The following is a 288,358-nucleotide window of genomic DNA, read 5'->3' on the forward strand; positions in this document are numbered from 1 at the left end:
ATCTTCAGAAAGTCTGTTCTGCTGACATTTCAAGCTCCTGCAGAAATGCTGTGAATCTTCTGAGAAGGCCTTATTTGCAAGATTTGTTCAACAAAGAGGTTGGATAAGCATCTTGGATTAAACCTTCAAAGCAGCAGGCTTTTGGTTACTTTTTCCCGATTAACCTGAGAACACTTTGAAACTCTCTTCTTTACCATAATAGGTTTTTTGAAACCATTGGTTGTCATAATGAGAAACACTTTTGTAAACACAATTCTTTATACATTTCCTTCTAATTAGCAAAACTTCTATTTCGCACAAAAATTTCCATATTTAAACTTTATCTGCAAAGGATATTTAGTGTGAAGTATTAAAGAATTAGACAGCTAATGGAAAATATATTTTTCCTACTGATAACATATCAAAATCTGTTAGTCTACCCATTAATTTCTAGCTGCTTAGCCTCCAGGAAGCTCGGAGCCAAATTTGCAACTTGACTTAATAACTCAGTAGGACCTACCTGTCTGTATTCTACGTTTCTCCAGTCTTGACTTTGGATCCTAAGTTCTATTTTACCTGTTCCTGATTTTACTTTTTAAGTTTATTTTTTTCTATTTCATTTTTTGCATTTTATAAGCCATCTCTACTTCTTTAGGAAATAGGTCAGATATAAAGAAATAAATTTATACAGGTAGATTATATATGCCTCTGTATTTAATCTTATATGAGAAATTCCTGTGGAAATCACAATTTCTCTTGTGATCATTCTTTCTTGGTATATTTCATTCAGATGCAATGAAGAACCTGCACTTAGGTATCTTATTTAGCTTGTTCATGTGCTATGCAATTATTGAATACACTTTAGGAATGATAAACAAAGTCACAGTAAATTCATTTGGTGAGCCTCAGTTCCTACATTTAAATGATATTGTATTTTCAGTTTATTTAAATGTTTCTCAGCCATATCATCATTTATTAGACAAGTACTCTCTGATCACCAGAATCCCATCAGTCTTTCTATAGACTGCTCACAGGCTAAAAAAAGGCCCTGCCATTATGCTTCCAGATTAAGAATGCAACTGAACAGGCCTACACCTCAGGGATCTGAGTTATGTCTAAGTCACACTGAGAGCCCAATGCTCTCCAGATCCTTTCAGAGAGGAGAAATCCCCATAATAGGAACTTAAAGTATTGCCTTAAGAGGAAAAGAAAATGGATTGGTTTATTGCCTTCCTGCTATAGTGGGGAAGACTCACTTGATGGTATGGTATTAAAAGCCCACTGAACTTGAAGCCCTATATCTGGGTTCAAGTTTTAGTTTTGTATCTCACTAAAGTACAATTTTCAACACTTAGAAAACATGAGTAATGATTCACATAACCTCTAGAATGGTTATGAGGATTCATGTGAACATGTTTGGCATGGAGCTGGGTTCCCTCATTAACCACTCCCTCCCTGCTTTGTAGTAAGAATACTACTACTATAAATTGATTTGCCCATTTGTGGCAAACTGTATTTTCCAAAGATGGCTACATCGACTCTTTCCATTCCTATAAGCTCTTCTGCAATGTGAAAGTAAAGAATAGGAAATTTGGTGCAAGGAAAGAATAGGAAATCTGGTTTGTGAAAGGATTTGATATCCAGTCTTAAAGTCATTCACTTTCTCAACATAGACAAATGTTTCAAATTTTCCTTTTGATTGTCATCCACAGATTTATTGGGCATGGATGTGAGGGATGCCTTTCTTTTGTAAAGGAGCAATGGAAAACAATCATGAAGACTCTTCCCCAGAAGTATTCTCTGGGAAGTCAGTTTGGAAAAGAGAATACAAAAAAGTTGAAAATCTTGAAATTGATTCCATCAAGACTCCCACGAGCAAGTACCTGTTGTGCAGGTCTTAGTGTATCCCTGGGGATGGGACGGGGAATGTGTTCTCCAGCTTGAAGGATATTGCTCTTTGTAACCACCACTTTGTTGTGTGATCATTTTAAAACTTGTTTTATGGGATATTAATAGAAGTTTAAAAATCAAAATAGGACTGGACTCCATAATGGAAAAAAAATTGGAGCAACTCTGATTTAACAAAGTTTCTTCCTTGCATTTCTCTGAATACACCATGGCTCTCTAAGGAGGTGGAACATATAGACTGCAACATTTCCCAAATGAATTTGGATATGAAAACTTTTTTTTTCTCATGGAGCATGATATAGGAATAGTGGTCAACTGAACATGCTTTTGGAAACACCAACTGTTTTAGCTCTGGATCAGTATAGAACCAATTGTCACAAACTTAGCTAAAATAACACATATTTGTTATGTCACAGTTTCTGTGGGTCAGGAGTCTGGACACAGCTTAGCTTGTTAATCTGCAAAACTGCAATCAAGGCGTTGTCCAGTGCTGCATCTCATCTTAATGTTTGACCGGGAAAGGATTCATTTCAAGTTTACTCAGGTTGTTGGCAGAATTTATTCCCTTGTAGTTGTAGGACTGAGAGTCTCATTTTCTTGCTGGGTGTTGGCTGGAGGCTATCCTCAGCTCCTACAAGCCCCCATTCAGTTCCTTGCCACTTGGACGTCCTTTCATCAAAGCCAGCAAATGAGCAGAGAGCCTTGTCCTAGTCTGTTATAGTGGTTATAACAAAATACCGAATACTGGGTGGCTTGTAAACAACAGAAATTTATTTCTCACAGTTTTGGAGGCTGGGAAGTTGAAGATCAAGGCACCAGCAGACTCAATGTCTGTTCAGGGCCTGCTTTCTGGATCACAGAAATAGCACCTTCTTCTCTCTGTGTCCTCACATGGTGGATGGGCAATGCAGTTTTCTTGGCCTATTTTGGGAGGGCACTAATACCATTCATGATGGCTCCATTCTCATGACCTAATCACCGCCCAAAGGCCCCACCTCCTAATACCATCACCTTGGGGGTTAAGATTTTAACCTATGAATTTTAAGAGGACACAAACATTCAGACCATAACAAGTCTCTTCACAAGATGGATGTTACCATCTTATGTAAGATAATCACATACATGTAATCATGTTTATCCTGTCATCTTTTCATATTCAGTTGGTTAGAAGCAAATCATAAGTCTTGCTGACATTCAAAAGGGGATTAAACAAAAGCATAAATACCAGGAGGTAGGTAACATGGGGGTGAGAACTGTAAAACTCTTGGCACACATAACTTTGCCACCACCCAGACTAAGAGACTTGAACAAATTCTCATGTGGCTTCTAATTGCTCAAGGCTGTGTCCTAGGATGATAACCTCAGATCCTCTAAAATGGCTGCCTAGGGAAGCTCAATGCTGCCAAAAGAATTTACTGTTTCTTCCAGCCAAAATCTGGCCCCTGGCCTCCCTTCTCTTAGAGTGTTTACTTTAGAAAATTTGCAGTTGTAAATCCTTTCTCTTTCCCTTGGAGATGCAAATCTTCTTCAACCCAAAAAGTTCTTTCTCAAGGACCTGGGAGCCATCCCTTTGAAATGTAACCACCAAAAAGACAGGGTCCCTGTCTCCCAGTCTCTGCAGGCCGGCAGGAGCCTGACTTTGAAAAGTAGCAAATACAGAAGGCCTCATCACATTGGCCAACCTCCCCATCCCTGACTTTCCTTTAGCACACTGCAGAGTTGAAAAAGGCCTCCTGCTTTTTGTTTCAGCGGAGTTAAACTTAGTTTCTATGAAAATCTCTCTCTCCTACTGCACTAGCCTGAATAAAATCTCTCTTGCCACCTTTAATAAATGCCTGGCTCTGTTTCTCTCTGACAGGAGCAACCTTAAGAGTTTGTCTGACGGACTCACCTAGAGGTTTGGATATCATTTTGCTCTCCACTCGGACACAGATAGTTGAGCAAAACTAAGCTTCAATGAGCATTTTGCGGATTATGTGTTTGTAAAGTGGCTTGAGTACTTTTCCTTGCTTGTAATAGAAGTTTTTCTGAAGAGTGGTAGATGTTTTAAATTAAATTAATACAAATTAAAGCACTAGGGAATTTTGCTATTGAAAAGGAGAACAGGTGGAGAACTATAGGCAAAGAAATACACCCTGGGCTGTACTTCTGGCCCTGTCCCATAGACTAGCCTGAGTGGTTAGTAGGCAAATATAAACACTCTTGGTGGTGAGATGTGATTACCTTCAGGCACTCTGGGAGAAAAAGATAGAGCTATTCTTGTTGGAAGAGAGAAGCAGCTGGAGTTGAGTAACACACCATTACTCCCTGCTATAGCCCCTCCACGAGAGTTCGCTCTTTTCCCCTGAGGAGTCAGGACAATCCTGGGCAGAGAAATGCTCCACTCATCCAATTGAAGATTAAAGTAGAAGAATTGATAGACTATAGGAAGGTTTGGAATTGGGTTCTCTAGGAAGTATGCTTGCCAAGCCAAGCCACACACGGCTTTGGGATATTTCAGTCTTTCCATTAAAGAACCTCCCTGCGGCAGTGCTGCATCCATAAGTGATTACAACACACACGTCCCCTCTGCCCCTCCCCACACAGACCCGCAGTCCACCAAAGAGCAGGGACCTGCTTCTGGGGGTTTCCTGCCAGGAGGGACACCGAGCTATAGACAGCTCTCCTCTAACTGCACAGGGCCAGGCCCTCTGCCTCCCTCCCAAGCCAGCACCTCCAGCCCAGCTCTCTCGAGGGTAATGCGATGGGTGGATCACCGTGCGCTAAAGCAGGTAGAAAAATACACAGGACAGGTATTGAATAAACACAGAGCAAAAGGGTTTTGTTGGAGGAACTGTTTTGTTTTACTTCTTAAGGGAAGCTCACAGCTAATATTATGTTTTATAATATAAACTGCAGCCAACATGAGCTGAGATTTCCCTCTGACATTTTGTCTATTCAGTGAACTGCGGAAAAAGGCAAACTTTTACAAAGCAGAGAGCTGTATCTTCCCTGGTTGTGCTTAGAATATTTAAAAACTAATCTGCATCTAACATTTCTGTCCTCAAAATTTTGGAAATAGCATGATTCTTGATTTCATCCACTTTAAAAATTAGTTGGTTGCAGATTCTGCGAGGGTGTTTAAAATCAGCAGTTATGTCTCTAGCTTTGAATTATCTTTCGTATTCCATGCTACATCACTTATGTCATTGTAATACCATTATATAGTATCTTTGAAAATACGATTCTTGGCCTAAGTAATGTTATTTCAAAGCCACAAAACCTCTAAAGTAAAATTAAATTCTATATGGATTTTTTGCCTCTTCTTTTATATTTAATTTCTCTCTCTCCTGATATTTGGGCCTATTTTTCAATAAAACCTTTTCTTCTCATATGGACAGCTTCATTTATATTTTTAACCCATTAGTGGTTTGGTTTCTCGTTTCTTCCCCTTCACATTGCTCTGGCTGCATTAAGAAGTTTTAGGTCTTGCTCTGTGTTAGTCATGGAGTTGTGGGTTCTCCATAAATTTAGAATTATTTGAGAAAAAGAAGTTATTTAATATTTATCATGTACCAGACATTGTCATGTCCACTATTTATTTAATCTTTAAGTAGAAGCTAAGGTGATCCTGGTCTGGGAGAAGTGGCTCCTTCCCATGGGCCACTGTCACTGTGTCTGCAGCCTCCCACTCTCTGCCCTCAGCTCACTGGATATGGGGAACATGTGACTGAAGAAGGGGTTCTACCTCATCTGAGAACTTAGAATTAATTAGTGGCAGTTTCTGGATTTAGAAGATCAGGGGCCTGCCATGGTTCATGTAGAATGTACATGCTGATGAGTAATCAGAAAAGGAGGGTTTACAAAGAGGGAGAGAAGGGAATGGATTTTAGGAATGAAAAATAACTGAAAGATCACACAGGGGAATGCTTGGTTTCTGTAAGGTATCCCTGCATTCACACATAAAATCTGTCTTTATGACTTAAAGCGGGTTGACTGGATTTTTATTCCTTATGAACAAGCTTTATCTGATTGAGAAAGTTCATAATACTCTGAAAATTATTTAAAAACTAGGAGTGATTTTTGCTTTAAAAATAATAGACTGAACCGATGTTTCTGCTCCTTCTCCAAGACCCAGTATAATTGCATAACATGAAACAAGGATTTGAAGTCACAGGGGCAAAGAGAAAAATAGAGTCAAATTTTGGAATGATAGGGACAGAAGATGAGCGGTAACAGACTTCACCAAGCAGAGGAAGCTGAGGCCCAGGCACGGCGTGCAGAAGGAGGTGAGAAGCAGACCAGTGTGCATCTCAAACCCAGTGAAAAGTCAAGAAACAGAGCCACCAGTCACGGTGGGACGCTAGGGTGATGAGTGAAGCTGAAAAATAACATGAACAAGGAATATATCCAGGTGTTCTTCCCTAACCTACACAGTCAGGTGAGTGTCCCAACAGCCGAAGAAAGGAAGTTCCCTGAGGGGTACATGTCCCTCCCCCACCCATACCCACACTTGTTCTAGCTCTTTGAAATAGTATGTGTGAAGGTGAAAGTGAAGTTAAGTAATAAACTGTGTTGACTCAGTGAAAAAAAAAAAAAGAAAGAAAAGAAAGGAAGTTCATTATCTACTGAAAGTAAACCAGAGAATCTCTAGACCAGGGGTCCTCAAACTTTTTAAACAGGGAGGCAGTTCACTGTCCCTCAGACAGATGGAGAGTGCGCACTGTGGGCCCGGGCCCAGTCGGCTGTTAAGCAGGACAAACAGCGGTGGCAAAAACACCTGGCGGGTGGATAAATGTCCTAGGCCGGCAGCAGGTGGCCCACGGGCCATAGTTTGAGGACGCCTGCTCTAGACTGAAGGACGCCAGGTTTCCTAAGGACAGAGGGGAGGCTCCTGAGTGACAACAGAAAGGGTGAGTAAGAGTTCACATGTGGGACCATGAGACTCTCTAGCTCCACTTCATACTGTCCTGAGACACACAGTCCAAGAAGGAGACTGCAGCATTCTTCTCAGAAGAAATGACCAGCCTCACAAAAGAGTCAGAGGTGCTCACACTCAGAGGAGTCTCCTATCCCAGCCTCCTGGAGTGGAGCTGCCCACGTGCACAGAGCCCATGCAGTGTGTGTGCACGTAGGCAGTCAAGGGTTTCTAGACATTTGAGGAAATGTGAAAGAAAAGAAAGGGGAGGAAATGAATATTTGGGGAAATAGAGGGGAAAAGACAATGCAAGATAACTTCTGCTAAATGCAGACTTGGGGCTACGTGTGTCACTGAGGGAGTCTGAATTACCCAGAGCAGGACACAGAAGGCCGAAGTCTAAAGTGCCTTTGATGAAAAGGGGGTTTGGAGACATCGTCTTTGTGAGAGGATGGCCTCAAATGAGGAAAGAAAGGCACTTGAATAAAACAAGGGGAGGCTACTAGTTCTGGAAACAAGGCCTAAAAGGCTATTTCATGAGAGAAAAAGAAAATCTGATCATTATAATGGAAGAACAAGTGACTGCCTCAGTCATAGTCAGACGGCAACCAGGGACATTAAAAAATGACTTTGAAAACAAATAGCTCAAATAGAAATATGCACAAAAGAATTACATAAACACTTCAGCAGAAATTATATATAGATGGCAAATAGGCACATAAAACATGTTCAACCTTGTCATTAGGAACTGCAAAATCAAAACCACAGTGAGATACCACTGCATACCTATTTGGATGGCTACAGGAAAAACAAAAATTAAAATTAAAAAACTGACAATACCAAGTGCTAGTGACAATGTATAGATATGGAGCAACTGTACCCATCCTACATTGCTGGTAGAAATGTAAAATGATACAGAATCTTACAAATTTAAATATACACCTAACTTATGACCCAGCAATCTCACTCCTACAAATATGCTCAAGAAAAATGAAAGCTATGTCCTCACAAAGATCTTTATAGAAATGTTTGTAACAACTTTATTCATAATCACTAAAAGCTGGAAACCACTGAAACGTCTCTGGATTGATTAATGGGCAAACAAACTGTGGTACATGCATACAGTGGAACACTATTTAACAATAAACAAGAATTAACTCTTGGTGTGTGTCACAACATGAACAATTTCAGTGAAAGAAGCCCCCCACAAAAGGCTACATACTGTATGATTTCAGTTATACCGTATTTTGAAAAAGGAAAAACTATGGGGAAGAAAACAGCCTAGTGGTAGCCCATGGCTGAGGGTGAGGAGGAGGCATTGACAGTTGACGACATAGGACTGTAGGGGAATTTGGTGTTGTGATGGAACTGCTCTCTGTTTTCATTGTGGTGGTGTTGGCTCAACAGTGTGTTTTGTCAAAACACATAGAACTCTACAGTAAGAATGTAAATGTTATTATGTATTTATCATAACTTTTACAAATGAAGGAAAATGGATGAGATTTCCGGCTTGGGTGACAATTGCAGAGTGACATTGCTGAGGTGAATAGAAAAAAGTTGTCTTTTGGGGCAGCAGACAAGCCCCAAAAGAAACAAAGGCAGATTTGAGGCTGCAGGAATACATGGAACTAAAACGGCCAAGTTAGTGGGAGCTTGTTATTGCTGAATAGTATTCCACTGTTGGAACATATGAGAGTTCATTCGTCCACTTGCCAGTTGAGGGACATTTGAGTAGTTTCCAGGTTCTGGCTACTGTGAATAAAGTCCCTATATGCATTCATGCATTCAAAGTCCCTATATGCATTTCTGAAAATCTGAGCAGAAAAGTCAGGGATCTATGTTCCACGCAACTGAAAGAGCAGGTTTCCTAAAATGTAAATCTGATCATGTTTTCCTCTGATTAAAATTTGTCGCTGGTTCCTTATTGCCTATAGCAGCGATTCTGTGCTGTGAATGCACATTAGTGTCACCTGGGGAGCTTTTCAAGGTGCTAGGCGTGTGGCCCCTTTCAGAGATTCTGATTTAATTGATCAAAAAATGGGGCTTGAGTCTCAGTTTTTTAAAAATCTCCACGCGTGATTTTATATTCTTAAGGCTTAAATCTTTTTCTTTCAAGCACCACTATTGAGATATAATTCACATACCATACAATTCACCCATTTAAATTATACAATTCAATGACTTTTGGATATATTCCATTATTAATTTTTTGAATTGCAGTAAAATATATACAACATAAAATTCTCCATTTTAACCATTTTATATGTACAATTCAGTGGCATTAATTACATTTATAATATCGTGCAGCCATTTCAACTATTTCCTCAGCCCAATATGATTTTCATATGTATCCGATTCTATAGAACTAAATCTTAGTGCCTCAGCAAACCTCCGAAGCCTTCACAAGAAAGTCTCATCCTATCTTCCCAGACTCTGTTCTTAGCACTTTCTGCCCTGCATTTTCTTGGATTTGGAGACACTGAATCATCTTTAGCCTTTGAAAACTCTTTACCCGTGCATATTGCTATTTCGTCTCTTTGAATCACTATTCCCACTACTACATCTGATAAAATTCTGTGCCTTCAAAGCCAGACTCAAGTATTATTTTTATGGAGTGTTTTAACCACCCCCAGGCCTAATATGAAAATATGTAGCTGCCTCCCTCTCTGAATCTGAAAGCACCTTTTATCAAGCTCTATTGAGAGCCTTAACTGCAACAACTTTCTATGTCTGCATCTGTCTCGGCTACCAGACTATGAACTGTTTGAGGACAGGGTCTGTGCACCACACAGTGTGCGTCTCATAGTAGAGGCTGTTTGATGAATGAAGTGAGAAACAATTGTCAATGTCCAAGGGGAGGAATGGTCACAACGGATGGTATAATTGGAGGAGTAGAAATAAAATTAGAGTAGCAATCCAGGCTCAGGGGAATGTGCAAGTGAAAGAAGAAGTGCACGTGGCAGACCCAGTATACTGGGGCCTTTTCTGAGTCTGTACAGTGAGACAGATGCCGTGCTACACGCTTTATATATATCATCTCTTTTAATATTTAATAAAAGACTGTTTGAGTTTCTGAGCAAGACTAGTCGCTACGTCACTGCTTATTCTCTCTGGATTCTGAATGAACTGAGAAGCATATAGAAAAGCCAAGTGGAAATTTAAAATACAACATCAGCCTATTGCTGGTAATGCTGGATTGTACTTGAAAATGGGCTTTATACCATTTTGCAAATAAATTGCACCGATTCACTCACCTGGGTTCTGACATGAGGTTATCACATGGTAGAGGAGTGAAGGAGTGAAGGAAGGGCTGTGAAACATGAGCAGTGACCAAATTAGTCTCTCCCATGATGGGATGCGGCTAGAGAGAGGCAAAGAGAAAGGTGGAATCCCTTTTTTGATTGTTACTCAAGAAGGTGGGGTAATTTTAAAATGAAGGTAGGCATTTTAAAATGTTTAAGGAAGTTATTGTTTATGGAGCAAGGCAAAAACACAGGGGAAAGAAGAAAATCATGGTTTTCAACAAATAGTGCCAGAAAATCTGGGTATCCACGTGCAAAAAGAAATATAGTTGAGCTCTTACCTTATACCGTATATAAAAATTAACTCAAAATGAACCAAAGACCTAAATATAAGACCTCAAACTATAAAGCTCCTAGAAGAAAATATAACATTAAAGCTTTATGCCATTACTTTTGGTGATGATTTCTTGGATATGACACCAAAAACACAACCAAGAAAGGCAAAAAGAAACAAATGGGATCAGACTTGGAAACTTCTATGCAGCAAAGGAAACAATCAGAGTGAAAAGTTAACCTACTGAATGGGAGAAAATATTTGCTAACCATATATCTGATAATGGGTTAATATCTTGAATATATAAATAACTCTTACAACTCAACCACAATAAAACAAATAACCCAATTAAAAGATGGGCCAAGGACTCGAATAGATATTTCTCCACAGAAGAAATGGCCAAAACCATATGAAAATATGCTCAACATTCCTAATCTTTGAGGAAATTCAAATCAAAACCATAATGAGATATCACCTGACACCTGTTAGGATGGCCGCTACTCAAAGAACAGAAAATAACAACTGTGACAAAGATGTGCAAAAATTGAAACACTGTGTACTGTTGGCAGGAGTGTAAAATGGTGCAGATGCTATGAAAAACAGTATGGAAGCTCATCAGAAAATTTTAAAAAAAATTATCATATAATCCAACAATGCTACTTATGGTTTTATACCTCAAATAATCGAAAACAGGATCTTGAAGAGACATTTGTGTACCCATGTTCATTTCAGCATTATTCACAATTCACAATAGCCAAAAGATGGAAGCAAACGACATGTCTTTTGATGGATGAATAAAGAAAATGTGGGTGTATATTTATATATAATAAAATATTATTCAGCTTTAACAAAGAAAGGAATCTTATCATATGCTATAACATGGATCAACCTTGAGAACATTATGCTATGTGAAATAAACCAGTCACAAAAAGGCAAAGACTGCACTATTCCACTTATATGAGGTATATAAGGTAGTCAAACTTCTAAAAACAGACAGTAGAATGGTGATGGCCAGGAACAAGGGGAAAGGAGACAATTGGAGTTTTGTTCAGTGGACACAGAGTTTCAGTTTTTCAAGATGAAAAAGTTCTAAAGACCTAATGCACAAGGTGGTACATATAGTCAATATTACTGTACTGTACACTTAAAAATGATTAAGATGGTAAATTTTGTATATTTAGTACCACAATAAAAAAAGTAGAAAAGCACGAAGCCCAGTTATTGTCTCTATTTTACAGTCTTGAAAACAAAGGCTCAGAAAGGTTAAGTCAATTGCTGAAGGTAGCACAAGAAATGTTGAAGTTGGGATTAGAAATCAGGCTGGTCTAATTCAAAAACTGTTCTAAAGGTCATGCTATGCTTTACATTGCTTCTGGGTAGAGAGGAAAATATATTAAGGCAGTCTTCTAATAACTAATAAGAAAACTAATTGAGACATATCCAATGCTCTGCATTCAGCAAAATGTTGCCCACGATTGGGCATGCAGCCAAGGCTACCTTTCTCAGCCTCCCTTATAGTTAGGTTGGAACCATGTGACTTAGTTCTTGGCCCTAGAAGTGTGAATGGAAATGTTGTTGCATTTAGACTCTGAAGGAATGAAGTGTGAATTGATTCTCCATTCTGCTAATCTCCTTCCAACCTTGCTCCCCTGCTCTCTGCAAATAACACTCAAATGGTGAAGTTGCAATATGAACACATGAACCTATCATGCATTTCTTCCCCAAGAGCCACCTGGTCCATACTAGACAGTGGTGTGACTGTTAAGTGAATTTTTGTTGGTTTAAGCCACTGAAATTTAAGGGATTGTTTTCATGGGACATCCTAGTCTAGCATGACTAACACACTCATGAAAAATTCACTTACCATATTTGTCAGCTGTTTTCTTGTGTTATAACTTGAAAAAGGATGTAGAATTCCATGAGAAAGAGATTCTGGGTTTTGAAGAGAGAGGAAAGGAGAGCTTGATTTTAGAGGGGTCTACGAAAAATGGGAAGGAAAGATCTCGAACAGAAATTGTTCCCCAGGGAAGGCATACCTGAGCTGGGATGAGGGAATAAGAATTCCCAAATTGGGTATGTCTGGTAACACTGAAGGCAAACAGCCTACTAAAACTAAAACATTTTCTGTAAGACTATTTCTGGCTGGATGTGGTAGCTCACACCTGCAATCCTGTTTCTACAAAATTAGCTGGGTGTGGTGCTGCATGCCTATAGTCCCAGCTACTCAAGAGGTTGAGGCAGAAGGATCACTTGAGGAGCCCAGGAGTTCAAGGCTGCAGTGAGCTATAATTGTGCCACTGTATTCCATCCTGGGTGACAGAGTGAGACATTTCTAAGAAGGAAAGAAAGCAAAAAGACTATTCCTGACTTCTTGAATTAGACATAATCAAATATAAATCCTAAATCAATACTTGCCAAAAAGATATAGTCTCAAAAAAAAAAAAAAAAAGATTCCCTAGGAGAAAGAATCATAACCCTGAACAGATGTTCCATTTGTTAATTTGGTTTTTACTAACAAGATAACATTTTTGAAGACATTGCTGAATGTATCAATTTTGTCCCTTGTTAGTATAATCAGAAAGATATCTCAGTTCAACAACGCTCTGGAGGTTGAAATATGTTCTCCTTTATGATTTGCAGCTCTGATTAATTCTGTTTTTCTGCCTAAGGTGTAAAATGCAAATATGAACTGAGTCTGGGTAACTTCTGCTTCTTATATCATCACCATTAAAAAAAATCAAAATGAAAATCTTCTTTTGAATCTTACTAAAAATGTAGTCTGAAGTGCATGAGCAGAATGTTCTGTTTGTTGTACAATCTTCCATTTCCATGTTAACCTATTGACTGGTTCACATTATTAAAAAAAATCTGCATCTGTCATAGAAAAATATGTATATATTAAATATATCCAATCAGAAAAGAATTGTTGAGAGGAAAAAAACATGTAAAAACCCATAGCGGTCTGGGATCTCCTTAAAGATAATTTGGCAGAAAGAGACTAAAAAAAGGATAGATACATCAGGCATGACAAAACTCTTAATAATTGTTGAATCTCAGTTCAGAGTACATGGGAATTCATTGTACCTTCTCTCTAGTCTTGTGTATGTTAAAAATTGTTGATAATAAATGGCAGAGGAACCATGTACTTACAGATAAAATACCTTCAAACATTTGCACAAATCTAAGGGGACAGCTTACAGAACTAGGTTCCTTAATCACAGAATTTTGTTGCCTTATGTCAAAAAATAATAATGATATTCTACAAATAATAGGTTTCTTTCTTCAGAGCTCTTTCACATATATTATTCCATCATGGAACATAGAATGACAATTTCCTGCAGTGGTTATTACCTCTTTCTGATCATCAGGTATTACTTACTAAGCTGTCTTTCTCATTGCCTTGAAATCTGAATATTCTTAAAGAGTTCTTATATCTTTAAAGGAAACAACAGTTTTGTATCATCTTTAGAATTAGACTCAATGTTAAAAATAATAATAGTTGGAACTGACATGCATCACAGAGATTCACATTTTGTGCTTATGTATCAACAAAGAAGGTTATCAGATTCAGATTTAAACATACAGCATCTGATTTAATTATCTATTATTTCTAGTAGCATATCTATTGACTCTTTGTGAATTTAAAAGCATGGATATAAATGTCATGATTTTTTTTACTCCATTGACAGATAGTATCAATATAGGTAGAGTGTATCTTATTTTCTAGAATGAGATATTTAGCATGCCATAGGTGTAAATGAAAGACATAAACTAAGAGACAAAAGTGAACCTTTCAAACATTAATGTGATGTTGGCTGTGTTATTATGAGCCTAATGATATCAAGTGCACATAAGAACACATAGGTGTCATGCTGGGAAACCAATGATCTAGCTCTCATCTTGACTGCAGGCAAAGAACATCTCATCAAAGTTATAAATTTCATGAGTCTGTTCCCAAATTTAAAACCCTTAAGGAAAATGGCTTTCATGGTTCAACAGTTTTAAAGGGTTGTTCTTACTTGGCTTTGTAACAAGGAAATTAATAGTTTTTCTAAAACAAATCAGAATTATACCATAGTTGCATGCGTTTTCATGCTGTTGCCGTTAGCACTTAACTTCCTCTCTAGATAACAAAGCCATGGACTCCACATTGAATTCACCATGGGGAGACATTTATTACCTGCTGTAATTGCTCAGGATAGTCTGGGATGGAGATGAAATTTACTCATTCATGGCCATGTAAAAATTGTTTTCTTGAGGTAATGTGAAATGGAGTAGTTTTCTAATCAACTTTCACTATTCAGAGTGAATCTTATTTAGCCTAATATCAGAAGTAAGTTCTTTCGGTCCCAAGCAGTGTTAGCATGCAACCAGTAGAAATGTGTTCGGGCCTCAGGGACCCAAGGCACTAGGGAAATGTCAAAGCAATTAATTGAACTTATTTCTTCTTTCTCAATGGGCTTTAGAATAAATCTGATGTAGCCATGTGAGAGATGCATTCGTAGGAAAGATTCCCCCCATCCTTTTTTGTATACATTCAATTTAAAAAGCAACAGTTTGTTATGTCTGGGAAAACCAAAACAAATTATAATGGATGTAGGAGAGTATAGATACATCAAATGCCTCCAACTGTTTAAACTTAGAGGAAAATCATTAGTGACTGCTTTGCAGAAAGAATATACACATATAAAACGAACGATAAGAATATCATTATCTGTTTTCAAAAAATATTAAACAAACAAAACTACTTAGATTCCCCTCATTTCATCGGGAGGATCAGAAAGTTACAAATGAGAAACACTGTATCCACTATATCCTGAGAGAGTGTGTCCTATTTGGTGTGGTATGTGTGGAAATCAAACTCAAAGCAGTTCACAGACACTTAAAGTTGGAGCAACTGGGCACACACCTCTGCTTTCTCTCTCACTCAAGCTTTCTAATCCCAAAGAAAATGGATAGAATTTATAATAAGACATAGCTATGATTATAATTTTTTAATTGAGTTTAAATGTATTTTTGGCTGCAAGGGTCATTTAAAAAATCCTTTTGGGAAGTTGGTTGGTGGGTACAATGTGCATTTTGCACTGAAGGCCCTGACTTCACCACAATATAATGAATAAATATAGCAAAATTGTACTTGTACCCTATGAATATATACAAACAAAAAATAAATGGGGAGAAAAGTTCCATGATACACATTTTAAAAAGCTATCAAAACAACATGGGATCATTAAAAAGCTTTAACTGCATTGTTTTCAAATAAAGTATCATATCACACTGACTAGTTTTTGAATGTTGGGTTTGCAAAATTTTTTATATGTGTTTAGAGTTTTTTTAAAATTTTCATTAACATGTTTTTTAGACAATAATTACTTCTAACTTTGATACAGTTGTTACAAATATTATTATACATTTAATTTCCATGAAGAAAAGCAAGGATTAAACCCTAATTTTGTGAATCACATTACCCAGCTTAGTGTGACAAATGGTTTCTGAAAAGAATAACCAGTATGAAGTGTGATTTTTATTTTTAAAAAATTGGCTTGTTTTGGCTATTACTACTGTGTTTCCCCAAAAATAAGACAGGGTCTTCTATTTATTTTTCCTCAAGAAGACACCCTAGGGTTTATTTTAAGGGGATGTGTTATTTTTTTTAAGTATGGTACAACAATCTACATTTATTCAAATATAGTTAAGTCATCTTCTTGTGGAACTTCATTATAACTTTCCAAACCCCGAATTCCATCCTGAATTTCTTGTGACTCTATTTCCTTTAGAACCATTGGCCCCAATCTCTCATGTCGAGCAATAGAGCTCTCATGGGGCAGATGAGAAGGGCTACTTGTCTTCTTTACCGCTTTGGGACGAAATGCATGGGTTGTGCAGATATGCTGCATAGCCATGCCCATCACTAGGTCTTATTTGTGGGGTAGGGCTTATATTGTGCAAATGCTTAGAAATCCTTATTTTGGGGTAGGGCTTATTTTATGGGTAGGTCTTATTTTCGGGGAAACATGGTAATAAATCTGTTGAAAATATTCATGTATAAATCTGTGTGGGTATGTTTCATTTCTTTTTTGAAAATATCTAGTAGTGGAATTACTGGGTCATATATTAAGAATATGTTTAACTTTCTAAGAAACTTCCAAACTCTTTGCCAAAATGAGGTATCATTTTATACTTGCACCAACAATGTAAGAGAGTTGCAGTTGCTTCATAACCTTGTCAACATTTTATTATTAGACTTTAAATTATAGCCCAGTAAGACTGTCCAATAGAAAAACAATGAAAACCACATGGGTAAATTCAAATTTTCTAATAGCTATAATTTACAAAGTAAAAATAGTTGAAATTAATTTTAGTATTTTATTTAACCAAATCTAGTCAAAATATGTAACATATGTAATTTTAACATGTAATCAGAATAGAAATTATTAATGACAACTTTTTTTTTGTATTCTAGCTCCAAATCTGGTGTGTATTTTATACTTACAGCACATTTCAATTGGGACTACTCATATTTCAAGTGTTCAGTTGCTATGTGTGATTAGTGGCTGCTACATTGCATAACAGAACTATAGACATTTTAGTGAGCATACAGCAGTAACTCATTCGGTTTTAATTTGTATTTTCCTCAAAACTAATGATGTTGAGTATGTTTTAATGTGCTTGTTGGTCATTTGTATATCTTCTATGATGTGTCTGTTCAAATGTCCATCAATAGGTGAATGGAAACATAAAATGTGATACATTCACAATGAAAAAATACTCAGCTAAAAAGAAATAAATTACAGATTAATGCAGTAATTTGACTGAATCTCAAAACTTTATGCATAGTGAAGAAAGCCAGACATAAGAGATATATATAATTCATTTGTATAAAATTTTAGAACAGGCAAAACTAATCACACAAGAAAGTAGATCATTGGCTTCAATAGGGGTGTGTAAATGACTGTAAAACTTCAAGAAAGAACTTTTTGGGGTGATGGAAATGCTTTTTATCTTGATTGGAGTGGTGGTTACATGGCTATATGCATTTACCAAAATGTATTGGATTGCACATTCAAAATGGGTGCAATTTAAATGTATATTATACTCCAATAAAATTGATTCAAGAGTTAAAAAAAATACATTAAGGATACCTGCTATGTAATTTGCAAGCTTAGTGTAAAACTGTGGGTCTCTGTTCAAAAATTAAGAATTTCGAGACTACAACAGCAGAGGAAGTTTGTCATTGAATCCCCAGTGATAGAACAGTGCATAGCATATAGTAGGTCCCAGTAAAGTTTTGTTGAATGATTTTAAGAACTTGGGCATCCTACTGCCCATAACTTTCCATTTGGGGGCAGTGCAACATCCCTTCCTGCTTCTCCTGTTTGTTGCCTAGACCTGAGGAAAGAGATCTTGAATATAATTTTTAAAAAAATATTGTTTCTAAGAATAGAGATGTCTACTGATTTAAAGTTCTTTTATTTTAAAATTCTTAGAAGATATGAAGAAATGCAAATAGCATAAAGTGAATACAATTCGGTTCAGTGGGTGAAAATTATACAGGTGTCGTGAAATATAAATGAATTCTTGTTCTTTGGGTATCATACATTGTTAGTTATAGGCTGACTTATTGGTGGCAGCGTTACACCTAGTATGGACTAAAAAAACAACAACAACAACAAAAATCTGAGCTAGCTAATAGGAACAAAGAGTTAAAGAAAACAGGTACATTTAATTGTGTAATGGTTTGTCTTTTTTAGAAATCAATGTATAGATTATACCCAAGTTATCATCATTTATAAGGACTCTCCTTAAATATGTACTACCATAGATGTCTATTTCATTGGGTTTTTGCTCCAATGCTCCTTAACATATCTCATAGCTCAGAATTGTTATTAACAGAAGTACTTGGACTTTATTTAAATGTGTTATGGATAAAATGTGTCCCTTCTCCACCCCACCCAAATTCTTATGTTAAAGATCTGACATCCATTGTAGCTATATTTGGAGTAAGGAATTAAGGTTAAATGAGGTCTTAAGAGTTGGGTGCTTATCTGATAGAATGTGTTCCTATAAGAAAGTACCAGAAAACTCAAACTCTTTCTTTCTTTCTCTGTGCCTGCACCAAGGAAAGGCCTTATACAATACAGTGGGAATATGACCATCTACATACAAGTCAGAAATAGAGCCCTCACCAGAAACTGAACCCTGCTGGACATTGATCTGAAACTTCTGATTTGAGAATTATGAGAAAATAAAATTTCAGTTAAGCCACTAACCCTTGGTTATTTTGTTATGGCAGCCTGAGCTGACAGATATGTAACATATTCCATATAAAAAATATATCATATGCATAATTCAATTCAAATAAAGTGACTGGCTTCACCACAGTCACATATACTTTGTAGCATCATAAGACTTATATGTATATACATAGAGCATGAATGTATGAACCCTAAAACTTGAATAATTCATAAACAAATTTTTCCTAAAGGAAATTTAAGGTGATTTTACTTTATTATTCACCATCCTAAACCAAGGGGTATTTTTGAAAACCTTTTTTAAAAAGGATAACTAGGATTTTATATGGTTAGAGATATCATTTAAATATAAATATTTAAAATGCCTACAGAGTGGTTAAGTGTCACTGTGTCTCACACTCAACAGTTTATTTTAGAAATGCAAGTATTAAGAGGTGACAGTACACTAATAACTGAATAAACAGTCTACTGAAAAATATGGCCAAGGATTTCTTGAGAAATCTTAGAGAAGCAATAGGTGCTTTCATACTTGTTGTTCCAACATAACTCAATGTAAAAAAAGACAAAGCAGAATTATCATGTTTTGGAGCAGACAGGATGGTGGTTATAATGGTTTCACTTATTTCATTTAAATCAAAGTCTTCAAAATGAATTTAAGTGTAGCTAAGAGGCTGGAGAAGAGAAAACTAAAGGAGAGGAAGCAGGTGATGAATGCAGTGCCAATGAAAAAGACAATACATTTTTAAGGAAGATAGTGGACCAAAAGAGAGAGCATATTAATAGTATTAATAGGTATTATACAATGATTACATGTAATATTCTATGATAAGACTGCTGAATTTGAACTCTTAATGTGCCAATTATAAGTTATATAACCTTGGTCAATTTATTTCCCCTATCGAAGCCTCAGATTGATCACTAGTAAAAAGGGAAAAGCAATAGTACCTATCTTACATGTTCATAATTAAGTGGCATAATATGTGCCAAACATTTAGCACAGTACCTGCAACATGGTAAATATAATATTAGCTGTGAGTCATGTATTATTTCTTCTTTTCAAAAGTACACTATTGATAAACTCCCAATCTGCGTGAATGTGGGTATTCTGAAATAGATTGATGTAGGGAAAAAATGTCAAATTCATTTTTGTATTTGCTTATTGCAAAGGCCCCCTGTAAACTCTGAATTGCTCTTTCAGCCTTTTCTTTGGCTCAAAGTTTTTGTTCCAAAATTCATTCAGGGCAACCATTCTGTGGGCTTTAGCTGTTTTCCTGATATCCACACTAGTATTATTTGAGACTATCCTTCTGAATTTTCTCTTACCTACTCCCAGTTTCTCCCATCTCAGCCCACTGTATTATAGCTGCCAGTGTGTCCTACTGTCACACATTTGAGCTTGTCAGACGCATGTGATAAAAATATGGCTCCAGGGCAAATATACTGATTCCATTCTCACATTCACTTACAAACCTCTCAAAGTTCTGCCTCTCATTTTAAGAAACTCTGCCTTAAATAATCAAAGATATCTGTCAACAAAATCTGGCTCTGCAAATAGCAAGTAGATTTATTGCTCCTGCTGTAGTTGGCAAATGGCAGCTTGGAAATTATTACAGTGGCTGGTTACTGAGAACACTGATAAAGATAGGGACCAGAGGAATTTGGAAAATTCCTAAATCAAAGAAACACATTGGGAACTCCTCTTGACATGTCCATGAGAAGTGTGTAGGGCCCTGCACATTTTAGGTCCTTAGTAAATATTTTATGAATTAAAAATCACAGTACTACTTCTGCCATACAGAATGTTAAATAATCATTTCTTTTTAGTCTTTTCCTGCAATCTTAGAGTATCATGTGATACATAAATTGATGAAATTAGAAAATGACATTTCATCTTGTGGCATTGGCTGGTTTTAACTATTTTCATGTGCAAGTGAACTATATTTTTGAACTATATTGGTTTTTATTTATACTGATAATTGGAATTTTGTTAAGGCCCTTAAAAAAAGACAACAGAGTAGTAAGGAGAAAAATAAACTTTCAGAGTTTTCTTTTAGGTCATCCAGATGTGTTGACACTTAGGTTCCAGATAAAAGAAAATTCTGTCTCTGTTCTCAAATTTTAGTTAAGAATTTTTCCTTTTTTAAAAACATTTTAAGGGTTCAGTTATTAAATAAATGTTGAAATTGCTCTAAAACATATACAAATTCCAAATACGAACTCCTATTTCATTTTCAACAACTTTATTGAGAACATTTTGCAAATTAGATTTTACAATTTAACATTTTACAATTGGAAATTTTATCTGCTACTACATAAGTTGCAAACTTTTCAAAACAATACAGAAAATCTTTTATTTCTTTGGATTTTTCTGTTCCATGCTGAGCTCCTGAGATATATTTTTTCTTTCAGCTTCATTTTCATCTTCCTGTGAAATAAATTTCAGAAAACATTAAAATATACACTTTATGGCATTTTATCAACTATACTTTACACATTTTAACTGTATCTATCCATAGAACTATGAGCTACTGTGATTCCAGTAATCCTAGAGAAAAGACTATAAACACAAATGATAAAAATTATGTAACATTTGAATATTTACAATGGGTATTGTTTTACAGTACACATTGAATAAAATTTCCTGATACATTTTTAAAAGCAACCAATTTTATCAATGCCCTAAAAATTACTTTTGAAAATACCTGCCACTGAAAAGTGTTCTTTCTAGGAGATGAACCAGATAGTTTTACTTCATTGCTTGATAAAAAACAATAAATTTAACTTCTAAGATACTTTATGTGCTCCAGCATGGCATTTTTGTCCCATCTAGCATGCTTTCTTGACAGGTCTGCCAATTTTCCAATTACTTGTACCACCATATGTTATGTGAAGATCAGTCAGGTCTAAAATAGGAAACATGGGCATGTCAGGCTGTAGAATGCTTACAATCTTCTACAGTTTCGATTCTAAGTGGTGGCCTCATAATTCACAGCAGGCTCCTGTGGAACACAGTGAATAAATGAAGTGACATCATAATGTCTGCTTCCACAGGAATGAAGTGTATCTTGTGTTCGATATTAAATGGTGACCTTGAAAATATAAATAATGAGAGTCTGGAAAAATGCTTCATCTTACAATTTGTAACCCATCTCATCATACATGTTCCTTCAACAATACCCAAGTACAAAGAAGTCTTACTTTCCTAATACTTCTAATTTATCACATTAGATCTTTTATTTTTATTAACAAAAGGCACTAATTCTTTACTGAATTAATTAAAGCATGAGCAGCAATTTCTTATGTGTCTCTAGACAATGGTAATAATATCAGTATCATCAAACACATCACCCTGTTTCTCTGTTAAGTGATAAAACCAAATTCAAATAAATTAAATAATTCTTGAGCTCTGCTTAGTAAATTGACTTTATTACGTAAAAGCAAATCCAAGTATATGTATTTGTTTTATATTTAAAAACACAACCCATGCTTGTAATCATACAGGTAGAAAATTTTTCCTTAATACACTTTGCCTCTCTAAACTCAACAGTATCTGTGATTTAGACTTTGTCCATAATTGTCAATATTATCAACCAATTTGAATCATTATAGATACAGATAGGATACCAAGGAAGAAGTTTTGAATATCATTTTGTTAATGTAACTTTAATATATTTTTCCAAGCATGAAAGTCACTATATGTTAATTTTTTCCCAATTTATCTCTAGTGAATAGAGATATCTGATAATGTTCGATTGACTCTTGAATATTTATTTCTGAACAGGTGGCTTCCATGTTTAGACAAAACTTCCTTTAATACAAAGTTACTTTGTATACTTTCCACTGTCTTCTGCAGGTGAGATACTGTCAGAAGTGTTATATTAGAGGGTAAAGACGGCAAGAAATTTGTATGGTACACTGAATTTGTCAATACGTTCCTTAAGGCATGGTTTTATCCTCTATATCTTATATTCCTACCATCTAACAAGACACACTTAGTTTATAGTTTGAGTCCAAGAAATGTTTTCTGAACTATGTGAAACAGTGGAATAATAAGTAAATAAAAGAGAGGTGTGCCAAAACTAACATTTAATTTAGAAAAGCATAATTTGATTCTTTATCCAGTATTCACATTTCTACCAATCTTAATATAACACTACTGAAAACAGAAATAAGCAAAAACTATTTGAAGTCCTAAGTCAAAATAGAAATGTAAAGGCTTAATAGTAAACCTGAGGTCTAGGAAGTACCTACACACACTGCTTCCATATTTAAGTATGAATACAAACTATCAGACCACACTTTTAAATTAAATAAAAATTTGTAATTCCATTAATTTGGATATGGTTTAACATATGGATAAAATACATGGAGATATTCTAGTAAATTAACATTCTTGATACAATGCTAGTCTTTTTGTTGTTGAATTTTTCTTAGTAATAAAGTAGAGTTGATAAATGCATGTCTCTTCTAACATTGCCTTCTGCTGTTTTACATATTTCCTAATGTTGAGGACTTGTCTTAAAATATCTTGCAATATTTGTACCCCCATAATATGAGGAAATAAAAGAAAAAATTGTTAAAAAAATATCTTGCCCTTTTATGGTTTTAAACCACTTGTATAACTAATAAGAGTCAATCTCTTTCTTCCTTTCTATAAAAATAGATATGATCTAGATGTAGCACAGAATTTATGTAGGGCTAGAAAAGGGATTCATCTGTAATTGCTAGAGTATAACATTAAAATTGCTAATGTATATCATCAAAATAATAGTGATATATTTTATCATAAATAAAAATATTAGAATTTGATCCAAGAAGCTCCAGAAAAGATTTTTTTTGGAAGTGCTAATTTGTGTTTTTAATATTGCAGGTCCAATTTTTATAAGAACTTTATATGCAGTTCAAGATTAATAAAATCATTACAGTAGCTCAGGAAGCAAATCAATTATCATTGACAAATGACTGCATAATGAATCAAACTGCAAAGAAAGGAAACTTTTCACCAAAGTATTTCTTTATTACTGGATATTAAAAGCAAGTAAAAATATATTCGGATAGATGGTAGTTATTTTTTTCTCTGCTGTGATAAGACATCTGTTTGCTTCCCAAAGAGAAGACCTTTGCTACACGGATCATTTTCTTAGTGACAGCCCTGACAATTTTGACATTTGTTTCATGAAGTGTTCTGAAACAGCCTGCAAAAAAATGTACCCTTTAGGCTAATGGAAAGTAGACAGGCTTATATGTGAATTTTTAAGCTTGTTAATTCATATTCCAGAAAACATGTTGATTATAACAACCTTGCAGATCTGCTAGTTACATGTGGAATTTCAAGAATGTGCACTCATATAATAGTAACACACATAACACAAAATAAATAAATGTGGTTCCTTAGCCTTCTTGCTCTTTTTATACTGACAGAATTGTAGTGAGGAGAATAATTACTAGGCATACATGGACCATGTAATAATGAATGGTCTAGTGCTCTAGGTGGTAATATGACACTAAAAGAGTTATTCTAACAAAGAAAAACAATGGCCAATTATGTTAGCACCTGGACTTACACTGCTCAGGTAATACCTGGACTCAAATCACAGCCTATGAGTACAGATGACTCTATATTTACCTTTTAGACTGCCAAGTTTTAAGTGATTTCTTTTTAAAGACAGTATTATACAAAGTGACAACTTTCCTCGTTGCTTCTTTGTATCTTTAAAGATAGCTATGTAAGTACCTTTATAATAGAGAAACCTGGCAAATACCACCTTAACCAAGTGGTTAAGGTTAACATCACTAGTAATTCATACTAACATTTACTCCCTGATATGATGCACTAAAAAGGGCACATCATCTCTGGTCTGTGGTATCCTTCCCAATAATGTACAACCTCAATCTAATCATGAGAAAACATCAGATAAACAAAATAAATGAATAGTAGTCTTCAAAAGTATCAAGGTCATAAATGATAAGACTTGGAACTATCACAGATTGGACAAGACCAAGGGGACATGATGACTAAATGCAGTGTGGAATCACGGACCATAAAAAGGACATTAGTGGGAAAACTGGTGAAATTTGAACATGGTCCATAGAGTGTTTATTAGTATCATCTTAATGTTAATTTCCTGGATTCAGATGTACTACAGTTATATAAGATGATAACACTACAGGAAACTGGATGGAAGGCAAATAGGAATTCTCTATACTATTTTTGCAATTTTCCTGTAGGTTTAAAATTATTTTAAAATAAAACAATTTTAAAAACAAAATGAAAATGGCTACTTAATGAAAGTTTTCCCAAATCAAATAAAGTACGTAAAATATGTGGACAAACATTTTATGAGGGAAAAAACTCCAAGCATCTGTAGCCCTTACACTGAAATATATAGCTAAAATAAATAGTTTGCTTTTCATCATTCTACTTATATTTCCTTTATAAGTACCTAAAACATTCATAATGGTGATGTTAATGATTTTTATTTTCTTGTCTGTGCTTTTCTGTATTTTTTTAGTTTTCCACTGTGGGCATGGATTACCTTCACAATCAGAAAGTAGAGCATTCTTTTACTAAGTCCCTTTATAATCTGGCCATGTGAACTATTTCCAGAAATAAATAAGAATAACAAAGATCTATGTTTACAAAGAGAATGAAGTCAGTTGTTTCTACTTTTCCAAATTTGCTATTCATAGCAAGCAAAGATACATGATGGCACAACAGTAAAATTAAGTGAGAAGGTACAGCTTAAAATGCTTCTATTTTCTTATGATATTTTCTTTAGATTTTAAATATTTCTTTGACTAATCAGAGAAGGAATAGTTATTGTAATTGGATTCAAATTAACACTCAAAGTTATCTGTGGCCTTAAAAATGGTCCTTTTTGAAGTGTTAGTACTTATAACTTTTAGGGGAAAAATACATAGACACACTCAACCCATTCTAACCCATCATAGAACAAGTGTAGAAAACCAATATATAATATATTGCTTCAATCTGTGGTCAAAAATTACCCTCTTTTATTAATTTAAAATATACACTACATGTAACTCTCCACAGCATTTAAAACTGTGCTTCTAATACATAAAATATGCTAGTGCTGCACAATGAGGAAAAAATTTATCTTAATAACTGAAAAATACTGATGATAATGAAAATGTTTCAGGCAAAATGAACACGCTGCATGCTTCAGACTAAAATTAATTAGAGTTTTTAACGTTTTACAATTCTACCATAATTCTTTAAATGGTGCATTTACTTCATGGTAATAAACACTTGGATCATTAACTAAAGTGCAAAATGTGTGTGATGTGCTACATTTAACAACCTTTTGGCCTTTTTTTCTATACTTCTGCATTCAGTTTTCCAATGCATTGAAAAAGCAATTGAAGACCACAATTAAATTTCCTGACTTTGCATATTTGAGATTCTTATTTCATTTAATACAAAAGGCAATTAATCTACCATTTTACAACTGAATCTCAACTTTAGTGAGCCATGATAGATACTGAAATGAACTTACAAGAAATGCTTAATTAAATTTACTGTAAAAAGCATAAGAAATTTTTTTCTTATGACAGAAATTGCATATTTAATTAGAAATTCTAGGGCTATATTATAAAATTAAAGTAACTTGGTCATTCTTAGTAAACCTAGTTCCTACACATATGCCATTAAGCAGAATGAAGCTATTTTGTAAATTTTTACCTTTTTTATCTACTTAGTGATTCAAATAAAAGATAGTTAATCAAAGAAGTTTTTCTTTATTTAATATTACAAAATCACATCCTTTATCATAATAACACATAAGATAGAAAAAGGGCAGTAATAAATTTCTAATTTCATGTATGAGAATACATGAATAACTTTCTTTACTTGAGCAATCACTTCTCTCTCCATTCCGTGATTCTGGAGCAGATCTAGTAGAGTACGTTTTCTAAGGCTTTATCTCCTCCTATCACTTTTTACTTTTTTGTGGTGGCTTTTGGTAGCCACCACAAAAAAGAAATGAGGAAGTTAAAAATAAGACCCTGGATTTCCCCTGTATGATTTAAGATAAAGAGGGATTCTCTCTGACCTAGGAAGAAAGGCCCTAAGGATTGGCACAGCCACCTACAAAGGGCATATTTAAACAGAAGGAAATGAAAATTAGTGAGTGAAAGGTGGAGTCTGGCAAAATAGGAAGGATAAAAGAAAGGAAAGGAAATGAATGGTGGATGATAAGTGTAAGTTAGGGTAGGTTATTTATGAGCATAAATCCAATTTGCTAAATTTATATCTTCCCATAAACATGGAAAAGCACAACTTTATAATGCAAATTTTAGGTGTTTAAGATATATTTAAGATATGGTGTTAACCTGAAGGGGCTAAGAATATTATAACAGTCTTTTCTTCTTCTGTCAGATGAATTCTTATATGATGAGTATGTTTGTTAACCTCTGAGGCACTTACGGTCTTGATGATAGAGAACTCCCTTTTGCTAGCAGACTTCTAATATCTGTGAAATAAGCATGAAAGTATATGCTAGAAATCTACATTAGAGACTCCTACATTGGCAACTGTCCTTCATTTATAACACTTTTGGTTTAAAAGTTTTATCTGCTTTTGAAATATTCAGTTTGATAAGCTGGTATACAGTCAGCACTGATTATAGAAAAAAACAAAAACCTCCCTCATTCTAAAATGAGCCGACATAAATATATTTTCAAATGAGAATAGCACATGTCAAATATATATTAATTAAAAGTTTATTGGCATACTAAGACATATTTTAAAAAATTCTTTAGAAAATATTTTTCTATAAATCATTCATTTATTATGTAGTATTTAAAAAATCAACATGTGCTAATATTGAAAGACGGTACATATAAACTTCTATTTTTCTCATAGGTACTCCATGAGAACAGATATTTCTATATTTACATGTTTTATTTCTTGCCCTAAATACACTTGCAAGTTTAAAAAATTCTACCAATTAAAATGAGGAAAAAATAATGTCTAAAAATGTTCAAGATATGAAAGATCACTAGTCAAATTATAGTTTCACAGTCAAGAGATTTTCAGCTTGGATAAAAATCAGTGATTGGCCCATTAATATTTTCAGAGACATACGTGCATCGTTTAGCATGACTAGAAATCACTTAGCAATAACTAAATTCATTATACAAACTGAAAAATATTTATATATAGCATATATTATTTATTCATTAATATAAACAATAACCAAGATACTGGGATTAGCGATTGTGGAAGCAGTGCCTTCTTTAAAAAGATATGACAAAATTTTGTTTCTCCTTTACTCAACAATGAGAACTGTAAGACAATACAAACTAAAAAGGTACTACACGTATTAAGAGAAAAATATCTTTTTTTGCTTAGGTCCTAAGGTTAATTATTTAGCAAAACTTACTTCTACACTGCCATTAGCATAATAATAATAACCTTTGACCATTTTAATTGATACCACAATAAAAAAGAGAGAAAATATTAAAAATATAATTTTATATTTCCTTTGCTGAGTCTTGATGTTCTAAACCAAAAACAGTTATAGCTCTTATCACTGTCAAAAATCAGAGTTTATATAAATGGTAATATGACAATCTTAATGCTACTTTAGAATACATAGAAGATATTCAAAAAGTGAAAGGTAACACAAACTCTCTTAATGAAAATTACATAATTTACATAATAACTTGGTTTCACTGAATCAAATTTATAAGATTCAAAGTGAAAAATGTAATTTACATTAAGATATAAAATGGTCTGACTTAAAATATTTCAATATTTAAAATTCCTTTAATATTATTACTTCTGAGACCAGATAAACCATAAATATCTTCAATTGACAATTTTGAGACTAAGAAACAACTTAGTATCTAAAGAATAAAATGTCTAGATAATAGATTTTCAGTTAGGAAATTTATGGACTGTTTTTATACAAGATGTCTTCAATATACAATACCCTTGGTAAGTAAGAAGTTGTCAATGTATTCATCATCTCAAAAGTGAATCAAATTCAAAGATGGACCTCAGGCTAATTTGGAAGCACTATGATATGTATAGGGCATTTCTCTTATTCTCTTATATTTTTCCTTACAGTCACCAACACAGAATATTAAAGTTGAAAGAATCCTAAGAGATCTTATCTAAACTCCCATTGTTCGTATGAAAATTCTGACCACTAGATTGACAAAAATATGAAATCAATTTCTTCGTGAGATTTTAAAAACTGCCTAGTGACATAAAAATAAAACAACTCCCCAAACTCTCTCCCAAACTCAAAATGATTTAATTACTTTGTTAAATCAAAATAGTAACTTTATAGTGGAGAAACCTTACAATACCACGTTAACTGACTGACCAAGGTTAATGCCTCTAGTAAAATATAGTATATATATTGACATTGTGTTCCCTTGATGTGAAACACTGAGAAGCGACATCACCTTTGCTCTGTTGTAGTCATCCCAGTAATGCACAAACTCAATGTAATTAGGAGAAAATTATCAGACAAACCCAAATTGAAGGACATTCTACAAAATAACTGAACGGTACTCTTCAAAATTATCAAGATCATGAAAGGCAAGCAAAGTGTAAGGAACTGCCAGAGACTGGACGAGGTTAAAGAGACACGACAACAAAACGAAACAGGAGATCTTGGATTGGGTTCTAGACCAGAAAAAGAACACCAGTTAACAAAACTGGTAAAATATAAACAAATTCTATAGTTTACTTAACAGCATTGTACCAAAGGTTAATTTCCTAGGTTTGATAATTGTTTTATGCTTATAAAAGATGTTAATATAAGGAGAAGGTAGGTAAAAGGGTATATCAGAACTCTCCATACCATTTTTGCAACTTTTTTTAAACTCTAAAGTTATCTCAACATAAAAAATAAAAATAGGCAACAAATAATATTTGTTAGAAGACTCAGAAATAAGTCTACTTTGGTTTCAAGTACTATAAAGTTACCTGCCAAAATAAATATGCAGAGGTAATCAGAGTTATGGACAATGGGGTTTCAGCATTTCCATGATATGGACAGCTTATCACAGACTCCACACTGTAAATCAGAATTTACTGTTTGCTAGTAAAATCATAGTCATTCAGTAACACTCAGTGATATTTAATATATGAAATTCATTGTCATGTTTTTTTGGATTAGTGCCATTTAAGAACCATTAGAAAAAGATTCAACTGTAATATGGTAAAATGTAATATGATTGTTTTTATTTTTTCAATTGTAGTTTCTTTGGGTAGCAGAAATTCCTATTAATACGGGCATTTTACTGCAGTGTCTTTAATCAGGATTTCAAAATGATGTATGACTTATCTAGAGGAAAAAAATTTAATGAAAGAAATTTCTCCATAGAAGCATCAGTTGATCCAGGGCTTACTTAATAAGGTATAAAATGTTAACGTGAAAATGTTTGGCAATCAACACCTATATAACCACTCTCTTTTTTATTTACTGGTCTTTCTTTTTTTTGGTAAACCACTGACAGGCTTTATTGTATTAATTAAATACTTTTCTCATTTTAGAAGAGTGGAATACATTTTCCCCTTTACTCATATCAGACATTTTATCTTTTAAAGATGATATTAACTCTTAAAGTAACTTTTATTCCTATAATCTTTCTTTTATTCTCCCCCACAAAAATTTATTGAACAATGCTTGTGTGCCAGAAACTGGGCAATGTGTTGAAGATAAAAGATGAACAAAATATCTTATTGCCTAGAGCAGTGGTCCCTAACCTTTTTGTCACCAGGGACTGGTTTCACGGAAAGACAATTTTTCCACGGATGGGGGCGTGGAGGGGGGCAGAGTTCAGGTGGTGATGTACAGCCCAGTTCCTAATGGATCATCTACCAATATCAGGCCATGGCCTGGGGTTTGGGAACTGCAGGCCTAGAGGATCTCTTGCTCCAATGTGGCATGCAAATAATTATAATGCAATGGAGAAGGTATATAATAAAATACATCAATTATATAGATGTGATAAAGAAAACTGAATTATAATAATATATAAGAATAGTTTTTTAATGATGAATATTCTACAGAGTTGGGTTATGATATGAAAATAATATACTCTTCCTCATGCCCAAAGATTAGTATCATGAATCTTTAAAACAAATACTTCTCAATGTAACTTACATTGCTCTTTTATTAAGATAAACTCAGTATCACCTTTCAGAAATAAACTTATGTTTAGAAAGTGAATTTTTAAAACTTTACTCCTAAGTGAACAGATTAAGTTGCCTCAAATATCCTTATTGCAAGTTGAATGTTATTTTCCTCAGAGTGAATCCATTAATCTTTGTAGTTTTATTAGAAATTAATAGCTCATTAGACATCTAAGTAACATATCTCCTATGGAACATTAATTTTTCATAGATTAAAAAGAGTTGATTTTACTTCAATAAAAATTAAAAATACTATTTTAGAAAATTTTACACACATAAAATATCCCAATAGTGGCCTTTTATAATCAGTATCAAAAATAGCAGCCATATTTACATATCTTGAATTTACAGATTATTTCTTAACTACTATTTTGCTATTTAAAACAATAATTAAATGTTTTGAACTGCTCATTTTAAACTGTTATAAATATTATAACAACGTTATAATATTATAACATATAACTGTTATAACATTTTAAACTGTTATAAATATTATACCCATCCACTCCTCCCTGATTAAGCAACTAGCTATGTGTCAGCCACTGTGTTAGGTGCAAAAAGAAAACCATGGTATATAAGACAGATATAGTCCTTGCCTTATGGAGCTTACAATCTGTGACTAAAACAATGGATTACTTGAGTAACTGTATCACTCCAATTTTGATACATTCAATAAAAGAAAAATACAGTGCTCTGAGACTTTCAGTAGAAGGACCTAAAAGTTTTAGTGAAGTTCCTCATACTCCAGAAAATGATTATTATATTGAGACTTGAAGGATAAGAAGGAGTTGGTGAGGCAAAGAATGGAGGGGAGACTATTCTGAGTGGAGGGAACAGTGAGAAGGGTAAGTCAGCTGAAGCCCAGTGAGAGAAAGAAAAGTGGGAGAAAATGACATGGAAAGGCAGGCAATACTGCTTTCCTGGTTCTAGATCACCCAATGCTCATGGTTGGTTACTTCTGACATACTTCATATTTGTCCTGTTTCTTCTATGCTATTGTGTAGTAGAGGAAACTCGGGCTTTGTGGTCAGTGACAGGCAAATCTAGATTCAAATCCTAATTTTGATATACATACTATCCAAAACTACTTTAGAAAAATCACTTAAACTCAGTGGACCTTATTTTTCTCATCTATGGAATAGTAATAACTATTTCTGATGGCTAAAGATATTAAATAAAATGTGAGGAGCCTAGCACAAATTCTGGCCCATAGAAAGCACAATAAACTCTATTCCCTTCTCTTGCCAGGCTTAACCTTATGACAGGTTTTAATCATTAATGGCCTACAGGTGCAGTGCAGGTAGGTCATGGGTATCCTCTTTAGAAACAGTGCTTTCTTAGCTGAATAATAATTACACTATTAAATAGAACTCAATTCTACCTGTGTCTCTTTAGTTTCTTGATTTGCAATTTCAATTGTTTATATTACTAAAAAACAGCAAGAATAAATAAAAATAAATTAATTGGGTAAATTATTATGCTTAAAGATATTCATTCATAAGTAATAATTAGAAAAAGGCTAACAATTAAATAATTCTCAAAGTCATACCATGGGCCTTTGATTAGTATTTTTGACTGAAATTCTTTCTAGACTTAACTTATAGTCTGCATGATGTCGTTGTAGATGAATGTAAATTAATGCTTTTTCTTCCTTAATAAAACAATCTGTGATGATCCAAATGAACTAGAAAAAAATCTTGGGAAGCTAGGGTGGGACCAATATATAAAAACAATAAATAATGATTTTATGTAGAAATTAGGCAAATATACCTTACTGAATTGACTTAAAACCCTTGAAGGCATAGAGTTGCTTAAAAGAAAACAGGCGAGTATATTCTTATAGATAAAAACTATTCTTATATTTTTAGAAATACTGAATATTAGAACTAGAAGAGAAATTAAAAGTAATTTATCTTCCTGGATTAATATTGATATTTTTTCTTTTACATAGTAAATGCACAGATATGTAACACATACTCAAATGGATAATATTTTACATTGGGGAGGTCTGCATAAACAATATATAGTAATATATTCAAATATAGTAATTATTGAATAAATAGTACAAGCTTCATTGTAATGTAAATTCCATATATACCATATAAATAACCTGGTCAAATCTATTAGTTTCTTTCAAATGTGTTTGACTATCATTACCATGGTAGACCCTACTGAAGACGTACAGAGTAAGACACATAAAGAAGCCTACTGGAGAGCTCTGGGAAAGTATTCCTCATTCTTAAAAAAGTAACACAAGACAGGGATCACTTCCATTGGCTTCCTTCTGTGTATTATGATGTGAGGACAAGTCTAAGGTTAAAAAGTCAACATATTGATAATGTCAGAAGACCAAAAAAGTCTTTTTTAATTAAGTCCACAACCACCTAATTTTCTAATTCTGAATATTCAAGGTATGAAATATTAAAAGTAGGTGGGTTTTCTGTTACTTAAAGAATCCTTACCAATACAACATTGGCATATTTCTTTAAATTTTCTCTAATTCTGTGAGTTTCCCCTTTATCTTTTTTATATATTTTAACTTCTCTTTAATGCTGTCCTTAGAATTCTGCTATCCTTTGATAACCCTATCTGGAGATAACTCTAAAGGGCCACAAATGCCATATATTTTATGATGACTTTCCAATTGATATCTTTAGCTCTGACATCTAAACCATGCTTAAAACTCAGATATCCAACTGATACTTGTCTCCACTGAGTTTTTAATAGGGACCTCAAACATACCATGCACAAAGCCAAACTCTTGATTCCCCTCCCTCAGCTCCCTCCTTTTTCTTTCCACAAAAAAGGCTTATATCTTCCTTGGTCTATAAAACCCCACTTCTCAGACACAAACTCTAGGTGTTACTCCTTAATTCCTTTCTCTCATGCCCCACAGCCAACTCCTGTTGTCTTTCTCATCAAAGGGTATCTATAATCTTTTGTCTAGTGCTTTCTGTCTCCATTGTTGCCATCTTAGTTCAAGCTATCATGTTTCTTGCCTGGATTACTCCAATACCTTCCTAATCAGCCTTCTTTTCATTTAATATTCATATACCTATTCTTCATATAGGAGGCAGTGATCTTTGTAAGGCACAAATCACATCACAACCTACACTTAACTGAAACTCTCCAATAGCTTTGTATTTAGAATAAAATCCAAATTCCTCAATGGCCGAGAAATTACTACATCATCTGGCCCACCCACCTTTCCGGCCTCAGTGAGGTCACCAATTTGCTCACAGGTTAAACTTGCTCACCTGGCTCCAAACATGTTCAGCTTCCCTCTGATTTCTGAACAAACTGCACTAGCTGTTTACTCTGCCCTTGATTTTGTATAGCTGGTTTTTCTTGTAGAGGTCTTAGTCAGCAAGGAGTTCTCTGCCTTTATGCACAAAATCAGCCCTTCCTCCACCACTCAGATTGTTCACTGTAACATTTATTACAATGAAATGGTCATTTACTTGCTTATTTACAAATTATATATTAAGTAAGCAATTCACATTCAAAAGATAAATCAGATGCCAAGATAAGTTGCAACAGATTTTCAACAGATTTGTTCACTAGACTATTCTTCTCTAGTAAGAGCCCGTAAGATTTTAGAACTAGATTTCAGACTTCATTTAAAGGTCATTTGATCCATTCTTTTTACTCTGCAGATATAAAAGCAATTCTCAGAGTATATAACTGACTTTTCCAGAGTCCTGCAGCCGATTAATGGTACAGCTAGAATCCGAATTCACGTCTCCTAAATTGTAGTCTGGAATTGTCTGCCACAATGAGTCAGTATTGGCCATAATGAGTCAATATAATTTTAAACCAAATGATAAATAAAGCACATAAAAATATGGTATGGGTGTGTATGTGTACATGTGTATCCTATGCATTGATCTTATATTGAAAGACAACTGTGATGTTGTTACCTAAAACATCTACATGAGCACTGCAGAAAATGCATAGGCTCTGGTGTCAGATAAACCTATCCGAATCCTGCTTTGGCACTTACTATTGGTAAGACCCTGGGAAAGGCACATGAGCTCTTGGTCTCAGTTTTCTGACCTATAAAATGGGGGGGAAAAAAACCCAAAACAAAAAACCCAAACTCAAAGAATGACTCTGGGTTCAAACCAAAAAAATATGAGTATGTCTGCAAATTATGCCAGTAAAATGTTTGTAACACAGTTTATACTCAAAACAATGTTAGCTATAATTATTATAAAGTTTAAACTATAGTTATAAAAAGTATGGTTCAAAGTTGAACTCAGATGCACATGATTGGAGAAAGTGCTTTTTCTTCTAACCAGAAGAAAAACGATCATTTTTGCTTCCTTTCCAAATTACAATTTTAATATTGCCATAAAAGAAAACTCTCATATTTTAAGAATTACTTAAACATATATATATATTTGTTTACTAACCTACAAATATGTAAGCATCTACTATGTGCCAGGTTCTTTTCTAGAAGATAGGGAAACAGTGGTAAACAACAGCATGTCTTTGTCCTCATAGATCTTAAATTTCAATAGGGAGAGATAGGCAAAAATTGTTAACAGATAAGTAATTTTATATAGTGAAATTATTTTTTAATATAGTGAAAAGAAAAAAAACAGAGTAAAGGGGCAGAAAGTGTGGCAGCACACTTTTTCTTAGGCAAGATAGTCAGGGAAACCCTTCTACGAAAGAGGTCATATCTGAGTTGAGACCTGGATGATTTGTAGGAGCCTGTCATGTACTAATCTGTGAGCAAAGAATATACAGGCATAGGGAGCAAGGGCAAGGGCCCTGAAGTAGAAATGAGCTCAGCATGTACGGGCATTAGAAAGGTCAGGATATCCGGCATGAGATGAAAATTTGGTGTGACCACGTAGGCCCATACTGGTTATTACATTTGCAGCGAGAGGCAATAGCAGGGTTTAAGAATTTAAGTAATGTAATTTGACTTTGGGTTTTAAGCTTATTCTGGTTGCAGTATAGAGAAAGGTGGGTAGAAGTTAGGTAAGAACACAAAACAGGGAAATAAGAAAGAAGGCTATTGCAAAAGTCAGATCAGGAATGATGGTGACTTGGAGTACTGTAATAGTAGTGGGAATGGGAAAGAGTATGATATATGCTTTGGAGTTAAATAAAGGAAAGTAATTAGGAATGATTCCTCTGCTTTTGGCTCTCAAAAATGGTGGACTGAGTTGGGAAAGACTCTGGGAGAAGCAAATTGTGATGGGAATGAAGAAAGATCAAGAAATCAAGACATCCATTTTGGCAACACTAACTTTGAGCTGATCTTTAGATATCCAATGGGAATGTCAGGCAAACATCTTAATATATGAATTTAGATCTGGAAGAAAAGTTCAGGGATGGTATTACAGATTTAAAAGTCCCCAACATATACACATTATAAGACTATGTGCAAACATACAGGGACATATAAATAGAGAAGGGACACAACAACCAAGCCTTAGTGATACAACTTAGTGGAGAATTCAGCTAAGATGACTGAGGAGGAGCTGCCAGTGATGAAAGAAGATCAGGAGGTACAGAGGTTACAGAAACCAAGAAAAGAAAATGTTCCATGAAAGAGGAACTGTCAACACTGTCAAATGATGTTTAGAGGTCAAGTAAAATACAGACAGAGGCATAACTACTGAGTTTCACAAGAAAGAGATCATGAAATGACCATATGTGGCTGAATGTATGTATGAAAGGAGAACTCTTACACATAGCAGAGTTCTTGAAATGCTTTTATAAAAATGTGCAAATATGTTGCCTTATACCACCAACCATACACAGATAGATAGACAGTCACCAAAATTCTCTTCTCAACTTCACTCAACTTCAATTTAGTGTTCTGGTAATTATCTCTACATGATTCTAATATCAGGAGTATATAATATTTTGTACTTTTCACTTATTTCTTAAAACATTTAAATTTTGCAGGAAAAAGAGAAATGAAGGTGAGGAAATGGAGGTTTTGAGTATAGAAAACTGTTTAGAACTTTTGCTGTAGTACAGAAATAAGGCAATGACTGGAGAAGGAATGAGGACAAGGTTAGAGTCTCTTAAAAAAGGGATATTAAAACATATGTTTGTCAAAGAAAATATTAAAGATATTAAGAAATTCTTCTTGAAGGAACAAAGATATTTCTCATTTGATAGTCCTGTGGTATTAGTCTCAAAAATAAAGTCTTAGTTCATAACAAAATTATTTTATTTCAAAATATAGTTTTGTAATATGTACATATATATTTTTGCTATTGAGTTGAGTTCCTTGTATGTTCTAGATATTAGCCTCTTATTGATAAATACTTTGCAAACATTTTCTCTTATTCTACAGGTTGTCACTTCACTTTGTTGATTGTTTCCTTTGCTGTGCAGAAACTTTTTCATTTTATATAGTCCCATTTGTCTATTTTTGTTTTTGCTACCTGTTTTAACAGTACCTTGGGTACTTCTTCCATAGTTTTCATGCCACTTGTCTATATATATTTTATAGACTATAAGCATTAAGAGGACAGGGGTTATGTCCTGACAGGAATACCATGGTATTCACAGAAACTATCACTGGGCCTTACACTTACAAGGTAATTGGTAAATGTGTGTTAAATAACAGCAATAAGAAAAGCTAGAAAAAATACATCAAGAAGCTAACAGTGGTAATCTCTGGAAGGTAGGTTACGTCTTTTGCCGTCTTTATATATTTTCTGCATTTTCCAAGTATTCTATAATGGACATGTGTTACTTGAGAATAAGATAATTCATTCTAAAACATTCAAAATGGCATCTCTTAAAGCAATTTGCCATGTAATAAATAAACCATAAAGAATATAAAAATAATTAAAATAAATTAATGCTGAATGGTTATTTATAGGAAACATTTATAATAAATTAAGTTTATATATTTTATTTATAAATTACTATAGCATACTATCTTTAAAAAATTATTTAGAGACACATGTTAGTACTATAAACCATTGTTTAACAAAATTTTATTTTTCATTATTGGAAAAGCAAATATCACACCAAATTTAAGAAATTTAAGTACAGATGCCCAAAGCAAGGCAAATATTTCTAACAAAACTAAAACTTTTTATATTTCTAATTTTTAAGTAATATGAATCAAATAGTATATAGGTTGTGCCTATTTTATACAGATATTTAACTGTATAACAAAAATCCAAACAGTAGTAAATTATAAGGCTACAATTTGTGAGCAGAAAAGAAAATTCCAGATTTTTCAAACTGATAACTTTTATGACATTAGCCAAGTAGCCAGTAAGTCATTTAAGCAGTATTATCACTGTATATTTAGATAGGATAATAATTTGGTTTTGAGAACTTAAAGTAGAAAACTATGAACTAGTAAATAAGAACTATTTCATTTACATTTCATTGCATTGTAGGAGTTTTGTGAAAATCTTGCAATGATGAGCATGTGACTAAAATAAAATCTTACCATCATTTTTTCCCCTATCAAACATAACAGGATCTTCTTTATGCTAAGGTTTGTGATGATGATAGGTTAAATGTGTCACAAACATTTTTAATAAAATACTGCTTTTTTACTTTAATATATGGAAGACACATTTTCAAGAAGGAAAATGCTGATGTTATCTTGGTTATAAGCTTACTGCTGAAATGATTTAGATAGTTTTCTTTTCCACACAATATCAGTATAAGGCATTTCTTTTCAAACAATGAATTATAGCTGATACTTCAAACCTATTCTATTTGTATCTTCTCGTCCAGAAAAATGAGAAAACATAAATATTTATTCTATATAAACAGAACAGGCACAAGATGCAGATAAAAATGATCCATTAGGAAGCAGTGAATAATTGCTATGTATATCATTATAAGAACAGAAAAGGGCATCGAGTATTTCTACCAGCTTTAAATTTGAAGATACCTAAGGTTACCAAGAAAATAAAAAAAAAAAATCTGTATTTTATGTTTGGGAATGTTAATATGGTTCCTAATTTCTCACTCATCATAAATTTAACATTTTTGTCTACAGCACACTTTGGAAAAAACACAATAAAACGATTTGCTTTAACTGAGAAGCATCTACAGCAACAAAACCAAAAAAGCAATTTCTAAGGAATCATAATCTAAAAATAATAACTGGTGAAGCTGTTTGCTTGATTATTCATTTTACTTTGCCAATTCTGATTTCTAGATATTCAAAATACAGCCACTTAAATTTTCTAAGTAAATAATTCTCACAGATATTTAGAGGAAAATATGTTAGTATTATTTTTCTTTCATGAAACAATATTTATTGCCAATTTTCACAGATGACATGATAAATAAAAGGAAGTATCAAGTAAGAATAAAAAAACCTGTATCAATAATAAAGTCATATGTAAGTATTAAAACCTTATAGATGCTAGAAATAAACAAGGTCAGACTAGGTTTAAAAAAATGAAACAAAAAAAATACCAATAATCAGGTAGAGATTTACATACTGTATTGATGCAACATGAAACTAATTTCAAAGAATGAAATCTGTACATAAACTTCCTGTGGGAATCATACCTCAAATTATACTCTTGATGAAACTCTGTCATATAACACATTGCAAGGAAAATTGTAAAGTATTAATAACTTATATTAAAATAATGACAAAAGATTTTTACTTTTTCTATATAAACTAAACAATAAGCCTAATTAGCATAATTATGCTATAAAATATATATATACTATTTGGGAATTGTGTAGGCACTGTAAGAGATTTAACCACAAATGTATGGACACTGGACATCACTACTATACAGGGGAAAGACCAGAAGACTTGTAGACAGAAAACTAAATTCTTTACCTGGGCCCTGCCACAACTTATTACATATTTTCAGACTGAATCATTCACAATCCCTATGAACTCTGGATTTCTTAACCATAGAGATAACCTTCAGGAAAACAAGATCTAAGAAAATTTGACTGGTTGATCTATAAAGTCACTTCTAGATTTAAATTCTAAGATTCCAACTATGCTAATGAATGAGAAGTATAATATAAGCAAAACTCCTCAAGATGTAACTGAATTAGCCTTTTTCTCACATAATCTTGGGAGAACCAGGTCTGTCCCTGATGAGGAAATGGAAACTCAGAAGGGTTAGAGAACTTGCTCAGGACAGCATAGTTATACAGTAAGTGGAAAAGCAGATATTCAGATCCAGGTCTGTGGGACTCCTAACCTCATGCTTCTCAGACATATTTCACTTAATTCCAATTTTATGGAAATAGGCATTAAAAAAGAGGCTACCTCTCAGGTAGTAAATATAATATAAAACACTATTGGCTTTTTGACATTTACACAAAAAGCTGATCATATATCAAAAATGTTTCCCAGAAATTAAATATTGCTCAATGTCAGTAAGTAGTTGAGAACAATTTTGGATTATATCAGCATTTGCAGTCTTCTGCCGTTCTAATAGCATGAAACCCTTTATTTTATCATAAACAGTATAGAAATTTCAATCCTTTTATTTGGCCCTCTTCTAAATCCTATCATTTGAACCTCTTTTCTTAAACTGCTAGTCTCTTTAAATATTTCGGCATAGTATATTCTTGCAGTTTGTCTATAGTATGGTGAGAAAAAAAAGAAATTTATAAATCTATAGCTCATCATTGCTGAACAATGAAAGATCACATCACAAAAGCTTAAAAAAACTATGAAAAATGTGCAATGTAAGCAAAACATTACTTTCTCCCAAATTGTATATGTTTACTTCTATAACTGGATTTGTATATTTAGATAACCAGTGAAAAACATACCGACCTATGTATGTCAGTCAGGATGTACTATAATAGTCAGTACACGCTGATCCAGATAAGATACAGATTTAGTAAGTTGTGAATGATATTTGTTTAAAGGTGAAATTGAATAGGAAGAACAAAATAGGATATATTATACACAGTAAGGATAAAAAGGGTAAGTTTTATTTCAGTATGGGCGGTGTGCACATGTATATATGGGGTGTATGTATGGCAAGGTTGTGAAATGGGCTGTGTAGGAGTGTGTGCAAGGGTATGGGTACAGTTATGTGTAGGGATGTATGTACAGGTGTGTGCAGGCGTATGAGAAGGTTGGCATACAGGCATATGTGTGGTTGTATATAGAAACATGTGTAGGGGTGTATGTAGGGCTGTAAACAGGATGGTGTGTAGAATGTGTAGGGAGTTGCAGGGTAACATGTATTTCTTACTATGAGTCCCAAAGACCTTTCAAAGTTCCAAACAACCAGCCTGATGGGTCAGGTCATCCCCACTACTCTCACAAGAATCCAGAAGTCAATGCCATTATTATATGGACTTGCTGATCACAATGATGCATTAGTAATTATTAGGAATAGTATACTAAGTCATATACCATATGGAAAATTTTACTCAATTTTTATCAATTCTGTAATCATTTACCTTGTTATACTTTTTGTACTTTAGAGGGTATCAAAAATTATATGTCTTGCATTTTTCATTTTTTGGAATTTATTTTTCATTTATTTAGAAACAAAGCTACATGCTTGGCACACTCTAGACATTTGACTTTTAACTATTAAATGATCAATACTTTAGGGTTAGTATGAAATAGATACATTCATAATTTAAATATAATACTTTATAAAATTCTTTAAATTGGATTTCAAACCAAAGCTGATGACTTGCCTTTAATTTCTTCCCAATATGAAATTCAAAGTGTGACAATTAATTAATTAGGCTAGGTTGATTATGTTCCTTCATAGGTCAATATGTAAATTTACTCAAATTGAGAATGGAGCTTGTAAAATTAGTATTCTTATATAATGGAAATGACATTAAGTCATGTCATAAATACCCTCCAAATATGAGGAGAAACAAATTAGTATATACTGAAATAAATATAGTGATTATAAAGGGTGAAATATAGATGAATGCCTAATTTTTATTATAGTTTATTTAAACATTTTATCTCAATATGTTTCTTGTTAATAAAGCTGTAAATTTAAAAATAATTCACTTCTACATTAGGGGCAAATATTGCTTTAAGTTACTCAAAACTAACTTCTTTCTATTGACAATTTCAGTGGAACTAGATGAATATATTTAAAACATTTCTGCTACAAAACAAAATTTTTCTTACATATACAAATACTGTGAATATGAAAACAATAATCTTTTGCAGACCTCCCTGATCTCTGATCCCTGAAACTTTTACAATAAGAATATAAAAGACTTTGCTTTTACTAGATTTTTTAAAATTCATACAGGAAAAAAGGAAAACATATGACTTAGAAACATCATTTTCTCCAAGCTATAAACATAAGAAAAGTATATAATAACAATCATTGGTTCATGTTTGGACAGGTTCCTTGGGTTCCAACTTCATTTAAGCTATGTGGATTGCAAATTCACTTAAAAAGAAGCAAAAATTCAAAAATAATTTTTATACTATATGATTCAAATAACAGAATTTAAGTTTTACTGACAGTGAAGCAAATGAAAATGAAGCTGGATATAAAAAAATAGTTCTTCAAATTGTAAAAGCAAGAAGGAAAATACAAGCAAAAATACACTATTCCCATTCCTCATCCTAAGACGTAGAGTACTTATCTCTCACAATTTTTTTTTCCTCTTTAGAGAACCGGCAAAAATTATGCACATGAGAGATAAGTTTTAGAAACTAAAACATTATTTGCTACAACATTTAGTGCAATATGTTTTATATAGTTGTACTTAATTCTACCAAATATTTGGCTGTTAGCTCAATTAATTACAACTGATGTTAGTAACAAAAGTGAATCTACTATTTACATCTTAACTTAATAGTTTGCTCACTGTATGTAGGGCAAAAAACTGGCTTTGCTTAAAAATGATTTTTAATTTTTACCATGTAAAACTAAGGGAAAGGGCAGGAAAAGTCAATTACACCAGTGTTTCTCATCTGTTTTTTCTTCTATTAACACCTCTCAAAGAGTCTTTTTAGAAATATTTTTACCTAACTGTCCCCCCTCATGAAATTTTAATGTCACTGATATACTGTTGATCTATTTATATACTATATGTATAGCTGTACTTTTTATACATAAAAAGAGTAAGTATAAAGCTTAACTCTTTATTTGCTATTAAGGTTAAGAATAAATATAATTTTTAAAGTTAAAATTTAAAAGATATTAAAACTTTAGAAATGTATTTGCTGAGTAACTTTTCATACAATTTACTTATATATTGTAATATATCAAATTACATTCAAAAATCATCAATTTACATAGATATAAAAGGTAAAATCAAGTTTTAAAAATATCATTCAAAACTATATTACCAGCAAAAGTAATTTAAAAAAATTACATGTCTTGAACATCATTTTAGTGAACTTTAAAATACAAGGAAAAATACAGGTTGATGAGAGAAAATAACTCTTAACTAGGGATATGTGTAGAGTTGGCACACACAAAAGCACTTAGGATCACGCATAAACAACAGCTGCAAGGCAGCCAATGGCAGCCAATAGGCAGGTGCAAGCAGCCTCTTCTGAAATAACTTCAAGACCAAAAGACCTCCCACTCTAGCCATCCTTTTGCCATTGTTTTGTGGCAATGATCTTGTACATATTTTGTGTGTTGTCCATGAATTCAATGTCAGTAATGCTTATGTGATACCCAAGAAAATGTGACAAAAATTAGATACCAAGAATATGATTTTCTTGGGAAGGGTTTATCTGTGAACAACTTTAATTTTGCTTTTTTGTCTTCATAAGAACCAAAGTTGTGTCCATTGAGAATGCATGACTTATGGCTTACAATATTAAGGTCTTAAAGAAGTAGGCATAGAAAAAATAACAAAATGTTAGCAGTGGTTATTCCTTGAATAATTTTTATTTTTATCTTTATATATTAGTTCTTCTCCAAGTTTTCTTAAGTTTCCATAATAAGCATATACTACTTAATAATTGTTTTTAAAAATTAATTAAAATAATTTTGATCATGCTGGCTATGGACATCGTAATCAGACCACAACATTTTGGTCTTAATACCTAACTATATATCTAAGACAAGTTTCTTTGAAGAAACTACAGAATTTCTCAGTCTCATATATCTAACTTTATGTTTATATACATTTATTTATTCACTTTTTTTCTTTAGTACAGATATCCAAAACATTTACAGTGTACTAAGTGCAATATACATGATTAAGAATTATAAATGCACTTCTGAAAATGTTGACATTTTCTAGGATGTTATAATAATAGAAAATGGCAAAATACAAACTCATCCTCTATTGTTATATATATATATATATATATATATATATATATATATATATATATATATATATATTTTAAGGTAAACAGTAATAACTATATAAAGCAGCAGTCCCCAACCTTTTTGGCACCAGAGACCAGTTTCCTGGAAGACAATCTGTCCATGGATGGGGGCAGGGGGATGGTTTGGGGATGACTCAAGCACATTACATTTATTGTGCAGTCAAACCTCTCTGCTAATGATAATCTGTATTTGCAGCCGCTCCCCAGTGCTAGCATCACCGCCTCGGCTCCCACTCAAATCATCAGACATTAGATTCTCATAAGGAGACTGCAACCTAGATCCCTCGCATGCACGGTTTACAGTAGGGATCCCTTACCCACCATTCACCTCCTGCTGTGCGGCCCAGTTCCTAATGGACCAGTACTGGTCCTAGTCAGCGGCCTCTGTGGCCTGGGGCGTTAGAGACTACAGATGTAAAGGACTTAAACATAAAAAAGGAAAATGTAATTTATTTTTAACATGTGAATGCTGACATGAAATTTCTGAAAATCTGGATTCATTCATAGTATAGAGTATTTTACTATGGTAGTTATATTATTTGTGAGTTAAAAATTATTAAATATGTTAGAATAAAGAGATAAAAATAGCCCACAAAGGCAAAAAGCCTAATACTGATTTTTCAGCTAAAATAAAAATGAAGAGCTTTAAATTCTTTCAGCTTGCATCTTGAAAAAGATTATTTATAATTAAAATGCTGACAGACCAGAACTATTCAGCAGCAGTACTGCCACCATGGCATACAATAGATTTGGCACTGTGGAAGTCACAACAGCTGCTAACTGTATCCAGCCTTACATTGACCTTAATATGTGAAGAAAAACGAAGGATTTTTAAATATAAGAAATGCAAATATAACTGATTTTACAAAGAAAGGACAAGAAGCTAAGTTTAAAAGAAAATGACAGGAAATTTAAACTATTGTCAACAATGTTACTTAGGTAAAGCAAAAGCTTATCAATTATTTTTTTCTGCCATTTCATCTCTCTATTTTTTAATACCAACTGACTTTAATGACAAGTCTGAATATATCATAAGTTAATTCTTTATCAGTTTTCATACATCATCCTTTACCTTGGTCGGCCAGCTGAAAATTATGTAAGCTATAAATTAGTTTTAAACAAGCTCTGAATCAGGTTAGAACTGGTTTTCAAATTAAAGAGCCTTCACTATATTACAAGGTGCTGTCATTTTATTACCCCAATCAATTCTGTGTGGCCTGAGGTGGAAGCAAAATGAATGCTGTCTTCATTTGCAATGGGTTTATCTCTTACAGCAGGCTCTGAAAATATAACTGCAGCAATGAATTGAAGCTAAAGTTACATTTAACATTGCCAATGTTGCTCCTTAATGGAACAGGAGTTTCAATGAAAAAAAAAGGCATTTCTTCACTGTGAAAAATATACAAAGATTAACACTAGGTTTAAACTTAAATTTAAAATAAAGAGCATTTCCAAAAACCATAGTTGAGCAAGCATGATATTAAATAATTTTAAATAGTCCTCAAATAAAGAAACAAAATGAAAATACAATGGACCTGCTATTCTCAGTACTTCAGAAATATTAAATTAGAAATATATATTTCACCTTTATCTTAATGGAAACCATTCTTTTTCTTTTCCCTGTTATATATAATAAACAATATAAAATAAATCTTTCATTTAAAAAGTTTGCAAGTCACTGGTCTATATAGTTCAAGTTCAAATTCTGGTAGATTTTAAGGTATGTCTTTAAAATTTTTTTAAATGGCAAAATGTTCACATGCTTTCTAATAAGGCTTAGAATTTTAAGGTCTTTCTTGGCTTAAAAATATAGGCAGTATTCAGATTCTAAACAAGTTGGATTCTGTAAGTCCTTGGTAAGTTTATCATTTTAAAGTTAGAATATTTTCCCAGAAATCTTTTAAAAGAGTTACAGTCCGACCACAAGGCCTATTTCAAATTCTGACTCCTAGCAAAAAGAGAAGAGAAATGAGTACCTGATTTCCTAGGCATTAGATAGTCTTAGACAAAAGATTAAAGTTAGAAGGCTAATTTGTCAACTCTTCTTACTATTTAGTACCTTTCTACTAACATCCTTTAATTCCTTACTTGATTACCTGATGCAGTTGAGTCTTCACCCTAAAAAAATTCCAAAATCCAAATTTATTACCTACATACTCTTGTAAATTAAAACTTCCTTTTCTATTAGTGCAACTGTTGTGTTAGAAGGCAAGCATCCAGAAGGAATTGTTTTGTGATATAATGTGTAAAATATAAAATAATGATGGTGTTTGCCTTCTTAAGACAATAATCCAAATGTATTAGTAGAGCTTCAGGCAGCTGGGAAGCTTAAAGTAAGGACACTGCCCTAAACTCCACACTACAAGTTCTATTTGGAAAAAAAGAATGTCTTTGGTTGGGAAGGAGCTCTGGAGATTACCTTTTCCTGTCCTCTTTTTCTGATCCCTAATACTCTTTAAAAAACTCTGAATAGAACTTCAGTGGCCATAAACTCATGCCATAATATTTACAACCCTTTATAATATGGTCTCAATCTCTGTTCTCAACCACTCTGCATTAAAAACAAATTACATAAAAAGACGTTTTCTCCACTGAATTGCCTTTGCTCCTTTGTCAAAGATCAGTTTACTTGTGCGTGTCTATTTTGGGGCTCTCTGCTGTGTTTTATTGATTGATTTGTCTATACCTTCACGAATACCATACACTCTTGATTGCTATAACTTTATAGTAAGTTTTAAAATTGGGTAGTGTCAGTTTTCTGATTTTGTTCCCCTTCAATGCTGTGCTGGCTATTCTGAGTTTTCTATTTTTCCATATAAACTTTAGAATCAGTTTGTCAAAAACCTACAAAATAACTTACTGGGAGTTTGATTGCAATTGCATTGAATCTATAGTTCAAGTTAACAAGAACTGACATTCTGAGTCAGGATGAACTATGAACATGGAAAAGTTCTCCATTTATTTAGTTTTTTGATTTCATTTATCAGAATTCTGTAGCTTTCCTCATATAGATCTTGTGTATATTTTGTTAGATTCATACCTAAGAATTTCATGTTTTTTTTTTTTCTGGTACTAATGTGAATGGTTTATGTTTTAAATTTCAGACCTGAACAGACATTTCTTCAACAAAGACATAAAAATCACCAACAGGTATATGAAAAGGTGGTCAACATCATTAACCATCAGGGAAATGCAAATAAAACCACTATAAGATACCACCTCATACCCATTAGGATGGCAATTATCAAGAAGTCAAAAGATAAATGTTGGTGAAAAGGGAATTCTTGTACCATGTTGGTGGGAATATAAATTGGTACAGCCATTATGGAAAATAGTGTGAAGGTTTCTAAAGAAATTAGAAATAAAACTACCACATGACCTAGTAATTAGAAATAAAACTACCACATGACCCATATAGGACTCACATACCCAAATGAACTGAAATCACTACCTCGTGAAGATATATGCACTCCTATATTCACTGCACCATTATTGACAATAGCCAAGATATGAAAACAACCTAAGTGTCTGTTAGCCAGACAAATAAATAAATAAACTGGTATAAATACACCATGGAATATTATTCATCCCTGAAAAAAGAACGAGATCTTGCCATTTGCCACAGCATGAATGGGCCTGAAGGACATTATACTACATGAAATAAGCCAGACACAGAAAGAAAAATATTGTCTGATCTCACTTATATGTAGAATCTAAAAAAAAAAAAAATCAAACAGACAGACAGAATAAAACAGTGATTACCAGGAGACATGGGGAGGAAATGGGAAAGCATGGGTCAGAAGATACAAAGCAGCAGATATGTAGGATGAACCCATTTAGAGATCTAAATGTATAACATGAAGACTGTAGGTAATAATATTGTACTATATTTGGGACTCATGCTATATGGGTAGATTTTAGCTGCTCTTGCCACAAAAATAAAAAAAAAATTGGTAACTATGTCAGATGATAGATAGTTACCCTACTTCACTATAGTAACATTTTTACTACCTATTTGTATCCTATAATATCATGTTGTATATCTTAAACTACACAATAAAACTTATTAAAAACAAACAAAAAACCCAACAACAAGAATTCCAGTTGTTCACTGAAGTAACATAAAGGAACTGACTTTTGAATATAACAAATAGTGCTGGATCATCTGGACATCTAAATGCAAAAAGAATCTAGATACAGACCTCATACCTTTCATAGAAATTAAGTCAAAATGGGTCATAGACCTAAATGTAAAATGCAAAACTATAAAAATCCTAGGAGATAACAGGAGAAAATCTAGGTAACAATAGGTTTGATAATGACTTTTTAGATAAAATACTGAAAGTATAATCCATGAGAGAAAATTAAGTTGGACTTCATTAAAAAGTTTTACCCTGCAAAACACACTGATCAGAGGATAAAATCACTTGCAGAAAACATTTGCAAAACATATCTGATAAAGGATTGGCATCCAAAATATATAAAGAACTCTTAAAATTAAACAATAAGAAGACAACTTCATCAAAAAATAGGCAAAAGATCTGCACACCTCAATAAAGACGACATAGATATGGCAAGTAAGTATATGCAAAGATGTTCAACATCACATGTTTTAATTGCAAATTAAAACAACAAGATACGTGTTAGAATGGCTAAAATCCAAAGCACCAACAACACCAATGTTGGCAAGGATGTGGAACATGAACTCTCACTCACTGCTGGAGGGAATGCAAAATGATACAGATATTTTGGAAGACAGCATGGCAGCTTCTTAAAAAACTAAACATACTCTTAACATATGACCCAGTAACTGGGCTCCTTCATATTTTCGAAGCTGAAAATTCATTTATGTCCACATAAAAACATGCACATCAATGTTTACAGTAGCTTCATTCATAATTACCAACACAAATAAGATTGTTGTACACAAAACAAACAAACTGTAAATATACATACACACACACATACACCTTGAACAGGAGAACGGATAAATCAACTGTGGCATATTCATGCTAGAAAATATTATTCAACAATAAAAAGAAATGAGGTCTCAAGTCAAGAAAAGACATAGAGGAACCCTAAATGCACATTTCTAAGTGAAAAGAAGCCAATTCGAACAGGCTACCTACTGTATGATCTCAATTATATGACATTCCAGAAAAGGTAAAACCATAGAGACGGTAAAAAGATCTGTGGCTGCCAGGGGTTTGAGGGTAGGGAAGGAGTGGTGAACAGATGGAGCACATGAGATTTTTAAGGCAGTGAACCATTCTGTGTGATAGTAGAATGGTAGATACACATTATATTTGTAGATCATTATACATTTGTCAAAACCCATAGAATGTAAAAAGATTAAATCCTAATGTAAACTATTGATTTTAGTTAATAATAATGTAACGATATTGGCTCATCAATTTTCACAAATGTACCACACTAATGCAAAATGATAAAAGGGGAAACTAGGGTGAAGGGTGGAAGAATGAGGGAACATATTGAAACTCCGTACTTCTAAGTCAATTTATCTGTAAATATAAAACTGCTCAAAGATCAAAAAACAAAAAATGCCCCCCATAAAGCTATTAAAAAAAAAAGCAAACAGAAAAGAATCAAGAAAACACATTAGCAACTATTATTACTACAATTACCTACTTCAGTTTTCCCCGTATGAACTGTACACACTCTTTCTCTCTCCAAGGATTTCCTTATGTTGCTTCAAATACCAAAAAGGCCTTGGAAGTATGGCAGTATATAGTAGCATTATATTTACCTGGCTTCTTAAAGTTAGGTCTAACTATTTAATCTGTGGAATGTGGCCTGAAGTGGGATGTTTCAATTTCCCGATATAATTTTAAAGTCTATGTGAAATTTGTTATATTTCCTGCTACTGTTCTGTGGACCACCTAGTCAAAATAAAATCTTCATCAGCTAGGGTCCTTGAGTAAGTATGATGAGCAGAGTTGCCCTGCCAACTCGTATGGACATGTTGTATGAATGTCAACTTATGTTAATCCACTAACATATGTTAATCCACTAACATTGCTGCATAATGTAGCATATCCTAATTTATATTTCTATGAAATTCTATCTAGCCTTCATAATTCCATTGAAATGACATACTATCTACAATCTCTTTTTGATTCATGAAGCTGCACAATCCTCCTAGTCTCAAAATTCCTATAATTATCTTAATGTGACTTCTTATGGCATTTAACACTTGTATCATAATTAAGTGCACATATGCTTTATCTATATAGAGTCTCATTTTGTTGCCCAGGCTATAGTGCAGTGGCACGATCATAGCTCACTATAGCCTTGAACTCCTGGGCTTAAGGGATCCTTCTGCCTCAACCTCCTCAGTAGCTGGGACTACGGGCATGTACCACCATGCCTGGATCTCTCTCTCTCTCTCTCTCTCTATATATATATATATATATATAATATATATATATACACATATATATATGTGTATATATATATATATTTTAATATTTTGTAGCGATGGGGTATCACTATGTTGCCCAGGCTGGTCTTGAATTTCTGGCCTCAAGCCATCCTCCTACTTTCACCTCCCTAAGTGCAGGGAATATAGGCATGAGCCAGAGCGCCAGGCCAAACAGATATGAAAGGCAAGATTCGTGTCTGATTATCTTATTAATAATATAACTCAAGCAACTGGTAAAGTGTGTGGCACACCTCTGAATATTATACAGATTTTTATTCAATAAAACAAAACTCCTATTACAGACATATTGGTGGGTAGATCAAAAGAAAGAAAATATCTCTATAAATAAAAAATACATTGTTTCTTCTCAAATTGTATGTAAAATAAACCCCACAAAATAGACATTTTCTTTCAGATTAACTTTATAGACTTGGATAATCCCAATGTTCTTTATTCTGAAGGACACAACTATTTTTTAAATTTAAAAACGATATATCTACTCCAAAGAAATCTTCTATAATTAACAGGCACTATTAAATGTTAATAGAAATGCTGAGTGAACTAGATAGGAACAGAAACTATTCTAAGAAAGAATATGATTTTAACTTTGCTAAACAGATATTTTCTTATGTTTCTTACTCTCGGTCTTATCTGCATATTTGGGTCATGGCTGGCAGAAATTTATATTTCAGATATCATTTGTTGTTTCAATAAATAGCCTTGGGTCTCTAAGGCAAAAAGTGGAACCTACAACTTTGTTGTTCAGCAAAATAAAAGTTTGAAAAATAATTTCAGTAACAAATAACAGGAAACAGGCTAGCAGTGGAGAACTAACAAGAACAATTTAAAATCTATCTTAGGAAAAAAAAGGTGTAATATCCAGGCTCCTTGTCTTTAAGAAAGTATGAGAGAAATATCCTCTATTAAAAGAGAGTTTGCAACCTAGCTGGTAAAAACAACTTAAATATAAAACGATAAATAACAGTACAAAAAATAATATACTCAGTGTCAAATGAACAGTCTAGTAAAAGATGGCAAAATAAATTTAGTGTCATTTTAAGTATTGTGGGGAAACTAGGATTTAAATCGGAGATTTCATTTTTTAAAAAAAGAACCAACAAACCCTGATGATATGAAGCTTTTTGTAAAAGAGTATTCAGAGCAAGAGAAACAGAGAGAGAAAGAAAGTAAGGAGAATGCGGAAGGAATAGAGAAGGAAGGAGAGAAAAAGAAAGAGAAAGGAGGGAGGGAGAATGAGAGGTTGATTTATACCTATAATATTTGTAATATTAGCATATGTTTATTATAGATGGCCTTGAAAGTCAGAGATAAAACCCTGACATCTATCCTATATTATGAACAACAGAAACTCCTTCCTTGGGGTTTCTGAGCTAGAAATGTGAAAAGTGATTTTTCAAAAACAGTGATTGGGAAAAGTTTGTAGGATGGCTTAATGAGAATAGACACTTAAGTACTGAACAGAAAGACTTTTAGAATAAAGAACAAAGGTTAAGTGTCATTTTTTTTTCTTCTGAGACAGGAAATAAGAGATTGAGGTAGAAAAAGTAACAGACCTTCTTAAGGTTGTAAGGAGAAAACATAAGGATATTGATGTCTTTTCCTCAGTGAAGAGACAAATCATCTTGAAAAAATTAGGGTGCTGGAAATAAAACTGGGGACTTCAGATATGTGGCAAAGATTTGAAAGAACTGCTATACAAATCTGGTAAGGCATACACAAAAAACATCAATGAGATCTGGTTTAAATTAGGAGATATAAATTTGTAATGAACTTCAATAAATGTCTCCAGTTATTTATAGCCAATAAAGAAACAGTTGAGATGAACCAACACAGTGGATCCAGAGAAAGTTAGAGAGTAATAGAGGACTCTAATGTTTTTAAAAAGTATACATTAAAATGTCAAGTCATAGTATTGAAAAAAGGGAGGATAATAAATTGAGAATGAGGATAGTGGCCCGGAGGTCTTGAGAAGAGAACAAATTAAGCTACTTCTAGTATCTCTTTTTTAACTCTTTATTTAAAATTAATTTGAAGAGTTTTGTTTAAAGTTTTTGTTTAAATTCAGACTGCAGGATTTTTTTTTCATATTGCTATTATGAGGTTAAAAACAACAACAACAGCAACTGTATTTGACCCTATTAAGGAGGTTTCTATCTTAGGGAAGCCTTTCACTAATCAGGGAACACAAACACACTTGATAAATACACAGTGTCATGTTTCCAAATACTGCTTAGAAATATGAATGAGAGAAGGAGTAGACAGGATGATTTCAAATTCAGGGATTTTGAAATAGCTAAATAATGAAGAAAGGAAGTTAATTTCACTGCAAAAACCAGATGCATATATAGTAGACTTGGGAGCAGTCAAAAAGAAATGAAAGAGTAAGAGGGTAAACAGGTGAATGCTTCAACACTGTTACAGGAAAAGGTAGAAAAATGTCTACCCTTTATAGTACTTTGCCTTCTTGTAAAAGACTAAATAATGTTTTCTAAAAATATCTACTTCATTCATACCCTGAACATGACTAGAAGTGGGAAAAATTAATAAATTATTAATTGTATATTAGGATAAAGTTAAAATAGAATTATTAAGTAATGTTTTGCTGTTATTGGTTGTTGACACTGCTTCACTAAAATGAGGAAATAATGCTAAAATACCTTATATACTCATGGCTTGCTTTCCATACATCTATGCCTTGGAAAATGATTTATACATATCTGAAAATCTAAATTTAGACATCTGATTTTTCAAACAATATAAAGAATAGTATTTGTCTTTAAAAACTGAGAGAATAGTCCAGCCCTCAAGAACACAAAAGTGAACATAATGCTGACAAAAGTGCTTTGGTGGAGCTTGAACTTTTCGAAGTGATTCTTAAAAATTTTAACCTCTACAAACATACTTTAAAGAGTTTTCAAACCAGTGAAGCAGATAATTATTTGTAGCCATTATTGAAGGTACATTAAACAAAAAACCAACTTAACTTCAATGAAGGTATAATACTACAATATAAACCTTTAAGAAACCTTCAGAGAAAACATTAAAACAGGTTGCATCTTAGATGACCAGAGATTAGATTTGGCATATGAATGTAGTCCAGAGGAAAAAAGAGAACAATATATTGAACTATAACAACTTGTAGAAGTCTAGATTCACAAAAGAAGATGGCTGAACTAGGTCACAGGTAGAAATACAATAGAACAAAAACAGTCACATATGGACCTTTATTCTATAAATGAGGACAGAATCATGTTTTAACTGTTCATAGGTGAGGTAATAATTTCAGATTCTTTGATTAACAAACAAGGTATTATTTTTGAATAGGAGGTATTTTTACTGCAAAAGAATGCTGATACTGGGTAAAAATGATACAAATTCTTCCTGTGTGTACACAAAGTAGCTGACACTGCATAAATCAGAATATTCTAAAACTATCTTTGAAAAGAGATTAAATATGGCTAGCTGTAGTTTCTTTTCACAAAATAGGTTTTCAAACTTCACAACTCATGACAAACATTAAAAAGCAAAATTTGACTCAGCCATAATACAGTGCTTACTGCCTAATAAAAAAATTCACTTTTATATCCCTTTCCCTCATCTCCCTCCAAGTTCAATAATTTAGTTTCTGCTGGGTATACATAAATCATCCATATTGTCAAATGGCATCTCCCTTAACATAATTATTTCATTGAATTTTATGAACAAAGGGTCTTGAGGTATTATATCATCTTCCACATCCATCTTTGCACATCTACTAGTAGAACCATCTTTAGTCAATTTATTTGTTTTAAATGATCTCCAGGTTTTATTCCTCTGTTAGAAAGAACAAAAGAGATGCCACTTAATAATAATTGTTCATTTTTCCTGTTGCTAGTGGTGTTTGTTTATAATAGAAAAATTATCTGAGTTTCTACATTATGAAAATCTAAAATGGCTTTAGGACAAAATCCAAATGGAGAATCTCTTGCAAAAAGGAATAGAACATATCTATTTAAATATATAAAATCTAGTTTCTAAAACACAGGCTCTGGAGTCAGGAAGATTTGGGTTTGGATCACTGTTCACACCACTTATTAGCTGTATAATCCTTAACTTCTCTGAACCCCATTTTTTTTCATTTGCACAAAGGATAACATAACTACCTTAAAAGTTGTAGTGAGAACTAAACAGGATTATACATTTTAAGTGCTCAGGTAATGCAAGGTACATAGTGGTACTCGATAAATGTTAAATGCTATTAGAATACTTTCTTATTTTAAAAATATTTATATTCTTTGACCTAGCCATTACATTGAGAGAATATCTGTATAAAGAAATACTGTACAGCTCTTAAAAATCAGATTAGGAGAATATTTAACAACATAAAAAACTGTCATACATACAATTATATTTTTTTAAGTAAGACTAGTTTATAACAGAAAGTATTCTATGATTGCAATTTTTAAAAAGTAGGTTGCAGTAGGCTATGAGGATATACTACCAAACATAAGTAGAAATGTAGTATAAGTGCTATAATTGCAGATTATTTAAACTATTTTTCTTCTTTATGTTTTTAAAAATTTTCCAAATATTCCACAATGGCCACGTATTACCTTTATAAAACCTTTTTAAAAAAACACCCAAAGTGTATGTATTTTTCTCTGATTCCAACTTTTTCCACAAAAGTAGAGTCAGAGAAAAGAAAAAAGTAAAAAAGAAAGTGAGAAGTATGTCATTATTTTAAAGATTTTTTTTTCTTTTTTGAGACAGAATCTCACTCTTTCATCTGGGCTAGAGTGCCATGGTGTCAGCCTAGCTCACAGCAACCTCCAATTCCTGGGCTCCATTGATCCTCCTGCCTCAGCCTCCTGAGTAGCTGGGACTACAGGCATGCACCACCATGCCTGGCTAATTTTTTCTATATGTTTTTAGTTGTCTGACTAATTTATTTCTATTTTTAGTAGAGACAGGGTCTCACTCTTGCTCAGGCTGGTCTCGAACTCCTGACCTCCAGTGATCCTCCTGCCTCAGCCTCCCAGAGTACTAGGATTACAGGCATGAGCCACCACGCCTGGCCTTTTAAAGATTTTATATAAAGGATATTACTTTTATTAAACAAAATTCCTATTTTGAATTACTACTTTTAAGATTTAAAATTAATCAAAATTCTTTGATTTGGTTCTCAGTTTGACTGTTGTTGGTGTATAAGAACACTACTGATTTGTGTACATTGATTTTGTAACCTAGAACTTTGCTGAATTTATTTATCAATTCTAGTAGTCTCTTGGCAGAATCTTTGGGGTTTTCTAGATATAAGACCATATCACCAGTGAACAGCAATAGTTTGACCTCTTCTGCCTCCATCTGAATGCCCTTAATTTCCTTCTTTTGTCTGATTGCTCTGGCTAGGACTTCCAGTACTATATTGAATAGAAGTGGTAATAGAGGGCAACCTGGTCTGGTTTCAGTTCTAAGTGGGAATGTTTTCAATTTTTCCCCATTCAGTATGATGTTGGCTGTGGGTTTGTCGTAAGTGGCTCTTATCATTTTGAGGTAAGTCCCATCTGTGCCTATTTTGTTAAGTGTTCTTATCATAAAAGGGTGCTAAATTTTGTCAAATGCTTTTTCTGCATCTATTGAGAGGATCATAGGGTCTTTGTTTTTACTTGTGTTCACATGGTTAATTACATTTATAGATTTGTGTATGCTGAACCATCCCTGCATCTTTGAATTGAAGCCTACTTTGTCATGATGGATTTTCTTTTTTTACCAGCAGCTGAATTCAATTTGCTAGGATTTTATTGAGAATTTTTACATCTATATTCATAAGGGATATTGGTCTATAGTTTTCTTTTTTTGTTGAGTCCTTTCCTGGTTTTGGTATCAGGCTGATGCTGACTTCGTAAAATGTGTTGGGGAGGATTCCTTCCTTCTCGATGTTGTAGAATAATTTCTGCAGGATAGAACATATCCCCCATAGATAAGGGGGCACTACTGTATTGAGAGTCTACCTTTCTAAAAGAAAGGAATTAATAGCAGCTGAGAATGAGCAGCTGAAATTTCCTTACTTAAGAGTGAGGTTCTCTCTTAGCATAAATGTCATACGGCATATTGAAGGGACATAATTATATTCTGAAATTCTAAATGTATTTATACAGTATGCTCTAAAGTTAACCTTCATTTTCAGATTCCTCTAGGAATGTAAAAAGTGCTAGGCCAGAATTTCCAACATTCCCATCCTTAAAAGAATCCAAATGTATATACAATAACAAGACATGTTGCTGATACATGCTTGTTCTCTAAAAGTCATTCATTAGGCTTAATGAATCTTTTATTACAAGAAACTACATACACTTTGATAAAGTATACTCACAAATTGTCTTACACCTCTCTTCAGTGGTTTGCTTTTTTTAAATTTTATTTTTTATTTTTTATTTTATTTTTTATTTTTGAGACAGAGTCTCGCTTTGTTGCCCAGGCTAGAGTGAGTGCCGTGGCGTCCTAGCTCACAGCAAACTCAAACTCCTGGGCTCGAGTGATCCTTCTGCCTCAGCCTCCCGGGTAGCTGGGACTACAGGCATGCGCCACCATGCCCGGCTAATTTTTTATATATATATCAGTTGGCCAATTAATTTCTTTCTATTTATAGTAGAGACGGGGTCTCGCTCTTGCTCAGGCTGGTTTTGAACTCCTGACCTTGAGCAATCCGCCCGCCTCGGCCTCCCAAGAGCTAGGATTACAGGCGTGAGCCACAGCGCCCGGCCTTAAATTTTATTTTATTTATTCTATATTTTCATTTTGATTTAAAGTTTAAACTTTTAATGACCTTGAGAAAAATAATATCCTTTTGCAGTCTATGGAAAATTTTTTCACTTGTCACAAAATATGTCTTCAGTTAAAAACAAGTTTCCCTTTTATACCCATATGAGTTTGATCTTTTCCTATTATTCATATCTGGCAGGGCCAGCCAGTGGCTTAAATATGAAGGCAATCCTTTTATTTCTAAATATCATGCTTTCTATTATAAAATAAATATTAGTGCAAGATCTTCTAAATATAGAACCATAATTCTATATTTAATGTGAAATATGAACTATCATCAAAAGTACCAACTATTTCCTAATGATATACAATACATTTAGAAAAAAAAACCTGATAAAAAATAATTTTATAAGTTTAGAAAGCCATGAATGCCCTGGCTTAAAAATACATTAATTATAAAGATAGCTTTCATTACTTCTTAGCTGTAGCAAGAAATTAAAACAAATGGATTTTTTTCTGCATGAAAAAGTTACATATAACCTTCCACTATTTAGCGTGAAACTCTGAAAGACACAGGAAAGATTTTTATCTGATATGTAAGAAGGCTAAAATGAAATAGAAAATTACCTTTATATTACTTTTAAAAACATTTCTTTCGTTGGAAAATCAGAACATTATCACTAATATTAAACTTTTCTCTTTGTGGCTTAATGCTGTCATTTACTGCAAACCTTTATTACTCCAAGTATAGCCATTCAATCTTTTACAAATGAGTGACTTGAAGCACACTACAGTGAAGCAACTTGCTGAAGTTCACAAGCATTATAAATTGTTAAGATTTGAACCCAGTTTGTTTCCTTTCAAAGCTCACAAAGCTCTTTTCTCTATACCATGTTGCATGCTTTGACCTTCTATATAATTTAAATTACTCTATTTTCCTACCATACAATGCCTCAGATTATAAGAACTCCATCAATTTAAAGGCAATTTTTTTTGAAAAATAACTATTATTACTTAAGGATAAAAACTACTTATATATGCACATTCTAATTTCAGAAATGTCAAAAAATGAATATATTAAAAGGCATAATGTACTTTTATTATGTCTCCAAACTCTCCAATCTATAATTTCTTATCAATTTTAGTAAAGATTCTATCAGAAGATGAAGAGTAGCATGCTTAAATATATTTCATTTCAGAACTCTATTCCATTAACTATCAGAGTTCATTCTTTGAATTTTCTTGGCTTAGATTTGAAGACTGTTTTAAAGAAGCTTATCTTAGTTATAGGCAAAAGGGCACTTTTAAAACTACAATATGTAGGTTAGAAAGAAAATTTTTTTACAGGTAATTCTACAAAATGATGAAATAATTAAAATAAATGTTTAATAAATTAGAAAGAACAAATTAACTATATGTACCTAGAATACAAGAAATCTCACTTTTTTTCTTTCTTTTTTTGAAAGATAGGGCTTTATGCTGTCATCTAGACTGGAAGTGCAGTGGCACAATCATAGCTCCCTGTAGCCTTGAACTCCTGGGCTTAAGTAATCCTCCTGCCTCAGCCTCTCTAGTCATAAGGACGACAGTGGTACGTCACCACACCCAGCTAATTTTTAAAAAAAATTTTTTTAGAGATGGGTTCTCACTATGTTGCCCAAAAGTCAGTCTCGAATTCTTGGCCTCAAGTCATCTTCCTACCGCAACCTCCCAAGTTGCTGGTATTATAGGTATGAATCACCATGCCCAAGTGTTTTTGTTTTTTTTTTGAAGCTAGGACTTATGCCTTTCCTGTTATTCAGATTATTACTTTCACAAATCTGAAAGTATTATTTTAACTAGGACTACGTCTTCACAATGAAGATGTTTCTGATACTTACACTAGATGTAAATAATGAAATAACAAGTTTACATAATTAATACATTCCATATTATTTCTGAATTTTATAACATTATCATCTATAATGCTTTGGTTTATTATATAACCCAATTTTAATATTTGAAATGCTGGGTTAGTAAGATAAAAATATTCTTACGAACACTTTAAAAACTGTGATAAAATATCCTTTACCTTAATTTTCAGGTATTTAGTAGGTAACCTTTTTCTCCAAAATAATAAAAAAAAAATAAACTATTTTAAATTAAAGGACAGTGTGAAGTTGATGACTTTTAAAAGGCATCTGTATGTATGGCACCCTACTGTACTTGGATTAATTGCCTCAGTTGCGATTTAGTTTCTTATCACATATGGTATTCCACAGCACGCTATGTAAATGCATCAGGCCATATGCCACCTATCTTAGAAAATGGCTTAGTTTTTTTTTTTATGTTTATAGTAAGTGTTATTTAGAAAGTAAATTAGTTTTTTAATTTTACAAATTATTAATATAAAAAGTCTTTTTATTTTCAGAGGTTTTAATCATTTTCCTTTCTCTGAATTTGATATTGAAATATATCAAAATATATGTACCATAAACATTGACAAATTGTACCTTACGGAAAGAAATCATATTTTCAGAAAAATTCTTAAGGAATACTGACCCGGACTTACTAAAGTATATGCTTAATTTGTATTATATAGTTCCCATGAAAACTACTACTGTAGGTTATAGAACTAAGCAGAACAGTACTGATTCTAATTCTATTATAAAGAATGATCAGTTAACAATTTGTGTTTTCCTAAAAATTGTTACTTGATAAAAATATTACCTAGGGGTAGGTTTCAGAAAACATGTTCAGGACAATCAAGTAAATAACCTCTTTGAGCAAACAATAATGCCAAATAATAAGTTCAATTCAGGACATAAATGTTTAAACAAAAACACACTACTTTTTTTTATGAAGCATAGTACTAACTATAATTAGTGGGATTGTTAATGGCAAATCATTATTACTAGTCCCAAAGTATAGCACTCAATTAGAAGGGGCTAAAAGACATTTATACAAACAATTTTGTCTACTATGGAAAATGAATACCACAGCCTGAACTTAGTCATGGACCTTGTCCTGTACTAGATCAAATGAAGTTTGTGGGTGTTATCCTACCCACTAGCAAAGAGGAAATCTAAAGTTTAAATACAAAACTATAGCCATTTTTGAGGATAACCATACCACAGTTTTAATTCTCAGACTTTTAATAAGACTACAAACCACCACAGATTCATTCTACAGGTTTCTAATGAGGATATAGTACAAACAACTTTCTTCTCAGACTTTTCTAAACCTGTATCAATGAAAAGGCAAATCAAAACTCAGTAAAGCTTGGTAAAGCACAATTTTGTTAGCTTTTATAAGCTGGTGACACAAATACTAGAAGAGTACTGAAATTAGATACTTAAGTGGTATAAGTTTTACCTAAAAATGGCTTCTCCATCAACCATGCTAAATTCAGAAACTTAAAATTCAACCTAATGGCAGATAAAACCTCAGAGATCAAATGAATAATTAAAATATTAAAAAGACCTTTATTTAATGGGTCAGTTATATGCTTTAAATTTTAAAGAACTTTAAAGGATAATTCATTTTAATTTTATATTTTTAATAAATCTTCTCAATACATAAAATTCAGACATTTAATTTCCAATATTACCAGGTTCAATTAAATGTGCTTATTTAACGTATTATGGCAAGATACTCCTTGGAGAAATTGTTCTGTTAAGTTCTTAAAGAGGCATAATTCTCAATAACTGCCTTACTTGAAAATATATACTTATATATGTTGTTTTGATATAAGTTATAGAATTCTAGTTGCTCAAAAAGAAAATGTACAAAATAAAAAAAAAAAAAGCATTTGTTTCCTAGTCAGAGATTTTTATTACAAATGATTATCAAGAAATACCTCTTGACTTAGCTGGTATGTCACGCATTTGTAGTTCCAGAAAAGCTTTCGTAAGGGATTTGGATGAGATTTCTATGCATATAAATTCACAATTTATTACTACTCAAAAAAGTGTAGTATACTAGAAAGATCAAATAAGAGTGAACCAATGGAAATCTCCAGCCAAGACAGCTCATCTTATAAGTAGCCCAATAATGACCTGTCATGTACACTACATGGCTTCTTATAAAACAGAACTTAAACAAGGATAAAAAGCTGGAATAGTAACTGGCATGGTTAGTCACTGTAAAGTACACAATGTATAGTTAAATCCTCAGTGGCACTTATGAATATATATGACTTAGAGGAAACACTTTTTTAAAAGAAATATTTATACATGCTCATTTAACCATGTCAAGTCAAGACAAATTATCTTCATTTTGAGTGTTTCAGCAACATGAGTTGTTGTGATGTACATCAAGAATATCCCGGAAAAGATTAGGGAGTGAACTATGCCCTATTTTAAAAAAAATTACAATACTTAGTCTGCTTTATATCTTATATGTAAGTATGCAACATAATATTAAAATGTTAATTTGCTGAAATTTTACTTGCTTTACATATATTGTATATTATTTGTTTTAAAATTCTAATAAATTAAATTTTAGCTTCAAAACTTTTTCAATAACTGAAGTTTTATGAAAATAGGTATAAAAGAAATTCTTATTCCTAAGTGCTCATAAAATCACCTGTGGAACTTGTAAAAATAAAAATGCCTCTCTTCATCCCTTCTCTCTCCTTTTCCTGAATAATTTAATTCAACAGTTATTAGGTGGTAAACAAAGTAGGTATCCATGTGGGGTAGGGACAGAGGGTAACAAAAGATAGGTTCCTTATCAGGAGAGTAATCATATAAGAATATGTAATAAGGATAATGGGAGCTAGTTTTCTATCAAAGAAGGGAGTTACAAAGATGGAAAGGAAGAAAATTAGAATGGTTTTCAGTATCTATAAAAACACAGAAATATAGATATAAGTGTAAGTATGCATGAATGTATAAACACAAATCCAATCTTTGGGTCTGACTACTGAGAAGAACTAGGAAGAGCAACATCCCAGTAACAACCACACTGGACCTCAGTTTCTAAATACCATTCTCCATTAAAAGGAACCAAGGCTCCTTGGAGAAACAGCTGATTCCAGTAGTGGGGAAAGAGAAAGTACAAGTTGACCCTGGAACACTTTCAACAAGAAAATACTCAAAGACTGGTGTAATCCTGTTGAAAGGACACAGCCAGTCTGAAGTGCCTTTCACATTAGCCAAATTTGAGACAATGTGAATGTCAAAATAAATAATGATAATAATCAATAAAATTCACTGGATAAAAAAGAAAATGGGAGTTTGATAAGGAAGAGGACATTGGCATAGTCTTAAGTTCTTCACTACAAATCACTTTTACTAATTAGAAAGGAGATGAGAGTAGAGAAATCATTTTATCAAAAAGACACTTGCACTAGAATGTGTATTGCATCACATTTCACAATCACAAAGATGTGGAATCAACCCAACTGCTCATCAGTTCATGAGTGGATTAATAAAATGTGGTATATGTATACCATGGAGTACTACTCAGTCATAAAAAATTAATTAATACCTTTTGCAACAATCTGGGTGGAACTAGATTGCTAAGTGAAGTATCATAAGAATGGAAAAACAAACATTGTTATGTACTCACTATTACATTGGAACTGACTGATCAGCACTCATGCGCACAGATGGAAATAAAAGTCAACAGAAATCATGCAGGTTGGAAGGGAGTGGAAGGGATGGGTGAAATCATATTTAAAGGGTACAATGTACACTATTTGGGTGATGGACACACCTACAACTTTGATTCAAGCAGTACAAAAACAATCCATATAACCAAAACATTTGTACCCCCATAATATTCTGAAATTAAAAAAAAAAAAAGAAATGTACTATCTGTTGGTCAGGAATGAAAGTCTTCAAAAGTAAGAAAAACAGAATTGATGTAACACAAATATTCAAGGGAATGAATTAAGTCTCCCTAATTTTCAGTTTCAGTATTATATTACATTTAATTTTTCACTGGAAAAAAGTAGCATATTAATAAGTCATGTGGGTATGATGAAAATACAACTCCATTTCATTGCTGTAATCCTTACAGTAAACTGCTATGATATTCCAAAAATTAAATACCATATTTGGATGAAAGTTTGAAAATGTTGGTTGTTTACATTTGGTATTCAACCACGGGGCAAACAGAATCCAGTAAAATAGAATGAAAGTTTTCTAACAATGTCCTTTCCTAATGGATTTCCATTTAGAGTTCCAAGAGCCATTCTTTGGTAAAGAGGAAGACAAAACAAATACAAAACCATATTCATTAGCTACTGGCACCTATGGCATGTATAAAATATATGCTACACTCCTAACAAATCTGAAATATACCCCCTTGCATTTTCAATATTAACAAAATTACCAATAACTTAATAAAGACACCCTTTGCATTTAATATGATGATACATATTTATAGCAGTATAGAGCCTTTTCAAAAGAATGTATACAAAAGTCACATTTATAAAAAGCAATAAATCCTTTTTCAAAAATTGTTTTTCTAACTTGTTTGTGGGGGTGGCAGGGAAACCCAAATAAAAAGTTCACTTAAAAAAACTACCTTATATAATAAAGAGTCCTCTAAGACAATTATTTAAGGTCTATAGTATTTCACTATTTTTTTATTTTAACAAAATTTTGGGAATGCATTTTTAACTACGCAATAAAATTTTGGGATATTAAATATGTTCCCTCTTGAATTAAAAATAATTCTTGCTATTATATCATTTTAATCTTAGGCAAAAATGCTTGACTATTAAATAAAATATATAAAATACTATGTTTTAATAATCATTATAAAATAAATAAAAATTTAAAATAGATTTTTTTAAAAACTTAGTTTTTTCTAAAACCAAATGTTTTCTTGCAGTGTTTTTGCATGTAGTAATGTATTTATTTAACCCAATAGCCAAATACAATTTCAACATGTAGAAAGCTTTAACATACTTCACAATTTTTTTGCAGTTTCTAATTAATAAATTTTGCATACAAAATAAACTTTTGTAGTAAGCTGGAGCAAATCATTTTAGCTAATAAAAAGAATATTTTTGATTCCATGATCTGATAGGAATTCAATATCAATTTTAATTCACTCTAGGACAGAAAAATGCATTTAAGTAGTATTGAAGAAAGATGGTTTGATGTACATACTAACAATAGACAGTTACTTTTCCTTTCCTTTAAAGGAAGAACAATTTGATTAACCCACAGTTGACCAGAATGGTTTCATTTAAATGTATCCAATATTTCTGTCAAATAAGTCAAAACATTAGGAGCCCAGTTGTTCACTCACCACATACTTTAAAGACATGCAAACTAATCATAAAATACAGATACCACAATTTAAGATTAGAATATTTATATTCAAAAAACATAATTTCCAAGTTTATTTGGGGGATAATCTAAACAACCTCACTAGCAATTTCATCCTTTCTATTCACCTAAAATAAATACAAGAAATAAGATTTGGGATGTAAAAATCAGTTGTCTTTTTTTAAGGAACAGACTTTATAAAATATCCTCAATACATTATTATATTTTCAGATGAGTCATCTATAAAATAAAATTGGATTTTATTGGTTATTCTGTTGGTTAACATAATTTCTTATGACTCAGGGTGGAATTTTCCTGCCATTCCCTAGATGTGCTAAATTAGCAGAGGGTGACTGGGTTTTTTTTTGGCTACTAAAGCTCTATTTAATATGCTACAATAATATGGAGAAACAAAACAGCTAAATATTCCACAGAGGAAATTTATATCATTTAGTAAAGTTGTTTTATTCATAATTTAAGGGCAATGCATTCATCACAGCAATCTATTCTCAAAGTGCATTAGGTTAAAATGTTGGTCCCTCATATTACAATTATCTTTAAAATTAGGAAGCTGATGGTATGATATGGAAAGCTATAAAAATGACAGGAAATAACCTTTTTTTTTTTTTTTAAATAGACTCTTCTTTCCTTACCTTAGAAGATGAAGAATCACACTCCTGACATATCCATCCATAGCCCGTTTGTTTAGGAGACTTTTTCAAAGGAGGATCCAAACAGCCAAAATGGTAGCAGAGTCTGCATTCATCACACCTGTAGGATAAACAGATTTACAGATATATCTATAATATAAAAACCATCTATTTCACAAAAAGACAAACTATTGTACATTTCAATTTCAACACTGTTAATTCTATTCTTGGCTCATAAGATTAAATTAATGATCATGACAAAGGCAACCTGAACCTGAAATAAATGTTTTAGGAAAAACAAATATATCAACAACAAAATTGACAAACAAGTATCATTCAGAACACTTTGATAGTAGAAACATTAAGAGCATATGAATGAATGTATGCATATAATCTTATGTGCTCAAAACTAATAACCACAACAATTTCAATTGTGAACTTAAAGAACTAATCATTTGCCCACAGATACTAACATTTAACAAGATACACATAATTTAAGGTTATAAATTCAATCCAATATATTGTGGATTATTTTAAAATTAGAATTCTCAAAATTCTACTAGGCTATACTAAATTGCAATCAATGCTATATAATTTATGTCATCTCTCTCTCTCTCCAAGTTAAAGTAGATTACAAATAAACTTTTTAATATTTATAGCATGCTAACACAATCCATAGCAAATAAAAACAATCTTTACATGTTAAATCACAGAACACTTAAATATACAAAGAGGTAAGAAACCACTCCAAGAATTTAATATTATTCTCTCAAAATTTACCTGTCACTTTCTCTCAGAGCATTTCATTTTATACAGTATTTCCTAGTACATTTTAAAACTTATTAACAAATGTTTTCACAGTGTTTTTGCTACCTAAGACATACAAAATCTAAGAAAACTATCATACCCATTCTTCGTTTCAGACAATCTCATCCTGCTGACAATGAAGAAAAATCTGTATTATTTCAGTGCTTTGTAAAAAGAACTTTGCATCAGTTGGAATAGTAAGACCAAAATTTAACAACAAAAAACAAATGTATACACTTTACAGAAGGGGTTATATTCCTCATTTCTTTGTGCTTTAAAAAAATTAAACAATAATATTTTCTTAATCAATGTATCAGATTCTTTATTGTTTATCTCTTATTGATTTAGAACTTCAAATGTCAAGAAATCTACAACTAAGAAACCAAGGTGAAAAATTTATAGAACACGTATTACTTGAATAAAGTAAAAAAATTATTCAATAACCATTAGGAAAAAAGTGGAATGTTCAAATACCTGTTGTTCTGGCATTAAGAAAAAAATAATAGATAATATGTAGCTAACTTCAAATGTAATATAAAGAGACTAAAAGGCATGCCCACAAAATCCAATGCTCTTTTTTCTCAATATATCTTATTGACCTTTCAATAGCCAAAATTTCAATTACATTAAATATATTGGCATAGGAACCTTCAAAGTATTAGTATCTGAGTTTATGAGAAGGGTGAGATTTCTACATAGCTGAGGGAATACTCCCTGAAGCATAAAAACTAGTATTTCAATCATCTTTGATAATTTAAAAATAATCACATTATTTGCTTCATCAAGGATATAGATATAATTTATTCTGTCTTTGTCATCTCATGGTTATCAGTATGAACAACATGTCATATGCTGCTACGTGTCTAACTGTGTTGGTCTTTTTTGTACTTGGAATGAGTATCATTAGTCTGCTATTCTATTTGAATTCTTGTATTCAACTTTTAAAGGTTTTCAAGGTCCTCACTTGGTTGAAAACTATCAGTTACTGCTTCCTGATACTGTCAATGTATCTGGCTAAGCTTAAATTCCCCAACAATAATTTGTGTAGATGTAGAAACCAGACCACTAAGACTTATTAAGACTATGCAAATTGACAGTAAAAACGATAGGAAAATGAGAATTTCTACTGATTTAAGTACCTGGGCTCAATTCTGGTTGTTAACTATAGTCTTTTTTCCTTAACTTCAGGTTTTTAGGCAATGCTCCATATAATTTAGATGGCTAATAATTGGAGCTTTTGGTAAGTAAAGAGTTACAGTACATTTTCTTAGTTCACATCAAATTGCAATCTAATTACTCCATATTTCCTTAATAACTCTGTCATAATAATTTGCAAATTATTATTTCTAGTGTATAACTTGAGGCAAACCTAATGATGAAGGTAAAAGTGAATTCATTATTTACAACGTTCATGTACATAGATTATTCTTATTGGTATAGCTATGAAACCCCAGCTAATAAATTAAGAACAAGTTTGCTACACTGATACAGTTTCAATCTGTTGTTGACTTCAATTATTTATAAAATCAAATTATCTTTCAGCTCAAGAACTAATGAAAAGGGGAAAAGAAATGTTTTACAAGCATGCTCTGTCAGACCACAATTCGAAATATGCACCATTTGGAAATGACCTAATCCTTACCGATAAATTTCTTCATTAGTGATGCCTTTCAGAATGACTTAGTTGACATGTGGAAATCTAATGTATTTGGGATGAGTTCCAAAGGAAAAGAAGAATTTGCTTGTCAGAATTAGGGATGATATGGAAGTTCTCTAAATTTCTAGCTGATTCATCAGTAAATAAAAGGTGCAACTCCAAGACTAAGTAGCAAAAAGGAGTAGTTAATACCCTTAGGAATTGCCAAAATCCAAGAGAGAAACAAAACAGAGAATCTTGAAGTTAATAGCTTTGTTGATAAACACATAAATATACAAATATAAGTTCTCTGTAAAGATGTCTAAAATTTCCATGTGGAAAAAATCTAGTTGTTTCTATCCTAGAATAACGAATTGAAAAAAATCCATAGCTTTATGTACTGGTAACAAAAAGATCCTGAATGACACAAGGGAATTCTAGAAGAATCTGCAAGAATTAATATACCAAATATAGAGACAAATATAAGAGATATTTAAGAATCCTAGAAATCAAAGACAATGTGGATAGTCAAAATATTGGATTTTTTACTCCATACGCACATATACACCACTTTAAAAAACTCAAAAATCAGAAAACTCAAAAATCACATAAAGGTCTGTAACCATCTGCTATGTAAAAGCAGTAATAGAGTTAAAGTAGTTAGTTACTGATCAATTTCATTTATTGTCTCTACCTCTATTTCTTATATATACTTGGAAACACATAACTGCAACATACAATACACTACGTATTTAACTTATCAAAATAAACAGTGAATAAAATGTTTAAAAACTTTTGCAAAAGCAGTCATTGACCCACAAAAGTATAGTGATATAACACAATATACTTTATTAAATAACACAAATGTCTACGTAATAAAAACAGACTATTATACAAATAGCGCTATTAAATAGGAAGGTAAAGTCTTAAAATACTAAAAGAGAATATAACACTAAACTATAAAGAAACACTAAATTCTTAAAATAAAATGCAAACTGGACACTCAAAGAAGTAACCTGTAAGCTTCTAATAAACATTGTACACATTAACACTACAGGGCATTCTAAAACTACAATTTTAAATGAGATAAAATTAATCTCATTTCTAAGATAAAAGGAAACCTAATTGTTTAATTAGATTATTACTAAATACAACTTCCTAGACATCAGATTAATAATAGATACAGATGTAAATAACAAAGCAGCTTTATATATGGTCTTTTACACATTGATTCAACAAAATGCAATGACCAAATAAACATAGTTCTACATTGATTTAAAATACTTACTTAGCATATGATTAAGGATAGCACCCTAGACAAAGAAGAGGAGGGAAATGATTTATCTTCATATGTGCTATGATCCATACAATAAGCAATTAGGTATTTATCTGACTACCGAGAATTTGCAAGAAAGTAAAAAAAGAAGCAGCTACATTATTTCCTCTTGTGCCTAAGAGTCTAAGTCAGTGTTCCAAAGAGATAGGCTAAAAGTCAGTTTCTTTAACTCCCTTAATTTCCAACTGACAATTTCATTAGAGGAATAAACTAGTTTTTAAATACTAACTGAAACAATTAAGTGAATGAACCTGCTGTGCAAATCATTTATAGCCAGATGATAAGCTAAACTTCAAAATCCATATTGTGGACTTGAAAATGGATGTGCATTAATTTTTATGATCGAGTTGATCCTGATAATTATACTTTTTTAATAACAATGGAACATTTTACTTAGATTACTTCTCTCCAAGTCTATACAGAATAAAATAAAAAACTGACTCTGAAAATATATACTATTACATACGTTCATTTAAAAAAAACAAATATCAAGAGAATTGATGGGCTGGATTTTCCGACTTTGTCATTTCTATGTAAAAATTCCATATACAAAAAAAATAGTTTTGAATGTTAACATTGCTTAAATAAAAATCTCACTAGCAGCTCAAACATCTACACAAATCTACTAACCAGTAGTGATGGATTCTTTCATTGAATAGTGGCCAATTATTTCAATTAATCATCTTAAGAGATGGAAAAAATACGGATTGTGGCCCATTGATTAAATCTCTTTTAAAATAATGCTTTCACAAAATCCTGCATTCTACTAATATTTGAATAACATTTAATATCAATAAAGACACTATTTTATTCCTTGTAATTTACAACAATTTTAGTGTAAACCACCTAATGAGCATTTTCTATACAAAATAATCAGAAAATGTCTTTTATATATCACAAAAATAAGATTAACATAGAAGATTCGAACCTATTTCATTAATGCTACTATAGACTTCTATCACAGGCAATAATGAATGAATGGGTAATAAGGAAAAAAATATTCTTTATACATAAAAGTATATTAACTGAAAATATGTGGAAAATTATCCAAAATCCAATCCATATTTAATAGTCACTTAGAGAATGGAATCAGCTGCATCTGCAGCAGCCAGGTTACAAGATTAAAAGTGAAACAAAAAAATAAAACATGAAACAAAATAATTCATACAAAAATACACGATAAGGTCAAGTACCTCTTCACAGCATGAGAGGAGGATTAGACATTTCCATACCTGAAACACGTCTGTTTTGTTCTTTAATAAACTGATCTCCATCTGCTCATGCCCTTGGAAATTTTTCAGCAGTACAACCTGCTGTGCTCAAGTTCCACATAACTTTGTATTTCCCTGTTCATAATTAACTAATTATGCTCTAATCAATAACGAGGATTCTGGTTTTACAATGTAAATCAGGTAAATGAGATAATGGCTGGGGGTCAATCTCATTTTATTTACAAAGCCCAGCATGAGCATCCAATTTCATCACATCTTATGTACCTGAGCAGCAGTGAATCTTATCTCTTATCAGCAGACCTACAGAAAGCCTCTGAGCGAGTACTATGGGAAAGAGGCCTATATTTTTATAAAGAAATATTTGTAAAGCATGCCTATCTCAGAAATCACAATCCTTAATATTATGTAAATGTACAAAGTGCTGAATCAGACAGATTGGAAAAAAATTCTGCCTTCATATGGTATGCAACTCTAAGTTGAGTCTCTTAAACAAGTATCATTTGTCAAAAACCATTTTTAAAAATTAAAAAACATTTAACAATGTAAATATTCCACTTGCTGGACAGTCTGTCTGAATTCCTTATAGATTTTAGAGAAATATTTATAAAATACTGCCATATTGTGAATCAAGTAAAACAGAGGTGAATTTTGTGAAATAAGTGACTTTAAGTGTTTAAAACCAGTTTCATTAAGTAACAGGATGTAAAAAGAGGGCAATAGGATAATGAGTGTGAATATTCTTACTATCTATTGGGCAGCAATCTATTTTTACATCATAACTGTAAAATCAGATAAGCATTCAAGAAATAATAAATGGCAATGATATATATGAGATACATAAATATAATTTCTAAATCTGAGATGGATAAAGGCTAAGGCTAAATTTTGTTTTCATGTTCACACACAACCCCAACTTCACGTCTTTTTTTAACAAAAGAATTACTGAATTGTGGACATTGGCTATGTTCCTTGATTCCTTTCTGTATCTAAAATAGTGCTGTCCCCATAAGTGTAAAACAAACATTTGTTAATAACTGAATTTATAAAAATAAAGAAATTGTATTGTATGTGTTGTAGATGAAACTACTATAAACTCCTTTATCTAAAAAGAAATACTTTTGAAAATCTAAGGGCCCTTATGAGGAGATTAAAGTCATATTCCTTTATAACTGATGTGGAACATATCACAATGATTTTTTTAAAAAAATACTACATATGAATGGTTCTCAATGTGGTCTTCCTGGCCAGCACTAGCATCACCTGGGAACTTGTTAGAATCTCATCCCAAACTGTCAGATTTCATCCCAGACCTACTAAGATCAGAAACTACAGGGCAACAGGGGTAAGGTGAGGAAAGGGAGGACAAAGAGGGGAATAGGGTAACCATCTGTGTTTTAACAAATCCTTCCTGTGATTCTAATGCACAATAAAGTCTGAGAACCACTACTATTTACTACCATATCATTTTTGTATTTCAGAGACATTTAATTTCCTTAATGATATTTTAGTGTTTCTTCCTTTCCCTATTGTGTGACAAGCAACCTTCATTTACCTGATGTGCCATTTTCTCTTACACATTTCTCTGAAATATGAATCATTTAGTACATATTTTAACAACTACATTAATTTTCTCCTTATAGCAATTGGATCAATTATGGACAAGAGTTAATATTACATGTGAAAATATGAGACTATTTAAGATATTATTAGGAGAAAGTGCTTTATATTATTTCCTTCAAGTTTTCATACTTGAACTATACTGTCATAGGATCTATCATCCTATGAATTATGCAGTTTATATGTGTAATATGTGACAAAGCTTCTTTGGACTAGCACCACATATGGAATAGCATATCCACCATTGAAAACTGTAAGATGGGGAATGATAACATAGTATTCTAACTGGAAACAAGATGAAAAGAATTTTGTTAACAGTGACACCAAAACCACAAAGCCAAATGATTTCTCGAAAAACCTAAAATAAAATGACCACTAGTAATTTCTCATTATACATTAAAAGAGAACCAAGGTACAATGTATTAGCATAGTCTATTAAGAAAATGGCAATCTATCATTTTTCTTAAAATCAGCTAGAGTTCAGCAATAGTAATAATTACCAACTTTTTCTTAAGCTTATATAGTGATAATTAGTCCTATTTTTTTTTTTTAAAGACTACTGGGTTTGTTAAGGATTATTAATATTTATCCTCCACTGTTATGAGATCTTTCAATAAGTTAATCTGTTTATATGTAATTTTATACATATTTTACTTTTATTAAACATCTCATCCAATCATATGGTTCCTTACTATAACTATAGATTACTATCATACAGAAACTTCATAATTATAATTGCTTTTGATTATCAATAACATCACCTACTCTATTCCTAAAGTTTAAACTATTTTCAATTGTCACTATACCTGAAAAGATGTCCAAAACCACATTTATAAATAAGGAAATTCCAAGAGACATATTGACAATTTACATATAAATGTACATTTTGATTTCAGCAAAGAGTCTTTTCTAAATCAGTTCAAGATTGAGTGATGGAATAGTCAACATATTTCTGTCATTGACTTAAAACTGCATCATTAAAGCTTGATGATCAAATTTTAATTCTGTATACCTTTGGAAAGATACAGACGTTGATGAAGATCTTTCAGCTGGCAAGTTGTATAGTCAATAAGCTTTGTATTTCCTTCTTTATGTCATAAGTTCATATTTAAGGTTGAGAAAAATAAAACTATACTGAACACAGTTCATATTAAAACAATATGGACTGATTATATTTGGATATTACTAAAAAATATCTAGAGATCAACACAGATATATTTTTATTCATGAGCTTAAAATCTTAAGTTGTAAAAATTTCATGCTAATAATATCAGTGCTTTCACACTAGGAGCAATAAGTCAAAAATAGAGTGTCATACACTTCACAGGTCTTTCACTTTTGCTGAATATTATAAATAGGAATATTTAATATGAGTCTATAGTTGTTTCCCAATGTATCATTTCATATATGAATATATGTATCAATTTGAATGAAACAGAATAGCAGGCTAATGGAATGCACTGTCTTTCTTGTTTGTTACTTGCATTGTTCAACAACAGGGAGTGCATACTGCATTTAAGTCCCACAGGCTTCCGTAACTCTTCAGTAAGTCCAAACATTGTATATCATCATTTGCCAAAGAAGAAGGAAAGACATTACTTAATAAGACAATTCTGATAAGACATATATCTATCCATTATTTTCAACAATGCACATATCAAATATTTCTGATCAGTGCAAAAAAAAAAAAAAAGGAAAGAAAAAAGACAAAGTAAAAAATAGGGAAAAAATCCACATAGGCAAATCAACTGCCTTCTCAGTCCCAGTAACAAACCAATCAATTACATTCTATCCAAACCTGACAAGCAAAAGCAAGTTTTTGCGGTGATAAGCTTATGAAAAGGACAAGATAGCTGTTCTCCTTTACTTTATGTACTCTATTGAGAGGTTAATCCACATTTTTAAAATCACACTTATAAAAGAGGTTTCCAGGATTGCCTCCGAGGATGAGCTGTGGCAGAGTTGGGTCTCATGAAGGGTATCTACACAGTAAAGTGATAAGAAAAGAACATTAACATTTAAAGATCATAGCAGCTCTGCACTATGTCTTATGAAACATATGAATAATACCACAGTAGATTCAAATTACATATGACCTGGTGCAAAGAGACAGAAACCCTAAACCTAAATGCCATGATCTTATGTAGGTTCTTATTGGTTTAAATGAAACTAATTTATCATTGGAACATTGAGTTGCCTCCTCTTGTATTATTATTATTATACCTTTTGATTATCAAAATAAGTCTATCTTCCTAAAATAAAAAAAGAAAATGATATAAAAATGATGAAGGGCTTATATTTATAAAAGGAAACATATATTGACCAATAAATGTTTTCAAAAATAGTACTTTGTTATTTTTTTATCAAATATGATAGTTTAACATTGCTTGAGAAAGCATGCAACTGTGCTGAAAACAAGCACATCGAATCAGTTATAGGGCTGGTTATACTCAAATACAGAGTCTCAAGAAAGAAATTTTCAAGTGATTTTTGTCTCCTGTGCCTACAATGCCTTCCTTTTTAAAAGATTATATTAGACATGTTAGGTTACAATTATTTGTTACTTTTGTGTCTTTATTTTCAGAGGAGAAATTTTAGGCGCTTAGTGATTAAAAGCAAAAAATTTTGACTGTGGTAAACATAAAAATTTATCATTTCTTTCAAATATTTAGATCTGTGTAGATGAGGTAAAAATGCCAAGTAGACACACATCATAGAAAAAGCTCATTTCTTATATTTAACTATCAGAGAGATGTGTTTAATGCTTCTACATTCCGTTGAGAAAAAGAAAGTGAAAAGTGGCACACAGACAAATAAAGCACTACAAAGGAGAGCTATCATGCCAAACTGAATAATCTCCAAAGAAAGTAAAAACAAAATTGTACCAAAAAAAATTAAAAAATAAATAAAAATGCAAAAGTTTTCAGAGAATGTTTTATTTATCCATATAACAGAGTTAAATTCCCCTGTTGAATAGTAAAGTCACACGAGCTGTGCTAACTTTTCTCAGTGCTTCAGTCTTTATGTGAAAAGCTTTGAGCACATTCTAAATCTGGCTATTGTGAATTCTGAGAAGTGCTTTGTCTGCAGTTTAAGCACTAGTAGAAGGCATAATGCAAGAGGAAGCAACCACATCATTTATGGTAAAAGTGCAATTAACTCTTAATTACATGCACAAATAATGGAGATGAGCAGACAACTGAAAAGAGATATTTGTATTTACTTTGATATGCATCTGAATATAGATACATCAGGTATCATGGAAATCTGCTTTAAACTCCAATTAAATCCAAATTGAAATTTAATTTTGGAAAAAACTAAAGAACTATCACTAATATTCCTCCATCCTAAATTTCATTTAATATTCCAAATTTCCCTTAAGGGAAAAGCAGTGTGACGTATCTTGGCTCCTATCTTCCCAGGACAAAAGACTGTGCAGTATTTGAAATCAAAGATCAAGTTTAGGCTTTGTATTTATTCCATATGCACTTAGTAAGTATACTTAATAAATTAACGTAGGAAAAAAAGAAATATTTTCAAATGGCTGCACTGATGCACACATCAGTAACTATCAATATATTCTGCATCTTGTATAGTTGGAATTGCCTTCAAAAGAAGTACCTGCTTCTTTTGCCCCAATATGCTAAAGCAGTGTGGTATGATGAGCCAATAATGCATGAGTCTTATTGTCAAGACTACCTAGATTCAAATTCTAATTTCACCATTTTCTAGTTGTATGATCTTGAGCAAGTAGTTCTTCTTGGTATCCTCACCCATAAAGTGGTGATAAAATCAGTATCTATCTATCACATGGGGTTATTGTGAGAATTAAATGAGATAAATTATAAAAAGAACTGGCACATTGACTGGCACATAATAAGCCCTCAATAAATTTTGGCAACTAATGTGAAAGCCAGTAGATTTTATCAAACACTATAGTAGAATTTCTTAGAATGGAAGAAATTATATTTTAATACATAATTTATGTAATAAAATTTCAATATGTAATTGAAACAATTTCTATTTCACATAGTATCTATGTATCTCAGTTATTTCATCTCTAAAATGGAGATATGCAATGCATACCTCATAAGACTGTTATAAGAAGTAAATGAGACAATACATACAGAGAACGTATTCTGGGACACAGTGAGCATCTAACATTAGCGTTATTATAATTCCCAGGCCAAAAAGATTTAAAAAAAACATTTCTCTGGGGTTCAATTACAAATGTTAAAAAAAAATAAGATTCTTATATATCTTAAATATCAAAATCTATCAAACTTCAAAATTGGTATCGAACTTTATTTTCAGATTTGTTTCACCTATCATTTCATTAATATTACATCTATTTCATATGTCCAAAGCAATGCAAATCAAAACCTGGTTATAAGAGAAACAAATGAAACATGATGCCTAATTAAAAAAAGAAGAAAAACCAGAAAATAATATAGTTGGCTTCTAATACTGGAAGTTGGATTACACTTGTTTTGTATTACTCCAAGGGTTGAACTTTTTAAGGAATGATATGTCAGCTCACTTAGAGAAATTATCAATATAGCTGCTTCAAGAGGGAAGGAGGTCACACCTTTCTCCCTAGTAGAAGCTCTTTCTCTGCTGTTTAATAGTGATGCTAGGCAGATGATTCAAATGTCAGATGAATGGTGACATTACAGACTTCGGGATCTTTTTATAGAAGCATATATTGTTTTGAAATCTCTCTGAGTCATAAAAGTTATAAAATTTTAGAAAAAATGAGGTTAATTCCTTCATTTTACAGATAAGAAAATGACATTAGAGGTAATTCAATTAAAGGTCATTCATCTGGCCAATAGCAAAACTGTGGCTATCAGTCTTTCCAAATGATTAAGTATATAATAAATAATCCTTCTATTTATAAATTAATGATATTAACACACTGCAATGGGAAATAAGTTAAAAATTGCAAAAATAAATCTTACTGAAAAACAAATGAGTGAAACGAGAAATATTTCATTGCTATATGTGCTTTAAATCATGATGTTTACTACTCTAAAATTGCATACCCCAGAAATACCACACTTCACTATGTAATGTATACCACATTCAGGCTTCTGTTTTCTTTAAATACAAATTTCTTGTCCATATTGCATTTATTAAAAAAGAAAATTTAAAAATTCAAACACTGATAACACACAACAAAAAATAATTATAACTCATACAAAGGCCCACTTAAAGGTAAGATGTTTTAACATAGATTTAAAGTCAAAGAATGTCATACAATAATGTGTGAGGCAGGTTAGTCATTCCAAATGTCAAACAAAATCATCAAATCAACTTAATTATAGAAAAAAATATATCAAGTAAACATTTTTTAAATTAAATTTTATCAGAATACCAACTTAAGAAAAGTTCAGTGGCAACTGGGCTGCCTTCGTTATCTAAGCAGGAGTATTTTGAAAATTAAACCTCTTCCCCAATTTTTACTAATAGCATTTTTTAAAAGCACTTTTAGTAAAGTTTCATTCACAAAATCTAGTTAATTTTCTAATTCCTTCCTTGGAATTTATTCTCTTCAAGATATACAATGAAGCATCATTTTAAGTCTAAAGGTATTTAGCTTAAATCATTGATTATTGCTTTTATAAAGCCATGTCTAATGCAAAAAGAGAACATTTTTACTGGCAGTGGGGATGGCCAAGTTAATTCTTAAGAACAGTGATACAAAGCTGGGCGTGGTGGCTCACGCCTGTAATCCTAGCACTTTGGGAGGCTGAGGCGGGCGGATTGCTCAAGGTCAGGAGTTCGAAACCAGCCTGAGCGAGACCCCGTCTCTACCAAAAATAGAAATAAATTAATTGACCAACTAAAAATATATATACAAAAAAAAAAATTAGCTGGGCATGGTGGTGCATGCCTGTAGTCCCAGCTACTCGGGAGGCTGAGGCAGTAGGATCGCTGAGCCCCGGAGATTGAGGTTGCTGTGAGCCAGGCTGACGCCACGGCACTCACTCTTGCCTGGGCAACAAAGTGAGACTCTGTCTCAAAAAAAAAAAAAAATAAAATAAAATAAAAAAAGAACAGTGAAACAAAGAATTTAATTTTAAATTTTATTTTAAGCACTGTTCTATGCTTAAGATTTCTGTTACCCTAAATTATTCAGTAAATGTCCAACACAGCCTTATAATAATGGAACTTAGAAAATAAAGTACAGCAGGGTGCAGTGGGGAATGAAGAAGGAGGAAAACACATGTTCTGCTCTAAATAGTAGTGAGGACAATGGTGGACTTCCACAACAATTGTAGTTCAGGTTCTGGCCATTTTATTGGGCAAGAGAAAGATCCAGAAGGTTGAAGAAATTCAAACATAGTAGAGCTATAGAATTCCGTTATACACTAGCAATAAAAATGAGGAGAGGAAAGACAAATAGTATGATCCAAAGGAAGGATAATCAGAAGTGAGAAACAGAGAAATAAGGCAAAAGGAAACAACAAAGCAGCTAATGTAGACAGAAAAACATGTCAGAAAAGTGAGATTGGATGTAGAGAAGGGTCTCAAGGAAACCATTAGAATAGAATAGAATAGGGAGAAAATGGATCAAGAAGTGCTATGACAGAGAATTGTTCCCAAAATATTCTGATACTTTTAGCTTTCAAATAATATCCAGTAGCTAAATTTTTAAAAAATGTTTTGAACAGAATCATTAATCTGAATTGAAGGTTACTCGTAAATGCCCATGCATGCATATAATCAGGTATTGAGAAAGAATACAAGCACCAAAATGAACTTTGCATTATTAAGAAAACGGTATGATTAAGGAAGTCCCTCTTTATTTGAAATATACCTTAAAAAGTTGGCATTCTGATAAAGACAAGAATCTCTTTTGGGATTCCCAGTCGTGAAGACTTCAACCTCAGCATCCAGAAAGAGAATTCCAATACTATGAATTCAGAGTATAGCCCAAAGCTGCTCTTATATAAGTACAGATATATCCCTTGACTAGAGAACAACTGGAAAAAGATAAATCTTCACTTTCAAAGGTGATGAGAACACAGACAGAAAAAAAAATCTAGAAAAAATTTTTAGAAGGTTTTATCTCATACCCTAGTTGAGATGTTCACAATACTTGAATATTTACATAACACAGGCATTATTTTGTGGGTGATTATAAGATCTCCTCACCTGAAGCACAAAACATAGAAAATTATTTGAGTGACTATTTTTTTTTACTTCCTAATACAATTTAAAATGCACCAAAAAAAAATATTCATTGCATTCAATGGATGCCTTAGAGTATTAGGGATTAATTCTCTGAGGAAACCCAGGTTGAGAAAAGCTGATCTTAACTTCCATCTACTTCTGGCAATATAGGGTTAAATGGAATGCCCATGACCCTTGAAAATATCAGCAAATAGTTCAGCAAAAAAGTTCACAGAAGAAATTAACTGTAGAATGATAACCCATCTTATCCTCAGAGCAAATAATTCTTTGAGGAGCAGTATAGTCTAAGTTAAGAGTAAAGATACAAGAGAGGTACTTCCCGGATTAAAATCCTGGTTCTGTCATTCATCAGCCTGATGAGACCTTGGGAAAATAATTCAACCTCCATGTGCCTCAGTTTTCTCATTTATAAATGTGAATAAAAACAATACCCACCTCACAGAGTTTAAGGACTAAATAAGTACATAAAATAATGCTTGGCATATGGTTCTGCTATGTGTTTTGTGTTAACACTTATTATTTTCATTACTACTAAAACTACAACTACTATTACTACTACTACTACAACTTCTCCTTGTACTACTACTACTATTACCTATTAAACTGAAGATGGTGATTACTGGGAGTGGATTCTGGTTCAATAATGGTAGGAAGTTTCCCTCTGGTTCAGAAAAGGTAGAAAGTTTCTCTGAACTTCTGTTCTGGCTAGCATGGAAGAAAAAAAAAAGAAACCTAGAAAAATCATTGCTTCCATCCTAATAAGAAAAAAAAGTCAAACTACAAAAATCATAATTTTTTGAAACCAGCAAAGACCACAAAAATGTCACCATTTTTTGTGACCCCAGGTGAGGGCACAGGGCAAACAAATGGCCTGAAATACAAGGAAAGACAGGCCCCACAAAAGAGAGATTGGATGCAAGCTCTGGATCACTTGTGGAAAATAGGAGGGGAAGAGATGCTGAGCACAATACAAGTAAGAAGAATTCAGTTAAAAATTTTAAAGACTTCCTATAGATGAAATGTTGGCTAACATAAGAGTACAGAAACCTTGGCAGCCACAGGCTCAGGAATGTTTATATTCATTCACAAACTGTTTTCCATGGACCTTGTGGTAGGCTGAATAATGGTCCCAAAGATTCCATGTTCTAATCAGAATCTATAAATATACTACCTTATATGGCTAAGGGATTTTGCAGATATAATTAAATTGAGGATTTTGACATGATGGGATTATCCTGGATTATCCAGTGAGCCTCTATAATCACAAAGATCTTTATAAAAGAGAAGTAGGATGAGCCAGAATCAGAGATAAATAGATGTGACCATGGAAGCAAGTGATACAAGATAAATAGATGTGACAATGGAAGGAAGTTGGAGTGATACAAGGAAGAGGTAAAAACCAAGGAATGCAGACAACTCCTGGAACTAGAAAAGGTAAGCAAATGGGTTTTCATCTAAACACTCTACAACAGTGGTCCCCAACCTTTTTGACACCAGGGACCAGTTTTGTGGAGGACAGTTTTTCCATGGATGGGGGGGGGGGGGCACAAAGGGCGTCGCCACCTTGGTTCCACCTCAGATCATCAGGTGTTGGATTCTCATGGGGAATGCACAACTTGGATCCCTCACATGTACAGTTTCAGTGGGGTTGCCACTCCTACGAGGGTCTGGTGCCATGGCTGATCTGATGGGGGTGGGTCTCAGGCAGTGATGGGGAGCAGCTGTAGTTGCAGGTGGGGCTTTGCTAGCTGGCCTCCTGCTCTGTGCCCAGTTCCTGGCCGTCTGCTGCCTGAAGGCTAGGGACCAACAGCTCTAGAATGAACAACTCTAGAAGGAATGAGTCCTGCTGACACCTTGACCAAATAAAACAGATTTTGGACTTCTGTCATCCAGAATTATAAGAGAAAAAATGTATGATGTTTTAAGCTACCAAATTTGTGGTAATTTGTTCCAGCAGCCACAGAAAACTTGTAATACAGACCTCCACCAGAGAAAGATTTAGGATAGGTGGGAGATTAGAAAGAGCACCTACTGGTGGTACAGGCCTGGAGGAGGGAAGCAGCCATAGTGGGAAAGGCACAAAGTCTTGTCCAGACCCTTTTCCCCTAAGGAAGAAAAGCCATAATGTCATTAGAAGAAAGGCTGTAAACCCGTTGCCACGCAGAGCATAAAGAAATTTTGCTCTAGAGGAAAAAAAAAAAATAAGAGGAAAACAAAATCCTCTACTCTTAGAGGAGTGACAGGAAATAGTCCTGAGCCCAGGACATTCATATCTTTAAAGGATTCCCTACCACTGAGGGTAGGGAGGAAACTCTCTCCCACACAAGATTTGGCAAAGATAGAAGGGAGAAAAGGGCTGCCATAGGAAGGAGGGACAGGACCACTGGAAGCCTCCACACAAGAATCAAGCTTTGGTTCTTTGGAGACTGAAGACTGAGTTTGAACAAGGAAAACTGAGAACTCCCTTGCCTCATGCCACTAAGCGTTGAGTAACAAGTACCAGAAGTCTACTGCTAAGGCCGAGAAAAGAGAGTGGAGCAGGGCTTTCTTAGTAGTGCAGGTATACAGAAAAAGGTGAAATTTAGAAAGGAGAACAAATAAGAAAAACTCTCTGGCACTACAACCTCAACCATAAACACAAGCAGAGAAATTTGCAGGCTGTGATACAATGAAGATAAGCAGAGCAAAAAGAAAATGTAAACCCAACCTAATTCCAGACAAAATTGAGTCAACTCCTTCACACTAACAGCCTTGAAAAAGAAGGGGTGTATCCTTTTCTAGGCATAAATATTCCACTGTTCAACTCATGGTGCCTAGCATTCAATCAAAAGTTATGAGGCATATAAAATGAAAACAAAGAAAGAAAATCCATCACTAAGAAACAAAGTAGTCAGTAGAACAAACTCAGGGATGACAGAGATACTGGAGTATGTTCTCTGACTACATGCAATTAAAGTAGAAATTATTGACAAATATACATGGAAAATCCCCCTAAGTATTTGGAAATAACAGACAATTTTAAATAACTCACAAATTAAGGAGAAGTGACAAGGGAAATTAGAAGTTTATACTCTAAAACCTGAAACCTAGTTTTGCTGGGCAGGGCTATATCATATTATACTTTCTGACTATAGTAAAAGCAGAAGCCATGGTCTCTAAGAGATATAGTCAGATATTGCACTATTTTAGAGTTTCCAGAACCATTGCTATTGCTAATCTGGTTCAAGGGTCACCTTGAGGGGGTAAAAATCATTTTAACTGGTTTGTTAATTTACATAAAGAACTTTAAATGATTCTGAGTTTATCTCACCCTTTTAACATTTTATAACATTATTTTGGCCAAAACAATTGTACCTCCCCCTTAAAGGCTCTAACAGTCACTAATCAAGTTCAACTAGCATTGAAAGAGGCTCTTTCCTATAAGATCTCCGTGTAAGGGCAGCTCCAGCACAGAGACTTCAAAAATGCCACTCAGTGGGTTTAGATGAGTAAATATGTGGGCATATGTTTAAAAAGGCAGGAGAGATTTAAACTCTAAGGTACCATTCCTAAGTTGTTCATCTTTATATCTCCAGCACCAAGTCCAGCATCTGGTACAAATGGATATACAATAATTATTTGCTGAATGAATGAATGATTTTATAAAATCTTCCACAAGCAGTTGGAACTTACATAATGAAAGAGTGAATCTAAGGGCCAGAGAGAGAACTGATATAGGCACCATCAGGTAGCACCTAGTACCTGTGAAGATTTATAAAAACCACAGATGGCAAATCCCACCCCATAGATTTAAAACCTACTGATTTGGAATTCCCAAGAGTGGGCTCCAAGCCTGTTTTAGTCTTTGTTTATTTTTTTGTAATTTCTTCCACACATTATTCATTTGCATCCCTAGTCAAGCTGAGAACCACCATCTTAAGACTTCAGCTTAATGGGCTTTTTGCATAAAGCAGTAATTCTCAAAGTCTGCTCTAGAAACTTGTTAGAAATATAAATTCTTGGCCAGGCATGGTGGCTCGCACCTGCAGTCCTAGCACTTTGGGAGGTCCAGGTAGGAGGATCACTTTGAGGCCAGGAGTTCGAGACCAGCATGTGCAATATAGCGGAACTGTATCTCTACAAAAAATACAACAATTAGCCAGGCTTGGTGGGACACACCCAGCTACTTGGAAGGGTGAAGAAGGAGGATCGCTTAAACCCAGGAATTTGAGGTTGCAGTGAGTTATGATCACACCACTGCACTCTAGCCTGGGCAACAGAGCGAGATCCTGTAACAAAAACAACAACAAATTCTTGGTCACTACCCCAGAACTTTCAAATCAGAAACTCCATGTTTCAACAAGGCTTTCGGGTGATTCAAACGCATCCTAATGTTGAAAAACCACTGTCTTAAAGCATGGCAAATTCAACTGGTATGAAGGTAACCACAAAGAAAGAAGCATGGAAACAAACGCAAAACAAATAAAGGTGGTAAAAGACAAATTACAAATATTCCACAACTTTACTTAAGGTAGACCAGTTGACATTCAACTAATAAGCAGAGACAAGTATTATTTACATACAGAGAAATTTTGGTCAGCAAAAAATAGTTTTAAAAAGTAAAACAACAACAACAACAAAAACAGAATATTACACATTCTCATCTTGAGGATCTCTACATGGTAATTAAATTTCTCTGGAGTCAACCTGTTGCCCAACTAAACCAAGGACATCTACCCTGTTTTTTTCAGTTTCTCCATTTTATAAAACATGATTTCTTACCAGACCTTCAAAATCCATTCAGTCTCTGAATTACTGACATTTTATTTAAAGTAAAAGTAGGAAAATTAAGAATGAATACTTAAGGGGTGAAGAACAAATCTGTAATAGGTATCAAATTTATTTCCAGAGTTTTACTCTTCTCTATACTTATAATCCCATAACTTAAAATGTTTCCCAAAAACTTCTAATTTAACAGGCCTAAAAACAAACCTCACAATCCTCTATTTGTATTTGTCTTCAAAAAATAAACATAGCCACTTATCTTTTTTCTGTTACTGGTCTCACCATTTTCTCTAATTCTTCAGCTGAAAGTCAGCTACTTTAACACTCCCCTTTCTTCCTTCCCTTCCCATTTTTGGTTAATTATCTGCTGAAAGCCCCATGTGACATTATGTTTCCTCAATCTTTCTAATCCTTTCCATTTCTACTTCCATCAGTCAAGGTTCCCAGCCCCCAAACTGGTTTTCCTCTAGCTGCCCATACATTCATCTTATATACTTCTGTAATATCAATCTTTTAAAGTACTATCCCCTTCATATCATCCTTTGACTTCAGTAAATCCCCATTAGGCTTCTTAACATCTTTAGCCTGAACCCAGGCCCCAATTTTCTTGTTCTCTTAAGCCTACATCACACACGACTTCTATGGTCCCACCCTGTGTTTTTTATTCATGTTCATTCATTCCCTTGAAGGATTTGCTACTTCCCATTTCAATCTCTTAAAACCTATTCATACGTCAAGATCCAATTCAAATGTCACCTTGGTCTATATGAAGACTTCTCTTTCGTCCTTTTAGGAATGATCCTGTGATCCTCTGAATTCTTATGTCTCTTACTGACCCTCCACATAACAATTTAATAGATTAATAAGCAAATGGCTTTCCATATCTTTAAGAAATATGAAATAAATTAAAAAGTAAATCTAGTGAGAAGACAAAATAATCTTATTTTAAAAATAAAAGGAAAAAAATAGATTTCACAATCTCTTTACACATGAAAGCTTCAGAAAAACCATCAAAGAAATCTTCAGTCAGTGTGCTCAATGCTGTATGTGAAATTCAACTTTCCTTTTAATAAAGATCTACATTTACAGACCATATCACAACAAGGTCCTTTACATAATCTGGCAATTGACATAAATAAGTAAACTGAAAAGAAAAGTTGGAGTCTGGAAGATCTCAGTTACTTAAAAGCAAAGCTATTGATTGATGTAATTTTACTTGGATGTGACTAAATCCCATTAATTTACACCTTCCTAAGCCTATCTTCCTTCTGCAGCTGTGTCGATCTGATTCACAGGGCAATTACAGAGAGTACCTAACAGTTTCATTCATAGCAGAACTCCTCTACTTGCTATTATTTGTAGAGAACATACTTAAAGAATTACTTTCATATAGTTCAATCAATTCTCACAGAGCTCAGCAGGTTACCTATTTATGAACAAAGTCATACTTAGGGTCCTTTACTTCATGCATTTTTTAATCTAAAAAATGACATACACATATACAAAGAATGCATGAATAATTGTACACTAAAGTTACTTGAATAGTGCAGTCATGAGGTAATAATCAAACATTTTAACTTGCCCCTCTTCTATTCATTCATGATACCTTTCTTAAACTTAAATATTTTAGGAATATAGACATATGTCAAGTACTTCATAAAAAAATGTTTCCAGAGTTCTGAATTTCACCTTTTAAATAAACTATGGAGTATTCTGAAAAGATTCAAAGAAAAACCAGAAGAATCAAAGAACTGACTTAGTATCTATGAAAGGCTGAAAAAACTGGGTTACTCACTTTTTAAACTTTTCTAAATTTTTTTTCTTTCTTTTACCAAAGAACTAAAGTTAGGGTACAATGAAACAAACTTTGGTTAATTAACAGAATATTCTGCCTAGGATAGAATTAAGTATCATAATAACCAATTTGGGTAAACGAAAAAAGGTACTGTTTTGGGAAGAAATAACAATTCTGGAATTGATAGTTTAATTTTCAGATAATACTACATGTAATGGAACAAAGACTCTAAGAATCCTTTTTATGAAAATATGCAGGATGTTAAAGAGAAAAGGCCAGATTTATGATAAGAAATAAATCTTTTGAAATTTCTGGTAAGTCATTTCAGTTATTTATGTTCCAGTTTTTAATTCTAGTTCTACTAACTAATAAAGTTAGTATAATCCAAAGGTGTAGTGTAATCTAAAATTATAGTTAGTGTAATCCAAACTGTTATTGTTAAAAATGGCAACTAGATTTACCTTGCAAGAAATGGGAAGCCTCTGCACCAATTTAAGTACAACATTAACAAATTAGTGTTTCAGTAAGACAACAGGATAGAGACTAGCCATACTCAAACTAGAAAAAGTACTGGTTATTGTAATAGTCCAGGAGAGAGTTGATGAAAGAGAATAAGCACTTTATATTTGTATTCATTTAATTTGTATTCATTTAATTCATTTAATTTGTATACATTTAATTTGTATTCATTTAATTCTCACAGCAATTCTAGAGGTAGAAACAATTATTATTCCTGGTTTACAGATAAAGAAACGAAAGCATAGAGATTATGTAACCAATGTCATCGCTGACAAGCACTGGGCAAGGAGGTGAACCCAAATAACCAGGCTCCAGAATTCAAGCATTTAATCACAATGTTTTTTTGTTTTAAACCACTATAATTTGCTGCTGATAAGAACTAGAATAAAAAATGCACCATAAAAACCAAGAAAAGATAGTTTTAAGGAGGAAAGTTGGTCATCAATGTTAAAATGCCAAAATGAGGCTAAATAGGATGAATATTCAGAAAACTAAAAGACCACTGAATTTAGCATTTTGGAGTTCACCAGTGATATATGCAATGGAAGTAATAATCTTTGCTTTTGGAACAAACAACAAACATGTATCCAACATCCTCAAAGTCCTACTACACAAAAAGTTTAACATCAACAAGTACCTTCAACATGCTTTAAAATTAGTAGTCCTGATACTAAAAAATTAACAAAATAGAGCCTCTGAAAACTAATAAATTGTTTTTAAACCAACAGAAGAATATGATATCCTGATTAAACAAAATAGCATTTTCATATTAAGTGAATGCCATGATATATAATTAAAAAATTATTTTTAGATGACACAGTGTCTCAGCAGATCTTTAAAAACATTTCAAGCAAAACTGTACACACATAACCTAAAGGGCAAACAATATGCACTTCCTGCCTAAGTCATATATAAGATATTTGTTGTCTATTTCATAATAGCACACCAAATCAGTTTTTCTTTTTTCAGATATAAATATCACAACATGTAAAAAAATTTAAATTTGGCAAAAAGTATCATAAGCAAAGAAAGCAAAAACAAACACAAATCCCAACAACCTAAAAGAAAATATTTGTAACAAACACAAAGACATGTGATAAATTCATTTTTAAAAAAGAAAAAAAAATCTCCATAGATAAACAGGGACAGGATATGGAAAGACAGTTCACAGATAAGAAATCCAAATGGCTTGTCAATATATAAATAAATGTTCAACCTAATACTTATAAAATACATCAAAATGCCAATTTCCACCTATCAAATTAATAAAAATCTCTGTATGACAACATGACATATTCATGTCCGACAGGAAATAAAATAATACTATCCATTAAAATTTAAAATATGCATATACTTTGACCTAGCACACTCACTTTGGGATAGAAATCAAATAGAAAAATGAATTTTCATCAATAGGGAAATATTACAGTGAGTTATACTTCCACATTGATATATTTTATAGCTATTTTAAAAACTGGTTTAGTGCTATATTTACTGAGAAAAAGTCCATTATGTGATGCTACATTTAAAAAAAGCAAGTTTCACAGTAAAACCTATAACAGCTATAACTGAAACAGAAGGAGCAGGCCAAGCAGTAGGCCCTGAATATTTTGTTTGTACTTAAAGGAAAGAAGTGTGAATGATTATAGGTTAAAACCATTTTGTTCCCTCAAAAGGACAGGTTTAGAAGAATTAATGAGAAAATAACATTTGGTCCTTTAAAAATCAATCTAATAAGTAAATACATATGTTTTAATTCAGAATGCCATCAATTACCTTTAAAATCAAAGACCATGTGTATACGCCAAAACATTTGCTTTGCTAATTTTTAAAAATTTTTCCCAGAATATATGTGTATGTATATATATTCTCCCCAAATATTTTGAAGTTTAAGTTCTATAATTATTTTTACTACATTGTTAACAAATAGTCATGGTTGTAAAACAGTGTCTTAAAAAGTATCTCTTTGTACCTTACTAATGTACTGTTATGGTCCAAGAAAAACAACTGAAAACTGTGCTGTTTCAGATCAAATAGTTCTCCATAAACCTCTGCTCAAATCTACCTGTTGCTCCAGAATGACTTCCCATCTTTCTGGATGTGCTCACAGAGTTCCTCTGCTCCTCCTCTAGAATGCCTTGCTCCATTATTTCCTTCTAGCTTAAACCTATACCCATTCTTTTTACAGACCCACTGGTTTTATTGGTTACCACTTATTTTTACAATTATCTTACCAGGTAATCCCATACTACCCTAAGCATTATCATTAGATAAAATTCTTGGGAAAACAGAGATTATTTCTATATAACAACTTTCTGAAGTTTTCCAGTCATGAAGATAGGGGCAGGGAGGGAATAAAGAAGGGTAAAGGGGGGAAGGGAGGGAAAGTGAGCAAGAGGGAGCATGTGGGTACACTTAGAAGGAAAAGAAGAATGTAAGACACAAATAATAGATGCTGAATTTATAAACTTCTGGAAGAGAAAAATCAAATTTTTAAAAATTCTATGGTGTGAGAGGGCTGAGATGGAAGAAGGGCTCCGGACATAAGTGAATATAGCTACTACCTACGTGTGATGAAGGAGGAAAATGAGAAAAACCTCTTGAGCCAGGATAAACTGAGTATGTTTAGTTATTCCCAACTGTTTTGTTTTCACTTTTTAATCTCAAATTACTCTTAGTACTTGTGAGAGAAGGAAGACTGAGAAATAGTAGAAGGCAACAATTGATTGCTATTAAATCAGAAAGGCACTGAACATTGGGATAAACAATTGAATAGAGGAGGAATGTTTCTTATCTACAAACAATGTGAAATGGGTATTGAAATTATAAAGGAAGAGAATTCATGAACTCATTATGCTAATTTAGGAGAGAGAAATTAAAACAGAACTGACTTTATTTTATATTTTTCCATGATGGTTTTATTAAATTGATTTTTTTTTTTTTGAGACAGTCTCACTTTGTTGCCAGGGCTAGAGTGCTGTGGTGTCAGCCTAGCTCACAGCAACCTCAAACTCTTGGGCTCAAGCGATCCTCCTGCCTCAGCCTCCCGAGTAACTAGGAATACAGGAACACTAGGAATACAGGAACACGTCACCATGCCCAGCTAATTTTTTTCTATTTTTAGTTGTGTCGCTAATTTGTTTCTATTTATAGTAGAGACAGGGTTTCGCTCTTGCTCAGGCTGGTAAATAGATTTTTTAAAGGCAGTCATAAGAGATTCCACGGTTTAGTTGTACTTTCAATTTTCTTAATCTGATTTGCCCTCTTATGTAATACTCAGAGTCTCTGTATTAACATTTTAAAACCATTTTCTGCTTATAAAAGGTATATTCACTATCAAAAATCTTTAAAACTACAGAAAAGCTTTAAAAGAAAATAAAAATAATTATTTTATATAAAAAATTAAAATCATAAACCCTTCAGAAATGGGATATTTTTAACTTAAGCTTACATGAAGGTTTTGTTTTCCCACACCTTAAATATTCTTTTTAAATGGCTAAATAAGTGGTCAAATGAGAGAAAAGAAATCTATCGGATACCATAATTCACTTAACCATTCCCCTAACAGGCATCTGTGTTGGTTCCAAATACTTTCCACTATTATGATGAGCACCATAAAGAACACCCTTACATAAAAATTACACTAATTTCCTAATATTCCTCTAGAAAGATTCCTACAAGTGCTGTTGCTTTAAAAAGAATTGTCATGCTTAATGCCTTGATTCACACTGCTAAATCATTTTCCAGAAAAGTTATGTCACTTTAATTTTCTAGTACCATGGTGTAAGGGTATTATAAATTTCCATGTGCCTGTCTCATTTTCCAAACTAGAGTGATAAATTTCTTACAAGTACTTCTTTGATATTTTCCATTATCACCTTAGGCCAAATCACCAGCAGCTCTCTGGCATAACAACAATAGTGTTTTAGAAATTATCTTCATCACTATTATAGCACCATTAACACGTGGAATAGGTTACAATAGATATCAAATGCGATAGGTAAATGAAAGTATATAGCCCAACTCTTTAGGAATTTCCTCTATGCTCAAAATTCAAGACTTTGTACTTGATGGCTCTCTAATGTACTTGCGCAGCAGAGCACACTTTAATCATAACACTAACAAAGGCTTTACATCATTTTTAGTTGAAACCATAAGGATACATATCCATACTGAATATGGTCCTGATCAGTTCTTTTGATCTAAGGAAGAGTTGTTTGCAAGGATTAAATAAGATAAAATGAAGATAAAGAATTGAACTAAATGTAAAGCCTTCTATTTTGAGACACCTGGGATAAAAAACAGTACAGTCAATGTTTGCTTAAAAATTAAATCTTGGGCCTGTCGGCCGGAGCCGCCATCTTCCAGTAATTCGCCAAAATGACGAACACAAAGGGAAAGAGGAGAGGCACCCGATACATGTTCTCTAGGCCTTTTAGAAAACATGGAGTTGTTCCTTTGGCCACATACATGCGAATCTACAAGAAAGGTGATATTGTAGACATCAAGGGAATGGGTACTGTTCAAAAAGGCATGCCCCACAAATGTTACCATGGCAAAACTGGAAGAGTCTACAACGTTACACAGCATGCTGTTGGAATTGTTGTAAATAAACAAGTTAAGGGCAAGATTCTTGCCAAGAGGATTAATGTACGTATCGAGCACATTAAGCACTCTAAGAGCCGAGATAGCTTCCTGAAGCGTGTGAAGGAAAATGATCAGAAAAAGAAGGAAGCCAAAGAGAAAGGTACCTGGGTTCAACTGAAGCGACAGCCTGCTCCACCCAGAGAAGCACATTTTGTGAGAACCAATGGAAAGGAGCCCGAGCTGCTGGAACCTATTCCTTATGAATTCATGGCATAATAGGTGCTTCACACTTTGTGAGAAGCGACAGAAAGGAGCCTGCGGTGTTGGGACCTGTTCCCTGTGAATTCATGGCGTAATAGGTATAGCACACCTGTGAGAAGCAAAGAAAGGACCTTGAGCTGCCAGAATCTATTCCCTATGAATTCATGGTATAGGAGACAAACCTAATAAAAGCCGCTGGACTCTAAAAAAAAAAAAAAAAAAAAATTAAATCTTGGGCTGGGTGCAGTATCTCACGCCTCTAATCCTAGCATTGTGGGAGGCCAAGAATGAAGGATCTCTTGAGGCCAGGAGTTAGAGACCAGCCTGGGTAAGAACAAGATCCAATCTCTACAAAAGACAGAAAAATTAATTGGGCAGCATGCCTGCAGTCCTATCCTTGGGAGGCTGAGGCAGGAGGATCACTGGAGCCCAGGAATTTGAGGTTGCAGTTAGCTATAATGATGCCACTGGACTGGTGACAGAGTAAGACTCTGTCTCAAAACAAATAAAACTAAATCTAATCTACACTTATATAGAGTTCACAAAGAGCACTAATCTCCTACTGAAAAAGCTACTCAGTTGGTTGAAATGAACAACTGATGGCATACTGAGAAACTCTAAACCAAAGTAGTGCTTAGTCAAATACTACCAGATGAATTTTTTTTAAAAGTCAGATACTAATGAGTATGAAAGTGCAAAATAAATCCTCAAGTTTTTTTTTCATTTGTTTGTTTTTTAAATTAATGTGCGACAGGGTCCACACCCAGCTATTCCACAGCAACACTAAAACTAAAAATCTAATGCTGCAAAAGTCTTACAAACTATATTTTGGCAAGTTACTTTCTCTATTCAACAAAGTATGTTTTCATAGGTGCAAATAAACTTTATAGTTATTTTATGTGGAATAATTTTATGACATTCATTTCTAATAGAAATGTATCCTCTCAAAATTATTCATCATTTAGACCACTGAGCATATTCATATTTTGTTTCCCTGTATAATCAGCTTTAGTAATATACAACCAAAATGATGGTCAAAAGTAAGACATTGTTTGAGTTATATATAACAGATAAAGTCTATGTCATTACTAAAACAAAGCTTTCCTAATTTGTTGGCATGTCATTTATGATCCAGGGTTACTAAGATGAAAAAAAAGAGGATGACAACAATGGAGAAAAAATTACCTTTAAAGAATAAACAATATCACTGTTGACGATAAAATAAGCTAAATGAGTTTATATGTTACTGATAATATACAAGTAAAAGGGGAAGAGCTATGCTCCTAAAATATTTTATTAATCTATTTTGAAAACAGAGATTCCTATTATAGAATTCAGTGCTTGGTCACTCTTCCCCTACATTCCTATCCTAACTTTGGTTTCCTTTTAATGAAGAAAAGAAAAGTCACAAAATGCCACCATTAAATCATTCTGCATGATTTTATGTCAAAAATGTAATGGGAAATGCACACATCAAGGGAAAGGTTACTGTGCTTCCAGAACATCTCTTCACTTGGTTCATGGCTCATCCTTCTACATAACAGTGCAGGCACTACTGATGATTTTTTTCTCTCAGTCTAATGTGGTATTTGAAGGATTATGGCATTTTCAGAAAACCACAGTGCAGTGATTTTAGTGGTTATCTGGCTGAAAGTGATGCTGTGATTTAGAATAACTGCTCTGCTTATATGCAATGGCAAAAGCCAGCTACCAAACCATTTCACAGAGACAACTTAATTCTTGATTACGTATTTTCTTAATAATACATGAGGTCAGCCGAGAGAGAGAACAGAATTGGAGGAAACTAATTTTGAAAGGGAGCCTGCTCTCTATATAGGTACACTATTTTAGATTTAAATCCTATTAAGTACATTGTGATAGGAAAAGCTAATTCGGAAACTGATAACCTTAAATTCACTTCAGTTCAGGATAAATATAATTGATCCTTGAAACTTTCACATGAAGGATTTAGGTACTTAAGAATTAAAATGAAAAGCAATCATGTATCATACATAAGTAGCTATATAAAGAGAATAAGAGAAATGCTATAAATACCCAGATAATATGATTCATTTTAACCTATACACATATTTTATTCTATTTAAAAGCTCAATTTAGTTGTATAGAAAGAAAAACACAAGTTTTTCAGATTAAAATAAAACATTATCTACTATAAAGCATTTCTTACAAATTTGTCTCAATTAGCAATAAATGAAAAGTGACTGCCTTATAATTAGCTCACATATTTTTGATTGGCTGTGGCCTATAAAATATATAATTAAAATCAAAATTAGAAAAATATCATGGGTTAAGAAACAATTAAAAATAGCACAGTCAGTGGGAGGTTTATTCTACAAATGATTCACAATTTCTGATACCTGGATAATATTTTGCATTTCCAAATTTCTTTCTGTGCTTCATTCTAGCAGTATTGTAAAATCATAAACATAAAAATTAAAAGTGATTTTCAAATGCACTGCTTATTATATGAATGAGACAACTGGTTTCCAGAGATATTCTCTGTATTTCTCATGGTTATACAGCCTCTTCCTGGTAGAGTCTTACCAAAAACTTCAACCCTTCAATATTAGCCCTATGCCTTCTCCCTTCATTTTTTCCTGATTACTGATTAAATTTCTAAGTGTTGCATATTTTTGTTGTTCACCACTAAGATAAATATTAAATGCACTACTTCTGCTCAAAAAAATTGGGGTGGGAGGATATTGTCCCTTAATAATCAAGAAAATCATCATCCTGGTTTTCATAGTTAACAAGCTTACCATATATATCAACAACATTAAGGGGAAAATACGGACAAACTAATGACACATGTTATAGCTGAAGAATAAAATGAATAAGAAAAAATGAGGAAGAAAATGAGATTTGATAGGTTCTCTTTTCTATCCTTAATCAGAAAACAGATTTTCTGATACAAACATCATTTCTGTTCAAGTATCAGTGTTAACTAAAATACACACACACACACACACACACACACACTTTAATACCTGAACAAGATCACCTTAAGGTTTTGTAATTCTGAGGTCATGTCCTCTTAAAACTTAAGTCTTACTTTCATACATGCTGAAGAATCAACTTAATGGTGCAAAATTTCTCAAATGAGGAACAAACTGACATTTATTTTATGAAGATTTTGAAACAGGCAATGTTCTTATTTGCTAAGCTTACTAAATTTCAAAGAACTGCAATTCTTTGTCTATTATCTTATATTGTGGCACTCAAATAACCTCTCCTCTACCAAAAAAAATAACCCTTCAGATAACAGTAAACTAGAGCTGACTGTATGTGAGGTATTATCTGTTCTCCAAATTTAATTAACAAAATGCAAATAAAGTGTGCTGGTAATGTGGCTTTTTTTACACAACTAGTGGTCACCTCAAATACTTACTTACCTCTCTAAAATTTCACATAATTAAGCCTATATATTTAGAAGTTTCTTCAATCTACAACTAAAGCAATGAAGTTTGTTGTTCTTTAAGACAAGATAAAGGGACTACAAGAATATTTAGTAAATAGACATAATTAAAATTGCTAATGACCAAAAAAGTAAAAGTGCAGAAGCCATCATAGAATTTTCCAAACAGCAAATTCAATAAATATATATGATATTATAGACTGACATAATGGGCTTTGGAGACTTGGAAGTGGGGAGGTTGACAGGGGATAAAGGATCAAAAATTACCTAGCTGGTACAACGTATACTATTTGGGTGACAGGTACAGTAAAAGCCCTGACTTCACCACTATAAAATTTATCCATGTCCCCTCCAGAAATGATGGTTTAGTTGTGAGGCAACCCTTGAGTAAGGCATTGGAAAAGTTACTGGATTTGGTTTGTTTTTAATAAAAGTTGAAATAAACTAAAAAAAAAAAAAAATTATCCATGTATCAAAAATCCACTTGTACTCCCTAAATCTATTAAAATTTTTTAAAAGTGAAAAAAAGTGGTAGTAAATGTGTATATTAAATGTGTAAATTAAATATATACTATGTGCCATTTTAATATACAATATAAATATATCATATTTATATACCACTAGATAGTAACATATCTTAAAATTAACTGAAAAAAGTGTAATCTTGCCAAAAAGCAAATATCCCAGAGATAAGTATCTACAAAGAAGGTCCAGTTCCATTATTAGTGCTATGACCCTTATTTAATATAAAACATAAAGAATAATTTAATGGCATCTAAAGTTAAAAGGAGTTAGCACATTTTAATAAATCCATTTAATATCAAAGAGAATCAAAAGCATGCTTAAGAAAATAAAGAATATAACACTGGAATTTCAAAGAAGATCAAATATAGTCTTAAAAACCATAAAATATCAGGGGATGTCATCATTTTGCCTATAACAAATACATCTATCAAAGGCAAGTTTTAGCCAGCCACTGAGCTGAAATATAAATTATATAGGCGTTAGGATCATGGACTCTGGAGCCAGACTGCCTAAGTTTGAACTCCAGTTCCACCACTTTCTAGCTATGCAACTTTTGGGAAGTTACTTAAGCTCTCGAAGCCTTAGTTTCCTTATCAATTCAATGGTGATAATACTGTTTACTTCATAGAGTAGCTAAATGATTTAATACAGATAAATATAAAATATCTGATATATAAGCATTACATCGTATTTTATTAGAGTTGTTGCTTACATAATAGAGCATTTACCATTTCCTACCTATTGTACCAAATCCTTTACTTTTACAGTACTACCTCATTAATCATCCAGACAAACCACAGAATAGCTACTATTGTTTATTGATACTTCACAGGTAAGGAAGTTAAAACACAAGGAAGAAAACGGTAGAGATCACAAATAACAGAAACAGATTTCAAACCCAGCAGAATGGCAATAAATCCTCATACTTATTCATTATACAATACTATCTCTCAAAATATAGAAAGACAATTTAAAATTTAATAAAATGTAGGCTCCTCATATAAATTTATCAGAGTCCCTTTTTAAATGTCCAACATTAAGAATATGGAGTTGAAGAATGAATAGGATAATTTTTTCACATTATAACAAAGACTCATTTAAGTATTTCTTTACTTAGAAGTTCCCTTAGTGTATTAAAATTTGGGGGGGGAAATAATTTATACATCAGAAACATATCTCATGGCTATGAGAAACCAGTGACAAAAGAATATTTGCAGCGGTTGCCTAAAGCTGCATATGGGGGCTAGGATTGACTATCAACAGGCACAGTGCCTTTTGAGGTAATGGAAATACTCCAAAAGTGGATTGTAGTGACGGCTGAACAATCATATAAATTTACTAAAAATCACTAAGCTCTATATTTATAATGAGTGAAATTTTATGGATGAAAAGTAAATCCCAATAGAGGGTTTTTTTTTTTTTTTAAAAAAAAAAAAAGAAAGTAATATTTGCTATTTATCAAAGGAAGCAGGTTTTTTGAACTGACTTACTTTCTACTCCACTAGCTAAATGAGAGAAACGGCAACCAGACAACCAGCTTCCATTCTAAGAGATTTAACCAATAAAAAAAGATCACATTCTAACAAGTACAGGGCGCTACTGAGAGTATGTTTTTACACAAGAGCTTGTCACAGAGATCTAAAGAGATTAAGTGACTAGTTTAAAATTACAAAATTGGTTAAGTGACAAGTTTGAACTAGTTAAGATCTCCTACCTCTCGGTGCTATAAACTATTACAAAAATAAAGAATCATCAGTTAATCAAAAAACACTGTTACCTATTATTTTTGCTTACAATAGTATATACTATTTTTAAATTTGTACTTAATAATTTAAGAAGTTTTAAAATTTTTAAAAATAAAACCAAACAGGAAATAAAGAAATATCTCTGCCAGAAAAGAGATTATAAATTATTTCAATTTTATAAATTTGCAAATGTGTACAGATACAGCAATGCATCAGTAAATTAACTTAACAAAGATTTATTCTGAATTATTAGGTCATAAAATAAAAAATGTCTGATTTCAAATCAAAAGTATAGTTTATTATATCCCAAACAAGAAGCAATACAATTAATCAAAGTATGGACCTAAACTTGACATAGTTTTGCCACTTAATGAATGATAACTTGTTTATGCCAGCAGTGAAGAAGCCTCGAGAGCAAGTAGCCAAAGGCATTTTCCACGCCTTACAAGTATTTTTCCTTGCAAGAAGTGGTCCAGAGCCTGGAATAAGTGGTAGTCAGGTGGTTCAAGGTCTGGTGAATATGGTGGATGACAGAGAGTTTCCATGTTCACCATCTGTAGTTTGAGCTGCATTTTTTTGTGCGACATGTGGTCTTGCAATAGGACTGGCCTGTCTCTATTGATCAATCTCAGCTGCTTAATCGCAAGCATCCTCATCCTTTCATCCAACTGGTTACAGTAGACATTCGCTATAATAGATTGACCAGGTTTCATGAAGCTGTAGTGGATAATACCCGTGCTGGACCACCAAACAAACAATTCGCTTTTTTTATTACCATTTGGTTTTGGACTGTGTTTTGGCACTTCATCTTTATCCAACCACTGTGCGGAACACTTGCATTGTCAAAAAGAATCCACTTTGCATCACATGTAATAACATGTAGAAACGGTTCACCTTTATGGCATGACAGCAAAGAAAGGCAAGCTTTGAGATGATTTCTCTTCTGATGCTCATTTAATTTATGTGGTACCCATCAATCCAGCTTCTTTATCTTGCCCTTTTGTTTCATGGTCCAATATTGTCAGAATAGTAATGTCAAACCTTGCTGCTAATTCACACATAGGTTGAGATGGATTTGCTTCCTCTACAGCATTCAGCTCATCATTATCCACATCTTGGTCTCAGGTGGCCCATGGGGCTCATTTGCAAGATTAAAATCACTAGAATGGAACTGCTCAAACCATGGACGTACTGTGCATTCATTAGCCATATTCTTCCCAAACACTTCATTGATATTTCGAGCTGTCTGCACTGCACTGGTTCCACAACAGAACTCATATTCAAAAATAACACAAATTTTTGAATTATCCATGGTTTTAGAAAAATTTCTCTTAAAAAATTTGAAAGATGATCACAAGTGCATTTGAAAGAATAAGAATGTACCTTCACAATAAACATAAAAAGAAGTGTCAAGGTGAAATGTCAGAGATAGTAACTGTCTAACTTAGTACTTAAGGAAATCGGACATTTCATACAGATTAATAATAACCTATAACTGCCTAAGCCATATTGTATTAGACTACAAGAGCCATCAGGAATAAACAGAAGGCTCAGACTCTATATTCATCTAGTGGAAAAAGTAAAAATAATTCACAGACAATGACAACACAATTTACAAGCAAGTGGATGACAGAATGATGTGGGATTTTATGAGGGTTCCAAGTGCAATCAATGCAAGAAGATCAATATCAAGTCATATAAATCAGAAAGAATACATTAAAGAAGTAAATACTGATATAGTCTTAGAAGGAAAAAGAAAATATGCTCTAATACATTACAGAAAAGTCTTAAGCAAGTAGTTATAATATACATTCAAAAGACCAGCATGATTTTAAAAAATATGATGGTGCTGACACATAGGGAAAGAAGCATCTGTCAACTTAGATGAAATGAATAAATTCCTTGAAATACACAGCTTATCAAAACTGACACAAAATGAAAGAAAATAATCTCAATAAATCTATTTTAAAAATTGAATTCATTATCAAAAACCTTCCCAATAAAAACTCCAGGTCCAAATGGTTTCACTGGAAAATTCTACCAAAATTAAAGAAGACACAATATCTTAAACAAATGCTTTAAAAACAAAAAAGAGGGGAAGACTTTCTAACTCCATTCAGAAGGCCAATATTACCTAATAAATAAGAACTACAAAGACTTTACAAAAAAAGAAATTAACAGAAAAATACTTTTCATGAATAGAGAAACCCTTATCAAATACTAGCAAAACCCTTATCAAAATACTAGCAAATAAAATCCAAAATTAAGAGGCAATACATCATGACCAGAAAGGGTTATCCCAGGTTTGCAAGGCTGATTCAAGTTTTATGCCTCCCTGGCTAAGGGGTTGGGGGGGGTGCGAAGCTCACCAGAAACACTGTTCATGTATCTGTGCCAAGATCTCCTCCTTATTGAGGACACTTAAGGACACTTTGCTCTGCTCTGACTCAGTACCTTTCCATTTCCTAGCTGTAGGCACCCCCTACCCTGGACCCTCCCACCAGCCCCTAGGTCCATAAAACAGCAGGAGGCTTTTGTTTGGTGCTCAAACAGCAGTCAGACTAAATCCCTGCTCTGAGTACAAGGGGGAGCAGTTAATGTATGCACTGATCTACCTGACCCTTACTCAGTACTGTTCAGAGGGGGAAAATGTAATATTCAGGAGCTAGCAAGCTTTCCTGTCTGTTCTCTTGCTGATACTACTGCCATAATAAAAGAAAGGTTTGTTACTTTCAATTTGGCTTGTTATCCTAATTTACCATCTCGCAGATCTCAACTCTAACATAAACAGAAAATATTAAAAATATCTGATACAATATCAAAAAAATACTCAGAAATGCATGTAATAATAGATACATAAGACTTCTACACTGAAATCTGTAACATCAATGAGAAAACATAAAAATTATCTAAATATCTGAATAAATGGAGAGACATACCAAGTTCATGAATTTAAAGACTAAATATTATTTAAATTGTAATGCTTCTAATACTGTTAAAATTTTAATGGCTTTGTGGGGGCAGTCTTTTTAAAAACAGTTGTGGCAAAATATACATAAAGTTCACAACTTTAACTAAACAGCTCTGTGGCATTAAGTACATTCACTGTTGTGCAACCATCACCATCATCCATCTCCAGAACTTTTTCATCTTCCCAAACTGAAACTTTGTACCCATTAATACTAACTCCTCATTCCTCTCTCCCCCAGCAACCACCATTTTTACTTTGTCTTAGCAATCTGACTACTCGAGGAAACTCATACAAGTGGAATCACAAGAAATTTGTCCTTCATTGTCTTATTTCACTTAGCATAATATCCCCAAGGTTCATCTGTTACAGCCTGTGTGTGTCAGAATTATCTTCCTTTCTAAGGCTGAATAATACACTAATCTATGGTTTGGATGTTTGTCACCTCCTAACTTCATGTTGAAATTTGATCCTCAATGTTGGAGGATCTAATGAAGGTGTTTAGGTCATGTAGACAGATCTTTCATGATGAGATTAATGCCCTCCCCAGGGGGTGAGTTCTGTATTAGTGCCCTGGAGAGCTGGTTGCTAAAAAGACCCTGGGACCTTCCTTCTCTCTTGCTTCCTCTCTCATCATGTGACCCCTATCAAACCCTGGCTTCCCTTCACCTTCTACTATGAGTGGAAGGAGCATAAAGCCCTCATCAGATGCAGATGCCCATGTAAATAACACTGCTATGAACATAGGTGTACTAATCTTTTTTTGAGTACTTGCTTTCAATTCTTTTGGGTATGTAGCCAGACATGGTAGGTCAAATAGTAATTCTGTATTTATTTTTTGAGGAAATGCAATACTTTTATACAACAGCTGTACAATTTTACATTCCCACCAAGCAATATACAAGGGTTCCAGTTTCTCCACATCCTTGCTAACACTTGTTATTTTCTGTTTTTTCAATAACAGCTATCTTAATGGGTGTAAGGTAGTGGTATCTCACTGTGATTTTGATTTGCATTTATCTAATGATTAGTGATACTGAACATCTTTTAATGTGTTTATTTGGCTACTTGTATATCTTCTTTAGAGAAAAAAATTTTCAAGCCCTTTGCCCATTTTTAATGGGGTTGTTTGTTTTCTTGTTGTTGAGTTACAGAAGTTCCTTATATATTCTCAATGTCAATCTCTTATCAGATATATGACTTACAAATATTTTCTACCATTCTATGGACTTTTTACTCTGTTATCCTTTGATATACAAAAGTATCCTTTGATATACAAAAGTTCTTGATTTTGAACTTATTTAATTTTTTGATGCTATTGTTACCTGTGCTTTTGGTGTTATATCAGGCTTTTTAAAAATGAAAATGGACATGCCATTACTAATATCTATATGAAAATGCAAACGGTCTGGAAGAACGAAAGAGATTACTATAAGGCCTCAGTAATCAAGACAGTTGGTACTGGCATAGGAATAATTACCTAGGTCAATGGAATATAATACAAAGTCTAGAAATAGACCTACAACAAAAAAAGCCAACTGATATTTAACAGTGGCACTAAGGCAATTTAATGTGGAAAATGCAAGTATTTTCAATGAATGATACTAATAAACTGGAAATCCACACGAGATAGATAATAAATAAAACTTTCTTAACTCTACAAGAAACCAAATACAAAAATTAATTTCAGATAGCTCACATATCTCAATATATAAGCTAAAACTACAAAGCTTCTTGAAGAAAAGAAAGCAGATAATCTTCGTGACTTGGCCCTAAGCAAAGAATTATTAGATAGGAAATGAAAGCAATAACCATACAACAAAAAGTTGCTACACTGGACTTCAGCAAAATTAGCAACTTCTGCTTTTTAAGTGACACCATTAAGTAAATAAATAGGCAAGCCACAGATAAGGAGAATATGTTTGCAAAACAAATATCTGAATAAGGACTCACATCCCAAATTAAAAATTTCTACCATTCAATACTAAACAACTTAATTTTTTTTTAAAAAGGCAAAGAATTAATTCACAAAGGAAGATACACAGTCAGTGAGCACATGAAAATGTGCTTAACATCATTACTTATTAGGGTAGTACAAATTAAAACCCAAAGTGAGATTCCTCTATACTCCTATTAAAATGGCTAAAATCAAATAAAAGCTGAAAATGGCATTTATATAAAATTCTAGAAGACACAAACTAAGCCATGGTGAAAAAACTAGAAAAGTTATTGCCTTTGAGTCTTTGGAGCCATGAAAATGTTTTATATCTTGATAGAAATGGGGTGAAATGAGGGGATACACTTTGCCACATTTAACAGAAAGAAATATTAGAAATCCAAGTTCTGATCAGGGCACAGTGGCTCATGCCTGTAATCTCAGCACTTCGGGAGGCTAAGGCAGGAGCATCAGTTGAGGCCAACAGTTTGAGACCAGCCTGGGCAACATAATGAAACCCCATCTCTATAAAAAATAAAAAAATAAGTCAGATGTGGTGGGGTACACCTATAGTCCTAGCTACTTGGTGGGCTGAGGCAGGAGGACCAGTTCGAGGATAGGAATTTTAGGCTGCAGTGAGCTATGTTCTGGCCACTGCAATCCAACCTGGCTATAGAGCTAGACCCTGTCTCCGACAATAATAATAATAATAAAAACAAAGAAATCCAAGCTCTGCAGACAATCCTTTAAAAACAATAACTACATAATACCAATCAATGACTAAGGAATACAAGACAAATAAAACAAAAAGCCCAAAAACCTATCCTGGAAATTGTTGGTAGAGGTAAAGACCAGAAACAGAAGTTTATCCAAAACTGCCCTTGTGTAATAAATGTCTGGCTTTAATGCACATAAAATTTATTAGAAGACACATATCATTTTAAGGACTGATATTTGATTCTTAGTTTTATTTGTAAGCATCCAAATAATATACATTTGCATCATCACTTCACAATGAGGATATTCCTACATGAATATGCAAATTTTATTACCATTAGGAGTGATAACTATATGATAAACTGTGTAAGAAACAGTAATCTAGCAAGTCTATAATCAAATTAAAGTAACTAAATCTATTTTAAGAAATTTATCAAACACCATCCTGTTTTTAAGAAATAAAACTAGGTGTCACCTTTATTAAAGTAATTTAAAATAATCTATTTTAAGAAAATAGTAACTAAATTTATAACCAATTTTAGCTTTACTCTCAGTCTAATCAAATCTCAGGGGAAAAAAACCTTTCTATTATGACCCAGGCAGTCTATAAAGCTTCTGTATTAGCTAGAACAGAAAAGTTAATTAAAAATAAAAAATCAGAATAATAAGAGCCTAATATTTGAAATAAAAATATAATATACATGAATTCTTGCTGGTGACCCTAACAATTTATGATAAAATAAAATTATGTTTGGAGGGGGAAGCAGTCACAATCCAGGTGTTTAAAATGTGAAATAAATAAAAATGCCAACAACATTGTTTAGAGACCAAATTGACATCTTAACCTTGCAACCAAAATGGTTCAAAAACTATATAATTTGCTACATATTCAAATAAGGAGGAGAATCTAGCAAGTATTTAACAGTGAAGAATAAGCTACAAAAGTGAAATAGCTTCATAGATTATTCCCTAGCATCAGTGCTTCTGAATAATGTTCACAATACAAAAGAAAATTAAATATGCTATGTAAGAGGGCTCATGGATTCTAGGGTTCTTAGTTTTTAGAAACCCTTTCTCTTTCTCTCCTTTCTTTCATTAAGTAACAGAATGTGTCACATTTGGTTTACATAGTTAAGATAAAGTTTGAGTTTTATAAGTTTGGTCATATTCCTAATTTGATAGGTTGATAAAGACTCATGGAGAAGAAAGGCCCACCTCCCTCTCAAATATGTTCAAGGAGAGGAATCACTTCACTTTTACTTTATATAGATTCATCAACTAATTGCTCACCTGTCATTCCTATTTCCTTACTTATACACAGGGGGAAAAAAAAGCCATCCTCTAGTAAGATAAAATCAATCCTCCTTTATTAAGTTTTTTAAATATCTTCATCAAATACTTATATTTAGTGACTCAATTTGTTCTAGGATTAAATTATAAAAGTTTATAACTTCAGCAAAAGAATAATCAGTCATTACTTATGTGAAGTTCATTTACCAGGCATTTATCATTTATTTATCAAGGCATTACTGAGTATTAAATGTACCAGAAACTGTGGAAAACAAAAATAAATAGGTCTATAACTAAATGGGTCTACTAAATGAGTCCATTAAATGGGTCCATAACCTCTACCAATAAAGAACACCTATCATAAACATAAAAATGACTAAAAAGACATCACAATTCCAAGACAGAGTTTCAATTTGGCCTTCACTATTTAAAGTGAATTAAATAACATAAAGAAATGTATTTTTGGTTGGGAAATTCTCAAGTAATTTCTAATTAAATTATAAAAGTAGCTGATAAAAAGTAAACGCTTTAAAAAAAAATTGCCCAAGATGCTGTAAATTCAAATTTCTTTTTGTCCCCTATATTCTAGAAATAATTACATATAAAAACAGGGTATGTACATTTTCTGAGAAGTAAAATAAGTATTTATGATTACTGGAAATGTATTACTAATTATGACCCTTATTTCAATGTAAACATAGATGTATCTTTCATTACTAAATAATGCCACTGTTCTAATATTTTACATAGAAAGAACTTTATTATCACACAGCAATTATTGACAACCTACCTAATGAAACACAGTATGATTTTGATCATGTCCCATAGGAGGAAAAACTGAGGCACAGAAATACTATAATTATTTGCCAAAGAGTTGAGAAAAACTTACAGGCTAAGCAGAAAATAAAAGTTGGAACTAATTACACTTTACTGATAAATTGCATGCAATTTCCTAAGGATATATTTAAAAATGTGTAAATTCACATATAATAATACAAATAGCTGAAAAAGCAAAGGAAAATAATTTGAAAGGAATTTTCTATATAGCCTGAATTACATAGAGAAGTGTGGTTTCAAAATAGAAGCTGCTAAAGAGCAGGTTATACTGAGTTATGTACATTCAAAGAAACTTGAGAAAATAAAGACAGTTTATTCAATGAAAGATTACTAATTATGACTCAAGAAGTTATTTCATAAGAGAACTAATAATATACAATCAATAGAATGTATCTTTGAGCAAGCACTGAAATATATCTTTAGAGAAAATAAAAACCATATTTAAAATATCTTAAAATTAAAGTTAAAAAACAGCATGTATACATAATATTTAAGATGTAATGTAATCATAAAAGTGTGGACTTTGGGGGGATGACTTTCAAATAATAATGGTGCCAATTCCAAAACAAATGAGATGTCAGGGAAAATGGCAGATAGTAGCTTATAAGATTACTTTTATTAAACATAATGAAATTCTACATAAAATAAAATTCTTCTTTATCCCGAGAAAAATAGTGCTTAAATAATGATTTTTTTAAAAGAAAGGTCATATTATAACCATAGAACATTTTCTGGTATTGATTTATATCCATCTTGTCTTGTTCTCAAAAATATTAATATATAAAATTTATAAAATATTTAATTTACTCTTGATTACCTCTTTACAACCTTTGCAGAAAATCTATGATGTTATCTTCTTAACAAGGCCAAAGCAAGGAAAGGGACTTTGTATTTCCATCATTTCTAGAGTAATAAAAATATCTTTACCTTCCAGAAGACTTTCACAAAATTCCAGATACTGGCATGTTGTAATAATGCAATTAGAAATAAAAATTTCATAACAAAGACTAACAAAAGTAATAACATAGGAATATATCATTCAAAAATCTTATCAAGATTAGAAGAAAGATGGTACCTATTTTTTTAAATGACTAAAATATGATAGATTGGAAATATTCCATTTTACAGTCATTTTTGAACATTCATTTCCTGGGTTCTTTGTTTCAACATATGACAAAAACAAAACAAAGCAAAAAAACCTCGTAAAAACATGTAGGTCCTATAGCAAAAAGGCTTGACTCAATCATGTATCTCAAAAAACTTAATAGTAGAGTAAATATTCATATAGGTTCAAATAATTAAAAAGAGGATCACTAGCTCAATAGTTTTTAACTATTGTTTCAAATTAATCATGCTGCTCAACTTTACTCCCAACCCCAAGGGAATTTTCCTGAATTGAATTTTTATCCATTATATAAGATTATTATGGTTTTCTTTTCTTTTCTTTTTGTTTTATGTACTTCATCATATTATGCTTATGCTTGATTTCATTTTTGACATTCTTCTAAAATTTATACTGCAGTCAGGATTATTCATGTATATCTCCAGAACTTGGAACTCTTTACTCTAAATATAAATGAACTTAAACTTCAGGATAGCTCCCAGGACATTCTACATGAACTAGCTTAAAAATCACTGGCCAAATGTTATAGATTTTCTTAACTTTGTTGAAGCACTTTGTATTTCTTCACTGGAAATTTCACTTTTACCTTATCTGTCTCAGTAGTAGTAAAAAAAAATTCATAAAATTTAAAAGTGCATTCCTTTATTTGAGAAATTAAGACAAATTGTATTCTTAATGACTGAAATAAATTACATCATTTTGGAAGCAAATATTTAAAATCATATAATACTAATATTTGTTTTATCAACATAAGTTTATTCATTTTTAAATGTTTCATTTCTGTGTCCTCAGTTAATTTAACAGAGCTTTACCAAAAGACATTTTTTGAAAGAAATCAGAAAGTGTTCCTTTACCATACTATAAGAACCTTTGTGTCACTATCCTTTGAAAGACTGATCCCTCTTTCAAATGAGCTCTCTTTTCGTTAACCCACTCACTCTCCCATCTCACTCAGGGCTTTGAGTAATCTTTTCATTTCCATAAAAGAAGTAAATGGCTAAAATTAGCAGTCTCTGGACCCTGTGCAATATCAGCTGAGATTCCTGATTAACACTATGTCTGATAAAAACAAAAAAAATTATCAAAACAAAACAAAGAAAGAAAGAAGACAAAACAAAAATCAAAATCCACCTAGGCCATCTTTTCACCTTTCTTTATTTCATAAGAAAGAAGCATTTAACACATTTGTTTCAATAAGCAATAAAGAAATGCTAATGCAGGTTGTGTCAATAAAAAGTCTGTCTTATCATTATTGCTAATAAACTTCAACTTTAATGATATGCTAACAGAATAGTAACTTTATTGTTTTATGACATAAAACATAATCTTAACACAAAGTGTTTAGATTAAATTATTTTACAAACAGAGCGCTGTCAACTTCTGTTGTCAAGAGAAAAATAATTCTCTGTGTTCAAATTGCAGATTATCACTTTGTAAGCATCTAAATCCAGAGTATAACCATGTGTGGCAGGTTAGTAAGTGCATGAAATCTGTACTGTTTCCACTAAGTAAGATTTTAAGAAAAGCCCTATGCTGTAATTATTTTTTTTCATTTTATCTGTGATGAGAAAATGACAAATATGGAACTTTAATCCCCTAAAGACTAGGTCTTAGCATCCAACTTACCTGACAAGATTTTCGTTGTCTCCAGTTCCCTTGCAAGTAGCACATTCAGTTCTTAAATCTTCAGCCTTGGGCTTCTTTTGTAACACGGACTGTCTTTGTCTTCTTTCTCTAGGAACTCTTTCCTGACATACAGGGAGGACAAAATAAAAGATGACAAAACAAAATAGGATGTAAGAAAAAAGAAATAATTTTAAGCAAGAAAGTTTCTCAAAGTTTAGACTGTGTAAAAAGTGCTTAACTTATTCCAACCTCATGTTTTTCTTCCTCAGGAATGAAGCTTCGTTTTCGTCCTCTGGTTCTCTAAAAAAAAAAAAAAATCCACACAAACATCTCATGTTTAATTAATGATAAAAATAATTTTTCTCTGTTAAACATTACTACTTATATTACATACTTGGAAAACTAGTATTTCGGCTAAAGCTGTATTAGACTATTGAATTTTATTACAATTTATGTCATAGGAAATAAAACCATAAATAACACTTTACAGTGCTTTATGTTTAAATAAACATATAAATTCCCTAAAATTATTTTGAAGGATTTTCTCAATACTTCACAATTATCACATAATTATAATTTACTTAGAGTATTTAAATTTTCATAACTTATCATATATGACTTCTATAGCTTAAATGCTAAACCTAGGGTCATACTACATCTATTGTTTGCCCATTTGTAAACATGTATATGTCTGAATGATGTAAAGAAACAATTCTTAAGCAGCTAAAAAAGGTGGAAGGAACAGGTCTCACATATCTCAAAATTCTAATTAAAATAAAATTAATTAAAACATAACAAAGTAAATTAAAACATGATATAAAATGACTTATTTTAAACTAATACAGTTAAAATTTTCATCTTATTGAACATACTTACCATTTGAAAGAACACATTCAAATGTTTAAAAGTAACATAAACAATATATTTGCAGCAAATAAATTAGAAATCTCTACCCTCATAGCAGTCTCTGTAGATTTATAATCCCCATATGCAGACCACAGCTCTTTAGAGACTAGAAGAGAGCAGGCACCGCCCCCACAAATTACTTTGACAGTTAAAATCGAAGAACATTCCCAAATTAGAGTACTGTGTATCAAATAATTCTAAACAGAAGTACATAATATAAATGCATTAATGTTTTCTTACATTACTGTTATTTCAATTCTTCACAATACCAAGTCCACTGTTATTTAATACTATGGCTATCTGCATACCAAAACTGCCCTAGAGAAACAAGAGGCAACTAAATTTGTCATTCAAAAAAGTAAATTTACAGACTATGTATTCTTTTATATTTGTATTGCCAATCAATGTTTTAATTACATTATGAAAGAAATTGGGGGGAGGGGAGGAGGCGTGTATATAGGAAAGATCTTTAAATGCAGACCCTACATCTACTATTCTTAAGTCTGAAGAATACTGAGCTTTGCTCCTCAAAGCATTAATCATGGCCTATAAGCACTGGCATGCCCTGGCCAGGTACCTGTTAAAAATGCATTATCTCAAGCTAACTCTAAATACTGAATTAGAATCTGTCTTTTAAGGAGAATCCCAAGTCAACACACATTAAGTTTAAGAACACCAGTGTGAGAAGAGTCCTTAATATCAACAACACTTACTCAAGTTCTAACTGAAACATCATGGCTAGCACTTTATATATTCAACTCTTTTCCTTCTGTGACACTCTTGCCCTTCGAAGCGTCACTTTCTGTCCCCTGACACATTCATCCCAAAATTGGTAAGGACCATATCATATTTGTCTTTCCAATTAAACTTAATACAATGCTTATTATATAAAGACTCAGTATATTTTTAATAAAATAAATAAATGGTTAGATTAAAATGAATAAATGATTATACTACATAATACAAATAATAAAAGATATGAAAAAATTAAATTATTTTTATCTGATAATGTATTATCAATTTGCATAATATATATATGCCAGGCATTTTAATAAAGTGTTTAGAATTAGTAACCAATATCAAGGGAAAAATATTCAAATTACTCATTTTAGTTCTATGAATTTCTAAATGGAATGCTCAAAAAGGCCTTCATACATTTCCACATTTCTCTTCATTCAACCCATCTTTTAGATAATGAAGTAGAAAATCTATCATCTAGTTTTGAATTAATCTTCCAAGTATATATGTTAATGTCCCAAGTTCATGTTTTCAATTATTTTAAAGATATTTAATTATTTACTATTTTTAACAATACTTTAAATCTTCAAACATCTGGTATGATTCCATCAATTAGAACTCTTTTCATACCCAGATTGCAATTAGTATCATATGGCATAATGCCAATTTGTGATTCTTTCACATAATGGCATATAGCTAGATTTCTCTATATATTTATAAATTTCTTTTTATATAACTACATATATTTATTAGTGTTATTTTTTAAATGAAAAGCTATTTGCAAATATCTAAAACAGTCACTTCAAATTAAGTGCATTTATTATCAAATGGTAGTCATTGATTTATCTGTGTAATAATTTTAAGTAACAATAGCAACAAGAACAATTTTCAGCTACAAAACAAGGTTTTTATAAGACTATGAAATATCATCTTAGAACTCTGAAAAAGCAGTCTAGAGAAATGACTTGCTGGTGTCACATAGCTGGTAAGTGTCAGAAGTAAACCTTAAACCCAAGTATATCAACTCTCAATTCAGTGACTTTTCTTGAATTTCAAATCCAACACTAATAATTTAATCCCAAATAGAAATGAGCAAAATCACAAGAAAGCAAATCTTTTACTCTGCTTTAATACTTAACTGTAACATCATGATGCCCAATGAAGATTTCTTACATTTCAAAAGAAGTTAGAGAATTTTATCATACCTAATGAAGAGGAAATTCAAATTGGCACTATATTCTACCTAATTAGATATCTCCATACAGTACAATGACTAACATAATCCATTACCAAAGTAATTTATAGCATACTTCTTTAGCATTTATCACATTGTTAATTTTCCAAAGAAAAAAGTAAAAGAGGATTTAATCTAGACATAACTATTCAAAATATCAAGTATTCAAGAAAATGTAGACAGCTATGGGTTTTTTCTATTATTCATGAAGTGACAGCAACTGTTAACCATGAAAACTCATAACCACCTAAGATTACAACGAAATGTCTTAAATGTGGCATCCTTGAATTAATCAGAAAATGTAAGACAAGTTTAAAAGAGGTTGAAATGGTTAGAAAAAAAAAGCAAAAAGAAAAAAACAAAAACAAATTTAGCTCATCTAACAAATTTCAGTTTTCAAAGAGCTTGCCTCATCTCAAATGAATAGAAGTATTCAAAATTGAGTGGTAATTTCACAATATATGTTGAGGCTGACACAAACTACTTCAGAAACAAAATAAATAAAACAGCAGGGTGAAAACTGTATGTAGAAGAAGGAAGAATTTTACTTCACAAATACGTGTTTTAGAACTTAACACAGATATTATCTGGAAATTCCAAATGATTAATCAATTAGAAGTTCAATTCCAAATTTGCTCCATTTTGAAAGTTATTATTAAGCCATTAAAAGTAAACGAAAGTTTGAAACTCACTCCAAATCTTGATACATTCCATTTTTTTTTAATTTTTTTAAGAACTTGATTTGTTTAGGGAATAACCATAATCTCAGGTGCTTAAATCACCTGGTTCTTAATATATGTATGGTAAATTTACTTTTTTTTTCTTGTATTTCAGCATATTAAATGCCCTTTCTCCCCCTCCCCCCACAAGTCTGAGTCTCCAGCATGACCATCCCCCAGAGGGTGCACATCTCACTCATTATGTATGTATATACCTGCCCCCCTCCCTCCTCCCACGTGCCCAATACCCTATTACTGTAGTACCTATGTGTCCACTTAGGTGCTGCTCAGTTAATACCAGTTTGCTGGTGAGTATATGTGGTGCTTGTTTTTCCATTCTTGGGATACTTCACTTAGTAGTATGGGTTCCAGCTCTAACCAGGAAAATATAAGATGTGCTATATCACCGTTGTTTCTTAGAGCTGAATAGTACTCCATGGTATACATATACCACATTTGATTAATCCATTCTTGGATTGATGAGCACTTGGGCTGTTTCCACAGCCTTGCAATTATGAATTGTGCTGCTATAAACATTCGAGTGCAGGTGTCTTTTTTTTAGAGTGTTATTGGATCTTTTAAAAAAGGTGATAAAAGCATACATAGAAGATATTGACACTGTATTAGAGATAATGTATCTAAATTGAAAAACAAAAAAATTATTTTAGTTACCAGGCACCAATTGTAATAGGATATTCATCTGAATCAAATAATTAAATATTTTTATAACTTCTCATTTGGACTAAAAAACATGTAACAAATTTTAATTAATGCTTTAGAGCTGAGGTTATTTTAATCCACAATTAAGTCAAATGCATGATGATTTTGTCAAGGTTAGAATGATTCATTTGGCAAAAAACTAAAATGCAGTGAGTGCCTTAACCTCTTTGATATCACTAAACTAAGCTTTACTTGTGAACTGTTTTCTCTAAATTTAACACATTTCTGATGACAAATCATTTATACTAATCATTTATACAAATCATTTATACTAATAACAAATAACAAGTAAGTCATATATAAGTTAGATGTATCATAAGGAATGTTCCCCTCTGTGATTTATATTTTAAAAGAGAATAAGCTTATTCCATGAGTAAAATTCCCAATTCAATGTTAATTAGGACAATTAAGTCAAATCTTGAAAAGCACTATTAAGCTAAATAGTGTCAGATTTATGCTGGGGAATAAATGCCAGTAGCTTTCTGGCAGCTGTTCAAAAATGCTTCAATATAAACTTTATTCAATCATGAAACTATATTGAAAACAAATCATAAATTAAGGTTCATAAAATATTCAAAGAAAAATGGTATATGTGTATATGTATGTGTGTGTGTGTGTGTGTGTGTGTGTGTGTATATATATATATATATATATATATATATAAATGAAAACAAGGTGTAAAGAAGGGCCATCTGTTTCTGTTGGCTATCAACAAACAACAGATGGAAAGGTGATCACCAAAAGTGAGTGTTTCCCTTCTGGTCAATTGGCTGTAGAGTTTACTTTTATCTAATTTAATTTATATTAACAGGGTTATGAATATAGATGGAAAAATAAAATCATGGCCAATTTGGCTTAACTACTATAAATAGTAGTTAAGTACTATATAGTACTAAGTACTATAAAAAGTAGTTACAGGTCTAAAGATATATAATAAAATACATATTCTACATAATATATAAATGCTGCTATAAAAACCTTCTCACAGATAATGGTATATACAAAATAAGTAAATTTGAAGCTCTACCTATTCCTCATTCTTTTTATTTCATAGTCCTAGAAATAAATAAAAATGATAGATTTCCAAGAGGCAAAAAGCAAAACAGGAGCGTTTGGGTTATGAATAAAATTACTTAAGTTAAGGAATCCCACAGTGAGCAAAGTGAGTTCTAGTAGTTCTAGTAGTTCTAGTAGTGAGTTCTAAGTATGTTCTAGTTAACCAGAGAAATTGTTTGCCAGAGTTTCTTCTAACAATCTACAACAGAAAGAGGTTTTATAATCTGTTTAGTACTTCAGAGGTCACCTTGGGTTTGAAACAGATAACTCTGACATCTAAAGCCCCCATAAACAATCTTCTTTCCCAGAACTGTAATAATTCAAAGGGTAAGGATAAATAAAATAAGACATGGACACAATGAACAGTAACCTTTAGTGATTTCAATAGGACAGAATCCAAATGCTTCATGATTTTTTCCTAAACTAGCATCCAAAAATATGTATGAGAAACATTTCATATTTTCAGATTCTCAAGACTTAAGTCCTAACATTAAATAGCTACTTTGCATATGTGTAAAACTACTTAAAACATAAATGCAATAAAAGTAAACCCCAGAATATGTGATTATCTTTCAAATAAAGAGTGCCACTTGGAACAGGTTAGTGGCTCATTTTGTTAAGTAAGATGAAAAACAGATTATTTCCAAAATAATGATCTAAAGGAAACAGTGCATCATAGAAAACATATGGTTTTCAGTCAAAGCTGCTAAAAAGTACTTTGACTATTTATTGCATTTATTTTGCAAAAAAGGAAATATATAATACACAACAAAAATTTATCAGTCAAGAAGAAAGACTTCAGAATTTCAAAGAGAATAGAAAATGATGCATGTGTATAAAAGACTAAAGAAAGATAGGTCCCAACAAGTCCTTTGGCACTTCTATAAAAGATGAAAAGTCACTAGATGACATGGAGTGTGAAGAAAACAAAAAGAAAATCTGAAAGCTTTCAAGTTACATTAAAGTTATTAGAAAATATGCCCAAAAGTACAAATATCAATTTTAAAGTAACTTCAAAAGGGACATGGGTAAGTTAATTTATATTTTCTTCAAAAGTAATTTCCTTGCCTAAAAGGAAATGAAAAGTTTCCACACAAAAAATAATGCAGAGAAAATGTCTAAATAACAAAATGACAAGGTACTTAAACAGAAGTATCTCAGGCTGCCTTTATAGTAATTCTGTAGCTTTGCTGATGAAATACAGTAAAACACACGAGGAGAAGGGGACTAGTTCCTCTGTGGTGAACAGGACAGTTTCTGTCCACCTGAAGTTCAAGTCCATAAGTCTACAGAAATCAAAAATAAAAATTACATGAATAATTACCTATATATATGGTAAGTACAACTAAGGTGAAGTATAAAAATATATAAAAGTAGAAAAAGTATAAAAGCCATGTGTTGCTCTGATCTTTTAAAATCTCAACTACAATCCATTTATCAAAATTGTCCTTCAATGTAAGAGTGAGTCATAATTTTAATATCCACTAATGACATAAAACTCTACATTCACCATGAAGATGGGCATAGGGAAAATGGCTAACCATTTTTTTTAAGAAATCAAAGAAACAAATTTAAGAGTGATGCTTGACAACCCTCTGGTAGGAAAGGGAAAAAAAGAGTTCAAGATTGGTAAGGAAGGGCAAGAGCATTAAAGAATTAAGGACTGCAGTGAAAGTATTACTAACATGAATAAACGTAAAATCTAGTTGAGGTACTGGAACTAAAGTGAAGGCAGAGGATACCTGGGTAACTTGGCTGGGTAACTTAGAGAATAAAGATGGCTACTTGCCTGATGTCATAGGAATATGGATTTAATCATGCTAGTTTCACAGACATCTTAAAAATAAAATCAAGGATTATTGCAAATAATCCTCTTTCTCTACCCAATGCAGAAAACTCTTCAAAAAATATCACTGACAGTCATATAGCTTAAATAACTACAAAGAACAAGGCAACATGTTCTAATGTAAGACAGTTCTAATTGTTGGTCCCCATTTTACTGTCTGAACAAAGACTGACTTTATCCAAGTATCCACATAACAGAACGTTAAGTATTTAAAAATAAATAGCTAGGTCTTTAATATGTAAATTATCTCTGTTCATTCATTTATTTAGCTAATAAACCTCAAAACACAATTAAAATTGTGATAAGGGCAGCAAAAAACATAATGGTAAGGAAATAATCTTTCAATTATTTCTCAGAATACCCTTTCTAGAACTTCATCATTTAGTTCACCCTCTGAACTATGTATTAATACCACACTAGGTTTTGCTCTTAAACTCATATGAACCAAAACTGGGGAATAATAGTAATAACAAAGGATTAACTAATGTTTTACAACAAATGTATAATCTCTTAGTCATTTTTTGTTTAGAAGTACAACTAGAAATATCATTTTAGCACTATGTTGCATAGCACAGATAACAGAGAAGTGGAAAGACCTACATCTTTTATTTTTTTCATTTAAAATAACAATGTCATTAGCTAGCAGAGAAATGCAAATCAAAAATACAATAAAATATCACTATACACCCACTAGCATGGCTATATTAATAGGATAGACAAGAACAAGTGTTGGAGAGGATGTGGAGAAATTAGAGTCCTAATATATTGTTGAAGAGAATGGAAAAGTGTATAGCCACTTTGGAAAACAGCCTGGGAGTTTCTCAAAAGTTAAACATAGACTTACCATGATTCTACACTTCTAGGAAATACTCAAGAGAAGTGAAAACCTATGTTCACACAAAAACTTATATATGAATATTTATAGCAGTATGATTTATAATAGCCAAAAGGTAAAGAGCAACTCAAATGTACATCAACAAGTGTTGGAGAGGATGTGGAGAAATTAGAGTCCTAATATATTGTTGGAGAGAATGGAAAAGTGTATAGCCACTTTGGAAAACAGCCTGGGAGTTTCTCAAAAGTTAAACATAGACTTACCATGATTCTACACTTCTAGGAAATACCCAAGAGAAGTGAAAACCTATGTTCACATAAAAATTTATATATGAATATTTATAGCAGTATGATTTATAATAGCCAAAAGGTAAAGAGCAACTCAAATGTACATCAACTATAATGGATAAAGTCTAGTATATACATACAATGAAATATTATACAAAAATAAAAAGAAATAAAGCACCCATACCATACATGCTACAATGTGGATAAACCTTAAAACACTATGCTATGTAAAAGAGGCAAATCACAAACGACTTCATGTTATATGATTCCATTTATATGAAATGTCAAGAATAGGGTAATCTATGACAGAAAGTAGATTAATGGTTGCCCTAGGGCTTGGGGGTGGGAGGTAGGAAATGGGCAGTTATTGCTAATGTGCATGTGATTTTTTGAGGAGGGAATGATGAAAATGTTCTAAAACTGATTATGTTAATGGCCTTGTGACACTATGAATATACTAAAAACCAGTGAATTGTGTACTTTAAATGAGTAAATTGTATGGTATGTAAATTATATCTCAACAAAGTTGTTACAAAGAAATATCATTGGCCATAACTGAATCAAGTTGTTTTCAGTTGTAGCAAATTTTTAAAATAATAAACCAATTTTACATTACTGCTTATATGGTTAAATTTTATATTTAGGTTATATCTACATAAAGCTAAAATACCACTTAGAAAACCATTTCAACTTCTACCAATGACAAAATAAACTAAAGATTGTGAAATCCACCTATTGACTCTATTTCTTTTAATAATATAAAGCATTTAAAGAAGTAACCACTGTACTACTAGAACTTCCCATGAGTATGAATGAATATGTCCATTTCCAACATCTACAGCTTTAAGTAAAAATCATCTAGTGCTATATAAATCCTTTTCTAATTTCAGTTTTAAATGTTAAAAGAAAGTAGAAATCACTCTATATATTAGCTTCTATGACTGCCTAACAAATAAATCATCACAAATTTAATGGCTTAAAACAAAACAAATTTTTTGTCTTACAGTTCTGTAGGTCAGAATTTTGGCATGGGTCTCTCCAGGCTAAAAGTAAGGTGTTAACAGGACTGCATCCCTTTTTGGAGGCTCTAAGGGGAGAATCCATCTTCTTGCCTTTTCCATCTCCTAGAAGCAGCATTCCTTGGCTTTTGACCCTCTTCCTCCACCTTGAAAGACAACAATGCTATATCTCTCTGACCCATCATCTGTAGTCATATCTCCCTCTTACTGACTACAGCCAGGAAAGGTCTTCTGCTTTTTGGTACTCATGTAATTAGATAATCCCACTAAACCTCCCCATCTCAAGTTCTGTAACTTTAATAATACATGCAAAGCCCTTTTTGCCATGTAAGGTAACATATCCACAGGTTTGGGGGATTAGGACATGGCATCTTTGGGAGGCTCTTTTTCTGCCTACCACAATGTAGAAATCAAATATATAAACTAAATGAATTTATTAAAGATATCATTCTTTAATAGATAATAGATAGATGGAATTGGGACATTTAACAGTGATTGACTATTTGAAAACAAATAAGAGTAACATTTGAAAAACAAAATCCCTAAGTATATAACAATCACACAAACTCATACAGATAAGAAGTTTCATAGCTATCAAAATAAAATACTACTTGGGATTAAAATTCAGTATCATAAAGGTGTAAAGGATTTTACTCCTTCCCTATAGACTACCCCTCTCCCACAAGAAACAGGAAGTATATCCTCAGGAATCTGACAGCCAACTATACACCTACCAGTTAGGAAGTGAGAGAATACTGCTACTAAATTACTGTGGGGGGAAAAAAATCTACAGATATTGACATTTAGGGGGTTTTTCAAAGAAAAGCCCCCAATCATAAAATCACCCTACAGGGAACACAATGGAATCTGGCAGCCAAGAATACACCTGCCAGTTAGGAGGTGAGAGAAAAAGATAAAAATCATAAAATCAGCCTAAAGGGAATACAATGGGTAACCACACAGAAATTTAAAATTATTATTACTTTTTTAAATGAGTGGGCATCCGAGGATCCCCAGGCATATGAAAGCTTCAGCATGAAAGACAGAAGCAAACATGGACAGAAATAAGAAAACATAAACAATGAAGGATACAGAAAAACATTGGAAAGTAGTTACAGGTAATAATCCTTAAAAGTCTTTGCAATCGTAAGGACATTTTCTATTAAAAGAAAAAAACCAACAAAGAAAATTACACACACATCCTCAAATAAGGAATTCAGTAAAAGAGTTGGAATGTAAATTTGAGAAAATCTCCCAGAAAGTACAAAAAAAGAAACGGACAATATGAAAGATAAGAATAGCAAAGAATTGCTATTTTGAATGAGGGGGCCAAAATATAATTAGTAGAAGTTCTGAAAAAGAAAACAGGGAAAACAGAAGGATGACAATTATCAAAGAAATAATAAAAATTAATTTCTCACAACCAAAATATATGCGTTTCCAGACTGAAAGTACTTCCCAAGCTCCCAAAATTGAACAAAAATGCACCACACACCAAGGCACTGGATCACAGAGTTGAAAACAGTGTGGAAAAAATATGATTCTGAGAGTTTCAAGAGAGAAAAAATTAGTGACAAAAGCAGAAAGCAATACTATAAGACACCAGTCAATGAAGCAATGCTTTAAAAAATACAGAATTTTCTACATAGTCAAATTACTAATAGAGTATATGTGTGTGTACGCGCATGTGTGTGTGTGTGTGTAAGTGTGTAAAAGGAAATGTTCAGATCACATAAGGTTTCAAAAAATTTAACACCCATTAGCCTTTACTCAGTAAGTTATTGAGGGAGCTTTCCATTAAGATAAGTGACTAAATGGAAAAAAACAAAAAAGAATCCAGGCAACAGGAAATTCCACCTAGTAAATATTAAAAGGAATTACCAGGATTGACAATGAAGCAAGGTCCACAGATGACAAAGAAACAGCAATACAGACTGGAGCTAGAAGAAACATAACTCCAAAGGCAATATCTAAGAAACTTCTGACATGTCTGACCATATGGAAAACTTTGTGTTAGAAACAATATGAAGCAATTGAAGGTTATGAGATTTGTTTTTAGGTTCAAACGAAACTAAACAAGTGAAAAAAACAAGAATTATTTTCACAAGGAAAAATAAAAGTTGTACCAAAAAGAAAAAGGTAATCATAATATAATACTTGGCCAGCAGTGAATAAAACAGATATAGTCAGGTAATATTTACAATACTATAAAAAATAAGATGAGAAAGGAGGTTCAAGGAGCTCTGACAGGGGTCCAGAGTAACAGCCAAAAATTACTCAATGTAAAAACAAAATTACAACAATATAAAAAAACAAAAAAATCAGGCCAGGAGAGGTGGCTCACGCCTGTAATCCTAGCTCTCTGGGAAGCCAAGGCGGGCAGATCGTTCGAGCTCAGGAGTTCGAAACCAACCTGAGCAAGAGCGAGACCCTGTCTCTACTACAAATAGAAAGAAATTAATTGGCCAACTAATATACATAGAAAAAATTAGCCGGGCATGGTGGCGCATGCCTGTAGTCCCAGCTACTCGGGAGGAAGAGGCAGTAGGATCGCTTGGGTCCAGGAGTTTGAGGTTGCTGTGAGCTAGGCTGACGCCATGGCACTCACTCTAGCCTGGGCAGCAAAGTGAGACTCTGTCTCAAAAACAACAACAAAAAAAAAAAACAGGCCACTCAATTTTCAGTCATATAAAAATCTACTTCACAGGATCCCACACCAATGGTCACTCAATACTCTCTCAAATATCTCCAATGCATTTTCCTGGAGCAGTCCATTTCAACATCAGACAATATTATTATAAAGCTCAGTATTCTTTTAACTTTCATTTATTGTTTCTAAAATAGGAAATCACTACATTAGCTAATCCTCTCTAAAGCTTATAATGAAATGTATATATATACACACACACCCCCTAAGAAAGGAAATTAATCATGCTATTACAAGTCTAAAATTTTATTTCATAATTTTTCAATATGTGGTAAGGCATGTGAGATAATTTTTCAAAAATAACTGCTGAAATAAATTATATACATACCATCTTTGATAACAATAGAAAAGAAAAGAAATTATCTTTAAAGATTTATCTGTGCCTTCCTTTAAAAACAAATTGAATAAATCAGAATCCTCAAAATATAATTAATTAGTGAGACAGTCTGACTGTATTCTTTCCCTCAGCACCCTCCCACCTGGGCATATCCAGCCTTAGAATAGTAAGAGGGTAAAAAGTATGTTGTGGTGTAAACGTTCATAAAGTGAGAAAGCATGTTTCTATTAATTTATTATTAAAATAATTTTCCTATTAATAAATAATATTTTATCTTTGGAAAATTATTATCATGAAGAAGTCAACATGCAATTCACTACTTAAAACATTAAATATCACTTTGTAAATGGAGCAAAGAGAATTTTTCAGAAAAATATAGCATCCTGCACACAAGTCAATCTATAGTATACACACTTGATGGCCCACTTGTTGAAAAGCGTCTCCTGAAATCATTCATACAATTTTTTAGGAAGAAGACTAATACATACAACAGAGGTAACTACCAGAAAGAGAAAAAATAAAGTTCGCTAACAAGAGTAATCTTTAAAAACAAACAAAAAAAATAAAAACCCTGAAACCTAATTACAAAATATTACTATCTCTAGATTCTTTGAATATCCACATGTGTATTTTAACCCTCTAATAAACAGTCTTAGGGATATAAAAATAAATAAATACCAGTATGAAATTTAGAGTGAGACTTTTAGTTCTAGAAGAGATTAGAGATCATCTAATTCATTTTATAAGTGAAGATATTGAGTACACACAAGAAAATTAAACTACTTATCCAACGGCCCATAAAAGGCTATTGGCAGAGTGTGGACTAGAAGTCAAATCCACTGTGTGATAACTCCAGATACTTTCTACCTCAGTATGCTAGCGTATAGGTTCTGATAGTATCTAAAACACTCAAGAATTTGATTTTGTATAGTCTTTTAAGGGAAATAATGTTACAAAGAAATTTTCTTAGGAAAATATAATTACATTTCCATTGGTTCATTACTTTTCAAGCATACACATAGCCATACACATATGAATTCCCATAAGTAAGAAAATGGTCAATCATACTATACTTTATAAAATTACTAGGCATGAAATTCTTTTTTGGTATTTCACCCAGCAATACCTATAGTGTCTTAAACTTTTAAACAAGAAAACTAGAGACGAAGAACAAAATGAAAGGAATTGGATTAAATAAAAAATTTTAAAGCTTCCTTATAATTCTAAGATGAAAAAGCAGACAGGCAAAGGAGAGAAAAAATACAAGTAGTCTTTAAGTTGTTAAAGAGTCCTCTTTCATCTTTAAGTAATACTGAAATATGGGCACATAAATAGCACTATAATATTCATAATTTTCCTCAATGATAATTCCAAAGGTAAAGATGATAATACTAATAAGGATCTTTTCAAATAATTAAAGAAACTAGAAAAATAATGTTTCATAAAAGGATAATCTTTTAGACATAGACATATAAAGTAATAACTTTTCTCTTAGATCTTAATAATAACTATAGATATTAGTCTTAAACAATTACAGAAAATACTGTAGCAATGGAAACTAACAGGCTTATTTTAAAAGGAAAATTCTCTCTAGTTCCTTTTTAAACAAAACATATTTTTGAAGCCTAAAAAAAAGTTTTACACTGGTGGGGATTACAAATAAAAATATTTTAAGTTAATCTATTTATTTTTTTTTTCATTTTTTAATTTTTTAGCTAACTACAGTGAAAATGAAAGGTTAATCTATTTAGAACACCAAATAAACTATTTCAATTATCTAAGGGATAACAATTTCCAGATCTGTCTCATCAATTTCATATAAGCCTGTCACAAAAAACTCAATGAAAAAATCTAGGTGATTAATCATAAATAAGATCTTTTCAGTGATTACAAAATATAGGATTACGGGCTGGGCGCGGTGGCTCACGCCTGTAATCCTAGCACTCTGGGAGGCCGAGGCGGGCGGATTGCTCGAGCTCAGGAGTTCGAAACCAGCCTGAGCAAGAGTGAGACCCCGTCTCTACCATAAATAGAAAAAAATTAATTGGCCAACTAATATATATAGAAAAAATTAGCCGGGCATGGTGGCACATGCCTGTAGTCCCAGCTACACGGGAGGCTGAGGCAGGAGGATCCCTTGAGCCCAGGAGATTGAGGTTGCTGTGAGCTAGGCTGATGCCACGGCACTCACTCTAGCCTGGGCAACAAAGCAAGACTCTGTCTCAAAAAAAAAAAAAAAATAGAGGATTACTATAAATTTTTTTTTAAGTTTTGAGAAAATTGTTACTTTAAAGAAAAAAGTAAAGACTATCTAAAATGAAACAGGTGACAAAACAAATAACTTATCCTAAAAATATCTTTCTATCTCCCTCAGAGAGACAGAGATTTTTTAAAAGTGCCTGTCTTGGCTCAAGGCAGGAAAGTGAAAAATGTCTCCCCTGAAATTCATATCTGCAAGCCAGCTGTTACGAGTTTGGAGCAGAAATTTACACTACTGATATAATGAAAAACACACATAACAAACTTTTATTTAAAAAAGTCTCAGGTTAATAGAGATCCCCAGGCACCTGGTAATAACAAACATATGATTTCTGGAAGAAATTCTTTAAACCATGGTCTCAAAAAATTGTCAATGAGAAAAAGGCTAACCCAATAGAAAAACTGGTGAAAGATTTGCATACATAGTTCACAGGAGAAGAAATACAACTGACCAAAAATATATTAACAGATGCTCAAAATCATTACTATTGGGAGAAATGCAAAGTAAAATGACAATATATATGCATCACACTGGAAAGTATTAAAATGGGACAAAAAAAGTTTGTAAAGCAAAAGAAACATCATCCATTACTGGTATGAGTATAAACTGGTTTAGAAAACAACTGCCATTATCTAGGAAAACTGAATATGAAGATAGTCTATAATTCAGCAAATCTACACCTCACTATATACCCTAACTCCTTATTATCATGCTACAGGAGATACTTACAAGAATATTTAAAATAAAGTTGTTTACAATATAAAAACATGGAAATATCTGACCATCAACAAAACAAAAGAAAAACTAGATAATGATCTACTTTTTTAATAGAAAACTATACAACAGTGAAAATATATAAACTACAACTACATAGATCAACATGTATGAATCAAACCAATATCATGTTGGTCAAAATACCAAGTAACAAAAGAAAAAAGTCTGACTCCATTCATACAGAATTCAAAACCTGCAAAACTTAAACTATGCATTCTTTATGAATACATAGATTTGGAATGCAATCATAAAAAAAAACGAAGAGAATGTGAAATATAAAGTTGAGGAAAGAGGTGGCCTCTGGACTACACGGATAAGATGAGATTACTGAAGGATTCACAGGGGACCTGAAAGGCTCTGGGAATGGTCTATCTTTTAAGCTGAGTATTGGATTCACTGGTATATTCATTATTATGCCTTCAACTGACCATATAAGCTATAAACTCTTAAGTATGGTATATTTCATAATACAGAAAAATAAATTCTTACGAATAACCAATAGGAATATACATGTTTCTTTCATTGGCTCCTGAGTATATGTTTGCCTTTTGTCTGCTCTCTTAAATTTTGGACTCAGAATTTTATGATTATGATAAATAGGAAATAAGTTACCGTATTTCTTATTGGAATCTTTTTGGGTTCTGGTGGCACATCCTGTGGAACAAATTTCACTGGTTCCTTAATCTGTCTCCTTGATCGTTTGGTCCCATCTGGCAAGGTTTCCATAGCCATGTCTGCTTCCATGTCACTGCTCCCTGCCTGGTCACATTCTGAGCACTGCCTACATAAGGGGGAAAAAACAAGTGAGGTCATATATTTATTATTAACTTCTAGCTTCAGCTATAGTTTCTATAAATAAATAATCCAGGTACAGGTAATGTTAAAAACATATAAAAATATATACATGTAAAAAATATACATACACAGGTAATGTGATTATAGAGTAAATAATGATTAAACATACAAAAATGCACATATACTCCCCTAGGAATGACTACTGTGAATACAATACATAAAATGATTTAATGTGTCTCTGTAAGTATAATAAGAAGACATGAAACAATGCTGTATATTTAAGTGAACCAACATAAGAGATTTAGCACTGATTCACAGAGTAGTTTCCCTTTGGAAATGACTTTTTTATAAATGACATCTGAAAATCAAACCCTTCATGGACCTCAATAACTATGCCTTGTCACATCTTTTAACTGTAGTTAATGACAAGCTGTGCTGAATATATTACTTAAAGAAACTATAGAAACTCTAAGGAGTATTGGGAAAAAATGATTATTTTAGTTGGTGGCTCCTATGAAAAGAAAAAAATATACATTTATTTACTAAAGGAATTTGTTAAAGCAGCATTTATAAAGCATTTTAGTATGGGTAACTGTAAAAGATAACAGAAATTGAAACTTCAGTCCAGATCAGTGGTGTCTAATGGAAATTACTGTGATGTTAGAATTATCTGTGTCTGTACTGCCCAGACACAAGCCAGATGTGGCTACTGAATACTTAAAATGTGGCTGGTGTGACTAAGAAACTGAATTTTTAAATTTAAATATTAGTTAATTTAAATTTAAATAGCCACATGTAGCTAGTGGCAAACATTTACACAGCAGAAATTTAGACAATAACTGCTGAAATCTTTATATTGCCAATTATTAAGCCCCATTTTAAAAACTTAACAGCCAGTTGTTAAAAAGTAAATTTTTATTCATATATTTTCTTCAAATTTAAAAGAATAATCAGAAAGCAATTCTCCAAAAGTCTAATTGATAGTATTCTATTTATAAAAATGGTGGTAACACATAAGATTGTATTTGATATTTAGTTTACATATAGATTTATATCATTACTCTTAAATGCAGCTTTTAATTCCCTCATCAAGCATTTTCAAAGGTCTCATCATTTGAATTCATCTTCCATCAAAATTCACACCTCTCACTCATTAATACTGTAAACTTAATATCAAACTAATGTTTAGTTTTAAAAGAGAGAGCTTTAATTTTAAACTCCAATAACAGAGTTAAATACCAAGTACCATTTGTTTTGTTAATGGAAAGACATTAACTGCTAAAATGCAAATTATTATTTAAAATGTTAATATTTTAAATTTCCCAATTATTTAAGCATAATAAGTTAGCATTTGCCAATTTCCATAATATGAATACTCCTAACCATGGCAATTTCAAACTACCAACTTGGCATCACAGGATGTGGAGTAAAGAAAAGATATATAGTAGTAACAATTACAGGTGGAGCATCCCAAATCTGAAAATCTGAAATTGGAAATGCTCCAAAATCCAAAATTGTCAACACTCAAAGGAAATGCTCATTGTAGCATTTTGAGCTTCAGATTTTAATTGAGAATGCTCAAACTTTAAGTATAATGCTAATATTCTAAAATCTGAAAAAATCCAAAATTCAAGACACTTTAGGTCCCAAACATTTCAGATAAAGATACTCAACCTGTATATCACTTTTTTCTACCATTCAGATACAGTAGGCTTAACCTCAAGAGCACAGATAATAGTAAACTGTAGCAAAATATTTATGAAGTGGTAAGTTTTCAGTAGGTATTATTTTTACTGTAACTTCAAAAAAACTGAAAATGGAGCAGGTATGAGCCCTGTAATCTTAGCACTTTGGGAGGCCAAAACGTGAGGATTGCTTGAGGCTAGGGGCTCAAGACCAGCCTGAGCAAGAGCAAGAATCCTCTCCACAAAAAATAAGAAAATTAGCCAGGCGTGGTGGCACATGCCTGTAGTTCCAGCTACTCAGGAGGCTGAGGGAAGAGGATTGCTTGAACCCAGGAATTTGAGGTTGCAGTGATGATGCCACTGCCCAGGTGACAGAGTGAGACACCGAAAGAAAGAAAAGGAAAAGAAGAGAAAGAAGAGAGGAGAAGAGAGGAGAAGAGAGGAGGAGGAGAGGAGGAGGGGAGGAGGGAGAGGGAGAGGGAGAGGGAGGGGGAGGGGGAGAAGGAGGGGGAGGGGAGGGGAGGGGAGGGGAGAGGAGAGGGAGAGGAGAGGGAGAGGAGAGGGAGAGGAGAGGGAGAGGAGAGGAGGAAAAGAAAAGAAAGAAAAGGAAAGGAAAGGAAAGGAAAGGAAAGAAAAGAAAAGAAAAGAAAAGAAAAGAAAAGAAAAGAAAAGAAAAGAAAAGAAAAGAAGAAAAGAGAAAAGAGACTGAATGTTAAAAAGCAAAGAGTAAAAACTGTTTCCCACATTTGAGGTACACTAAAGAAAAAAATTAATGCTCTAAATCTTATGCCAAATTAATATACCCAATTAATTACCAATAGAAGCTAAGTTGATTTTAGAGACAAAAGGAAATCTGATAACTAGAAATGAGAATAAATTCAAGACTTCACTATTCTGCAATATTATCTGCCACTTTTACTTAAAAACCACTAAAACCAATGAAAAGGCCCTATATAGTTTAGGCCCTTCTGAGAGGGTTTTCACTAAAAACGCCCCAGGCTATGCACTTTCACCTGAAGTTCTACAGAAACTCAAACACTGGAAACCAGAACTCTACAGGCAGAGCAGTATTAAGAGAGTCCATAACCTCATTCAAGGAGAGAACTGTGTATTTCCTCATATTCCAAGCTCATGATAAAGCACCCTGGCTCTTGGAGACTACCAAACTAGCTTTCAAGTTAGAAACCCACCAGGATGCTTATTAATATCATTGGCATTCTAATATGTTATAGCAGTTTCTTCTTAATCTCTCAGTTTCTAAAGCACATAGATTCCAAAAGAAATACACTCCATTGTATTTAAGAGGAGCAGGTTAATATGAATGTCTCAAGACAAACTGATAAAAGAACACTATGAACATGCAATCCTTTGAAAAGGGTGAAAAAATTTCAACTTCCTAATCAAATGAACAGAGGTAGCTTTAAGAGATGAAAAGAGGTCAAAAAACATGCTTATGAATCTGAGGAACACACACCACCTTTTGTACAGATTACCATTTAAAGAGTTGGGGTTCACTCTGTTCTAGAACTGGAAAGGTAATTTGCATAAAAAGAATACTCATGTTCATTCGAAAGTTTTCCATTTCCTATATTCTCTTTCCTACAAGAAATCACTGTTAAAATCTGAACATCTGTCTCTCCCTTGGACTAAAAATTAAAGAGGATAAAACTCATTACAGATACCATAAACTTTTATTAAACATCTGTAGTGATTCAATATGTCTAAGTCAATGAAAAAAATTCAGAAATGTTTGTCAAATCTTTCTAGATTTCCAAAGAATGGCTGAATTCAAATATAACTAGCACAAATGACAAATATTAAAAATAAAGCCTCTGTGACACTAACACAGAAATAAAACATTAAATTACAAGTAAAAGCATAAAATTTTTGATAAATTCATTCAATTTCAAAACAAAAATAAAGCATTTGAGAAATTCTTAACATAAAACAAAAGAGAATTATAAGCAAAGTAGAGAGAGTCCTTCCTTAAGTAAGAATCCACTGCTAAGATACCAAAATATTCACAATTAATTAAAAATTCATTTCTCAAAAAAACCATTACAGCTTTATTCACATATTACTTAAGAAAATATCAATTCAAAAAAATGCTAAGTACTTTATTATGAATCAATATGATATAATACTTCATCTTGTTTTGCTGAAACTAAGAATAAATCAGTTCAAACATTTAAATCTCCTCCATTTTACTTACCAATAACTGTTTTTGGTCTTTCTAGGCATTCTTGTAAGAGGAGGATCCAGACATCCAAGATGGTAATGGAGCTTACAGGTATCACACAATAAAAGAAGATGCTGATCATGGTTCTTCTTACAAATCCCACAACTTTGAATAAAGCCAGCAAATAAGGATTTGAATAATTATCATAGTGAAACAAAGTTTATTTATAGCATATATTTTTAATTTAAAAATTATATCTTGATTAACTTAATATTTCTTCTGTTGAGACCAGAAATTTTTTTCATGGTGCATGTCTTTTTATAATGTCAGTAACTAACCGTTCTAAATCAGCCTGGGAATGTTAAAAAAATAGCTTAGATCCAGTGTAAATTTAAATATTACCAGAGTTAACCCTTTGAAAAAAGGATACATATATATATATTTAGTCTCATCATCTTCATTTTAATTATTATTTAAAATCCACTTAATATTAGTTCACTTTTTCTATAGAAACATAAATTATCAAACAAAATAATTTTCTAAACTACAAAAGAAGTGACTTCACAAACAAAATTCAATTTATTTTCTACCATTATAAACCTTTCAAAGAGTTGACAACACGTCAGTAAGCTGCACATGTACATAAGTCTCTTTTCAAAATTAGACGTTGAGTCTTCAAAATATGCCAACTGATATTTATTGCACAGACTGGAGAGTTTCACAATTGTTACTGTTATTTTGGATTTTTTGTTTCTTTGTTTTTAAGACATCTAACTTTTTTTTTCTGAGACAAAGTCTCACTCTGTTACTCGGGCTAGAGTGCTATGGCGTCAGCCAAGCTCACAGCAACCTCAAACTCCTGGGCTTAAGCAATCCTACTGCCTCAGCCACCCAAGTAGCTGGGACTACAGGCATGTGCCACCATGTCTGGCTAATTTTTCCTACATATTTTTAGTTGTCCAGCTAATTTCTTTCTATTTTTTTTTTTTTTTTTTTAGTAGAGACAGGATGTCACTCTTGTTCAGGCTGGTGTCGAATTCCTGACCTCAAACAATCCGCCTGTCTCGGCCTCCCAGAGTGCTAGGATTACAGGCGTGAGCTACTGTACCCAGCCTAAGACATCTAACTTCCTTTGTGCAAAAAGGCAATTTAACTATTCCTGACAACACAAGCAACATGACCTTGAAATCTAGGGTATATTTATATTGGGAAGGTACAGGGTGAGGAAAAAGAGAGCCATCCATGTCCAGAAAGAGCAAAAGAACAATGATGTTTAGAATTTTTTAATACTCCCAGAAAAACCAAATCACATACAAAAAAAAAAACCCACAAAAACAACAAGAGTAAAAAAGGAAAATCACTTTAAAATATATGTTGAACCAAACATGAATTCTAGTTATAAAAGTCAAAAGCATAGTGATATGCCTGATGGCTCCATATAAACCAACTGTGTCTGGAAAAGCTGACCTGAGAACACCCTGATATTCACATTGTACACTAAGACAATAGTGGGCTTTTCCTATATATTAAGAAAGTTATTTGCTATTACTTGTAGAGGGAGCCTCCAACAAAAAATAGAAGGTAGTTTATGGATGTTGATACTGTTGTTATTGCTGCTATTTCTGAGACAGATGTTTTGAGAAGAATATTTATGTATTTACATAGGTATGTGTATATATATACATATATTTATACATGTATATGTATATATACATGCACATACACACACAAAGACACACCAGCATCTTCATAATCAAGTAGCATGAAAAAAGTGACATCTTAACCTATTTGGATATGGAAAGTCCTAACTATGTAAAGTTGCTATAATGGTGAATACTATAAAAATATTAAGCAAGGAAAATAAAGAAAACAAAAACGCTTCTGCAAACAAAATTATTGCAATTGAGGATAGAAAAAAGTATAAACAGATTCAAATCTAAACTTATCTTCATTATCTACTACCTACAAAAGCAACAGATCAGACTGTATATATGATATCCATTACTACCTAAAAACACACAGCTCTATAATTCATTCAAGTAAAATAAAATATAAATGCCCATCTATCTATTATACTATTTTAATTATTTAAGACAATAATCACCACGTGATTTATAGTTAATTTCCCAAAGAGAACTCTTCATTTCCATGGAGTTTATATAGCTATATCCTCAATTACTTCAAGTCCACAAAAAGTCATTTATCTTATTAAAACAGCAACGAAAATCTCTTCTATCATTCAACCTGGAAAGCATTTTTCATAAAATGAACTTCAAATGCATTTAACTTAAATTCTGGCATAAACATATCTCTTCTATCATTCAACCTGGAAAGCATCTTTCATAAAATGAACTTCAAATGCATTTAACTTAAATTCTGGCATAAACATAATTAATGCTCAAATATTTGAAATATCTTCTTACTAATAAGTATTAGTTAAAAAATACACAATATTATTCTATCATAATTTCATTACTTGCCTATAAAGTACTGCAGGAAGTGTAGATGTCTTTTGTGTACCTCCTTCTTTTTTACTTGGTTTTCTCTCCTTGGGTGCTCGCAAAATTGCCGGTATATTCAACTTCTATTGATTTGAACAAATGCAGTATATATTGTTTTAAGGAATAAATAAAAGCAACATTTTCCTCTATTTGCCACTCAAGCCAGCTAAATATAGTAGAACTGTTAGGGGAAAATCTGCTTTACCAGTTATTACACTGGCAAAAAGATTAAAATGAATTTTTGTCTAATGTTATATGCATTTGAAACCTATAACTTTTATCAATTCTCAGTGGTACACTAAAACATTATGAAAATTAAACTTCTACTTTAGCTTTAAAACTGAAAGACAAGGATAAGCATTTAGGAAGTTAAAAAAAAAAAATAACACAGTACACTTGACAAAAAGAATATTGAGGCCGTTTATTTTCCTCAACATCTCAGCTATATTGGTGCTCCATAGGTTAATTAGAAAAATTATCTTATTGGACCAAACTCTACAACAAAGTGGACGAGATTCTCTTTAGGTTTCTACTAATCTGTACTATGCTGGTTTCTCAGACAGCAACCATCTATCAAAGTCATTTCTTAGTGACCTGTTGGGCGCACATCTTTTCAACCAACTGAAAAAAAGTGTCATGTAAGCAGTACAAATGGATTCCACTTCTGCTGCGTATTTTACATTTGCACTAGGAAATTTGCAAACCTCTGACAAAAGTCCTTTAATACCTAAGAATGTCTTTTATAGTAGATAATATTTTACACTAAACAGAAGATTCTTATAAGAGAAACTTGTAACCAAAAGATAATGCTAGCTTGGCCAATAAACTAAAGCCTTGCATTCAACATTAACTTCTCTAAATATTAAAAAACACCATAATCTTCCAAAAATCCATCAACAGATTATCATTGGGAACAAAGGCTTATTCTTCTAGGGCAACTACTTATTCTCACCTTTTAAAATAAATTATTTTTCATAATACAAGCCACATACACTGTTCATCAAAAAAAAAAACCATCTTCAGAGCTAGTATGGCACAGTAGAAATCAGTATGTATCACTTCATAAAATAATACATCTACACAAATTGTTAATAGATTGGACTCTGTAAACCTTAGCAACAAGTTCCATGAAAAATATCTGTTCTTTGAAAAGTCTTTTTCATAAATAACTACTTTTGTAGTGAAAGGACCACAAACAGTGGGTCTCCATCATCTTTAAAAAATATAATTGAAATTATTTGAAACAATTCTTAGTTTATCAATTATATACATAATACTAAAAAAAGGCATTCAAAGAAATCCATTGGACAATAATTCTTCCTTTCAACACCAAGAACTTTAACAGCCTGAAAGTGTTTAAGGATAAAGTTCTTTTCTTTTAACCATAACTATAATTACAGCTACTGTTAACGGGGAAAAACTATACTTTAACATTAAAGTTTCAAAAACATTTCTCACACAGCTCAAAACCAAATTAACATGAAATGAATCCCACTAGTTTGTGTTTTTAAAATTTTAATTTACTTTAAAATTTAAAAAGAACTAAAAATAACACAAAAACAGGAAAGAAAAAACTTTGGCAAGGAATCTAAAACTGCTAAATTAAAGGAAAGAAGAATGTAGTAAGAGAAACTCATGCTTCAAATCTTAGCTTCATCACAAATGACAGTTCAATCAGTCAGAGCAAATGAAAAAATTCTGCAAACAAGATAGCTGTTGAAACAACCAAATTAAGCTACAGGTTCTCAGTAGGTACCTGCCAATGCTCTAGATATATTTCAGGCAGAAATCATTATCCCAGAGGTTTAGGACCTGATCAAACAGAATTCTTCAGTTAGCAAAGTGACAGTTCTATCAGAAATCTGTTCTTTGAAAATCATATGGAGAGCAAGAACTCAAGAAGAAGATAGCAACTGGAAAGAAACTAACCTGCCCTGTGATTCTGCCTAGTAAGGCCCATATTCCTTGCCCTTCACTTCGAAGTTTTCCATTCAAGTTTTGTAGTTCTTCTAAAGATTCACATAGCTACAAAATGAATAAGTCAAATTAGTAAATTTCATTAAAATATGTGAAAATTTAAATAATTTATCAATAAATATCCAAGAATATCTGCATTTATATTCCATATACTTTTAATAAAGTCAAGTCACAATACCACTGGCTATCCAATTATTTAGCACCATCTATTGCTGCTATGTAAGCATTTTGTTTTATGCTAACATTTTTACTAATGATAATATCTATATTTATATACTGTTACAGTTTACTATATAATTTCACACAAATTCTGCTAATTAATCCTTATGACTCTATCAAGATGCATTTCTACCATTTTCCCAATGGAAAAATAAGGATCATGGAATTTTGGTGAGTTGGCCAAGACCACAAGAGCTAACAAAAACCCCTAGTTCTTCTGAATCTAATCCCAGTACTCTTTTCACAGCAGTGTAGGTGATTATTGGAAACTTACTTCCTACTAATCTTTTTTCTTTTTTTTTTTAATTTGTTTTTAAGACATCTAACTTTTTTTTTTTTTGAGACAGAGTCTTACTCTGTTGCCCAAGCTAGAGTGCTGTGGCGTCAGCCTAGCTCACAGCAACCTCAAATTCCTGGGCTCAAGCAATCCTACTGCCTCAACCTCCCGAGTAGCTGGGACTATAGGCATGCACCACCATGCCCTGCTAATTATTTTCTATATATATATTTTTAGTTGTCCAGAGAATTTCTATTTTTAGTAGAGATGGGGTCTCACTCTTGCTCAGGCTGGTTTCGAACTCCTGACCTTGAACGATCCACCTGCCTCGGCCTCTCAGAGTGCTTGGCCTTATAGCATGAGCCACCACGCCTGGCCCCTACTAATTTTTTATAACTTAAAATATTTCTTATAAGTCAATATTTGTTTTATATGCTCATGTTACTTAGTACCTGACATTTTAGCAATATTTTGCTTGTATATATTTCTTTTTGATCTTCCTCATCATTAGAATGAAGGAGTACATGAAAATGTAAATTGGAAAGTACTGTTTTTAATCAAAGTAACATTACAATTCAAGATAAACAGTAATTTAAAAATCAGTTTCTATACAAAGTTAGAAAGAGAAGCTCTATAGTACTGTGTATTGGGTAGAAATAAGGAAGAGTCAGATAGGTTGGCCACAAGCCCCAACTCTATTGCTTTTCTGTCTATGTGAACCTGGACAAATTACTTAACTTCTTCAGGACTTGGTTTCCTCCTCTGAAAATAGGAGCAATAATCATAACCTACACTGTAAAGTGAAGATGGGAATTAAATGAGGTAGCACATGTAAAGAAATCAGAATTACACCTGGCACATAAAGTACTTATAGTGATGACAATGAAGATAATAAGGGGTAGCAGTTATAGGGAAGAGTCTAAAATCTCTAGAAGAATTTTGAAATGAGGCATAAACAGAAATGCCATAAAATCACAAAAGAAATTATCAATAAGATCTATTATATTACATATTTTGTAGCCAACTTACCTTATTATATTCCACATGAAGCTTTTCTTGTTCATTCTCTAATTTATCCTTTATATTCTTTTGTTCAGCCATATTTTCCTGAATTTGAATCATGCGCATATTTCTCTCTATTTAAATTAAATATCCAATTTTACTTTAGTAGAAAATAAAAGCTGATATACCAAATATACAAAGGAAGAAACTAGCCATAGGGATGACCACATGGATAAACCTACATTGTTTAAAACACTTTTAAGTACAGCCACAAATACATGAACCTAACATTTTACAAAAACCCACAACTTATTAGGAAAACATGCCTCTATGATATATGTAGCATGGCTAATAAATTTTTAAAAATTAATAGCATATCAAATATTTTCATTAGCAAATTGTTCTCAGTGAAAATGTACATGTATCAATCAGTATCTATACTAACCAAAATAATAATTCACAAAATCAGCAGTGAGGGCTGGTTGCTTATGTTTTCTCCTTCCATCCACACTAGAACTAGTATCTGAATTGTCCACCGGAAAGATATCTGTACTGATCCCCATTAGTTCTGCTTTCCGCATCAGTTTACGAATGGCTGAAGCACTACTAGTGAGTGGTCTGGGCAATTTTTCCCTTGGAACCCAGGCCTGGGGTCTGGTAGATCGAGCTAGTTCTGCTTTGGCACGATACTGCTGAAGCCGGGCATTGATCCTTGCCTATAAAAGAAATGTATACAAAGTTTAAAAGATAATAAAATGGAACATATTCCTTATAATAACCAGAATTTCATATGTCAATGCAAATTACATATATCCATGGTCCTTAAGGTATACTGTGAAATTCTTGAGTTACAATAAACTACCCCTAGTAACAACTAATTAATGATCAGAGTTGTGAGAAACTAACCTGATTAAGATGAAGTTTCTCTTCTCAGTAACTGTAACAGGCTCCATAGAATTAATGTATATAAAAACATATTTTAAATAATGCACAAACTGATCAAATCCTTTGAACAGACTCAAAAACAGTGTAGTCAACATATTGCACTGATAGAATAATTTTCTATCAGCTACATTTTTCAATGTGAAAACATATTTTATAAAGAACTAGTCTTTACTCTCTGAGTAAAATATTTAGCCACAAATTATACTCACCATTTACCTTAATCAGAATCCATTTCCTAGGTAACTAACCAAATTTCATAATTATACTTCATATGTCACCTGGAAAATACACATAAAATCTAAAATCCAGGCCGGGCGCGGTGGCTCACGCCTGTAATCCTAGCTCTTGGGAGGCCGAGGCGGGCGGATTGCTCAAGGTCAGGAGTTCAAAACCAGCCTGAGCAAGAGCGAGACCCCGTCTCTACTATAAATAGAAAGAAATTAATTGGCCAACTGATATATATATAAAAAAAAAAAAAAAATCTAAAATCCATAACTTTAAAAGAAAAAAATGTGAGTTTTGGAATGAATCTCATACCTGTGCTTCTGGTGACAGTTGTTTCTCTCTCTCTTGCAAAGACATTTTACAATAGGATTGTAAAGCCAGGTAGTTTTTTCTCTTCCACTTTCTGTCTAATCTATCTGCATGTTGCTTACAATAAGCAAAAAATGGATCTGCTATATCCTATACAAAAAAAAGAGGGGGGAAGTGAACATTTTTACTCTAAAGAGTCATAAAAAATCTAACACAAAAGAATATTCCCTTTTTGTATAATCACCTAGAGAAAGTTACTTCTATAATAAATTATAAAAATAGATTTTTATATTTAATGATAAAAATTACTGCTTAAAAACTTTATTCTGTGCAACTTCAAATCAACTTCAAATTAACAGTAAGTTTTTTTCCTTTAAAGGACTTTGTAGATTTAGAGATATTGAAATCAAATCTAATATATTACTTGGGTGTACTTGTACAGTTATCCCTCAGTATTGGTGGTAAGGGATTGGGTCCAGGACTTCCTCTCCAGGTTACCAAAATCCAGACACTCAAGTACCTTATAAAAAATGGCATAGTATTTGTGTACAACCTACACACATCCTCCTGTATACTTTAAATCATCTCTAGATTCCTTATAATACCTAACATACAAATATAATTCTTGTGCAAATAATTGTTATACTGTATTAGTTTTTATTTGTATTCTTTTTTATTGTTGCATTATTATTTTTTACTGTTTTTTTTTTCTTCTTTTTCCAAATATTTTTGATCTATGGTTGGTTGTATGTGCCAATGTGAAATACATAGTCACAGAGGGCTGGCTATATATCTGTTTAAATCATCATTTAAAAAAATTAGAAGGCTGGGGGCAGTAGCTCACACCTGTAATTCCAGCACTTTGAGAAGCCAAGGTGGGAAGATAACTTGAGGCCAGGAGCTTAAGACCAACCTGGGCAATAGCTAAACCTCCTCTCTACAAGAAACAAAAAAATCAGCCAGGTGTGGTGGCTTGAGCCTGTAATCCCAGCTACCGGAGATAGGAGGATTGCTTGAGCCCAGGATTTTGAGGTTGCAGTGAGCTATGATGACACCACTGCATTCTACCCAGGCAACAGAACAAGACCTAGACGCAATCAGTCAATCAATCTTCAAATGGAATCACAGCTCCCTCACAGTCATCTTTCAAGGTCTAGCCTAATGGTACATTTTATATTCATGAAAAGTAAACTACTAAAATAAAAAGATTTATTCTATCAAAAACAGAAATAATTTGTACAAATGTAGCCAAAAGAAATAATTTGCAATTGATTGCTAACAAAAAAATAGGTAATTCATTCCACAGGTCTGTCCCAAGGAAGAACAGTAAAGATAAGCTATCTATATAATTTTAATCTAAGTAATATTAAAAGAGTCTCTTAGTAAGGTGAGGTTTTTCAACCCAAAGAGAAATGATGATATTAACAAGGAGAGATATATGAGAAAGAACAGAAAGAATATTATTTTTAAAAATCTAATGTGTCCTTGACATAAAAAAAAGCATATGAGGCAATTCTGTACTGTGATATCCACAGAGATCACAGCATAGCACTATGTATAAGATTACAAAATTTGGAGATATAAAAACCTGGATATAAATCTTGGTTCCATCATCTACTAGCTGTATGACTTCAAATAAGTTGCTTGGCCTATTCTCTGGGCCTCAGTTACTTTATTAGTAAAATACAGTTTAATTATAATTACTTCATATGACTTTAAAAATAAATACTAACGTATAGGTAGAAGATTACATTAACACACAGACATAGCTGTTTTCTCATGACTTGCTCTAAATCTTGGGGACAGAGATGTTTATGTTGAATCTTAGCCAAAATGCCCAGATCTAGATAATCATTCTATTGTTTTAAAGAAAGTAAGGTTGATGGCCGGGCGCTGTGGCTCACGCCTGTAATCCTAGCACTCTAGAGGCCGAGGCGAGTGGATTGCTCGAGGTCAGGAGTTCGAAACCAGCCTGAGCAAGAGTGAGACCCCCGTCTCTACTATAAATAGAAAAAAATTAATTGTCCAACTAAAAATATATAGAAAAAATTAGCCGGGCATGGTGGTGCATGCCTGTAGTCCCAGCTACTTGGGAGGCTGAGGCAGCAGGATTGCTTGAGCCCAGGAGATTGAGGTTGCTGTGAGCTAGGCTGAAATCAAGTTATTAGAGATAAGATTCATGCCTGCATTGGGGAGTTGAGTACTGTCTCTTACTTCACTTTTACATTACTAATCACTCTTCAGTCTCCTTTGCAGATTCCCCTTCATCTTCCCAACACAGAATGCTGAAGTAGCCTGACCTGTAGTCAGACCTCACCTACTCTTACAACCTAGGTAATTTCATATAGTCATCTTACCATAAATACTATCTATATTCCAGCAACTCCCAAATTTATATTTTTAGTCCTAACTGCTGCCCTGAACTTCACACTAAGATAGCAATCTATCCACTTGATATCTCCATTTAGATATCTAATAGGCACTGTGAACTCAACATGTCAAAACTACTCAATTTCACTTTCTCCTCAAACAAGTCTGCCCTTCCTGAAGCCTTCTCCAGATCATTAAATTTCAACTCTATTCTACCAGAACCTCAAGCCAAATGGAAATCATTTTTGATCCTTCCCTTTCTTTTATACTCTATAAAACATCTACTAGCAAATACCTACTAAATCTATCATATCTCATTACCTCTGCCCAAAGCCTGTTGCAACAACAGCTTCCTAACTGGTCTCCCTACTTTGACCCTACAGTATGTACTCAATAAAATAATCAGATTGGTCCTTTTTAAACCAACAGTCAATTCATATCTACTCTATGCAAAACTTGTGGTTTTTTTATCTCACCTCCCCATGTTCTTCCAGGTCCTACATGATATGGCCTCTTGCCATCTCTATTACTCCTTCCTCCTCTCTCACCAATCCAGCCCTTAACTAAGTTACAACAACCACTGGTCTCTTTAGTGCTCAAACAAACCAAGCATGTTCCTATTTCAGGGCCTTTGCATATGCTATTCTGACTGTGTATAAGGTTCTCTTCTCAAATATTCACATGCCAATCATCACTTCCCTCATTTATTTTCATTAATGTCACCTTAATAAAGAATCCCTTCTGACCTTCCCATATAAAATAGCATTACCCTACCTCCATTACACTCTAAATACTTTATTCTACTTTTTATTTCTTGGCAGTACTTAGTACTATATATTTATTTGTTTGTTTTTTCATTATCTGTCCTCTCTCTACTTGCCACTCAAATGTAAGCTTCTCTAAGAGCACATAATTTGTTTGTTTCGTTCACTGCTATCTTTATGGGATCTACAGTATCATAATGCCTAATACATAATAGGTCAGAATATCTCTTGAATAAATATGTTGAATAAATGACATTACAACACATTAATTTGTAACCCTTAAATAGCTAGAGGTAAGAGAAAGGTAAGCTAAAGCTTCTGCTAATCCCAGGGAACCACCTTCTTTCTTCAGGTATTAGGTCATTAAATACGAAACATCCAATTTCAAATCAAAAGTGTAGTATATTATATCTCAAATAAAAAGCAGTACAATTAATCAAAGTGTGCACCTAAACTATCAACACAGTTTTGCTATCTTAATGGTAGCTTTCTTATGCCAGCAGTTAAGAATCCTGGAGAGTAGGCCAGGTGCAGTGGCTCACACCTGTAATCCTAGCACTCTGGGAAGCCAAGGCAGACAGATTGTTCAAGGTCCGGAGTTTGAAACCAGCCTGAGCAAGAGTGAGACCCTGTCTCTCCTAAAAATAGAAAGAAATTAATTGGACAACTTAAAATATATAGAAAAAATTAGTCAGGCATGATGGCTCATGCCTGTAGTCCCAGCTACTCAGGAGGCTGAGGCAGGAGGATCACTTGAGCCTGGGAATTTGAGGTTACTGTGAGCTAGGCTGACGCCACGGCACTCTAGCCTGGGCAACAGAGTGAGACTGTGTCTCAAAAAAAAAAAAAAAAAAAAGGAATCCTGGAGAGCAAATGGCAATGAAATTGCAAAAGGCACTTTCCAGCTTGTTCAGAATTGACTATTTTTCCTTGCAAGAAGTGGTCCAGAGCCTGAAAAAAATGAGAGTCAGTTGGTGCAAGGTCTGGTGAATATGGTGGATGACAGAGCCTTTCCAAGTCCACAATCGGTAGTTTCAGCAGTGTTCTTTGTGCTGCTCAAACATGTGGTCTTGCAAGGACTGGCCTATCTCTATTGACCAATTTCAGCTGCTTAATTGCAAGCATCCTCATCATATCATCCAACTGGTTACAGCAGACATCAACTATATATATATATATAATTGATTGACCAGGTTTCATGAAGCTGTAGTGGATAATACCAGTATTGGACCACCAAACAGACACCATTCGCTTTTTTGATGAATATTAGATTTTGGACTGTGTTTCGGCACTTCATTTTTATCCAACCATTGTGCTAAATGCTTGCAATTGTCAAAAAGAATCTGTTTTGTATCACATGTAACAAAACGTAGAAATGGTTCACCTTTATGTCATGACAGCAAAGAAAGGCAAGCTTCGAAATGATTTCTCTTCTGATGCTCATTTAATTCACGCGGTACCCAACTATTCAGCTTCTTTACCTTGCCCATTTGTTTCAAATGGTCCAATATGTTGGAACAGTAATGTCAAATCTTGCTGGTAATTCATGTGTAAGTTGGGATGGATTCACTTCCATTATAGTTTTCAGCTCATCATTATCCACCTTGGTCTCAGGTCACCCACAGGGCTCAATGTCAAGATTAAAATCACCAGAACGGAACTGCTCAAACCATGGATGTACTGGATTCATTAGCCACACCTGCCCAAACACTTCACTGATATTTCCAGCTGTCTGCGCTGTATTGGTTCCATGACGGAACTCATATTCAAAAATAACATGAATTTTTTTACTTATCCATGGTTTCACAAAAATTCTTCTAAAAAAAAATTGGAAAGATAATCACAAGCCAAAACGTTTATTTGAAATAATGAGGATATACCTTCACACACACACAAAAAGGATGTGTCAAAGTGAAATGTCAGAGATATCAACTGTCAAACTTAGTACATAAGGAAATCAGACATTCCATACTTAATAATCTATATATCATATCCTGTCCATAATAGATACTTGTGACATCTTTTAATGCCATCTTGTATGGTTGCTTAATATTTCATTGTGTTTACAATTCATGCTCACCTGGGTAGATACTCTGCCTTAAAGATATTTTTTTGCTCCCTGACAGACTCCTCCACCCCAATACCTATCTTAGTCTCTTGCATATATACATAGGAATTCAAACATAATTACTGGTTGATTTCATTGAGTATTATGAGACTATTTTTAAATACAAACATCACTGTTTGCTAAACAAAGTTTAGATCACTTCTTAACATAGCTGGGTTTTAGAATATGAATTCAAAGTGACTGTTATATTCATGTACCACAAATGCATGCTGAGTTATATTTGTCATCCCTCAATTGCAGTGCTTTGAAGACATTTTATAATTGTTTCTCCTACAGTTATGGTTTACGTCTTGAGAAGTCTTATACTCAAATCTGAAGGGCCTAGATAACAAAGTCCTAAAAAAGAAAACAGTGTGTGTATGCAAGAATTCTTAATTTCTGATACCAGTACTTGAAATTTATAGGACCTTTTACAGATAAAATTCAATGCCCAGATACCTGGTGTCTAGATACTGAAAGACAAAAATAAATCTGACAATGTACATATTTTGTCCTTTACATATTTCTGCTGGTTCGTACCCACAAGTACCACCCACCATCACTGAGATTAAGCTGCGGGACCTAACTCACTACACCACCTCTTTTAGGAAGAGGTGAATACAGCAGGTCAGCGGTAATGCAAGAAGTACAACAAACCTATCAGACCACCCCAAAGGCAACTCAGGACCAGCACTCCTCTCCCAGGCAAGCTCAGGGATTGATCTTTGGGGACCCATGGACAGGCCCATAGGCCAGGCCTAGAACCCCGAGGTCTCTACCGACAGGTGAAATGAGAAGGAATCAGAGAAAGAACTCTAGAAACATGAAAAATAAGAGCAAAAGGACACCTCCAAAAGAAAACAGTATATTGTTACCAATGGATACCAACCAAAACAAAAAGACTGAAATGACAGATGAAGAATTTCGAATATGGAGTGTAAGGAAGTTCAATGAAATATAAGAGAAAATAGAAACTCAACACAAAAACAATGCAGGAAATGAATAAAAAATTTACTAAGGAAATTGAATTATTAAAAAAAAATCAAACAGAAATTCTGGAAATGAAAAATTCATACCAAATAGGTTTGGGACCACTGGTCTATACTACCCAAAGTGATTTCCAGATTCAATGCAATCACCATTAAAATATCAATATCATCTTTTCCAGCTCTAGAAAAAAATAATTCTACACTTTGTATGGAACCAGAAAAGACCCTGAACAGCCAAAGCAACCTTAAACAAAAGGAACAAATTGGGAGGCATTTCCTTACCAAAGTTCAAGCTATACTACCTGGCTATAGTAATCAAAACAGCATGGTATTAGCACAACAACAGAGATATAGACCAATAGATCAGAAGAGAGAGCCCAAATATAAAACCATCCACACATTGCCATCTGATCTTGGACAAAGCAGACAAAAACACACACTGGGGAAAAGATTCAGTAAATGGTGCTGGGAAAATTGGATAGCCACATGTAGAAGATTGAAACAGGATCAGCACCTCTCACCACTCACAAGTCTAAGTCATGAAACTCTAAGAATTCTGGAAGAGATTAGAAAAACTCTTATAGATATTGACCTAGGTAAAGAATTTATAAGAAAGCCCCAAAGGCAATCATGGCAGCACAAAAACAAATATATGGAACCTGATTAAATTAAAAGGCTTCTGTATAGGCAAGAAAACAATCAATGGAGTGAACAAACTACCTACAGAATGAGAGAAAATATTTGCATGCTATATATCCAATAAAAGGCTAATAACCAGAATCTACAAAGAACTCAAGGAATACTGCAAGAAAACATCAAATGACTCCATTAAAAAGTGGGCAATACATGTAGGAATAACATCTACCACCACACTTGAAGCTCTGACTCGAGAGGGGAGGGAGGCCAAGGAAATATATGTAACCTTAACATTTGTACCCCCATAATATGCTGGAAAAAAATACAAAAATAAAATACAAAAAAAAAAAAAAAGTGGGTGAAAGAAAGGAACAGAAGCTTTTCAAAAGAAGATAGACTAACGGCCAATAAACATATAAAAAAATGCTCAACATTTCTAATCATCAGGAAAACACAAATCAAAACCACAATGAGATATCACCTAACTACAATCTGGCATGGATGCAGAGGGAAAAGCACACTTATACACTGTTGATGGGACTGCAAATTAGTACAACCTCTATGGAAAGCAGTATGGAAATACTTTAAAGAACTAGAAGTAGACCTACCATTTGACTCAGCGATCCCACTAGTGGGTATTTACCCAAAGGGAAAAAAGACCCTTTATTAAAAAGATACTTGCATTGGAATGTTTATAGCAGCACAATTCACAATTCCAAAACTGTGGAAACAGCCCAAGTGCCTATCAGTACATGAGTGGATTGGTAAAATGTGGTATATGTATAGCAGGGAGTACTATTCAGCCATGAAAAAATGGTGAACTAATACCTTTTCTAACAACCTGGTTGGAACTGGAGACCATCATTCTAAGTGAAGTATTGCAAGAATGGAAAAGCAAATACCACATGTACTTACTATTAAATTGGAAGTAATTGATCAACACTCAAGTGCACATATGGTAGTAAAATTCAAGCAGGTGGTTTGGGGGAGGGGATGGGTAAATTCACTCCTAATGGGTACAATGCACACTATCCGAGTGATGGACACACTTATATTTTTGACTTCAACTGTAGAAAAGCAATTCATGTAACTACAACATTTATACTGCCATAATATTCTGAAATTAAAAAAAGAAAAAAGTAAAGAGATACTAACAGATACTAAAGATAGGGTAATGATTTTACTTAGAGAAAAACAAAGCAAGGTTACTCAAATACAATTTCAGATTCTTATATAAAATATGTTGACATTTGAATGCTTTAAAACACCTTGGATTACCTTTACCTGTCAGATCTCCCTATAACAATTTTAGCACATTTCCAAACATCTGACTAGATTTAAGACCGACAAAACTCACAGATACTTACTCTTAAAATTTTAGAACAGTGATCTCAGCAAAGACTTTAGGAATAGATTTTAAAATTTCTTTAATTATTTTACCTGTTATAGGATATAACAAAGTCATGAGAAGTCTTATGAACATATTATTCACCAACTATGGATTTATATAAATGTACCTCTTCTGCTGCTGCCTCTGAAAGCAGACCTTCCTTCTGGGCACAGGTTACATGGAAATAAGCTCTGCACATCCCTGCATCACAGCTAATGCAAACCCCAGTTCTAGCAAAGCGAGGGTCTTCACAAAAGCTACATTCCTACAATAGAAGAACAGAAAAATTCTCAGAGCAAAATATTTCCAGAACAAAGACTGCATTCCCATAAAAAGCATCCACTAAATATTTAAAATGCTAAAGAAATACAAATAGTGAACCAACTATGTACCAATACAAACAATAATTGCAGGCAAGACAAAAGTTTATATGAAAAAGGTAATTCTCTATATGGCTCCAATAAACCAAAGTTCCATTTACATTATTATAATAATGATAATAACAAATAACAATACAATCATAATTAATATTATTTGAGGACTTAGTATGCGCTAGGTACTATTTTAAGCACTTTACACACAAAGATGGTCCCAATTCATAGTGATTTGACTTAAAATTTTTCTACTTTACAATGGTGTAAAAGCAAAATGCATTCAGTAGAAACCATACTTCAAGTACCCATACAATCATTGTTTTTCACTTTCAGTACAGTATCCAAAAAAAATTACATGAGATAGTCAATACTTTATTATAAAACAGGCTTTGTGTTACATGATTTTGTCCGATGTAACGTAAGTATTCTGAGCACATTTACGGTAGGCTAGGTTAAGCTATGATGTTCTTCAGTAGGTTAGGTGAATTAAATAAATTTCAACTCATGAAATTATCAACTTATGATGTATTTATCAGGACTAACCCCATCATAAATTGAGGACCATCTGTCTAAATACATGTAATCAATTAACATTCACAACTACTATGTAGAAGAAATACTATAATTATTCCCATTTTATAGATGAGAAGATTGAAATGAAGATGCATTAAGAAAGCTGCTTTAAAAACAACAAAGTAAGAAAATGGAAGTCAGGCTTTAAGCCGGGACAATCTTCTTTTAAAGCCCACCAATAAGCTATACTAACTCTTAAACAATATCATATTGTCTAGAAAATGAAAGGAAATAAGAGACCAGAGAAAATCCAACAAAAAATCTAGGTATTGCAACCTAGAAATCATGCATCTTAAAAAATAACTTTAAGACAACTAAAAGTAATTTTTGGTTTAAAAAAAAAAAGGAACTGGTGAAATTGGTAGTGACATACTATATAGGCAATTATTTACATTCTTTCTGTACAAAAGGGGAAAAATTGTAAAACCAGAAGAATGAACTGTTGAAATCACCCAAAATCCTGTCATCAATTTTTTTTTTATTCCTTTAACTGTATTAACAAAAGAGGAGAGGAAAAAAAAAAAAAACTGGTCTCAAAATATAAAACTGTTTTGATAATAGAAATCTTCATAAAAGAAAAACCTGTTAAATTGTGAAAGACTGCCAATGGTCAACTGAAGAATTAGTTTATTCTAAGCAAATGACATACAAAAGAAACAAAGAGAAAAATAAAAAAGTTTTAATAGATACTAAACTACTATTTTAATGTTGCAATAGTTAGTGACTACCTAGTGGGTAGGTAGCACCAGACAGGACATCAGAAATGAATAAAACTAGTAAGAACAAGACTCTGAGTACAGATGTGAAAACACTCCCAAATCCTGACATTCTACTGCCTAGCTGATAATCTTTTTCCAATAAAAGAACATGTATGGTATAAAGTACTGGCAAATAGCAATATAAACATGAGACCAAGAAAGAAAGACAGAAAGAATATAAGTATGACACAGAGAGGAAGGGGGGTGGGTGGAGAGAGAGGGAGAAATTAAACTATTTAAAGGATATCAACACCATGGAGAGGCAAATTTTGGAATAATTCCCCAAGTGGGAAATTTCAAGTAATATTATGAAATTGAGCAAGGGATTTCAGAGTGAATACAAGGAAAAGTTTCCTGACAACAGAGTTTTATCAGACAATAAAATAATCTATCAAAGAAAATAACATCTTTTTCAAATGCCTGAATCATTTAAAACGCTCATGAACTAGGCAACGGAGAACACAGGAGAGAAGGCCATTCAGATTGGCAAATGTGTACGCAATGTGGTCTTAGAAGACTGTCCCAGTTATAATCAACATTATATTTGACTTCACAGATGAATTAGACTGAGAATACATAATTTTCAACTACTTTTGCCAATCATATTTTGTTAAAGCAAAATAAGCATGAGGCCATTAGCCTGGGGTTGTTTTTATACCCAGAAACATTATATAAGCAAACTGAAATTGAACTTAGAAAAATTTTGTAATTAAAGAAAATAAAAGCTTCAGCCAACCACAACTAGCCATTAGATATTCAACTAGACACTTTCACCCACAGCTGTAGCCAATTAAGTAAATTCCTTACTTCGGTTTCACATTCAGCCTATAAAAGCCCAGTGCTTTACACTGCTAAACCAGAGCTCTGTAAACCTTTTTGAGTTTTGAGTGCTGCCTGGTCAATCTTTTAATGCTGAAATAAACTGTTATATTTACAAGCATATCTTGGAGATATTACAGGTTGAGTTCCAAACCCTGCAATGAAGAAAATGTCCTAGTAAAGGAAGTCATGTGAATTTCTGGGTTTCCAAATGCATATAAAAGTTAGGTTTAAACTACACTATATTAAGTGCATAATAGCATTATGTCTAAAAAAACAATCTATGTATCTTAAATTAAAAAATATTTTATTGTTAAAAAATCCTAATGATCACCCGAGCCTTTAGCAATTCATATTGGTAGCTAGAAGGCTAGTCTTGATGTTGATGGCTGCCGTCTGATCATGGTGGTGACTGCTGAAGTTTGGGGTGGCCAAGGCAATTTCTTAAAATAAGACAAGAATGAAGTTTGCCACATTGATTGTCTCTTCCTTTCCCACAGCAGAACTTCCTTCAAAATTAAAGTCAATCCTCTTAAACCCTGCTATTGCTTTACCAACTAAGTTTATATAATAAATACTTTGTTGTCATTTCATTCAACAATGTTCACAGCATGTTCACCAGGAGTAGATTCCATCTCAAGAAACCACTTTCTCTGCTCAACCATAAGAAACAACTCATCCATTCAAGTTTTACAATGAGATTGCAGCCATTCAGTCACATCTTCAGGCTCCATTTCCAATACCAGCTCTGTTGCTATGCTACCATATCTGCAGTGACTTCCTCCACTCAAGTCTTAAACCCCTCAAAGTCACCCATGAGAGCTAGAATCAAATTCTTCCAAACTCCTGGCAATGTGAACATTTTGACCTCCTCCCATGAATCAAGAATATTCCTACTGGCATTTAGTATGGTAAATCCTTTCTAGAAGGTCTTCAATTCTCTTTTCCCAGATAAATGTAGAAGAATCACTATCTATGACAGCTATAGCTTTACAAAAAGTATTTTTTAAATAACAAGACTTGAAAGTAAAAATTACTCCTTGACCCATGAGCAGCATACTGGATGTTGTGTTAGCAGGCATGAAAACAACATAAATTTCTTTGTACAACATTAATTTCCTTGTACTTCTCCATCAGAGACCTTAGGTGACCACATGCACTATAAAGGAGCAGTAATATTTTGAAAGGAATCTTTTGTTCTGAACAGTACATCTCAACAATGGGCTTAAAATATTCGTCAAAACATGCTATAAATTGATGGCTTAAGCGAATGTTGTGGCTTATTTGATCTTCTATCTAGACCACTAAAATCTTCTCCATATCAACAATAAAGCTGTTTCTCTTTCTTATCATTCATGTGTTCAATGGAGTAGCACTTCCTATTTCCTTCAAGAAATTTCCTTTGCATTCACAAATTGGCTGTTTGGCACCAGAGCCCTAGCTTTCAGCCTGTCTCATCTTCACACATGCCTTCCCCACAAAGTTTAATCATGTCTAGCTTTTGATTTAATGTAGGATGTGTGAGTCTTCTTTTCACTGGAACACTTAAGAGACCATTGTAGGATTATTAATTGGCTTCATTTTAACATTGTTGTGTCCCAAAGAACAAGGAGGCCCAAGGACAGGGAGAGAGATAGGAAAAGTCAGTTCGTGGAGCAGTCAAAACATATACATTCATGAATTAAGTTTGAAGTCCTATATGGGTATGGTTCATGGGGTCCGAAAACAAGAGATCTCTATGTTGACACAGGGTAAAATTAATTAAAAAGAAAAAAAAAAGGTCCCTGAATCACAGATTACCATAGCAGATATAATAATGATGAAAAGATTTGAAATATTGCAAGGATTACCAAAATGTGACAAAGAAACAAATTAAGCATATGCTGTTAGAAAAATGGTGCCTACAGACTTGCTTGACACAGGGTTGCCATATATCTTCAATTTGTACAAAATGCAGTATTTGAAAATCTCAGTAAAGTGAAGTGCATTAAAACAAGGTATGCTGAAGTTTTTGACCACTTGGTGTCAGCCTGAGATCTGAAGGAGACTTCTGGTGTTCCCCAGGAACAATGAGCAACTAAGTGAAGGTACCCATGGGAGCCAACTGTATTTGCTGTTCTCTTATTAGTAACTGGAGGTTGTGGGTGAGTTTTTCTCAGATTCAAGCTCTGCAAACTTGTATTTTTAGCTCTTGGACTTTTAGCATTTCTTTAACCAGACTGGGATCAGAATTGGATCGGCTCCAGTAAGTGGACTGGATCCAGTTAGAGGCTTCAGAGACCTTCTAAAAAGAGTTCCCCTGAATCTAAGGAGTCTGGGACTTTATGTTCTAGGACACAAGTTAATTCTACCTAACATATGATGATTAAAACTGAAATAATAAGAGAAACAACTCTGTATAGGAAAAAAAGACATGTTTTTGGAAAGCAAATCTATGAGGTATGAGAGTTGTGTTTTTGTAATGGATGTGTTATATTAAGGAAATTAACTTTTGTCCTAGAGTGAAATGATTGGTTGCTCACAATGAAAAAAGGGGAAAACCATAAGACAAAAACTGAATGGATATAAAAAAGCCATAGAAGCTTTGTGGAAAAGGAATCTCGCAAAAGAATTTTTTATGTGTGATCAAGCTGACTAAGATTTGAAGAGACTTTTAGTTTTTTAACTTGAGCATTAATATTAAAAATATGCAGATGTACAACTAGAAACTAGTCTATTAAAACAGCAAGGTTTTCTTAGAGAACTGGCCTGCTCTTAATAAGAAATTGTAAACGGTTTTCCATACTTTCTCCTTTTAAGTAATCCAACAAGGAAACAAAGACTTTGTTTCTTATCAAAATAATTTCCTATTTATCATGCTGTCTTTTAACAGGTCTTTGATTACTTAAGAAAATCAAATTCTCTCTATCAAAAGAGCTAAGATTTTTCCTACAACTATATAACTTTCTGTATTTGCCTATAAAATCTTTTGTCACTTTTGATAACTAAATATTGTTTCACAGTGACATGTGATTCTATTTAATCGGGTGTTTTAAACCTTTTGACATTTTTTATAACTTCCCAAAATCAAATTCAAAGTTAAGTTATTTTGACCTTGAACCAACATTGGGATGTCCCAGAGGACCCCTGGGATATCCCCTAAAATGTGTTCTCTCTCCTTATAAAGAGAGAGACATAAAACTCATTTGGCTGATTAGATATGTTAAATTTGCATGGGAAGCACTGTTAAGTAAGAAATGATGTTTAACCTTCTTTGAGTTTTTTTAATTGCTTCTGGATTTATACTTACTATAATGTGTGCCCACTTAAAAGTACTTAAGCTATTCTCTTCTAAGCTCTGTGCTTAGGAATTATGAGGCTATTACCATAAAAGAAAGAAGTTAACTTCTACTTGCAATAACAGTGGACTAGATTTTTACTAATGTTTCCAACTAGACAATCTGGACAAATTATTATTATTATTATTATTATTATTATTATTATTATTATTATTATTTAACAATATCTTAAAGGCATCAGAGAGGTAACATGACAATGTAGAATTATCTAAGGACCGGGAAAGTAAGTTCACTGTTTGGGCCTGCTTTTCCCCCTGGGGCTAGTTAGTTCTGGAAAGGTCAACTGAGGATAGTTCAACAGCAATTACTCAAACTAAAGCATAAGAGTATTGGGTCTGGGGTTAGGGTGAACAATGAGGAAGAAGATTAGAAGGAGAGGTTAGAGTTCAAGGACAATATTCTGATTATATCATCAAATATCTGAATTTTCAGTATCAGAATTTTCCAAGATATAACAAGCTATAAGTTCTTCCTATGTATAAATGTTAGTGTCTCCCCAAAATTCTTATGTTGGAAACTAATATCCAACGTGATAATATTAAAAGATGGGGCTTCTGGGATGTGATTAAATCATGAGGGCTCTGACCTAGTCAATAAGATTAATGCCCTTATAAAAGAGGTTGAAGGGAGCTGCCTTGCCCCCTTCTGCCATGTGAAGATGCAGCAATAAGGTACCATCTTTGAAGCAGAAGGCAAGTCCTTACCATTACACTGAATCTGCTGGCACCCTGATCTTGAAGCCTACAGAACTGTGCATAATAAATTTCTATTGTTTATAAATTACCCAGTCTGTTTTGTTTTAGAAGCCTAAAAAGACTAAGACAGTTCCCTAACCCACCTTTAATATGTTACTGATGCTATTTCAAGAGTCTTCCTTCCTAATTTCCCTAAAGACATTAAGGAAAAGAGAATGTATCAGTACCTAAGTAGCTCTAGTATTCCTAGGATGTTTGTAGTAATTATATACTTAAGTTTAAGTTAATAAAGTGAACATTTTTAATCATTTATAATCCTAAAGCTCAATGAATAACAACCAATTTGTAAATTATCAAGGCTGAGAATCATTTGCTAGGCAGTAGGTTATATAGTAATATAGATAAAACAAGTCCTTGAAACTTAAGTAAAATAAAGGGTACTTCTTATACTCTTTTTATAAAATAATTTTGATAAATTCCACTTCAAAAGTCAAAAGTAAAAACCTAGGTTTATTGATTCAATTAATTATAAACAAAGCTTTAGTCTATATACTAGGCAGTGTGAAAAGTGCCAGGGAAATAGCAGTAGTCCCAATTACCATTTACTCCATAAGTTATTGTAAATTAAGAATATGTGGGAGAATTTATACACTATTGAGATTCTGGGGTAACAATTATCAGTAATAAATGTTTTAGTGTTAAACAGCATGATTACTAATAAGCATTTCTGTAGTCAACAATGGTATAAATAAAAAACCATGTAAACAAATAAAAAAATTTTCTTTTAGACAATCAAAAACACATTACACATTATCTCACCTTCGCACCATATTTGGAATAGTTCATTTCTGTTAGTGTTACTGGTCGTAATTTGTCAATATCTCCAAAGGCTACTCCGGGAACATACAGGGCACAAACAATATGAACCCATCTATAAGAAGAGAAAATATGATTTTGTTATCAAATCCTTTCATGAAATTCCCACATGGAAAACAAACACATAAAACATGTGCCATCTCAAAACACTACTGTAATAATTCTGTGATCACATGTTAAAATCTCACAATCTCAGACACATAGCTGAATACTGAACACCTATAGAATGATAACAGAAAAGGGACCACGATTACTTTTCCAGTAGCTTAGCCAAAACTGAGAGTTAACAACTATAATTACCTTCTGCTAAAATTCACTGCACTTTGCACTTATCTGCTATTCTTAAATATTTGCGTAAAACAACTATTCAAATGAAACATCATTTTCATATGCATGGAAAAGTATTCATATTCATTATTTTAAGCACTTGGAGAATTAAGGATCTTAATTTAAGAAGGGTGAAGTTACTCTGTAGTAATTAGGTAAAATTGCTTTCTTGTTACTCTTTTCCAAAAGCTGATAGGTAATCTTTAAGCACATGTTTTTAAACAATTTTTGTATATAGTTTGCATTTCTTTCTTTCCAGGTTAAAACTGATTGCTAGAAGAAGGTACAGATCAAAGTTATAATAATATAAGCAAGTCATATTTTCATTCATCTCATCTGTTTACTGTATAACTTATGTACTAAAATTTATATGTGCTAAATATAAATATTTTTTTAAGTCTGAATGATGTAACAAAGAATGCTCAGAGTTTCAGCACACTAAAAAATGAAGGCAGTTGATTCTAATTTCATTTTTTTAAAACTGCTCTGAGCCATTTTTAGTATACTAGGCACCTTTTCTGTTTGCTTACAACCAAAATGTGGGATCACTGACTGAAATTTAAACATCAGATCTATATCACTTTTGTAAGAAAGGGTATAAAAATAAGATGGTAACTCTCTATTAACCATGTGAATATGTTAACAACAAATTTGGCTTTATCACTACTTAAGATGCTGTGAATGCTACCCCTGGTTCTGGTTTTGTGATGCATTATGAGTCTTAAAGGACTAAGAATCATTCTATAGTGGTACCGGGAAAAATAGTTATAAATCTTCTTAAAAGTTATTTTTTACTGGGAAAAAAATCCAAGGTTTTGAGATTTTCTTGATGTAACATTTTAATCCAACCTACCAAATACATCCTGTGAAGTTCAATATAAAATATACATCTTCATCAAGCAGCTGCTTTCTCAATTTCATTTGAGCAGTTTTTTCATGCTCCACTGATGTATTAAATGCCACTGTACTCTGTAGGAATTTATCTTTGATAAACCCAACAGCTGGCTGCTTGCTTCACACTGACCTTCTTGAAATGTTTTAGTATAAGTCATACAAATACTACAAATTTAAACTGCCATTTCAGTGTGATTGGCACACAAGGGTATCATTTCCCCAAACCACTCATGTAAGGATACCAACTTGAGTCCTTATTAAAACACATATCAAAGTCAGTGAAAATCATAGGCAAGACAATTTTGATCCTCTTTAATACCAGCTGCAAATAGTCTTTTGCTTGTTTGTTTAGCTGCACATACTTTAGAACTTTGTAATTAAAACAAATCTGAAAATTAAAAAAAAAAAAATCTTCCTTGTTACTTTACCATCGATTTTGCTTGCAGCTATGATGACAGATGTTGATTGGGGAAAGGAACAGAAAACAAGTATCACATAAAACCACCAAAAAACAGAGTCAGAATTGTCATTCTAGCATAAGCTATTAACAGATGCCTTTAAATTATATATTTTAATAAAGCAGACTAAGTAGAAAAATACTTCTCAAAAGACGCTCCTTTCAGAAAGGAAACTATATTAATTAATAAAATTAGATTTTGAAATGCCTTGTATCTGTAGTGCCTTTACAGCTTATAAAACAAATTCACTTGCAGTATATTATTTTCATTCCTTCATTCCTTCATTCAGTAATCAATTACTAAATGTCTACCAGCCATGGGGCAACACAAAGGCAGTCTGAAAGTTATAAAGATGTACATGAAGTGCTTACAGAATAGTGTCTCACTCACTGTCTTCACTCAAAAAAAAGTTAACTACAAAAAAAAAGTCTAGGCCGGGCGCGGTGGCTCATGCCACTTTGGGAGGCCGAGGCGGGCGGATCGCTCAAGGTCAGGAGTTCAAAACCAGCCTGAGCGAGACCCCGTCTCCACCAAAAATAGAAAGAAATTAATTGACCAACTAAAAATATATATACAAAAAATTAGCCGGGCATGGTGGCGCATGCCTGTTGTCCCAGCTACTCGGGAGGCTGAGGCAGTAGGATCGCTGAGCCCAGGAGATTGAGGTTGCTGTGAGCCAGGCTGACGCCACGGCACTCACTCTAGCCTGCACAACAAAGTGAGATTCTGTCTCAAAAAAAAAAAAAAAAAAAAAAGTCTAAAAGCTTCTGGTGAGTGGGAGATTGTTATTCTCATTTTGCATATCAAGAAATGGGTTCAGAAGGATTAAATGATTTTCAAATATAATAAAGTTAGCAAGTGACAGACCGAGACTTAAAGGAGCTAGCAAGTGATAGAAATGAGACTTAAATAAGCACCATATGTTTATTTTAAAAATTAAAGAATTTAGTTCAGAGCCACATTTCGTTCACAACAGACAACCAATAAAGACATGAAGAAGAAAAGTATGTCTAATATTTTCCACAATCAGGTTTATAAGAACACTTAAGACAGGATAAAATCTTATCAAAAGATACAAAAATTTAACAAGAATGTACTGATGGTTTTCTAACATTAAATAACATTATTTTCTATGCAGAACTTCCAACTTCCATCAAGAATACAGGGAAAAAGTCTAATTAAGCCCATGTGATATAAGTCAACCTCAAAACCTTTTCCGTTCTTTCCATACATTACTCTTTCTTTTTCCCTGCTTTCCAATTGAAGATAGAATACTAAAAGGCTTGTCAAATTTTCTTGGCTTTTTATCCCTCGAATCAAGTTAGTACCACAACCTCCAAAATATATCAAGGCATAAAATTTCCACTATATCCTACAGGTGAATGTGGACATCAACGCAAATAAAGTACTCAAATAGTATAATACATAAAAGAATTTTTGCCAGGCTATACCACCAAGGAAGGTATAATATCCACAGTAGCCAATACAAATGCAAATCTAAATAGGTAAAGACGTGTCACTTTTCTTCATTTAGAAACAATTTTACAAGTTGCTTTGTGGATTATAAAAGCATGAAAAGACAGCTACTTTACAACTTTTCAATAGAACTTGTAAATTATTAACAAGTAAGAAAAAAAATTATTTTCCCTAAAAGTAAGCTCTGTGCTTTCCAAAGTTGCCTTACTTATTTATCATAATTTATCGCCATAAATTTCAACTCTCAGAATTAGAAGAGTTACCAAAAAAATGTATGCAGCAGCTAGTACTCCATGATTACCTTAAGTAAGTAGAGCAATATTGGTAATGAGGAAGCACTAGCAGTAGCAGCAACAGCAGTAGGAGAAGTAAGGACCATTTAGTATGTTCAAGAAACTGTACTAATTATTCTACATAAATCCCATTTTATCCTCCAAACAGTGCTAAGGAAACAGAGGTATAAAAACGTTAAATCATTTGTCTAAAATCATAGTAAAAAAATGGACTGACTAAAAATAGGCAGTCCAACTTGAAAGTACACACTTTTAATACTTATTAAACTCCCTAATTCTAGGCCAAAGTCAGTCCAAACATAAAATAGTGCCCACGCATATGATACAGATCACATATCCACATATCTATCAAAATATCTGCTATACATTTATTTTATTTTATTTTTGGATGGGGGATGAAGAAGGAAGACTGCCAGTCAGTTTTCCTGGACATCGACATACAAGGTTCACCAAGATTCCATAGTAGACTCTATGCTATCCCAGCAATCTTGTATGACAACATTTCTCAAGGGCCTGTCTACCAATTGAGGCAAAAATGAGAAAAATAAAAATACTTTTTGCCTTAGTAGACTAAAATGTATTTAATTTAAAAGCCTATCTTTTATTTTAGGACAAAATGTATCCTACCTTTTTCAATGTTAAGACGATGATGATAATTTATATAGACTGTCTATATGATATTAAACATGTTTAATAAAAATAATGAAACATCCTTATGTGGCAAAATAAAAACTTAAGGACCCCCCTCTTATATTGGGGAAGAAGGGGAAAAGGAAGAGTATAATCTATACAAAATACAAAAGGTTGAAAACTACTCTTATATTTAAGTCATCAACCCCAAATGGTAGTTTCCTGGAAAAAAACATGAAAGATGTCAACACTATTATGATGACAACTGCTAAAACATGATAACAAACATGGGTGAGAATGTAGAGAAAAAAAACACAGGTCTTTCTATTAGTTACCAATTTATTCCCTCTCAACTCTAAATTCTTACTTCAATACCTACTCTGCAATAATGGGCACAATTTCTTCAGCAGTTCTTCCTCACAGTCAGTCTGACATTAAGCTCAATAGTAGAGGGCGCTATAAATTCAATAGTAGAGGGCATTGTAGCAGGTAGGGGGCTTCTCAGCAGAGATGGGTAGAGAGTCTCTTATGTGCTCTGCCCCAGCCACACACACAGTCCTTCAGTGACCTCACAGCCCTGGTTCAACCTGGACATCAGTTTCCACAGCCCTCTCAAAATAGACAGCACGTACTCCAGGCTTCAAACCAGTACCCTAGCTTCCCCCTGCAAACTGTACCAGCTACCTACTTGCCAAGAACTGCAGACCAACTCTGGCCCAAGCAAACCAGCATACTTCTTTGCTACTCAGTAGGCTATAGCTACAATTTCACCAACAAAGTCTGAATCCCAACTAAGGGAAGAGGTCATCCCTCCAATTTTGTCTTTCTTGGATAATCTCCTTCAGTTCCAGAGTGTCCTTTAGAGTTCTTTTGTATTTTATGGTTACTCTTTGATCATAGCTTAATAATTCTGTATACTACACTTCCCCCTTTTAAATCAATGTGTAGATTCTATCTCCTAATATACTCTTAAAGTCTGACAAGACAGATCTGGGTTCAAATTTAACTATTCACCAGTTTGTGGCCTTGAACTAATAAATTAATTAAATGATCTGAGCCCTGGGTACTACACCTATAAAAAATGTTACCAACTGTCTCATCATAGGGTCATTATTAAGATTAAATGAGACCATGGGTATAAATGCAAATGCAGGTATTCAATAAATGGTCTTTCCTCCTTCTCCTTTTCCCATCTCTAGCCTACTGGCCATTTACTCTATGCCAAAATAATAAAAAGTAATAAAATGAAAGTGTATACTCAGAAAAACATAAATAAAAGAATAGGTAGTCAAAAGCAGACACATTATAAAGTAGGCATATGAACCCAACATAATTAAGACATCAACCTTCCAGCATCTGTCTCCTTGAAAATTCCATCCTGATTAGGACATAGCTCACAGCTAGGAGAAACACCACATTTACAGGCATCACAAAACCAAGGTTCAGTGGAGTTTTCAGAAGCTGAACTCATAATAGAGTCACTCTCTCCATCAACTCCATAACAACCTAAAAAAAAGAGAAACAGTATAATTAAATAGGGTTTATTATTTTTAAACTCACATCTATAATTTCACAAGAGAAAAAGGAAAAAGGGAAGCGAGGAGAGAAAAAAATCTGAAAAACCAATTGTTTATAAGAATATTAAAGCATAGAAATAAAATTATTTTATAAAAATACTTTTTACCTAATATACATAATGAAATAAATGACATTTTAAAGTAGTTTAGTTGTACTGGAAAAGCATTAAAGGTGGGAAAACAGTTAATAATTTTTTAATTTTTTAAAAAATATAAAAATACGAACTGTCATTAAAAAGAAATCAGATTAAAAACTATTGGATAGTAAATATTTCTTTAGCTCCCTTTGTACCAAGTACTATAATATATATATAAAAGACCAAGCTCATGAAAAACAAACATACAAACAAAAAAGCCTCAGATCTAGTTTTGGAGGTGGCAGATTATAGCAAAAACTCATATACCCATAAATGCAAAGTAAATATTATTAAAAGGAAAGTAATACAGAAACATACACGCAGACATAAATTAAAGCTATAAAACAATTTGAAAAGTTCAAGCTTAAGTCAGACAAGCTAAGTTCCAGTCACAACTGAACCAATCTCTGACTACAGGAAGTATTTAATCTCTTTAAAAATTTAAAATTCTTCTGTCTTCTGTGAAAATTGACCGGTAACTGAAATGAGTGAAAACAACAGATCATTCTCTTTTGTCTTCTTCTCAATCACTAAACTCAATATTCTGAGAGGATTTAGATGAATTACTTAGGCAGATAATATGATAAAAATCTTTAAACATCTGTATGATCACACCTAACAAACAAGATAATTCAGCACAGTTCTTTACATTTTAGAGTAGGACATGATATATTTCAACTACCTTCCAATTATGAAAAGCAAAAAGTTTCCTTATTAACTCAAATATATATGTATAGAGTTACAAATTATAGTTAACCCTTGAACAGAACGTGGGTTTGAACTGTGTGCGTCCACTTACATGCAGATTTTTTTCAACCAAACACGAATAGAAAATACAGTATTCACATAAGGGAAACTCACATATATGAAAGGCCAACTTTTCATATACTTGGTTTCCACAGAGTGAACTCTGGGAATTGAGCATGCAGAATTTTGGTACACACAGAGGGTCTGGAACCAGTCGCTGGCATATACTAAGGGACAGCTAAATTGATTAGAGCTTCCAGATCTGCCTAAAATTTTTATAAAGACAAAATATTTTCTTTGATTTTGAGGTTATAAAGAGTAGATTAGGTGTCAAGGATGTAAGCCAACCAGAAATTCAAAGAGGACTTCACTGACATTTTGGTAAGATCAGGTTCTCATCATTAAAAATCCTAAAACTCAATTTTGTCTATGAACTCAGCATTGATGAAGCTCTCACTGCCCAACAAACCAACCAAACTCACTAGTAAGTAATGTCACACTCATTATCATGAATAATTCCTTCTCAGCATCAACATACCTAGAAGACTGTATTAATACCAACAAAGTACGGATACATATAGAATCCAATAAAGGGGAATTGAAAAGTTCTAAGAGATAATTTCATCTGTAGTATAAAAACCATGCTGAACAACAATAAAGAGCACTTCTCTAGGGACAATAGTCACAACTCCTAAATAGCTTTCTTTTTCCCAAATGGATTCCCACATACTGACTTCTTGTTATTCTATTTCCATTCTTCTAAAAAGGAAGACACTGCCCTTATGTTAACATATTCTTCAGAGAAACAACTTAATGCCTATATAGTAATGAAATAGACTGTAATTTAATTCTAGTTCTGATATATACATCTTTAGGTTTGGGCATTTCTCCAATTCCTACGACACATTTATTACATCTCAAGATAGGTCACTTTTAAAGATAACAACCATCCTAGGATACTTTTGACCAAGTTTATTTAAAAGTATAGTCCTGGTGGCAAATTCTAAGGGGCACCCAAACTAACCCCTAATAAACGATGACACCAAAAAAGCCACTATGAGAAACATGTATCAGTGATAATCATCTCTCAAAAGTCTTCACCACATAGGTAAGTTGGTATGCATCCAATGTAAGATCATGTGATTATTTGAACTGGTTATACACTAAACAGACAATAGAAGCCTAAGTTAGAGAATGACCTCTCACAACCACCAGAGATATCCAAATTAAAATAAATAACCACAGTACATAAATGAATGAATGAATGAATACCAAGTCAACCAAATCATCCACAAGAAAGAAAAGAACCATATAAAGCTAGTAAATAGTTTTAAATTACCAACATTAATTCACTGAATATCATTATAGGTCAATAGTTACATGTAATTATCTTATTCATAATAAAAATAGCCTAATAATGGGCAGAAAACTAAAAAGCTTGGTTTGCAACTATGACTAACATAAGCTGCTTCAAGCAAATCCCTGAATTTTTTGTTGTTGTTGAGATAGGGTCTTGCTCTGTTGCGCAAGCTAAAGTGCAGTAGTATTATCATAGCTCATTGCAACCTTGAACTCCTGGGCTCAAGCAATCCTGCTTCAGCCTCCCAAATAGCTGGGACTACAGATGCAGAAGTCTGGCTATTGTTTTAGGTTTTGTTTTTTCATTTGTTTGTTTGTTTTTTTAGAGACAAAGTCTCACTATGCCCTAAGTGGCTCAAGCTGGTCTCTAACTCCTGGCCTCAAGCAATCCTCCCACTTTGGCCTTCCAAAGTGCTAGGATTACAGGCACAAGCCACTTTGACCAGCCCAAATCCTTATGTTATGCAAAGGTTTTATAATAGTGAACTGTAAAACAATCCGAAAGTCATATAAAACAATACCCCCCCCCCAAAAAAGGGATTTTAAAGAAACTAGACTACAGCACACAAGTAAAGGAATCAAAACTCGTCAATTTCTTTAATGTCATTAAATTGCTGTTAGCAATCATCATCTTTACCACTTTTGTTTAGATATACATTTTTTTAAATGCAAAATCATAAAATTAAAAGGAAATAAAATTTTCTTCTTAGGATCAGTTACTATTGCTTCCAATAAAAGTTTTCTATAACAGCAAGAATACATAAAATGTTATAATTGAAGAAAAAGCAATAAGTCACAATAAGTGACATAATAAAACAATAAGTCAATCTATTTTCTCAATGGGCTATGAAATACCATCAGAGGGAGTGAATATCTATTTTCTTTACAAAACAATGTACCTTTAAAATAAATTATTTCAAACTAGATAAAATCTGTATTCACACAAAGTAGGCAATTAACAAGATAATAAAACGTTTAAGGGGCTATCCAACTTGTTAACTTCATTCAGCAAAATCAAGGTAAATCACAGAAGTTTACTTTTTAGAATTAAGTAAAATTAAGTATCACACACACAGCAAACGTGCACATCTGTAGAGTTTTAAACCTCCTTCAAACAATGTTAGGAATGATTTCTGAGCTCAACTCCTAGGAAATTCCTCCTTTGTAATGTAGAAGATAGGTATTGGGCAAGCTCAAAGAACCACCAGCAAGGGGTAAATATTTCTTCTTCAGCCTCACTGACCCTGAACAATGATCCACACTGTGTCATTACCTTTATAGAGTTCTTTACTTGGTACTTTCACCTCCCACTTTTTCCCTATTTCTTTGCCATACATGTTGTGTTCACTGAGTTCTAAAAATCAAAGTTCCACAACTTTAATCTACTCTAATCCACTTTAAGTAACGATTAAATACAGTTTGAAATCTCTCTTTCTTCCATACAAAACATGAGTATGGAAAAAAAATTTTATGTGAGTAAACATGGAAAATAAAAAATTTAGAAACACATAAAACTCATTTCATGTATTATGCTTTCAAATGTGCAACATAGAAAACATGTTTCTACAGATAGTTAATAAGGATCAACCTCTGACTAACAAATATAATCTACACAAATCATATTTAAGGAAAAAAATAATATGTGTTTACCATTGTTTTGAATTATAGAAAGGTATGGGATCCAAATGAGTGGACATTTTCCCCCATTCAGCTTTTCAGTCCTCTAGCTTCTAGCTATGTAACTCTGGACAAACCAAATCTCTAAGGCTTAGTTACTTTATCTGCAATATATGTTTAATAGTAGCTATCCTAATTATCTCTCCATATATAAAGGAGAAAACCAGAAACATAAAAGTTGCCATTTAAAAACATAAAATACTTTTTCTGTATTTAACATCCTATCATTAGACCTTTGATTATAAAATTCAACAAGAAAAACGTTGTGGTTTTTTTGTTTTGTTTTGTTTTTGAGACAGGGTCTCACTCTGTCACCCAGGCTGGAGTGCAATGGTGTGATCATAGCTCACCGCAGCCTCGAATTTCTGGACTCAAGTGATCCTCCTGCCTCAGCTTCCCAAGTACCTAGGACTACAGGCATGTGCCATCATGCTTGGCTAATGTTTTTATTTATTTTTCATAGAGACAGCGTCTTGCAATGTTGTGCAGATTGGTCTCCAACTCATGGCCTCATGTAATTCTCCCACCTCAGCTTTCCAGATTGCTAAGATTATAGATGTGAGCCACCACACCTGGCCTAAAAAAGATTTTAAAATGAGTAATACCATTAATGAAAAAAGAAGTCCCTATAACATGCATAATACCTGTCACAAGTATGTCCTAAAGTATAAAGGAATCAAAGTGCTTATAAAGTCTAAATATTATAACTTGAACATACTTACTACCTAGTAAACATTGATGAGTATATCTTTTTCCATACACTAAAAAATAAAAAGGTCTAGAGCTAGGCTAATAGCAGACTGAAAAATAAACAAATAATGGGGGAAAACATCTCTTAGTAGACATTATATTGTTTAATGCATAGCAACTAAACCTGAGGGCAAGTGATATTAAGTGCACAGCCTAATATTCCCTCATGTACTGTGACATATACCTGATGTTTTTCTTCATACATGCTGCTACCTGTATATCAGGCTAAGTGACATCACAGTCAGGAGTACCCTACTATTACAAATCAGTTACAAGATCTTGCCACAAAGGTGTTCATACTAAGTGACAGACTGCAGCCTTCAGATTTCAAAAAGAAAAGTAGAAGCTCCCCTGCTAAGATCAGATACAAGGCAGGATGTCCTCTCCCTCTATGGCTTTTCAACATGGATAAAAATAGTAAGACAAGAAAGGGAAATAAAAAGTAGACAGATTGGGACAGAAGATCTTTGTTTTCAGATGACATGATTGTCTATGTAGAAAATCTGAAAGAACTGGCAAAAAAATCCTGGAACTAATAAGTGATTACAGCAAGACTGCAGGATACAGGTTAATATACAAAAACCAAATGATTTCTTATGTATCAGCAATGCACAAGTGGAATTTTAAATTAAAAACACAATACCATCTACATTAGCACCCCCCAAAAAACCTTAGGTGTAAATCCAACAAAATATTATCAAGATCTTTACAAAGAAAATAAAACTGATGAAAGAAATCAAAGAAGAACTAAATAAACAGAAAGACATGTATTCATGGATAGGAAAACTTAATATTGCCAAGATGTCAGTTCTTCCCAACTTGATCTATAGATTCAATGCAATCACAATCAAAATCCCAGCAAGATAGTTTATAGATATTGACAAACTAATTCCAAAGTTTACATGGAGAGGCAAAAAACCCAGAAGAACCAACACAACATCAAAGGCAAGAACAAAGTCAATGGAGTGACACTTCCAACTTCCAACTTACTATTAGGTCATTAAATACAAAATGTCTGATTTTGAATCAAAAGTTTAGTTTACTATATATCAAACAAGAAGCAGTACAATTAATCAAAGTATGTGTCTAAACTATTGACAGTTTTGGCATCTTAACAGTAGCTTATTAACAGCAACAAAGAAGCCTGAAAAGCAAGTGGCAATTGTAAGATACTGGGCTATTAGGACAACCGACACCTTCCAGCTTCTGTTTACTGCTTGCTTGCTAACCGCAAGACATTATGAGTACATTATGGGATGCAGAGGAGAAAGACAAAGAAAGCTGAAACTGGAGTCTCTCAGCTAGGACCTGGAACAGTTTGGAGCCTATCAGGGGCAGGATGAAGTAAGAATCACTGTGGGGGCCAGATGCATGATCAGCATGTAAACAGCTTAGATATAAAAGGCTCACTAGCACACAAGGGGGGGGGGTCCTTGCCCGAAGAAAAGGCCACTGTGTTGGCACTCCGGGGGCTCCGACCCTAGCTCCAGCTAGATAATAAAACTCCTTTTGATAATTACAGCCTCAGTGACTCTGTCTCTCTGTCCCTCGGCCCTTCGAATCTCAACTATAACAGCGATGAAACTGCCAGAGGCGTTTTCTTCAGCTTATTGAGAATTGAATATTTTTCCTTGCAAAAAGTGACCCAAAGCCTGGAAGAAGTGGTAGTCAGTTGGTGCAAGGTGTGGTGAATGCAGTTGATGATACAGAGCTTCCAAGGCCAGCTTCTAGAGTTTGAGCCACGTTGCTGGTGAAACATGTAGTCGACTGTTGTCTTGCAAGACTGGCCTGTCTCTATTGACCGATCTCAGCTGCTTAATCACAAGCATCCTCATCATTTCATCCAACTGGGTTGCAGGAGACATCTGCCATAATGTATTTACCAGGTTGCATGAAGCTATAATGGATAATACCAGTAATGGACCAACAAATAGACACCATAAGCTTTTTTTTGATGAATATTCGGTTTTGGACTGTGTTTCTGGCAATTCATCTGTATCCAAGCATTGTGCCGAACACTTGTGATCGTGAAAAGAATCCACTTTGCATCACAAGTAACAATACAGTTAGAAACTGTTCACCTTTATGTTGTAACAGCAAAAGCAAGCTCGAGATGGTTTCTCTTCTGATGCTCATTTAACTCATGCAGTACCCATCTATCCAGTTTCTTTACCTTGCCCATGGTAAACGGTCCAATATTGTTGGAACAGTGATGTCAAACCCTGCTGCTAATTCATGCATAGGAAGTGAAATGGATTCACTTCCACTACAGCCTTCAGCTTATCATTATCCACCTTTGTCTCAGGTCACTCACATGGCTCACTTTCAAGATTAAAATCATCAGAATGTAACTTCTCAAACCATCAATGTACTGTATATTCATTAGCCACATCCTTCCCAGACACTTCATTGATATTTCGAACTGTCTGCACTGCACTGGTTCCATGATGTAACTCATATTCGAAAATAACACAAGTTTTTGACTTATCCATGGTTTCACAAAAATTGCACTAAAAAAAATGTGAAAGATAATCACAAGCCAAAATGTGCATTTGAAAGATTGAAGATGTACCTTCACAATAAAAATCAAACAAGAAGTGTCAAAGTGAAATGTCAGTGAAATCAACTGTCAAACTTAGTACTTAAGGAAATTGGACATTTCATACTTAATAACCTAAATATAAAGCTACAATAATCAAAATAGTGTGGGACTGATTAAAGAACAAATAGGTCAGTTGATGGAACAGAACTAAACCCAGAAATAGACCCACATAAATACAGTCAACTGATCTTTGATAAAGGAGCAATACAATGGAACAAAGACAGTTTTTAACAAATGGTGATGGGACAACTAGACATACACATGTTAAAAAAATGAATCCAGAGAAAGACCTTACACCCTTCACAAAAATTAACTCAAAATTGATCACAGACCCAAATATAAAATGCAAAATTATAAACTACAAAATAACAAGAGAGAAAATCGAGATGACCCTCAACATGGTGATGACTTTAGATATAAAACCAAAGTCATGATCAATGAAAGAAATAATTTATAAATTAGACTTCATTAAAATTATATACTTTGCTCTGTGAAAGATTCTGTCAAGAAAATGAAAAGACAAAACACAGAGCGAGAGAAAATGTGTGCAAAAAACATACCTGATAAAGAACTGTTATCTAAAACAAATAAAGAAGTCTTAAAACTCAACAATAAGTAAACAAATAACCCAATTTAAAAAATGGGCAAAAGAACTGAACGGATAACTCACCAAAGAAGACTAAAGATAGCAAATAAACATAAAAAAAGACACTCCATGTCATATGCCATTAGGGAAATGCAAATTTAAACAACAAGACACTACTACATATATGTTAAAATGGGCAAAATCTAGAATACTGACAATACCAAATGCTGGTGAGGATGTAGAGCATCAAGAAAGTTGATAAGCTCTCGGCTGACAGCATAATAATTGACAAAGGACACATTATGGAGCCATTTGAAATATTACAATTCTAACCTATTGCTTATATAATCAGAGGAAATTATTTAAATAAACTTAAAAATATACTTCCAGAAGATACTATTTCTTATTTGGTATAACAACTTCGTGAAAGTCTTTATAGAAGAACTATTCTCAAATTCATCAAGGTTTTATTTCACCTTATCTTTATTAAACAAATCAGATTATATCCCTTTTATGCATATATAAGAAATCTCTAAACTGTCTTCCATTTCTGAAAAGAAACAAAGTTAACAATTCTATGTTGAAAAGATTTTTCACAAGAAATATAATTTGTCTCTACAAATACAAAACAATCTCTGCTTAGACAAGCTTATTTTTATGAAAAGTAGCATATGCTAAAGGCAAGAACATAAAAGGCAATCTTGAAAAAGAGTGATTCCCAAATGAAAAGAAAAATATGCACTCAGCCTATAAATGAATTTAATAGTATTAAAGATGGTTAAAAACATAAATATACTAAAATTTCACAGAAGTAAAAATCAATAAACTATATAATATATTCATAAATAAAATATTTTACAGCAAAGATTAGCAGCTTATTATTTGCATGCCAAAAGAATATGCAATTAATTTATGAGTCACCTATTTTTACAACGTTACACTCCCTTATCTATGTCCTGTTATGAACATAAACATATATAAGTACTATAGCACCCTCTATTTCTGCCACCAAATTAGCATTCATAGATAATTTGTGGACAGTTTCATCTGTCCATTTATGAGAAAGATATGCCCACAGGACAGAATCTACTATTCACTTACAAAACTTTATTCTTTGCTCTTATTTATGTGAATGTCTTATCTTCCCTATTAGAATATAAACAGTGAAATAGCAGAAACTATACCTCTGCATTTCCCCAGTTCCCTAGCACAAAATTTTGCATTTAAATATATGTGTATATCAAATACATAGAGAAAGCTGTGTTCCCCAAATCTCTCATCTTCCCTAGGTAGTAATAAGTTTAGAATCATAATACTAAAGAGCCAGAAATGCTGATGGGCCCTAAGACTCATAGATAGATAACAGGGAAGTCCAGCACAGTTGAAAAAATACAAAACAGTACTTTCTGGGTATGTAGATAATAAAACAATACCTATGGTTATTAGGAAGCAGGTCCAAAAGGGACACAGGCATTAGAACCCTTCATCTCCCTTAGTCCTGAAGTCTAGATTACTGATAGGAGTCCCTGTGATTTTAACTAATCCTTTCCTCTGCTGCACTAAAATGTGACCTTTTGATAACTCCCCACCTCTGTTACCCTGTAAACCAGAAGAGGGTAGATTATCAACTATGCTACTAGGAAATATTGCTTATAGTAAAAATGATCCTTATTGGCAGATTATATCTCAACTAGAAAGAACTATAAACACCTGACAGAGATACCTAATTTGGGGTTCCCTGAGTGCTGTGACTCTAGTAATGGAGCATGTCCTTGGTAGCCATGATTATGGCTCTGTTAAAAGGCATGTTGACCCCTGTGCAGGATGAAGCTTTAATGTCAGGGTGACTCCTTACAGCCACCTTAGGGAAATATTCACTTTTATCTGAGTGGTCTCTTCAGGGAGGGAGGAAGGCAGTTAGTCCAAAGAAGACAGCTCCCTGATGACTATGTGAGCTACTATAAAGACTACAAAGACTTTCATACAAGAGGAATACATGAGGCTGCCTTGCTGGCGAGCTGTGTTTTTTCTCCTCTATCCTGAATAAAACGGTGCTAACTATGGCCTTTCATGGTGTTGAAAATCTTAAATTTTAGATACCCTGGGAAGCATTGCAAAGCCACTCCTTTATACTGTCAATGGAACTAACAGTTTAATGTTGAGGTCCCCAACCCCCAGGTCGTAGCCTGGTACTAGTCCGCGGTCTGTTAGGAACCGGCCGCACATCACCAACTGAGCTCTCCCCTGCCCATCCATGGAAAAATTGTCTTCCATGAAACTTAGGAACCAGGCTGCACAGCAGGAGGTGAGTGGCAGGTGAGCCAATGAAGCTTCATCATCTGTATTTATACTGCTCCCCATCACTAGCATTACCACCTGAGCTCTGCCCCCCACAGCCCCCAACCCAGGAAAACTTGTCTTCCATGAAACCAGTTCCTGGTGCCAAAAAGACTGGGGATCTCTGGTTTAATATGCATAAGAAACATTTGGGGATCTTGTTAAAATACAGATTCTGGTTCAGAAAATCTGGGACTTAGCCTGTGATCCTGCATTTCTAACAAGTTCCCAGGTGATACAGATGCTATTGCTTAATGTTGTTGATCCATAAACCACATTTTGAGTAGCAAGCTTTAAAAAAATTACTGAAATATTCAAAAAATTAAAAATAGGACTACTATATGGTCCAGCAATCCTACTGCTGGGTATATATCCAAAAGAAAGGAAATCAGTTTATCAAAGAGGTATCTGCACTCCCATGTTTATTGTAGCACTATCCACAATAGCCAAGATAGGGAATCAACCTAAGTGTCCATCAATAGATAAATGGATAAAGAAAAACATGGTATATGTACAAATGGAATATTATTCAACCATAAAAAGGAATGAAATTCTGTCATTTGCACACACAGATGGATCTAGAGGACATTATGATCAGTGAAATAAGCCAGGTACAGAAAGACAAATATCACACGTTCTCACTCATATGTGGGAGCTAAAAAAAAAAAATGAACTCATTGAGATGGAGAGTAGAATGATGGTTCCCAGAGGTTGGGGAGGGTACTGGGGATAGGGGGATAAAGAGCAGATGGTTAATAGTACAAAAAGATAGATAAAATAAATGAGATCTAGTAGTAGCAAAATAGGGTGACTATAGTTATCAATAATTTTGTGTATAATTTTAAATAAAACAGTGGAATTGGAATGTGCCTAACACAAAAAAAGGATAAATGCTTAAAGTAATAAATACCTTAATTACTTTGATTTAATCATTGCACATTGTATGCCTTTATCAAAACATCACATATACCCCATAAATATGTATGACTATTATATATCCATAATAATTAAAAATAAAAATTATTTTAAGCTCCCAAAATTGTAAGAGTGACATTTTAATTATTAAAGGAGGTTTGGAACATTTTAAAAATCTTACTACTTTAGATGCTGCAATAGTTCAATTATATAGTAAAAGGGACCTTAAAAATTAAAATAATTAAATAGTCATAAAAGCTCCTATTAGGATAAAAAGGTTTACTTTTGACAGGCTGGAGGCCTCTATTTTATAGAAAGGAAAATAAAATTAAAATTAAAAAGTATTAAGAACCTGGTAGACTTAGAAAGAAACAAGAAAAAAAAATCCAGGTTATTTGGACCAGGTCACATGTTGTTACTTTTCATTTCTTCAGCCCATGCTCTAATTATTAAATAACTTAGACTGGCAACAACACATAACAGTATCAGTAAAACCCTGGTGACCTAAAAGGCTATACACTGTTGTATTGAGAAATATCATTATTATTCTTTCCCAGAAAAGAATTTCAACCATCTAACCAAAGATTATTAAGCAGGGTTTATTTTCTTAAAAATAAAAAAAAATTCCTATTAGTAGGTTCAACTAATGTAAAGCTGGTAGAAGATGAAAAATTTCTTCATAGTCAACATAATTTCTTACTGACACTATCCAAGTATTACTAAATAAAACTAATATTACTAAAAATCACAGTATATGCATGGCAAAGCACACCCTTTCAAGCATACTACCCAGTGATATCTGGTAAAGGAACTCTGCGTAATACTTACCAAGACAAAAATGACCTACAGGAAATTACATTTAAAAGGACCCAAATACCATATTTCATACATTTACTAACATCCTATAATAATTTTATTAGATTATATTAACCATTACTTTAATTTATTAAGCTTATGAAAACTACATTAATGCTTAATAACACTTCTCCCCTAACTCATAAAAGATCACTTAAAAGCTCCAAAACCAAGAATCTTTCAAGCTTAGTTCTATCTTGACTAAGAAAGCAAGAGAGAGAGAATTATATGATAATCATAATCATACAACAGAAACGCTAAAATTAAAAAGGGAAATAGAAATTATCCATACTAGAGGGTGAAAGTAGCAACATAACTTTTAAAAACTCAAAATTTATTTTTTACTTTGATTTATAATTTATATCTTTACTTTGGACATATATAAAGTTTACATAATTCAAAATATTACCAACAAATTAATTATACAACATAAAGATTCACCTAAAGAAGTGGAAAACTGTATGTTTATAAGTCACATTTTATTATATTTAATAGTTAGGTCTCAAAAAGCTTAAAAACCATTACATTCAGGAGCATTGATTTCCCTCGCCTTTTTCTAAACTTCTTCCTTCTCTGATAATAAAACAGGTCCCCAATTCTTATGAATTAGTTTGGGAATTAAATGAGTAATCATTAGCAAATTCTCAAAAATATTTGGAACTTTAACTGCCATTAGAGCCAGTTAAATAAATTATCCAAGCACAGTTATTATATGACCTTACAGACACAACTTCCTTTTGACTTAAATGGCATTACCACTCAGTGTAATCATCACATGTCTGCCTGGACTCAGAAAGGCTTTCTAGGTGATTCTAAAAATCAAAGCTACCTCAGAAAGAAGGTAGATCTGCCATTACTGAGGTTATTCATCTGAAGCAAGGGCCCTATTATGACCTTTAATAGCTCTAAGCATATCAGTGGGACTAAAGCGGTACCCGTCCAGAAACCTATGTTCATTTGAATAATGAATCTACTGGGAAAGAATTCATCCAAAGTTAAGAGTTGAAGGGGCACAAATATGATTCAAAAACAATAAGACAGAGGGGAGGGTTCCTTTTTAATTTTGCATGGTACTAGTCCCCAGTGGCCTCAAGCCTGAGTCTTAAAGGAAGAAGCTATAGTAAAAGCACTGCTTTACTATTACAGATGTGGGAAATTGAGACCACAAGGGACCGGTAGCCTGAATACCAGCATCAAGAGACAGCACCCTCAAAGTAAATGAGAAATCATATATTCAAATACGTCTAGGGAGTAACAAAAATGAATAAATGGTTTGGGAGAGGGATGTGAACTGGAGATTTTAGACCTAACTAGCATAGGGCAGCCCTATTCAGCTCCAGCAGATGGTGCTTGAAGAGAGTGAAAACCTTGTGCTAAACCAGGCATGGTGGTATGCATCTGTAGTCCCAACTATTCAAGAGGCTGAGGCAGGACTGCTTTAGCACACCCTATGTCTAAAAACAAACAAACAAAAAAACCCTAAGCTTCCAGAACTTTGTATTCTTCAAAAGTTGTTTCAAATCTTAAATGTGTACAATAAAATCTCCCAGTGTTTAAACATTAGCAACCAATTCAATTTCCTAAAACCACTGTGCTGGCCCTTAAAAAATATCTTTGTGGTCAATGACCTCAACCTAAGAATGACCTACCAAGTAGAGATAGTATCCTCAGCGTTATAATGTAGAGATAAATATCAGAAACAGCATCGTTACCATAATAAGAGAAGTCACCACTAATAGCAGTGGTCAGGCCTGTATCACACATTCACGGATATAAACAGCAGTAACAGTTATGATCATCAGTGGTGACAGATACAACAAACATTTGGCAGCACAGCTACTACTATAGTACCTGCTGTCAGTAATCTGAAACATACTTGGAGAAGAAAAACATATATACACACAACCATGTTGACTGTTCTCAGTTTATATTCATCACCACTAATATCAGGTGGTCCTTTATTGCTGCCTGAATATATATGTGTGGGTATGTGAGTACATATTTTCTGTACATATCTTGTTATTCCATTTACTCTCCCAAATTTTATACCTTCCGGTCTCCCTCCAGATCTCTAACTCCTCCCCATATCCACTCACTGCTAATGGCCTTGCTTCTATTTCACTGAGAAAACAAGACACTTGTTTTCCAAAAACAACTTCCACAAGTTCCAACCACCACATCTAACAACCTACCTACATCTGGACTAATCTACCCTTTTTTCACTACAATCACTATGGCTACTCTTATTCATTCAATCTCTCTACTTGGTAGTGGATCTCATCCCGTCTAGCTTTGTACTCAAAGCCTTTGTTCCAGCAATTGTTTCCCTTTCTTTCCTTATATCATCAAATTGTCAACTCTCCTGTTCACTGGGTCACTTCCACCAGCACACGACATGCTACCTAATCTTCACCCACGTGGTAGGCAACCTCTAAGATAACTCTCCATGTTCCGTGCCTGCTGGAATTCACACTCTTACAATGTTCCCCTCCTACACCTGACTAGGGTTGGTTTGTGTGAATAGCAGAAGATGGCAGAAGTGACTGTATATAGTACTAAGATTAGATTATAAAAGATACTAGCCCTCTCATACAATCACTTCCATCTCTTTCTTTGAAGACCCGGTCACTTACTCTGAAGTCATAAGGATGTTTAGGCAGCCTATGGAGAGGCCCACATGGTAAGGAACTAAGGTGTCTGGCCAACAGCCAGGAAAGAACGGAGGCCTACCAACAACTATATAAGTAAGCTTGGAAGCAAATCCTCCTGTCCTAGGCAAGCCTCGAAATGATTGCAGCCAGGCTGACAGCTTTAACCTGCAACTCCATTAGAGACCCTAAGCCAGAACAACCCAACTAATTGCTCCCAAATTCTTAACCCTTAGAAACTGTGTGAAGTAATAAATGTTTGCTATTTTTAGCTGATATTTTGAGATAATCTGTTAAACAGCAGTAGATAACTAATATAGCATCTCAAATAAGAAGGAAAAAACCCTTCTTGAAATTGAGATTTCACATTCCCTTTAGCTAAGGTCCCATCTCTCTGCTTTTCTTTATATAAAACTTATCAGAGAAACTGTATTTAGTAACTTTTTTTAATTTCCCTTCTTTTATTCTCACTTGAATTCTCTCTGACCAAGATGGCCAATAACCCTCATGTTACCAAGTTCAATGGTAAATTCTCAATATTATGAGCTTTCTTTGCTCTACTTGAGGATATTAAATTCTGCTACAGAGAATGGAATGAGATAGATACAACTTATGTGTGTTACGTATAGATAAAAAGTAAAGCATGTGTGCATCAGACACAGACAGAAAGGGGCAAAAGGACCAAAAGATACCTAACATTCTTGAGGTACCTATTTACCCAATATACAAAAGGCTCCAAAGAGCCTTAGATAGTAAAATCTAAAGCCAGTACCATGTTCTGCAAGGACTCACTTGGTTTACTTCCAGCCTCACTCCCACCACTAACCAGCTTACTTAGCTCTAGCCATATTAACCTCTGTGCCATTATCCAAACACTCCAAGCATGTTTCCACTTCAAGATCTTCATGTTCACTACTCCCTCTGCCTAGAGTGCTCTTTGCCCAAATATTCACATGACTTGATCCTTTACTTCCTTAAGATCACTGCTCAGATATCACCTTGTTAGAGAGCACTTTCCTTATCATCCTTTATAAATACAAACCTACCCAACCACCCCCATCCACAGTATTCCCTATACTCCTTGTTTTGCTTTATTTTTCTCCATAGTTCAAACCACTATCTGATAGATATTTATTGGTTTATTTTTTTACTACCTATCTCTCTAGACATTAAGCTCCATAAAGTAAGCAATTTTTGACATTCTATTTCATATATCTAAAATTTACAGAATGCCAAGCCCATAGAAGAAACTCAACAAACTTTACTAAAAAAATAAAGAAATTCAACAAACATTACTAAAAAAATAAACAAATTAACAGTAACAGGGGACATTTCCACAGGGAGCCTTAGAAGCAAGAGAGCAGTTCCACATGAAGGCAAGAGAATTAGCTGAAGAAGCACAGGCCCCACAAGTCCCTCAAGTCCAGCAGACTCCCAGAACTATCTGGGAAGAGGCTGGCTGTAAGACCAGGGAGGCAATAAGGGCAAGATCATACAAATACTGTTTTGTGGTAGTCATCGCCCTGATTAAAAAAAAAAAAACTTAACTGATAAGAAAAAAATAACTTTAACAAAGAGAAACCAGGAAAACACCCTCTCAACCAAAGGGATCAAAATATTAACACTATCACCAGCAGCTATATAAATATTGTATGCTTCTTAATATGATGCACTGAAAACATAACTTATGTAGCATTCTTGCCACAAACATATGACATGAATCTAATCATGAGAAAACACATAAGAAAAAAACCAATATTAGGGACATTTTATTTTTAAAAAAACAGACCTATATTCTACAAATATGTCGATGGCATGAAACACAAAGACTCAGGAACTATTTCAGATTAAAGGTAACTAAACAGACATGACAACCAAATACAATACAGGATCCTGGATTTTATTTCGCTAGTAATGACATTCTTAGGATAGCTGGCAAAATCTGAATACAGTCTATAGATTAGATAAGAGTATTCCACAATGCTGATTTTCCCCACTTTGGTAATTACATGGTTATATAAAAGAATGCCCTTTTTCTTAAGAAATACACACTAAGGAATATAGCAGCAAAGGGGAACATTATGTCTACAGTTTACTCGCACAGAGGAGAAAAAAATTGTTATGGGACAGAGAAGATAAAACAAATATAGTAAAATATTACCATCTGGGAAAGCTGAGTGAAGACTATATGAGAAGACTTTGTATTATTCCTGTAACTTTTCTATATGTGGGAAATTACGTCAAAATAATTTAAGTAAAAAAAAATACATAACAAAAAGGTTTAAAAATCATAATGGGGAAAAGAATATTTTTAATTTATTAGAGCAGCTCCTTTTCAGATGACCTCTATAAATTCATTCACATTCAAAATTAAAAAGTATAACTATGAAAGAACAAACTATAAAAAAATGAATAGACTTAGAATGTAAATTTTCTAAGAATACTTTCTGTTGGACTAACACACTAAACTTTTTCCTACTTCTCAATTTTATTTAAAAACTAGAAATAAATAATACCAGGAAGGAAAAGACTGTAGCACTAACCTTTAAAGAAATACTGATTTACATATAATAATATTTTTACTTTAATTATTTGAAAATATATTTCAAGTTAAGATGATGACATAGCACCCATCACAGTTTTGAGGATTCAGTTATTTACTATTTCAGCTGAAAAACCATTACATATTACAGAAAAGCCTTAAAATAGTACAAATGTGAAAGGGCTGATTTTATTTATTTAAACATGATATGAATCAGCCATTTCTAAAAGGAGACAAAACAAAGCAAAATTACCTTCATGGACTGTAATGCCACAATTGTCGCACTGAATTATTTCATCAGCATCCTCACTATTATCTCCAAGACAAACACAGCAAATCAGAATATGGTCCATTTTTTGAGAACTCCAGTTTTGACTCTTCTCAAGAATCAGCGAGTCCTAATATTAAAATATATCAGAAAATCACATTTAAAATAAAAGGAAATTTTATCACTAAAATTCTCACTTTAAATCATTTTAAAACATTATTTTATGCATTTCCAAATTTATATCCCATTTTCCACTCTTTCAGTAACTTCAAAATATGCTACATTTAAGAAGTATACCTCTTTGTCAAATGACACTCTAAGCACCCTCTCACTTAATTTTTCACTTCTCTGCAAAGTTCCATATTCTCTCTCCACTAGGAAATGAAAAAGCAGGTATGCTACTAACAACGCTTCATCTGCTTTGCCATTCTGCTTTGCCCCTTATAGGAGAAAGGAAAAATTAATTCATAAGTAATTATTAATCCTATAGATGGGTTTAAGAAAGTATAAGACATGATGCTTATACTTTGGAAGCTTATAATTCTACCCAGGGGAAACAAGACATACATACATGAAATAGGAAGAAATCAATTCAAGATAACATATAAGCAAGTATGCATGTGATAGCAGAGTTACAGACTCCATATTTCTTAAGTACTGGGGAATTCAGAAATTCAAAGGTTACCAAATTACCAGATGATAGATCCATGAGAGCCTGCATAAGTATTTCTGTATATATAAGTACAGAAAATCATCTATAATAGAACCCAGATTGACTAGTTGCTAGAAAAGTCAGAGTACTCTACTAATTAGGTTTATGTCAAGAAATATATAGTGTATACTGGTAATAAAGACACCTAACTAGTTATATTAAAGGAGAAAGAAAGATATATTAACAGATACATATATGATAAAATTTCAGGGAAAAAAAGGAGTCTGCTTGTTTTAATTTAAACCTTCTACACTATGAATTTAAACTTTAAATATGTGAACAAGAAAATGATTCTATCATATTTAATAGGTTGAACTTAATATTAAATAAAAGATGGCACTTGAGTCTATATATTTTCATTTATGAATGTAACAATATTCAGAAACAAATCTAATAAATAAGTTTCATACCATATATTCACTAAATATATTTTGTTTCATATTAATATTTTTATAATCTTTTAAACTTGACCAATATCCAAGGGTTAATATTTGGAACCATCATTTCAATAGCAATTTGCAAATGACATTTGAATAATACTTGAAGATCAAAATTAATAATTCTTTCAATATATTTTGTGTATCACATCTAAATTACAGTTAATCTGAAAAACAAATCAGAAAAGAATACAAAAGTCAACAAGGATATAACATCATTTCCCTTGATAATTCTAGTACTTCAGAGTTTTATATCTAGCTTCTATCTTTGTTATAAAAACCAAACAAAATAGTTTGGGGCTAACAAATGGCTGGCAAATAAAGATGAAAACATCCTAAAAAGAAAACTCATGTGATGAAAACATCCTAAAAAGAAAACTCTTATGTTTTACAGTACAGTAAGCAAACAAAAGTATGCCCACATTTTCATACCATTAACCGTACTTCAAAGTAACAGCATTTGACTTAAAGTCAAATATTCTTAGATTTCACCCTTAGCTCTCACTTAATAGTTGTTGAACCTCAAGGCTGCATTTTTTTATGTGTAAAATTGGGGTGATAAAAATAATACCTACCTCATGAGGTTGTTGTGAGAACAAAATAATATATGGCAAGAATGTTCTTAGCACATACTAGGCACTCAATAAATGTCCATTCCCTTCTCCTTTCCTTGCACTTCTTGTAGATAATTCAAAAAGAGGAGCATGAACTGTCAATTCATTACACTTTTGAGAACCCCAAAAGAAAAGTTAGATGCTTCAATAAGCACTGCCACTTTACATATTAATATCATCCCCCTGGTAAATGCAAAAAAAGAAGTTTTTTTCTTAAAATACCATTTCTAGATTTAAAAAAAAAAATTGCAGACTAAGAAATGACCTAGCAAACAATCATAGTTTCATAATTAAGAGGTTATTTGTGTTTATCTGGTAAAATTACAACTAATCAGCCCTAGAAAAAAGGTTTACCCACATGGGAAACAAGTAATTTCTATGGCTCAGAAAATAGAGGCTCAACAGATAGTTCTCATTTCTCTATTTTCCTATTTTTCCATTTTGCTCAGAAAAAATGTCTAAATTGTATCTCTACACCAATGTGTCTCCATACATATTCGCTTAGAGGCAGAGAAAACTAAATTAACTAGTATTTCTGGCACTCTTGATCATCCCTCTTAATAGAAATGTAATGAAAGAGAAAAATGGAGGAAACTGGACCCCTACAATATCCCCTAACCAAACGGCTGGCAGACAATGTTTGAATGGGAAAATCTAAATAATACATCCTGTTTAAAAAAATTATGACCTAAGTTTTCTTTAATAAATCAAACATAGGTTTAAGCACAATTATGATGAGACCCATATAAACCTACTTTATCTTCAATTTTTGTTAGCATATTTCTGAAGATGTATATTGTCTTTCAACTATTCTCCTATTACATAATATATACTATACTTTATATACTCTATACTAATAAATCAATGACTACTTATAATAAATTATTTTATTTTTTCCCCTCAGATTTAAAATTTACCCCCAAAATGATAATACTTCCCAATGTGTTCCATGGGCTCTAAAATGTTTAGGGTTCATTTATATAGGTATTCTACATATATGATTATAAATGGTATGTACAATACCCTAAATTTTATTTAAGTTATATGTGTGTTTACTAGAAGGGAATTCCAGCATATTTCATGTAAAATCATAATTAAAAGAATCCTATTGCTCTGAAGATAAGAAAAAATTAGTATACCAAAAAGTCTGAATAATAATTCCTCCCCTAAATTTTTAAAATCTTCAAGATTTTGTACAATCTCACACAACTAATTCTTTTATGACTTAGAGCAATTTGTTTTATTTTGAAATGTGTAAAAAGAAAATTGATTAATAACTCACAAGCCCCAAAGTGAAGCATATTCATAAATTTTGGCAAAATTTTTATATATATATATATTTTTTTTTTTGAGACAGAGTCTCGCTTTGTTGCCCAGGCTAGAGTGAGTGCCATGGCGTCAGCCTAGCTCACAGCAACCTCAAACTCCTGGGCTCAAGTGATCCTCCTGCCTTAGCCTCCCGAGTAGCTGGGACTACAGGCATGCGCCGCCATGCCTGGCTAATTTTTTCTATATATATTAGTTGGCCAATTAATTTCTTTCTATTTATAGTAGAGACGGGGTCTCGCTCTTGCTCAGGCTAGTTTTGAACTCCTGACCTCGAGCAATCCACCCGCCTCGGCCTCCCAGAGTGCTAGGATTACAGGCGTGAGCCACCACGCCCAGCTAAAATTTTTATATTTTAACTAGCAAAAAACAGCTGACAATTGCTATTTCTGAACATGACAAGGCATCTAATCCATTTAACAAAATAGCGACTTTTACAAAAAAAGGTTTTCTACTCAGCAAAGAATATAAGGTTACAATGATAAAACAGTAATTCAAACTGTCTCCAATTTTAAATATTCTGTGAAAAAGGGGTTTTTCTTCCTTTTGCGAAAACAAAAAACCTGCCATTTCTACTGACATAATTTTCTGTCATGTACTAATTCTCATCCAAAGCTCTAGTTTCAAATTCTTGAAAACAGGAACTGTTTTCTGAAAATGCTACACTGTCCTTCCCAAAAAACTTACCTCAGAAAACTAATAATCTTAGTGAATCTCAAAAGCTTCAATACAACTGTTTAAAAAGACATACAATCATATTTCAGGAGGATTAGTCACACAGCACTAAATTTAAAAAATACCATGAGGCTACTAACAAAGACAGGTGCCCATTTGCAGAAAATGCAGGTTATCAAATTCCCAATTCTAGAGCAGTAGTTCCCAAGATGTGGTCCAGGGAACACACCTTCAGGGGATCTACAAGGTAAAGACTATTTTCTTAATGATACAAAAAATGCTATTTGCCTTTTTCACTCTCTTTTTCTCTTATGGATGTATGGTGAAGTTTTAATCTGAAATGGTAAATTATCAACAAATGTAATCTACATAAATAATAATGAGAGTCCTCAATAATTTTTAAGAATGTAAAAGGGTCCTGAGACCAAAAAGTTTGAGAACCACTGTTCTATAGGTATATTAAGGCTATTAAGAGGAACAGTTATCAAAGGGCTCTGCTCAAAAAAATATCAAATTCTCATAAGAAACTTCAAAATTATGGAAGTTAGCATATCATTTACCTAAAAACCATGCCTTTTCTTTGATTCTACTGCTGAAAAAAAAAAATTATGCCCTACATCCTTTCCCCACAAAATACACTTGACATAGCAGCCAAGAAAAAAGTTTATCTGCTTATAAACTAAATATATTTATGTATTTCTAAAGTTGTATTTTCAGTTATCTCTACTACACAGTGGTATCTGAAAATTTAAAGTAAAAGAGAAAATAAAATTTCAAATATAAACAAATATATACTTAAGTAACTATCACTTAGCAATTACCACTATCTAAAATAACTAGGAAGATTAAGATACAAACACTGGCCACAAGGCAACAATGATTACCTTTCTTCATGCTTTTATAAAATCAAGATCATAGAAACAGGAAATTTAAAATTTAAGTAATAATCTCAATTGATTAGTTTTTTTAATTAAAATGTAATATCTAGTTTGAGTAATACAATTTAAATAGAATCAGAATCATCAAAAAATTATTGTAAAGTTTGTATAATAGAATTGTGAAGAAAAACACAGTTATGAAGCTTTTAGGCAGAATGTTATTCTGGGAGAAAATTAACTTTCTATAAGCTTTCTATAAGTTCTTCTACATGGGCACTTTTCCCAGAAGTGCTTCAGAATCTCATTCCTGGAATATCTTTGGACTATTAACCTAAACATAAAAGGTCCCATTATTTACTAAAGTGTCTTCTACTGAGAAAAAACTAAACAACACATGTAGCCTTTAAATGCATCATAAAATGTTAATCTGCACAACCTCTTAAGCAGTATGTTATGAACTACAGGTTATTAGGAAACAGATAACGTATGCATTTTATATAGCAAGTTTCTAAACACGAGTGTCCCCCACACCTTAGCATAAATCTAATCTATACTGCTTCTATCATTAGCTAGATTACTTTTGTGAATATCAGCCTAATAAAAATGAAGAAATGGAGTAATGCTGCCAAAAGTAATTTTATTCATTAGATACAGAGTATTAAGTGCTATAAAATAAAATGAATTTATGTCTAACTTAAATATGAACAATTGGATTTTCCATACCTGTTTCCCTAAGATAGCATTGATAATATGAAATTGTCTGTGCTATATCATTAAAAATACGATTCTATTTCACAAACCACAATTTTCCTTTACCTAAAGATAAGAATCAGGATAGTAGGCAACGTTCTTCATATGAAAGTTGGCATAAAGTTAACCAATGTTTACTATCCAAAATATAAACTGCCATCTCATCTCCACTGATAAATAAGAGATAAGGAAAGCTTACTGTACATTATCTTGGTAAGAAAATCAACAAATTTTTAAGTGAAACTTAATTAAAAATCTTTCTACCAGTTTAACCTACTTCAAAGACATGAAAAAACAAAAAGCATTTAGCAAAGAAATAAATTTTGGTGACTAAACACATTAACAGAAATGACGATTAATTACTTTAGTTCTACATGTGATGTAACAGATACATCTACATGTAAGACAACTCAATCTTTCTTTTGAAGAAAAACATATACATAAACACACAGACAAAGAGACACAAATGTGTTTGACTGAAGAGTCTTGAATGATGCATCTCTGGGCCCAATGGATAAACCTAACTTTCAGTAGTAGAACTTCGAGTGGAAGAACTGAGCCATTACTGTAGTTTTATGATAAAAATGTTTGTTTTATGATGGAAATGTTTGCTTTTTTTCCCATTTCCTTGTAGAGAAAACTTATTCACTAAATATATAGTTCATATGTACTCCCATATATATAAAGATTTGGTGACTATACAGATAATGGGTGCTATAACTGGTAAAAGAATTAACCTTTAAAATGAATCTCTAAAAGTTTGAGAAAATCATTAAGCTGTCTGTTGCCCTGCTCTAAAGTATTCTAAAGCCCTACATTTTTATGTGGATATGAACATAACTAAATTGAAAGAAAGGTGACCTTTGTTTTCATAATTCATTCAGCACCATTCAGCAGTCCTATGAACAATGGATTAAGGGGGATAAAAAGGAGAATGGAAAACTCTATCATTTCCCAAGTCTATGGATATAAAAATATTTCTCTATATATTTCTCCTTGAGGACAGAGATTTTGAGCTCCTTGAGAACGGTGACAAATAGTAGAAACTCAATAAAAGTTTGTTGACCAAATGAATAAATCTTACAGTGAGAGTGCTCATTCACTCCCATAGCTCTCAATAAAAAGGATTTTAAAGAAGCCACTTAATATAATGTGTAGCGTGATTTAGAGAAGAATTCCCTTTTCCCCAGACAGACAGATATCATAAAAATTGGGTTGATCTACCTCATTACTCTTGCTTTGAGATAGTGTCAGGCTATCATTGGTCAGTTCCTCATCATCAGCACTGTTTCTGCTAAGAACTTTACTCTTCTTCTTCTTGCAACCCCCTTCACTGGCAGGGCTACTATGATCTTCATCATTGCCTTCATCATTCTCATCATCATCACTCCCACTTCCCTCATCTTCATCATCCTCATTGTCACCATCACTTCCTTCTTTCTGAGATGCAGATCTCCCTTTTCTCTTTACTACAGTAGGTCGCCAATCATTGTCATCCTCACTGTCATAGTCATCCATGTCATTCAGCTCTTCCATGGATACAAAATCCAAAAGTGGTCGGTTTCGACGAAGGTTCCACTTTTTTGGCTCACTGACTTGTTCCTCTGTAGCAGTTGTTGTAGTGGGAATAGAAGGGGATGTGTTAACAGCAGGAGGACTTGTGGCTGGTGTGGTGGAAGCAGCAGAAGCAGCCACATTATCAGATACTGTTGCTTTTTCTTTTTCCTTATCTCTTTCCTTCTCTTTCTCTTTTTCTTTCTCCTTTTCTTTTTCCTTTTCTTTTTCCTTCTCTTTCTCCTTTTTCTTTCTAGGTCTTTCTCCATTTTCTTCTTCCTCCTTCTTTTCCACTTTAGTTAACTGTTTTTCTGATGACAGTATTTCTTCCTCTGCAGAGTTTTTAAGTTGTTCTTCTTTTACTTTAATATCTTCATTCATTTCTTCCTCTAAAACATTTTCTTCAGAATCACTACAGGATCCTTCTCCACTGTCCTTTGAGGGATCTTCACTTCCATTACCACTCCCTTCAGAATCTGTTGAAAATATGAGAAAAAAAAACCACACATATGTATATACATACACACACACACACACAACGCTGACACAAATGAAACCACCAAAATTTGTGAATAATTTGTAAAACAATATAAACAAATTTAAGTCAAAGAATGGTAGACATTCCCAACCTGATTAAATAATAAATCAATGAAGTTGATATAATGGTTTTAGTTCAGTATAGCACTAATGAAGATGAATATATGTAACTCTAAACTAAACTAAAATATGCTTTAAAAAGAAGAACACTATCTTGTGTCATATAGTTCATGCTGTATTTGGTACCCTAGAGGCAATTTTTTTCTAAAAGTTAATGTGCTTCTTTTTAAATTGGGTACCTGATTTAAATTTAATTATAATATACTACAGAAAAAAATCTTCCCTTACATCTTCCTTTTATAAATTGTATGGACTTACAAGTATTGAAAGAGTCACATCCAAAACAAGATAAATCTGGCCCAAAAAACTTTGTTTCATTTATTTTACTCTTTACCCACCAAATTAGCATAGGTATTTATGATAGTCAACTTATACCACATCTCTTATATACTAAATTAATTTTAGGAGTACCAGGTACACAGATGAAAAAAGACAATAGCAATGGCACAGAAAATGGAAGTTGCAAGAGGAGTTACACTTTTCCTGCATAACAGGATACTGTTCATATCAGTAAAAGAAGAGTCACATAAACTTTCAAAAATTCTAGGCAGTAACTACCATAGGCCCTAGTATGGAAGAAACTGATCAATAAAGGAGTCTATCCTGGAAAAGAGCAGTCACCATAATTACTAGAAAGTTAGGCTGAGGACATTAAAGAGCTCATGAAGAACTATAAACTTTCTAGCAAGTTTCTTCCATTCCTGCCTAGGGCAGCCCAGTCTCTCTCAATCTAACACTACTCAGTAACCTTCTTTTGCACCCAATCAAATAAATAAAACTCTAAAATACTTGAAGGAAGAGATTAATGGGAGGAGGGGAAGAGAGGGAAGGGGAGGTCGGGAAGAAACCAGTTGAGTCTTGGCCAATACAAATAGTAAAATCTATAGGATAATAAATTTTATATACCTATAACCAAGAAAAAGGTAATGATAACATGGTGAAAACAGTCAGTGATTCCACATTTTAATTTCTATTAATGTAACTAGCTTTGACCTCTATAAAATTAACTGAGCAATAAAAGTAAAGGAAGTTGTCTGTAATTAGTATCTGTATCTAAAGTGTCTCAGAAGTCCAATACAAATGACTGATAATAAAAATATTCTGTAGGTTGAATCACATAAAAAATAAACACTAACATTTAACAGATGTTAACTGACCCTATGAAATCATTAACAATCTCAATATTATCATGTAAGTATCCATAACTTACTCCAGACTGCTCTGAAAAAAACGTCTCATCCTAACCAAGATTGCACAGGCCACAAGAACAATTATCATACAGGTTAACAATTCCTTGAGACTTTTGGAGCCAGATGTGCTTTGGAATTCAGAAATTTTCAGAATTTAGAAGTGTAGCATGGCATATGTACCATATATTACACTAATACTCCCAATGAAGTCTACAGTACTATTCTATTATCAAACACATTATTTCTGCAGTAGAAAGCATATTTACAGAGTATGAGAAATAAACACTATAATATAAATAAACTCATATCAGTTCCAGTCATGTTTTGCTATCAAATAAGTTTGTTTCAAACTTAGGAAACACTTGGATATTTGAGCTTCTTGAGTATGGACCCAATATAACTCACAAACAGGTGACTTCTTTTCAATTCAAGAGCTCTATAAAGCATTAAGAAAATTATGATTATGAAAATCACTCACAACAATTAGACCCAACCTACCAAGAAAAATCACCTCTGATAACAAAATAATAAATTCTGAACATTTAAAATAATGATTTAATAAACAGAGTTGACAAAATGCTTCGAAGGCAGAAAAAGATCTCTTCTGCGCACTGACTAATAAAAACTGAAATACCTTACAAATAATGTCATAATTAAGAGAACTAGAAGACAGAGATAAAATGAAAAATACTTTTCTTCTGGATCAATATCCCAAAAGTGTTTTTACTAACAAAAACTTAATGACAGATACAAAATTAAGATTAACTGGGGGCAGAAGTGTGTTTATTACCTGACCACAACTGAAGCCAACCCAACTTTGCTATTACTTGGTAAACTTTACAAAATGTCAGGGATTTTTGCAATTTTGTTTTGGTTGTTGTTGCAATGCCAATTAATTAATTAATTATTAAAACTATAAGTAAACTGATACTCTTTGATTCTGTTTTTGTTTTGCAATCATGCCTGAAAAGAAAGCAATTTTTTAAAAGATTTAAATGTTTTATAAGTTCATCTTCTACAGCTACCTTAAAGAAAAAAAAAAAATATATAAATGTTTTATATTTATCAATGTATTATGAGAAGAATGTAAAATTCTTCCACAAATCCAAATCCTAGTAAGCAACTTGCTTACTCAACCCTTCATTCTCAACACTAGCCATGCTTTAACTGCAGGGATCAGGAATATAACAAGCCTTATAGTTCTTTATCTCTGAAAAATAACTTCATCTGATTAGGTATCACTTCTTTTTATTATATATGCACTTGAGGGACAGAGATAAACAATATTTAGTTACAAGCATAGCTGGGTAATAATGACAATGAGAAAATCAAGGTCCTTGTCTGTCTACATTTTCATGATATAAAGAAAAAATTTCCCACTACTACAAAATCAAAAAATGACTCTGTTCCATGTTCCAAATCTATCATTTCTACACCCTTTCCAAAAGTATTAATAGACTGAAGAGATAACTGAAAAAAAAGGAATAATAGACTGAAGAAATCTAAAGTATCTGACAGACACTTCAAATAAAGATATCATAGGCATAAGGACGGAATTAATTCCAAGTCTACAATAAACTTTTTTACATTAAAAAAAATCTTTAAAATTGAAATCCTACTTCACGTTTAGTTAAATAAAAAGCAGCCTTTCTCAAACACACAATACATCAGAAACTCTCCAAGCGGCCGGGCGCGGTGGTTCACGCCTGTAATCCTAGCACTCTGGGAGGCCAAGGCGGGTGGATTGCTCAAGGTCAGGAGTTCGAAACAAGCCTGAGCAAGAGCAAGACCTCGTCTCTACTATAAATAAAAAAGAAATTAATTGGCCAACTAATATACATAGAAAAAATTAGCCGGGCATGGTGGCGCATGCCTGTAGTCCCAGCTACTCGGGAGGCTAAGGCAGGAGGATCACTTGAGCCCAGGAGTTTGAGGTTGCTGTGAGCTAGGCTGACGCCATGGTACTCACTCTAGCCTGGGCAACAAAGTGAGACTCTGTCTCAAAAAAAAAAAAAGAAGAAAAGAAACTCTCCAAGCAATGGGTATTTCAACTAGCAGACAGGTAAGGAATTTTTTTAGTTACAGAATTTAAAAAAATCAAGCTTCAATAATCCTTTCACAATTTTAAATAATAAAATAAAAAATTAATTTAACTAATATCAACCATCAATACCATTATATCCAATGCTTAAGTTTGCCCCAGGATAAATATTAAACAATAAAAATCAGTATTATTTAATTCAGAGTTTTTTTGTTAACTTTCCAGCATAATCTTTGTTTCATCAATCTGAGTTATTCTGTTCACTGATCTAGTGTAACAGTGATTAGTACTACAAATATAAACAATAGATATCACTAGTCTATCAGTTATATAGCATTTTCATCTTGGGGCCATCTTTGACTAATCCTGTACATCTCCTGACAAAGACAATCAGTCAACACAACTCATCTTTTACTTCTGATTCTAGTGCCAGCTGTGTTACTTTATATTTTCTAGGTAAATCTAAATCAGTGGTTTTCAAGTGTGGACTATTTTTCCCCCAAAGGTCATCTGGCAATGGAGATAATAGGTGCAAAAAGGAAGCAGGCATGGAGCAGGTGAGGAAGATACTACTAGCGTCTAGTAGACCAACGGGTCCCCAATCTTTTTGGCACCAGTGACTGATTTCATGGAAGACAATTTTTCCACAACTGGTGGTGGGTAAGGGGGGGAGGGGTTTAAGACGATTCAAGCACATTACATTTATTGTGCAGTCAAACCTTTCTGCTAATGATAATCTGTATTTGCAGCCATTCCCTAGTGCTAACATCACTGCCTCAGCTCCACCTCAGATCATCAGGCAGGCATTAGATTCTCATAAGGAGCAGGAAACCTAGATACCTTGCATGGCCAATTTACAGTAAGGCTGCCTCCTATGAGAATCTAATGCCCCCTCCCCTCATCTGACAGGAGGCGGAGCTTATGGAGTGATGCACAGTGATCCAGAGCAGCTACAAATACAGATGAAGATTCACAGGCTTGCCAGCCTCTCACCTCCTGCTGTGTTGTCCAGTTCCTAATAGGCCAAGGTCCTCAGCTCAGTGGTTGGGGACCACACTAGTAGAGGACAGGGATGCTGCTAAACACTCTACAATATATATAGGACAGACTTCCACAACAAAGAATTATCAAACACAAATAGTGCCAAATTATGCAATGCCAATAGTGCCCAGGTTGAGAAACTCTCCTTGAGAATTTAAGGCCTCAATTTGACTTCTTTCTACTTTTTCAGGCTTATCTCTCTTCTACCATCCTTTTACTCACCCTGATCCTCAAATATAAATGGCAATTCTGAGCCTCCACACCTTTAACATTTACTATTTCCCACATCAAGACTGCTCTTTATCGAAATCTTCTCCTTTCAGTACATAGGTCCATCTTAGACCCTCAGTGAAATTGTTCTAGATTCTACTTAGTCTATAATCCCATGTCCTCTGAAAGACGTGATCAATCATCCTTTTTGTCACCTATTATTTTATTTAATTATTCTAGTTGCTATTTTATTTACATAATCATTTTACTTATTTTAATAGTATTACTATTTCTTTATAAATTAATTATAACATCTAGCAAAGCACTAAACAAAACTAAAGATATACAATGAACATATCTTGATCCATTTATTCAAAGTCAAATTAAGCACAAGCAAAACACTCCCAAAGTCTCAGCCTGACTCTTCAAGTCAAATTATTTCCTGGCAATATGGCCTGACTAAACTAACCATCGATCAAGATCTCAAGTTAACCATTTTACTTTTGCCAGAGCAGTGTGGGCAGGCTAAACATGGCACTGCTAGTTTGTCTTGTTTAATAGAATACATGTACACATTTTTTGAAACATCCAATTTAAACAGCAGATAATTAAATGTAAGTAAGTCTCCAATCTTATCCCCAATACTAGGCTCAAGTCTCAAATATAACCACTTTTACTAGGTTGAACCTGGAAATTGCCAATATTTGACTGCTTTAGATGTGCAAAACTGGTGGTTTCATATGATTCCACCTAACATTTCTACCTATGGTTCTCCTGGTGATTATCACCATAATTCTAACACATAAATACTCTGTTGTAGGACTTATTCATTTTAAACTTTATTTATTGGCTACCCTCAATCAAAAATGGGAAACTTAGTTTTGCTTTCATATTAAAAATAAAAGATAAACTAACTTCAGTTTCAGAATATTTTAAAGGTAGAGGCTTATAATTATTAACTTTGTTGATAGTCACTTGCCAATCTTATTGGCAGGTCATTCTCTAGCAATGTTGATTTTTTTCTATTTTATCATCACCTGAGAAGCACATGAGTAAAATATCACTTATCTGCAAGGGTGCTGATAATAATCTTTTGTGTTTTCTATATTTATTCTTAAAGCCAAAAAGAAAAGGTTTTATATGAGAATTTCAGATTTCAAAATGAGAATAAGAAATTGATGCACAGAATCCAGTTAACAAAACTTGAGGCCAATCAATCTAACCATTTTAATATTTAAGTTCTAAGGAAGTCAGTAGTTCATTCACTAAGTCATTTCTGGAGGTTGTTTTGAAAGAAGATATGATCATGCCAACATTTAGCTATTAATTCTCCATCTCCAGTTTAATCTCCTATTCATAAGTAGGGTTGCAATTCCACAACTTCAACATGTTTGAAAAACAATGACAGGACTAATGTCTTATTTCCTATAAGAGTCTAACAAAATATACTGTCTCAGGCAAAAAGGAGAAAAGATTCAAAGAGGAAACACTGGTCATTTGCAATAGTCCCTAACCTTTTTGGGACCAGTTTCATGGAAGATGGTTTTTCCATGGGGCAGGGAGTCGGAGCTCAGGCAGTGATGCAGCGATGAGGAGGGGAATGACTGCAAATACAGATGAAGCTTCCCTTGCTTGTCCAACCCTCACCTTCTGCTGTGCAACCCCCTTCCCTTCCTAAGTGTCATGGAAGACAATATTTCCAGTGGGTGTGGGGGTATGGAGCTCTGCAGCCCAGTCCCTAATAGGCCAAGGACCAGTACTGGTCTGTGGCCCAGGGTTTGGGCACCACAGATCTAGAGTAAGCCAACATCTCAGCTATGGGGAGCACCAACGTACCTGCACCAAGAGTAGAAAACATGATTCAATTTCTGTTAACTACTAATTATTTTAAACAAAATCATTTTCTACGTAATTTCCTTTTATAATAACATACCAAGAACTACACAGATAAATTTGTGACCTTAGACCTTAGCTCAGAAATTAAAGCTACCCAGAGGCCAGGGAAATCAATTATGAATGCAGCAGACTAGGTACTATATGACAAGAGGACACAAAGTATATATTTTTGAGTACTTTTAGAGGATATTTGTATACACATATACATGCATATACAAACACACACATACACACACATATATCAGCCTAACAAAACTCATCCTATCATTTTTCACAAATAATATACAGTTCCTTTCAACTCTGATAAGATTTAATAAGGTCAAGAATCTCTACTTAGCTTGATACTATAAATTATTTTGAGAAAGGAACAGAAGGTATAGTATATATTTTTTAGTGTTTTTAGGAGATATATATACACACACATATACACACACACACACATACATATATACTCACACACATATATCAGCCTAACAAAACTCATCCTCTCACTCTTCACAAATAACAGAAACAGTTCCCTTCAACTCTTCTTAGGACTTAACAAGGTCAAGAATCTGTACTTAGCTTGATATCATAAATTATTTAGAGAAAGTAGTTTATGTTTGTGTCATTAGATTGCTTTATACCTTGTAAAAAGAAATGATACCAGTATCATAAATTATTTAGAGAAAGTAGTTTATGTTTGTATCATTAGATTGCTTTATACCTTGTAAAGAGAAATGATACCTGTCGATGACTACATTTTAATAAACAAAAAGAAAAAAAGTATCAACAAAGACAGGATTTATTGTCACAGAAATAACTATGAAATACTTAAAGAAAATAAGTATTGGGGTTTTCCCCATAATAATATTCAAAGAATTCATAACTTCTGAGACCCAACTACTTCTGTCAAGGTTTACAACATCAACCATAACAAACTAAAACCATATTCTGCCAGGAATATTCCCATCTGCCAAGGTCTTTACCAAGAGAACTAAGATTAAAATTTTACCTCCTTACTCTTCCCTTTCTTTCCTTTCTTTGGAAGTACCAAATACCAGCAAACCTGACTAAGTGGGAGATAAAGCACTGAGAAACAAAGGTAAAAAAACAGTTACTCAAGATAAACTTATCAACTTTCAATTGATAGGAGGGAACTCAATTAGTAATCACAATATCCAAGTAGTTTCAGTTTAAGATTCCATCTATCAAGTCTTGGGATCTAAGCAGCAAAGACTATAAACTCTGGAGTCAAATCCATTGGCTCCATTACTGCCTGAGTGACCTCATGGCAAGTTCTTTAAACTCAGTATCCCTATTGCCTGTAAAATAGTATCTCCTTCACTAATCTAGTGTAAAAATTAAATGAGATTATGCAAACAAAAAGTCATCAATAAACACAAATTCTGCTTGTTGATGTTATTAATTAAAAGTAGCAACAGCAACACAACACAACCTAATTTCATCCCTTCTTACCATCTCTAGCAGGAAAAAAACAGAAGAAAACCAGAAGGAAAAAGAGAGATATGACTAAGTGTAGCAAACTCTCCAGAAGGATATTAAAAATTGATAAAGTAAAGAAATGGGAAAAGATTTTCTCATTTTATTTAAATTTCCATCAAAAGGGGTGGAAGTGTAAATAATTGTTATTGCTCATGTTAGTATTATCATTAGTATTTTTCACATAAAATATTCAACCTAATTTCTCAGATTCCTTCAATTAAAACTTTATAAACAGGCAGGCAGTGCCCCACATCTATCATCTCAGCACTTTGAAAGGCAGAGGCTAGAGAATCACTTGAGCCCAGGAATTTGAGACTAGCCAGGGCAACATAGTAAGACTCCAAGCTCTCCAAGAAAAAAATGTTTTTAAATAAATAAAAACTTTATATATTATACATATATCAGGTACAATGAGCAGAAGATACAAAGGAAAATCAGGCTTCTAGGTTTTCCAATTTTGTAAAAGGTGAACATACGACTTTCTAAAACGTTGTTTCTAAAATCACTAAGTATAATAAGCAAGCACGGATGTTTTAAACCTCAATGATTTCTGAAAGGCTGAATCCACAAGGTCCAGCATCTATTATAATTTAAAATACAGCTTTATTTCTCTTGTTTCTCTGCTCTAAAAAAAAAAAATAAAAAAAAAATAAAAAAAAATAAAATACAGCTTTTACTTCAGTCTATTTTATTATAGTAAGAGAGCTAATGGACAAAATGCAAAACTCCCCTCAGAGGGTGCCAACTGATCTAAAAAGTGTAGAACACTATTCAGGGGTTATTCACGGTCCACATTACTCTCAGGATATTATTCTACTTTGGGATATTGTCTCTGGATTTTTTTTCCCTCCATCTATGAAATAAGCATACATATATTTTAAGGTGCAGAATAGATAAAATGTTTTTGCATCTTAAGAAAAAGTCCTTCCCTCCCTAATTATCTCTGAGTAAGTATCAAAGAAAACAGAAGCAATGGCAGATCTAGTGATAGGATCTTAGGGTAATGTGGGAGAGAAGTCAAACAAACAAATGAAATTTATGTGCTTTTACTTTAAATTGACATTTTCATCAAAACCAATTTAAAAAAAAAGTCTAAAAATAAGCCCAACTCCAGAAAGCTGGGTAAGGGGAAGAAAGAAGGAAACATTTACCTGAGGCATCTCCAACTTTAAAATCACTGTCATCTGAACTATCATAATCGAGAGCTTCCAGCAGAGAAGCTGCCAAAGGCTTCACCTGCCTCCTCTTGGAGCTGCGATCCACTGTTGAGAGAAAAAAATAACTTCGTCATTCATAATCACACCAAACACAGGGGAGAGCTGTGCTGCTGAGGGAAGATAAAGATGACCTCGCACAGGGAATCTTTGACTAATTGCGTTCTCAGCAAAAGGGGTCGGAGGAACGTTGGGCTGGGACGTGGGCTGGGGAGAGTTGAGGATTTCTGTGGACAGCTCCTGCCCAGGGATACGGCCAACGCCAACTCAGACCGCATAAAATCGAAGCTGACCCTCTTCTTGCATATCTTGTCAAGATGTTTCTGCGACTCCCTCGTAATCCCTCCTCATTCGGACACCGTGACAGTCAACGGAAAGAAAACGCAAAGCCCAGGGAATAAAAGAAGCGTTGTTCATTCCCACGGGCCACGGAGGGAGAGCGTCCACGAAGGGTCCAGCTTCCCGCAGGGCTCTCCCACCCCTGCCCCGTTTCCCCCAGCCCTGACTTCTAGAAGGGCTAAAATAGACCTTTCTCGCCGCGGAGGCCTTGGACACACTTACTAAGGAATCCGTGAGGTGGTCGTTTGGAGGAGACCTAGGGAGAGGCTGCGGGAGCCCAGGCAGCGCCGAGGTCGGGGACTGGGGACGCGGAGACAAGGCCGAAAGATGCTATTTAAAATCGGCGGCGTCGCCAACCGGACCAGGGCGCTCCCAGGAGCAGCCCCGAAGTCTCCCCCGTCCTCCCCCGGCCCTCGCCGCTCGCTCCCCTTCCCACGGCGCTCCCCGGCCGGAGGAGCCCTCCGGCCTAGGCAGCGCTTCCAACCCGGCGGCCCTGGGGAGTCAATTTCTCCCGTTAAAAGTAGAAGAAAAAAAATAAAATAAAGAAAAACTTTATTAGCCTGCACCAGAAGCAACAAAAGACCCAGAATTTGCACAGTCCGAGGCAGGCTGCCTCAGACAATAGGGAAAGCAACGACCCGGATACAGCTCTGAAGAGAAGGAAGTGAAAACATGAGGCTGAGTGCGGCCCTGAGAGCAGCATAAGCCGAGAGCGCGTGCGCGGGACTCGCCGCTCCGCTCCCTCCCAGAGCAGAAACCGAATAGAGCCGAGCGGAAGTCGAGAGGGAGCCGGCGGAACCGTGAGGAGCCGAGCAGAGCCGAGTAGTACCGAGCGGGAGCAGAGGTCCCTCCCAGACCCTGTGAGGCTCCGCCCACAAACCCCTAAGGCTCCGCCCTCTCTGTGCCTAGCCTAATCCCGCCCTTCGGTCCAAATCGTTGTGAGGCCACTTTTTGTTTCTGGTTCGTTTTTAAGGGTTTACTCTGAGTAAACTTCCAACAAAGCGAAGTTCGCTATCCTAAGTCGCTATCAAAAACCAATTGATACCGACAGCCACACTCTACCTGCTGCTTCCATAAATTCCATCTCTTAAAATATTCTGGAACGTGTAAAAATCTTATTTTCTGGAAAGGGATAATTAGACCTTGTTTACTGCTTTAAATATTATAAATCTAACAGAGAAAAAATATTCATTTATTTATATAATTAACTATCGTACGGTGGACAGACATTTTTGCATAAAACGGATACAGGACTGCCAAGAGTAAAAGAAAGAATAAATATTGGGAAAATTCCTTCTCAGAAGTATATTATGTATTTTCTCAGGATGTTTGTCCACATCAATGTGAAATAGTGTTTGTATGCACTTAGGGAATTTATTTTTTTAGATGAATTTTTAAACCCGTAAAAACTTGAGGACAGTATGTACAATCAGATCGCAGTCGTTCAACAGTATATAGCTACATTTATTCACATATAAGTTAATTGTTTTTAAAACATTATTAAAAAGCTAGAATCAGAAGCAGTATTAATAGTTTTTATACTGTTTACATATCAGTTCAGTTCTATTAAATGGGAAATCTAACTCCAGAGATTATTAGAGTGGGCACCAGGTTTACAGCAGGGAAACCCCATTGACTTTCAGCTATCTGAAGAAATAGGAAGAACCAGCATAGAAAATATTCATAAACCATAAAGGAGAGCCTACTCACATGTACCCTTCCTATACCGTCAACTCCCAGAAGTCTAAACCTATAAATTGCAGGTTTGAGGCAAGTTTGTAAGAATTTAGGATATTTATTGAGAAAGAATGATACCTCAAAATCTCAGAGCCTCCTTTGTTAAGTAGAATTAGACTCTTCTTTCTTATTGAAGACATTATAATATATGGTCTCACCTGAGGTAATTACCTCGCAAAAGGATAGCAGTTTTCCTCATGCCCATCCCTATTGCATCCCCTCACTGCATCTTATAACTAGAGTCAGACCCCAGAAGGGGCAAGAACAAATTCTGACCCTGAAGGACACAATGTTTTCATTTATATTAGGAATAGTTACATTATATTTGGTAGCAGCCTGGTTTTATCGCTACGTTGTTGTGGGAAGATTTATGTGTAGAAGGGTGTATATAGCTGCTGAGTAGACTAAAGCAGAAAACTAGGCCAGACACTGTCCACTGACACTATTCTCATGCACTTCTGTATTACAGGTGCTGTCAAAATAAAAGCTACATCTCTCAGACTCCCTTAGAACTAGGATTATAGGTGTGATTTCAGTTCTGCCAATAAGATGGACTTTCAAGGTTTAAAAATAGAAGGAAAGTAGTCACCAATTTCTTGCAGGTGTAGCAGCAGGCAAACAAACTCCAATAGGTGTGAGTTCCATCCAAAATGGAGTGGCCAGATGACTTGTTCTGGCATCTAGATAGGAGAGTTGTAGATGTTAGGTGGTTGCAGTATGGGCAGCCACAAAAGCAGTAACTGGCACCAGCTTCCTGACAACTGAATTGCAAATTGTGTAACCTTGGAGCCAAAATTCAGAAGGCAGCTCCCTAACTTCTTCTCCAGGCCTCCCATTGAGTTTGTAAATACCTAATTCCAACTATTAAATTATTTTCTGCTTGAAAACACAAAATGGTTTCTGTTTCTGGTGCAGTATACCTTGACTGATACACAAATTCTTTTTTAAAAGACTTCTATAATACTTTGTGCAAAGCAATTCCTCTCTTCCCTCACCTTGCTGAGTGAACTTGGCAATCCAAAAGTAGGACAGCTAGCCAAACAGCTGTCATTTGTGATCCCTTAAGGAGATCATAAATCCTTTGCAGAGAATCCATGGCTCATTTTTATCTTGCTGTAGTTAATATTTTCAGAGACATTCAAGAGAAAATACTATTGAGAAAGCAAGAAAGATTGTGCTGAAATTTCTGAACTTTAAGAAAATCCTAAATACTCCCAGACAGAAACGACAGGATATCTATAAAGAAATAAGAATAAGATTCAAATCAGAATTCTCAATGGCAACTCTATATGGATGGAAATTTCTAAAATTATTTCAATGTTTTCTAATAAAAAGTTCATTGATAATCACCCTCATCAAATTATGTTAAAACACTGCTACAGAATTTTCTTCAATATTTAGGTAGCATTGATCTACTCTGGTATTATACAGTAAAAACTTCTCATGTATATAACAAGTGAATAATATGTTTTAAAAGTTTTTAAGTTAATCAATTTTCACAGATAGTATGTACACATATACAAAAATTTTATTTTATTTTATTTTTATTTTATTTTATTTTATTTTATTTTTAGAGTCGGGGTCTCATTTTGTTGCCCAGACTGGAGTACATTGAAATGATCATAGATCACTGTAACCTCCAACTCCTGGGCTCAAGGCATCCTTTTGCCTCAGCCTCCCAAATAGCTAGGACTACAGGTGTGTAGCACTATGCCCAGCTACTTTTTATAAAATATTTTTGTAGAGACTGGGTCTCACTATGTTGCCCAGGCTGGTCCCAAACTCCTGGCCTCAGATGATCCTCCCACCTTGGCTTCCAAAGTGCTGGGATTATAGGCAGGAGCCACTGCACCTGACCAGTATAAAAATGTTAACTGCACAAAAGAACACTAAAATTTTCATCCTATACTTGTGCCCTAGCACAAATCTCTTTAGATACAACAAGAATTAACTTTTTCTTTAAAGGTGCTTAGCACAGGGCTGAGTTTTTACAACAGCTTTATTGAAATATAATTCACATGCCATAAAATTTACCCTTTTGTGGTATATAATTCAATGGTTTTTAGTATATTAAAAAGCTTTACAACCATTACCATTATCTAATTCCAGAACCTTTACATCAACCCACAAAGAAACCTCATAGATTAGCAGTTATTCCTCATTTCCCCTACACTATCCCCTGGTAATCACTAATCTACTTTCTGGTTCTATGAATTTGCCTATTCTATACATTTTATATATTAATACATGAAATTTAAAAAAATATGTGGTCTTGTGTGCCTGGTCTCTTCCACTTAGCTTGTTTTCATAGTTCATCCATGTTGCAACATAACTTGTTTTTGACTAGCACAATGCTGTGAAATGTTATCAGTATGTGTTCTGCATGAACACATACTGTGTTCATGCAGAACAACACAGGAAGCTGGTGCCAGTTACTGCTTTTGTGGCTGCCCATACTGCAACCACCTAACATCTACAACTCTCCTATCTAGATGCCAGAACAAGTCATCTGGCCACTCCATTTTGGATGGAACTCACACCTATTGGAGTTTGTTTGCCTGCTGCTACACCTGCAAGAAATTGGTGACTACTTTCCTTCTATTTTTAAACCTTGAAAGTCCATCTTATTGGCAGAACTGAAATCACACCTATAATCCTAGTTCTAAGGGAGTCTGAGACAAGAGTGAAAGAGACAAGAGTGAAAAGTGAACACTTCAATATTTGCTATAATAGCAGTTTATTAGACAGATCTCTTAGACACGCTGAGGTATTTACTCATGTTTCAGCGCATATGAATGGCAGTCTTAGGAGCTGTGTTTCACAAGGGGCAAGTCCCAAGAAAGCAAAACAGATGGGCAAAGACAGCAACAGTAGAGCAACATCGTGAAGTGTACAATATTATATGTTACACAGACAAATAAGGTTAGTTAGAGACAGGAGGTTTCATGTCATCAACGCAAAAGGTGGAGAAGCTTTCAAACAAACAAAAATGCATAATGATTCCTTCTGCTTTTTTTTAATTCATCACATCTCTAAGTGACAAATAATAAGCAAACTCTGTAACATTGTTCTAAATCTATAAGCTCACCTTTTTAAAATTTATTGGAATATATAATAGAGAAAAGTGAAAAATAAATATGCAATGTACATATAAAAAGATCATCATAAAACAAACACTCTTATGAACACCATCCCTGTCAGTACCAAGAAGCCTCTCCTGAGCTACTTCAATTAATACCCCTTCTGCCTACCTAAAGGTAATTTTTTTGTTTTGTTTTTGGTTTTCGTTTTGGTTTTGACACAGGGTCTTGCTCTGTTTCCCCAGCTAGAGTGCAATAGCATCATTATAGCTCACTGCAGCCTCAAACTCCTGGGCTCAAGCAATCCTCCTGCCTCAGCCTCTCAAGTATCAGGGACTAGAGGTGTGCACAACACCACCTAGCTAATTTTTCTATTTTTTGTAGAGACAGGCTCTCACTCTTGCTCAGGCTGGTCTCAAACTCCTGGTCTCAAGCAATCCTCCCACCTTGGTGTCCCAAAGTGCTAGGATTATGGTCATGAGCCACTGTACCTGGCCTAAAGATAGTTATTATTTTGAGTCTAAGCCTATCATAAAATTTCTGTCCAAAAAATGTGCTTCCTTTCTTTCTAAGACCTCACCAGAAGCACCATTTATATTTCTACCAACATTCTGTTCATGACAATTTATGTATTCATAGAAGCTTTCTTTGCTGTGCTCCCTCACCTCCATGTGAACTCTCTCTGGAACTGACTTTGGTGTCCATATTTCTACCAACTGTCTCTTCATGAAAATCTAGGCTTTTTCTATCATGCACTTCAAAATTCTTTCAGCCTCTACCCATTACCCAATTTCAAAGCCATTTCCACGTGTTTAAGTATCTGTTACAGTAGCATCTGGCTTCTGATACCAAAATCTATATTGGTTTTCCAGGACTGCCATGAAAATTACTACAAACGGGATGGCTTAAAACAAAAGGAATTTATTTTCCCACAGTTCTGAAGGTCAGAAATCTGAAATCAAGGTGTGTACAGGCCACGCTCTCTCCAAAGGCTCTAGAATAGAATCCCTCCTTGTCTTTTCCAGTTTCTAGTGGCTCCTAGTATTCCTGGGTTTGTGGCAGCATAATTCCAATCCCTGTCTCTGTCTTCACATGGCCTTCTTCCCTATATCTCTCTACTTCTGTGTGGTCCCTCCTCTTCTTATAAGGATACCAGTTATTTGATTTAGGGCCCACCCTAATCCAGTATGACCTTATCTGATTAATTATATCTGCAAGGACTTTATTTCCAAATAAGTTCACATTCTGAGGTTCCAGGTATTCATGAATTCTGGGGGAACATTATTCAGCCCATTACACTCCTCAATGTCTTTGAACAAGAAAACATGATCTGCAGCATCTGACTAACCTACTCTGCAAACCTGGAAGTAAAAGTCTGTGAACAATTTTAAAATCCAGTAATTTTAAGTCATAATATTTAACTAGGGCCCCACATTTTGAAGGATCTGATATTTCCTTGATAAAACTGCTGCATTAGTCTGGTAAAGATTAAAGAAACCATAGGTAGGCTGTTCTTGGTTATTATAACAGGCAGCAGAGCCAAGGCAGTAATAAGAATAGACATAGCTATTCAGAATCTTCTTGGAATTAGGATTGTGGAAAAGAAAAGTGGATCTCGGAGAATGACAGTGAATTATTGTAAACTTAATCAGGTGATAATTTTAATCGCAGCTGCGTTCTAGATGTGGCTTTATTGCTAGAGAAAATCAACAGATATCCTGGCTCCTGGTGTTTTAACAATTGAACTGGTGAGTACTTTTGTATCTAGAGCTATTACTAAAGACCATCAAAAGTAGTTTGCTTTCTGTTACTTAGTTACATACCTTGACTATCTTTTCTTTATTTATTTTTTTCAGCATATTATGGGGGTACAAATATAAGGTTTAAGGTTACGTATATTGCCCTGCCCCTTCTCCCCCCTCGACTTAGAGCTTCAAGCGTGTCCATCTCCCAGTTGGTGCGCATCACACTCATTATGTATGTATATACCCATCCCCTCCCCTCCACCTGCCTGACACCTGATAAATGTTATTCCTATATGTCCACTTAGGTGTTGATCAGTTAATACCAATTTGCTGGTGAGTACATGTGGTGCTTATTTTTCTATTCTTGGGATACTTCATTTAATAAAATGGGTTCCAGCTCTAGCCAGGAAAATACAAGGTGCTATATTACCGTTGTTTCTTATAGCTGAATAGTACTCCATGGTATACATATACCACATTTTATTAATCCACTCATGCATTGATGGGCACTTGGGTTGTTTCTACATCTTTGCAATTATGAATTGTGCTGCTATAAACATTTGAGTGCAGGTGTCTTTTTTATAGAGTGTCTTTTGTTCTTTTGGGTAGATTCCCAGTAATGGGATTGTTGGATTAAATGGTAGATCCACTTGTATCGCTTTAAGGTATCTCCATATTGCTTTCCGCAGAGGTTGAACTAGTTGGCAGTCCCATACCTTGACTATCTTACCTCAGGGTTATGTCAATTCTTCAGCCCTGTTGCAGGAACCTAGTTTTTTTGTTTTTGTTTTTGTTGTTATTGTTGTTGTTTGTTAGTTTGAAATAAGGTCTTGCTCTGCTACCCAGGTTGGAGTACAGTGGTGCAATCATACATAGCTCACTGTAGCCTCAAACTCCTAGGCTTGGGCAATCCTCATGCCTCAGCCTCCCAAGTAGCTTGAACTACAGGCTTGCACCACCATTCCTGGGTAATTTTATTTTAATTTTTGTAGAGATAGGGTCTTTGTGCATTGTTCAGGCTGATCTCAAACTCCTGGCCTGAAATGATCCTCCTGCCTTGTCCTCTCAAAGTGCTTATAGACATAAGCCAGCATGTCTAGTGAGGCCTTGATTTTGTCCTTATTCCACAGTAAATCATGCTGATCATTTACATTGATAATATGTTAATTGGACCCGGCAAAAAGAAACAATGACTACTCTAGACATATTGGTAAGATACTTGTAGGCCAGATGGGGGGAAGTAAATCTGACAAAAAATCAGGTTTCTACCACCTCAGTAAAATTTCTAGGGCTCCAATAGTTTATGATATGTCAAGATATCCTTTTCAAAATGAAGGACTGCATCTGGCTCCTCTTATCGTGAAGAGGTATAGTATTATGTAGGCCTCTTTGAATTTGGGAGGCAACATTTACCTCAATTGAGCGTGCTACTCTGACCTGTTTACTGAGCAACCTGAAAAGCGGCTATTAATACTTTTGGGTAGGGCCCAAAACAAAAGAAGGCTCTGCAACAAGTGTAGGTGGCCACACACATTGCTGAGATGTAACCAGCATATCTGTTGATGCTTGGGTGCTTGTTGCAAGTTACGACACTATCTGAGTTATTCATCATAGACTTGGTCTTATCTGAAAAACAAAGGCATAAGATTTTATATGAACAGCAACATTCCATCACTAAATGAAAATAGAAGAAACCAGCATTTGAACAGGTCCTAAAGATGTAAGTAAGTAGCATGAGCAAGTGTCATAAATGCCCATGGTCCATCCTCCAGCAGTAGTGCCTCCTTCCCTTTCAACCTGCACATATGACTCCCTGGAAAGTTCTCCATTTCCAGTTAATTGAGGAAGAAATGTCTGAACCTGGTTTAAAGATAGTTGTGTATAAAATGCTGTTAATACTTCAAAGTAGACAGTGATAGCACTTTAGTCCCACTCTAGATCGGCCCTGAGAGACAGTAATAAAAGATAAACATCCCAGAGAGCGGAACTTGTAGCAGTTCACCTTGATATTAATTTTGTTTGGAAGAAAAAAGGGCCAGAGGTATTGATCTATGTTGACTTGTAGGTATGGCTAACATTTTGACTGTTTAGCCAGGGATTTGGAAGAGACATACTTAGAAAATTGGTAACAATGAGATCTGGGAAAGAGATATGTGGATAGATGTTTCTGAATTGGCACAGAGTGTGAAGATTTTTGTGTTCCAAATGGATGCTCATCAAAGAACTGCTGCAGTAGAAGATATAAATAATCATGGAAGGGGCAGTGCTTTGTTGTCAATGCATAGACACCATGGACAAAGATTTGCTTTCCTTGCCTACAATGCTTCCATGAATTTATGAAATGCTTCACAAAAATGATATTCCACACAGTATTGCTTTTGACCAAGAAACTAAATTTACAGCAAATGAAATACAGCAATGGGCTAATATTCAAGGAATTCACTGGTCTTACCATATGCTCCATCACCCTTAAACATCTGATCTAATAAAATAGGTGTGTAGCCTTTTGAAGACTCAGGAAGAGTGCCAATTGGGAGCAACACTTTGGTGGGCTGGAACAACATTTCCTAGTATATGATATATACTCTAAACTGGTGAACAATATATGCTACTATTTGCTAGAATTCCTGGGTCTGAAACTCAAGGAGATGTGTATGGGAGTAGTTCTTCTTACTATTATCCCTCGTGATTCACTAGTGAAATGTTGACTTCCCATCCTAGTGACTTTAGGCTTTGCTGGTCTAGAAGTCTTAATTTCAAGAGAAGAATGCTTCCATCAGGAGATACAGCAACGGTTTCATGAAACTGGAAGTCGAGACTGCCACCTGGTCACTCTGAGCTCTTCAAGCTAGTCAATCAATCAACAGGCAAATAAAAGGTTATTCTATTAGTTTAGATCTTTGATCCTGATTATCAAGGAGACATTGGGGTGTACAACTCAATGGGGTTACAAAGGAGTATGTGTGGAATGTATAAGATTCCCTGAAACACCTCTTAGTACTCCTGTTCTTATAAAATTCCTCTTTTAGTTTTTATATTTCTGGACTTGGTTTGTGTTTAGTTCTGTGACAAAGGGCTCTAGCCTCTTCTGCAGGTCACTCACATCATTGAAGATGGGATTTTGGAAGCAACAAGAGAGCAGTGGGGTCCCTGTGTCCTTGTGGCTTCCACTTATTCCCTCAGGTTCTAATATATTTTTGCTTCTCTGCTTCATGTCCCTCTTCCCTCCCTGATTGCCTCCCCTACTGACTTCAGGCTGCCAAGGAAATACTGTTCCCACAAATTGCATAATATTAATTCCTTATAATACATCTCTTTTTATACATGTACACATCTTAGAATTTCTGCTTCTCAGGTTGAGCTGTGACTAATGCATCTGCCCACATTTCTGACTTGTTCTAACTTTTCTTTACTACCTCCTTCCTCCTAGCTTCAGCTTCATTTGTTCCTGTCCTCTAGGACTTTAGCATTGACTCTTTTCTTTTGCTATCCTTTTTACACAACCTTGTAGACAAGATAATCAACTTCCATTGTATTAATTCTCATCTATATGTCATTTATTTTTAAATTGTACCCCCAGCCTAAATTTCTCTCTTGAGCTCAAAAGTGATGTTTCTGCCTGCCTTCAGAGTGTCTCTAGTTGGAAAATATTCCATAGGTATCCTAGACTCAACATTTCTAAAAATGAGTTCATATTCCTGATCTTGGTAAGTGGCACCACTGTACACCCAGTAACCAAAGTCATATTCCAATGTCTATTGCAGCACTTATCATAAAGCTTTGTAATAATTATGTATCTGCCAGACCCACTAGAATATGAAGTGTTGAAAAAAGACATCAGTGTGCTAGTCTTATCCTAAGCACTTCGTACAATGAATAGTACTTAGGAGGCACTCAATATATGATTAATGAGTGAATAAATGACTGAACAAATGACTGAATAGATGTATAGATTCATAGGAAAGGTAATTGCAAAGAGATAATAAATGGCAACATAGAAGAGTAATAGAACATAGGAAATCTAAATTTAAAAAGGCTATAATTTGAAGATCTAGGTGTTTGGCATAATATTTCCAAAATTATAAATACAGTTTTCCTAAAATGTTATTTAACCAGAAGGTTTCAATGAAAAGAAGTACCATTATTTAAAATTTCTAGAATCTTTCTGCTTTTTAGGATTCACTGAATTTTATACATAAAGTGCTTCAGGTACTTAATTTAAACTGATGACAGTAAACAAAGCTTTGATATTTATAAGAGTGGAAGTAAACTTTCACAGAACAAAAACTGTTTTAATTTTTCTAATAGAAATTTTATAATTAAATATAGTTTATGCTAAATAACCATGATACTAATGGAAGAACATATTTGTTTTTAGATTAAGAATAGCTGCAAAATCTTTATTAACAAGTGAACGTATAATTTGTATTTGCATTATCAGTAAAACAACCAGTTGTCAATTTATCTATTAGAAAAATAATTAAATGCCCAAATGCAAACAGAATAAAAAAATTAGATTATGGCTTCAATTTGCATTAATATAATTGTATTCCATGGCTCACTTATCAAATTATTTTTCTCTAAGAAGCCATTTCTTTATTGTCACACATTAATAACAACATATAATCACTATACTTTCCAGAATTTTCTAGGCGAGAGATCTCAGGGAAACTGTGCAAGAGAAATACTTCATCTTGAGTGCTATTGATACACTGCATAGGTTTTTTTTAGAGCTATTCACCATAAAACTTACCTTTAATTTGGACAACTAATATTTATGTTTTTTGTATTGTAAAGTCATTCAAAAAATTAAAGCAAACAGAAGAATAAGAAATCCGGAGGGTGTAAGCCTCAGAGTGAATAAAGGATATCTCCAATTCATTTATTACTATCTTATGCCCTGCAGTTATTTCATTCTGTGTTTAGATACAAAACATTTTATAAACCCTCATTGCCTAAAGAATAAAGTCCCAAATCTAAAATTCTCAAAAGTCTGGGCTAACCTTTTCAGTTTCATTTTCTACAACTCCCTCCTAGGCAATTTAAGCCCCTATCACACTAAACTCATCTCAATTGCATCCATACACTACACACTTACACTATGAACTTCCGTTTCTTTCTGCCTTGTTCAGGATTTTGGTCTATATGAAATTCAGTTCCCCCTCTTTTTAAGCCTGACTATTCTGCACAGTCCAGTACACTGTCACAGTTTTCATTAAGTTTTCCACAGGCCCCACAGTCTTAATTCTTTCTGTATTATCAGTATTTTTACTTTTGTATTCTTCATTACACAAATCAAGTCACCTGGCTAAAACTGATATCAAAAGGGAGATAAAATATAATATTTCTCCAGTAAGGACATTAAATATTTGTGAACAAAAAGGAAATCTACCATAGTCTGCCCTTCTGGTTACAATCATTTAGATCTCTCTGTTTTATTTTCTCAAAATATACTCCCCAAGGGAGATAACTTAAAAGTCCTGTACTGTCATTATTTCCAGCTCAAATCTATGATCTATGAATGATGCTGCAGTCTCTGTGTTTGTTCTGGGTATGTCTCCTCTTGATCTGGTGATCTATGAAGTAACAAAGACAAGTTATTTGCCTCACAACCCCCAAAATACAATGGTGGAACATGGACTGGATAATTACAATGAATGATATTATTCTGGAAGCAAAAGAATGGAAGGTAGACACTGGTCCTGAAATTTCACTGGCTTGAAGTTGCTACTGACTGAAGGTGGGGAATATTCCTTGGGTAGGCCCTGATTTTGCCATTTTGGAATTAGTTCTAGTCCATTCTTCTCTGTGGTTCTTGCTTCACCTTCTGCCTGGGTAGTCTTGCCTTAGAGCCATCTAAGGAGGGCATTAGTGAACAGGCCCTCCTGGAAAGATGAGCATGTCTCTCTAGCTGCTTTTTATCTCCAGAAGATTGGGGAGCCTGTGTCATTTCACATCTCAAACAGCCACAGTCTCTTTAATCCAAGACTGTTGGTTCTTTATGTATTCTACTTCTCTTCTATTTGGTTCTAGTCAGCTCTGCATACCAATGGCCACATCCACAATTATTTTTGAGACATACTTCTCTCTTTCTCTAGACTTAATGTCAGTCACCTTGATCCTATCAGGCTTTGCTAGAGAGCAACATCCTTGTTCAGACTTTCAAATTATTCAGTTGAAAGGATTTAATGAAGATATTTTATTGAAATATTTTAACAAAAGTGTGATGGTCACATTCTTGATTAGGCCACTGTTTTGATGTTCTAATTGACTTTGTAGCCCAAATACCCTCTCACTTTTATCTTATACAGCTGGATATGAGACTCAATTGGATCTTCCAACTCTGCACATCTGTAAATTTCTAGATGTGTTATTCTGTCATTAAAGCTTGCAGGCTGACCAATAATTTTGAATCCATCTCTTTATTGCACTATCTTGTCAATTGTAGCCAGTAGTAACTAATATATGCTGTTAACATACTCTTTGCCTACTATAATATTTCATTGAAAGCTATGAGTTCATCAGGGACATTAACTGCCTTACAATTAATTGAAATAAGTGTTTCACCAAATGTTCCAACACTGCATTATATAGATTGCCATCTTTCTAGCTTCTCGTAATAGTTTCCCTGTCACCTGATTAGACCTGAATCTAATGCCAATATTTTAGTACTTTTATTATGGTAACATGCCACCTTACTTCAGTACTGAATATTTATCACTCAGAGTAGGTTGGGTTATGCCACATTAACAAACTACTCCCAAATCTAGTGACTTGCAACAAAGGTTGCAATACACATACACAATAGTTTGGCAATGGCTCTGCTCCAGATAGTTACAACCTTGACTCCCAAACTGATAGTTTGGGAGTGGCCTCTATCTAGAACATTGCTGATCTTGTGGTAGAAGGAAAAGACAGAACATGGCATGTTATCTCTTAAAGCTTCTTCTTGTAATAACACATGATACTTCTCACATTTCATTTGGTAATAAAGCAAGTCATATTATCAAGCCTGACATTACTGAGGCAAGGGATATTTCCTAGAGAGGGGCTGCAGGTGTTAATATTTGTATACAATTTAATCTACACATACCAACTTTATTTCAAGAGCTCACATTGAATTTTGCAATAACTCCTCTACCATGGTTTCTTTTTCTAGACTGTCGTCTCTGTTCTACCTATTCCTGCTTAAAATATAGGTCACATACTCTTTCTGCTAACTTTAATGTGCAAAATTTAAACTTTTACAGTTTGACATTTTGGTTAATATTTAATGAAATTTATATTTTGTAACCCTGCTTTGTGAACATTTCCAAAAGTATTACTTGGCTATTTATAATACTTTTACCTCTAGAAACTAGGTCAATAACAAAAAAAACTAAGTCACTGGATTTTACTTTCTTATTGATAATGAGATTCTTGTACCCTTATTTTATTATCAACTATTATCATTCAAAATAAAATATTGCAAGAAGAGGCCTACTCTCTTCTAATGTCTTTCCTGAAAGTCTGTCTACCTTTTTTTACTATTAGGTTTCTTTGTACACTTCAAAGTATTTTTTCCACGTTTTATTGTGCTGATTTTTCAACATAACCCTACTCCTTATGGTAGTCTGTAAGGTCCATGTCTGGGAGATCTTTGCTACCTCTTAGATTTTATTTTCCTCTCCTTCTCCTTTGTTATGGATCAGCCACACTGATAACTTTTTTGAGCACTTTTTCCTTGTTGTTTTTTAAAATCTCAAAACCATTTCTCTTGCCAATGGAAATGTTCTCCCCCAGATCTTCACCAGGTTACCTCCTTCTTTTCATTTGGGTTTCAGTTCAAATATCCTCGAACGACCTTCCTTGTTCACTCTACCTAAAGTAACATTCTCTTCTCCATCCTTCCCATGTCATTTTCTTTCTCATTATTCTATTTTGGTGGTTTATCACTATCTAAAATAATCTTACTTGTTGATTATTTGTCTTCCCAATCAGCACGTAAGCTTCATTAGGGCTGAATAATTTTCTAGTTCATTGATATAACCCTAGTGGCTAGAACAGTGCCTACTGCAGAGTAGGTACTTGATAAAGATTAGCTGAATGAATGAAAAAAGACACCAGTCTTCATAAACTTCACATGTCACCTTAATAGTCACTATCTATTGTTTTCCTACCTGCTGGCCATATCTCTTCTCTCAAGCATTCCAGGTAGGAATTCCTCAGCTCCATTGTCCTCTCTCTCTCTCTCTCTCTCTCTCTCTCTCTCTCTCTCTCTCTCTCTCTCTCTCTCTCTCTCTCTCTCTCTCTCTCTCTCTCTCGTCACTCAACTTACTCTTCCCAAGCAATGTTATTCAGTCATATGGCTTCATTTCCCATCAATAAACTGAGTCCTAAATGTATTCATTTAGTTTAGATCTCCCTTCTGCCCTACAGAAATCCACTTGCATTTTTACATATGCACTTACACATCATTTTCTTATTTCAATAATTGTGATCAACATCCACATGGCTGGTCAAAACTGAATCTCTGAAATGATTTTTGACTCCTCTCTCTTTTCTCTCCCCTATATTGAACCAACCACCAAGTACTGTTGGTGCCACCTCCTAAATGTCTCTGGAATCTTTTTTTCATCATTACATTGTTACATTAGTCCAATCTACCATTATTATCTAATACAAACTATTATAATGGCACCTTAATGGAACTCTCTCTTTTCATGTTTAGCCCCTCTCTAATCAACCCTAAATGATAGACAAAGCAATAATTTAAAACCACAACATCTTGTATTTGTTGATCTTCCCAAAGCTCTCAGTACAAAACCCATGACGTACAAGTAGGCATTAGCCTGCAGCTCTAATCTCCACCTTGCCCTCACTTTTCAGGTTTGAGCCATAGCAGACCTCCTTCAGCTCCCCCAAACTTCATGCTAGACCTTCACAAGCATTACCTCTGCTCTTACACCTGCATTCTCTGGTTTTACCCAGTTAATGTCCTTTAGGTCTAATGTTACTTTTCGGAGTTTTCTTCTACTCTTCCTATTACTTGCTTAATCATTTGATTAATGCATTAAGCTACGCAGTGTGGTTGAAAAGGGTTCAGAGTGTCCGTTTTATCCCCAGAGCCCCCATAAAGCCTGTTCTATGGAAAATTTTCGGGTTAAAAAAATCGATAAACGAAAATTGGATTGGAGTGGTTAAAAAGATTATGTACAGGAACATTGGAAACACATTTTAAGAATGCGATTTCCTACTTGGAGACTTTCTGTTTAAAAAAAAAAAATATATATATATATAAAAAAAAAAAAAAAAAGAATGCGATTTCCGGGACCAGAGAGAGGGGACGGTGGCACGTCGCAAAGGTCTTTGTGGTGACGGACTTTCAACCAATGGCCAGGGCCGGAGAGGGTTAAGAGATCACACTGAAAGGACTAGTATCATCTTTAAGTCATTTACTAGTTTTTGACTTCTGCCTGTAAGCGACAGCCTACGACAGGAAGCAGCTGCAGTCTGCTTAAACCGCAGCCGCTGACCTTAGCGGCAAGAGACCCGACCTGCAGTCCTGGCGCCCGGCACTCTGCAGCCAGAGGCGCCGCGCAACTCCCTCAGCGGCCTTCCCGGTCGGCCGGCGCGCGCCCGGCACGCGCGCCCCCAGTGCCTCAGCGCGCGGCCCCGGCTCTCAGGCGCCTTGCGAGAGGCGCCCCCACTCGCTGAGCGCGCGGCCCGCCTGCCCGCGCGTTGACCCCATTCCTCCATATGTGGCCTCCTCGGAAAGTGCCTGTCTGGTCAGTCGAAGGGTCCTAGAGTCAGCGCAAAAAAATTCCCGTCAGAAATACACGCAGCACATGAATAAAGGATGTTATACTATAAAATGGAATAGTTATCTTCGTGCCAGGTTAGGAGAGACACGTGAGTAGCTGGATCAAATCAGGCACTGTTAAGGACAGCCGTATCCGGGCCCTCCTGCCGCAGGCTGCCCTTCCAGCCAGGGGTCCTTCAGGTAGGAGGTACTGGGTGACTTTGGACGTCCGCAGAGCTTCGGTGCAGACAGTTCAGGGCTTGCCAAGCAGGTTTCTTTTTCTCTTCTTTTAGACCCGAGGCCCTGCCGCAAACATGCTTCGCCAGATCCTCGGTCAGGCCAAGAAACATCCGAGCGTAAGTTCGTGATGCCTCTCCCGGTGTCCTCCTTTGTCCCTCTTTTGTCAGGGTGCGGCAGCCTCGGTACCCGGGGAACGTTCTTCTCTCACAACCACTTCCCTTCTCTCGGGCTAGACCCTACCTCCCCTTGTGTTGTTGTCTCGGTTGCCCCAGGCCCTTGAGCTGTGACCTTCTAGGCCCTGCATTGTGGGGTGTGGGCTGGCAGGGCGGAAGATGAGGGACATCTGCGAGGAAAATAAACTACTGAATGTTGGAACAATTTGGTGGCCGCGCTGCCTTGCATTTTGGTAGGTCCAAGAGGAATAGATGTGCGCTGTGTCAGACACTAGCATAGGTCAGATCCCCCTAGTCGTAAAACATCTCTTGAAGATCTTATACTCACTGTATTGCAACACCAGGCCTTGTGGCAAATATGAGGGATCCATGATTTGGAATCCTCCATTTGTACGTCTTTGTATTTGGGGGAATTTGGTAGCGCAGAATTTAATTGCAGTTAAGTTTTGTATCTCGTTTTCCCCAGCACACCAATGTGCTGTGGACCTAAAACTATGTGCAGTCTTAAGTTTGTCTTAAATCTAGTTCCATAAATGGTCAGCAAGCATTGACAGCAATACATTTTTAGAGATTTGGGCTAATGCCAGTATGTATAATAGACGTGTTTACTTGGTTTTTCAAACTCCTCATATCATAGAGATTTTGTTTTTCAAACGTCTGTATGGAGATACACTTAATTAATTTACAAAGAAACTTTTTTCAAGCTTCAGGATAAAGAAAACCAGAAAATTTAGTGGAAATGATGTATAAATATTAGAGAGGTGAAGAAAACTTGATGTTCTCTTGAAAATTTAAAAGTGTCCATATAATTTGCTCCACATTAAAAAATCAGATACTTAAACCAGAATCATCTTAATGTCCTTTGCAAATTCCATTTTTTTAGACCACAGTTATAAGAAGTATTACCTCAATGTAATGTACACATTTGTTCAAATTTTAAGACAAAATAGTAGTTTAAAACTTGGGAATCAATGTGTAGAATGTGTAGCTTCATGTTGATCAGTGTCTAAATTGTTGAAGATGGCTATTAATTCATTCTATTTTTGCATTTGGTTATAGTTGATCCCCCTCTTTGTATTTATTGGAACTGGCGGTACTGGAGCAGCACTGTATGTCTTGCGTCTGGCGTTGTTCAATCCAGATGTTAGGTAAGTACTTAAACATATATAAGTACTGCTCTAGGAGCCACAGTCTTTCTAGGGAGGTAGCATCACATAGTAGAATGAAACTGACTTTTAGAGTCATGTAATATAAGTTAACATCTCCAATCTGTCCCTTGTCATTTTCTTTTTCTGGTTCATGAAATTATCTAATTTTTCTGAGTCTTATTTTCTCTTTGATAAAGTAGAACTGCTTGTAATGACTTGAGGATTGACATAATAATAATTGTTTTTATAAAATACTTAATCATGGTTCTTGGCACATGTAAATTTTTTTGCCTGCATTTCCACAATAGGTAATGTTTCTTTTTGCAGTTGGAAAACAATAAGCAAAGAAAAGATTGATTCAGCATTATTCTGTATATATCACTTTTTTTATGAAATAGAAACCTTTGTAAAAGCCAAGTATAAAGTCTCTTGTGATAGGAATAGAGACATGAACAAGCTGCCATAAGAGGCCTTTTGTTCTACCTTTTTTCTAATTGATTACATGGGATTGCTTATTATAGATCCTGTCTGTTTCAACTCTGAAATGGAAATAACACTGCACTTAATAGAAAGTGAGATTGATCTATTCGAGTTAATAGCTTCTTAAGAAGTACAAAACACTATTTTAAATAGTGTTTTAATACTATAACAATCATAATGTTTTATTTCTTTTAGTTGGGACAGAAAGAATAACCCAGAACCCTGGAACAAGCTGGGTCCCAATGATCAATACAAGGTAACTGAATTGTTTCAGAATTGCTGGAAAGTATATTATAATAAATTATGTTATGAGGTGGTTTCTTTTTGAAATTGAATATATAGATAAAAGTCCATTATAATGAACTTTGAAGGACTGCTAGATTTGTGAAATTAAAATGGCATATTGTTCTGATATTTTTTCTAGGAATTTTATTCCTGGTCTTTAAACTTGGTATGAAATTAAGATAATGTCTCAATTATAGTGATTTCACAAAGAGATAAGGAAAGCTAGTATAACTGTCATATTTACCATTTTGTTAGTTCTTGGATAGTCTAGCAGTTGGTTCTCAGATTTAACTGTATGTAGAGCTTGTTAAAACCTCCAATTCTTCACCTTTACTCCCAGAGATTCTGATTCAGTTGGTCTTTTGTGGAGACTGAGAGTTTGCATTTCTAACAAGGTTTCAGATGATGCTGATGCTTCTTGTCCATGGATCACACTTTGAGTAACACTAATCTATTGTTTGGTTTGGCTAGCTGTTCTTATTGGTGTGGCTAAAATATTTTAGGTGAGCCTTAATAGGAAGAAATGAAAGTCAGTTGAAGCTTAAATTTTACCATGAACCTCCTAGATAAACTTAAAATCATCTATGGAACTATTCCAGAGAATGATTTCATGCACTGAGACCATTTATTAATTCCCCAAACGTAGCCTTCCTTATGTTTAAAAAATTTTACATACAAAGACAGACCCTCACAAATGTTAAAAACTAGGGCTGCTTTATTAAGGTATAGTTCACATCACTACAATTCACCTATTTAAAGTGTTTAACTGACCCATGCACTTTCTATACCAAGCTGCTTCATCAAAAGAGAATAACTGGCAGTTTGCTTTAGCACTCTTAAGAAGAAGTACCCTGACCAATGTGTGTCCTGGATCCGTTAGTTGAAATACATCCATGCTTGAGATGTATGTTTTCATTACTGATGACACCAACTTTTAAGATCACCCTTTGTGATTTCAAACTTCCCACTCATAATTTGTCTTCTGAATCCCTAAATAGTTCTCCCTCCAAGAAGCAAATAATATTGGCCAGGCTAAAACAGCCATCTGATCTGTGTGGATTTTTCCTCAAAAAATGATAAATAGGCATCCTGGTTTATGTATTGGCCTTATGAATTTGTTTAAATTAAGTCCATTCTAGAGGAAATTCATTCCACAACCAAGAAACTTCAGAAAAATAAACAAAAAACAGCAGGCCTTGGTCCTTCCACAGAGACCATATTGGAGTTCCTGGGTATGTGTAGTTCAAAAAGTATAACCAATGATTCTGATAATGCATCCAGCTGCTAATGTTTTGGAATATGATAATATGTGCCAGTGTGAGCCATGTGAACTGGAAAAGGAGTGTTGCTACAACAAAAACGTGTGTGGCATAGAATGGTCTGCGAATAGCTGTGACACTGATATTAGAGTCTGGGAGGATGAAGAGTTATGCTACATAATGGTAGAAATGAAAGGAACCAAATTCAGAAACTTGGGAACCTGGAGTGAATGAAGCCTACTTACTACTGCTTTTAAACCCAAGCAGAATGACATAAACTAGATTATTCTCTCCATCATTCACAGCCTCTCCCTAAGATAATTTGTTTTTCTGGCCCACTGGTATCAGATTTGGCCATGTGAGTTGCTTTGATAAATCATAAGTTGGGGGGAAGTGGTATCTGCCACTTATGAACCATTGTGTGTTTCCCCCATTGTTGTTTTCCATCTCTCATGAGACCAAAACTGACAGGTAAGGACTAGTCAATCAGTTTCAAATTAGAGTGAAAAAAACATGGAGCAGTCAATTTACAAATGACGTATAAAATAGTCAAATAAAATAAACCTTTATTAGGTAAGCCACTAAGATTTGAGGGTGTCTTAGTTTGGGCTCCTGTACCATGATATCATAGACTGAGTGGCTTAAACAGCAGATTTATTTCTCATAGTTCTGGAGGCTGGGAAGTCCATGATCAAGGTGCCAGTCAGTTCTGTTCCTGATGGAGGCTATCTTCTGGGTTATGTGCTCACAAGTTAGAGAGAGTGAGAGGAAATGAGCTCACTCTTGTCTCTTATAAAGGCATTAATGCAATCACGAAGGCTCCACCCTCATGACCTAATTACTTCCCAGATTCCCAGTCTTGAAATACTATCACTGTTGGGGATTAGGGTTACAGCATATGAATTTTGGGAGGACATAAACATTCAGTTCATAGCAGGGTGTTATTTATTGCCATGCTATGATCTAGCAAAACCTAGTGAATACAAATAGTAAGAGATAGAACTGAAATAAGATTTAATGGTTAAAAGCCCAGCAGCACTTGTCAACTGAGTAAAATGCCTCAAAGCTAAGATCAGAATATGTTGTACCTTCCCAACTATTGTTTCAAAGACTATCAAGGTAGCCACTTTTAAATAAAGAAAAAGAATAGAGGCCTGGAAGTTGAAAAGTAAAACAGATTTTAAAATTGCTTCTAGAGGGAATTTTGGGTATGAAGCAAATGCATCAGAAGCCTGCTTAGTTTTGAGAAAATTGGCAAAGGTACCATGAGCTTTCTACTGCATGGGTGTAGGGGCTTGATCTTCCTTTTTTTTTTTTTTTTTTTGAGACAGAGTCTCGCTTTGTTGCCCAGGCTAGAGTGAGTGCCGTGGCGTCCTAGCTCACAGCAACCTCAAACTCCTGGGCTCGAGTGATCCTTCTGCCTCAGCCTCCCGGGTAGCTGGGACTACAGGCATGCGCCACCATGCCCGGCTAATTTTTTTATATATATATCAGTTGGCCAATTAATTTCTTTCTATTTATAGTAGAGACGGGGTCTCGCTCTTGCTCAGGCTGGTTTTGAACTCCTGACCTTGAGCAATCCGCCCGCCTCGGCCTCCCAAGAGCTAGGATTACAGGCGTGAGCCACAGCGCCCGGCCTTGATCTTCCTTTTTAATCAGTGTTTGGCAAGTCATATAACTTGATCGTCAATTGCCTTTTTTATAAAGTAAGAATGAGAGTGTTGTTGTGATAATTAACTAAGATAACACATAAAGCATCTAGCTCAGTGGCTGACATGAGCCCAACAAATGTTTATTTTCTTCTCCTTAATATACCTGCAGACTCTTTTGTAAATATTCTTTCTAATATTTTATTAATATGTTAGAGCATAGCACACTTAGTTTCTTTTTTTAAGTCTCATTGTCTAGGTTCATTGCTTTTTAAGAGAATGATGTCAGAACAAAGAATACTACTTTATGGCTTATTCATAATTTTCTGTCCATAAAAGTCTGCGTCTGTATGTGTCTCAGGGATACTTGAGTAATAGACTTTACAACTGGAAGATTTTTCTTTTTTAAAAGGATAAAGTAAAATAAGGGTTTTCAGTTAGAGATAAAGAAGTTAGAGTATATTTGAAGGAATAAAGAAAAGGATTTGAAGAAATAATGGATATAGATTTGTGAACTCCTTGCTTAAGATCCTGAAGAAAATGTTGATGGTTCTATAATTTTGGGTTTTTTGAGGTAAATAATACAGTAATTATAACACAACTTCTTCAGTGTTCTTTGGCACAAGAATGAATAAACTGAAAAGATTATAGCCTTAGTTAGGCTTATATACAAGTCTTAATGTTTACTCAGTAGAAACTCTGGACCAGTTTCAAATATAAATCATTTTTTTGAAAAAGTTATTGGGAGTGATAGGCAGTTTTTTAAATATAGTAAGATTTTTTTCTATTATAAAATTAATTAAATATAAAGAATTTTGGAAATTTTAAACATGCAAAAATTGCAGTATTATTTAAAAGCTATAACCACAGGTGGTGAAATGTCAGTTTGATATTGATACAGGTCAGGTTAAGAAATTAAGGAAACATCTAAGTGACAGAGACAGAGAAAATAGAAAAGGCATTGAGGCAAGCCAATTCATGTCTAAAAAGTTATGTAAACCACAAAATAAAGGCTAGTAATCATATTACTAGCTAGTAAAAGAGGCTAGTAATTATATCTGTTGCAAGATCTCGCCATCTAAATTATGCGGTTTATTAACTGAGTAGGGATGCTAATTCTTTATATTCCTCTGTTCTCTTGGAGAATCTTCCATGTACTTAGTGATGATGAAAGAAAAACTTATAGAATTGAAAGTATAAGAAGGAATTCTTAATTATTGACTTTGAAATAAAAAGATTTTTTTGTGGTTTCTGACTAATAGACTGTTCTTATACTGCCCTTCAGAGGTAGACTGAATGTTTTTATTTTACCAAAACCATAATTAAAGAACTGGAATTTAGGGTATAGTATTTTTTTCTGAATGACTTTTACATTGTTAAATATGCTTTAAAAATTCACATCTGTAATTGTTACTGTAGGAAAACTGAATAAAACTTTATGCTATCTCTGTGTGTTTGATAGGTTATCTAAAATATCTTTTTTCTTTTCCAAGTTCTACTCAGTGAATGTGGATTATAGCAAACTGAAGAAAGAAGGTCCAGACTTCTAAACCAAATGTTTCACTATAAAGCTGCTCAGAATGAAGGTCTTCCAGAAGCCATCCGCACAATTTTTCACTTAACCAGGAAATGTTTCTCCTCTAAATGCATGAAATCATGTTGATGTATTGTGTTGAGGATTACACTGATTAATAAATACCTGAAACTTGATATGTGTCACTCTTTAATGCTGAAAAAATGCTTTGAACTTCAGGATATAGGAAATAAACTATTAAAATTTAAGGAATTTCTTGAATTTCTATGTATTTGTATAATAAAACACATCTTGTGTATAGACCATTTGTAACTTCACTAGAGCATATTTAGCAACTGGACATTATAGAAAGGTAGATTGGGAAGAATACTGAAGCCTTTGTAACATTGGCAAAATGGAAACCTGGATTTCTGTTACTGGCTGATATTGGAAGTTTATGCACTTTTGAAAATGGTTTTTACCGTGGCATTCTCTTTGTTGAGGATTTTCAACGTTTTCAGTTGCTTTGGTTTTAAGATTGAAGTTGAATTCTGAGTCTGTCATACTAACCATGGAGCTAGAAGTCCAGAGATTTTGACAATTTCTGCTGCTGAGTCTTGGCAGGTTTTCAAAAGCCAGAAAGTATGTTAGTAGCAATTTTAAGGTGGGAAAAATGTAGGAGAGATGTCTTTTTTAAAATGGGTTATGGAATTTGAATTAGGTTGGAGAAATACTGAATTCATAGATTGATGTTACCTCTTACATGGCTCAGACCTTTTAGTCAAGTCAAATCGTCCAGTGAGCAGAACATTTCAAGGATGGCTAATCAAGAATCAATCATATCTTATCGAATTTTCACATAGGTGTGTGTAAGTCATCACATCATAGAAACTTGAGGAACTTGGACTATTTTGGATTTTAATATTTAATTATATGACTAAATGTTGTTTACAAGGTAGAGCACATTTTACATATCAGAAACTGAACTAAGCAATTGAATCACATGGATTGTTCATAAAATTTTTTAGATTTTCAAACAGTTGAAACTAAAACTTGGATTAAATTCATTCTGTTAGTCAAATGGTTGGCATTAGAACCCTGGTATTGAATTTAGAGTGTACAGAGGGCTTTTCAATTACTTAACTATACTTTTAACTCCTGCGTGCCATGTATAATTTCAATCTCTAAGAGCAAGTTTTCTCTTGCTATCAACTATTGTTGCTATCAATTATTTCTGCTAGACAATTCTTTATTGCAGTGAACTGTCCTGTGCATTTTTAGCATGTTTTAGCAGCTAATCTGTCCCGCTACCACTATAGATCAGAAGCATTCCTTTCTTCCTCCTCCAGGTTGTAAAAGAATGTCTCCACACATTACCAAATATTCCCTGGTGGGCAAAAGTGCCGCCATTCCTGCCTGTGTTGAGAACTACCTTAGAGACTTTGTTACAAATCACTGACCTCAAAGTTTAAAATTATGTAAAGAAACAGTGATTGAAAAACATTAACCAATTCCAAATAAATGGTACATTAAGAAATAAGTAATAGCATTTTCTATTGAGGATGATTTTATAGATCTTGAAGACACTTAGAATAACATCTTTGTATTCAGTGTTTATTTTTAGACTTTGCAATGTAAGAATAAATGTTAAATTTGGCGTGAAATACAGTATGTCTTAAAGAAGAAACTACTTTATACTACTGCTATTTAGGAAATTACAATGGCAATAGAGGTAAATTGTCATTTAGAAATGTATTAGATGTCAATGCTGCCAAGAAAGATAACATACTCTTTTTTTCCTTGAATGAATTTAGTTAAAATTGTACTTTTACAGTGCTTCTTAATCAGCAAACAGACTGCTGTGTTAGTTTTTCACGTTAATGAGGGCACCAGGCAAAGCTACATTTATATACAGATGTTGTCCTTGGTTAGCATTTATGCCTATTTGAAAAGTTTCAGTTTTCAGAATTTATAAATACTTCCCAGTAGTTACTTGTCTTAGTCCATTTGTGTTACTGTAAATTCATATCTGCAACTGGGTAATTTATAAAGGTTTATTTGTCTCATGATTCTGCTGGCTGGAAGGTTGGGTGTCTAGGTGGTGAAAGCCTAAGGTTGCTTCCATTCTTAGTAGAAGGCAAAGGGGAGCTGGCATATGCAGAGATCACATGGCAAGAGAGGAAGCACAAAGAGAGAAGAGAGGTGCCTCTCCTTTTTGGCAACCAGCTCTTGAGGGTAATGAGTGAGAATTCCCTCACTCAGTAGTGAAAACTACATCAAGCCATTCATGAGGGATCTGCCTCTGTGACCCAAACACCCCCCATTAGGCCCCACCTGCAACATTCGGGGTCCTTTCAATGATTTAGACCAAAAAACCTTAGAGTCTTCATTAACTTTCTTTCACACCCCATATCAATAAATCATGTTTGGTCTACCTTCAAAATATATCTAGAATACATATTTTCTACACAATTTCTGCACTATCACCTTGGTCTTAAAACACCATCATCTAACTTGGATTATTAAAATGACCTCTCAGCTGGTCTCCTGTGTAAAACATATTCTCAACACAGCAACCAGAGTAATCTTTAATACATAACTTGGAGAATGACAGTCCTCTGCTCAACACCTACCAACATTTCCCCATTTTGCTCTGTAAAAGCTAGATACTTAATGAAATCCCAAACCAGGCCCTACACAATCTGCCATCTCTTCTGTTCCCAATAGCTTTCTGACTCCCCTTTTCACTTCACTTTGCTTGCACATTTCCACCAAATGTGGAATCTTTGATCTGCAAACAGAAGCATGTTCCTGCAGCAGGACTTTGCATTTGTCCTTCCCTCTGCTTGGAATTCTTTACCCCCAATATCAGCATGGCTCATTCAATTTTTTCTGATCTTTGCTCCACTATTACCTTTTCAATGAGGCCTTCCCCATCCAAAATTTTACACCCTACCTCACTCCAATCACTTTTTATCTACTTCCCTTTATTTTTACTCAGTATTTATTACCTTTTAATGTTATATCATTAGCTTACTTATTTTGTTTGAAATGTCTCTCTACCCCTAAAATGTAAGCACCATGAGGACAAGTATTTTTGTCCGTTTTGTTTATTATTGTATTCTGGACACCTAAGATGGTACCTAGCACATAGCTGGTGTTCATTAAATATTTGTTGAGTAAATAAAGGACCAGTTCATGAAGTATTCAGATTGGAGTATCTAGTCTCAAGTGGTTACAAGTGATTCTTAACCAGTGACAGAGAGTCAGAATTGGAGATGGTAGAAGGCCTTTTGCAAAAGGACTGTGAGTGGTATTTTCTCACCATTCAACCCAGTTGATATTTTTAAATAGATTTTTAAAAATTTCCAAATAAAGCATTATGTTTGTGCTGAAACACCCTCTCCTGTCCTGGATTTTGAAGGTTGTTTATTTTCTTCTTTCACATTTCAATTAATGATGAATATTTTTTTTTAAAAAGGAAAGCAGATATAGGTCACAAATAAAACCAAAGAGTCCTTTCTTTTAAAAAACAAAACAAACAACCAGAAAATGATGGAGCCAGGACTTGAATTCAAACACTTCAGAATTCAAGCCCTAAACCCTCTAGATTTATCTCATATGGTTGTCTTTAAAATTAAATGATATGTTATATGTAAGGGGTTTAGTATATCTCTTGGCAGAAAAAGCATTACTTAAATATTAGCTATTATAATTATAAACTTTGGAATGCATTTCTTCCCTATCCAGAAACTTTAATGGGAAAATTCTAAAAGTCATATAAAACTCAGAGGAAAGAAAAGCCTATCCAACTATTAACAATCTGATTAAATAATCCTTATTGCAAATATCATTGATTTCAACATATGGACAAGGTGATTGCCTTTACACCAGAGCTATAAGTCTAAGAAGTGGTGTGATTTACATTTTTTCTAGGTTTTCTAAAGCAATGACTGCCCACAAAGCATGTCATAATAATGTTCCACTCTCTGTGATTTGCATTATGACTCAGTGAATTAAAATCTTGATATGCAGGTCATCTTTCCTAGGTTGAAAATGATACTGAGTTAATCCATGCCTGAGATAGAATTATTTGGTGCTATGTGAATGACAAATAGCATCAGGAAAAATTTATTTCAGGTCTCTTCCTCTGCTGTTGTTTTTTAATCTTAAAAGGCAACAGCTTGTATGCTCTATAATAACCTTTTACTATTTGTTCCTAACACCAGAAGAAGAAAGGAGTTAATGCTACACAAGATTTTTAGACCTTCATCCTAAGTGAAGTTACATTGCAAATGCATTTGTTTTAAACTGGCCAGTCATTTGTGCTTCCCTGTTGTATACAGATGGTCCCCAACTTCGATGGTTCACCTTACAATTTTCAATTTTTCAACTTTACAATTGTGCAAAAGTGACATGCACATCATGATGCATGATAATTTATTCAATAAATTACATGAGATAGTCAACACTTCATTATAAAATAGGTTTTGTGTTAGATCATTTTGCCCAAATGTAGGCTAATGTAAGCGTTCTGAGCATGTTTAAAGTAGGTACGATTAACCTATGATGTTTGGTGGATTATGTGTGTTAAATGTATTTTCAATTTACAATGGGTTTGTTGGGACATAACCCCATCATAAATCGAGGAACATCTGTACTATATTTAAACATCTTAAGTTACAAAGCAACATTGTTAGAAGAATCCTGTTAAATTGGTTTAATCCTAAAATAATAATAAGAGATTTGTCTGTTTTTTATTTTTAATAATTACTTGTAGAGGTAGTGGTGTGCTGGCAAACATTTCACAGCCAGCTCTCCAGGGGGAAAAAAGTCCTGATTTGCAGCATTTTCCAATTTCTGTTGTGTTAAATATTCCTAACTGTGATTTGCCTTTCCCGAAAAATATCCATGTTCTAATCTCTGGAATTTGAGAATATATTAGGTTATGGCAAAAGAGAAGTAAGGCTGCAGATGAAATTAATGTTGTTAATCAGCTGACCTTAAAATAGAGATTATCCTAGATTATCTAGGTGAGCCCAATGTAATCAGATGGGTCCTCAAAAGTGTAAGAGGGAAGCTGAAGATCAGAGAGAGGTATGTGTATGGAAGAACGGTCAAAGAAATACAATCTGCTGGCTTTGAAGATGGAGAAAGGGAGCCATGAGCCAAGGAATGTGGGCTGCCTCCAGAAGCTGGAAAAGCTATTGACATGGATTCTCCCAGAGCTTCCAGAAAGGAATTCAGCCCAGTGAGAACCACGACAGACTTCTAACCTATGGAATTGTAAGACAATAAATTTGCACTTTTTAAAGCCGCCAAATTTGTAGTAGTTTGTTATAGAAACAACAGAAAACTAATACACACACAGTGGCAGGATTCAAGGTACGAACTTGGCGTTACTGACCACAGGTTGGGAAAAGATGAGAATAATTAGTTCTTGGGAGCTGATACAAGCTGTTTCCTGGGTGGACTCAAATAAAAGTTTTGTTCATTTTCTCTTTATATTTCATAGTAGAATATAAGCTAGATAAAAGGTGTTGAATTGAAAACCACATGCTATAATTATGAAATTTCCTGGTCTTTACTTTTCTTGCTTTTTTATTTAGGACCTAAAGCAGCTGGAAGGTAGGATGGTGAGAAATTAGGGAGGAAGGAAAAAAATGGGATAGGGTTGTCATATGAAACTCATTAGGAGGCCTTTTCAAGTACACTGTGGTACAAATGACATCTCATGGGGTTGAGCAACATTAGGGGGAAAAACTCACCCCGAAACCTGTTTGTTCTCTGCTCTTGCACCACCACCACCACCACCACCACCCAATACAGAAGACTTCTGTGACAAAATGTGTGTGTGTGTGGGGGGGAGGTTCTCCCCACCATCAAGCAAGCAATTAATTCTGCAGCACACACTAACTGGGTGTCTTCCAATTCAATTCTGACACTGTCTACTTGGAGACAGCATCAGATCCCACAGGTTGAAGGCTTAGTCCCCAAGTCTTCCCCTACCTCTACACCCAGACATCAGTGGCAAGTCTGTGCCTTCTGGAACTTCCAACTGACCAGCTTCAAGTCACACAGTTTTCTCTCTGGGTTCAATTAATTTGCCAGAGCAGGGAAACATCACAGAACTCAGGAAAACATTTACCTGCATTTACTGGTTCCAATAAAGGATACTACAGAGAATACAGATAAAGAAATGTGTAGGTTGAGGTGTGTGGGAAGGGGTGCGGAGCTTCCATGCCCTCCCTGAGCATGCCACCCTCAAGGAAGTTCTCTGAAACCTGTCCTCTGGGGCCTTTTACAAAGAATTCATTGGATAGATGTGATTGACAACCATGTAGAAATGTGATTGGACAAAAGGGTCTGATTCAATACTAATAAACTGAGAGGGGAAATCCAGCAAAGCCTGTTTGTTTTAGACTCCTCTTGGCATCTCTGGGCAGTGTTCCTTACTCCAGGGTAGGAGGTGCAGGACCCTTTCTGAAATGAGGTCTTAAAACCCACAATCAGATTAAAGTCTTCCCTTGAGCTAGTGAAAGGATGGCAGGGGAAAGTGAGAGAGAGATTCTGTTCCCTGCTTCTGAGGCCTAAAGTGCTAAACATTATAACAAAAGACTGTAATGAGGGCTATGGGAGTTATGAGACAGGAAATGTGGAAAAAAAAAATATATATATATACTAATATCACAGTCCTCAACATTGTTTTAGATTTTTACACAAATATGAAATCTGCTATTTTTGAATAAGATTTTAAAACAATTTTGACCAGAAACTAAAAGAAGTCAAAATCATGTAGGAAAAAGAGCATGGGGTTTGGAATAATACCTTGGTTTTAGTACCTGGGCAGCAACTTATTGGGTGTTTACCCTTGGCAGTATCTTCCTCAGAGCTCTCTACTGCGATCCCCAATCCTCCTCCTCCCTCCCCCAGCCATGGACCAGTACCAGTCTGCCGCCTGTTAGGAACCAGGCTGCAGAGCTCCACCAACCCTCCCTCCGCTTGTCCATGGAAAAATTGTCTTCCATGAAACTTAGGAACCAGGGTGGGTGTGGGGGGCCCACACACCAGGAGGTGAGCAGCAGGTGACCAAGGGAAACTTCATCTGTATTTACAGCATTTTTCCATCACTGGCATCACTGCCTGAGCTACACCTCCCCTCCCCTACCATCCATGGAAAAATTCTTCCATGAAACCAGTCCCTGGTGCTAAAAAGGTTGGGGACCTCTGTTCTAGAACACAGAGCTTGAGACAAAGGCTCACAGGCAGGCAGTTCCTCTGAGATCAGGAGTGACGAATAGGGGTGGTGAAATAAGGAAGAATGACAAGGCAACACAAAGATGGGTTATTGTGTTGTCTATCACTATGGGTGATTAGTGCTTAATGTTATAAGACTTCTGAGAAGCCCTATGAAATGCATCACAGAACTCTCTGCCTAAATAATGAAGGAGATAGAAATGTTTAACCCTTGGCTCCTGTCGGCCATTGGTTAAGGGTAGTCTCAAAGGCATTAATTATCCTGAACTCCTGAGTCGTGCCTGTGTGACAGCCAAGTGCATCACAGGGTCAGAATGGTGATGGGTGCTTAGCACCTGCACAAGATAAGATGCACAAGATGTTGTTAGGTCACACTTATAGGAAGCTGGTTGAAATCTGCCTGGATTGGGTTGCTGCAGCAGTGGGTGGAATAAGAGGTGAAGCTGAGAGAATTTGAATTTGCACACTAGAGGTATCTGATACAGGCATTTTACTTAGTTCCCTCTCTATATCTGTACAATGATGTCTGCCTCACAGATTGGTGGTGGTAATACTGAGAGAATGAACATATGCAAAACTTGAAAGAGTTGCCTGTATTTTCTTCTCCATTTCCTCAATACTCACGTGGTGTATGCCACCATCACCTTGGTGATTCTGCTCTCCCTGAGGTCATTATTTAATTCCTTATTGTTGAATCTAATGGTCATCATTAATTTTTGAATCTGTCTTACCTAATATCTCTGCTGAATTTGGTATGATAGAGCACTTTTTCTTTCCTGAAAGTTGCTTTTTGTGGTTTCAATGGCACCTTATTCCTTATTTTTCTATCACCCTGCATGCATACTCCTTTTCTGTGTATTTTGTTTTACATGAACACTTAGTAATTGTTTTCTGATAGAATTATTAATAGATGACAAAAGCACCTCAAATGAGTAGTCAGTAAATTATTGTTTCCTTCATCTTTTCCTTAATTTTACTGCTCTATATCGTGTGTGTGTATGTGTGTTTTGTCTAATATTGCAACGTAAGACTGACCATGCTTAGACACACTAATGGTCCAGTTATTCTTGGATTAATTTACAAATACTGCCTTTTTTTGTGGGGAAACTGATTGTTTCCTGTGATTCCAACCTCCAAGAATTTCTAATTTTTCGTATGTCTTTTTGTGAATTATACTCTTGAAATTTATTTAAGCCATTTTAAAATGTGTTAATATTATGTCATTCCCATATATTTACTGATATTAAACCTCAACTAAAATTACCATTTTAAATATATATGACACAATCCTTGTATATGTATATATATATATGTATATATATATTTCACAGATAAAAATTTCACTTAGAAAAAATGGTGCATCTGAATAAGCAGGCTGGCATGTTAGATATAATTCAACTGATTCATCAGATCATTAGGGTTAGAAGCAGTACTCTGGCAGAAAGACTCATATCTTATCTTTGGATATCTGGGCAAGGGAGAGAGAAAACTGATGGTCACTTTCAACTCACTTTAATCCATAAATTTCATAAGTGCCATTAAAAGGTGGGGGGTGGTGGGAAGAGGGGAATATATGTACTGGGTAATATTTTATTAATTTGTCCTTTGTTTATTTATGAAGAGTACTTTATTTCTAGTTTTGTTTCTTTTTTAAAATCCAGAGTGTGACTTCCAGCCAATGTAACTCCTTTTCCCTTGCACTTCCCACAACACTTGGCCATGCATTTACTATTTATGATGTTTTCAAAAACTTTATGTGTAAATTGTACGTCTTCATTACACACACCTTGAGTGCACTTAGGTTTCTATATATCCATGAGAACGAGGTCCACGTCTGTTTTGCTCATCATTGAATCTCCAGGGCCTGACAGTGGTTATATAATAAGCCTGCAAGTATTCATTGATTGAATATATTGAATATAATGCAATTGCAAAGGCTTTTGATGTATAAACATTTTCTCGGTGATAGCATAATTTAATTTGTAGATGGTAACTGAATTTTGAATGGATATTTAGAAGTGGAAACTCAAGTACTTATGGGTTATTAAAATGAAAATAAAATGTAGTAAATGTTCTTTTATAAACACCTAAGGGATCATATATAAAACAGCAATAAAATAGCTGTTGAAGAAACCCTAATTACTGACAATTGTTTACCATGTAGACACCTAATATGATGTTTCTAGATGGAAGCTATTAATTTGAATTACTCTAGAAAAATGATGTATATAGGCATTTATACTTTATTATTATAATGTGGTGATATTCCCCCTTCTTTTTTTTACTAGAATCCCACAGTGACTAACAGTCATGAATAAATTTATGTACTTGTTTTTCATAATGAAGCAAAATGACTATGAGCATGAAATGTCCTCTTCTTTTAGTTTCATTACTGCAGGCAAATAAAATAAAGGACCTAATGGATAAGGAGAATAAGTTATGTCATGGAGAAATACTAACTAGATGCCTGTTACTCATTTTCAGGTTCAGAAACAAACAAAATAGATCATATTATTGACCAGTATGGGTGCAAGAAATGATTTTAATTCTAGTTTTGAATTCAAGTTTCAAATAAGTATAATTTTGAGTTCAAATAAATGTTTCCAGGAGAAAAAAATGAGTATGGTATTTGCTGGTACATCATTATGTAGACACGATCACAGATCATAAACAAGTGCAAGAAATACAGTACAATTTATTTATTAGAATGCAGTGAGAATTAGCTCCCTGGAAAGAAAACAGAGAACATTTTAGCTAATTTATACTGCATCTTGAAAGCACAAACCTAATGAAATATTGTATTAGGAAAGAAATGCTTAGGAAGCAAAGAACATGGGGAAACATTGAATAATCAGATTGCTAGGGATAAAAAAAAATGAAGCTTAAAGAATTAGAAGGATTAATTTTATTCTTGCTTCTGTAACAAATAGGGAGGGGAGAGAAAGGACTTGTGTTTAAATGTGCAAGGCTACTTACATGGGTTATCTTACTTTTTATTCTCACATCAGTCCTATTGGGCTGCCATCGCTTTTCTCATTTCCATATAGGAAAAATAAAGTTCAGGGAGTCTGATTGAATACATGATTCAAAGCCATACTATTAGCTTTTAAGAGAGGTATTTCAATCCAAACCTACATAGCTTCCCAAGTCCATTCTGTTCCCAGTATACCACGCCTCTTCTCTGGCAAGATACTTTCTACTAGTAGCTATACTTGTTGGGGCAGCCCATGAAGACATGTCAGTTATTTAAGGTCATCGGCAAAATAATGTGGATTTACAAATTTGCAACCCTGATGAGAGTGGCTTCACTTTGCCCTGATTGGAGCTTGCTTTTTTTCATTGTCTTTGAGCTATTTTTGTTCATATTGTAACAGTTGAGAAAATGGAGTTAAGTAAATTACCTGAGGTTTCACAGGACACAAATTGCTGAACTGAGATTTGAAACCAGGCAGGGTAACTCCAGAGCACATACACTTTACCACTGTGCCAAAATGCCCAGCCTCATAGAGGAGGAATTGTAATCTTTCCTCCCTACCGCAGACTTCATTATCTCCTGGTGATTTATGTTGCTTGTGGAAAGGTGGCTGGGGAGGTGTGTGTGTGTGAGGAGGGAGGGAAGGGAGCTTAGTTGCAGTTCTTTAATTCATTGCCTTGATGACTGCATTATGGCCCACACCTGCTTTTAGTATATGTTGCAAAAGGCAGGAAAACAACAGGTATATCTGAATAGTAGTAAATAGGGATATAAGGTTTATAAGATATGTGGTTTGTAGTGAAGCTATATAAGCTGGTAGTAAGAGATAAGACTGAAAGTGTGTGTTGAGGACAGATCAAGAAAGGAAAAGTGATAAGATTGGATTTCATGTGGTAGTTGAAGAAGAGTGCACTGAGCATGATAAGACATGCTTGACATGTTTGACACAGAGTATGACAGGTATGTGAGATTAATTTGGCATAGTTGTATATGGTGAGTTGGACAGAAAAGACACAGGAATTAGGATGTCCAAATGAAAGGATATTTAAAAACTAAGTTATACTGTGTGTATTTATTAGGAAAATATTGGTTGTTAAAGCAGACAAATCCCCCTTAATCAGCTTGGGCTGCTATAATGAAATACCATAGAGTGGGTGACATAAACAACAGAGAAATATATTTTTTTCACAGTTCTGGAGGCTTAAAGTCCAAGATCAAGCTGCCCACATGGTATGGTTTCTGGTGAGGGCTCTCTTCATGGCTTGTAAATGGCCACCTTTTCTCTGTGTCATCACATGGTGGAGAGGGTGAGCTCGCTGGTGTCCCTTATAATAAGGGCACTCATCCCATCAGGAGGATCCCACCCTTAGGACCTCATCTCACCCCAATTACCTCCCAAATGCTCTATCTCAATTGCCATCACACTGGGGGTTAGAGCTTCAGCATATGAGTTTTGGGGGAACACAAAAATTCAGTCAATAACACCCCCAAATATCCATGGTTTAACACAATAGGATTTAGTGAAGTCCAAAACAGATATTCCTGATTGGCAGAAAGCTTTCAACATGGTTCATTCAGGGACCTTTCCATGTTTTGTTACACCCTCCCGTAGGGCCTTAGAGTTCTCTGCATTCATTTGGTAATTGGGTCAAGAGAATGGAAAATCATGCATGGGAGGTTTTATGAGCCATGTCTGAAAGTGTATCATCTGCGTCACTTCTGTCACACTCCTAAGACAATAACTCATTCATACATCCAAGACTAACTGCAAAGGAGACTGGGACATATACTTTAGCTGCATCAGTCAAGATAAGCTAAGTTATGCTATAGTAAAAAGCAACACCAAAAAATTTACTGGCTTTACTAACAGAAGTTTATTTTCACTTATTGAATATTTCTAAAACAGGTCAATGAGGAAGCTCTGCTTCTCATAGTCTCTCTGAACCCAGTCTGATGGAAAACTTATTTCCTAAGCTACCCTCTGGTCACTAAAAATTTGGCTCATTCTTCTTCTCTCCAGAAAGAGGTTACCACCTAATCTGCATATAGTTGAGGTTGCTCCTTGGGTGATGCATGATAGCTTCCACATCTACAGGCAGTGATGTGTAGCAATTTCTAGAGCAGGTTTGGATAAAGCTCCTCTTGATCCAGAGACCTGAGAATGACAGGGCAAGCTGTCTACACCCCACATACTCAGTATATAATGGTAGGACAGGGACAGAATAACCATAAGGAAAATTCCCATTCAGAAAGGAAGAATGAGGACACACAGCAGTCCCTAGTCCATGAAATCTGTCCATAAGGATTCCCTTCCTTAGCATAGGAATGTTTCCTGATTAGGCCGCTTCTACTCTCTAGGAGGTTCTGCCCAGGGCATTGTTCTCTGTGGCTCTTAGGTCTTCCTGTTTGAAGATTCTTCTTTTCCATTATTTTTCTTGATCTCATTTAAAACTGACATTGAAGAATATGCCCTCCCCGGAGGCTGAATAGCTTTTTTTTCAGTGTGCTTCCTGTCCAAAGACAGTTAGAGGTCAAAGGTTGTTCTAAGTTTCAAACAGTCACAGATAGTTCTAGTCTAGGCTCATGATTTATTTGACAGAAAAAAATCCTCTTTTCAACTTAAAAGAATTTTAATCTTATTATTTCTTCAGAATGAGACATTGCTTCTAAGTGCCAATAACATACCTACAGTTCTTTCCCACAATATTTAGATTTACTATATATCTTTTCTTTCTCATCTTATCTGCCTTTTCTCCATCTCTCTATTACTCTCTCATGCTCATCATTCTCCCTGTGTTTCAACTTAATTGGGGTTCTTGGACTTATCAGACTTTAGTGGTAAAAGCACACCCTTAAAGTCTTTTCATTGCAGCCAATTGAAAGCATATACTGTGTGCTGCCTCAATTTATTTACAAACCCTAGGTTTGATCTCTGTTAGAAAACTGAGTTTTAATCATTCTTTCTTGATCTGTTTTATCTTTTACAGCTTAGGTTTGAGGAGAATTACCTCTTCTGACTCTACAAATCACTGCATTTGTGCATTCTGTCTAACCCATATATTTCTGCTTGTTACCAGCCAATTATTTTTATGAGCTTCTCATTTCCTTGTAATACCTTGTTGAATGTAGGCAACAGCAACCAAAACACACTGCTAAACTCTGCTTTCCAACCTTTTCCCTTAGGACCACAAGTTCATTAGGTATATCATCTTCCATTTAAGTTATTCCAGGTGGCAAAATTATCACATGTTTCACCATGGCATGGTATTGAAAAACCACATTTTCAGCCCCTGGAAAGAGTTTCCTTGATGTCTATTTCCTAGGCCCAAAGCCACATTTGGTAGGTTTTGTTGTTATGGCAGCACTTGGCTGGTGAGTACCAATTTCTGCATTTCTCAGGATGATCAGATTATGAAATAGAATCAAAAACTATCAAATCTCAGTGACTTACTCAAGATTTCTTTTTCTTTTATGCTGCATTCTTAGTGTGGGTTGAGTGAGAACTTCTGTTCATCATATGCACTCTGGAATCAAGAGTGGTGGAGGTTTCATCTAGACACTTTTTTCCAAAATCATAGAGTGATCAAATCACTCTGGATTATCTATATCTTTCCCAGGTTTACTTTGCATCCCAGGAACCCCCACTAGTTCCAGTCAAACCAGGGCAGTTTTTCCTGAGACTCTTTTTGTTTTAAAACTAGAAATCTTGCATCCCAGGAATTCCTACCATCCTGGGAAAATTAGGATGGTTGCTCAGCCCCACACAATCACTGCAGCAGTGGGAAGGAAACCTGACTCTTAAGGCATCTACCCAGTAGTGACATCTGCCACTTCTCCTTTCTCTTATTGGCCAATGCAAGTCACATGGCCATGCCTAAAGTCAAAGTGGGCAAGCAGGTAAGAACAACCGACCATATAAGGCAGAGAGTGATAAATATTTAGTGCACACCATAAATGATTGACACACTAGCTCTGTGCCTAAGAACACAAAGTGGTTTGATAAGCAGCTGCTAATACTTTTCGTTTATAAAAGAAGTTGTGGTGGCTTAAGGGACTAAAACATATAGAAAGTTGAACAAATAAAATCAATATAAAAATAATAAAAGTAGTTGTGTAGAAGGAGGTCCAGAAAATAAATCAGATCTAAAGAATAACAGAATCTGCTTTTGAACTATAAATTTAGCAACAAACACCTTCTCAGTTTTAGTCACTATATAGACATGTGCATGTGGTAGTAGAGATAATACATAAGATCTGTTACTGTTTAGGAATGAAAATTTGAAGAACATATAGGCAATGAATGCAAATTAACCACCAGTAGAAATTACTCTCTCTGAACTCAGCGAATGCAAAACTGAGCTTTAAGAATTTCCCAGTCTATCTGTTACTAGGATGTGGGCTCAGAATAGCATTCACTCATTTATCCATCTATTCATTTAATCAACAAATATTTATTGAATGACTAGCAGTGTCATAGGGAATAGGGATATAGAGTAGTAAGACAAAATGTCCCTGTTCTTATTATGGGAGACAAATAAACAAATGGTTTTAGATTGTGATAAGTACTGGGAAGGGAATGAACAAGATGTTAAGATAGTGTAAAAGAGAGGGCAAAGAAGAGGTAGGAAGACTTTTGAGTCCGGTAATAAGGGAAATTTGCTCTGTGTGTGTGTTGGTGGTGGGTGGGGGTGGGCAGTCATACAAGCTGAAACCTAAGTGGTAGTAGGAATGAGGTTGCAAAGGGAAGAGCTGGTGGAATAGCTTTACAGGCACAAGCATCAGCAAGTGCAAAGACATTGCAGCTTAGAAGAGGAACCAAGTGAAGTCACATGACTAGAAGGTAGCCGTGTGGAAAATCAATACAAAAAGGTGGAAGAGGAGGGAGGTGCCAAACCAGGGTAAGGAGTTTGGACTTTATTCTGACAACACAAAGATTTATATTCAGGAAGTGATATGATTTGCTTTTTGTTTTTCAAAGAACAATCTGATTGCTGTTTGGAGAATGGATGGAAGAGGGCAAGAGTGAAGGCAAGGAAGCTAGTTTGAAGCCACTTTTAATAATCTCAATGAGACAATGGCACCTGGATTAGGGTGCTGTCAGTGGTAATGGAGAGAAGAGGGTAGATTTTAGATAGAATGTTGAACTAGCAGGAGAACAGGACTTAATGATGGAAGGAAGGGGGAAAGAAAGAAAGATCAACTTCAGTTTTCTGGCTTGAGCAACTGAATGAATGGATATACTCTATCATTTACCTATGGAAACACTTGAAACAAATAGAGTTATTGAGAAAATCAAGAATTCTGCTTGGACAGGTCACTTGATATATTTGTTAGACATCCAAGTGGGTGTGTCATCTACCAGTGAATGTATCACGTGTGGTATGTGGATCTGGTGCCCTGGAGAGAAGGCTGGACTGGAGATAAACATTAATGAGACATCCACATATTGATGGCATTTGAAGGTAGGAGAGTGGTTAAGATCAGCTAGGGAGAGAGTATAGATATAGAAGCGAAGAAGGTCCTGGATAGATCTGGAAGTGCTCTAACATTTAGAGATTTTGTCGAGAAGGAGGAACAGGAAAGTAGACAGAGAAGGTGCTGCTAGAGACAGTGTAGCATGATGCATCCCCAGTGGGAGACTGTTTCATCAAGGTACAGTAGTGGTGGGTAACTGTGCTGCCGAAAAGTTCAAGAAGAAAAGGATAGAAAGTAGCCATGATATCTTGCAATGTGCAGATCCTGACAAGAGCAATATCTGTGGAGTAGGCTGAGAAATGAGTAGAAAGCCAGGAAATGGAGAGAGTAAACATAGATAAAAGTCTTCAGGCATAAATGAATCATATTAAATAGTAAATAGCTGTAACATAATTAAATTGCAACTTCATATACTAGAGTAAATGGAAAATTTGCCAGTGCATAATTACATTACTTATCTCTAGATGGAACTTAATGAACAGAAAGTGACAGTAAGCATAGCACCTAGAAAACGGAGGCCAAAGTCCAGGAATCTAGTACTATTAGTCCAGCAGGCACGAAGGGAGCATGACAATAAATGCCGACAGAAGAGCCATTTTCATCACTGCAGAGCTGACTTTGTTGAAGGACAAGGAGAATTCGTCAGATTTTGCTATTCTCTGAACGATTATTTCCTCAAGACTATCCTTCTGTCTTTATGTTGATTTCTTGCCTGCAGAACAACCTTCTCACTAATAATCCAGTGTCCTAAAGTGACTTGATCCCAGAGAGAAAGGAAAGTGTCAGTGGGAAAGAAAGAAACAGAGATTTGGATGGAAAGGGTGGCAGGAAGGCTGCAGAGGAAAGGATTTATTTTGGAGATAAGAGGCTTTTGTTCTCCTAAGAGGCAAGTAAAGAAGATAGAATGTAATCAAACACAGCTAAATATGTATTAATAGTAAGTGACTGAGAGTAGAACTCTTCTAGGATGGCATATTAGTCAGCTAAGGCTGCCCTAACAGAATATCACAGACTGGGTGGGTGGCTTAAACAACAAGATTTTCTTTATCTCATAGTTTTGGAGGTTAGAAGTCCACTATCAAGGTGCTGGCAGACTCAGTTTCTGGTGAGGCCTCTCTTCTGGCTTGTAGACTGTTGCCCTCTCGTTGTCCTTAAATGACATTTATGCTGGTGTCTCTTCCCCTTCTATGAGAACACCAGTCCCATCAGATTAAGGCTCCACACTTATGATCTCATTTAACCTTCATTAGCTTCCTAAAGGCCCTATAGTCACATTGAGGGCTGGGGCCTCAATATATGAATTTTGTAGGAACACAATTAAGTTCATAACTGCTAGTTTTACTCTTCTCACAAAAGGAAGATTCATCCCCTGCTGATTTTAGGTAATAAGTGGAAATACTGTGCATCTGTTTATTGCAGTTTGATCATGTTCCCAAGCAAGAAACACCAGTCTGGGAGTGGGAATTTGTATAAATGCCAGTGTACACAGGATTGTGAATTGGAGTGACAGACAAAGACAGGAACGTTTTGGAGAATGAGTGTGAGGGTAGGGAACAGAAAATATTGTTGAGGGCTTCCTTGAAATGGTTGACTATTGGATTTAAACTAATGCTTTTCTACTTTCTTAAAGTTTTGGCAGGAAAATTACATAGAAGTGACAATTTTTGTGGCATTTGGAGGCAGCTATGTGGAACTTGGTGGAAAAAAATTTTTTATTATTTTATTTTTAGTAATGTATACTATAATGAAAATAGTGAAAAGCAAATATTATGGAAGGTATTAACTATTGAATTTGCATACAATCCTAAACAAAATCTTTTAAAATGTTTTAATGAAAAACTTGTTTATTTTCATAAGCATATCATTTTTAATATCAAGATTGTTTTCCTCCTAGAATGGCCATATGCAATTCCTGATCGAAATTTTATTTGATGATCCCTTTAAATTCTTGATAGCCGTTATTGATGAGAAATGTTATTCACATAAGTATGTAATAAATGAATTAAATTCATAGGAAAATTCAATTTTATAAGAATTGAAATATGTTTCAAAAACTTTTTTAAATACAGATTTTCCTTTTTTTTTGTTGACAAATATACTGTTAGAATTTTTTTAGATAATGAAAAGAGATTTCAAATCTAAGTAAATTTTTTCAGACCAAGCATTTAAATGCATATGCACTGTTGTGTAGCTAGCTTGGGGGCCACTGCAAGGGAAAATTAGCCAAGAATATTATTTATGATGACAGATTTTGGGCATGTAGCCTCCAGCTGTGTCTGCCTGACTTCCTTCCTTACCCCTAACTTTCTGGGGTGTGGGCTGTTTTACTTGGATGCCTGGAACACAAACTCCTTCCACAGCTTCTGGATTCATTTGTGTGTAATGGGCAGTTACTGAATGCTGACATAGATTTTTGAGGATGTCCAGGTGATAGAACACATCCTTGTCTGTGCTCGTCATTGTATGACAGAACAGGAGGCACCAGAGGTTACTCATCGCTGGTGGGTGTCTCTTGGGCTGCCCTCTGAGGAGCCTTAGAGGGGGCTGCTTTCTGCCAGAGGTGACCAAATGGTGTCCTGGGATTATAGATCCAGGTTCCCGTGTGTCTCCCCAAGGTAAAAAAGGAGCATCATTTCAGGGAGCTCTGCTTAAGTTTTATAAAGAGGCAAGTAAAATCAGAAGATGGATAATGGTTTCAAAGATCTGGGAGAAGTTGTGATAAGGAAAAAGAGTAGATTCATTAATTCAAAGCTTAAATTTTGAAAACTCTATCTTTTTTTAATCATATAAAACTCCACAAATTGCCATATTTATTTATTTTTATTTTAGCGTATTATGGGGGTGCAAATGTTAAGGTTACATATATTGCCCATGCCTCCCTTGCCATATTTAATTAGACCAGTGGGTCATCCATCTGTATCTTCTTTGTATACTGGCACCAATAAATATTTTATTTATTTACTTACTTATTTATTTTAGAGACGGGGTCTGGCTCCATTGCCCAGGCTGGGGTGCGGTGGCGCGATCATAGCTCACTGCCGCCTCAAACTCCTGGGCCCAAGCAATCCTCCCACCTCAGCCTGGTGAAGAATAAACAGTCTTCACTGGGCTCAGACCATGAGTCCATGGGTCTTGAGGACCTCTGTGTATTTATCTATTTTGTTCTACACATTCTTTTTCTCCAACCACCGTGCTCAGCACCTTTGCCAAATTTTTAATTGGGTTATTTGTCTTTTCATTATTAGGTTGTAAGAATCTTTACATATTCTAAATACAAGCTCAATTACCAGATATATGTTTTATAAGTATTTTCTTTCATTGTGTGGATTGTCTTTTCACTTTTTTGACAGTGTCCTTTTAAGCACACAAGTTTTTAATTTTGATGAAATCCAATTTATCTATTTTTTTCTTTTCTTGCTTATGATTTTGGTACTTTATCTAAAAATTCTTTGCCAAGGTCATGAAGATTTATTATATGTTTTCTATGAGCTTTATAGTTTTATCTGTTATGTTTAGGTATTTGATCCATTTTGAGCTAATTTTGTATCTATTGTGAAGTAAGAGACAATCTATTGTGAATACCTCCTATTCTCCCTGTTGGTGAGGGAGAGATCCCCTATCATAAATATTATGAGATGGCTGAACATACAATACTGAGTACCAGACAGATGATATCAAATAGTTTGTTAATCAATCATAAACATGGTCTCACAGGAGAACACAACATGTCATGCAAGGCCACGTGGGGGTTGCACTTACTTGGGAACAGAAAGGACAAACAGGGGCATGGAAGTCTGGCTTTGTAGAAACCAGAGGATGAGATAATCCCTGGTACCCAGGACAGGTTGTGATTGGATTGTTTGAATTTCATGGGCTGAAATTACATTGAGGTTTGGGTGGGGTTTGGCTGGCCCAGCTGACGGAGGAACTTGGCAGGTGGGGAGCCATTCCCACTTTAGTGAGAATAAGGGATCCCATGATTAAGGCTTTGGGGCCCTGTGAAACTTACAGTTGTCAAGGCAGCACATGCAATGTCAGAACTTACAATATAAAAGGTACAACTTCATTCTTTTTGCATGTGGCTGTCCCATTGTCCTAGCACCATTTGTTAAAAAACTTATTCTTTCTCTACTGAAGGGTTTTGGGATCCTCATAAAAAAATCAGTCAACCTATAGATGTATGGGTTTATTTCTGGACTTTCAATTCTATTCCATTTATCTGTATGTCTATCCTTGTACTGGCACACACTGTCTTGATTTACATTGCTTTGTAGTCAGTTTGGAAATCATAAAGTGTGAGTCCTCCTTCTTTGTTCCTTTTAAGGATTATTTTGGTTAAGTAGCCAATATTTTTTGGAGGTCATATTGTAATCTTAAAGTGGATTGAGATCCATGTAGAAGAAGAACATAGGAATATTAATCAACAATATTTTTTTGTTGATTAAGGAAGGGTTTGCTTCTATTTTATAAATGTTCCTCTTTAAGAGAGTAGCAGCTTTATTTTTTTTTATTTTTTTTTGAGACAGAGTCATGCTTTGTTGCCCAGGCTAGAGTTGAGTGCCCTGGCATCAGCTTAGCTCACAGCAGCAACCTCAAACTCCTGGGCTCAAGCAATCCTGCTGCCTCAGCCTCCCAAGTAGCTGGGACTACAGGCATGCGCCACCATGCCGGGTTAATTTTTTCTATATATATGAGTTGGCCAATTAATTTCTTTCTATTTATAGTAGAGACGGGGTCTTGCTCTTGCTCAGGCTGGTTTCAAACTCCTTCCCTCGAGCAATCCGCCCACCTTGGCCTCCCAGAATGCTAGGATTACAGGCGTGAGCCACCTTGCCCGGCTGAGAGCAGCAGCTTTAAAAAGGAGATACATAGAATGATAGCGGGAAATCCTTCCATAAAATAGAATTATCCCTGGGTAATAAGGTGGTAGTAAGATGGGAGATGTCCAAATAATATAGCCCTTACATTTATATACTGAACTCATTTTAACAGCCGAGAGAGTAATTAGTTCTATTCACTATATATTTCCAGATATAGGTAGGATTGTACTTTCCTGTACCTTGAAGCTACTTGCTTTGGATAATGATATATGGACAGAAGTGATGCTTGTCACTTCTAAATAAAAGCTATAAGAGTCAGTGGACATTTTACCATTTTCTCTTCTGCCTACCCTGGAACATAGAAATATATAGATGGACTTCCCTTAGCTAGAATTCCTGAGTGAGGTTGATATAAGGCAGAGTCCACTTGCTATACTCCATCCAAGCTGACTCATAATGGACATGTAGTATGAATAAGAAATAGACCACTGTTATTCTAAGACACTTGAGTATTTTATTTTTACCAAAGTATAATCAAGTCTATTCTATATAAAGTTGGTACCAGAAGTAGGGGCTGTCATAAAAATGTAAAATATGTAGTATTGGCTTAGAGATGTGAAGACAGCCTGTGAAAAATGGTTTTTGGGGATGGGAAAGATAGCAATCCACGGATTGTGATAAAACTCTTTGGGAAAATGCTACATGCAATGACTTAGAAGGAAAACCATGAACTAAATTAATTTGTAACTCTTAGGAAAGAGGTTTTAAGCAAAGTATTAGAAATGTAAGCTAGCTTCCATTGATTGCATTTGACAAGGTATTATAAGATAGAGACAAGCTCAGAAAAGAATTGGTCTGCTTATAAGCAAGGATTAAAGGGAATAGAGTAAGTCCAGAAATTCAGAAACTTGCAAGGCTGGACAAGGGAGCAGCTTCACAATCTCAACTAGTAAATACAAAATGACAAGGCCGTTAAAATTCAACCACATGATAAAGATCAAACCAAGTGTTTGCTCATTATACCCATTGCTGAAACTTGTGAATGTCTTAAGGGAGCATTCGGTATATCCTTTAAATTGAACAAGATGGCTCTGCAAAAAGGGATTAATGTAGTTATTCTCTAGTTTTCATAGGCTCATAGAATACATAATTACGTTGGAGGTGGATGTGGTATGGTGGCAAGAAAGCAAAACAAAGAAATAAACAAAGAGAACAAATAACAAATCAAAGAATGATGGCTATGGCTATGGTTAATGGACACATAGAAATAACTGGAATCAAATAGGTAAAAAGTTTTCTATGTTTGTAAGAAAGTCATGCTGATAAACCACTAGGCTGGAGTAAAAAAGGTTTGTGACTATTTGAGGCTTAAAATAATGCCATCTACAGGCAGAAGAAAGCAGCTCAGGCTCCAAAGAGGGTGTGTATCTTGGTGCCCCCTTTAGGTATGGCACCTGTGGGAAAGGACAACTGTCCCAGATGGTGGAGCCAGGGACCATGAAGAAAAATGGGAAGAGTGTTACTTTCAAGAAGTGAAATTAAGCCTAATGAAAAATCATTTTTCATTTTATGTAATGGGATACTCATAGTTTTGCCCTGAAGATTACATAACTGCTAAGGATCAATGTTTTCTACAGTGCCTCTTCCATTTTATCACTTGCTGAATGTATTTATTTTGGTTATCCTGCCCTGCTTCACTATTGTATATTGGGGCTGTAGGACAGATAATTTGCCTTTTGATAATTTGCCTTTCTCTTCTTAGGCCTAAGAAGAGAAGCCCCCGCCAGGACTTTATATCAACCACAGATGCAGAGACATTTTGCATATCACTCAGAGATCCTGAACTCTTAGTTTGATGCCATTACTTTTAGATTGTCTCTGTAAGGAGGTGGTGAGCATATTTTGCCTGTGGAAGAACAATGAACAGGATATTTGGTGAGTTGTAAGCTCACCTTTTGTGGTAGTCATTGGTAGTCAAAGGTAGTCATGACTACCTTTTATGGCAGTCATTATTGCTGTTCATCAAATCTTTCTAGTTCACTCCTTTTTTGGGTCCATGGTAGGACTGCATTTTCTTGTACCTTTGAAGTTAGATGGGACCATGTGCCATACTTTGGCCAATGAAATATGAGCAGTAGCATGTCATTTCTGGGTAGAATTTTGAGAGTTAATGTATAAATAGCTACTTCTTCCTGGCTTCTAATATGGTGATTGAGCCTCTTTTAGCCTGGAGCCTTCTGGGGCAACAAGCCCAGCTGACCTGCAGTAATCTGTAGTGACAGTTTTATTGTTATTGCAGGATAATCTAACCTATCCGGACTGATCCAACAGTCTTGTTTTGGCAGGTCTTGGAAACTTTTCTTGAAAATATAAATATATACAGTAAGTTGATCTCATTTTTACTATTAAATACAAGTTAATTGCTTCTCAAAAAATGTCTAGACCATAGTAGATAATCTAAACACACTTGAAATAACATTGTGAACATTCTCTTCTGATTTGTTCTAGTGGACTATGAGAGAGGGAGAAAAAATGGACTTGAAGGAATGTAGTATAATTGTTGGGCAGCTAATCACCTTCCTGAGTTAGTGGTCATGAATTCAAAGCAATAGACCAATTGAAATGGTTAAGTTTGTGTGTGTGTATGTTTTTCTCTTCATTCACATTCTGTTGAGTGAATGCAGGCACAGGAGGAGGCTATTACAAAGACAGTGAGAAAGGAGCAAGGGAGTTGATGGTTATATTCAAAAGATTGATATGATGATGCAATTTAATCTGAGCAAGTAAAATAGTGAAGATTCACATTGGATAACAGACAGTGAAAAGGCGACAGGATTGGGGGACTATAGATCTCTATGGGATTGAAGAATTACTGGAGTCAGGAAACTGGAAGGAACAAACCAGAGAGATAAAAGGTCATGGTTAGTGAGAGAAATGTCTGATATCTGAAACAAACTTTGTGTGGTGGCAATTATTAGTAGTAACAATATTTGAGTATGACTATGGGGAGTGCTTGACTGAGATAGGACAGAGAATAAGACAATGGAAGAGAGGAGATCAAATAACTGAGAATACAGAGTATTAGGAGAATCATCTATGGGGACATTGAAATCACCAAGAATTATGGCATGAGTATTGTTGGAGGTAGTACTAACAGTGGGGCCAAAGCCCAAATCTCCAAGACATTAAGGGGAGTGATCTGAAGGTCAATAGATGACCACAACCAGTAGAAGTAGAGGGTGGTATGGTCTGATGAAAAGAATAAGGTCAGGTTTCTATTTTTAGGAAGAAGAATAAGAAAATGGTCTGAAAGTAATAATTGAAAAGCCAGAAGGACAACTATACCACAAAGAGCTGTGGGTAGAATTTTTATTCTAAAATTCTTTTACAAAATAACTTTGGTTCAGAAATATGTAAATCTAAATTTACTATGAATAACAATTACATAAGAAAAAATACTGAAATGTAAGCTTAATGAGGTCAGGGATTTTTTTTTTTTTTTTTTTTTGGTGAGGGAGATGGGTTATTTTTGTTCACTTCTATGTCCCCAATTTCTACAACAATGCCTGGAATACAATGGGTATTAAACAGATGGTTGTTGAATTGTTGGATGAATAAATAAAAAGTAAAGAGGAAGTCTAGTCTTGGTGCTTTCTTTTTGGAATTCATATCATCCTTTTTAATGACTGGTGCAGAAATTACCACTGAAAAAATATCAAGAAACCTGTATTTAGTCAACCAATAAAATATGAGTTGGGTACAATAAAAAGGACTCAGAAGGGCCAACAAAAATATACTTTTAAATGTTTTCCTTTACCAAAAAAACTTTCTAAAAACTAAAACAAGGAAAATCTAAGGATTCTTATTGGGCTCAGTAACTGCTGACTCCAGGCAGCAGCACCTGCCCTAGTTGTGGGCATCTGGTCCTCATTGTGGGTAGCAAGTTGCTCGTACCTGCCAATACAATGTGTTCTTGTGCATATGTGCTCCTCTCAATGAAGGAGAATCAAAATTTAAGTAAGATTTACCTAAAAGAATAACATAAGAGCAGATGTGATGATTATTATTATTCTTATTACAGCCTCTTCCTTTTTTTCCCTTGTCTCTGCTGTTGGAATCAGAATCTCCCTTTTTTTTCGAAAGAGAGAAAGCAGCAGATTTGCAGCAAATATGCTAGAAAATGTACACAACCTGCAGCCGTGTGGACACTATACCCATATAAATTGGTACAAACTTTCTGGAAGGAAATGGATTATGTATGTAGAAAACCTTAAACGTATTATGACAGTTGACACCACCATTTGTCCTATATGATAGTATCAGTGTTGTTTATATAAATGACTGATCTATTTCACTAGCCTAGTTATACAAAAGGTCATATTTACTTTTAAAAATTCACATTCATATAAATTTCCCAATATTCTGCATGCTCACAGTAATAGAATATCTATCTGGTAACTCACTTTTGAGGCCACCCCTATGTAAAAAAATTAGTGGGCTTAATTTGCCAGAATGGATCATCTTGCAAACTCTAGGCAGTGAAGCAAGAAGAGAATGTGACTAGTGCTCTCGTTTGTCTTGCCATTGTAACACTTTATCCCACTCAGACTAATATGACCCATGTCCTTGGCTGTGATGATGCCACTGTCATCACTATTATGACCTGCATGGGCCACAATAGTTCTTTTTAAAGATCTTACTCTCTCTGTCTTATAATCAGGCATGAGTGATTTACAGCTTCATATCCACAGATGCAGCTTTTATCACTGTAAAATGTAACACATGCTTATTGGATACTACAAAAAAACAACCCCTATTAACGTTTCAGACCATTTCTTTTCTTTCTTGCTCTATTATTGGAATTTCATAGTAATTCTTTTTAAACTTTTTTTTTTAGCTATTGCACTTAATATTACATTATAAGCATTTCTTCATAGTTTTGGAATTTTTTTAAAGCATAATTTTTAATAGTCACAAAATATATCATTGTAGGATGTACTATAATTTAAGTCATCCTTGATTGTTGGACATTTAAGGTTGTTTTTGTCACTTCTCTTTGAAGTGTTTCTCAAGTGTTAAAATGAACAGATGCAAATTTTAAAGACTTGACTCTTGAAAGGAACCACTGATGAGCATCAGAGTTGGGCACATAAATTGAGACATACACTAATCTATTGCATGCCTAGACATTATTAGTTTTATTATAGCTCCAACTTTAAAATCAGGTTCTGACTCTGGCCTAGGGGTGGGGGAATCACATAACAGTGGCACCGATTGCATATCACAATATTTTTTAGGTTGTATTTGCATGAAGCCAAAACAACCCATCGAGTAATTCATTTCAGTAAAATCCTCTTTATTGTTTCAAGTCCTGCCATGCTACCAGTGGATGCTAGAGGGCAGCAGAAGCCAGGAACTGGCAGGAAAAGCACTAACTTGACTAGACTGAAGAGGCTCTGCCAGGCTGGGGAACCATCTGTTCAGGGCAGACACAGACGTTTGGGTTCAAGGAGTCTGCAATAAAGGTTCTATTCGGTAGCTTGAGAGGCCAACAAAATGAAGGAGTAACAAGATTGCTAAAAAGGGTTAGGTGCTTAACAGGCACTGATCTTAAACCTTTTGGAAGATTGAAACAAACAAATGAAGAAACAAATGAATCACCAAGTGTAAGCCAAAAGTCATGGGTTGCCAGGTTATTCACTTGAAAGAGAAGGTAAAGCTGTGGTAAGGTTTGAAGAGCACATATTAGGGAAATACTATGTCTGTGCAAGAACCAGGGATATCAGAGGGTTGTGACAACATGGCTTCGGCATTGTCTGAGCAGACGCTCCACTAGAAGAGGCCGCACGTGGCCGTAACAAGTGAGCAGCAGATGGGTAGAGCATGAGGACTTGTGTAGCTTGGAAGTTATAAGAAGAGGCAACGTCTTAGTGAAACAGTTATTAACTTCTGGTAGTGGAAAGAACACTGCTAAGAGTCGGGAAGGCTGGATTCGAGGTCTATCTACCAATTAATTATATGATCGTGAGCAAGTCACTTACATTTCTTAGGATTCTGGCCTCTCGTGGACAAATTAGGGGATTGGAGACTAGATGAATTCTAAGATACCTAAGATATCTGAAATTCTAGGACTGGATTTACTGGTATTAGTTTAGTCAAAACCATTACCCAGTAACACCGTGCAGAATGAGAGAGCAGTCTAGCATCCTTCCTTCCTTAGTTTTTACGAATTGTCCTAATATAGCTAGCCTGACATGGTTGCAATCTCACCATTTATTTAGAGATACATGAGGAGGCCGAGTACTATACATGTACAGCGATCCTCCTGCCTCAGTCTCCCGGGTAGCTGGGACTACAGGCACGTGCCACCACCGTGCCCAGCTAATATATATGTACTAATATACATACAGCTAATATATATGAGCAACCAGAGTACTTGATGTTTCACGCTGTGTACTCATGTAAAAGGAAGAAGGAGGTAGGTTTTCTAAGATTCTTTGATCCTGTTTTAAATAGATTGGTGTGTGTCTTTCTAAAATCTTCCAAGAACTTGTAAAAGAATGTGCAAGAACTCATTAGTGCAGTTTAAACTCTTTAGTTGTTGATACCATGGGTCATGGAGCTAGGAAGAATTTAAAGGATCTTAGGAATATTTTAGATTGCTTTAACAAGAGCTTACATTTCTGAATTCTAAAGCACTAGATAATGATAAACCCATTGTCAAATGTTCATTTCCTTTTCTCCAACTATTACTGTATGATTACAAATAACTTTTTTTTTTTTTGAGACAGAGTCTCACTCTTTTGCTTGGGCTAGAGTGCCGTGGCATCAGCCTAGCTCACAGCAACCTCAAACTCCTGGGCTCAAGCGATCCCCCTGCCTCAGTCTCCCGGGTAGCTGGGACTACAGGCATGTGCCACCACTGTGCCCAGGTAATTTTTTTTCTATTTTTAGTTGTTTGGCTAATCAAATAAACTTTTTTGTTTTCAAATTTCTTTTCAATTTATTTTTAGCCCTGTTTTAAAGAGGAAGTTATTGCTATTTGAATTTTATATCTTTATGGGAAATTTTGGTAAACAGATAAATTTGAGGAGGCTATTTATAGTTACTAAACTACAAACATTTTTTGATAACCTACTTTCTTATTAATAGGCATGGGGAAATGTAAAATGTAGACATTTAAAAATATCAGCCTTAAAACTGCCTGGAAATAAAATCTGATCTTTTTCATCTAATTTTATGCAAAAAATGAAAAAATATGACTCAAAGTGATACGTAGTCAAATTGATTTTTAAAGCTGGAAGATATCACAGACATTGTCTGGTACAAGTGGTCCTTGACATTTTCATGCCAAGGGCTCTTTTAATTATGCTTTTCTTTAGTGATTCAACATTTTGAAATATTTTGTCTATTTTTTTCCTCACCAAAAGCACTCCTTAAATAATTAGGTTTTTCATTTCAAATAAATTTGAAACACATATAACTGCTGATCTCTTTAGCATAGGTTCAGCAATAACATGATCCTGAGAAAGTTAATCTCAACCCAATTAAAAAAAAATAGTATTTAGTGCATACTCACTGGGAATGAATATATTAATTTTATTACAGTTTTGAAAAATTGAAAATAGCTCCACAACTCTTATGGACTCGGGGAACTACTTCTTTTCCAGGGAACTATTTTCCATAGCTCTCTCCGTTTGCCGATGAATAGCTCAATCACTTGTTTAAAGTCACACTGATTCAAGTCCAGTGTTCTATCTTTGTTAACACTGGGTGTTCTCTCTTCTTTAGGATTAGTCATTACAGCACATGCTAATGAATAAATTAAGTTCATACTTCTCACAGAATGCGAATCTAGACATTTGAGTTGGCTGGTTTTGTTGTTTGTTTTTTCTTACATGACACAAACTGAGCAAATCTAAGTTTAGGAGACATTTCAGATAACATTTCAGATAGTACATGGAACTATATTCTGGATATTTCCCGAAAAATAAGTTACATGGCAATGTTTTTCACATTGTTTTCTTTTTACAATCCTTTAAGAATAAGAGTTGAGAGGTTAATTTTGTTTTAGCAGCATGTTGATGTAACTGTCATTTCATTAGACATTAACTTATTTGCAAAATAGAAAACCATTCATTTCTGATTCCACAGAAGCCAAATAACAGCATTGTGTGTGTGTTTGCTGATTACACAAACAGTTCCCCCTTCCCCTGTCCATAAACGTGTTATATATGTATAACTTTTTCAGAGGTGAGGGACGGATACTATTTTGAGTACTCCTAAAATACCAAAGTATAGGTTACCTACACCTCCTACTCATAGAGCAAGCTCTGACTCTTCCTCTCTCCTTGCATACACATAGACAAAACTATCTCTTGCTATCCCTGCCAAGATGACTGGAAGGTTGGTATCAAAAAAGTTTGTTTTAATTGAAATATGCAAATATGTCCTCTTGAAGGGTCAACACAATGATTTATCAGCATAACTAAGTACACATGAACTATTTTGTTATCTGGGTTAACTAGCAGAGAGTAAGGGTGAGAAACAAGAAAGATCAAATTTGGAGGAGTGGTGAGATGAAAGATAATGAAACTCAGAATGTCTGGGGGACAACCAGAGTTACCATGAAGTCAATAGGAGCTTGGAGTTGGAATCAAAGAATAAATGAGGCTGGTGGAGTGTTATTGAATGACACAGAAAGCAATTTTTTCTCATTCATAATTTTGCTTAGGCTAGTTCCATATGTTGTATTTGTATTCTGAGGAAAACCAAGCCTTTAAGAATGTTATTTGAAAGTGCCATATTTTTGTACATGCTTCTAGCACTCACCTACCAGTGGGACCCTCTTTGCTAGAACTTGCTTTTAATATTGCAATCATAGCCAGAGTAAAACAAAATTTTAATTTTATGGTTTTTTAAGAGAAAACAATTAAAAAAATACTCTTCACCTAAATGCAAGTCTGAATTCCAATTATTTCTAACACCCACTTGCTAAGATGCCACATGGTTTTCTTGGATGGTCTTCTTTGTTGTAAGAAGTCAATAAACCCAACCCTGTTTGAACACAGATAGTCCTCATATGAAATTGATATAGGGAAACAGCAGGCTCTGCTCGGTAAGGAGACCTAAGACCTAAGACCCTAACCAAGGTCTCTGATAAAACAGGAGACAGTGGGGAAGTGGGCCCAAACCAGCCAGAACCAAGATATCCACCGATACACAAAAAAGATCTCAGATTACCTCACTGCTCATTACACCTTGCTTCTAATGTATTAGCATGCCAAAAGAAACTCCCACCAGCACCACAACAATTTACAAATGCCATGCCAAGTCCCAGAAGTTACTCTATATCAGGTGTCCTCAAACTAGGGCCTGTAGGCCACATGTAGGTGTTTTTTCCCGCTTGTTTTTTTACTTTAAAATAAGATATGTGCAATGTGCATAGGAATTTGTTCATAGTTTTTTTTTAAACTGTAGGCCGGCCCTCCAACAGTCTGAGGGACAGTGAACTGGCCCCCTGTTTAAAAAGTTTGAGGACACCTGCTCTATATGGTTTAAAAAGAGGAGAGATTCTCAGGAGCTCCCCAGCCCTTTCCCAGAAATCTTATGAATAATCCTCCCTCCATGTACCATAAAATTAAATAGAGTATGAAATAAGACCTTGGAAACTTACAAGGTTCACTGCTTTGCCTATGAAGCAAGCCTTCCTTCTGTTTATTTGTGACTTCAATAAACTTGATGTTGCCTTACTTTTGTCAACTCACTCTTGAATTCTTCCCTATATGAAGTCAAGTATGCACTTGGCCTTCAGGCCAGACCCTAGTTTTCTGTAATAGAAAACTCCACTTTCCTGTAACAGAATGAATGAATTAATACATGAAAAGCACCTAGAATAATGCCTGGTACCTAGAAAGTACTCAATGGTTATGATCTATATAGTGTTTTATAATTGTGTAGATAGAAATATGGAAACCCAGAGAGGGTCCAGAGATGGAAGGTGATGCTGAAAGTCCAGTTCAGGTTCTATGCTCCAGAGCTCATGATTTATGACACCACACTACTCTGCTTTGATTCATCTCTGCTGCTCTCCTGTCCCTCTTATCACAAGGTGCCCTTATTGGCCCCTGGGATTCTGATTTTGTCTTGATCTCTGTTTAAATAAAAATTCTTCCCCTTTAAATGGCATTAAAAATCAACCATAACCCTTTTCATTTATGTAGAGGCTTGTTAGGTGAAAGACCTTAAAATTTTCTTTCTTTTACTACAACTTTAGTCTTTTGATCATGGTAAAATTCTCTTTTATTCTTTGAGGTCTCATTGACTGAAGAAGGTGCCATAAAGAATGTTAACTTAGATCTTTTGCAAGATAAGGTAGCTGGAAGACAAGAAAGTCCTAGGATTACAGGCATGAGCCACTGCACCTGGCCTTTTTTTTTTTTTTTTCTCATACAAGTCCCTCTTTGCAGAACCAAAGCATTCTTGACTTTCAGAGCCAAAAGTAAAAAGAGAGTTTGGCAATAAATTAAGCCATGCGGTATGTGCCTTTTGCATCTACTTACTTTCTAGTTTATCAATCATAGGAATTTGTGTGTGTTCTGGGGAGGGCAGAGTGAGGTATTCTACACGTGTTTGCTTTAGGCAAGAACTTCTTCTTGGTGGAGGAGGGCTGAGAGGGGGAAGCAAAAGAGGAAGGGAAAACTGTAGAGGAGGAATCTAGGCAAGAACTTCTGACTGAGTTCCTCCCAAACTGTTTCTGGAAGTGCTTATATTCTAGGATATATTAATATGCACTATGTGAAAGGCAGTTTGAAGATTAAATTTTGAATTTTTTCCAACAGTGTCTACTTTTCATAGATTCACCAAAACACATTAGCAGCATAGTAAAAGCTCTGAAAATATAGCAAAATACTGGTTTAATCTTGTAAATCAAGTATTTCCCAAATTCATTTGAATTTAACACCTTTTTCTTAGAAGATGTCATTATTGTTTTTATAGCTGACACTTATGGTTACCGTACACTAGACATTGTTCTAAGCACTTTCTACATATTAACTCATTGTCTCAATGGCTTTATTATTGCTGAAGAGGCATAGAGTAGTTAAATGAACTAATCATGGTGACACAGGTAAATCAGCACAGAATACTTCTTTAACCACTGATACCTTGGGAAACAAAGTGGGAAGTACTCTTTTGAGTTAGGCAACAAAGAAAAAAGAACTAGATTTATTCAAGTATTCTGCCAACATTTATTGAGAAACTAGTATGAACAAATGCTAGTCAAAGTGCTGGAGATGCAGCACTGAGTAAGACAGACAATATCTCAACTCTTATGGAGCTTACATTGGGGACAGAAAATAACAGATAAACACATAAAAAAAAACCCTAAAAATAAAACAGGTAATATGATGTAGACGAAATAGAATGGTGTGATAGGGTGTAGAATAAGTGTAGCTCAATTATTCTTGAAAATTAATTGCAATGCCTTATCAAGTAACTTAATGTGACTCTAATTAGAGCAGACCAATCAGTTTAATAGTTGCCTCTTACTACTAATCTTACTGATTCATCGATAAAGTGTATTTTTCCCCATGGGAAAAGTCATCAATTTGGCTTTTATATTCTTAGAACAGTGTTTACCAAAATGGGATCAATGAAGTACTAGTTCTAGGGAATTTTAATCGTTGTGTGTGTGAAAATGGTTTTGTGCTTAAAGAAGTTAAATTCCTATACTGCAGCAATTCTATAGTGCCTTCCATATACCAATGTTTTTAGTTTTTCTCTTTTAACAGAAATGCAATATACAACGTCCTAAACTTATTTGACAATGGAATCCTTTTTTTGTGGGAGCTTCTTATGGAAGTAGTGTTTTGTGGAACGCACTTTGGAATACATTGCTTTAGAGCACTCTCCCTTTCTTTACTGCATGACATATATGGTGTTACTACATTTGCAACAATTAAGTCACTTAAAAGAAGTTTTCTGTGATTTATAATAATTCTCTATTAAAGTTTTGTTTGTTTGTAGAATTATGAAAAGCCAGATTTCAGATCTAAAGGAAATAATATTTCATAGAAAAGTACTATTCTTTTATATTCCCAAATCTTGTTAATTCCATTTGCTGACATTTGGATTAGTGGATAGAAGATTATAAAACAGATAATCTGATTTTTTCCCTATAGGTCCTAATTGCAAATTAGTCTTTCTTGATAAGCTTGTGCAACTCTTGGGATCTAGTGAGCATTATGTGTTATGTGTTCTCTCTATATCAATATGTTAAAAAAAACCCTGTATACTTTTCTGTCTCTGTAATCACACATGAGCAAAACAAAAAGAGGAATAAAGTTTTTCTATTAAGATGCTTCACCTGGATGTACATTGAAAAAATAACTCTTCTGTCCACACATATCTCCCAGTTCCCAGAGGCAAAAATTGTTTCCAGTTTCTTGTGTACTCTTTTAGGGAATACATATGAATATATAAAATATGCATATCACATATATGCAATATTTATACTCACACATATATGAAACTTCCGTTTTTGAATACAAATGTAGTATGCACACTATTCTACTTCTTATTTTATTCACATTACAGTTATTTCTGGGAATGTTTCCATATCAGTAAAAGAGTTCTGCATCATTGACAAAAGAAAAAAGAAACAAAAACTGCAGCAGAGTATTGTACTATAGATCATTAAATTTATTTAACTATATTTCACTGAATGGATTACTATAATTTATTCAACTAGTCTCCATTTCATAGACATTTGGTTGATTTTTAAATCATTGTCTAAAACAAAATAGTCCCTTACACATTAGTCTTGAAGTAGGATGAATTTTGCCATGATATTATTATTTTTATAACTTTATGATTTTTAAATAGACTTTTTTAAAATTTCAGAAGATTTTTTTTTACTTGCTATTCGATTTGGTGGGAAAAAAGTGTGCAGGTTTCCAGAACATTAAAATTTTTAAATTTGTGCTACAGCAGTAGGCTTACAAAATTTAACTGAAGTTTCTTTTATTAAAATTCTTTCTAATTTTTATCCTTATGATGTGCTAAGTTTTTATATTCATTATATTCTAATATTAACCTCATATTCCTAACTTAAAATTATATTTTAAATGCTTTTTAAATTCTTCGATTTTGAATTTTAGATCTAGGACCTTTCTGCATGGATTATTATTCTGAGGTACAATACCACCACATATTTGTTTGACTTCTTTCTAGAAAAACAAGGCACGAATAATATAAATGAGCTTAGATTGGATCAGATACGATGAGGGTTGAAGAGTGATGGCTGATGCAAACGAGAGGGGTGATTAGTATTGTTCTTGCTGCATGATGAATTACACTATATCATGCATTAAAACAATGGATTGTCCTTCAGGATATCAAAGACTTTTAAGCAAACAATATGATGGGAAATATATAGTCCTTTATCACTTAGCAAAAAGTAAGACTTGCAATAACAATGTTGAGAATTCTTTTCAAGTCTCAAAGAGCATCATGGTGCCGGCACTGATGAGAATGTACACACCTTGTCCTCAGTAACAGGTGCAACATATTTTACTGTTCTTTTACTCTGCAATACCGTTCTGTGATGACATGTAAGCTGTTTTGATCTCTGAGTACTTAGCTTAAAGTGGACCAGAACTCTTCTACCCTTGGAGGTGTTAGTAGGATTCTAATGATTTTGTTTGATCTACCATGTTAAACACAAATGAAATAAATCAAGAGAAATACACATAGTGAGTATATCAAAGAGTTATTTCTACTTCTGGGCATAAGGTAGTTGCTAAGCAACCTGTGTCAGACTTCGTGGTCATCTGTTAGGAAGGACACAAAGTCAATGCTCACTCAAGACACATAAGATTGTAAATGAAAAAGCTATTTTGCTGGATTCAGGGAAAAACTGCTTGGACGAATGTATAGAGGTTGCAGGATATGAGGCATCTGTTTGAAGATCTGCTTAGGATAGCAGTGAAATTGGCAAAAAATAAAAATCTACATTCAATCTAAGCAGGCTGGGAGGACAGAGAAAATAAATGAATCGTTCAAACATTCCAGGATCTACCTTCAGAACACCATGATTATCTGTGAGAGCTAATAGCCTTAAAGGCTATGGCTTCCAACAGCAGAAACATCCACAGTGCACTTTTGGAATTTGGAGTTTTATTGATAATAATAGTATTACTTAAAATTTTCTCTCATATCTTTCTTCAATACCACATTTTAAGATACAAAGTCTGTAACTTACAAGAGTTTTTGTGTTTTTTTTTTTTTTTTTGAGATAGAGTCTCACTCTGTTGCCTGGGCTAGAGTGCCATGGCATCAGCCTAGCTTACAGCAACCTCAAATTCCTGGGCTCAAGCAATCCTTCTGCCTCAGCCTCCCAAGTAGCTGGGACAACAGGCATGTGCCACCAGGCCCAGCTAATTTTTTGTATTTTTAGTTGTTTAGCTAATTTCTTTCTATTTATAGTAGAGACGGGGTCTCACTCTTGCTCAGGCTGGTCTTAAACTCTTGAACTCAAATGATTCACCTGCCTCGGCCTCCCAGAGCGCTAGGATTACAGGTGTGAGCCACCACACCCCGCCTAAGAGTTTTTAATTTTTTAATTATTTAAAAGTTTTAAGTTTGTTTTTTAGAGACAAGGTCTATGTTGTCAAGGCTGGTCTCCAACTCGTGGACACAAGGGATCCTCCTGCTTCAGCCTCCTGAGCAGCTGGGATTACAGGCATGCACCATGGTGCCTGGCTGAAGAGTTTTTTTTCAAAGAAGATAGAGATATGGGATAGATTTCAGGCTGAGTTTAAGATAGCTACCCAAGGCACAACACGTGAAGAAAATGATGGTTTTTGCTTTGCAGAACCTATATATTCGGATCTTAAAATGACTTACGATTTTTCTTCCTTATTTTTTCCTGGATAAAGATTTTCCTTCTGATATTAGAATATTGTTTAGCTAATCAAAACATTTCATTGTGGTTTGTTCCATAGAATCACACTTACCTGCAATGTTTCTGTAATTACCATGGCTAGCCCCTTGATCTTAGAGAAAGTTTTTTAATCTCTCCAAGCCTCAAGTTTCTCAAATGTAAAGCAGGGCTATGCATAGTTATCTCATAGAATTTTTGAGAATCTAATTAAATAATATTTATAAAGTGTCTAGAAAGTATGTGTTCATTTTGTGATAATTATTACTACACTATGGCATAGATTACTAAGACATTGTACTGTAAACAGAATTATTGCATTTTATCTACTAAAGGCATAATAAACATTTTAAAATGCAAAAGTGCATTAATTCATGGGATCTATTGAGATTTTTTTGAGAAGGTAATTGCATTCAGTTAGGATTTAAATCATTATTACATTGAAGTTTAAAAAATATTACATCTATGTTTGAAATACAGGTGGTAGCCTGTATTAAGGTTCTCCAGAGAAACAGAACTAATAAGATATATATATGAAGATTTATTGTAGAAATTGGCTAACATGAGTCAATGACTCAAATGAGCTCTATAGTCAGTAGGCCAAGAAGTCCAACAACCCGCCATCTGCAAGCTGAGAACTGGGAAAAGTGGAGATGTAATTCAGTTCATCTGAGTACAAAGGCCTGAGAAGAGGGGGAGGGGCAGGCGATGGTGGAAGTCTAGGTCCAAGGCCTTAGTATCAGGAGTGCCAACATTCAAGGGCAGGTGAAGATGAATGGCCCAGCTCAAACTGTAAGCAAATTTGCTCTTCCTCCACCTTTTCAGGCCCACAACAGACTGGATGATGCCTACCTGCATTGATGAGGGTGATCTTCTTTATTCACTCTGCCAAGTCAAACTAATCTCTTCCAGAAACACTCTCACAGACACACCCAGAAATAGTACTTTGTCAGCTATCAGGGCATCCTTTAGCCCAGTCAGGTTGACATATGAAATTAACCACCACACAGTCCATTTTCTTTTTGTTTATGAAATAAGAAAAAAGTATCTATATTTTGTCAGTAAATTAATGTTTCTTTCCATAACATGATTATAATGCCTCAAAGTGATACAAAACCCCTACTACCCATAGGTTTGACCTCTCCCATAGACTCATAGATTCCCCTTGGAAGCAGAGCCCAGCCTTTTTGTTTTTGGAAAAGTTCTTCTCCGTTTAATTTTGGGAGTCTATTAAGTACCTGTTAACATTTTTCACAATGATGAGTCAGTAACTATAAAGTCAGTTGGGAAGAACACTGTGATAATGAGGTAAAAGCTCCAGAATCCATCCTTAAGGATCTATAGGTCATATTTTTGGGACTAGTTGGGCTTAAGTGTTCTCTCTGCAGCAACGGAAACTTTGTAAATTTGTTCCATAACAAATGCCCACTACGTGCTAGGTACTATGAACGCCTACTGTGTGCTAGCGTGTGGTAGGTGCTAGAATTGTTGTGGTGAACTCTGCCCTCCTGGAGCAGTGGAGGAAACTCCACTCTGAGGAAACTCTGAAGTGAACTCTGCCCTCCTGGAGCAGTGGAGGAAACAGAGTAAAGTGGTAAGGGCCTTGGAGGAAATGAAGGGAGCATGAGGATGAAGAATGTTGCTGCTGGATTGGGTGAGTGAGTTGAGAACACTTAAAGAGGGTGACCAGGAAAGATGTCTGAGCAGATGCCATTTAGACTGAAAACATTCTGAACAAAGTTGACCTCCTGGACCACAGTGTTCAGTGTGGGTAGCAGTTGTACTTGTGAATGACCTTTCTTTGTCTCTAGGACTTCTGAGTTTGAATAATACAGTGGGTTCTTCAATTTCCTTTTCCTTTATGAAGGCATTTGGTTTTTATCTTTGTTTTCTGAAACAGCTGTTTCATTTTACTGATAGATGTTATGTCATCCTATAGCAAGCCACTGCTTCTTTCAGTTTATGAGGATTATTTTCTGCTGCACGTTTTCATTTCAACCTGTGTCTTTTCATATAAATGATGAGCTCTTTAAAAATAAACTAAAGTTATCTGTTGGTACAGATCAGGGAGGAGCTGTAATCCACAAATTAGATTGGGGTTGTCCCATTTTGCAGGTTTGTTGTCCTATATCTTGAATTATCAGTTTCTCATAAACAATTGAGCATTTTCTAAAAAGGAATTTAGAAGGTCATTTATATAGTACTAATTACTCCATTTTCATACAATTTTACCTCTTTCAAATTATTATGTTATATACATTTAAAGACAAAACTCTGATTTAACAGCAATAATAAAAGCATCCTCATATTGGCGGGAGAAGTGTTTTCAATTTGATTACCTTTGAAAACGCCCATGAGTTGTAACAGTAGGAGTGTATTAATCTATTAAATGTTAATAGACTAACAATTGTGTTTATATATTTAGATGATTAAAGCCTAAAGTGCACAATTTCTATTTTAATGTAAATCAATGTCTACATGCCTGTTTGGATGATTGTGAGTTTTCAAAGTTTATAATTAGCATCTAACAACTGCTAGAAAGGTATTATGAAAAAAGAAGGCAAACAATATAAAACATAAAACAGAAAGCCATATTATAATAACATCTGTAACCCATGTTTTATCTGCATGGTGTTAAATGCACTATCAGTGAGCTGCTTCTAAAACTTACCTAGGAGGGATACAAATGTAAATCTGTCTTTACATAAAAGAACTGGTTAGAATTTATTTTCCTAAGGAATTTTTTATTGCCCATCTTTAATTAAAAAACCATGGAAAACTAACCTGTTTTACAGTAAATTTTTCTATTTGTAAAGATTAGAAATATCCATAGTCATAAAGCATAAAGTAAGGAATTCAATTATATTGATTGATTTGAGATTCAGGAAATAATTTTTCAGACGATATATACATTTTTTTATAAATAGTTTTTCAGAATATATATTTTTTCTAAATCATACATATACCATATGTTATCTCCATGAATACCTGTAAATCCTTTTCAGACTTTGTCCATATACATACCCATGGATGCATTGACCCAAAGACATTTGGTCACACACAGGAAAAGAATTTTATTTAATTTATAGAATGGTATTTTGAAGAATTTTGAAAAACAATTAGGGTAATTTTTTTGTGGTTCAACTGGCATTTTGGCTATGGTTATTAAACTTGGACTTATAGCAGTAATGTAATCACATTTGATTAAAAGCCTGTGTTTATCATTGGCTGACTAATAGGATCACAAAATACTGACATGTTCAACTTGACCTTCTTAGTGATTTACATCAGTCACTCCATCTATATTTCTTTCTAGTCATTTCATTATTGGCCTTGAGGCACCCCTATTTTCTGAAACTAGACCTACCTCTGCTCAGATGACTCACTGTGCCTCTGCTCAATGAATTCATGAAAAACAGAAAGTACTGCCCTCTTTTAATGGATATTTAGACCCAGGACAAAGCTGTTTCCACTATGGCTCAGGCCCCATTCTTTGCAAGGGTACATCAGTTCTATCCAAATGTAATGCACTGGGTAACTGCAGGAAAGATCTGGCCTGGAGACCTGCTCTCTTTTTGTCATAATTCTTCTGGGTCTGAACTTTGGAACATTGGTCCATAAAAATCAGGCTTTAAGTCTGAAATGAAGGAAACCTAAAGAAATATTTGCTTTCCACCCCTTTCTCCCCAATTTCAAATTAATTAAAAATACTGGAATACTAAAATATATGATTATGCTGTCCCCTTCCTTGAAGTCAAAGGAGGAGTTAATAGGACACAATAAACTATTTTATTTAAGTATTTATTACTTTGTGTGCATTGCTATGTCTCCTCTCTTAACTCACAGGGGAAGTATCTATGCATATACTTTGCTTGTGCATAATTTTCTATCCTTCTATGCATCCTCTCACTCATGGCAGTTGCAGACACCTTGAGTTGTATGGCACTTGGGAGGGCTCTGGGCTAAATGAACATTTAATCACCCCCTTTTACTGTCGGGGGAACCTTTCACACCCTTTTACTGTCCAGGGAACCAACAAGGGCTAGCAGAGCAGAGGAGTATTGGTGTTATTGCAGTTGCTACTTAGATTCATGGAAGTTTTGAGTAATACCTTGTGTTAGTCTGTTGTGCTTTGCTATACAGAAACTATCCAAAACTGAGTAATTAATAAAGAAAATACATTTATTTAGCTCACAGTTCTGCAGAGTGTACAAGAAGCATCTGCTTCTGGTGAGGGCTTCAGGGAGCTTCCAGTCAAAGTGGAAGGAGATGGGGAGTAGGCATGTCACATGGTGAGGGGTGCAGCAAGAGAGACGGGGAGGGTGCCAGGCTCTCTTAAACATCTAGCTCTGTGTGAACTAATACAGTGAGAACTCACTCATTACTGCTGGAGAGAACACCAACCCATTCATGAGGGATCCGCCCCTGTGACCCAAACACCTCCCATTAGGACCCACCTTCAACACCAGGGATCAGATTTCAACACGAACTTCAGAGGGGACAATTATCCAGACTATGTCATACTTATTGAAAAAAATTGGTTTGGCCAGTTTAGATATTAGGGAAAACCTCTGCGGAAAGACTAGGGATGGATAATGGAAGTATGTATGCTTTAAAAGATTCAAGGTAAAATTATTAACACTATTATTCTGTATTCTTCCATAGTTTCTTTATGAATATATGAGCAAATAAATGTTTAAACATATTTTCCTCATTTAAAAAATATCATGTTATAACATACGCTGTACATTTTATTTTAAATATTTTTATATGTGTTTTAAAAAACAATATGTATAAATTTGATTGACAGATTAAAACAGAATAATTCTCTATGGCTCAAAATGCAAAAAAAAAAAAGCCTAGAATTTCATTTGTATGTATAAATGTGTATTTTTAAGTGCTTAGTGATTTGCTGGGCATATTAACAGCGATAAACCTTCAGTTTTCTCTTCAAGATTATGATCTAAGTCTGCAAATAAAATATACATGATTTTAAAAAGCTACCACTAATGGCAATGCATGTTACTTTCAAATCTCTGTATGTAGAAAACATTATTAAGTCTTTGGAACTGATTTTTATCATATAATACCAAAGAATTTTTTTCACAAAAAAATTACTGTTATTTTTGTAATACAGAATTTAAGCAATTTAGAAAATTGCAAAAAAGAAAGTAATAAAATTGTTCTCCAATCTCACTACCCCCAAATAACCATCATATTAAGTGAACATTATCCTATTATGTTTTTATGTATGTATGCAAATAAAGGCTAGCAAGAAACCTTTGAAATATTTTTCATGAAATAGGACCATATTGCATGTGATATTTTAAAACCAAAATAAATTTCATTTAATTTGAATTTAACAGGAGCAAATGAAAATGAAGTGAAATACAGGAAATTGCTGAAACAAAATGTTTTTCGCCAAAAGAATAATTCCCTAAAAGATCCTTCTGAGGATCTAAGAATAAATAAAAGGATTATGGAAAATATTAACAATTTGGAGCCTTTAAAAAAACTATATCTTCAATTTAAATGGTGTTGATTGACTCAACTTTCTTACTTTGTGAGATTTGGCATTAGTACTCTCACATTTCCTTTTACTTTTCTTGCTTAATCTCCCGATTTTTGTTAGTACATTACTATTTGCATACTGTCAAGGTTTATAGCATTTATATTCCATTCTATTTACATATATACATAATTTGCCCAATTCTCTTACTATATTTGAATTGAGGCAGTACTTATCATTTATTGTTTTTATATCATTTCACTGTTCCTGAGTTCTTTATTTTCATTCCTCCTATAAAATAGTTTTAATTTTTGATTTGTCTCTTAAAAGTAGTTTTTGATCAAGTCTTGTGAGTTTTGTGGTCCCCAAATTCTTTCACATTTTTGAATGATTATCTGCTGTCTATATACTTAACTAATGTCATGGCTGTAGCTCTTCCCACTTCTCCCTGTAAGAATATAACTCAATTCATTTTTCCTCAGATTTGGGGGTTTTAGGAGAGGACAGATGCCCTGACTCACTATTTGGCTTCTGAGGGATATGGATGGGGGAGAGGTGGGTACCTCCCTCTAAAGTACCTCCCACTCTGCTCCAGAATTTCATCTTCTTTCCTCCTCTTGGCTTCCACTTTTTGAACTTCATGGTATTAGATTGCTTAGTTGCTGCTGCTGAATTTTTCTTGGACTTTGCTATTTTTTTTTTTTTTTATTGAATGGGATGTTGAGAGAGGAACTTCTGTTTCATTCCACTATCTTAGCTCAGGAATCCCCAAAGCTTTTTAATAGCCAGAACAGATTTTTACTCCTGCAGAAATGAAAATTTGCAAATAGAAGATTAGATAGGACACATTATGATGTGAACAAGTACTTAATTACATTAGAGATGCAAATTTTTTTGAGATTATACTTTTGTAAACAAGATGATCTTGTTATAATGGAGGATTTGTGATAACTGCAATGTAAAGGAGCCTCAGAGGAAAAATTAAGAAAACTGAGTATGCAAACTATTTATTGCCCAAGTTAGTAGTGTGCATAAAATGCAATGAATACCAAAGACTGTGCAAAATCACAACACAGTGCATTCTCTAACACAGTCTTATTCTCTTCTTTTAAATGTCTAGATTACTTTTCATTTCTTATAACTGAACTGAAGAAATGTGGTCTCAGACTGACACACTTCTGAATGTTTTAAATCTCTAACAATCAAAAACACACTTGGCAGAGAACTAATTTCACACCTCAGGCATTAAAACGCAGAGTCTGTATTCATTGTTTATTTTACATAATGTAAAACAGCATGAAGCATGATATATTATACAATGGATGAATGGGAATTTTAGAAAATAGGGAATCATTTTACATTTACACCTGGTAGTTGACATTTTATATATTGGAAGTTGTCCTGATATATCAACTATGATTATATTTTTTCAACCAACTGAATTTTTGTCACTAGCATACATTAAAAAAAAATTTATGTTATTATTGTTTGATTATATTTTTCTGAAATATAATGGTAATTTTAAGAGTTATTGTGTTATCAATGCTAATACCTGATAAACCAGCCTTTGTTTTAAATATGGAATATATAAAAGTTAGAGATCATCATAAAATCTAGATTAATAAAGTTATGTTTACCATTAAAATGAATTTTAATTGGCTGGGCCAATTAAAATTAAACCTTCAGCAATATAATGATTCATTTCTTATTATAAAAATTTTGAATCATTGATGAGTATATTAATAATTGCTGTTTTAATTGCAGGAGCCAAATAGTTATATATTGGTATAATTTCTATAATTTAGAGGGGTTTAAATTATTTCAGGTACAGTTAATTGGTAAATTAGTGTCAGTGAAATAGTTTGGTAGTATACCACTTTTTGTTCATGGGGAACAAAACTCTAAAATTGTTGTTATGATAAAGGGTAAATCATATCAAATAGAGTTGTAACTATCAACCAGCAGTGGATGACATGTTGGTTAATCCTAGGAACTCTGGTTTAGAATTCACTGAAATTGACCATTTCTTAGAGCTGCTATTTTAAGTGAACCAGTATTCTTTGATAGAGAGATTCAAGTGGTAGAAGTCAGCTCAACATTGAGCCTAATGGCTTCATCTCAGTTTTTTATTTTTATTTTTTTGAGACAAGAGTCTCACAGTCTTGCCTGGGCTAGAGTGCCATGGCATCAGCCTAGCTCACAGCAACCTCAAACTCCTGGGCTCAAGCCATCCTCCTGCCTCAGCCTCCCGAGTAGCTGGGACTACAGGCATCTGCCACCATGGTTAATTTTTTGTATTCTTAGTTGTTTAGCTAATTTCTTTCTATTTATAGTAGAGATGGGATCTCACTCTTGCTCAGGCTGATCTCGAACTCCTGAGCTCAAACTATTCACCTGCCTCGTCCTCCCAGAGTGCTAGGATTACAGGCGTGAGCCACTACGCCGGGCCTTCAGCTCAGTTTTTGAAAAGCTGACTTACATTCTTCCAAATAACGAGTTGTTACAAGGACGTTAAATAGGGACCAAAGGAAGAGAATCCATTCTAAGTAGCCAAAGGGGTGAATGGGGCTATCCTTTGCCTGCTCTTAGTTGGATTCCTGCCCTTCCATATTTTACTCTCAAGAGTCTGGACCCATGCAAACTTCACTTTCCAGCCTCTTTAGCCAGGTAAATTCCAGTTAGATTTGGCTAGTGGGAGGCACCTGTGGGAGACTGAAGTTGGGAAGCAGCAGCATACAACTCTAAGGTGCAGTGTCCTTTGGCAATTCCAGCAGTGCTAGAGGTGGCTCCTGTGGTTTCAGTGGTACCAGAGGTGAGGCCAGGGGTGACTACCATCCCCAGTGGATTTGGGTGGTGAAAACAGGGGTGGCAGAGGCTTCAGTGAAGACAGGAGTCTCTAGCAGTGACAGAGTCAGTGTGCTATGAGTGCTGGTATTCCTCCCTCCTCCCAAGGGGTGGGAGCAGCTTCCATGGTTCTTACTCTTTGGTTTACCTCACATTACCTAGATCTTTTTGATCCTTCAGCCCTTTGGTTGTTTTATAACATTTCCTTGTAGTAAATACTCTGTGGTTGAACTATTTAGCACGATTTCTGTTTCCAGTCTGTAGATACCACAAATAGTTCTTATGCCTACTTTTTCTTTGTATTTTCACCAGTGTATATTCGCAATAGATTCTTAAAGGTAGAATATCTGGGTCAAAGGATAATTGCATAAGTAATTTCACTAGGTATTGCCAAATATTCTTAGAGATTGTACTGTTTGGCATTATTTCTGCGCGCATTCTCCCTATGGTCTCACCAACAAAATATGTTATCAAACTTTTCAATTTTTGCCCACTAGAAGGTGAGAAATAGTACAGTTTTAATTTGCCTTTCTCTTTTTTAAAAACTCAAGTTTATTGTGCTATAACTTACAAATGCTAAAATGTACATAGTTCAAGCATACAGTTCAATGAGTTTGGACAAATGTGTACACCAGTGTTATACCAGCATCCTAATTAAGGTATAGAACATTTTCATATCTTTTTCATATTGGCTCCTGATTGTCTCAACAAGCCTCCATCTCTTTATTGAGAAGTTCTTTGCTTTTTCACACCACAAGATATTCCAGGTTGTTTTTGTATTCTTTTTAGTTCCAGCTGTGGAATCAACCACTTTTTCAAGTGGCTCCTTTTATTGGAGAATGATGTTTAGAAACCAAGATCTGGGTGCTAGTTGTACTCATCACTAATGGTGTGTAATTGGGTTGTCAGATAAAATATAGAAACCCCAGTTAAATTTAAGTTTCAGCAAAAACTTTTTTTTTCTGAAAGTCAAATTTAACTGTGTGCCTTGTATTTTTATTTGCTAAATCTGGCAATGCTACTTTTTGACTTTCTTAGCAGAAAGAAATAGGAAATATATATTAATTCATACATACCTATCTCTCTGCGTCAATCTATCTATTTAAATTTCATGAGTTCATTCTAATATATCTGATTCCAATTCCACGCCACAGAGTTTATTTTAGCCATCCCCCTTTACATATTAGTAGCTTCTTTTTCCAACATTGAAAAATTTCAACTCATATTATCTGTAAAATATTTAAATATTCACTCAATTCTGGAATATATATAGTTTCGGAATGACCACATCATATCCCTGTGAGAGCCACATTTATTAACTAGCTTGTAGCATTATGCACAGTTCTTTTTGTCACTAGCCATGCAGTATCCGGTCAAAATACTGTTTTTCAAAGTTATGTAGGTTAATTTTTTTCTTTCCCATATGTTTCAATGTAGTTATGCTATTGACTTGTAATATAGTTAGGGTCATTCGTTAGCATTTATATTCCTTTTTGGGTCCTCCTCGTCTACCACCAACCACCATCACCACTGCCTCTAATTGGTTTTGTTTGTTTATTTTGTGGGGTATATGAAACATTACTAGGTTTTAAGACTCTGGGACACATAAAAAAGTTATACTCAAGGATGTGTCACTTCTCATCATCCCTGCTACTCCAATTCCATGTCTTCCTTCTTCCTAACCCTTTCCCACCCATCCTCATAGATTAACCAGTCTCTTTAGTTTCAGGTTTATCCTCCTGTATTTCTTTTGCACAAATGAGCAGATACATGTGCATTTTCTTATATCCCCCCATGCTATATAGATATTATTTTATACTTTGCTTTTTGTGCTGTGTCCTGAGTATCATTTCATATCATTTCATAAAGATCTTCCTCATTCTTTCTTTTTTACAGCTGCATAATACTCCATCATGTGCACATATCCGTCATTACCCTTCTGCTATGTGTGTGCATTTAGTTTATTTCCACTTAGGAATATAGCTAGAATAAATAACTCTCTGCATAGTTGGAGGTATATTTTTAGGGTAGATTCCTAGAAGTGGCATTGTTGGATGAAAAGGTGAGTGCTTTTCTTTAAGGTGTTGACAAATTATCTCCATAAGTATTGTACCAATTTGAATTCCCACCAGTGATGCATAAAAGTACCTATTTCCTCATCGATTTGCCATCAGCATACATTGTTTATATATATATATATAATTATTTTTCTTATAGTGTTTCAGTGTTGTTTTAATTGACATTTCTCTACAAATGAGTTTGACCATTTTTTCTTATCTATGAGGGCCATTTTTACACTTTTTTTGTGAATTGTTTATTCATGTCCTTTCCTCATTTTTCTATTACATTTTGATTTTTTGTTCCTCAATTTTGAAGAATTCTTTATATATTAGGGATATTGGCTCTTTATCTATGGTATATGTTGCAAATATTTTCTCCCAGTTTGTCAGCTATTTTTAATTTTGTTTATGGCATTATGTAAATTTTTATGTAGTCAAATTTATCAATATTTTCTTTTGTTGCCTTTGAATATTGAGTCATAGCTAGAATCTTTTTCCTACACTAAACTTAAAGAGGAATTCACCTTTGTTTTCCTTTAATATTTGGTTTCTTTTTTCATATGTAGATCCCTACTACATTGGGAGTTTAAATTTCTGTGTATGACATTAAAAAAGGATCTAATTTTATTTTTTTCCAAGTGTGAATCTCCTTTTCCCAGAACAATTTATGAAAAGTTTATCTTTACCTCAGTGATATGAAATGCCACCATTGTCATACGACAAATGTTCACATACATTGTGCCTAGTTCTGGACATTCTGTTCTATTCCACTGATCTATTTGTCTATTCATGTAACATACCACACAGTTTTAACTATAGAGACTTATAATATATTAATGTCTATTTAGTCTAGACCTCTCTTTCTTTTTTAGTTTTTGCTGGCTATTCTTGCATGTTTTTAAACTGCCTTTTTTTTTTTAAATCTTGATAAAGCTTGAGCATCTTTTCATATATTTCAGAGCCATTTATGTTTCTTTTTATGTCACCTGTCTATTCATATCACTCACCCTTTTAAAAACTAGCTTGGGTTTTTTTTCCTGTATTTGGAAACTTTTTTTACATATCAAGTTATTATGTTTCTCTTGATATTGCTCTCATTGTTCTACCTATTCTCCACTTCTAGATGTGTTTTAGACAAATAATAGTGCCTCTCAGTTTATCTTCCATATTTCACAGCTTCTTTTTTATGTTTTTTTACTTTTTTTAAAGAGTCTGTTTACATTCTGGATGAATTCCTAAAAAATCACTTTCTAATTAAATTCCTTCTTTTATTGTGTTCTACTTAGATTTATCTTGATTATTGTGTTATATTTCATTTCACAATTTCTAAAGTAGCCTACTTGTCTTTTCTATTTCAAATATGCTTTCCCTCAGCCAGTGTTCTATTATTTCCCTGTGGTTTTATTTATTATTTCATCCAAATTTTAAATGTAGTTTAGTTTTTCTTATTTGTTCTTGAGTAATTTTTGTCTTTTTCTTTCGTTCCAAAAGGTCATATTCTGTTGATGAATGTTATTTCTTTATTCCTCCTTGAATACCTTAAATATATTTATATTAAAGTCATTTCAAAAAGTAGGTAGTAAATTTATCTGTCTAACGTTGAATTTGTTAGTCAACTTTCTTTAAGTGTTATTTATATTCATGTGCTTTTGAGTTTTAGTTTGAAGGCTAATACTAAAAGGTAATTTTTAGTTTTCTCTGTCTGTACTTACCTCTTCTTTTATAGCTCTTTTGCAGACAGGGTGTTAAGGCCAGAATAGATTTTATTTTGTCAGTTTTGGGGCCATTGTTCTTTGCCGATATCAGTGTTATCACAGCTCCAGTCACTGAGTCAGTAGATTTGTAACACTTTTTCCCCCCTTATTTTAATGCCCTGTATGATAAGCTAATATTATTATTATTATTATTATTTTATTTTTTTTTTGAAGACAGAGTCTCGCTTTGTTGCCCTGGCTAGAGTGAGTGCCATGGCGTCAGCCTAGCTCACAGCAACCTCAATCTCCTGGGCTCAAGCAATCCTGCTGCCTCAGCCTCCCAAGTAGCTGGGACTACAGGCCTGCGCCACCATGCCCGGCTAATTTTTTTTTTTTTTGTATATATATATATTAGTTGGCCAATTAATTTCTTTCTATTTATAGTAGAGATGGGGTCTCGCTCTTGCTCAGGCTGGTTTCGAACTCCTGACCTCGAGCAATCCGCCCACCTCGGCCTCCCAGAGTGCTAGGATTACAGGCGTGAGCCACCACGCCCGGCCGATAAGCTAATATTAAATGTTGAGGAACTGACATTTCTTATTAAGGAATACTGTTATTTCATGTATTGATCAGCATTTTTGTGTATATTTCCTTCCATCCATTCACCTGCCCTTTCTTGCCTCCCCTTCTCTATTCTAACTCCATTACCAGGACTTCCTTGGCCTTCTTTGCAACTCAGCTCCTGCATCTCTCCTCTACTCTCCTCTTGGCTATCAGTGAAACAATCAAACAAACCAAAGGTTAAACAATGGGAAGAAAGACGGTGATAATTTAAATCATAGACAAGCTATCCTTTTTGGTTTATCTGGAGATAAATTAGAATTGCTGCAAAACTTAGTGTGTTGGCTAGAGAGTAGGAGCTGTGCAGAATTGGGTATCACAAGATCTTTCAGGGTAGCAACACTTTGGAGGATGTATTGAAGTTCTGACTCTACCTACAGTATCAGAGACTGCAGCCCTAGGTGTGGCTTGGGCTGGAGGAGACTGCATCCAAAGAGGCAACACAACTAGTAGCTGACAGGAGAGTGAAGTACTCCATAAAGCTATTATTTTGCTATTTAAAAATAATATTAAATCTGACTCATTTGTATTTTGAAATCACATACTCCATAAAGCTATTATTTTGCTATTTAAAAATAATATTAAATCTGACTCATTTGTATTTTGAAATCACAATCAATGACATAGATATTCAATTCATGTTGGAGAAGAAAAACCTGAACAACCTCTCTTATTTTTGTAAACTAGAAACAATAATAGTAAATATGTAAGTTGAACAAAGGTACATTCTTTTAGAAAATGAGTTCTTTAAACCTCCATAATTCTCAGGAGGAAGATACAAATGACAGACAAAGCAAAGCTTTCTTTGTAAGTCTAGTTCTTACTCTATTTTAAAAAATTTCCAAACAAGTAGGTTATGAACATTAGAACATTGAAATTTTATATCAGTGTCTCAGTATTGGGATCTCCATCTATACATGTTGAAACCAAAGATGATGATGTGGAAAGTAAAATGATTTCTTTGAATCAAAAACTGTAGGTTGCTATCAAATAAAGTGGATATAGTCTCTGAAAAAGGGCCCAAAAGGTTTTTAAATAGAACTCTCCAAGGTCATCAATATTTTTATTAAGGTATAAAAAGATGAAATTTTTTGAAGATAAAAGAATCAGAGGAAAATATTTAGAAGTAGTTTATAACCATCTCTTTATCATTTTTTTTTTCTGGCCAGGACTGAGCCAAAAAGATCTTTTATAGCAGCTGGAAAAATTTCTACAAAAATATATCTATGACTAATAATGCCACTGTTGACACACTTTGCTTTTTAAACTAGTTAATTTTTTTCCCTCAATTTTATATAATTTAATTTTATTCATTTCAATGTAGTGTTTTATAATTTTGGGATAATATTTTACTTCTATTCGCTTATGTGCCAATAATTTTTATTATTATAGGCTGAGAATATATGAGTTTATATTCAATAAACTTTCATTTTTATTGATATTTTATAAAAATTATGTTAAATATTTGAAAAGAGTTAAAATTGTCTTGATCATTAAAAAATTTAATAAATTATGAGCATATTCAATAAAATACCAATATTGGCATGAATATTTCAGTGTTATGTAAAAAAATAGAGAAACACGGTGCTGTCATTGTGTCATTCCAACCTGGAGAGTTTTTTTCTCTTTTTCATGCTATGAAAAGTACACGGAAGCTTAATTCAGGTGCTACCCATGATGTGTTGGTCAGCTTTTATTGGCTTGCAAGACTTGATTGTTAGAGTTTTAAGAAATATTGTAAGTCAGTTTTTAAACACAGCCATTATTAAAAATTAAGTTATATGAACTTATAATCACATACATTATATTAAAAACAAAGGTAATACATATTCAAAACTCATAATTCTCTAATTATTTTACTATTATCTATACTCTTAGGGTTATTTATGTCTATTAGGACTTTATGGTAGAAATACTATATAATGATATGATACTGTGCATCTTTCTCACCTCTTTGGTTCAGTGACTTCTTATTGGTAGCTTACAACTGACCATAATGGAAGTATTAATATTTTTTCCAGAGAAGTTGGCAAATGCTATAAATCAGGGCTTGATTTATTGCTTTGGTGCATATCTAGGCTTAAGATAGTTATGGAAAACATATTAATAATGCAGATTAAATTTAAAAATGTGCTATGTTTGTAGCTATTGAATAGTGAATAGCACAGAAAAATGAAGAAATATTCTTCTAGTTTTCAAAAACTGTTTCCAAAGAAGACCTTCACATCACTGATGAATAAGTAAAGTTATTCATTATTTCATCTTACTGCCTAATGTAAAGGGAAATAATCAGTCTTCACGCTGTAAGTATACTAGTTTGTCAATTGCAACTACAGGTTGGCTGTGGGCGCAAGTTCAGCAAAAATCAACAAAAGCATTCTGTGACAATCAATTGGCTATATGGAATTTACAATAAGGAATATTGTATATATTATTTGTAAATTGTTATACATCATTAATGTCAATAAAATTTATAATAAATTTATATTTGTATATATGTGTACTCTCCCGCACACCCTGGAAAGCTGATTTTTAAACATGTAGCAGCACATGTATCAGCACACCACTGGGCAGTCATAGGATTTTGTAGCCTACTTTTCTGAGGATGAGAAACTCTTTTCCAACTCCTGCTTCTACAGAGTGAGTTTTAAGTCTTCCTGGGAAAACATAGTCTCTGTTAACCCCAAGGAGTGGACTCACAGCTGTTGCTTTTTGAAGGACTTCAAATACACTGGGCTTATGGCTCTAGACACTACTCTTTTATTTGTGTTCTATTTCTGGAAAATGATTATTCTTATCTTGATTTTGTGGGTAGTCATGTCTTAAGAAATTTAAAAAATATATTTTATTTATCATTATTATGAGCAAATTGAGGAGTTCAAGACATGAGTGCATTATGCATTTTGACCTTGATTACCTCTATCAATGTTGGGATTTACACCAGCAATGGTAAGTGAAAGATGATACAGTGATTTCTCAGCCTGCAGAAGTCCTAGTCACCCTTTAACTTCAGTACCACCATTTCGGCAAATCCTTATCCTTGTTTGTCTCCCTATCTGTATAGAATTACTTAATTTGTTTCTTTCTTTTACATAGTTAATTCTTCCGTTCAACAAATACTTAGTTTCCTGTGTATTTTCAATGTGACAGGCACTGAGCCCACAATGGTGAGTAAAACCAGATGTAGTCTTGGCCTTTGTGTGAGCTTATGCTCTAGTGGAGAGACAAATGTTAATTAAGTAATCACATAAATAAATTGCAAACTGTGATAAAGAGGTATGATTAAAAATACAAGGAGCTTTGATTGCTTATAATAAGAAGACCAGATATAGTCTAGCATTCTAGCAGTCTAAACTTCCCAAAGCTGTGATATTTGAACTATAATTTGAAGAGTGAGAAAACAAGGAAAAGAATTGAGTACTAAAGATATCTAAGAAGCCTGTTATGTTTGTCATGCAAACACTAGGGGCAGAAAGTGGCCAGAAATAAGAGTGGGAATATATGTAGGGGCCAGAGTATATAGAGCTGTGAGAAGCTATTGGAAAGTTTGGGTAGTTGAACGATTGATCTGACCTGTTTTTTAAAAAGATCACTTTGTTCTTTTGGGTAGATGCCTAGTAATGGGATTGCTGGATCAAATGACTCTAATGTTTATAGCAGCACAATTCATAATTGCAAAGATGTGGAAACAACCGAAGCGCCCATCAATACATGAGTGGATTAATAAAATGTGGTATATGTATACCATGGAGTACTATTCAGCTTTAAGAAACAATGGTGATATAGCACCTCTTGTATTTTCCTGGCTAGAGCTGGAACCCATTCTATCAAGTGAAGTATCCCAAGAATGGAAAAACAAGCACCACATGTACTCACCAGCAAATTGGTATTAACTGATCAACACCTAAGTGGACATATAGGAATAACATCTATCGGGTGTCAGGCAGGTGGGGGGGTATATACATACATAATGAGTGTGATGCACACCAACTGGGGGGATGGACACGCTTCAAGCTCTGACCCGAGGGGCGAGGGGAGGCAAGGGCAATATACATAACCTTAACATTTGTATCCCCATAATATGCTGAAAAATAAATAAATAAATGGTTAAAAAAAATAAAAATAAAAAGATCACTTTGCTGGCAGTGGTTTGGATGAAAGTCAAAATGTGGGTCATTAGTTAGAAGGCTATTAATGCAGCTCCAGGGAGAGATCATGGAAGCTTAGACTTGTGGAGTGGTGATGATGCTGGAGAGAAGTGAATGATTACAGAGATATTTAGGAGCCAAGACTGACAGGACTTGGTGATGTATTGGATATTGGGAGTGAGGAAGAGGACAGTTTCAAGAATCTCACTGGTTTCTGTCATGAAATACTAGAAGAAGGATCTCAGTCACTGACTCAGAGAACATTGACGGAGGCCCAGTTTGAGGTCCAGTTTTGGATATTCTAAGTTTGGTGTACCTTTGAGGCCTCATAGTGGAGACACTGATTGGTAATTAGATATATCACATTTATGCCTTTATATGGTGTCATCATTAGTATCTCTTTTGAGACTCTGAAGTGTTGAAAGCTAGGAAACATGTTGTATTATTCACAGTTCTTGCTTTCAGGCAACAGATGCTGACTTCAATTAAGCAGAAAGGAGTTTATTCAAGATATTTGGTATCTCCCAGGGATAATGGAAGTCTGGAGCACTAGGCATGAGGGAATGTTTCTAGAAATAAAGCTCTGAATCCCACACTGGAGCTGATCTGATGAAGAAACCATGGCAGAGAACCGGGTGCTATATGTGCACTACTGTCTCTTTGGGGCCAGCACCTCAACTTTACTACAATTGCTATCTCATGCCAACTCTGTGCCTTGACCTTGCAGATTCTGTTACTGATACTAAGTCTTCAGATAGTGTGAGAGCGAGTCAGGTATGTTGTATTGATTGCCAGAGCCTAAGATTATTCTCTATCTGCAAGAATGACTGAATATGTGAGTGCCTAATATTTTCAGCTCCTGTGAAAGAAGAAACTTTTGTTCTTCCAACAAGAAAATAAAATGAAGACCCTCCCCTACAAATGCAAAGGAGTTCAGAGTTTGGCAGATTTCTACTTATATATACCTTATTCATCTTTGCATAAATTAGCACCTTGTGTAGTGGTAGCACATGGGAAACAATAAATAACTGATTTTTAATTGAATTTAGAAAATTGTCTTAACAATGAATTAGAGTAATTCACATAAAATTTCTTCCCCTTCATTTTGGTCGTTTAGACAGTATAATACTAGATTATTATGTATTATTTTAATTTTGTTTTTGTAAACCAACCTCACTGTGAAATTGGATAATTACCACTATAATTTGTTCTTCATAAAATTATGAGTTTTTTTCAAAACAACAACAATGGCTTTATATTTCTTATTTGGGGGATATAAGACACATATCAGTGCCCAAAGTGTTTTAGACATTTTATTTAAGAAAAACATTATTTTCCATTTCTTTTTTCTTACCTGTGCCTTATAATGCTAAGCAAATAAATAATATTTGACATTTCCTATAGTTCCATGGTACATTTTTGTCCTAGAACCTATTTCACATTCCATCAGTCTCATTCAGATTGATGGAGTGCAATCACTTGGCATTTCTCCTGTCTTCTTCCTTTTTAATGTTTTGGGCTTTTTTAAAGTTTTGTTTTTCCCTTTCTAAATTTGAAAAAAACAATTGAAAAACCCTGCATTGTCTTCATAAGCTGTAACAGATGAGCAACCAAGATTCTAGTTGAATCTTGTTTAATGGTGGTAATGATTAATGAGGAAGCAATATCTTATTAAATTGAGAAGAGTAATCTTACTAGATCATTTCTCTCCTAGACATGCAAATTAGACAATTTTACTTGCTTATTTCCATTTCACCTCTCAATGTTTTGGTTTGAAAAGAAAGCTTTTACTTTTTTCCCTCTGCTAATGTTAGTTTTCCTTGATATTAGCATCTTGAGGTATTTTATTTCTATGATAGCAAGAACTATTGTTAGAAGAGGCATACTGTGTCATAATGTTAATTACCTGTCCATTGAATCCAAACTCTTGTGGTGGTTTGTACTGTGTTAGTTACGCAAGGAACTATATGTGTTAGAATGTTCCCTTCTCTGTAGCTTTAGGCTAACATTGGCCAAAAGAGGACTTCGGGCAAGACTTGGAAGGCAGAAGTGAGGCGGTAATCATTACTCTGGAAGGCTAGCATGGTTAGTTGTGACAGACAGATGCAGAGGTGCTAGCAGGTTCTATCCAGTCCTTAGTATGCATCTAGCTTTTCTTTTTGACTGCTGACCCTGTGGAGCCACAAAGCCCACCCTCAGACTGTCTGCAGTGGACTCACAGAAATGGTGGCTGCACTTCCCATAGACAATAAGCTTTCCTGTTGGCTAGATGGTGTTGGTTTCTCAGATTAGGTGGCTGGTTACTCTAACTCTGATCCTCCAACTTCCCTCTTGGACCTCCACTTTCCCAGCTCTTTCCCCAGTTGTGTAAGGTGTAACATAATAAATCCCATAGCCCATGAACTCATGTAGGTCAGTTTCCTAGTTGTATCCTGATGGATTTGATTCTTCATGCTGAAACTTATTCTAATAACTTTTCTATTGCTACTTGTTCTGTGTCATGAATTACTATAATTTTTTTTTCAAATTTAAGACTTCTTTCTTGATATTCAAAAATTTGATTTCCATTATTAGCAAGAAGTCTAAATTTTATTTTCTAGAATATTTCAATGTTCTCATTCTAGTACATTCTGAGTGTAAGCAAAACAATAATTATACCTTTAACTACTGTTTTTAAAACTGATTATGCTGAAGACCTTGTTTAAAGTCATATAGGGTTGTAGTACCAGGTAGTAATTGGAAGATCTTATTTGAGCTTTATAAAACGTATGTTTTTAGTGCACACTTCTTATTGGAAATTTAGCTAGATCAGTTCATTAGACTCCTTAACATATGTAAGTAATCTGAGAATGGGTTGATTAAGTAATCTGCTGTATGCTTTCTTAGATCATGGGTGATGGTTTTGAGGTGTGGCTTTGTTTCATATTCATTTTTAATGAAGAGTCAAATGTATATTTTCTACTTGAGAGTAGGGAAAAATGGAAAACTGTCACATTAAAGATTATATTAATTAAGTATATGGAAACTTCACCTAACAGGTGAAAAATGAATGCAGACATGAATTGTGCACTTAATACATTGAACTTTCTCATTTAATATTTAAAACAAAACAAACCTGTGCTAGGTTTAATATACTTACTTTCATCAGAGTTTTAGAGATTAGAAAATGGAGGCACAGAGGGAATAGGTAGTTTGTACGAGATCACAGAGAGAATAAGCAGAAGCAGGTTCTGGGCCAAGGCCGTGGGACTCAAGTGCGCATGCTCGTGACCAGGATGCAGTCCAAGCCTCCCAGCTTCCTGCTTCCTGCCATGTGGTGAGAAGAGGGTGAAAAGTCAGAATGGTGTGGGGTGAAATACCAGCCCCGTGGCTTACTAACTGTCTGAACTTGAGTAGAGAACTTAACTCATTTACCCACAATTTATTAATTGCAAGTGGTATAATAATGACACATAATCCTAGGGTAGTTGTGACAAATCGCAAAGCACCTTATATTGGCGGTCATTAATTTATTCTCTAGATATATGTGAATTGTCTATATATTGTCCTTAGTAATAGAAGAGGTGCTTAAAAAAAGAGAGAGAGAGATCAGTTGGGTATATTATCCTACCATTTGTAGATGGAAGAGATATTGCTTAATTTAGAAATAAAAAAGTTCAAGTAATCAAAAATAAGATAAATATATTTAAACAGTGATGTGAAATAATGATATTTATAACAGTAAAAAATTGGACTTGTTCTACATATCTGACAATGGATAAATGCTTAATCAACTTTGTTACATATTCTTTTTTCTTTTTTTAAGACAGAGTCTCCCTCTGGAGTCCGTGGTAGAGTGTGGTGACATCATTATAACTCACTGCAACCTCAAAACTCCTGAGGTCAATCCATCCTACTGCCTCAGCCCCCAGAGGAGCTAGCACTACAGACGTGGGCCACAACACCTGGTTAATTTTTCTATTTTTGGTAGAGACGGGGTCTCACTCTTGCACAGGCTGATCTCGAACTACTGAACGCAAGCAATCCTCCCACCTTGGCCCAGGGTGCTAGGATTATAGGTGTGAATCACTGCACCTGGTCTACATATTCTTAATGGTATGTTTGAAAGCAGCCTGAGCATGAGTGAGACCCCATCTCTACAAAAAATAGGAAAATCAGCTGGGCATGGTGGCAGCTGTGGACCTATAGTCCCAGCTACTTTGGACGCTGAGGCAGGAGGATCACTTGAGCCCAGCCAGGAGTTTGAGGTTGCAGTGAGCTATGGATGATGCTACTGTACTCTAGCTCAGGAAACAGAACAAGACCCTGTCTTAAAAGAAAAAAAAGTAAATATTAGTGGAAAAGTAATATGTAGAATATTACATATAAAAATACATTAAAAACTGGAAGGAAATGCTTTAAAATACCAATAGTGGTGGTTCAAGACATGAATTTTTTCTGTTTTATTTTCCTGTGTTTTCTAAATTTTATCTGTTACCTTTAAAACATGTATAAACTTTATTTGAGAAGTTGTGAACTGCTATTGAGAGTGGTACTCTACTATTTCTTCATGGGTGTGAATCCCATAATAAAATGATAGAGAAGCTAATCAATTGCATTTAGCACAGCTAAAGAGGTATGCGAGCAAACTTATTTCCTTAAATAATTGGCATAGATTTTCTCCCTTCTTTTTATTTTTTTCCCCCACAATTATTGCCAGGTGTAAAGGTGCTAGCACCAGTACAGCATTTAATTTTCTACAGAAGAGTACATGCAATATTTATATATTATATATCATTACTTTAAAATCAGTTTATGATAAAGGGAGCCAGAACTCTTCTATGGGGCCTCTTCTTTCTGTTTAAAGAGGCATCCTTTCATTGGAGTGTAGTAATGGCCGTAGTAGTACTTTAGCAAATAGCTATAAAACATGAAAACGTCCTCCTTTCTTATATTAATCCATCAGGAAGCTTTCAGGGATTCTTCTTGTCTAAAATATTCATAGGCAGCAAAATGTCCTGAATGCCCTACAGAATTTGTGCAGAGCCAGGCAGATGATTGATAGTGAAGTTCTGTTCTGAGTCACTCACAGTATGTAATTCTATTTGTCTTGCCAAATGTGGGAGAGCAGGCAACTCATAAAAGGTAAAGGTAACAGACACCGTATTTCTTACATTTAATAAAGAACTTGGTGTCTCCACTTCGCTGTACTCCACTGAATAAAAGAATTTTTATCAAATCAAATAAAAGGCAGGTAAACCATTCTTTGTAGAGGAGGATAAAGTTTTATTAAGCAGATATCATTTATTATACTGCACATTTCTCTTTGGAACATATTTGCCTATATGGGCATATAGGAAATAAATAATATACAAATGTTAATTAAAGAAAAACCAGTCAGGGCGCCTAGTACAAATAAAGTATATAGAAGACACTCAATACATCCCTTAATGAATAGAAGTCTATTTCTGTTTTCCAGTATTTTTGACATTTGTGTTTTAAAGATACATTCAGTTTTCCATTAAATTGATGTTAAAACTGAAATTCTGTTCAGGTTAATCTCATGAAGTCAGGTAATAGGATAGATGGTCAATAGAGGATATTGCAACTGCTAGCTGGATTTAGCACTTTGAATGACTCTTATTTCCTGAGGGCATGATTCTGTCATTTGCACTTGTACACTAGTCCCTGAGTTTTGGCTGAGTCAGAGCCTTGGAATCAGGTCTGGAGGATTTGCTTTTGGTTTACTTCCTTCAGTATATAAGCTATCTCTGTTCATGACAAATATATGCTACTCTATGTCTAAAATGAATTGCAATGTATAAGTAAGGGAGAATAAATTAATTACACTAGTTATATTTTATATTTTCTGTAGTGAAAGTATCCTAGAAATACAGAAATATAGCATCACTGTAAAGAACTTGTTGATGTGTGAGTCTGTTCAGGTCAGTCGGAACTGCTATCTATAAGGAGGAGATATTTGAACTAGTAATTGATTATTGGTGTGCTTAATTGGGTAGACTATTATCAGCTAAAGAGTAGGGGTGATATTTTAACATTATTCAAACTTTCAATCACATGTATCACTTTTCACATACCTATAGTAGGAAATCAATAAACGTTTCATTAAGTAAAGACCCAGAAAAGTCTCAGATTGCAGGCAATAATCAATCATTTAGGCAGAAATTACCAATTGGTGGTTTTTCACTGAAGATCCCCCAGACCTCGATTTTTAAAATTAATAATTTTTTGAGATCTTTCTATGTTGCCCAGGCAAACTCCCACGCTCAAACTATCATCTCACCTTGCCTCCCAAGAAGCTGGGACTATGTGTGTGAGCCAACACCACACCTGCCTTAGACCATAAAATTTGACTATCTTTTTGACTAGTTTGCTTTACATTTCTTATTGAGTTCTTTTCCTACAATATTTTCATACTTTAGCATATCCTTTAAGTCTCTTTATTTCTGGCATAAAAAATATGGTTACTTTCCAATCTTTGAGACAAACAATAAATTTGCTCAGAAATTTGTCTACTAGGTAAAGAAAAACTTTGCTGACACAGGTAATCAAAGATGTATACACATGTCTAACACATCCTGAAAACATCTTCTTGTCAATTACAGTTTGTTGATAATTTTTACACTTTTTCCACTGAGATAAGGAAAAATTGCTTTAAGTGGTATGAAAACTAAGTGAATTTGCGGTTTTCTTAGACTCCTAGTTTGGTTAAAAAAATTAAAAAACATGCAGATGAGCAAGAATAAGTCAGACTACTTCAAAAAGTTTCCTACCTTTTTCAATTTTAAATTATTTCAAAGTTGTGATTATTGGGCTAAATTTATGAATTTTAGAAAGCATTATACCAGCCCAAAAATTGTTTTGCTATTCTTTTCAATCAGATTTATGATTATAGCTAGTAGTATATGTATTATGAAAATATTTCCAGCTTTTTTTGGTGTATGTGTTTATGTACAGTTTTTCCTTAAGTCTGACTTAATGATTTTTAGTCCCCTGATTTTATGAATATCAAAGGGAAATTTCTACAGTTAGATTTTAAAAGGAGTAGTTTCTATATATAAGCATATTGAGCAACATCTTATCCTTCTCTGTCTGGTTTATTTCTTAGCATTATGTCTTCCAAGTTCATCCACATGGTTGCAAATGGAAGGATTTCCTTTTTTTCTGTTCTTTATCCATTTGTATGTTGGTAGACACTTAGGTTGTTTCTCCATCTCTGATATTATGAATGATGCTGCACTGAGAAACAGAGATTAGAATGGTAGTTGCCAAGGGCTGGGAGAGGGGCAGTGGGGGAAATGGGGAGATGTTTGTCAAAGGGTACAAACTTGCAATTATAAGATGAATATGTTCCGGAGTTATAATGTACAGCATGGTGACTATAGTTAATAATAATGTATTGTATACTTGAACTTCACTAAGAGAATAGATCTAAGTTTTCTTATGGCACATGCACACAAAATGGTAACTGTATGAGATGATGGATATGTTAATTATCTTGATTGTGGGAACCATTACACAAGGTGTACTTATATCAAAACACCACATTGTACACCTTACTATATATGATTTTTTTTTTTTGTCATTCATTCCTCAATGGTGGAACACAGCTTCCTTCCTTTCAAAGAACAGAAGGAAGACTGGAGTATATGAAGCCTAGTGAACAAGGGGGAGGGTAGGACGAGGTGAGGTTGACTAGAAAGTTAGCAGCCACATCACGAAGGATTTCATAGGCTAAATTAAAGAGTTTGAATTTTATTCTAAGAGCAATGTAAAGTCACTGAAGGGCTTTAAACATGAAAGGAATATGATCTGATTTAAATTATATAAAAATCATCCTGTTATGTAGTGAATATATATTAAAGGAATTTTGGGGAAGTATGAATGGAAAGAAGACAAATTAGGAAGCTACTGCAGTAGTCCAGGAAAGGGATGATTTTAGCTGAAAAGAAAATGACGGCAGTGCAGTTGGAAAGGAGCAGACTGATTCAAGATATTTTTGGAAGTAGAGTTGACAAAGTCTCATTGGTAGATTTAGGAGAGTGAGGGGAACTGTGATATAAAAGGTGTAGCAGTAAAATTGTGGAGTATTGATATGTGTGCTGACTTGTGTAGACTTAATTTGACAATATGAAAGAAAATTGCAAAGAGTGTGCCTTTAAATATCTGACTTTCTACTCCTAAGCAGACATGAACTTCTTTGGCAAGCTTTATTTGATCAGATAAATTAAAGGAAGGCAGTAAAATTAGTGGTTAAAAGAGCAGTTTTAGGAACCAGACTACGTAGGTTGAACCTAGTTCCATGACATGCTATCAGTGTGATCTTGGGAAAATTACTTTTCATTTCTATCCCTAAATTTCCTCAATTGGAAAATCAAGTAATAAATGTACTTACCCAGAAAGTTGTGACTAACAAATGAAACAATTCACCTAAAGCATTTGGTACACTGTGGTACATGGTAAACCTCAATTTCAGCTATTTTTAAAAAATAAAATTGGAAGTTTAAAACATCAACTCAGAAATCTGAGAAATAAGAAAGAATCATCTCAAATATCTGCATATTTGAGGTTTACTTGGGATGAATTACCTTAATTTTCTCTTCTCTTACTCTAGCTCAAAATTTTAGGTGTTTTTTACATTTTTTGCAGAAATGTTTATCTTTAAAATATCTTGCTTACATGTATAATTGAAACTATATGGAAACATCTTTCTTCACAACTGCTGAATTTACCATTGAAAATTTTATTTTTCTTAAGCCTTAAGTAAAATGTCTTCTATATCACCAGACTTTCCTAATAATACATATGGGTCATCTACCATAAGAACCACCTTAGGGTAACACTTGGTTTCTGTCTATTTTATTTTATTAACTGGTATTTCCCTGGAGAGTCTGATTCCCTAAGCATGCATGGTATGAGCTGACAACGTGGACTTAAAGATGGGAAGATTGGTGCCTCTCTAGTTATTGATGTTGCCGCATGGGAGGTTCTGGCAACAGAGTGGGTCATTTCTGTCTGTCTCTATGGCTGCCCCTCTGAGTGGTACTTTAGAGCAGGAGTTGTGTCGATGGGAGGCAGCCTCATTAGTGCTGCAGCCATCATCAATTAAAACTTGTCCTTGGCAAGGATAGTCCTTCTTCGTCCCATTTGTAGCACAAGTGCTTATTTTTAAAGAGTATATTGATTTGGCTCTCTTTTCCCATGGTTGACAGAAGAACAAATAGAAATAACATGACAATAGCAACAAAAAACAGCATTTAACATTCATTAAGGACTTACTTGTTTTTTATTGTATTTTTTATTGTATTTTTTATTGTATTTTTTTTATTTTAGCATATTATGGGGGTACAAGTGTTAAGGTTACATATATTGCCCATGCTCCCCTCCCCCCTCAAGCAATTTTATCAACATTATACGATTTTTGAAAAAGCAAAGAGAAATTGATCATGTAGACAAGTGAGTAGCATGATTCTGTCCTGTTTCATTCACTTGTTCAGCTTTTATTTCTCCTTATTCTGCACCCCAGACCTCAGGGAGGGTCCTGAACATGCAGCTGAGGAAACATGTTTGGGTTTTGGACTGAGAAAGGGTTGGAGGAATAATGGGTATATTTAGACAGGACAGGCAATGTGAACAGAAGACTCTATACAGGCATATGTGGAGTTACCTGTGGGCAGTTCCATTGTGTTTGTGTAATAGGACCAAACAATTTTGATGTCAGTGACCCAACTTGAACTTCTACTTAGAAGCTGGTTTAAGGCTGAGCAGTTAAGCAGAAACAGGACTGTATATAATTTGGTTATATTCTATGCTATCAAGAATCCAGGTGTGACATTCTTTTTCTAAATTGAGAATTTATGGCCATAGGTACATTTACTCAGGTAAATGATATGGTGAAAAGACTAAATGAGCCATTAGTTCAGTGGCCGGGGTTCAAATGAGAAGAAATGTTATATATATATATATATATATATATATATGTAACACCACTTACTTGGGGTTTGGCTAACCATTGGGGCTTCATTTAATGGGAGCTGTTTGGAATGCATCAGGCTTTTGTTTTGTGGAGTAAGGTATATCAGCAGGAGGATTTTGAATTTTTGTATGGGGAGGAGAAATAGAGGTAGCAGGGTTTGATGGGGCTATGAGGATATTTTTCTCTGTGATGTAATATCGCTACCGTCTCCTGATGAAAATTTGATAAAATGTCATTTTGAGGGTCGAATTTGTCTCTTAAGTTTGGGTGCACTATGCACTCAGACAGGTTCAGCGTGCTAATGGGGAAAGAGTCAAGATTGTAAAGCTGTCCCTACGTCCACAGTTTACTCAGCAAAGGAAAGGGGGATTGCAGTGTACCCACGATCCCATTGAGTACAGTAAGGAGAAGGGGCTCGGAAAACATTCATCCATAGACTCTTAAGCCTTTACCAATGTTGACATATGATAGACATTCAGGAAATATTTGCTGAACAAACAATATTTTAGAAAGAATGAAAAGAAGGCAGTTTAAGAGTGAACAGTATTCCTCAATACTTGGGACTAGAAATATGTCTGGGTTCACTGAGTGAGCAGGGGAAGTGCTTAAATTGTGTGTATGTGTATGTGTGTGTTTTAAGGATGAAACAATTCAGGAACTCTATGTAATTCCAGTCTATTTTTTGTGGTTTAAGAATAAAACCAGCAAGCCAATACACTGGTAGCACTCGAATGTGTGATATTAGCCACTTTTATTTGACTCTTTGACTCTACTCCTTTCTTCATGTTGAAGGGACCTGTTTGACTGTGGATGTGGCTCACAACTCTTTTCATTTTGAAGCAGACTCAGTTTCTTCTAAGGATCTTCATCACAAGCAAAAACAAACAAACAAACAAACAAACAAAGACGAATAAAACAGAAGCTATCATTTTTCTTAAAGTCTTTTTATTCATACTCCTTTTGGCTATATTGATAAAGCAATAGATTGGAACCTAGTTGATTTATTAATTTAACTCTGATCGATGTGGATTGCTGCAGACTAGTTAAGTTAATGAGGAAAGTCACCAAAATGAATGGATTTTGAATAGCCAAATCTACCTCATTCACTCTAGCACAGACTTATCTTTATTTTGAACAATCAATTCAGCAACAAAGCAGGTAATCTTAAAGGGTAAAGTCCTTTTTCTTATTCTCTTAGACGTTGCCACTTTAATTCTAATTGTCTTTTTATGCCCTAAACAGGATGGTTTGTTGTTTGACACCTTTTCATTTCCTGAAATAAAGCTAGAAATATTAAGGCTGATATAAGTGAAATCCAACAAAATTTCAGCAGATAATAGCTCTTGAAAATTTTAAGTTTTCACAAAAAAAAGTATGATGGAGGATGAAGTATGGATAATTTTGTATATATATATATATATTCTGGTTACCAATGTCATACTTTAAGGGAGAAATGTGTGTGTATTTGTGTGCATGCGTATATATGCACATATATGCAGTGGTCTGAAACAACATTGATTTGAAATCGGTAATGTGGCAAAGAAAAGTTTCTCATCTGATATCTTTAATAGAGTAAAATTTTCCTTTTTGAAATTGTCGTAAACAGAAATGAAACTTTATTCATCTTTTGTGGATATTTTCTAATCTGGGTATAGCATCTGACAGCGTTCTATTCTGATAACTTCCCTTTGATGTTTTCCTTCAACAAAGTTTGTTACAATTTGGTATATGACTCATCATAAAAATTTAGAGATGCATTTTCACCTTTCTCCCAGGAGGCACTGTTATCTTTTAGCAACTCTTTTGTTGGATACAGCAGGAGGAACTTGCCATATTTATCTTCTGAGGTGAATCCATTTACAAAGCAGTCTACTAGTGATTTGTAGCTGAAAAGTATAAAATAGAAAAAACACCTTTATAAAAGAATTTCTCACTCTTAAAGAAAAGGAATCCCTCACTCTGAGAGTGTGTAATTCCCTCTGTGATCATGGTGTAGTATCATCTGTATAGACATATGTGGCTATTCTGTTTCTATTATTAAGCCTGTATCTATATAGTATAGACATGTATTTCTTTTTCTGTGAAAGTAGGGAAGGATTGATACAGGGAATTGGAATATCCTGATAGCTATAGACTATTAGGAGCTGTACAAAGAACTCGAGGTACTATTTATATTAGTCAACCCACAAAATAACCAGGTAGAAAGCATGCCCAACAACGTGTTGCAAGGTGATGGATTGACTAAGGGGGTCCTCAGGGAGAGGTGATGCCTGAGACTTGATCCCCAGTCTGCCAGAAGATTTAGTACTAATGAAAATAAACTGGGTAATAAGGCATGATAAAGTAAGCAGTTTTTGATCAGGGCCTAATAAACAGGTGCATGAGAGGAAGGGGAGAATTGAAGGAAAGAAAACGCTGCAGCTCTGGAGTTCAGATGGACAAGAGTCCTCTTATTTTCATTGAGCTTTGGTGGGCTTCCTTAAGAGCAAGGGCATTAAGTGGGAAATTAACTGATTAAGTGATCATTTTATCATTGTGTAGTGTCTGTCTTCATCTCTGGTAATACTCTGCCTGACAGTCTGCTTTATCCGATAATACTATACAGACTCTAATCTTCTTACATTTGCTGTTTTCATGCTGTATCTTTTCCCAACTGTCTACTTTCAATCTAGTGTCTTTATATTAAGGTATGTATTTTTTTATTTTTTTATTTCATTATATTATGGGGGTACAAATATTGTTTAGGTTACATAAATTGCCCTTAACACCCCGCCCACCTCCCCCCCCCCCCCCCCCCCCCCGCCGAGTCAGAGCTTCTAGCACATCCAATTAAGGTATATCTTATGTAGAAAACATATAGCTAGATCTTGCTTTGTGATACATCCTGATAATTTCTACCTTTTTAATAAGAGCATTTGGTCCATTAACTACCATTTTTCTTATTTGATTGGATTTAGGTCTACTTTTTCTTATTTATTTTCAGCCATATATCCTTGTATTTTTTTTTTTTTTAGTGATTGCTCTAAACATCCTTAACATTTTACAGTCTATTTAAAGTTTTACAGCACATACAGAAGTGTATTTTATATAGCTGTTTCTTGTAACACATTTAAACAAAAAATAAAAATCAAATAAAGCTCTAAATAGGTGATTTAGTTAGGTTTAAAGAATACAATCCAGGTATGTAGACCTGGATTGATTGGTCTAATCTGAATGCTGGATACGATATTAACTGCATTAAGTCCTGCATCCCTGTTCATATCAGTAACCACAGGAAGCTCAAAGCCCACTTGGACTGTTGTGTGGATTCTCATTCTGATATGGCTCTGTGCAGCTCCTAAGCTGGGTCCCACCTCCTCCTTTTCCCCATTTCTTAAATACATCTCTTCTGCTATCTAGAATATATTTTTCTAAACAAAAATACCTCAGTTTTATGGGCCCAGCACGCTTCTGCTGCGCGACTCTGCTTAATACCTCAGCTTTAAAGCTCAATATCTTCTCTGTTTCTCTTCACCCTGCCCTTTTTTTTTTCTTTTTGCCAATAACTGAAGTCAAATACTAAAGACAATATTTTGCCTCCATCATTCTAGATCAGTGACTTCTTTCTTTCCCATACACTTTTAGCCACTGAGCTGGGAAGTAGTATACATATGTCACTTGCTCTTCATTGTTGTTATCAAATTTTTCTTCTTTCCTTCCCCTAAAGAGCTGCAGCCATCAGATTATACTACCCACCTGCTCCCCTTGTATAGTCATCTGGAGATTACAAATTGCTTCTCTTAATTGTTTTAAGACTTCAATCTGTGGCCTGCTGGCATTTTCTCCGCATTAATCTATCTACAATTTTTGGTGGATTTGGGATTTGCTATCCCAAGCAGAAGATCTCTTTAATGTTCTTGTGTTCTTGATTTTTCTTCCTATAGTGATCTTGTTTCCTTCCTACTTCAGCTACTCATCCTCATGGTGACACCCTAGATTTTGTCACTACCAATAACTACTTTCCTTCTTAAATGTTAATTTCAGGTTTTCTGCCGCCTAACTATCCACTTTACTCCCTCTAACACATTATTAAAAATTCTTTGCACTTATTTATACTGGTATTTCTTTGATTTTATCATGTTTTAACTGTCTCTTGCTGTGGTGGCCATGAGAATGCACCTTGCCGATCTCCTATATAGCAAGTGAATTGAAATTCATCGCTGCATTTGTGCCAAGGCCAGTGACTCAGTGCAGTGGATATTGAAAGGTAGACCCATTCCTGGGAGACATGGGACTCCTTTGTCTGCCATCTTTGACTCAAAGACTCTGCAATGGCTTGCCGAACCTTCTTTTAGACTGCTTTATAGTCTGGGATGCTTATACCCCACTTTCTTTTTCTTGTGGTTATATTTGCATCATGGTCTGGCAGTTTTCCTTGTCCTCTCTGGCTCTATTAATATTTCCTTTCACACAGATATTTCCCCTAATAAAATTGTTACACTTTTAATCCCATTTTGTATCTGCTTCTTGGAGAAGTGAGACTAAACACTCATGCTGCTTGTATCCTTACTTCCTTCCCTGCCCATATTAGACTCTATGGTTCACTCACTTTTATACTCCTCCAGTTCTGCTAATCCTTTTTCATGTTGTTATATTTGCTTGAAAATACCTCAATCCTGCTTTTTCCATCAATATTCCTGCTTTGTGCTTCTATCTCTATAGCTGAATGTGGCTGGATACACAGCCATTCTGAATCTTTTCATTTAAAATTCAAGATCAGCAATGTTAAAGGGCAATCCTACTACTCTTTCCTACTTCATTCATACTCTCTCCCTCCTAGATACTATTTCAGATCTTCCCCTCCACTGTAAAAACATCAGTATTCTCTTTCCCTATCTCATGATGACCCTGCTTCCTAATTCACTAAGGAAATAGAAGCAATCAGAAGAGAACATCTGTATATCCACAAAACCACATGCGTGGGTTGACCTGCTGCTATATGCACTTACTTTGGCTTCTCCTGATACTAGGATGAACACTAATTTAAGGACAACCCTTGTACCCATGTATTAGATTCTGTTCCCTCTGGCCTACTCAAGGATATCACTTCAGTAATTATCATCGTTCTCTCCTGCACCCATCATTCCCTTATGGATATGGGGTCATATTTATGAGCATAAAAATATTCCATATTTATAAACAAAACAACAAACAAAAATCTTCCTTTATAACATATAACTCTCTAGATACCATCTGATTTCTCTGCTTCTCTTTATGTCCAACTTTCTTAAAATTGTATATTTTTTCACTGTTCACTTACCTCCATTCTTTCTTGCATATATTCTAATAACCCTTTTTGCCCAATTACCACCCTACCAAATATTGTCTTATCAATGTCATCAATGGCTTTCATCTCAATTTTTAATCTTCTTCTTACTTCAACCATCAGCAGTTGACATGATTATTGTTTCCTTTTGGAACATTTTATTTACTTTGGCTTCCAGGACATTATTTTCTTTGTCATCCTCCTAAGAGAAATTATCCATGGTTTCTCAGTCTCCTTTGCTGGTACCTGCTCATTTCCTCGACATCAAAACTTTGGTTTGGTCTTTAAGGCTTAGTTCTTAGACTTCCTTTCTTCTTCAGCTACATACCCTCTCTAGGGGATCTCAGCCATGTATATAGGTTTCAATATTATCTCCCGACTGTTGACTCCTAAATTCATATCTACATCCCTGACTTATGCCTTGAATCTAGGCTCATGTTTCTAGTTGATATCTACTAATAGTAAGCACCACAAACTCAACATGTCTAAAACTGAACTCTTTATACACCTTTTCCCTATACATTCACCACAAACTTGTTCTTCTCTCACTCTTCTCCATCTTAGTAAGTGGTAATTTCCTTCTAAGTTGATCAGGCCAATAATCTTGGGAATATTCTTACCTCCTCTCATTGTCACAGATACTAGTTTCAATCTTTTTGCAAATCATGTTGGTTCTACTTTGAAAATCATTTCAGAATCTGAATATATTTTTTATCACCTCCACTGCTGCCACCTACTCCAAGCCACTGTCCCATCTCACTTGAATTATTGAAATGGTCTTACAATAGTTCTTCTTGTTTCCTTATTTCCTCCTGTATCAGTTAGGATTGGGTATTGCTGTATATGACAGAACTTTGCAAATAGTAGAACCTTAAATGAGATAGAAGTTTATTCCTCTCACATGTGAGATAGTCCAGGAAAGGTATTTCAGGATAGGTATGGTGTTCTATGATATCAATGACCCAAGCTCCTTTCATCTTGTTGCTCCACAATGAAGAGTGTTCTCATAATCTAATATGGTCACTGAAGCCATAAAGTCCACATCTAATTCAGCATGTAGGCAGGAAGGTTGAAGAAGGAAAGCTCCCTCTTTTAAAAGACAATTCCTGAAAACTTTTCTTACTATTTCCAGTTTCCATCTTTAGTTATGAATTTGGTTTCATTGCCATATATAGGTGAAAGGGAGGCTGGAAAATGCATTCTTTATTCTAGAAGGCCAAGTGACCAACTAACTATAGAGAGTAAATATTTGGGGCAACTAAATAGTTTTTTTTATACTCCATCAGAGCCATTTATCCATCTAGCCACCAGAGAAATCCTTTTAAAACACAAGTTCTCTGCTCAAATTTTCCAAAGTTCTTCCAGAGCCTACAACACTCCATATACTCTGATTCCTGGCTCCCTCTCTGACATCATCTCTTATCACTGTCTCTTATATTTACTGTGCCCCAGCCACATTGTCCACTTTATTGTCCATTAGATATTCCTAGCATATTACTACCTCATGTCCTTTGCACTGCTGCTTGCTGGAGTATTATTTATACAGATTTCCATATACTTCTGTAGTTGGTTGAATGGTGTTCTCCCCTAATTTTTATCAATCTGGAACCTTGGAATGTGAGCTTATTTGGAAGTAGGGTTTTTGCAGGTGCAATTAGTTAAGAATCTGGAGATGAAATCTGCCTGGATTTAGAGTGGGCCCTAAATCCAGTGATCAGTGTTCTTATAAGAAGACGAGAGGACACAGAGACATAGGAAAGAAGATGACATAGAGCTGGAGGCAGAGGGATGCTGCCACAAACCAAGGAACACCAGGAACCAGCAGAACCTGGGAGAGTTAAGGAATGATTGTTCCCTAAAAATCACTGGACAGAGTGTGCCCTGGCATATCCTGATTTCAGTTCTGGCCTCCAGAGCTGTGAGAGAGAATAAATTCCTGGGGATTCAAGCCACCCAGTTTGTAGTAATTTGTTTCAGCAGTCCTAGAAAATGAATATAATGCCACCATTTGTTTCTTTGCTCCTACAAACAGGTTACTGCTCAGATAATCCTGGCCCAATCAGTACAAGTAGCCTCTCCCTTTGTTCTTGTCACTCACTACTCCCTTGTCCTAATTTATTTTTTCTCATCGTATTTACCACAGCCTTATATATTACATAATCAGTTTGTTTATTCTCTGTTTCCTCCCCCCTGAAATGTAAGACCCATGAGGACTTTGTCCATCTTGCTTACTGATGTGCTTCTTGGCCCTAGAACGCTCAATAAATACAGTAAGTAAATTAAATAAATGAATGACATATCCTTTGGAGTATTTTTTACATACAACAATTTTATCTGGGTTTTGGAATGGAGCATGGGAATGGCATGCTGGTATTCTTCATAAAATAGTGAGGGTAAACTCATATGTTTTGCTAGCATATGCATATGTTTCAATAAGCAATTCGTGTTTGCTCCAGTATTTGGATTATTCATATAAACTCAAAAATTTCCCCAGAGAGTAAAGAGCACAGTGAAGATGTTTTTTTACCTGGAAAGCTTTTTATAGCAGTGGCAAGAAGTTGTCCACTTCAACTACAGGAAACCTAAGAAATCTTCCTGTGGCAGGTCTAATTCTGAGAGGGGTGGCCTTCTGATGTCCCTGCTAGAGAGAGCTGCCAAATATCTTCCCAAGTTACTGACTAACATGACCTACTTTATGATATTATTTAATATCAAATCATTACATTTGGGAGACTTGAGCACCAAAGTTAATCATTCTAGTTTCTTTAATAGTTAGATGTAATAATATTTCCATGTTTGTAGTAATTAGAAATCAGGATCACCATTTTTGTTTTGTTGGCAATATAAAGTATGTCAAGGTTTTTGAAGGGAATGACAGTAATTTGTAAAATGGATTGAGAAAAAATTAGAAAGCGAATCAGAAGGTAACTTCAAGAGTTTAGGCAAAAGTTGATAAAAACCAAAGGTGTGGACCTGGGTAACTGGTGGTGCAATAAACAAAATATGAGACCACAGAGGAGAGAGAGGTTTGGAAGGCAAAAGGATGAACTCTCTTTAGACACCACTGTCCTCTGAAGTGCTGCTAGGATAGCATGGACCTATTCAAGATTTCTAAAGCATTCAGATGCAGATCTGTGGATTATTCACATAGACCTGACTGGTAGTCACAAAACCATCCAGGCTAAGGCAAGAGAAAAGAGGAGAGTCTGAAGACACAATTCCGTGAGCTAATTCTATAACGGGGTTACCCATAGCTAGAAAGCTTTACATTGTGGTGAAGTACACTGGGAAAAGATACATGAGCCTTACTTACTATCAGTGGCATTGTGAAAGTAGACACCAGCTGCCTTTTGTTTGCTGTTGTTTCCCTACTTTAAAAGACTATGTTTTTTTTTTTTTTATTTTTCTTTTCCCAGGTTTTCTTTATTTACTAAGGGACTGAATCCAAATTCTGCTGAATGAAATTATTTTAGTAACTTCGGCTAAGTTTTATGTGGCCTAAAGGTTATATTACAAAATTACCACACATTTGGCACAACTCTTCAGGAAAGCCTTTTATGCAAAAGGACAAAATTTGCATAGGAATGAATGAAGACTATAGCACATCCTCTTGTTGTACCCAAGGAGTAATCTTTCTTTGTAGATATGCTGGCAAATGATGCTTACATATAGCTCTGCTTTGAAAATGGAAGCAAAAAGCTTTCCTTTTTGGGAATGAAAAATGCATCTTAAAGTAATTTTTTTTTCAAAAATTTTTCTTGCCTTAATGTAAATGAGCCTCTTACACATTATATTGTTTTACTGACAATATGGTCTAACACACAATATAGTGAAATATGAAGGCTTTGTATGTACCAGAATTCTTTTTTGTTTTGCTGTTGAATTACTAAATTTTTAGAAACAAATGTATGAATAAGAGGTGGCAAATAATTTGGGGGTGTTTCTGATTTTATTTTCTGTAGTTGAGTAGAGGTAGCATGTTGAGGCAAAAAGACTATGGACTTGGACATTAAGCAGATACAGCTCTGAATACTGCTGTTCCACTTATTACCAGTTTGACTATTTTTGTTTATCTGTCAAATAAAGATAAGCACTTCTACTTTATAGGGTTGTGAAAATTAAATGAGGTCATGGATATAAAGTGTGGAGCATTATGATCATAGCATCAATATATTTTGGATAGAACATGGGGTCATAATTTATGGATTATTTTTCTTTACATATGTATCAACAAATATTTTTCAATAATGTAAGGCAAGCTAATTTGTAAGAAAGGATACACAGTTGAGGAATCTAAATAATTTTTTTAGTTCTTAAAATTCACCCTTTATCACTCTGGAGATTGTAACTTATATGACAAGCTTCTGATTCCTTGGAGTCCTTTTTTTTGTTTCATTTGGCTCTATTATGAAACAGCTTTGATTGCATGGGCAAAAGGTAAGAACACAGGTGGTTGCACAGATATTTTCGATGCACCATAAGGGATGGGAAAATACCACAAACTGCCACCATCCTAGTTGCCTTAGGATTTTAAAGACATCTGTTGGTTATGTTATTGGGAATAAAAATCTGCTCTTTTACAGCAATGGAAACATTTCTTTTCAAGGAGCCACTGGAGCATTGAGGAAGGCAATGTCCTTGAGAGATTGGTAATAGGTCATTTAACCAGCCATGTTTGAGAGCTTCCTTCTTGCAAAGCATTGCTTTGTGCTCTGGGATGGGTGTGGGGGCAAATTCATTGGTGCATGAATAGGCAGGGTCCCCTCAGTAAGTGCTGTTTTCCTGATTTTATAGTTGGTTCCAGGTAGAGTAAAATAATGTTTAATTTGTTTGCATACACATTATTTGCAATTGTAATACGAAATTTTCCTAAGTAACACAGTTATAATATAAGCAAAGATCATCTTTGGGTTTTGAGACTTTTCTGCTTTGTGTGACTTTACCAATACTGGATCCCCTCTGTCTACACCATCCCCAGATAATTAGTTGATATTTCGTTTCCAAGGAGTTTTGATAAAAACTTATCTATTAAACTCTATTTTCTACCTACATCTAAATTCTGAGAATCTTGAGGAAAAAATGATTTAAGAGGATGGTAGGGGGAAGTAGGCTCTAAAAAGCAATATTCCAATAGCACAATCACACTTTATCCCTATAAGGTAGAAATAAGCGAAACATTTATATATACCAATGGGGCCACAAAAATCTAGATTTTAAAAGGGCATATACTAGTACTTATCTCTGAGTGGGAGAATTTCCAGTACATTTTTTCTTTAATTATCTTGGTTTGTTTATATTTTCTATATTTTTATTAACATAAACTTCTGCAATTATAATTCTAGCATCCCAATTTTAACTTTTCAACAAACATTGCAAAATCTAATGATTTTCTGTACAGTAAATGAATTCCACTGTTTATTAATTGATGTTTTAGTCTTATTTCATCAGAATTCTTTAGGCATCATTTATAACCCAAATATTTTTAAAGAAAATTTTAAATAGATTGTGAGAAATACACACACATGTATACATGCTACAATTTATATATTTTTGAGTTAATGTATACTAAAACTTATACGTCTTTATAGATTGGTTAAAATAATGACAAGTGGTTAGAAACTACACAAAAAAAGTATAGTAATGTTTGTTGTTCATATTTGAATCTGAGCTTTCTCAAGTAGATTATATAAAATGAAGTATGATATAATTATGGAGGAAAATTGATGTTTTCTTGCATTAAATTGTTAAACCCTTACCCTCATAAAAATCTTAAATAAATACTAAGACTGAAAAAAAAAAAAAAAAAGGGCATATACAAAAGATGAAAAGAGGAAGACCATGGGAGAATACAAAACTAATAGACATTATCTGTAGGCCTTGTTAAGAAGAATGAATTTGTCATAAAAAAAAAAAAAGAGAGAGAGAGAGACAGTAATAAAGGCTTTTAAACTGTTACTAGAACTGGAAGAAGACCAAAGAAGGGATGGGCTTCATGTTAGCAGAAAAAGGGGTGACAGAGGAAAAGTGGCACCAAACCCTTCCTGTTTAGTGGTTGCTCCTCTCTCCAAGAAAACTGCAGGGCTCTGCTCTGAAGAGCATCCACTGTTAACCTGGAGTGGCAGCTTCTTTGCTCATGGTTGCAAGACGAACTCTCTCTTTTGCTAGTGCCATTTTACCTACATACTTCAACAATTGTGTGTTTGTGTAAATTTGCTATTTTGTCCAACTCTCAAATTTTGTTTTTCTTTGTGGAGACATACCATACACTTAAAAAGTACCATATAGATTTAAAACTGAATTTTTTTCACAACATTTGAATGAAAAATAGAGAAGTAATAAAAATTACATTTAAATTACTAGAAAGTTCACATTTTGTAAAATTAAAAATGTAAAATAGTATTTCTATCTAGAATTGTCATGAAGAATGAAGAAGTATTTGTCTTCCTGAGAATCAATGAATTTTTCTATTTGAAATGCCTGTGATTCACTTACACTTCCTTTAATACAGTCATTGTACCTAATAGTTTTAGAAGGCCTGTTTTTCTGCTTGATTCCTGATTTTTAAATTTTTGAATCTTAGTTGAAGGAACATGAGCTTTAGAGTCAGACCTGGTTTTAAATTCTACCTTCACTAGTTTATGGATGTGTGCCTTTGAGCAGGTTATTTATACTTTCTGTGTTTTTTTTTCATATTAAAAATAGATATCATACAATAAAAGGGGACAGACTATTGATACATACAAAAGCTTAGATGAATTTCAAAAACATCAAGCTGAGTAAAAGATGTCAGTCTCAAAGGTTAGATATGATATGATTCCATTTGTATGACATTCTTGAAAAGGAAAATATAGTGACAGAGAACAGATCAGTGCTTATTGGAGGTTAGGAGTGAGGGATTTGTGTATGTGAGACTATACAATGATAGTACAAGGGAGAATTATGGAGTGATGGAACTGTTTTGCATCTGATTATGGTGGTTACATGAATTTGTATATGAAGTAGAATTTATGGAACTGTATCTCTAAAGATAAAAAGGAAATCTTACTGTATGACAATTTCAAAAATAAAATTGAAAAATAAAACTTAACAAAGGAAAAAGAGGGTATAATAATACCAGACTTATGGAGCAGTTGGTAAAATTAACTGAGATCA

At 34.2% G+C, this 288,358-nt stretch overlaps 3 protein-coding genes across 6 annotated transcripts; 2 read left to right on the plus strand and 1 right to left on the minus strand.

The window, feature by feature from the left end:
- Window positions 1–20,835: 20,835 nt before the first annotated feature.
- On the minus strand, window positions 20,836–191,399 carry PHF14 (PHD finger protein 14). 4 transcript variants are annotated; one of them, XM_076006407.1, is made up of 19 exons: window positions 190,715–191,399; window positions 190,091–190,201; window positions 180,090–180,895; window positions 173,459–173,603; window positions 155,820–155,979; window positions 150,339–150,450; window positions 143,090–143,227; window positions 134,710–134,856; window positions 133,673–133,943; window positions 133,255–133,361; window positions 131,682–131,777; window positions 129,732–129,835; window positions 127,285–127,416; window positions 123,205–123,373; window positions 107,404–107,454; window positions 107,155–107,276; window positions 65,201–65,318; window positions 27,059–27,104; window positions 20,983–21,037 (listed from the first exon to the last, which is right to left on the minus strand). In XM_076006407.1, coding segments are annotated over exons 1-18 (2,808 nt in total). In that variant the 5' UTR covers window positions 190,716–191,399; the 3' UTR covers window positions 20,983–21,037; window positions 27,059–27,086. The 4 variants fall into 4 exon arrangements, with proteins under 4 accessions (XP_075862521.1, XP_075862522.1, XP_075862524.1 ...); XM_076006406.1 differs by lacking the exon at window positions 27,059–27,104 and having other exon boundaries at window positions 20,836–21,037; XM_076006409.1 differs by lacking the exons at window positions 20,983–21,037; window positions 27,059–27,104; window positions 65,201–65,318 and adding an exon at window positions 65,325–73,807 and having other exon boundaries at window positions 190,715–191,397.
- On the plus strand, window positions 90,408–91,152 carry LOC142872912 (large ribosomal subunit protein eL21). Its single transcript, XM_076006410.1, has one exon. It carries the CDS (start codon window positions 90,484–90,486, stop codon window positions 90,964–90,966), a length of 483 nt encoding a protein of 160 aa, XP_075862525.1. The 5' UTR covers window positions 90,408–90,483; the 3' UTR covers window positions 90,967–91,152.
- A 15,605-nt stretch (window positions 191,400–207,004) lies between the features above and the next one.
- COXFA4 (cytochrome c oxidase associated subunit FA4) lies at window positions 207,005–213,779 on the plus strand. Its single transcript, XM_012757096.3, has 4 exons — window positions 207,005–207,191; window positions 208,308–208,396; window positions 209,072–209,132; window positions 213,563–213,779. The coding sequence occupies exons 1-4, from the start codon at window positions 207,150–207,152 to the stop codon at window positions 213,617–213,619; spliced, it is 249 nt and encodes an 82-aa protein (XP_012612550.1). The 5' UTR covers window positions 207,005–207,149; the 3' UTR covers window positions 213,620–213,779.
- The last annotated feature ends 74,579 nt before the right edge of the window (window positions 213,780–288,358 follow it).

This window comes from Microcebus murinus, chromosome 9 (assembly GCF_040939455.1).
Source record: "Microcebus murinus isolate Inina chromosome 9, M.murinus_Inina_mat1.0, whole genome shotgun sequence".
Classification (NCBI taxonomy): Eukaryota; Metazoa; Chordata; class Mammalia; order Primates; family Cheirogaleidae; genus Microcebus; species Microcebus murinus.

Bases quoted from the DNA above. Each gene is read 5' to 3' on its own strand.
- LOC142872912 (XM_076006410.1), top strand. From the start codon at position 90,484: ATGACGAACACAAAGGGAAAGAGGAGAGGCACCCGATACATGTTCTCT.
- PHF14 (XM_076006406.1), bottom strand. The intron at 180,896-190,090 runs GTAAATGTTTCC...TATTTTCAACAG, and splicing joins TAAAGTTGGAGATGCCTCAG to ATTCTGAAGGGAGTGGTAAT. The intron at 107,455-123,204 runs GTAACTTATTTC...TTTTTTTTTTAG, and splicing joins AGATTCCAATAAGAAATACG to AGAACCAGAGGACGAAAACG.
- COXFA4 (XM_012757096.3), top strand. From the start codon at position 207,150: ATGCTTCGCCAGATCCTCGGTCAGGCCAAGAAACATCCGAGC. The intron at 207,192-208,307 runs GTAAGTTCGTGA...ATTTGGTTATAG, and splicing joins AGGCCAAGAAACATCCGAGC to TTGATCCCCCTCTTTGTATT. The intron at 209,133-213,562 runs GTAACTGAATTG...TTCTTTTCCAAG, and splicing joins GTCCCAATGATCAATACAAG to TTCTACTCAGTGAATGTGGA.